The following is a 250556-nucleotide window of genomic DNA, read 5'->3' as shown; positions in this document are numbered from 1 at the left end:
TTCTGGAAAGCATTCCGGGATACTTCATTCCAAATCCTTCTTGAAGCATTGTGAGAATATAGTAGATTCATTCACAGCTCGTAGGTCTTGGACAAACCTCCGTTTGTCACTATTGGGCTTCTGAATCGGAAGAATCGGTGTGTTACACGGACTTCTCATTTATGCTTATAATGATTCACAGATCACAGAATGCAAAGTACTTGTTTGATAATTTTCTTAAAAGGCTTCCAAACCCAAGATTTTTCCAATACACCCAAAATGTTTATCAAGGAGATCACCTGAAATATCTCAAAATCCCAATTCAATTATTGTACTGCCAATCTTTATTTAAAAATCTTCTTACTGAGCTTGAAGCTTTCGCGTCAAGTTTCCACACCAAGGACAATGGGAGCGTACTCCCCCAGCCTGCAGCCTCGGGAGACCCACAAAGGCTTTTTAAAAAAAAAAGGCATACAAACTTCCCTTCCCCGTTCTTTATCGCACTCCTCGACTAAATTTATGTCTTTCAACCCAATGTAATCAATGATTGCATGTCTTCTTTCGACAAGTAAGTGAACGTGTCAAATAAATTCTCTTTCTTTTTTAATCACCGGGACCGTGTCTCAACAAACCTATCCTTTGTGTATTTCCTAGCTCCGTAACTTCTCATCCGAATAAATCCACACCTGTGTTTCTAACTTAAAATGTCTTAAACTTCCCACATACAGGACAACACTATGAAGGGTTAAAAAACCTTCACTCTGTTTGAAAAAGTGAGTGGAGCTAAAACAAACAGGCAGCTCCACCACCTTTCCAAACAGGCTTTCAGACACATGAGAAATTCTGCAGTTAAAAAGAAATACAAGCACTCTCATTCAAAGACAGACATTCACCAAAGTCTCTTTTCATTCAATAAAGCTTATTGTTTGAATATTTGGATCCATAAGTCACTATCAGGTTTTCTTTTTTTTTCTTGCATATTGATTTACTTCCTCTGTTAATTTACGTGGGCTCGAAGAATCGGAACCCAGGCCTTTTCTATACTTTACTTTTTTTTCTTTACCTTGTCTACCTGGATCTCTGTTTATAATACACTCCTCTAGACATGTTGTTCTCTCTAAATTAAATGAACCATCGGGTGGAAATGGCCTGTTTTCACCCTTAGTCCACTTTACCCATTTTTTTTTTGGGTGGTCGATTGAAGACTGACCACAATTCTGGAGCATGACATAGGCTGGTGTGCCCTTTGTGGTGTTTCACCTGCTCCGGCACCCATTCTGGATGATTAAGATTTTCCACAGTTTCTGATCTCACAATCCTTTCGGCCAACGAGTTCTCTATGCCCACTTCTCCTGGCTGTTACATGGCCTGAAAAGGCTCTTAATTCGGGCTCAGTCTGGGTGTGTGAGAGATGTTGGCCCAAACCAACCGCAGTTGATCAATCAGTTACTGTTTCTTTTCTCAATCAATCCTTGTTTTTCCGAATCACAATTTTCCCGAGTGATTCTTCCCATTTCTCTAATTGCAATGTCGCTCAAAGGTATTGAACACAACAGTATAACAAGGACAACTAGGACAAACTATTCACGCGAGTATACAAATCATAACCTTAAACTCTATCTAAACAAATAATCAATTCTCAGTCTGCGTTGTACGTCACTACAGACCGAGTCCTTAACTTATCCTAAAAACTTCTGGTCCCATTACCTTAACTCTTATCACATAAGAACCTTCGATCGATTAGCGCTTTTTCCCCCCCCCAATCTTATCACATAAGAACCGTCGATCGAAAGCGCTCTTTTTACCTTTTCCGAATGAAAATCTCCCCGGGTTGTTTCAAAATATTTCCAGGACCAGATTCCTTCTGCCTGCAAGCTGAGAAAGAAATGATCACAACAATAACTTTTAGCTCTCAAATGTCGAGTCTCGTAGATCGCAGTACCTCTCCTGTGGACAACAGATTACATATGCGATTCAACAGTGAAGAAACTTCTTGTGAGCAAAAGGCTCACCTTATTCTGGCCAGTGAAGCCCTTCACTGAAGAGACACTATGCCTGTATCCGTTTTACTCACAAGGTAGAGAGTAAGCAATCTCGGTGGGACCTCCAAGAAGTAACTGTCGAAATCTCGACTCACAATATACGACTCAGACACCTTCAGCCCGGCAGATGTTCCTTTAATTTTACTTGCTAGCAAGGGAAAGGCCTCACTCAGTCAACGGCTAAGTGAACACCTTCGAAATGGTCCAATCTCAAGATATTTATACAGTAAAAACCCAAGTTATGGCCTCTTCCTGTGTATCGGCTCTGTCTTGCAATCAGTGAATACAGATAGAGTTAATTACTACATCCTTGTCCTGACATGGTTTCCAAATATTTCCTTTTCTCAGGGTTAATCAGTTGGCCAGTCAGCCATTATTCGATGAGAGTGTGGTAATGAGCTATTAACGGCATTGCATTGTGCTGCACAGAAGGGTGGGAAAAAGAGTGAGAGAGCGATAGTGATAGGGGATTCTATTGTAAGGGGAATAGATAGGAGTTTCTTCGGCCACAACCGAGATTCCAGGATGGTATGCTGCCTCCCTGGTTCAAGGGTCAAGGATGTCTCGGAGCGGCTGCAGAGCATTCTGGAGAGGGAGGGTGAACAGCCAGTTGTCGTGGTACACGTAGGTACCAATGATATTGGTAAGAAGCGGGAAGAGGTCCTACAAGCTGAATTTAGGGAGCTAGGAATTAAATTAAAAAGTAGGACCTCAAAGGTAGTAATCTCTGGATTGCTACCAGTGTCACGTGCTAATCAGAGTCGAGGGAGCAGGATAGTTAAAATAAATACGTGGCTTGAGCAATGGTGCAAGAGGGAGGGATTCAAATTCCTGGGACATTGGAACCAGTTCTGGGGGAAGTGGGACCTGTACAAAAGGAACGGTTGGCACTTGGGCAGGACTGGAACTGATGTCCTGGGGGTAACATTTGCTAATGCAGTTCGGGAGTGTTTAAACTAATATGGCAGGGGGATGGGAACCTATGCAGCGAGACAGGGCGAAGTAATATGGAGTCAGAAACAGATGGTAGAAAGGTAAAAAGCAATAGTGGAAGGCCGAGTAAACAAAGGCAAGAAACAAAAAGGGCCATACAACAACATAATTCTAAAAGGACAAAGGGTGTTAAAAAAAAAAACAAGCCTGAAGGCTTTGTGTCTTAATGCAAGGAGTATCCATAATAAGGTGGATGAATTAACTGTGCAAATAGATGTTAACAAATATGATGTGATTGGGATTACAGAGATGTGGTTCCAGGATGATCAGGGCTGGGAACTCAACATCCAAGGATATTCAACATTCAGGAAGGACAGAATAAAAGGAAAAGGAGATGGGGTAGCATTGCTGGTTAAAGAGGAGATTAATGCAATAGTTAGGAAGGATATTAGCTTGGATGATGAAGAATCTATATGGGTAGAGCTGCAGAACACCAAAGGGCAGAAAATGCTAGTAGGAGTTGTGTACAGACCTCCAAATAGTAGGGAGATTGGGGAGGGCATCAAACAGGAAATTAGGGGTGCATGCAATAAAGTTACAGCAGTTATCATGGGTGACTTAAATATGCATATAGATCGGGTTAACCAAACTGGAAGCAATACGGTGGAGGAGGATTTCCTGGAGTGCATAAGGGATGGTTTTCCAGACCAATATGTCGAGGAACCAACTAAGGGGGAGGCCATCTTAGACTGGGTGTTGTGTAATGAGAGAGGATTAATTAGCAAGGTCCCTTGGGGAAGAGTGACCATAATATGGTGGAATTCTACATTAGGATGGAGAATGAAACAGTTAATTCAGAGACCATGGTCCAGAACTTAAAGAAGGGTAACTTTGAAGGTATGAGGCGTGAATTGGCTAGGATAGATTGGCAAATGATACTGAAGAGGTTGACAGTGGATGGGCAATGGAAGACATTTAGAGACCGCATGGATGAACTACAACAATTGTACATCCCTGTCTAGCGTAAAAATAAAAAAGGGAAGGTGGCTCAACCGTGGCTATCAAGGGAAATCAGGGATAGTATTAAAGCCAAGGAAGTGGCATACAAATTGGCCAGAAATAGCAGCGAACCCGGGGACTGGGAGAAATTTAGAACTGAGCAGAGGAGGACAAAGGGTTTGATTAGGGCAGAGAAAATAGAGTACGAGAGGAAGCTTGCAGGGAACATTAAGACAGACTGCAAAAGCTTCTATAGATATGTAAAGAGAAAAAGGTTAGTAAAGACAAATGTAGGTCCCCTGCAGTCAGAATCAGGGGAAGTCATAACGGGGAACAAAGAAATGGCAGACCAATTGAACAAGTACTTTGGTTCGGTATTCACTAAGGAGGACACAAACAACCTTCCGGATATAAAAGGGGTCAGAGGGTCTAGTAAGAAGGAGGAACTGCAGGATATTCTTATTAGTCAGGAAATTGTGTTGTGGAAATTGATGGGATTGAAGGCCGATAAATCCCCAGGGCCTGATGGACTGCATCCCAGAGTACTTAAGGAGGTGGCCTTGGAAATAGCGGATGCATTGACAGTCATTTTCCAACATTCCATAGACTCTGGATCAATTCCTATGGAGTGGAGGGTAGCCAATGTAATCCCACTTTTTAAAAAAGGAGGGGAGAGAGAAAACAGGGAATTATAGATCTGTCAGCCTGACATCGGGAGTGGGTAAAATGATGGAATCAATTATTAAGGATGTCATAGCAGCGCATTTGCAAAGAGGTGACATGATAGGTCCAAGTCAGCATGGATTTGTGAAAGGGAAATCATGTTTGACAAATCTTCTGGAATTTTTTGAGGATGTTTCCAGTAGAGTGGACAAGGGAGAACCAGTTGATGTGGTGTATTTGGACTTTCAGAAGGCTTTCGACAAGGTCCCACACAAGAGATTAATGTGAAAAGTTAAAGCACATGGGATTGGGGTTAGTGTGCTGACGTGGATTGAGAACTGGTTGTCAGACAGGAAGCAAAGAGTAGGAGTAAATGGGTACTTTTCAGAATGGCAGGCAGTGACTAGTGGGGTACCACAAGGTTCTGTGCTGGGGCCCCAGCTGTTTACATTATACATTAATGACTTAGACGAGGGGATTAAATGTAGTATCTCCAAATTTGCGGATGACACTAAGTTGGGTGGCAGTGTGAGCTGCGAGGAGGATGCTATGAGGCTGCAGAGTGACTTGGATAGGTTCAGTGAGTGGGCAAATGCATGGCAGATGAAGTATAATGTGGATAAATGTGAGGTTATCCACTTTGGTGGTAAAAACAGAGAGACAGACTATTATCTGAATGGTGACAGATTAGGAAAAGGGAAGGTGCAACGAGACCTGGGTGTCATGGTACATCAGTCATTGAAGGTTGGCATGCAGGTACAGCAGGCGGTTAAGAAAGCAAATGGCATGTTGACCTTCATAGCGAGGGGATTTGAGTACAGGGGCAGGAAGGTGTTGCTACAGTTGTACAGGGCCTTGGTGAGGCCACACGTGGAGTATTGTGCACAGTTTTGGTCTCCTAACTTGAGGAAGGACATTCTTGCTATTGAGGGAGTGCAGCGAAGGTTCACCAGACTGATTCCCGGGATGGCGGGACTGACATATCAAGAAAGACTGGATCAACTGGGCTTGTATTCACTGGAGTTCAGAAGAATGAGAGGGGATCTCATAGAAATGTTTTAAATTCTGATGGATTTAGACAGGTTAGATGCAGGAAGAATGTTCCCAATGTTGGGGAAGTCCAGAACCAGAGGTCACAGTCTAAGGATAAGGGGGAAGCCATTTAGGACCGAGATGAGGAGAAACTTCTTCACCCAGAGAGTGGTGAACCTGTGGAATTCTCTACCACAGAAAGTTGTTGAGGCCAATTCACTAAATCTATTCAAAAAGGAGTTAGATGTAGTCCTTACTACTCGGGGGATCAAGGGGTATGGCGAGAAAGCAGGAATGGGGTACTGAAGTTGCATGTTCAGCCATGAACTCATTGAATGGCGGTGCAGGCTCGAAGGGCCGTATGGCCTACTCCTGCACCTATTTTCTATGTTTCTACATTTTCTACGTGTCAGCATTGTCCAGTTTCCTAGTCAGTTATCTTTTTGCGTCAAATGGATGAGGTCTATACAAGAGATAATGGCTGGTGGTTTGAGTATCTCCAAAAGGGTGGGACGGAGTGGAACTGGTGTTGTATGGACAATAGGAGAGCACCATGGATGATACCTGTCTCTAGCAGGACTTGTCTCCTAGCTGTCTGGTGGCCATTAATTAGTTATCAGCCGTTTCAAGCCAGGTTTAGCTGTTTATGCAAACAGACTGTATGTTGCAGAAATTTCTAGAAGGACCAGGACTCCATTTTGTTTTATATTAAAAGGGCACAAAAATACAGTGTGGTACACTTCGATAAAAATACATTTCCACATTAGCATCCTCCTCACAGCTCACACCGCCACCCAGTCTGTAAACTTGGAGATATTACATTCAATTTCTTCGTCTAAGTCGTTAATGTATATTGTAAAGAGCTGGGGTCCCTGCGGCACTCCACTAGTCACTGCCTGACATTCTGAAAAGGACCCATTTATCCCGACTCTCTGCTTCCTGTCTGCCAACCAGTTCTCTATCCACGTCAATACATTACCCCCAATACCATGTGCTTTGATTTTGCACACCAATCTCTTGTGTGCGACCTTGTCAAAAGCCTTTTGAAAGTCCAAATACACCACATCCACTGGTTCTCCCTTGTCCACTCTACTAGTTACATCCTCAAAAAATTCCAGATTATTTGTCAAGACTGATTTCCCTTTCATAAATCCATGCTGACTTGGACCGATCCTGTCACTGCTTTTCAAATGCGCTGCTATTTATCTTTCATCGTTCCGGTGGCAAACTTTTTTCAAAATTGGACCTGACCTCAGCTTACATGACCCAGGAGCTGGTGAGTGAGTCGAAGAAGCTGACCACCATCACGACACACCAGGGGTTGTTTGAGTACAACAGATGTCCGTTTGGGATTCGCTCGGCCGCCGCGATCTTCCTACGAAATATGGAAAGCCTCCTCAAGTCGATTCCAGGGACGGTGGTTTTTCAGGATGACATCCTCGTCACGGGTTGTAATAGTGAAGAACACCTCCACAACCTGGAGGAGATGCTACGCAGACTGGACCGGGTAGGTCTGCGACTGAAAAAGGCGAAGTGCGTCTTCCTAGCTCCAGAAGTAGAATTCCTGGGGATGAGAGTCGCAGCAGACGGGATCAGACCTACTGCGTCCAAAACGGAAGCGATCCAGAGAGCACCCAGACCCCGTAACACGACGGAGCTGCGTTCGTTCCTGGGGCTCCTGAACTATTTTGGTAACTTTCTTCCCAAATTGCGCACGCTGTTAAAGCCGCTACACGTGCTCCTACGCAAAGGTCGCGAATGGGTCTGGGGGGACAGCCAGGAAAGGGCTTTTGATAGAGCACAAAATTTGTTATGTTCCAACAATCTGTTAACGCTATATGACCCATGTCAGAAACTAGTTTTAACATGCGACATGTCGTCCTATGGGGTCGGGTGTGTGTTGCAGCATGTTAATGCCAAGGGTCAGTTACAGCCGGTAGCTTTTGCCTCCAGAAGTCTGTCCCAGGCAGAAAGGGGCTACGGGATGGTAGAAAAGGAAGCGCTTGCATGTGTATATGCTGTGAAAAATTTTTTTAAAAAATGCACCAGTACCTGTTTGGCAGGAAATTTGAGCTGGAGACAGATCACAAACCCCGAGATCCCTTTTGGCCGACAACAAGGCCATAAATGCAAATGCATCGGCCCGCATACAGAGGTGGGCACTCACGTTAGCCGCCTATGACTGTACAATTCGGCACAGACCGGGCACTGAAAACTGCGCCGATGCATTCAGCAGGCTCCCACTAGCCACTACTGAGGGGGCTACCGAGCATGCTGCTGAGATGGTCATGGCTGTTGAAGCTTTCGAAAGCGAAGGCTCAGCTGTGACAGCCCGTCAGATTAAAGTCTGGACAAATAGAGACCCGCTATTGTCTCTAGTCAAGAAATGTGTCCTGAATGGGGACTGGGCAGCCACGTACGGGGCATGCCCTGAGGAATTCAAACCATTTCACAGGCGCAAGGATGAACTCTCGATTCAGGCCAATTGCCTACTATGGGGAAACAGAGTAGTCATGCCCCAGATGGGCAGAGAGATGTTTATCAGAGAACTTCACAATGAGCACCCGGACATTGTCACGATGAAGTCAATGGCCAGGTCACATGTTTGGTGGCCAGGGATAGACGCAGATCTGGAACTTTGTGTTCGCAGGTGCAACACGTGTGCCCAGCTGGGCCATGCACCCAGGGAAGCCCCCCTTAGCCCCTGGTCCTGGCCCACCAAACCATGGTCACGCATCCATGTGGACTACGCAGGTCCTTTCATGGGAAAAAAAGTTTTTGGTTGTAATAGACTCCTACTCCAAATGGATCGAGTGTGACATTCTCAATTCAAGCACATCTTCTGCCACGGCAGAAAGTCTACGGGCAATGTTCGCCGCCCACGGTCTGCCGGACATCTTGGTCAGTGACAATGGCCAGTGCTTCACAAGCACTGAATTCCAGGACTTCATGGCAGGCAATGGAATCAACCATGTTAGAACGGCACCGTTCAAGCCGGCCTCAAACGGCCAGGCAGAACGAGCAGTGCAGATAATCAAACGCGGGATGCTCAGAATCCAAGGGGGTTCGCTACAAACCCGCTTATCACGCCTCCTGTTGGCCTATAGATCCCGACCACACTCGCTCACAGGGGTTCCACCCGCAGAGCTACTAATGAAAAGGACGCTCAAAACCCGGTTATCCCTTATACACCCCAACATGAAAGAAATTGTTGAGAGCAGGCGCCAGTCACAATGTGACTACCATGACAGGAATGCGAGGGCGCGATGTATCGATGTCAATGACCCTGTCTTTGTCCTTAACTGCGCTGCAGGGCCCAAATGGCTCACAGGCACTGTGGTTGCCAAAAGGGGGAATAGGGTTTTGGTAGTTAAACTTACCAATGGACAAATCTGCCACAAACACGTGGATCAAACAAAAAGGAGGTTCAGCAACCCCATAGAAGAAGCAGTGGAAGAACACGATATAGAGTTCACTCCACCACAGGTGACTGAACACTGGAACCAAGTGGAGGAGAGCCCAGTCGTTGTGGCCAGTCCGGACAGGCCTGAGGCACCGCAAACAGCAGACACTCAGGCCAGTGCCCAACAACCGGAGCCCCAACTCAGGCGCTCTACAAGGGAGCGTAAACCACCAGAGAGACTCAACCTGTGATCCCAATAAGACTTTTTGGGGGGAGGTGATGTCATGTATTCAACTGTCATTGTAACCCATGTATAAACTGACCTAAGTTGTACACTGTGAGAACATTGACCACTAGGTGGTGATCTTGTGGGAGACACTCCTAACCTGGACTTTCAGGGATAAAAGGGGAAGCTCCACCCACCTTCATCACTTCAGTGCTGGTTAATAAAGGTTACTGGTCACAGAGTGACCTTCTCTCAAGTATGGGTGTCGTGTGCATTTATACTGTATAGTAAAGACATATTAGAAACTGCCCTACCCTAGATTAGATTCATCCTGTAACTCTCTGGATATCTCAGTATTGTGGGTGGGGGCGGTGTTTGGGGTGTGTTGTGGTCTCTATGAGGGGGTCAGGTTCCCTTCTGACCAGCTTAAGCGGTTTCGAATCGCTCCCCCTCCCTTGGGTTCTATACTCTGGATTTATTTTGGGGGGGTGGTGACAAAAGTGCAGAGGACGCTGGTTTGATGCAAAGAACTTTGGTTTTATTACAGTCAGGGTAATACTGGCTTATTACTCTAGTCAGAAAATACACGACCAAACTTACAATCACTCTAATAAAGGACAGTACAAGGTCAAACTTATAATCCTTCTAATAAAGTACCATACACTACACATTCAAAGGGGGTTGTAGTAACATTATACCTCCCACCTCCCACCTCCCAATATCTAATTCTAGCTAGGTTAGACTCCAGGGCAGGCAGGGACTTATGCTTACCAATCCTTTTGATAGTTAATGGTAGATGGTGATGTTCTTCCTTCCTTCAGGACTTCAAGACTTCGAGGCTGGAGAAGTTAGTTTTACAACTGTCATGTTGGTTTCTCTCCTTGTCTTGATGAGGTAGTAACAACCACCTCTCTCCGCACTCTTTCTCCTCTCTCCCTAACCTCATCTAACCTCTGTTGAAAACAGGGGCAGTTATACAATTTCAGTGTTCTAATCTTGCCGCCCAATCTGTTCACAATCCTTTGTATAATTTTGGCGGGCTTGGTTCTTCTTTGTAATATTTTGTTGGGCTCGTGATATGTCTTGGGTGGGTTGATCTTTGAAAAACTGTTTCCTGATGGAAAAATTAGTTTGGTCATTGCAATGTCCTTTTGTGCTTAGTCTTTCACATACGGGCTGGATTGGGCCTCTTTGTGATGTATATGCTGGATTGGTTTGTCCAGACCCATGTTGATGGGGAGCCACCTCTGGGTGATTTGTGATGGTAATGTCTCTTGTGGAGGAAGATTTCCAAATACTCATTCTTCCAGACAGGTTACCTCAGTCCTCACATCCAGACAGTTCCAATAATCAAGTGACCTTCCTTTGTTCCCTAGGTCCACCCACAGGCTTGGATTTGTCTTGTAAATGTTCATAATTGTATTAAAGTTCGTAGTTTCTTCCATAAGCACTTTAGAGTTCCAAACTTTTCGGTAGATAGTCCCAAATTAAATTTCCTTTTGAATGAGCCCAAACACAGGGGGGGTTCTGGTGAATTTTGCTCTCTGCAGTCCCCCCTGTTGACACTCCACACTCCTTGAGTGTCAATCAAGATAAGCAAAATTCCTGCTCCCCAGAGTCAACCTTCCCTGCATTTATACTAGCTAAACATTACCCTGCATCCCCCGTTATATTTATACTGGCTAAACATTACCCTGCATCCCCCGTTATATTTATACTGGTTAAACATTACCCTGCATCCCCCGTTATATTTATACTGGGTAAACATTACCCTGCATCCCCCGTTATATTTATACTGGGTAAACATTACCCTGCATCCCCCGTTATATTTATACTGGGTAAACATTACCCTGCATCCCCCGTTATATTTATACTGGCTAAACATTACCCTGCATCCCCCGTTATATTTATACTGGCTAAACATTACCCTGCATCCCCCGTTATATTTATACTGGGTAAACATTACCCTGCATCCCCCGTTATATTTATACTGGCTGAACATTACCCTGCATCCCCCGTTATATTTATACTGGCTAAACATTACCCTGCATCCCCCGTTATATTTATACTGGGTAAACATTACCCTGCATCCCCCGTTATATTTATACTGGCTAAACATTACCCTGCATCCCCCGTTATATTTATACTGGCTAAACATTACCCTGCATCACCCGTTATATTTATACTGGCTAAACATTACCCTGCATCCCCCGTTATATTTATACTGGCTAAACATTACCCTGCATCCCCCGTTATATTTATACTGGCTAAACATTACCCTGCATCCCCCGTTATATTTATACTGGTTAAACATTACCCTGCATCCCCTGTTATATTTATACTGGCTAAACATTACCCTGCATCCCCCGTTATATTTATACTGGCTAAACATTACCCTGCATCCCCCGTTATATTTATACTGGCTAAACATTACCCTACATCCCCCGTTATATTTATACTGGGTAAACATTACCCTGCATCCCCCGTTATATTTATACTGGGTAAACATTACCCTGCATCCCCCGTTATATTTATACTGGCTAAACATTACCCTGCATCCCCCGTTATATTTATACTGGTTAAACATTACCCTGCATCCCCCGTTATATTTATACTGGCTAAACATTACCTGCATCCCCCGTTATATTTATACTGGTTAAACATTACCCTGCATCCCCCGTTATATTTATACTGGTTAAACATTACCCTGCATCCCCCGTTATATTTATACTGGGTAAACATTACCCTGCATCCCCCGTTATATTTATACTGGCTAAACATTACCCTGAATCCCCCGTTATATTTATACTGGGTAAACATTACCCTGCATCCCCCGTTATATTTATACTGGGTAAACATTACCCTGCATCCCCCGTTATATTTATACTGACTAAACATTACCCTGCATCCCCCGTTATATTTATACTGGCTAAACATTACCCTGCATCCCCGTTATATTTATACTGGTTAAACATTACCCTGCATCCCCCGTTATATTTATACTGGGTAAACATTACCCTGCATCCCCCGTTATATTTATACTGGGTAAACATTACCGTGCATCCCCCGTTATATTTATACTGGCTAAACATTACCCTGCATCCCCCGTTATATTTATACTGGCTAAACATTACCCTGCATCCCCCGTTATATTTATACTGGCTAAACATTACCCTGCATCCCCCGTTGAAATGCAATGCAATATACAGGCGAATACAGTCATTACAATTCGGTTATAGCATAGAGGGGGTATGATGACCCTCTTTTACTCGGTTTTCACAGTAAAACACAACTTTACGTAAAGTAAAATAAAAACACATTCTCAAATCGCATAAAGGTCCATAGTCAAACACATTTTAAGTTCAGTAAAATAAAGGTAAATAGTCAAAACATTTAAGTAACACTCTTACAACACTCGCAATGTTACGGTATACAGCAGGTAAAATCAAACACAAATTAAGCATGGTAGTATGGTGTCACCCCTCCCTGCGCGATTCCCAAGTTCGGCCAAGGAGCATACAGTACCCTTTGGTGCCTGACCTGACGGCCTCTGCCTTTCACTCGGCAAGTGAAGTAAAGTATAATCGCGAGTTGACAAATAACTAAAGTGTGGGAAGCGATTCGGATCCAGACTGGGACTTCTATATTTCTGAAAAGGTCCCACCTCGGCGCAATGGTGATCTCAAGAATCTTTTTCCCTATTTCAATGGTTTTCTGTTCCAGAGTATAGAAGCGTTTTTGTGAGATAATTACAGCTTTTAGCAGAGCAGTAAGATGTTCGGGTAGAGGGGGTATTGCATAACCAAAATGTACAACATAATCCTGCAGATTTATAATGTTTTCCTTCACAGTGAGGTGGACAGTGGAGGGTTCACGAATGGGGACAATCCGTTTCTGGGCCACTTGAACTGGTGCCTCAGGTTTGAAGCAAAACCTGCTGTCACTTACTGAACACCAGAAGTGTCCATGTTGGTAGTGGGGCGCACTGGTGGTGACACAATATGTCCCACCCCCTATGTATGTTACCTGTGGAGGGACCTGGTTTTGTGCCATTACCTCCATGGTGCAGTTAATAGACTGTGCTCCAGCAGCTTTAAACCCACACTGTGACTTTGAATGGACACTCAAGTACTGGGAACACAGTATTACATGTGACCCCGGCTCCGGCACCTGGAGAGGTCAGTACCTGTCACAGCGTGCTCCCACTTTATGACACAGGGGCGAAACGAATGTGTGCACCTCCCTGAATAACTCCAATGTTCTCCACCCGGTATACCGGTGTGGGTCGGGCTGTCCCACCCATGACCGGCATCCTTAATACTATCCCCATAATAGTGTGGTTAGATTTCCCACAGTCTACTGGGACATGGTAGGCTTCAGAGGCTAGGCGGAGCTGGCACGGGCTTAGTGAATTGCTGTACGGGTGGAGGGCTGCGAGGTGCTTGTTCCTGATCCAAGAGGGGACTACGCCTTGTTTTAAATCCTCCAGGTTGTTGCGGCCCTCGCCCAATAACCATGTCCCATATAGTACGCACACCTCGTTCTGTGCAGCCTGGTCCGAGTGTTTCTATCCTCCCGTATTAGTGCATTCACTGTCTGCATGTTTTTCCAGCTCAGCCACGATTTCTTTCAAATGGACAGTCATAGCCTGGTCCTCGTGTAGTTCTGAACCTGCTACTGTGTTCTCCTGTTTCAGGATTTCTCTCAATTGGGTCTTTAAACTGTTTATCTGTGTTTGCAGTTCTATGTCATCTCGGCTATTTATTACAGAGGATGCTGTATTGTAGGTGGAGAAAACGTTGTTTATGATTCCCCTTCTAGGTCTCCCTGAGCCCACTGTGTCCCTAGCGTTTAGGGTGTATAGGTCTGCTTTGTCTACATTTCCAAAGTCTAACTCATAACATTTCTTGAACATGTCTCTAAGTAGGGCCTGGTATAGCAGCTCTGTTTCCTTCGGGCACCATGCAGGCAGGTGTACCTCGGTAAGGTTTAATATTACTGAAGCTACTGCATAATGTACCCCCGGTATAACACCTTTTCGGTCGGTACCAATACTAATCCGTTCCCAGGGCCCTTGGTGGTGGGAGGACACCTTTCTATTACAATGAACAATTGTTGTCCTTCTAACTCAGCAAAATCAATATGTAGCCTTTGCCACACCCTGGGAGGCCATTTCCGTGGCTATAATGGTACTGGTGGTGGTTGCTTGCTTACCGATTGACAAGTCGTAAGCAATGATGCCTCACGATGTACTCTATATCTTTATCAAGACTTGGCCACCATAAATAACTGCGTGCAAAACTCTTGGTCAAGCACATTCCCAGGTGCTGGTCATGGAGGTCTCCTAATAATTTGGACCTGAATTTATTTGGTATAACTACTCTTGCACCCCACATGATACAATCTTTATCAACTGATAATTCATTCCTACGAATGAAGAATGGATGTGTATCTTTATCTGTTATCTGGTTTGGCCATCCATTTGCAATATACTCATACACCTTTGACATCACTGGGTCACGTTTGGTTGCTCTACCAATCTCTTCAGCTGTGACTGGCAGTTCATCAATGTATGAAAAATAAAACACTTCTTCCCTATCGGGTGTAACTTGTGATGGGAAGGCAATCTAGACATTGCATCAGCATTACTGTGATCAGCTGATCGTCTGTATTCAATATCATATGTATATGCTGACAAAATCAAAGCCCATCTCTGCGTTCGGGCTGCAGCTAATGTTGGAAACATAGAAAATAGGTGCAGGAGTAGGCCATTCAGCCCTTCCAGCCTGCACCACCATTCAATGAGTTCATGGCTTAACATGAAACTTCAGTACCCCCTTCCTGCTTTCTCGCCATACCCCTTGATCCCCCGAGTAGTAAGGACTTCATCTAACTCCCTTTTGAATATATTTAGTGAATTGGCCTCAACTACTTTCTGTGGTAGAGAATTCCACAGGTTCACCACTCTCTGGGTGAAGAAGTTTCTCCTCATCTCGGTCCTAAATGGCTTACCCCTTATCCTCAGATTGTGACCCCTGGTTCTGGACTTCCCCAACATTGGGAACATTCTTCCTGCATCTAACCTGTCTAAACCCGTCAGAATTTTAAACGTTTCCATGAGGTCCCCTCTCATTCTTCTGAACTCCAGTGAATACAAGCCCAGTTGATCCAGTCTTTCTTGATAGGTCAGTCCCACCATCCCAGGAATCAGTCTGGTGAACCTTCGCTGCACTCCCTCAATAGCAAGAATGTCTTTCCTCAAGTTAGGAGACCAAAACTGTACACAATACTCCAGGTGTGGCCTCACCAAGGCCCTGTACAACTGTAGCAACACCTCCCTGCCCCTGTACTCAAATCCCCTCGCTATGAAGGCCAACATGCCATTTGCTTTCTTAACCGCCTGCTGTACCTGCATGCCAACCTTCAATGACTGATGTACCATGACACCCAGGTCTCGTTGCACCTCCCCTTTTCCTAATCTGTCACCATTCAGATAATAGTCTGTCTCTGTTTTTACCACCAAAGTGGATAACCTCACATTTATCCACATTATACTTCATCTGCCATGCATTTGCCCACTCACCTAACCTATCCAAGTCACTCTGCAGCCTAATAGCATCCTCCTCGCAGCTCCTCCACCCAACTTAGTGTCATCTGCAAATTTGGAGATACTGCATTTAATCCCTGGGGACTTTGGATGGAGGATTGCTGTTAGGGGCTTATGGTCCGTAACGATGGTAAACTTACAACCATACAAGTATTTGTGAAACTTCTTGACCCCAAAAATTAATGCCAAAGCTTCCCTTTCAATTACTCTCACTGGCACTGAGTGCGTGAAGCAAAAGCAATTGGTCTCTCCTCCCCACTATGTGATATATGAGAGATCACTGCCCCAACTCCATATGGAGAGGCATCACATGCTAGCTTAATCTCCTTGAATATGTCATAGTGAACTAACATGGTGCTCTCTACCAATTTGCTTTTACACTTCTTGAATACTGTATCGCATTCTTTTGACCACTTCCAATGGACCTGTTTTTTCAAAAGTTCATTCAGTGGATGTAATACTGCAGCCAAATGTGGTAGGAACTTCCCATAATAGTTCAAAAGACCCAAGAATTATCCAATTTTTCCATGGTTGGATGTAAACTATCTTTGTCTACTCTGTACCCTAAGTACTCCACTGAGTTTTTAAATAACTCACGCTTACGAGCACTGTGCTTCTCTAGCCGTTTGAGGACTTCGTTCAATATGTTATTATGAATTTGCCTATTTGGTGCTGAAATTAGTATGTCATCCAAATAACATACTACCCCTTCAATACCTTGCAAAATCTGGTTCATCACCCCTTGGAATATGGCAGGGGCGGAAGACACTCCAAATGGTAGCCTAGATGAATATTTATAGTCAAACATGACTTGGACTCCTCATCTCGTTCAAGCTGTAAGTAGGCATTCGTAAGATCCAGTTTTGAGAAGATCTGACCATCTGTCAGTGTTGTGAACAAATTTTCTATATTCAGCAATGTATTGGGGACATTACCCTCTAAAACCTGGTTTACGGTTACTTTATAATCACCACACAATCTTGCCTTACCATCGGACTTAGGTACAACAACAATCGGTGTAGCCCAATTACATCGATCTATCTTACAAACAGTGTTCAATCTCTAGTCTTTTGAATTCTTGCTCAACTTTCTCCTTGAGTGCATATGGTACGGAACATGGCTTGTCGTAAACCGATCTAGTGTCCTTCTGTATCCTGACACTCGCCTTGAAGCCTTGGATCGGACTGCCCGTTTTACAGAACATAAAAGGGGGTCAGCGGGTCTAGTAAGAAGGAGGAACTGAGGGAAATCCTTATTAGTCGGGAAATTGTGTTGGGGAAATTGATGGGATTGAAGGCCGATAAATCCTCAGGGCCTGATGGACTGCATCCCAGAGTACTTAAGGAGGTGGCCTTGGAAATAGCGGATGCATTGGCAGTCATTTTCCAACATTCCATAGACTCTGGATCAGTTCCTATGGAGTGGAGGGTAGCTAATGTAACCCCACTTTTTAAAAAAGGCGGGAGAGAGAAAACAGGGAATTATAGACCGGTCAGCCTGACATCAGTAGTGGGTAAAATGATGGAACAATTATTAAGGATGTCATAGCAGCGCATTTGGAAAGAGATGACATGATAGGTCCAAGTCAGCATGGATTTGTGAAAGGGAAATCATGTTTGACAAATCTTCTGGAATTTTTTGAGGATGTTTCCAGTAGAGTGGACAAGGGAGAACCAGTTGATGTGGTGTATTTGGACTTTCAGAAGGCTTTCGACAAGGGCCCACACAAGAGATTAATGTGCAAAGTTAAAGCACATGGGATTGGGGGTAGTGTGCTGACGTGGATTGAGAACTGGTTGGCAGACAGGAAGCAAAGAGTAGGAGTAAATGGGTACTTTTCAGAATGGCAGGCAGTGACTAGTGGGGTACTGCAAGGTTCTGTGCTGGGGCCCCAGCTGTTTACATTCTACATTAATGATTTAGACGAGGGGATTAAATGTAGTATCTCCAAATTTGCGGATGACACTAAGTTGGGTGGCAGTGTGAGCTGCGAGGAGGATGCTATGAGGCTGCAGAGTGACTTGGATAGGTTCAGTGAGTGGGCAAATGCATGGCAGATGAAGTATAATGTGGATAAATGTGAGGTTATCCACTTTGGTGGTAAAAACAGAGAGACAGACTATTATCTGAATGGTGACAGATTAGGAAAAGGGGAGGTGCAACGAGACCTGGGTGTCATGGTACATCAGTCATTGAAGGTTGGCATGCAGATACAGCAGGCGGTTAAGAAAGCAAATGACATGTTGACCTTCATAGCGAGGGGATTTGAGTACAGGGGCAGGGAGGTGTTACTACAGTTGTACAGGGCCTTGGTGAGGCCACACCTGGAGTATTGTGCACAGTTTTGGCCTCCTAACTTGAGGAAGGACATTCTTGCTATTGAGGGAGTGCAGCGAAGATTCACCAGACTGATTCCTGGGATGGTGGGACTGACCTATCAAGAAAGACTGGATCAACTGGGCTTGTATTCACTGGAGTTCAGAAGAATGAGAGGGGATCTCATAGAAACATTTAAAATTCTGATTTTAGACAGGTTAGATGCAGGAAGAATGTTCCCAATGTTGGGGAAGTCCAGAACCAGGGGTCACAGTCTAAGAATAAGGGGTAAGCCATTTACGACCGAGGTGAGGAGAAACTTCTTCACCCAGAGAGTGGAGAACCTTTGGAATTCTCTACCACAGGAAGTTGTTGAGGCCAATTCACTAAATCTATTCAAAAAGGAGTTAGATGTAGTCCTTACTACTAGGGGGATCAAGGGGTATGGTGAGAAAGCAGGAATGGGGTACTGAAGTTGCATGTTAAGCCATGAACTCATTGAATGGCGGTGCAGGCTCGAAGGGCCGAATGGCCTACTCCTGCACCTATTTTCAATGTTTCTATGAATTCATGAAAGGAAAATCATGCTTGACAAATCTAGAATTTTTTGAGGATGTAACTAGTAGAGTGGACAAGGGGGAGCCAGTGGATGTGGTGTATTTGGACTTTCAAAAGGCTTTTGACAAGGTCCCACACAAGAGATTAGTGTGCAAAATTAAGGCACATGGTATTGGGAGTAATGTATTGACGTGGATAGAGAACTGGTTGGCAGACAGGAAGCAAAGAGTGGGAATAAACGGGTCCTTTTCAGAATGGCAGGCAGTGACTAGTGGGGTGCCGCAAGGTTTAGTGCTGGGACCCCAGCTATTTACAATATACATTAATGATTTGGACAAAGGAATTGGGTGTAATATCTCCAAGTTTGCAGATGACAGTAAACTGGGTGGCGGTGTGAGCTGTGAGGAGGATGTTTAGAGGCTGCAGGGTGACTTGGACGGGTTAGGTGAGTGGGCAAATGCATGGCAGATGCAGTATAATGTGGATAAATGTGAGATTATCCACTTTGGTGGCAAAAACACGAAGACAGTATGTTATATGAATGGCGGCAGATTTGGAAAAGGGGAGGTGCAACGAGATCTGGGTGTCATGATTCATCAGTCATTGAAAGTTGGCATACAGCAGGCGGTGAAGAAGGCAAATGGTATGTTGGACTTCGTAGCGAGGGGATTTGAGTATCGGAGCAGGGAGGTCTTACTGCAGTTGTCCAGGGCCTTGGTGAGGCCACACCTTGAATATTGTGTCCAGTTTTGGTCTCCTAATCTGGGGAAAGACGTTCTTGCTATTGAGGGAGTGCAGCGAAGGTTCACCAGACTGATTCCCGGGATGGCAGGACTGACATATGAGGAGAGACTGGATCAACTGGGCCTTTATACATTGGAGTTGAGAAGGATGAGAGGGGATCTCATAGAAACATATAAGATTCTGACGGGACTTGACAGGGTTAGATGCGGGAAGAATGTTCCCAATGTTGGGGAAGTCCAGAACCAGCGAACACAGTCTTAGGATAAGGGGTAGGCCATTTAGGCCTGAGATGAGGAGAAACTTTTTCACTCAGAGTTGTTAACCTGTGGAATTCCCTGCCGCAGGGAGTTGTTGATGCCAGTTCGTTAGATATGTTCAAGAGGGAGTTAGATATGGCCCTTATGGGTAAAGTGATCAAAGGGTACGGAGAGAAAGCAGGAAAGAAGTACTGAGATGAATGATCAGCCATGATCTTATTGAATTGTGGTGCAGACTCGAAGGGCCGAATGGCCTGTCCAAGTCACCCTGCAGCCTCTTAGCGTCCCCCTCACAGCTCATACCGCCACCCAACTAAGTGTCATCTGCAAACTTGGAGATATTGTACTCAATTCCGTCATCCAAATCATTGATATATATTGTAAAGAGCTGGGGTCCCAGCACTGAGCCCTGCAGCACTCCACTAGTCACTGCCTGCCATTCTGAAAAGGACCCGTTTATCCCGACTCTCTGCTTCCTGTCTGCCAACCAGTTCTCTATCCACGTCAGTACATTATCCCCAATATCGTGTGCTTTAATTTTGCACACCAATCTCTTGTGTGGGACCTTGTCAAAAGCCTTTTGAAAGTCCAAATACACCACATCCACTGGTTCTCCCTTGTCCACTCTACTGGTTATATCCTCAAAAAATTCTAGAAGATTTGTGAAGCATGATTTCCCTTTCACAAATCCATGCTGACTTGGACCGATCCTGTCACTGCTTTCCAAATGTGCTGCTATTTCATCCTTAATAATTGATTCCAACATTTTTCCCACAAATGATGTCAGGCTAACCGGTCTATAATTACCCGTTTTCTCTCTCCCTCCCTTTTTAAAAAGTGTTGTTACATTAGCTCCCCTCCAGTCCATAGGAACTGATCCTTAGTCGATAGACTGTTGGAAAATGATCACCAATGCATCCACTATTTCTAGGGCCACTTCCTTAAGTACTCCTGGAAGCAGACTATCAGGCCCCGGGGATTTATCGGCCTTCAGACCTGTCAATTTCCCGAACACAATTTCCCGCCTAATAAGGATATCCTTCAGTTCCTCCTTCTCCCTCGACCCTCGGTCCCATAGTACATTCGGAAAGTTATTTGTGTCTTCCTTCGTAAAGACAGAACCAAAGTATTTGTTCAATTGGTCTGCGGCCATTTCTTTGTTCCCCATCATAAATTCAGCTGAATCCGACTGCAAGGGACCTAAGTTTGTCTTCACTAATCTTTTTCTCTTCACATATCTATAGAAGCTTTTGCAGTCAGTTTTTACGTTCCCTGCAAGCTTCCTCTCGTACTCTATTTTCCCCCTCTTAATTAAACCCTTTGTCCTCCTCTGCTTAATTCTAAATTTCTCCCAGTCTTCAGGTTTGTTGCTTTTTCTGGCCAATTTATATGCCTCTTCCTTGGATTTAACACTATCCTTAATTTCCCTTGTTAGTCACGGTTGAGCCACCTTCCCCGTTTTATTTTTACTCCAGACAGGGATGTAAAAATGCTGAAGTTCATCCATGTGATCTTTAAATGTTTGCCATTGCCTATCTACCGTCAACCCTTTAAGTATCCTTTGCCAGTCTATTCTAGCCAATTCACGCCTCAAACCATCAAAGTTACCTTTCCTTAAGTTCAGGACCCTAGTTTCTGAATTAACTGTCACTTTCCATCTTATTAAAGAATTCTACCATATTATGGTCACTCTTCCCCAAGGGGCCTCGCACAACAAGATTGCTAATTAGTCCCTTCTCATTACACATCACCCAGTCTAGGATGGCCAGCTCCCTGGTTGGTTCCTCTACATATTGGTCTAAAAAACCATCCCTAATACACTCCAGGAAATCCTCCTCCATCGCATTGCTACCAGTTAGGTTAGCCCAATCAATATGTAGATTAAAGTTACCCATGATAACTGCTGTACCTTTATTGAATGCATCCCTAATTTCTTGTATGAAGCTGTCCCCAACCTTACTACTACTGTTTGGTGGTCTGTATACAACTGCCACTGCGTTTTCTGCCCTTTGGTATTCCGTAGCTCCACCCATACCGATTCCACATCATCCAAGCTAATGTCCTTTCTTACTATTGCATTATTTTCCTCTTTAACCAGCAATGCCACCCCGCCTCCTTTTCCTTTCTGTCGATCCTTCCTAAATATTGAATACCCCTGGATGTTGAGTTCCCAGCCTTGGTCACCCTGGAGCCATGTCTCCCTGATGCCAATTACATCATATCCGGTAACTGTTCTCTGCGCAGTTAATTCGTCCACCTGGAGAAGAATGCAGAATAAGGAAATGGCAGAGAAGTTGAACAAATACTTTGTGTCTGTCTTCACGGAAGAAGACACGAAAAACCTCCCGGAAATAGTGGCGTATCAAGGGTCTAGCAAGAATGAGGTACTGAAAGAAATTAGTATTAGTAAAAAAATAATACTGGAGAAATGAATGGGACTGAAAGCCGATAAATCCCTTGGAGCTGATGGCCTACATCGTAGGGTTTTGAAAGAGGTGGCTATAGAGATAGTGGATGTATTGGTTGTCATCTTCCAAACTTCCATAGATTGTAGAACGGTTCCCGCAGATTGGACGGTAGTTAATGTAACCCCACTATTTAAGGAAGGAGGGAGAGAAAACGGGGAACTAGAGACCAGTAAGCCTGACATCAGTATTCGGGAAATGCTAGAATCGATTATTAAGGACGTAGTAACAGGGAACTTAGAAAATAATAATAAGATTGGGCAGAGTCAACACGGATTTATGAAAGGGAAATCATGTTTGACCAAATCTGTTAGAGATTATTGAGGTGGGACCAGCAAAATAGATAAGGGGGAACCAGTGGATGTGGGGTATTTGGATTTTCAGAAGGTATTCGATAAGAGGTTATTAATCAAAGTTAGGACTCGTGGGATTGGGGGTAGTATACTTGCAGGGATTGAGGATTGGTTAACGGACAGAAAACAGAAAGTAGGAATAAACGGGCCATTTTCGGGTTGGTAGGCTGTAACTAGTGGGGTACCCCAAGGATCAGTGCTTGGGCCCAGCTAGTCACAATCTATATCAATGATTTGGATGTAATATATCCAAGTTTGCTGATGATACAAAGCCAGGTGGCAATGTAAGTTGTGAGGAGGATGCAAAGAGACTTCAAGGGGATATAGACAGGCTAAGTGAGTGGGCAAGAACATGGCAAATGGAATATAATGTGGAGAAATGTGAAGTTATCCACTTTGGTAGGAAAATAGAAAAGCAGAGTATTTTTTAAATGGTGAGAGATTGGGAAATGTTGGTGTTCAGAGGGACCTGGGTTCCTTGTACACCAATCACTGAAAGTTAACATGCAGGTACAGCAAGTGATTAAAGCAAATGTTATGTTATTACAAGAGGATTTGAGTATAAGAGTAAAGATGTCTTACTGCAATTATACAGGGCCCTGGTGAGACCACACCTGGAGTATTGTGTACCGTTCTGGTCTCCTTACCTAAGGAAGGATATACTTTCCATAGAGGGAGTGCATTGAAGGTTCACTATATTGATTATTGGCTATTCGGGGAATCAAGGGATATAGGGAGAGTGCAGGAAAGTGGAGTTGAGATCGAAGATCAGCCATGATCTCACTGAATCTCAGAAAGCAGAGAGTAGGGGTAAAGGGAGCTATTCACAGTGACGGAAGTTGGGTAACGGTGTTCCACAAGGATCAGTGCTAGGACCACTGTTGTTCATAATTAATATCAATGATTTAGACTTTGGAAACAAAACACAATTTCTAAATTTACAGATGACACCAAATTGGGGGATAGTCAATACTGAGGAGAACTGCAACACATTACAGGAGGACATTAATAAACTTGTAGAATGTGCATATAATTGGTAAATGCAGTTCAACATAGATAAATGTGAGGTATTCTTGTCGAAGAATAGGGAGGTAACCTTAAAAAAGGAGGCAGACAGAAAGCAGGAAACTATAGACCAGTTAGCCTCACATCTGTCATTGGGAAAATGCTGGAGTCCATTATTAAGGAAGCAGTAGCAGGACATTTGGAAAAGCATGATTCAATCAGAGTCAGCATGGATTTATGAAAGGGAAATCATGTTTGACAAATTTTCTGGAATACTTTGAGGATATAACGAGCAAGGTGGATAAGGGGGAACCAGTGGATGTGGTGTATTTGGATTCCCAGAAGGCATTCGATAAGGTGCCACATAAAAGTTTACTGCACAAGTTAAAAGCTCACGGGATTGGGGGTAATATATTAGCATGGATAGAACTAACTGACAGAAAACAGAGAGTCGGGATAAATGGGTCCTATTCCGCTTGGCAAACGGTGACTAGTGGGGTGCCGCAGGGATCAGTGCTGGGTCCTCAACTATTTACAATCTATATTAACGACTTGGATGAAGGGACCGAGTGTAATGTAGACAAGTTTGCTGATGATACAAAGATGGGTGGGAAAGCAAATTGTGAGGAGGACACAAAAAATCTGCAAAGGGATATAGGCAGGGCGGGCAAAAATTTGGCAGATGGAGTATAATGTGAGAAAATGTGTGATTATCCACTTTGACAGAAATAATAGAAAAGCAAATTATAATTTAAATGGAGAAAAATTGCAAAGTGCTGCAGTACAGAGACGGAGGCTGTACACACACTGAGCCTGTGACTGAGAGACGGAGGCTGTACACACACTGAGCACCCTGTGAGTGAGAGACGGAGGCTGTACACACACTGAGCCTCTGAGTGAGGGACGGAGGCTGTACACACACTGAGCCTGTGAGTGAGAGACGGAGGTTGTACACACACTGAGCCTGTGAGTGAGAGACGGAGGCTGTACACACACTGAGCCTGTGAGTGAGGGACGGAGGCTGTACACACACTGAGCCTGTGACTGAGAGACGGAGGCTGTACACACACTGAGCACCCTGTGAGTGAGAGACGGAGGCTGTACACACACTGAGCCTCTGAGTGAGGGACGGAGGCTGTACACACACTGAGCCTGTGAGTGAGAGACGGAGACTGTACACACACTGAGCCTGTGAGTGAGAGAAGGAGGCTGTATACACACTGAGCCTGTGAGTGAGAGACGGAGACTGTACACACACTGAGCGCCCTGTGAGTGAGACGGAGGCTGTACACACACTGAGCGCCCTGTGAGTGAGAGAAGGAGGCTGTACACACACTGAGCGCCCTGTGAGTGAAAGACGGAGGCTGTACACACACTGAGCCTGTGAGTGAGAGAAGGAGACTGTACACACACTGAGCGCCCTGTGAGTGAGAGACGGAGACTGTACACACTGAGCCTGTGAGTGAGAGACGGAGGCTGTACACAACTGAGCGCCCTGTGAGTGAGAGAAGGAGGCTGTACACACTGAGCCTGTGAGTGAGAGACGGAGGCTGTACACACAGTGAGCCTGTGAGTGAGAGACGGAGGCTGTACACACACTGAGCACCCTGTGAGTGAGAGACGGAGGCTGTACACACACTGAGCACCCTGTGAGTGAGAGACGGAGGCTGTACACACAGTGACCCTGTGAGTGAGAGACGGAGGCTGTACACACTGAGCGCCCTGTGAGTGAGGGACGGAGGCTGTACACACACTGAGCCTGTGAGTGAGAGACGGAGGCTGTACACACTGAGCGCCCTGTGAGTGAGAGACGGAGGCTGTACACACACTGAGCCTGTGAGTGAGAGACGGAGGCTGTACACACACTGAGCCTGTGAGTGAGAGACGGAGGCTGTACACACACTGAGCCTGTGAGTGAGAGACGGAGGCTGTACACACACTGAGCCTGTGAGTGAGGGACGGAGACTGTACACACACTGAGCGCCTTGTGAGTGAGAGACGGAGGCTGTACACACACTGAGCACCCTGTGAGTGAGAGACGGAGGCTGTACACACAGTGACCCTGTGAGTGAGAGACGGAGGCTGTACACACACTGAGCACCCTGTGAGTGAGAGACGGAGGCTGTACACACAGTGACCCTGTGAGTGAGAGACGGAGGCTGTACACACTGAGCGCCCTGTGAGTGAGGGACGGAGGCTGTACACACACTGAGCCTGTGAGTGAGAGACGGAGGCTGTACACACTGAGCGCCCTGTGAGTGAGAGACGGAGGCTGTACACACACTGAGCCTGTGAGTGAGAGACGGAGGCTGTACACACACTGAGCGCCCTGTGAGTGAGAGACGGAGGCTGTACACACACTGAGCGCCCTGTGAGTGAGAGACGGAGGCTGTACACACTGAGCACCCTGTGAGTGAGAGACGGAGGCTGTACACACACTGAGCCTGTGAGTGAGAGACGGAGGCTGTACACACACTGAGCGCCCTGTGAGTGAGAGACGGAGGCTGTACACACACAGAGCGCCCTGTGAGTGAGAGACGGAGGCTGTCCACACACTGAGCGCCCTGTGAGTGAGAGACGGAGGCTGTACACACACTGAGCCTGTGAGTGAGAGACGGAGGCTGTACACACACTGAGCCTGTGAGTGAGAGACGGAGGCTGTACACACATTGAGCCTGTGAGTGAGAGACGGAGGCTGTACACACACTGAGCGCCCTGTGAGTGAGGGACGGAGGCTGTACACACACAGAGCGCCCTGTGAGTGAGAGACGGAGGCTGTACACACACTGAGCCTGTGAGTGAGGGACGGAGGCTGTACACACATTGAGCCTGTGAGTGAGAGACGGAGGCTGTACACACACTGAGCCTGTGAGTGAGAGACGGAGGCTGTACACACACAGAGCGCCCTGTGAGTGAGAGACGGAGGCTGTACACACACTGAGCCTGTGAGTGAGAGACGGAGGCTGTACACACACTGAGCGCCCTGTGAGTGAGAGACGGAGACTGTACACACACTGAGCCTTTGAGTGAGAGACGGAGGCTGTACACACACTGAGCCTGTGAGTGAGAGACGGAGGCTGTACACACACTGAGCCTGTGAGTGAGAGACGGAGGCTGTACACACACTGAGCCTGTGAGTGAGGGACGGAGACTGTACACACACTGAGCGCCCTGTGAGTGAGAGACGGAGGCTGTACACACACTGAGCACCCTGTGAGTGAGAGACAGAGGCTGTACACACACTGAGCCTGTGAGTGAGGGACGGAGGCTGTACACACACTGAGCCTGTGAGTGAGAGACGGAGGCTGTACACACACTGAGCGCCCTGTGAGTGAGAGACGGAGGCTGTACACACACTGAGCACCCTGTGAGTGAGGGACGGAGGCTGTACACACTCTGAGCGCCCTGTGAGTGAGAGACGGAGGCTGTACACACACTGAGCCTCTGAGTGAGGGACGGAGGCTGTACACACAGTAACCCTGTGAGTGAGAGACGGAGACTGTACACACACTGAGCGCCCTGTGAGTGAGAGACGGAGGCTGTACACACACTGAGCCTGTGAGTGAGAGACGGAGGCTGTACACACACTGAGCCTGTGAGTGAGAGACGGAGGCTGTACACACACTGAGCGCCCTGTGAGTGAGAGACGGAGGCTGTACACACTGAGCACCCTGTGAGTGAGAGACGGAGGCTGTACACACACTGAGCGCCCTGTGAGTGAGAGACGGAGGCTGTACACACACTGAGCCTGTGAGTGAGAGACGGAGGCTGTACACACACTGAGCCTGTGAGTGAGGGACGGAGGCTGTACACACACTGAGCCTGTGAGTGAGAGACGGAGGCTGTACACACACTGAGCCTGTGAGTGAGAGACGGAGGCTGTACACACACTGAGCACCCTGTGAGTGAGAAACAGAGGCTGTACACACACTAAGCCTGTGAGCGAGGGATGGAGGCTGTACACGGCAGCGCTGCACTGAACATCGCTCAGTGCTCTGCCAATACTGCCCCTCTCACTCACTTCCGCGCTCTGAGGGAAGTGGTAGAGATGATTTAGCTCCACTTCCCTCCCGGAGCGCTAAAACAGAAGTTACCAACAGCAGCAAATCCTTTTCGTCCGGCAATACTTTTGCGCTCCTGTAAAAGTTACCACCCCAAGCGAGACGCTCCCCAACTTCTAGTCCTCTGCCTCTATGAATGAAGCCCAGGATCCCGTGTGTTGTTTTAACCACTTTCTCACCCTGCCACCTTCAGCGATTTGTGCACATATACCCCGGTCTCTCTGTCCATGCACCCCCTTTAGTTTATATCGCCTCTCCTCGTTCTCCACACCAAAATGTATCACTTTGCACTTTTCTGCGTTAAGTTTCATCTACCACGTGTCCAGCCATTCCACTGGCCTGTCTATATCCTCTTGAAATCTATCACGATCCTCCTCACTGTTGACTATTCTTGCAGCTTTTGTGCCATCTGCGCATTTTAACATTGTGCCCTGTACACCCAAGTCTGTGACATTAATATATATCAAGAAAAGCCGTGGTCCCAGTACCGACCCCTGGGGAACACCACTGTATACCTTCCTCCAGTCCGAGAAACAATCGTTCACCACTACTCTCAGTTTCCTGTGTGCTAGGCCTATGCAGCAGAGCCTGGTCTTCAGTCGTCTTGGATCCCCTTGCCCTTGGCCCATAGAAAATAGGTGCAGGAGTAGGCCATTTGGCCCTTCGAGCCTGCACCACTATTCAATGAGTTCATGGCTGATCATTCCCTCAGTACCCCTTTCCTGCTTTCTCTTCATACCCCTTGGTCCCTTTAGCCATAAGGGCTATATCTAACTCCCTCTTGAATATCTCCAATGAACTGGCATCAACAACTCTCTGCGGCAGGGAATTCCACAGGTTAACAACTCTCTGAGTGAAGAAGTTTCTCCTCATCTCAGTCCTAAATGGCCTACCTCTTATCCTTAGAATATGTCCCCTGGTTCTAGACTTTCCCAACATCAGGAACATACTTCCTGCATCTAACCTGTCCAGTCCCGTCAGAATCTTATACGTTTCTATGAGATCCCCTCTCATCCTTCTAAACTCCAGTGTCGAAAGGCCCAGTTGATTCAGTCTCTCCTCATATGTCAGTCCTGCCATCCCGGGAATCAGTCTGGTGAACCTTTGCTGCACTCCCTCAATAGCAAGAATGTCCTTCCTCAGATTAGGAGACCAAAACTGAACACAATGTTCCAGGTGAGGCCTCACCAAGGCCCTGTACAACTGCAGTAAGACCTCCCTGTTCCTATACTCAAATCCCCTAGCTATGAAGGCCAACATACCATTTGCCTTCTTCACCGCCTGCTGTATCTGCATGCCAACTTTCAATGACTGATGTTAGATCTAGTTTTATCATATCGTTCTGTTCTAAATTTGTTATCTATTACTCTATTTATCCGCAGAACGTTCCTTTGACACATCCCCTCCTGCCCCCACTTTTCATCTTGTATCAATATGTATTCCTTTTGGATTTCCCCACTGCTGATCCATCGACCTGTTTGCTCAGTTTACCGGCCAGTTAATTTGGACCAGAAACCTTTTATCTCACTGAACTTTGCCTTCTCCAGTCCCACTCCCTTATCTTTGACTCTTTGTACTTTTCTGTGCTTACACTGAATCTATCTATGTTGTGGTCTCGATTTCCCAATTATTCTCCTACTCTCCTCGGTTATTTTCCCCACTTTATTTCCCAGAACTAACTCGAGCAATGCTCCTTTCCTTGTTGGACCAGAATCCCACTGATGTGGGAAACAGTCCTGGATCCATTGAGAGAAGCTTTGCCCACATGGACCACATACTTCACCTTTAATCCAATCTGTCTTGGGATAGTCCAAATCCACTGTTGTTTTTGCATATCTTTCTGAACTAGAATCCGGACAATACAGAACAAGGCCATTCTGCCCACCGTGCCCATGCTGGCTCCCGTCCTGCAACAACAACGGCCTGCATTTATATCGTACCTGTAACGTAAAAAGTCCACAGGAGCCATTATCAAGCAACATTTGACACCGAGTCACACAGGCTGAGTCTCTTTTCTCTTGAAAAAAAACCTGAGGGGTGACCTAATCGAGGTCTTGAAAATGATGAAAGGTTTTGATGGAGTGGATACAGAGAGAATGTTCCCACTTGTGGGGAAGAGCATAACTAGAGGCCATCAATATAAGATAGTCACCCAGAAATCCAATGGGGAATTCAGGAGAAACTTCTTTACCCAGAGAGGGGTGAGAATGTGGAACTCACTGCCACAGGGAGGGGTTGAGGTGAATAGTATCGATGTGTTTCAGGGGAGGCTGGACAAGTATATGGGGGAGAAGGGAATAGAGGGTTATGCCGATAGATTTAGATGAGGAAAGACGGGAGGAGGCTCGAGTAGAGCATAAATGCCGGCATGGACTGGTTTGGCCCAATGGCCCGTTTCTGTGCTGTATATACCGTGTAAGGGGATATTCGGGTACAGTAGCATAGTGACAATGTTACTGGGCTTGTAATCCAGAGGTCTGGACTAAGTGACTTCAAATCCCACAGCGGCAACTGGGGGAATTTTAATTCAGTTCATTAAATAAATTTGGAATTAAAAAGCTAGTATCAGAAAAACCCAACTGGTTCACTCATGTCCTTTAGGGAAGGAAATCAGCCATCCTTACCCGGTCTGGCCTAGATGTGACTCCAGATGCTCAGAAATGTGGTTGACTCTTAACTGCCCTCTGAAATGGCCCAGCGAGACACTCAGTTGTACCAAACCACCACAGTAAGTCAGCACTGTGGGAGCACCTTCACCACACGGACTGCAGCGGTTCAAGAAGGCGGCTCACCACCACCTTCTCCAGGGGCAATTAGGGATGGGCAATAAATGCCAGCCTTGCCAGCAACGCCCACAACCCATTAACGAATAAATAAAAATTAGCGCAGATGACCAAAATCTTTGTCAAAGAGAGAGGTTTTAAGGTGCGCCTTAAAGGAGGAAAGAGAGGTTGCGAGGCAGGGAGTTCCAGAGCTTGGGACCTCTTGCTGAAGGCAATGGTTGAGCGATGCAGAAGAGGGCAGAATTAGAGGAGCGCAGACATCTTGGGGCGTTGTGAGACTACAGGAGATTACAGAGATAGGGAGGGGCAAGGCCATGGAGGGATTTGAAAACCAGAATGAGAATTTTAAAATTGAATGGAGGGTGGAAGATGGGAGACCTACCAGGAGTGCGTTGGAATAGTCATGTTTAGACATATCAAAGACATGGATGGAAGTTTCAACAGCAGGTGAGCTGAGGCAAGAGCGATGGTACAGAGGTGGAAATCAGCGATCTTCTTGATGGCCCGGATATGTGGTAACAAGCTCATTTCAGGGTCAAATATGACACCAAGGTAGAGAACAGTGTGGTTCAGCCTCAGACAGATGCCAAGGAGAGGGATGGGGATGGAGTCGGTGCTGGGGACCGAAGACAATGGCTTTGGTCTTTCCAATATTTAGTGGCAGGAAATTTCTGCTCGTCCGGTACTGAATGTCCCACTCCCCCACCCTTTCCCCATAATGCTACACCATTTTCCTTTTCAAGTATTTATCCAATCCCTTTTTGAAAACTACTATTAAATCAGCTTCCAACAACAGGGCTTGAAACTAATGAAGGGGGCAAAGATTAAATTGAAAAGCAGCGAGTGAAATGTCAAGGCTCTGGAGCAGAGCAGGGTTTTGGGTTAAAATAAGCAGAGTGGGTCAGAAAGGGAGAGTAACAACGGTCATGGGGCATTACTGAACAAGGTGACATCATGTAAAAATAGGCAACGGTCAGAGCTAAAGACACTATATCTGAGTGCATGAAGCATTCACAACAAAATAGATAAATTAATAGCGCAGATAGGAATGAATCGGTTTGATCGAAGAGCCAGTACGGCGACGTGGTTGCAAAGTGACCAAGGTTGGGAGCTAAATATTCCAGGATACTTAACTTTTAGAAGAGATAGGCAAAATGGAAAAGGGGGAGGGGCAGCCCTGATAATAAAGGATGGGATAAAGACAGGAGACAGAAGTAGAATCAGTCTGGGTGGAGCTAAGAAACAGCAAGGGGCAGAAAACATTGGTGGGAGTTGTTTATCTTCTTCTGAGGCAGTCCCTCAGAGTCGAGGAAGACTTGCTTCCACACTAAAAGTGAGTTCTCAGGTGGCTGAACAGTCCAATACGAGAACCACAGTCCCTGTCACAGGTGGGACAGACAGTGGTTGAGAGAAGGGGAGGGTGGGACTGGTTTGCCGCACGCTCCTTCCGCTGCCTGCGCTTGATTTCTGCATGCTCTCGGCGACGAGACTCGAGGTGCTCAGCGCCCTCCCGAATGCTCTCCCTCCACTTAGGGCGGTCTTTGGCCAGGGACTCCCAGGTGTCGGTGGGGATGTTACATTTTTTCAAGGAGGTTTTGAGCGTGTCCTTGAAACATTTCCTCTGCGCACCTGGGGCTCGCTTGTCGTGTCGAAGCTCCGAGTAGAGCGCTTGTTTTGCGAGTCTCGTGTCAGGCATGCGAACTATGTGGCCTGTTCAGTGCAGCTGATTGAGTGTGGTCAGTGCTTCAATGCTGGGGATGTTGGCCTGAGGGAGAACACTGATGTTGGTGCGTCTATCCTGCCAATAGCAGGATCTTGCGGAGGCAGTGTTGGTGGTACTTCTCCAGGGAGTTGGTTATAGGCCCCCAAACAGTAGTGGTCACATGGAAACATATAAAATAGGTGCAGGAGTAGACCATTCGGTCCTTCGAACCTGCACCACCATTCAATAAGATCATGGCTGATCATTCACCTCAGTACCCCATTCCTGCTTTCTCTCCCCTTGATCCCTTTAGCAGTCAGGGCCATATCCAACTCCCTCTTGAATATATCTAACGAATTGGCATCAACAACTCTCTGCGGTAGAGAATTCCACAGGTTAACAATTCTCTGAGTGAAGAGGTTTCTCCTCATCTCTGTCCTAAATGGCTTACCCCTTATCCTTAGACTGTGACCCCTGGTTCTGGACTTCCCCAACATTGGGAACATTCTTCCTGCATCTAACCTGTCCAAACCCGTCAGAATTTTAAACGTTTCTATGAGATCCCCTCTCATCCTTCTAAACTCCAGTGAATACAGGCCCAGTCGATCCAGTCTCTCCTCATGTCAGTCCAGCCATCCTGGGAATCAGTCTGGTGAACCTTCGCTGCACTCCCTCAATAGCAAGAACGTCCTTCCTCAGATTAGGAGACCAAAATATGGACACAATGTTCCAGGTGAGGCCTCACCAAGGCCCTGTACAACTGCAGTAAGACCTCCCTGCTCCTATACTCAAATCCTCTCGCTATGAAGGCCAACATGCCATTTGCCTTCTTCACCGCCTGCTGTACCTGCATGCCAACCTTCAATGACTGATGTACCATGACACCCAGGTCTCGTTGCACCTCCCCTTTTCCTAATCTGTCACCATTCAGATAATATTCTGTCTCTCTGTTTTTACCACCAAAGTGGATAACCTCACATTTATCCACATTATACTTCATCTGCCATGCATTTGTCCACTCACCTAACCTATCCAAGTCACTCTGCAGCCTCATAGCATCCTCCTCGCAGCTCACACTGCCACCCAACTTAGTGTCATCCGCAAATTTGGAGATACTACATTTAATCCCCTCGTCTAAATCATTAATGTACAGTGTAAACAGCTGGGGCCCCAGCACAGAACCTTGCGGTACCCCACTAGTCACTGCCTGCCATTCTGAAAAGTACCCATTTACTCCTACTCTTTGCTTCCTGTCTGACAACCAGTTCTCAATCCATGTCAGCACACTACCCCCAATCCCATGTGCTTTAACTTTTTACATTAATCTCTTGTGTGGGACCTTGTCGAAAGCCTTCTGAAAGTCCAAATATACCACATCAACTGGTTCTCCCTTGTCCACTCTACTGGAAACATCCTCAAAAAATTCCAGAAGATTTGTCAAGCATGATTTCCCTTTCACAAATCCATGCTGACTTGGACCTATCATGTCACCTCTTTCCAACTGCGCTGCTATGACATCCTTAATAATTGATTCCATCCTTTTACCCACTACTGAGGTCAGGCTGACTGGTGTATAATTCCCTGTTTTCTCTCTCCCTCCTTTTTTAAAAAGTGGGGTTACATTGGCTACCCTCCACTCCATAGGAACTGATCCGGAGTAAATGGAATGTTGGAAAATGACTGTCAATGCATCCGCTATTTCCAAGGCCACCTCCTTAAGTACTCTGGGATGCAGTCCATCAGGCCCTGGGGATTTATCGGCCTTCATTCCTATCAATTTCCCCAACACAATTTCCCGACTAATAAGGATTTCCCTCAGTTCCTCCTCCTTACTAGACCCTCTGGCCCCTTTTATATCCGGAAGGTTGTTTGTGTCCTCCTTAGTGAATACCGAACCAAAGTACTTGTTCAATTGGTCTGCCATTTCTTTGTTCCCCGTTATGACTTCCCCTGATTCTGACTGCAGGGGACCTACGTTTGTCTTTACTAACCTTTTTCTCTTTACATATCTATAGAAACTTTTTGCAGTCCATCTTAATGTTCCCTGCAAGCTTCCTCTCGTACTCTCTTTTCTCTGCCCTAATCAAACCCTTTGTCCTCCTCTGCTGAGTTCTAAATTTCTCCCAGTCCCCGGGTTCGCTGCTATTTCTGGCCAATTTGTATGCCACTTCCTTGGCTTTAATACTATCCCTGATTTCCCTTGATAGCCATATGGTGGATGAAGTAACTGCGCAGATAGCTGTTAACAGATATGATGTAATTGGGATTACGGAGACATGGCTCCAGGGTGACCAAGGCTGGGAACTCAACATCCAGGGGTATTCAATATTCAGGAAGGATAGACAGGAAGGAAAAGGAGGTGGGGTAGCATTACTGGTTAAAGAGGAGACTAAAAACACAATAGTAAGGAAGGACATTAGCTTGAATGATGTGGAATCTATATGGGTAGAGCTGCAAAACACCAAAGGGCAGAAAACGTTAGTGGGAGTTGTGTACAGACCTCCAAACATAGAAACATAGAAAATAGGTGCAGGAGTAGGCCATTCGGCCCTTCGAGTCTGCACCACCATTCAATATGATCATGGCTGATCATTCCCTCAGTACCCCTTTCCTGCTTTCTCTCCTTACCCTTGATCCCTTTAGCTGTAAGGGCCATATCTAACTTCCTCTTGAATATATCCAATGAACTGGCATCAACAACTCTCTGCGGTAGGGAATTCCACAAGTTAACAACTCTGAGTGAGGAAGTTTCTCCTCATCTCACTCCTAAATTGCTTACTCATTATCCTTAGACTATGTCTCCTGGTTCTGGACTTCTCCAACATCGGGAGCATTCTTCCTGCATCTAACCTGTCCAGTCCCGTCAGAATTTTATATGTTTCTATGAGATCCCCTCTCATCCTTCTAAACTCCAGTGAATACAAGCCCAGTCGATCCAGTCTCTCCTCATATGTCAGTTCTGCCATCCCGGGAATCAGTCTGGTGAACCTTCGCTGCACTCCCTCAATAGCAAGAACGTCCTTCCTCAGATTAGGAGACCAAAACTGAACACAATATAAGAAGATAGGAACAGGAGTAGGCCATCTAGCCCCTCGAGCCTGCTCCGCCATTCAACAAAATCATGGCTGATCTGGCCGTGGACTCAGCTCCACTTACCCGCCCGCTCCCCACAACCCTTAATTCCCTTATTGGTTAAAAATCTATCTATCTGTGACTTGAATACATTCAATGAGCTAGCCTCAACTGCTTCCTTGGGCAGAGAATTCCACAGATTCACAACCCTCTGGGAGAAGAAATTCCTTCTCAACTCGGTTTTATATTGGTTCCCCCGTATTTTGAGGCTGTGCCCCCTAGTTCTAGTCTCCCCGACCAGTGGAAACAACCTCTCTGCCTCTATCTTGTCTATCCCTTTCATTACTTTAAATGTTTCTATAAGATCACCCCTCATCCTTCTGAACTCCAACGAGTAAAGACCCAGTCTACTCAATCTATCATCATAAGGTAACCCCCTCATCTCCGGAATCAGCCCAGTGAATCATCTCTGTACCCCCTCCAAAGCTAGTATATCCTTCCTTAAGTAAGGTGACCAAAACTGCACGCAGTACTCCAGGTGCGGCCTCACCAATACCCTATACAGTTGCAGAAGGACCTCCCTGCTTTTGTACTCCATCCCTCTCGCAATGAAGGCCAACATTCCATTCACCTTCCTGATTACCTGCTGCACCTGCAAACTAACTTTTTGGGATTCATGCACAAGGATCCCCAGGTCCCTCTGCACCGCAGCATGTTTGTAATTTCTCCCCATTCAAATAATATTCCCTTTTACTGTTTTTTTTTCCCCCAAGGTGGATGACCTCACACTTTCCGACATTGTATTCCATCTGCCAAACCTTAGCCATTCGCTTAACCTACCTAAATCTCTTTGCAGCCTCTCTGTGTCCTCTACACAACCCGCTTTCCCACTAATCTTTGTGTCATCTGCAAATTTTGTTACACTACACTCTGTCCCCTCTTCCAGGTCATCTATGTATATTGTAAACAGTTGTGGTCCCAGCACCGATCCCTGTGGCACACCACGAACCACCGATTTCCAACCCGAAAAGGACCCATTTATCCCGACTCTCTGCTTTCTGTTAGCCAGCCACTTCTCTATCCATGCTAATACATTTCCTCTAACTTCGCGTACCTTTATCTTCTGCAGTAACCTTTTGTGTGGCACCTTATCGAATGCCTTTTGAAAATCTAAATACACCACATCCATCGGTACACCTCTATCCACCATGCTCGTTATATCCTCAAAGAATTTCAGTAAATTAATTAAACATGATTTCCCCTTCATAAATCCATGCTGCATCTGCTTAATTGCACTATTCCTATCTAGATGTCCCGCTATTTCTTCCTTAATGATAGTTTCAAGCATTTTCCCCACTACAGATGTTAAACTCACTGTCCTATAATTACCTGCCTTTTGTCTGCCCCCTTTTTTAAACAGAGGCGTTACATTAGCTGCTTTCTAATCCGCTGGTACCTCCCCAGAGTCCAGAGAATTTTGGTAGATTATAACGAATGCATCTGCTATTACTTCCGCCATCTCTTTTAATACCCTGGGATGCACTTCATCAGGACCAGGGGACTTGTCTACCTTGAGTCCCATTAGCCTGTCCAGCACTACCCCCCTAGTGATGGTGATTGTCTCAAGGTCCTCCCTTCCCACATTCCTGTGTCCAGCAATTTCTGGCATGGTTTCCGTGTCTTCCACTGTGAAGACCGAAGCAAAATAATTGTTTAAGATCTCAGCCATTTCCACATTTCCCATTATTAAATCCCCCTTCACATCTTCTAAGGGACCAACATTTACTTGAGTCACTCTTTTCCGTTTTATATATCTGTAAAAGCTTTTACTATCTGTTTTAATGTTTTGCGCAAGTTTACCTTCGTGATCTATCTTTCCTTTATTGCATTCTTAGTCATTCTTTGCTGTTGTTTAAAATTTTCCCAATCTTCTATTTTCCCACTAACCTTGGCCACCTTATACGCATTGGTTTTTAATTTGATACTCTCCTTTATTTCCTTGGTTATCCACGGCTGGTTATCCCTTCTCTTACCGCCCTTTTTTTTCACTGGAATATATTTTTGTTGAGCACTATGAAAGAGCTCCTTAAAAGTCCTCCACTGTTCCTCAATTGTGCCACCGTTTAGTCTGTGTTTCCAGTCTACTTTAGCCAACTCTGCCCTCATCCCACTGTAGTCCCCTTTGTTTAAGCATAGTCCGCTCATTTGAGACACAACTTCCTCACCCTCAATCTGTATTACAAATTCAACCATACTGTGATCACTCATTCCAAGAGGATCTTTTACTAAGACATCGTTTATTATTCCTGTCTCATTACACAGGACCAGATCTAAGATAGCTTGCTTCCTTGTAGGTTCTGTAACATACTGTTCTGAGAAACAATCCCGTATGCATTCTATGAATTCCTCCTCCAGGCTACCCCGTGCGATTTGATTTGACCAATCGATATGTAGGTTAAAATCCCCCATGATTACTGCCGTTCCTTTTTCACATGCCTCCATTATTCCCTTGATTATTGGCCACCCCGCTGTGAAGTTATTATTTGAGGGCCTATAAACTACGCCCACCAGTGACTTTTTCCCCTGACTATCTCTAATCTCCACCCACAACGATTGAACATTTTGTTCATTAGAGCCAATATCGTCTCTCACAACTGCCCTGATATCATCGTTTATTAACAGAGCTACCCCACCTCCTTTCGCTTCTTGTCTATCTTTCCGAATCGTCAGATACCCCTGTATGTTTAATTCCCAGTCTTGGCCACCCTGCAACCATGTTTCTGTAATGGCCACCAAATCATACCCATTTGGAATGATTTGTGCCGTCAACTCATTTACTTTATTTCGAATGCTGCGTGTGTTTAGGTAGAGTGTTTTAATACTAGTTTTTAAACCATGATTTTTAATTTTGACCCCTCCTGCAGCCCCTTTATATTCAGTGGCCCTTTTTGTTTTTTGCCTTGGGTTTCTCTGCCCTCCACTTTTACTCATCACCTTTCTGTCTTTTGTTTTTGTCTCCTTTTTGTTTCCCTCTGTCTCCCTGCATTGGTTCCCATCCCCCTGCCATATTAGTTTAACCCCTCCCCAACAGCACTAGCAAACACTCCCCCTCGGACATTGGTTCCGGTCCTGCCCAGGTGCAGACTGTCTGGTTTGTACTGGTCCCACCTCCCCCAGAACCGGTTCCAATGCCCCAGGAATTTGAATCCCTCCCTGCTGCACCACTGCTCAAGCCATGTATTCATCTGAGCTATCCTGCGATTCCTACTCTGACTAGCACGTGGCACTATTAGCAATCCTGAGATTACTACTTTTGAGGTCCTACTTTATAATTTAGCTCCTGGCTCCCTAAATTCGTCTCGTAGGACCTCATCCCTTTTTTTACCGATATCGTTGGTACCAATGTGCACCACGACAACTGGCTGTTCTCCCTCCCTTTTCAGAATGTCCTGCACCCGCTCAGAGACATCCTTGACCCTTGCACCTGGGAGGCAACATACCATCTTGGAGTCTCGGTTGCGGCCGCAGAAAAGTCTATCTATTCCCCTTCCAATCGAATCCCCTATCACTATCGCTCTCCCACTCTTTTTCCTGCCTTCCTGTGCAGCAGAGCCAGCCACGGTGCCATGAACTTGGCTGCTGCTGCCCTCCCCTGATGAGTCATCCCCCTCAACAGTACTCAAAGCGGTGTATCTGTTTTGCAGGGGGATGACCGCAGGGGACCCCTGCACTACCTTCCTTGCACTGCTCTTCCTGCTGGTCTTCCATTCCCTATCTGGCTGTGGACCCTTCACCTGCGGTAAGACCAACTCGCTACACGTGCTACTCACGTCATTCTCAGCATCGTGGATGCTCCAGAGTGAATCCACCCTCGGCTCCAATTCCGCAACGCGGTCTGTCAGGAGCTGGAGGCAGACACACTTCCCGCACACGTAGTCGTAGTTCCCATGGTGCAGGAGGAGCATATCACGTGACCGAGCTCTCCTGTCATGACTTAACCCTTAGATACACTTAAATTGGCAACAACAATGCGAAAGTAAGTGTATCCTTCCTTAAGTAAGGTGACCAAAACTGCACGCAGTACTCCAGGTGAGGCCTCACCAAGGCCCTGTACAACTGCAGTAAGACCTCCCTGCTCCGATACTCAAATCCCCTCGCTGTGAAGGCCAACATACCATTTGCCTTCTTCACTGCCTGCTGTACCTGCATGCCAACCTTCAATGACTGATGTACCATGACACCCAGGTCTCGTTGCACCTCCCCTTTTCCGAATTGGCAGCCATTCAGATAATATTCTGCCTTTGTGTATTTGCCACCAAATTGGATAACCTCACATTTATCCACATTATACTGCATCTGCCATGCGTTTGCCCACTCACCTAACCTGTCCCAAGTCACCCTGCAGCCTCTTAGCGTCCTCACAGCTCACACCACCACCCAGCTTAGTGTCATCTGCAAACTTAGACATATTACACTCAATTCCTTGATCAAAATCATTGATGTATATTGTAAAGAGCTGGGGTCCAGCACTGAACCCTGCGGCACTCCACTAGTCACTGCCTGCCATTCTGAAAAGGACCCGTTTATCCCGACTCTCTGCTTCCTGTCTGCCAACTAGTTCTCTATCCACTTCAGTACATTACCCCCAATACCATGTGCTTTGATTTTGCACACCAATCTCTTGTGTGGGAACTTGTCAAAAGCCTTTTGAAATTCCAAATACACCACATCCAGTGGTTCTCCCTTGTCCACTCTACCAATTACATCATCAAAATATTCTCGAAGATTTGTCAAGCATGATTTCCCTTTCATAAATCCATGCTGATTTAGTCCGATCCTGTCACTGCTTTCCAAATGCGCTGCTATTTCATCTTTAATAATTGATTCCAGCATTTTCCCCACCACTGATGTCAGGCTAACCGGTCTATAATTACCCGTTTTCTCTCTCCATCCTTTCTTAAAAAGTGGTGTTACATTAGCTACCCTCCAGTCCATAGGAACTGATCCAGAGTCGATAGACTGTAGGAAAATGATCACCAATGCATCCACTATTTCTAGGACCACTTCCTTAAGTACTCTGGGTTGCAGACTATCAGGCCCCGGGGATTTATCGGCCTTCAATCTCATCAATTTCCCGAACACAATTTCCCGCCTAATAAGGATTTCCTTCAGTTCCTCCTTCTCACTGGACCCTTGGTCCCCTAGTATTTCCAGAAGGTTATTTGTGACTTCCTTAGTGAAGACAGAACCGTAGTAGATGCATTGGTGGTCATTTTCCAACATTCCATTGACTCTGGATCAGTTCCTATGGAGTGGAGGGTAGCCAATGTAACCCCACTTTTTAAAAAAGGAGGGAGAGCGAAAACAGGGAATTATAGACCGGTCAGCCTGACATCGGTAGTGGGTAAAATGATGGAATCAATTATTAAGGATGTCATAGCAGCGCATTTGGAAAGCAGTGACATGACAGGTCCAAGTCAGCATGGATTTGTGAAAGGGAAATCATGCTTGACAAATCTTCTGGAATTTTTTGAGGATGTTTCCAGTAGAGTGGACAAGGGAGAACCAGTTGATGTGGTATATTTGGGCTTTCAGAAGGCTTTCGACAAGGTCCCACACAAGAGATTAATGTGCAAAGTTAAAGCACATGGGATTGGGGGTAGTGTGCTGATATGGATTGAGAACTGGTTGTCAGACAGGAAGCAAAGAGTAGGAGTAAATGGGTACTTTTCAGAATGGCAGGCAGTGACTAGTGGGGTACCGCAAGGTTCTGTGCTGGGGCCCCAGCTATTTACAATATACATTAATGATTTGGACGAAGGAATTGAGTGTAATATCTCCAAGTTTGCAGATGACAGTAAACTGGGTGGCGATGTGAGCTGTGAGGAGGATGTTAAGAGGCTGTAGAGTGACTTGGACAGGTTAGGTGAAACATGGAAACATAGAAAATAGGTGCAGGAGTAGGCCATTTGGCCCTTCGAGCTTGCACCACCATTCAATAAGATCATGGCTGATCATTCCCTCAGTTCCCCTTTCCTGCTTTCTCTCCATACCCCTTGATCCCTTTTGCCGTAAGGGCCATATCTAACTCCCTCTTGAATATATCCAATGAACCGGCCTCAACAACTCTCTGCAGCAGGGAATTCCACAGGTTAACAACTCTCTGAGTGAAGAAGTTTCTCCTCATCTCAGTTCTAAATGGCCTACCCCTTATCCTTAGACTGTGTCCTCTGGTTCTGGACTTCCCCAACATCGGGAACATTCTTCCCACATCTAACCTGTCCAGTCCCGTCAGAATCTTATATGTGAGGTTATCCACTTTGGTGGTAAAAACAGAGAGACATACTATTATCTGAATGGTGACAGATTAGGAAAAGGGGAGGTGCAACAAGACCTGAGTGTCATGGTACATCAGTCATTGAAGGTTGGCATGCAGGTACAGCCCTCCTGTGCAACAGAGCCAGCCACGGTGCCATGAACTTGGCTGCTGCTGCCCTCCCCTGATGAGTCATCCCCCTCAACAGTACCCAAAGCAGTGTATCTGTTTTGCAGGGGGATGACCGCAGGGGACCCCTGCACTACCTTCCTTGCACTACTCTTCCTGCTGGTCTTCCATTCCCTAGCTGGCTGTGGACCCTTCTCCTGCGGTAAGACCAACTCGCTACACGTGATACTCACGTCATTCTCAGCATCGTGGATGCTCCAGAGTGAATCCACCCTCAGCTCCAACTCCGCAACGCGGACCGTCAGGAGCTTGAGGTGGATACACTTCCTGCAGATATAGTCGTCAGGGACACTGGTGTCGTCCCTGAGTTCCCACATGGTACAGGAGGAGCATAACACCCGACCGAGCTCTCCTGCCATGACTTAACCCTTAGATACACTTAAATTGGCAACAACAATGTTAAAAGTTACTCACTGCCGCTGAGCCTTTATAGGCCTCACCAACCACAAACTCCCGCCTCTCGGACTGCCGCCGCCTCTCGCTGCCGCTGAGCCTTTATAGGCCTCACCAACCACGCACTCCCGCCTCTCGGACTGAGAAAGCAAATGGCATGTTGGCCTTCATAGCGAGGGGACTTGAGTACAGGGGCAGGAGGTGTTGCTCCAGTTGTACAGGGCCTTGGTGAGGCCACACCTGGAGTATTGTGCACAGTTTTGGTCTCCTAACCTGAGGAAGGACATTCTTGCTATTGAGGGAGTGCAGTGAAGGTTCACCAGACTGATTCCCGGGATGGCGGGACTGACCTATCAAGAAAGACTGGATCAACTGGGCTTGTATTCACTGGAGTTCAGAAGAATGAGAGGAGACCTCATAGAAACATTTAAAATTCTGACGGGGTTAGACAGGTTAGATGCAGGAAGAATGTTCCCAATGTTGGGGAAGTCCAGAACCAGGGGTCACAGTCTAAGGAAAAGGGGGAAGCCATTTAGGACCGAGATGAGGAGAAACTGCTTCACCCAGAGAGTGGTGAACCTGTGGAATTCTCTACCACAGAAAGTTGTTGAGGCCAATTCACTAAATATATTCAAAAAGGAGTTAGATGAAGTCCTGACTACTTGGGGGATCAAGGGGTATGGCGAGAAAGCAGGAATGGGGTACTGAAGTTGCATGTTCAGCCATGAACTCTTTGAATGGCGGTGCAGGCGCGAAGGGCCGAATGGCCTACTCCTGCACCTATTTTCTATGTTTCTATGGATTCATGAAAGGAAAATCATGCTTGACAAATCTAGAATTTTTTGAGGATGTAACCAGTAGAGTGGACAAGGGGGAGCCAGTGGATGTGGTGTATTTGGACTTTCAAAAGGCTTTTGACAAGGTCCCACACAAGAGATTAGTGTGCAAAATTAAGGCACATGGTATTGGGAGTAATGTATTGACGTGGATAGAGAACTGGTTGGCAGACAGGAAGCAAAGAGTGGGAATAAACGGGTCCTTTTCAGAATGGCAGGCAGTGACTAGTGGGGTGCCGCAAGGTTTAGTGCTGGGACCCCAGCTATTTACAATATACATTAATGATTTGGACAAAGGAATTGGGTGTAATATCTCCAAGTTTGCAGATGACAGTATACTGGGTGGCGATGTGAGCTGTGAGGAGGATGTTAAGAGGCTGTAGGGTGACTTGGACAGGTTAGGTGAAACATGGAAACATAGAAAATAGTTGCAGGAGTAGGCCATTTGGCCCTTCGAGCTTGCACCACCATTCAATAAGATCATGGCTGATCATTCCCTCAGTTCCCCTTTCCTGCTTTCTCTCCATACCCCTTGATCCCTTTTGCCGTAAGGGCCATATCTAACTCCCTCTTGAATATATCCAATGAACCGGCCTCAACAACTCTCTGCGGCAGGGAATTCCACAGGTTAACAACTCTCTGAGTGAAGAAGTTTCTCCTCATCTCAGTTCTAAATGGCCTACCCCTTATCCTTAGACTGTGTCCCCTGGTTCTGGACTTCCCCAACATCGGGAACATTCTTCCCACATCTAACCTGTCCAGTCCCGTCAGAATCTTATATGTTTCTATGAGATCCCCTCTCATCCTTCTAAACTCCAGTGAATAAAGGCCCAGTTGATCCAGTCTCTCCTCATATGACAGCCCAGCCATCCCTGGAATCAATCTGGTGAACCTTCGCTGCACTTGGGCAAATGCATGGCAGATGTAGTATAATGTGGATAAATGTGAGATTATCCACTTTGGTGGCAAAAACACGAAGACAGTATATTATATGAATGGTGGCAGATTTGGAAAAGGGGAGGTGCAACGATATCTGGGTGTCATGGTTCATCAGTCATTGAAAGTTGGCATACAGCAGGCGGTGAAGAAGGCAAATGGTATGTTGGCCCTCATAGCTAGGGGATTTGAGTATAGGAGCAAGTAGGTCATAGAAACATAGAAACATAGAAAATAGGTGCAGGAGCAGGCCATTCAGCCCTTCTAGCCTGCACCGCCATTCAATGAGTTCATGGCTGATCATTCATCTCAGTACTCCTTTCCTGCTTTCTCTCCGTACCCTTTGATCCCTTTACCCGTAAGGGCCATATCTAACTCTCTCTTGAATATATCCAATGAACTGGCATCAACAACTCTCTGCGGTAGGGAATTCCACAGGTTAACATGACTGCAGTTGTACAGGGTCTTGGTGAGGCCTCACCTGGAATATTGTGTCCAGTTTTGGTCTCCTCATCTGAGGAAGGACGTTCTTGCTATTGAGGGAGTGCAGCGAAGGTTCACCAGACTGATTCCCGGGATGGCAGGACTCACATATGAGGAGAGACTGGATCAACTGGGCCTTTATACATTGGAGTTTAGAAGGATGAGTGGGGATCTCATCGAAACATATAAGGCTGTGACGGGACTGGACAGGTTAGATGCAGGAAGAATGTTCCTAATGTTGGGGAAGTCCAGAACCAGGGGACACACTCTTAGGGTAAGGGGCAGGCCATTTAGGCCTGAGATGAGGAGAAACTTTTTCACTCAGACATGTTAACCTGTGGAATTCCCTACCGCAGAGAGTTGTTGATGCCAGTTCATTGGATATATTCAAGAGAGAGTTAGATATGGCCCTTACGGGTAAAGGGATCAAAGGGTACGGAGAGAAAGCAGGAAAGGAGTACTGAGATGAATGATCAGCCATGATCTTATCGAATGGTGGTGCAGACTCGAAGGGCCGAATGGCCTATCCAAGTCACCCTGCAGCCTCTTAGCGTCCCCCTCACAGCTCATACCGCCACCCAGCTTAGTGTCATCTGCAAACTTGGAGATATTACACTCAAGTCCTTCATCCAAATCATTAATGTATATTGTAAATAGCTGGGGTCCCAGCATTGAGCCCTGCGGCACTCCACTAGTCACTGCCTGCCATTGTGAAAAGGACCCGTTTATCCCGACTCTCTGCTTCCTGTCTGCCAACCAGTTCTCTATCCACCTCTGTACATTACCCCCAATATCATATGCTTTGATTTTGCACACCAATCTCTTGTGTGGGACCTTGTCAAAAAGCCTTTTGAAAGTCCAAATACACCACATCCAGTGGTTCTCCCTTGTTCACTCTACTTGTTATATTTTCAAAAAATTCTAGATTTGTCAAGCATGATTTCCCCTTCATAAATCCATGCTGACTTGGACCGATCCTGTCACTGCTTTCCAAATGCGCTGCTATTTCATCCTTAATAATTGATTCCAACATTTTCCCCACAAATGATGTCAGGCTCACCGGTCTATAATTACCCACTTTCTCTCTCCCTCCCTTTTTAAAAAGTGTTGTTACATTAGCTACCCTCCAGTCCATAGGAACTGATCCAGAGTCGATAGACTGTTGGAAAATGATCACCAATGCATCCACTATTTCTTGGGCCACTTCCTTAAATATGCTGGGATGCAGACTATCAGTCCCCGAGGATTTATCGGATTTCAATCCCATCAATTTCCCGAACACAATTTCCTGCCTAATAAGGATATCCTTCAGTGCCTCCTTCTCACTAGACCTTCGGTCCCCTAGTACTCCCAGAAGGTTATTTGTGTCTTCCTTCGTGAAGACAGAACCAAAGTATTTGTTCAATTGGTCTGCCATTTCTTTGTTCCCCATTATCAATTCACCTGATTCTGATTGCAAGGGACCTACGTTTGTCTTCACTAATCTTTTTCTCTTCACATATCTATAAATGCTTTTGCAGTCAGTTTTTATGTTCCCGGCAAGCTTCCTCTCGTACTCTATTTTCCCCCTCTTAATTAAACCCTTAGTCCTCCTCTGCTGAATTCTAAATTTCTCCCAGTCTTCAGGTTTGTTGCTGTTTCTGTCCAATTTATATGCCTCTTCCTTGGATTTAACACTATCTTTAATTTCCCTTGTTAGCCACAGTTGAGCCACCTTCCCCGTTTTATTTTTACTCCAGACAGGGATGTAAAAATGCTGAAGTTCATCCATGTGATCTTTAAATGTTTGCCATTGCCTATCCACCGTCAACCCTTTAAGTATCCTTTGCCAGTCTATTCTAGCCAATTCACGCCTCATACCATCAAAGTTACCTTTCCTTAAGTTCAGGACCCTAGTTTCCGAATTAACTGTGTCACTCTCCATCTTATTAAAGAATTCTACCATATTATGGTCACTCTTCCCCAAGGGGCCTCGCACAACAAGATTGCTAATTCGTCCTTTCTCATGACACATCACCCAGTCTAGGATGGCCAGCTCCCTGATTGGTTCCTCTACATATTGGTCTAAAAAACCATCCCTAATACACTCCAGGAAATCCTCCTCCATCGTATTGCTACCAGTTTGGTTCGCCCAATCAATATGTAGATTAAAGTTACCCATGATAACTGCTGTACCTTTATTGCATGCATCCCTAATTTCTTGTATGAAGCTGTCCCCAACCTTACTACTACTGTTTGGTGGTCTGTATACAACTGCCACTGCGTTTTCTGCCCTTTGGTATTCCGTAGCTCCACCCATACCGATTCCACATCATCCAAGCTAATGTCCTTTCTTATTATTGCTTTATTTTCCTCTTTAACCAGCAACGCCACCCCACCTCCTTTTCCTTTCTGTCGATCCTTCCTAAATGTTGAATACCCCTGGATGTTGAGTTCCCAGCCTTGGTCACCCTGGAGCCATGTCTCCCTGATGCCAATTACATCATACCCATTAACTGTTCTCTGCGCAGTTAATTCGTCCACCTGGAGAAGAATGCAGAATAAGGAAATGGCAGAGAAGTTAAACAAATACTTTGTGTCTGTCTTCACAGAGGAAGACATGAAAAACCTCCCGGAAATAGTGGCGTATCAAGGGTCTAGCAAGAATGAGGTACTGAAAGAAATTAGTATTAGTAAAAAAATAATACTGAAGAAATGAATGGGACTGAAAGCCGATAAATCCCTTGGAGCTGATGGCCTACATCGTAGGGTTTTGAAAGAGGTGGCTATAGAGATAGTGGATGTATTGGTTGTCATCTTCCAAACTTCCATAGATTGTAGAACGGTTCCCGCAGATTGGACGGTAGTTAATGTAACCCCACTATTTAAGGAAGGAGGGAGAGAAAATGGGGAACTAGAGACCAGTAAGCCTGACATCAGTATTCGGGAAATGCTAGAATCGATTATTAAGGACGTAGTAACAGGGAACTTAGAAAATAATAATAAGATTGGGCAGAGTCAACACGGATTTATGAAAGGGAAATCATGTTTGACCAAATCTGTTAGAGATTATTGAGGTGGGACCAGCAAAATAGATAAGGGGGAACCAGTGGATGTGGGGTATTTGGATTTTCAGAAGGTATTCGATAAGAGGTTATTAATCAAAGTTAGGACTCATAGAAACATAGAAAATAGGTGCAGGAGTAGGCCATTCGGCCCTTCTAGCCTGCACCGCCATTCAATGAGTTCATGGCTGAACATTCAACTTCAGTACCCCATTCCTGCTTTCTCGCCATACCCCTTGATCCCCCTAGCAGTAAGGACCTCATCTAACTCCTTTTTGAATATATTTAGTGAATTGGCCTCAACAACTTTCTGTGGTAGAGAATTCCACAGGTTCACCACTCTCTGGGTGAAGAAGTTCCTCCGCATCTCGTGGGATTGGGGGTAGTATACTTGCAGGGATTGAGGATTGGTTAACGGACAGAAAGTAGGAATAAACGGGCCATTTTCGGGTTGGTAGGCTGTAACTAGTGGGGTACCCCAAGGATCAGTGCTTGGGCCCAGCTAGTCACAATCTATATCAATGATTTGGATGTAATATATCCAAGTTTGCTGATGATACAAAGCCAGGTGGCAATGTAAGTTGTGAGGAGGATGCAAAGAGACTTCAAGGGGATATAGACAGGCTAAGTGAGTGGGCAAGAACATGGCAAATGGAATATAATGTGGAGAAATGTGAAGTTATCCACTTTGGTAGGAAAATAGAAAAGCAGAGTATTTTTTAAATGGTGAGAGATTGGGAAATGTTGGTGTTCAGAGGGACCTGGGTTCCTTGTACACCAATCACTGAAAGTTAACATGCAGGTACAGCAAGTGATTAAAGCAAATGTTATGTTATTACAAGAGGATTTGAGTATAAGAGTAAAGATGTCTTACTGCAATTATACAGGGCCCTGGTGAGACCACACCTGGAGTATTGTGTACCGTTCTGGTCTCCTTACCTAAGGAAGGATATACTTTCCATAGAGGGAGTGCATTGAAGGTTCACTATATTGATTATTGGCTATTCGGGGAATCAAGGGATATAGGGAGAGTGCAGGAAAGTGGAGTTGAGATCGAAGATCAGCCATGATCTCACTGAATCTCAGAAAGCAGAGAGTAGGGGTAAAGGGAGCTATTCACAGTGACGGAAGTTGGGTAACGGTGTTCCACAAGGATCAGTGCTAGGACCACTGTTGTTCATAATTAATATCAATGATTTAGACTTTGGAAACAAAACACAATTTCTAAATTTACAGATGACACCAAATTGGGGGATAGTCAATACTGAGGAGAACTGCAACACATTACAGGAGGACATTAATAAACTTGTAGAATGTGCATATAATTGGTAAATGCAGTTCAACATAGATAAATGTGAGGTATTCTTGTCGAAGAATAGGGAGGTAACCTTAAAAAAGGAGGCAGACAGAAAGCAGGAAACTATAGACCAGTTAGCCTCACATCTGTCATTGGGAAAATGCTGGAGTCCATTATTAAGGATGCAGTAGCAGGACATTTGGAAAAGCATGATTCAATCAGAGTCAGCATGGATTTATGAAAGGGAAATAATTTTTGACAAATTTTCTGGAATACTTTGAGGATATAACGAGCAGGGTGGATAAGGGGGAACCAGTGGATGTGGTGTATTTGGATTTCCAGAAGGCATTCGATAAGGTGCCACATAACAGGTTACTGCACAAGTTAAAAGATCACGGGGTTGGGGGTAATATATTAGCATGGATAGAACTAACTGACAGAAAACAGAGAGTCGGGATAAATGGGTCCTCTTCCGATTGGCAAACGGTGACTAGTGGAGTGCCGCAGGGATCAGTGCTGGGTCCTCAACTATTTACAATCTATATTAACGACTTGGATGAAGGGACCGAGTGTAATGTAGACAAGTTTGCTGATGATACAAAGATGGGTGGGAAAGCAAATTGTGAGGAGGACACAAAAAATCTGCAAAGGGATATAGGCAGGGCGGGCAAAAATTTGGCAGATGGAGTATAATGTGAGAAAATGTGTGATTATCTACTTTGACAGAAATAATAGAAAAGCAAATTATAATTTAAATGGAGAAAAATTGCCAAGTGCTGCAGTACAGAGAGACCTGGGGGTACTTGTGCATGAAACACAAAAAGTTAGTATGCAGGTACAGCAAGTGATCAGGAAGGCCAATGGAATGTTGGCTTTATTGCAAGGAGGATAGAGTATAAAAGCAGAGAAGTCCTGCTACAACTGTACAGGGTATTGGTGAGGCCACACCTGGAGTACTGCGTGCAGTTTTGGTCTCTGCATTTAAGGAAGGATATACTTGTTTTGGAGGCTGTTCAGAGAAGGTTCACAAGGTTGATTCCGGAGATGAGGGTTTTGACTTATGAAGATAGGTTGAGTAGGTTGGGCCTATACAAATTGGAATTCAGAAGAATGAGAGGTGATCTTATTGAAACATATAAGATAATGAGGGGCTCGACAAGGTGGATGCAGAGAAGATATTTCTACATAGGGGAAACTAAAACCAGGGGACATAGTCTCAGAATAATGGGCTGCCCATTTAAAACTGAGATGAGGAGAAATTTCTTCTCTCAGGGTTGTAAATCTGTGGAATTCTCTGACCAGAGAGCTGTGGAGGCTGAGTCATTGAATATATTTAAGATGGAGATAGACAGATTTTTGAGCGATAAGGGACTGAAGGGTTATGTGGAGCGGGCAGGGAAGTGGAGCTGAGTCCATGATCAGATCAGCCATGATCGCATTAAATGGCGGAGCAGGCTCGAGGGGCCGAATGGCCGACTCCTGCTCCTAATTCCTCTGCTGTTCTGTGACCGTTTCAGGTAGTGCATTCCAGATGATCATAACTCGCTGCATAAAAATAAAAATTCTCCTAATCTCTTCCTCTGGTTCATTTGCCAATTACCTTGAATCTGTGTCCTTCTGGTTACCGAGCATCCTGCCTTGAATCTGTTCTCCTTATTTGCTCTATCAAAACCCCTCATAATTTGAACACTTGTATTAAATCTTCCCTTAACCTGCTCTGCTCTAAGGAGAACAACCCTAGCTTCTCCAGTCTCTCCACATCACTGAGTCCCTCATCCCCGAGACCATTCTTGTAAATCCCCACCAAGGCCCTGACATCCATCCTAAAGTGCGGGGCCCACAATTGGCCATGGTACTGCAGCTGGGGCTAACAGTGATTTATATCGGTTTCGAACAACTCCCTTGCTGTTTGTCTGCACATTTCTCTCTTGGTCTCATCTCCAGGTTTGGTGGCCTGTGATTCACGCTTGAGAAATGCATCATTTGCCTTCCTGTTTCTTAACTCTATCCATATGGAATTAAAACAGAAAATCCTGGAAATCTCAGCGGGTCGGGCAGCATCTATGGAGAGGAAGCAGAGTTAACGTTTCTGGCCGATGACCCTTGGTCAGAACTGGAGAGTGTTCGGAAAGAACAGACTCTTAACCAGCACTGATAGGGGGAGGGGAAGGAAGGACACGAGGGAAGCTCTGTGATAGGTGGAAGACAGGAGAAATTAGAGACAAAAGGTATGATGGGCCAAATTCAAATGGTAATAGCAGGAGTTACAAAAACATGAGTCAAGATCGGGTGTGAATGGTGGGATAATGAGCAGCTGCCATTAGAGACACGGAGAAAGAAAGAAACAGGCTCTGAGGGGGGGAGCTGATCGTTCACCAAAGATTATCAGCGGTTACACTCTGAAATTGTTGAACTCCATGTTGAGACCAGACGGCTGTAAAGTGCCTAAACGAAAGATGAGATGCTGTTCCTCGAGCTTGCGTTGAGCTCCATTGGAACAGTGTAGGAGGCCGAGGACGGAGAGGTCAGAGTGAGAGTGGAGTGGAGAATTAAAGTGACAGGCGACCGGAAGCTCAGGGTCACATTTACGACTGAACGGAGGTGCTCCGCAAAGTGGTCACCCAATCTACGCTTGGTCTCCCCAATGTAGAGGAGACCGCATCGTGAGCAGCGAATACAGTATACTACATTGAAAGTAGTACAAGTAAATCGCTGTTTCACCTGGAAGGGATGTTTGGGGCCCTGGACAGTGGGAAGGGAGGGGGTAAAAGGGGCAGGTGTTGCATCTCCTGCGTTTGCACAGGAAGGTACCGTGGGAAGGGAGGGGGTAAAAGGGGCAGGTGTTGCATCTCCTGCGTTTGCACAGGAAGGTACCGTGGGAAGGAGAGGGGGTGCTGGGGGTGACTGGAATGGACCGGGGTGTCGCGGAGGGAGCGGTCCCTTCGGAATGCTGAGGGGGAGGGGAGGGGAAGATGTGATTGGTGGTGGGATCACGCTGGGGGTGGTGGAAATGGCGGAGGATGATCCGTTGAACGTGGAGGCTGGTGGTGTGAAAGGTGAGGACAAGGGGAACCCTGTCATGGTTCTGAGAGGGAGGGGAAGGGGTGAGAGCAGAGGTGCGGGAAATAGAACGGACACGGTCGAGGGCCATGTTACCCACGGCGGAGGGGAATCCTCGGTTGAGGAAAAAGGAAGACATGTCAGAGGCACTAGTGTGAAAGGTGGTGTTTGTGTATCCATAGAAACACACAAAGTAGGTGCAGGAGTAGGCCATTCGACCCTTCGAGCCTGCACCACCATTCAATAAGATCATGGCTGATCATTCAACTTCAGTACCCCATTCCTGCTTTCTCTCCATACCCCTTGATCCCTTTAGCCATAAGGGCCACATCTAACTCCCTCTTGAATATACTTAATTAACTCGCATCAACAACTTTCTGTGGTAGAGAATTCCACAGGTTCACCACTCTCTGAGTGAAGAAGTTTCTCCTCATCTCGGTCCTAAATGGCTTACCCCTTATCCTTAGACTGTGACCCCTTGTTCTGGACTTCCCCAACATTGGGAACATTCTTCCTGCATCTATCCTGTCCAATCCCATCAGAATATTATATATTTCTATGAGATCCCCCTCATTCTTCTAAATTCCAGTGAATATAAGCCTAGTCGATCCAGTCTTTCTTCATATGTCAGTCCCGCCATCCCGGGAATCAATCTGGTGAACTTTCGCTTCACTCCCTCAATAGCAAGAATGTCCTTCCTCAGATTAGGAGACCAAAACTGAACACAATATTCCAGGTGAAGCCTCACCAAGGCCCTGTACAACTGCAGTAAGACCTCCCTGTTCCTATACTCAAATCCCCTCGCTATGAAGGCCAACATACCATGTGCCTTCTTTACCGCCTGCTGTACCTGCATGCTAACCTTCAATGACTGATGTACCATGACACCCAGGTCTCGTTGCACCTCCCCTTTTCCTAATCTGTCACCATTCAGATAATAATCTGCCTTCCTGTTTTTGCCACCAAAGTAGATAACCTCACATTTATCCACATTATATTGCATCTGCCATGCATTTGCCCATTCACCTAACCTGTGCAAGTCACCCTATAGCCTCTTAGCATCCTCCTCACAGCTCACACCGCCACCCAGCTTAGTGTCACCTGCAAACTAGGAGATATTATTGTGTTCCTTACACAGATGAGGCTGCACACAGGGAGGTTAAAGTAACAGTGACCTCAGTCTTTAATAAGACACTCCAGAGTGAGGAACAGGCCTTAGGGGCCGGCTTATTTACAGTGCTCCCAAGGGATGCTGGGATCCCTTGGGACTTCAGGGGATGCGCTCCCTGGTGGCGGAACATGGGAGTGCATGCTTTACAGATACACAACATCACTCTGCCCCAAAGTCAAAGTGAAAACTATTTACAAGGTGAGGCGGTCGGGAGCCTTTCTTTCCCTGGTGGACCGCCTCGGTACAAATGTCTGTTCAGGTGTGTTGGCTGTGCCCTCGCTGGGCTGGCATGTTGTTGGCCCTGCAGGGCTGCTGGGTGAGCCTGGCCTTGCTGGGCTGTTGGGCGTGATGGGTTCGATTTCCTGGTCCGGCGTGGTGTTGTTGATCCTTTGGGTGTGTGCTGTGGGTTCGAAAAAGGTGGTGTCTGCTGTGGGTTGTTCAGGGCAGTCTGTGAACTGCAGCCTCGTTTGGTCCAGTGGCTTTCTGCAAATTTGTCCATTGTCTAGTTTGACTACAAACACCCTACTCCCTTCTTTAGCTATCACCGTGCCTGCGATTCACTTGGGACCATGTCCATAGTTTAGCACATACACAGGGTCATTCAGATCAATTTCCCGTGACACAGTGGCGTAACCATCGTTTACATTTTGTTGCTGCCGCCTGCTCTCTACCTGATCATGCAGGTTGGGGTGAACCAGCGAGAGTCTGGTTTTAAGTGTTCTTTTCATAAGTAGCTCAGCCGGGGACACCCCTGTGAGCGAGTGGGGTCTCGTGCGGTAACTGAGCAGTACTCGGGACAGGCGGGTTTGGAGTGAGACTTCTGTGACTTGTTTAAGGCTCTGTTTGATGGTTTATACTACCCGCTCTGCCTGCCCATTGGAGGCTGGTTTAAACGGGGCCGAGGTGACAAGTTTGATCCCATTGTGGGTCATGAATTCTTTAAATTCGGCACTGGTGAAACATGGCCCGTTGTCACTGACCAGTATGTCAGGCAGGCCGTGGGTGGCAAACATGGCCCTCAGGCTTTCAATGGTGACGGTGGCAGTGCTTCCCGACATTATTTCACATTCAATCCATTTTGAAAAAGCAACCACCACCACCAGGAACATTTTACCGAGAAACGGGTCCGCATAGTCGACATGGATCCTCGACCATGGTCTGGAGGGCCAGGACCACAAACTTAGTGGTGCCTCTCTGGGCATGTTGCTCAACTGAGCACACACGCTGCATTGTCATACACAGGACTCTAAGTCAGAGTCGATACCGGGCCACCACACGTGGGATCTGGCTATCGCTTTCATCATTACTATACCCGGGTGTGTGCTGTGGAGATCCGAGATGAACGTCTCCCTGCCCTTTTTGGGTAGCACTACGTGGTTACCCCACAACAGGCAGTCTGCCTGAATGGACAGCTCGTCCTTTCGCCACTGGAACGGCTTGATTAGCTCTTGCATTTCAACGGGGGTACTGGCCCAGCTCTCATGCAGTACACAGTTTTTTACTAGGGGCAGCAGAGGATCTTGGCTGGTCCAAGTCCTAATCTGGCGGGCCGTGACAGGTGATTTATCATTTTCAAACGCTATCCATGACCATCAACAAGTCTGCGGGCTGCGCCACCATCAACAAGTTTGCAGGCTGCGCCATTTCCACCCCCGTGGTGGGCAATGGTAGCCGACTGAGAGCATCCGCACAGTTCTCGGTGCCTGGCCTGTGGCGGATGGTATAGTTATACACTGATAGCGCGAGTGCCCACCTTTGTATGCGGGCTGAGGCATTAGTATTTATCCCCTTGTTTTCAGCGAACAGGAATGTGAGGGGCTTGTGATCAGTTTCCAGCTCAAATTTGAGGCCAAACAGGTACTGATGCATTTTCTTTACCCCGAACACACACGCTAATGCCTCTTTCTCAATCATGCTGTAGGCCCTCTCGGCCTTAGACAAGCTCCTGGAGGCAAAGGCGACAGGTTGCATCTTCCCCGCAACGTTAGCTTGTTGTAATACACACCCGACTCCGTACGACAATGCATCACATGCTAGCACAAGTCTTTTACATGGGTTATACAATACAAGCAGCTTGTTGGAGCATAAAATGTTTCTGGCTTTCTCAAAAGCAATTACTTGTTTTTTTTCCCCATACCCAATTCTCACCTTTGCACAATTATACATGTAAGGGCTCTAAGAGGGTGCTTAACCCCGGTAGGAAGTTACCAAAATAGTTGGAGTCCCCGTGACGTTCTGTGGCCTGGGCGCGTTCCTGATAACCTCTGTCTTGATGTCTGTGGGCCGAATGGCGTCCGCCACGATCTTTCTTCCCAAAAACTCCACTTCTGTTGCCTTGAAGAGGCATTTCGACCTCTTCAGCTGCAGCCCTACGCGATCCAGTCGCTGGAGGACCTCCTCCAAGTTTTGTAGGTGCTCGGCGGTGTCCCGACCCGTGACCAATATGTCGTCCTGAAAGACCACCATGTGTGGTACCGACTTGAGTAGGCTCTCCATGTTTCTCTGGAAGATCGCTAGCCGACCGAATTCCAAATGGGCATCTGTTGTTGGTGAACAGTCCCTTGTGCGTGTTGATGCAGGTGAGGCCCTTCGAAGACTCCTCCAGCTTCTGCGTCATGTAGGCCGAAGTCAGGTCGAGCTTGGTGAACATCTTGCCTCCTGCCAGCGTCGCAAATAGGTCGTCTGCCTTACGTAGTGGGTATTGGTCCTGTAGCGAGAAACGATTAATAGTTACTTTATAATCGCCGCAAATCCTGATTGTGCCATCACTTTTGAATACTGGAACAATCGGACTGGCCCACTCGCTGAATTCCACTGGGGAGATGATGCCCTCGTGTTGCAGCCTGTCCAGCTCGATTTCCACTCTCTCCCTCATCATGTGAGGTACCGCTCGCGCCTTGTGGTGAATGAGTCGTGCCTCTGGGACCAAGTAGATCCACACCTTCGTCCTGGAAAAGTTTCCAATGCCTGGCTCAAAAAGGGAAGGAAATTTGTTAAGAACCTGGGTACATGAGGCCTCATCGGCATGTGATAGCGTTCGGATGTCATCCCAGTTTTAGCAGATTTTGCCCAGCCAGCTCCTTCCAAGCAGTGTGGGACCATCGCCCGGGACAATCCAGAGTGGCAGTTCGTGCAGCGTGTCCTCGTAGGTGACCTTGACCATGGCGCTGCCCAGGACAGTGATGAGCTCTTTGGTGTACATTCTCAGTTTCGTGTGGTTGGGGCTCAGGGCTGGTCTGAATGCCTTGTTGCACCACAGTCTCTCAAACATCTTTTTACTCATGATGGATTGGCTAGCACCAGTGTCCAGTTCCATGGCTACGGGTAAGCCATTCAATTTTACATTTAGCATTATAGGTGGACATTTCGTCAAAAATGTGTGCACCCCGTGTACTTCAGCATCTGCCTCCTCTCTCTGAGGCTCGAAATTGCTTTGATCCACCATGGACCGATCTTCCTCTGCCACGTGGTGGTTAGCAGGTTTTGCAGAGCTTGCAGTTCATTTGCAAGCTCGTTGGAGGTGCCCCATTGTTCCGCAGCTCTTGCAAACATACCCTTTGAAGCGGCATGAATAGGCTGAATGGAGGCCTCCACAACACCAACAAGGTGTGAACTGCCTTGCATTCATCCTTTGTTGGGGACTCTGAGTCATCTGGGTCACCTGAGGCCTGCTGGCAGTTGCAGACTCGTGGTTGCTGCCCTGTACATTTCTGCTCGCAAACACAGTTCCAGTTCATTTATGAATATTGCTAGCACTTGTGTGCTGAGAGATTTGTTTGGTGTTATCACCGGTGGACATAAACGCCTGTGCTATCACAATGGCGTTACTGAGGGTCGGTGTTTCTACAGTCAAAAGTTTTCGTAGGATGGTCTCGTGGCCAATGCCCAGTACAAGAAAGTCTCTGAGCATTTGCTCCAGGTAGCCATCAAACTCACATTGTCCTGCAAGTCGCCTTAGCTCGGCGACGTAGCTCGCCACTTCCTGACCTTCAGATCGCTGGCACATGTAGAACCGATACCTCGCCATCGGCACGCTCTCCCTCGGGTTAAGATGCTCCTGAACCAGTGTACACAGCTCCTCATATGACTTTTCTGTGGGTTTCACCGGAGCCAGAAGATTCTTCATGAGGCTGTAGGTCGGTGCCCCGCAGACTGTGAGGAGGACCGCTCTCCTTTTTGCAGCGCTTCCTTCTCCGTCCAGCTCGTTGGCTACAAAGTACTGGTCTAGCCATTTGACATTGGCTTCCCAGTCCTCACCCTCCGAGAACTTCTCCAGGATGCCCACAGTTTTCTGCATCCTTGCGTTGGATTTGTGTACTCGTCGCCAGTTGTGTTCCTAACACAGATGAGGCTGCACACAGGGAGGTTAAAGTAACAGTGACCTCAGTCTTTAATAAGACACTCCAGAGTGAGTAACAGGCCTTAGGGGGCCGGCTTATATACAGTGCTCCCAAGGGATGCTGGGATCCCTTGGGACTTCAAGGATTGAGCTACCTGGTGGCAGAACATGGGAGTGCATGCTTTATAGATACACAACAGATATTACATTCAATTCCTTCGTGTAAATCATTAATGTATATTGTAAAGAGCTGGGGTCCCAGCACTGAGCCCTGCGGCACTCCACTAGTCACTGCCTGCCATTCTGAAAAGGACCCGTTTATCCCAACTCTCTGCTTCCTGTCTGCCAACCAGTTCTCTATCCACGTTAATACATGACCCTCAATATCATGTGATTTAATTTTGCACACTAATCTCTTGTGTGGGACCTTGTCAAAAGCCTTTTGAGTCCAAATACACCATATCCACTGGTTCTCCCTTGTCTACTCTGCTAGTTACATCCTCAAAAAATTCCAGAAGATTTGTCAAGCAGGATTTCCCTTTCATAAATCCATGCTGACTTGGACCGATCCTGTCACTGCTTTCCAAATGCGCTGCTATTTCATCCTTAATAATTGATTCCAACATTTTCCCCACTACCGATGTCATCTAACCGGTCTATAATTACCCGCTTTCTCTCTCCCTCCTTTTGTAAAAAGTGGGGTTACATTAGTGGAGCCACATGGGTTCTATCTCAATACAACCCCCAGCACATTCTTGCATTCTAGCATTGTGTGCAATCCTTTACTAACTCTGACCCCACCCCCTTTTCCAGGTGAAAACCAGTTTTGTCCAGTGCTAAGAGATGTGTCTGTTATAGTGACTACATTATATACCTTCATAAAGTGGTTCATTTATTAGCTGAAGCTTAGAAACCAGGTAGGACCCCAAACCCCACTAGGGCTGTCTGCGTTTCCTCTCATTCCCGACCCCATTCTCTTGTCGGCCCTCAGATGCTGGTCTCCCGTGCTCTGTGTGGAGGGAGTGGGCGGGGGGGGTCGCGGTAATGTCAATAGGTGGCTGGGGAGGGGTTGTGATGGTGGGGGGGATTGGGGGAGGGGGCAATGCCCATACTGTGCCGGTGGTGGGACTCCCCCCTCAATATATGAACATGTCTCTGTCCCTTTTGTTCCCCTGCCCCCACCTCCACCCCCCCGGGTCTGACCTCCCTCTGTGTGTGACCCCAGAGTCTGACCTCCCCCTGTGTGTGACCCCAGGGTCTAACCTCCCTCTGTGTCTCTCCCCAGGGTCTGACCTCTCTCTGTGTGTGACCCCAGGGTCGAACCTCTGTGTCTCTCCCCAGGGTCTGACCTCTCTCTGTGTGTGACCCCAGGGTCGAACCTCTGTGTCTCTCCCCAGAGTCTAACCTCTCTCTGTGTGTGACCCCAGGGTCTGACCTCCCTTTGTGTCTCTCCCCAGGGTCTAACCTCTCTCTGTGTGTGACCCCAGGGTCTAACCTCCCTATGTGTCTCTCCCCAGGGTCTAACCTCTCTCTGTGTGTGACCCCAGGGTCTAACCTCTCTCTGTGTGTGACCCCAGGGTCTGACCTCCCTCTGTGTGTGACCCCAGGGTCTAACCTCCCTCTGTGTGTCTCCCCAGGGTCTAACCTCCCTCTGTGTGTGACCCCAGGGTCTGACCTCCCTCTGTGTCTCTCCCCAGGGTCTGACCTCCCTCTGTGTCTCTCCCCAGGGTCTGACCTCCCTCTGTGTGTGACCCCAGGGTCTGACCTCCCTCTGTGTCTCTCCCCAGGGTCTAACCTCCCTCTGTGTGTGACCCCAGGGTCTGACCTCCCTCTGTGTCTCTCCCCAGGGTCTGACCTCCCTCTGTGTCTCTCCCCAGGGTCTGACCTCCCTCTGTGTGTGACCCCAGGGTCTGACCTCCCTCTGTGTCTCTCCCAAGGGTCTAACCTCCCTCTGTGTGTGACCCCAGGGTCTGACCTCCCTCTGTGTCTCTCCCCAGGGTCTGACCTCCCTCTGTGTCTCTCCCCAGGGTCTGACCTCCCTCTGTGTGTGACCCCAGGGTCTGACCTCCCTCTGTGTCTCTCCCCAGGGTCTAACCTCCCTCTGTGTGTGACCCCAGGGTCTGACCTCCCTCTGTGTCTCTCCCCAGGGTCTAACCTCCCTCTGTGTGTGACCCCAGGGTCAAACCTCTGTGTCTCTCCCCAGGGTCTAACCTCCCTCTGTGTGTGACCCCAGGGTCAAACCTCTGTGTGTCTCCCCAGGGTCTAACCTCCCTCTGTGTCTCTCCCCAGGGTCAAACCTCTGTGTGTCTCCCCAGGGTCTAACCTCCCTCTGTGTCTCTCCCCAGGGTCGAACCTCTGTGTTCTCCCAGGGTCTAACCTCCCTCTGTGTGTGTCCCCAGGGTCAAACCTCTGTGTATCTCCCCAGGGTCTAACCTCCCTCTGTGTCTCTCCCCAGGGTCTGACCTCCCTCTGTGTCTCTCCCCAGGGTCGAACCTCTGTGTGTCTCCCCAGGGTCTAACCTCCCTCTGTGTCTCTCCCCAGGGTCGAACCTCTGTGTGTCTCCTCAGGGTCTAACCTCCATCTGTGTCTCTCCCCAGGGTCTAACCTCCCTCTGTCTCCCCAGGGTCTAACCTCCCTCTGTGTGTCTCCCCAGGGTCTAACCTCCCTCTGTGTGTCTCCCCAGGGTCTAACCTCCCTCTGTGTGTCTCCCCAGGGTCTAACCTCCCTCTGTGTGTCTCCCCAGGGTCTAACCTCCCTCTGTGTGTCTCCCCAGGGTCTAACCTCCCTCTGTGTGTCTCCCCAGGGTCTAACCTCCCTCTGTGTGTCTCCCCAGGGTCTAACCTCCCTCTGTGTGTCTCCCCAGGGTCTAACCTCCCTCTGTGTGTCTCCCCAGGGTCTAACCTCCCTCTGTGTGTCTCCCCAGGGTCTAACCTCCTTATGTGTGTCTCCCCAGGGTCTAACCTCCCTCTGTGTGTCTCCCCAGGGTCTGACCTCTGTGTGTCTCCCCAGGGTCTGACCTCTGTGTGACTCCCCAGGGTCTAACCTCCCTCTGTGTGTCTCCCCAGGGTCTAACCTCCCTCTGTGTGTCTCCCCAGGGTCTAACCTCCCTCTGTGTGTCTCCCCAGGGTCTAACCTCCCTCTGTGTGTCTCCTCAGGGTCTAACCTCCCTCTGTGTGTCTCCCCAGGGTCTGACCTCTGTGTGTCTCCCCAGGGTCTAACCTCCCTCTGTGTCTCCCCAGGGTCTGACCTCTCTCTGTGTGTGACCCCAGGGTCTGACCTCTGTGTCTCTCCCCAGGGTCTGACCTCTGTGTCTCTCCCCAGGGTCTGACCTCTCTCTGTGTGTCTCCCCATGGTCTAACCTCCCTCTGTGTCTCTCCCCAGGGTCTAACCTCCCTCTGTGTCTCTCCCCAGGGTCTGACCTCTCTCTGTGTGTCTCCCCAGGGTCTAACCTCCCTCTGTGTCTCTCCCCAGGGTCAAACCTCTGTGTGTCTCCCCAGGGTCTAACCTCCCTCTGTGTCTCTCCCCAGGGTCGAACCTCTGTGTTCTCCCAGGGTCTAACCTCCCTCTGTGTGTGTCCCCAGGGTCAAACCTCTGTGTATCTCCCCAGGGTCTAACCTCCCTCTGTGTCTCTCCCCAGGGTCTGACCTCCCTCTGTGTCTCTCCCCAGGGTCGAACCTCTGTGTGTCTCCCCAGGGTCTAACCTCCCTCTGTGTCTCTCCCCAGGGTCGAACCTCTGTGTGTCTCCTCAGGGTCTAACCTCCATCTGTGTCTCTCCCCAGGGTCTAACCTCCCTCTGTCTCCCCAGGGTCTAACCTCCCTCTGTGTGTCTCCCCAGGGTCTAACCTCCCTCTGTGTGTCTCCCCAGGGTCTAACCTCCCTCTGTGTGTCTCCCCAGGGTCTAACCTCCCTCTGTGTGTCTCCCCAGGGTCTAACCTCCCTCTGTGTGTCTCCCCAAGGTCTAACCTCCCTCTGTGTGTCTCCCCAGGGTCTAACCTCCCTCTGTGTGTCTCCCCAGGGTCTAACCTCCCTCTGTGTGTCTCCCCAGGGTCTAACCTCCCTCTGTGTGTCTCCCCAGGGTCTAACCTCCCTCTGTGTGTCTCCCCAGGGTCTAACCTCCCTATGTGTGTCTCCCCAGGGTCTAACCTCCCTCTGTGTGTCTCCCCAGGGTCTGACCTCTGTGTGTCTCCCCAGGGTCTGACCTCTGTGTGACTCCCCAGGGTCTAACCTCCCTCTGTGTGTCTCCCCAGGGTCTAACCTCCCTCTGTGTGTCTCCCCAGGGTCTAACCTCCCTCTGTGTGTCTCCCCAGGGTCTAACCTCCCTCTGTGTGTCTCCTCAGGGTCTAACCTCCCTCTGTGTGTCTCCCCAGGGTCTGACCTCTGTGTGTCTCCCAGGGTCTAACCTCCCTCTGTGTCTCCCCAGGGTCTGACCTCTCTCTGTGTGTGACCCCAGGGTCTGACCTCTGTGTCTCTCCCCAGGGTCTGACCTCTGTGTCTCTCCCCAGGGTCTGACCTCTCTCTGTGTGTCTCCCCATGGTCTAACCTCCCTCTGTGTCTCTCCCCAGGGTCTAACCTCCCTCTGTGTCTCTCCCCAGGGTCTGACCTCTCTCTGTGTGTCTCCCCAGGGTCTACACTCCCTCTGTGTCTCTCCCCAGGGTCTGACCTCTCTCTGTGTGTGACCCCAGGGTCTGACCTCTGTGTCTCTCCCCAGGGTCTGACCTCTCTCTGTGTGTCTCCCCAGGGTCTGACCTCTGTGTCTCTCCCCAGGGTCTGACCTCCTTGGACCTGTACGGGTGCAGCAGGATCCAGTCTGCAATCCTGGCCGACCTGATTGGATGCCTGCCTCGCCTTCGCAAGCTGTGCCTGTTGGGCACCCAGTGCAACAGCCGGGTGCTGTCGGCCATCGGGGGGAGATGCGGTGAGCTGCGGGAGCTGGATGTGTCTCAGTGCAAGGAAGTGACTCCCAGGGGCCTACTGCACCTGGTGTACGATCAGAGCCGAGCTACCTTCACCGTTCTCCAGCTGCGGCGGCTCCTGACCGAGCGGGTGGCCCTGTGCCCCAGTGAAGTGACACACCAGGCGGTCACTGTGGCCTTCCTGCTCCTCGCCCTGCCCAGGTTGGAGTGTGTCGCTCACACCTTCCTGGCGGAAGCACTGACTCTGATCCACGGACAGCACTTTGGGAGCGGCCAGCAGTTTCTCCAGTCCTGCGGGTTCCCCTCGCTGGCTGAGGTGGTACGGTCAGGGCCCAGGTCGTGGGCCGGAGCCGGGGTCGATCGGAGCACCCTGGGCCTGAGACGACTGGACGTCGCCTTGGACCACAACCTCGCCCTCCTCACCTCCACCTGCACACAGGTGGTAGAAGCCATCATTGTGCGCGACGACGGACTGACTGACCTGGCGCACCTCACCTCCTGGGGGAAGCTGACCCACCTGACGCTGGAATGTTCCGGGCTGTGCGGCAGGCCGTTGGGCGAGGTGATGCCGGTTCTGTCCCGCCTAGGCCCTCAGCTGCGGCTCCTCTCCCTCCAGAACTTCCGCTGCCAGCCGGAGGCCTCCCTGGGCGAGGTACTGGGATTCTGCCCCATTCTGCGGGTTCTCCAGGCCCAGCTGCACCCCCCCCCACCGACCACCTCCCCCCCCACCGACCACCTCCCCCACCCACAACCCCCCCTCCGACCACACACCCCCCACCACACCCCCCCCGACCACACACCCCTCCCCCTCTCCTCCTCCCCCATTTCCTGACCCCCTCCCTGTCTTCTTCCTGCGGCTCCCTTTGTCTCGGTGGGGGTGGTGGAGGAATCTGTATAACATGGAAAAATGTATAAATGGACGCAAGCGGGCAGACACACGCCCCTCCGTGGTGGGGGGCGGGGGGTAGGAGGGTAACTGCCCCTGTGGGGGTAGGAGGGTAACTGCCCCTGTGGGGGGTAGGAGGGTAACTGCTCCTGTGGGGGGGAAGGGGTAACTGCTCCTGTGGGGGGGGAAGGGGTAACTGCCCCTGTGGGGGGTAGGAGGGTAACTGCTCCTGTGGGGGGGGGAAGGGGTAACTGCCCCTGTGGGGGGTAGGAGGGTAACTGCTCCTGTGGGGGGAAAGGGGTAACTGCCCCTGTGTTGGGGGGGGTGTAGGTGGGTAACTTCCCCTGTGGGGGAGAGGGGTTGAATGCCGGGCTAAGTTTGGGAGAGAGGCGGCTCAGCCAAACCCGGGCCGCACAGGACCTGCACCACACGGAATCTCTCTGACACCCGTGTGACCCAACGGTCCGTGTGGCTGACACAGCCCAGGGGTCTCCTAGTCCCACTGGGAGGTCCGTGTGACTGACACAGCCCTGGGACTGATCTAGAGCAGTCTGGTCCTGGGACCGTGGTTACCTGAGCTGGTGTTGGCTGCTCCCGATAGTGTGAAGTGTTGCAGGAAAGGCAGAGTGTTTAATCATGTGTAAAATACATCATGGTTGTGCATTGGAGAAATTTCCAACAATTTGCAAGATCTGGCAGGTTGATGTATAACCGAGAGGGAGAGCCCAGTGAGCACCAGTTTATAGAACAGGGTGTTGGGATTAGGTTTCCAATGCACCATCATAGATTTCAAAGCTTCTTATCCTGCTTCTTTTCCACACAATCGGAAATTCCACCAATAAAATTTCTCTGGCGATGGAGGGCATGTTTGGTTTGATGATTTATTTTACAGTTGACACTATCTGAAGTGGGCTTGAAGCAAAGTGACCCAGAGACCCCCGCCATAGGTAACTTGTTGAACTCAAGTTTATGGAGCTCCATACAATCATAGATATTTACCGCACGGAAGGAGGCCATTCGGCCCATCGTGTCCACGTCTGCCGACAAAGAGCTACCCAGCCTAATCCCACTTTCCAGCTCTTGTTCCGTAGCCCTGTAGGTTACGGCACTTCAAGCGCACATCCAAGTACTGTTTAAATGTGGTGAGGGTTTCTGCCTCTACCATCCTTTCAGGCAGTGAGTTCCCCCCCACCTCCCTCTGGGTGAAGACATTTCCACGACAAGACATCGATGATGAAGTCCAACATCACCTCCAGTGCAGCCTTCGGCTGCCTGAGGAAGAGAGTGTTCGAAGACCAAGCCCTCAAATCTGGCATCCAGCTCATGGTCTACAGGGCTGTATTAAAATCCACCCTCCCGTATGGCTCAAAAACATGGACCATGTACAGTAGACACCTCAAATCACTGGAGAAATACCACCAATGGTGCCTCCGCAAAATCGTGCAAATCCCCTGGGAGGACAGATGCACCAACGTCAGTGTTCTCGATCAGGCCAACATCCCCAGCATCGAAGCACCGACCACACTCGACCAGCTCCGCTGGGCGGGCCACATCGTCCACATGCCCGACACAAGAATCCATAAGCAAGCGCTCGACTCGGAACTCCTACACGGCAGGCGAGCCCCAGGTGGGCAGAGGAAACGTTTCAAGGACACGCTCAAAGCCTCCCTGATAAAGTGCAACATCCCCACCAACACCTGGGAGTCCCTGGCCAAAGACCGCCCTAAGTGGAGGAAGTGCATCCGGGAGGGCGCTGAGCACCTCGAGTCTCGTCGCCGAGAGCATGCAGAAACCAAGCGCAGGCAGCGGAAGGAGCGTGCGGCAAACCAGTCCCACCCTCCCCTTCCCTCAACCACTGTCTGTCCCACCTGTGACAGACTGTAATTCCCGTATTGGACTGTTCAGACACCTGAGAACTCACTTTGAGAGTGGAAGCAAGTCTTCCTCAATTTCGAGGGACTGCTTATGATGATGATGAAAACATTTCTCCTCTAATCCTTCTACCAATTACTTTAAATCCATGCCCCCTGGTTACTGACCTCTGTTCAGGGAAATAGGTCCTTCCCATCCACTCTATCTAGGCCTCTCATAATTTTATACTCCTCAATTAAATCTCTCCTCCGCCACCTCTGTTCCAAAGAAACGAACCCCAGCCTATCCAATCTTTCCTCATAGCTACAGCTTTCCAGTCCAGGCAACAGACGAGGCTGATGTGTTTACAACCATCTTCAGCCAGCAGTGCCGAGTGGATGATCCATATCGGCCTCCTCCTGAGGTCCCCACTATCACAGAAGCCAATCTTCAGCCAATTCGATTCACTCCTCATGATATCAGGATACGGCTGAGCGCACTGGATACAGCAAAGGCTATGGATCCCGACAACAACCCGGCTGTCGTGCTGAAGACTTGTGCTCCAGAACTAGCCGTGCCTCTAGCCAAGCTGTTCCAGTACAGCTACAACACTGGCATCTATCCGACAATGTGGAAAATTAACCAGGTATGTCCTGTCCACAAAAAGCAGGACACATCCAATCTGACCAATTACCGCCCCATCAGTCTACTCTCAATAATCAGCAAAGTGATGGAAGGTGTTGTCGACAGTGCTATCAAGCGGCACTTACTCACCAATAACCTGCTCACCGATGCCCAGTTTGGGTCTGCCAGGACCACTGGGCTCCAGACCTCATTACAGCCTTGGTCCAAACATGGACAAAAGAGCTGAATTCCAGAGGTGAGGTGAGAGTGACTGTCCTCGCTATCAAGGCAGCATTTGACCGAGTGTGGGCTCAAGGAGCCCCAGTAAAACTGGTCAATGGGAATCTGGGGGAAAACTCTCCACTGGCTGGAGGCAGATCCAGCACAAAGGAAGATGGTTGTGGTGGTTGGAGGTCAAACATCACAGTCCCAGGACATCGCTGCAGGAATTCCTCAATAATAGACCCAACCATCTTCACCAATGACCTTCCCGCCATCATAAGGTCAGAAGTGGGGATGTTCGCTGATGATTCCACAGTGTTCAGTTCCATTCACAGCCCCTCAGATAATGGAGCAGTCCGTGCCACGTACAGCAAGACCTGGACAGCATTCCATTAACCATTATCTTTTGCTTCCTACCTCTAAGCCAGTTTTGGATCCAACTTGCCACTTTGCCCAGGATCTCATGAGTTTTAACCTTCGTGACCAGTCTGTCATGTGGTACCTTATCAAAAGCTTTGCTAAAATCCATATACACTGCATCGTATGCACTACCCTCATCGACCCTCCTGGTTACCTCCTCGAAAAATTCAATCAGGTTAGTCAAACACGATCTTCCCTGAACAAATCCCTGCTGACTGTCCCTAATTAATCCTTGCCTTTCCAAATGTAGATTTATCCTGTCTTTCAGGATTTTTTCCAATAATTTTCCCACCACTGAAGTTAGGCTGACAGGCCTGTAATTACTCAGCCTATCCCTTTCTCCCTTCTTAAACAAGGGTACCACAGTCTAAGGATAAGGGGTAAGCCATTTAGGACCGAGATGAGGAGAAACTTCTTCACCCAGAGAGTGGTGAACCTGTGGAATTCTCTACCACAGAAAGTAGTTGAGGCCAATTCACTAAATATATTCAAAAAGGAGTTAGATGTCGTCCTTACTACTCGGGGGATCAAGGGGTATGGCGAGAAAGCAGGAATGGGGTACTGAAGTTTCATGTTCAGCCATGAACTCATTGAATGGCGGTGCAGGCTCGAAGGGCCGAATGGCCTACTCCTGCACCTATTTTCTATGTTTCTATTAGCAGTCCTCCGGCACCATGCCCAAGTCCAAAGAGGATGGGAAAATGATGATCAAGGCCTCTGCTATTTCCTCTTTTACTTCACTCAACAGCCTGGGATGCATTTCATCCAGGCCTGGGGACGTAACTACTTTCAAAGCTACTAAACCCCTTAATACTTCCCCTCTCACTGTTTATTTCATCCAGAATTTCATTCTCCTCGATAGCATTATCTGCATTGCCCCTTTCCTTTGTGAAAACAGACGCAAAGTATTCACTAAGAACTGTCTTTTGCCTCCACACAAAGATTACCCTCATGGTCTCTAATAATTTAATTGGACCAGCCACATAAATACTGTGACTACAAGAGCAGGTCAGAGGCTGGGTATTCTGTGGTGAGTGTCTCACCTCCTGACTCCCCAAAGCCTTTCCACCATCTACAGGGCACAAGTCAGGAGTGTGATGGAATACTCTCCACTTGCCTGGATGGTGCAGCTCCAACAACACTTGAGAAGCTCGACACCATCCAGGACAAAGCAGCCACTTGATTGGCCCCCCATCCCCCACCTTCAACACTCACTCCCTCCACCACCGGCGCCCCCTGGCTGCAGTGTGCACCATCTACAAGATGCACTGCAGCAACTCGCCAAGGCTTCTTCGGCAGCACCTCCCAAACCCACGACCTCTACCGCCGAGAAGGACAAGGGCAGCAGGCGCATGGGAACACCACCACCTCCACGTTCCCCTCCCAGTCACACACCATCCTGACTTGGAAATATATTGTCTTTCGCTCATTGTCGAGCCTGGAACTCCCTCCCCAATAATACTGTGGGAGCATAAACATGCACTGCACTTTTTTTTGGCAGACAGGTGACAAGCCCCGCCCCATCAAACTCCACCCTCTTCCCAGACCCAATGATTTCATGCACCTCGTGCCGAGAAGCAGGACCTGAGGTTCCGACTCCTCCCCCCACCCCTGCCCCCCGGCTGGCCTGGCCCTTAGAGCGAGAGGGTGGGGGGACGGAGGAGAGAGAGAAGCTTGTGGGGTGGGGGGAGGGGGAGGGGAGAGAGAGAGAGAGCGCTTGGGGGGGGAGGGGGAGGGTGGGGGGAGAGAGAGAGCCTGGGGGAGGGGCGGGGCAGGGAGAGATAGAGAGGGAGGGGGGAGAGAGAGACTGGAGGGGGGAAGAGAGAGACTGGGGGGGAGGGGGTAGAAAGAGACTGGGGGGGAGAGACTTGGGGGACAGGGGAGAGAGACTGGGGGGGAGAGAGAGACTGGGGGGGCAGGGGAGAGAGAGAGACTGGGGGAGAGAGACTGAGAGACTGTGGGGGGGAGAGAGAGAGACTGTGGGGGGAGAGAGAGAGACTGTGGGGGGAGAGAGAGAGACTGTGGGGGGAGAGAGAGAGACTGGGGGGGAGAGAGAGAGACTGGGGGGGGAGAGAGAGAGACTGGGGGGAGAGAGAGACTGTGGGGGGGGGGAGAGAGAGAGAGAGACTGGGGGGGAGAGAGAGAGACTGTGGGGGGGAGAGAGAGAGAGAGACTGTGGGGGGGAGAGAGAGACTTGTCGGGGGGAGAGAGAGAGACTGTGGGGGGGAGAGAGAGAGAGACTGGGGGGGGAAGAGAGAGAGACTGCGGGGGGAGGAGAGAGAGAGAGACTGCGGGGGGGGGGGGAGAGAGAGAGACTGCGGGGGGGAGAAGGAGAGAGAGAGAGAGAGACTGGGGCGGGGGGAGAGAGAGAGAGAGACTGGAGGGGGGGCAGAGAGAGAGACTGGGGGCGGGGGGAGAGAGAGAGACGGGGTGGAGAAAGAGAGACTGAGGGGGGAGAGAGAGAGACACACAGGCTGGGGGGGGAGCGGGGGAAGAGAGAGAGACTGGGGGGAGGAAGAGGGAGAGAGACTGGGGGGAGGAAGGAGGGAGATAGACTGGGGGGAGGAAGGAGGGAGAGAGACTGGAGGGGAGGAAGAGGGAGAGAGACTGGAGGGGAGGGAGAGGGAGAGAGACTGGGGGGAGGGGGCGAGAGAGAGAGAGAGACTGGGGGAGGGGAGAGAGAGAGAGAGATGGCGGGGGAGGGGGAGAGAGACCGGGGGTTGAGGGGGGAGAGAGAGATATAGAATCTGAGGCGGTGGAGAGAGAGAGAGAGTCTGGGGGGGGGGGGGGGGGTGGGAGAGAGAGAGTCAGGGGGTGGGGAGAGAGAGAGGCTGGGGGGCAGGGGGGTGAGAGAGAGAGGCTGGGTGGGGGGCAAAGGGAGAGGGACTGGGGGAAGGGAGAGAGAGAGAGAGACTGCAGGGGGTGGGGAGAGTGAGATGCTGGGGAGGGGGAGAAAGAGAGGCTGGTGGGGTGGTAGAGAGAGAGAGGCTCGATGGGGGAGGGAGGTGCTTGGGGGGGGGGAAACAGGCTGAAGGAGAGAGAGGTGGGGGAGAAAGGCTAGGGGTAGAGAGAGAGGCTCTTGGGGGAGAGAGACACGGCGGGGTGGGGAGGGGAGGAGAGGCGCTTGTGGAGGGGGGGAAAAGAGGCTGGGGGGGTAGAGAGAGGCTGGGGAGAGATAGACTGGGGGGAAGAGAGTGAGAGACTGGGGGTGGAGAGAGACTGGGGGGGAGATAGAGATGGGGGAAAAGAGACTGGGGGAGGCTGGAGGGGAGATAGAGGCTGGGGGTGAAGAGTAAGGCTAGCAAGGGAGATAGAGGCTGGGGGGCAAGAGAGAGACTGGGGAAACGAGAGAGAGAGGGAGTCTGGGGGGGTGTGGGGGAGAGAAAGAGACTGGGGGAAGGGGGAGAGAGAGAGAGAGATGGGGCTGGGAGAGAGACGGGGCTGGGGGAGAGAGAGAGACTGGGGGGGGGAGGAGAGAGAGAGGCTGGAGAGGGGTAGAGGTTGCGGGGGTAGAGAGAGAGAGACTGGGGGGGAGTGAGAGAGGCTGAGGTGGGGGGGAGAGGTTGCACGGGGAGAAAGAGAGGCTGGCAGGGGGTGGGGGGAGAGTGGGAGACACGGGTGGGAGGAAGACGGGATCATGTTCTTCCAACTACCTACAAACATAGAAACAGAAAATAGGTGGAGGAGTAGGCCATCCGGCCCTTCGAGCCTGCACCACCATTCAATAAGATCATGGCTGATCATTCCCTCAGTACCCCGTTCCTGCTTTCTCTCCATACCCCGTGATCCCTTTAGCCGTAAGGGCCATATCAAACTCCCTCTTGAATATATCCAATGAATTGGCATCAACAACTCTCTACGGCAGGGAATTCCACAGGTTAACAACTCTCTGAGTGAAGAAGTTTTTCCTCATCTCAGTCCTAACTGGCTTACCCCTTATCCTAAGACTGTCCTCTGGTTCTGGACTTCCCCAACATCGGGAACATTCTTCCTGCATCTAACCTGTCCCGTCCAGTCAGAATCTTATATGTTTTGATGAGATCCCCTCTCATCCTTCTAAACTCCAGTGTATAAAGGCCCAGTCGATCCAGTCTCTCCTCATATGTCAGTCCAGCCATCCTGGGAATCAGTCTGGTGAACCTTTGCTGCACTCCCTCAATAGCAAGAACGTCCTTCCTCAGATTAGACCAAAACTGAACACAATATTCCAGGTGAGGCCTCACCAAGGCCCTGTACGACTGCAGTAAGACCTCCCTGCTCCTATACTCAAATCCCCTAGCTATGAAGGCCAACATACCATTTGCCGCCTTCACAGCCTGCTGTACCTGCATGCCCACTTTCAATGACTGATGAACCATGACACCCAGGTCTTGTTGCACCTCCCCTTTTCCTAATCTGCCGCCATTCAGATAATATTCTGCCTTCGTGTTTTTGCCCACAAAATAGATAACCTCACATTTATCCACATTATACTCCATCTACCATGCATTTGCCCACTCACCTAACCTGTCCAAGTCACCCTGCAGCCTCTTAGCGTCCTCCTCACAGCTCACACCGCCACCCAGTTTTGTGTCATCTGCAAACTTGGAGATATTACACTCAATTCCTTCATCTAAATCGTTAATATATATTGTAAATAGCTGGGGTCCCAGCACTGAGCTCTGCGGCACTCCACTAGTCACTGCCTGCCATTCTGAAAAGGACCCGTTTATCCCGACTCTCTGCTTCCTGTCTGCCAACCAGTTCTCTATCCGCGTCAGTACATTACGCCCAATACCATACGCTTTGATTTTGCACACCAATCTCTTGTGTGGGACCTTGTCAAAAGCCCTTTTCAATGTCCAAAGACACCACATCCACTGGTTCTCCCTTGTCCACTCTACTAGTTACATCCTCAAAAAATTCCAGATTTGTCAAGCATGATTTCCCTTTCATAAATCCATGCTGACTTGGACCGATCCTGTCACTGCTTTCCAAATGCGCTGCTATTTCATCCTTAATAATTGATTCCAACATTTTCCCCACTACTGATGTCAGGCTAACCGGTCTATAATTACCCGTTTTCTCTCCCACCTTTTAAAAAAAAAATGGTGTTCCATTAGCTACCCTCCAGTCCATAGGAACCGATCCAGAGTCAATAGACTGTTGGAAAATGATCACCAATGCATCCACTATTTCTAGGGCCACTTCCTTAAGTACTCTGGGATGTAGACTATCAGGCCCCGGGGATTTATCGGCCTTCAATCCCATCAATTTCCCCAACACAATTTCCCGCCTAATAAGGATATCCTTCAGTTCCTCCTTCTCACTAGACCCTCGGTCCCCTAGTACATCCGGAAGGTTATTTGTGTCTTCCTTCGTGAAGACAGAACCGAAGTATTGGTTCAATTGGTCTGCCATTTCTTTGTTCCCCATTATAAATTCACCTGAATCCGACTGCAAGGGACCTACGTTTGTCTTCACTAATCTTTTTCTCTTCACTTATCTATAGAAGCTTTTGCAGACAGTTTTCATGTTCCCGGTAAGCTTCCTCTCATACTCTATTATCCCCCTCTTAATTAAACCCTTTGTCCTCCTCTGTTGAATTCTAAATTTCTCCCAGTCCTCAGGTTTGCTGCTTTTTCTGGCCAATTTATATGCCTCTTCCTTGGTTTTAACACTATCCTTAATTTCCCTTGTTAGTCACGGTTGAGCCATTTTATTTTTACTCCAGACAGGGATGTACAATTGCTGAAGTTCATCCATGTGATCTTTAAATGTTTGCCATTGCCTATCCACCGTCAACCCTTTAAGTATCCTTTGCCAGTCTATTCTAGCCAATTCATGTCTCATACCATCGAAGTTACTTTTCCTTAAGTTCAGGATCCTAGTTCCCTAATTAACTGTGTCACTCTCCATCTTAATAAAGAATTCTACCATATTATGGTCACTCTTCCCCAAGGGGCCTCGCACAACAAGATTGCTAATTAGTCCCTTCTCATTACACATCACCCAGTCTAGGATGGCCAACTCTCTAGTTGGTTCCTCGACATATTGGTCTGGAAAACCATCCCTAATACACTCCAGGAAATCCTCCACTGCATTGCTACCAGTTTGGTTAGCCCAATCAATATGTAGATTAAAGTCACCCATGATAACTGCTGTACCTTTATTGCACACATCCCTTATTTCTTGTTTGATGCTGCCCCCAATCTCACTACTACTGTTTGGTGGCCTGTACACAACTCCCACTAGCGTTTTCTGCCCTTTAGTATTCCGTAGCTCCACCCATACCGATTCCACATCATCCAAGCTAATGTCCCTCCTTACTATTGCATTAATTTCCTCTTTAACCAGTAACGCTACCCCGCCTCCTGTTCCTTTCTGTCTATCCTTCCTGAATATTGAATACCCCTGGATGTTGAGTTCCCAGCCTTGGTCACCCTGGAGCCATGTCTCTGTGATGCCAATTACATCGTATCCATTAACTGCTATCTGCGCAGTTAATTCATCCACCTTATTCCGAATACTCCTCGCATTGAGGCACAGAGCCTTCAGGCTTGTCTTTTTAACACACTTTGCCCCTTTAGAATTTTGCTGTAACGTGGCCCTTTTTGTTTTTTGCCTTGGGTTTCTCTGCCCTCCACTTTTACTATTCTCCTTTCTATCGTTTGCTTCTGCCTCCATTTTATTTCCCTCTGTCTCCCTGCATAGGTTCCCATCCCCCTGCCATATTAGTTTAACCCCTCCCCAACAGCACTAGCAAACACTCCCCCTAGGACATTGGTTCCGGTCCTGCCCAGATGCAGACCGTCCGGTTTGTACTGGTCCCACCTCCCCCAGAACCAGTTCCAATGCCCCAGGAATTTGAATCCCTCCCTTCTGCACCACGCCTCAAGCCACTCCTCTGATCTATCCTGCGATTGCTACTCTAACTAGCACGTGGCACTGGTAGGAATCCTGAGATTACTACTTTTGAGGTCCTACATTTTTATTTCGCTTTTTAATTTAGGAACATCGTTGGAGTGGACACTGTCACTATTCACTTCATACCCAATAAACTTGTTAACAATCCGTACACAATGCCCCGTCTATGATACGGAGGGGGGTGGAGGACTGGGGTAAGGCACTTTGGTTGTGGGAGGATGCACGGATTCGGAAAAGGCACTTCGGCTGGGGGAGGATGCACAAACTCGGGTAAGGCACTTCAGCTGGGGGAGGATGCAGGGACTGGGGTAAGGCACTTTGGCTAGGGGAGGATGCAGGGACTTGGGATAAGGCACTTCGGCTGGGGGAGGATGCACAAACTTGGGTAAGGCACTTCAGCTGGGGGACGATGCACAAACTCGGGTAAGGCACTTCAGCTGGGGGAGGATGCAGGGACTGGGGTAAGGCACTTCAGTTGGGGGAGGATGCAGGGATGGGTAAGGCACTTCGGCTGGGGGAGGATGCACAAACTCGGGTAAGGCACTTCGGCTAGGGGAGGATGCAGGGACTGGGGTAAGGCACTTCGGCTGGGGGAGGATGCACAGACTGGGGTAAGGCACTTCAGCTGGGGGAGGATGCAGGGACTGGGGTAAGGCACTTCGGCTAGGGGAGGATGCAGGGACTGGGGTAAGGCACTTCGGCTGGGGGAGGATGCATGGACTGGGATAAGGCACTTCGGCTGGGGGAGGGATGCAGGGACTGGGGTAAGGCATTTTGGCTGGCCCTTGCTGAATTCTGGGGAGCTCTGTCCTCTATCGCTTCAGGAAGTCAAAGTGGATGGGGTTATAATTTGCAGAGTCAGTGAGACCTTGGGATGGGCGGTTCCAGTGATACATTCCTGTAAAACTTCAGGGTGTGGCTTATCCTCCACGGGGACCAATCACAGACAAAGGGTGGAGCATGGTGGTCATGAGTGCAGTCCAAATACGCGTGTCCTTCAATAAATGCTGATGTTGCTAGCGACGCCCACATCCCACGAACAAATCAAAAAACAGGGAGAGAGGCTCAGCAGTTGGGTCAAGCAGTGAAAACAGAGAGTAATGGTTAATGGATGTTTATGTGACTGGAGGGACGTAAATGCTGCTGTTCCCCAGGGCTTCGTGTTGGGACATTGCTATTCATTGATTTGCAGACGGGACAACAATAGGTCAGGTGATTATCTATGAAAACAACAACAACTTGTAGTTATATAGCTCCTTTAACGTAGTAAAATATCTCAAGGCGCTTCACAGGAGCGTTTCAAGACAAAACAAATAAATTTGACACCGAGCGACGTAAAACAAAATTACAGCAGGTGACCAAAGGCTTGGTCGGAGGTGGGTTTTAAGGAGCGTCTTAAAGGAGGAAAGAGAGGTAGAAGGGCAGTGAGCACAGGGGGTGATGGGTGAGCGGGACTGGGTGTGAGTTAGGACACGGGGCAGTGAGCACAGGGGGTGATGGGTGAGTGGGACTGGGTGCGAGTTAGGACACGGGGCAGTGAGCACAGGGGGTGATGGGTGAGTGGGACTGGGTACGAGTTAGGACACGGGGCAGTGAGCACAGGGGGTGATGGGTGAGTGGGACTCGGTGCAAGTTAGGACACGGGGCAGCGAGCACAGGGAGTGATGGGTGAGTGGGACTGGGTGCGAGTTAGGACACGGGGCAGTGAACACAGGGGGTGATGGGTGAGCGGGACTGGGTGTGAGTTAGGACACGGGGCAGTGAGCACAGGGGGTGATGGGTGAGCGGGACTGGGTGTGAGTTAGGACACGGGGCAGTGAGCACAGGGGGTGATGGGTGAGTGGGACTGGGTGTGAGTTAGGACACGGGGCAGTGAGCACAGGGGGTGATGGGTGAGTGGGACGTGGTGCGTGTTAGGACACGGGGCAGTGAGCACAGGGGGTGATGGGTGAGTGGGACGTGGTGCGAGTTAGGACACGGGGCAGTGAGCACAGGGGGTGATGGGTGAGTGGGACTGGGTGCGAGTTAGGACACGGGGCAGTGAGCACAGGGTGTGATGGGTGAGCGGGACTGGGTGTGAGTTAGGACACGGGGCAGTGAGCACAGGGGGTGAAGGGTGAGTGGGACTGGGTGTGAGTTTGTACACGGGGCAGTGAGCACAGGGGGTGATGGGTGAGTGGGACTGGGTGTGAGTTTGTACACGGGGCAGTGAGCACAGGGGGTGATGGGTGAGTGGGACTGGGTGTGAGTTAGGACACGGGGTCACCGAGCACAGGGGGTGATGGGTGAGCGGGACGTGGTGCGTGTTAGGACACGGGCTGACGAGTTTTGGATGACCTCAAGTTTACATCGGGTAGAATGTGAGAGGCCAGCCAGGAGTGCATTGGAATAGTCAAGTCTGGAGGTAACAAATGCATGGATGAGGGTTTCAGCAGCAGAAGAGCTGAGGCAAGGGGTGGAGACGGAGGTGGAAATAAGCGGGTTTAGTTATGCTGTGGATATGTGGCTGGAAGCTCATTTCAGGGTCAGATATGACATCGAGGCTGCGAAGAGTCTGGTTCAGCCTCAGACAGAGGTTGGGGAGAGGGATGGAGTTGGTGTCTGGGGAACGGAGTTTGCGGCGGGGACCGAAAATAATGGCCACGGTCTTCCCAATATTTAATTGGATAATATTCCTGCTCATCCCGAACTGGATGTGGGACAAGCAGTCTGACAATTTAGAGAGTGAGGAGGGGTTGAGAGAAGTGGGGGTGAGGTAGAGCTGGGTGTTAGCATACATGTGGAAACTGACGCTGTGTTTCCAGATGATGTTGTCAAGGGGCAACATGTAGATGAGAAATAGGAGGAACCAAGGATAGATCACAAAACTCTTGGCATGATTCCCATCTCTGTGTCATTGTCCCTTTAACAAATCTAAACTTTTTTTGCAGTTTGTAATTGATAGTTTGAGTGCCAACAAAAGATTCTGAAGGACATAAGTTACCGGTTAAACTCGTACATGCAAAAGCATTCACTGCGGTGAAATCAGTTGGACTCTGCACTCGGTGCATCAGTTGATATAATCCTGCCATCATGGAGCTGTCCCTCCTCACCTCCGGGATCATTTCACTCGCCTCCCACCCAGCTTGGCTCATAGTTTCAGTTGCCCTGTATCTCGTTGTCAGGTTGCAAAGGAGAGGATGGTGGAGACCGAGAGAGTGTCCCGTGGATCTAACCGGGAAAACGGCCATTGTCACTGGCGCTAACACAGGTAAGTGTCTGCAGCAGCTTGGCTCAGTTAGTAACACTCCCTCTCCCTGCCAATCAGAAGGTGACAGGCTCAAGCCCCTCTCTCAGACTTCAGCCCATAATCCAGGCTGACCCTTCAGTGCAGTGCCGAGGGAGTGCTGCACTGGCACAGGTATTGCCTTTCGGATGAGACATGAAACCGAGGACCTGTCGCAGTTTCAGGTGGCTGTTAAGGATCCCATGACTATATTGGATGAAAAGCAGAGGCAATAATCTCCCTTCAGTAAAAACCTTCAAATGCCTGGTATTAAACACAACAGAATGTGTCGCAGGTTTTGGAGACAGGCTGACATGGAATTTAAGTTTCCATTGACCGCTTGAACGTGCCTGAGGTGTCCCTGCCCAGCCTTGTACAAAATCCGATCTGTTGGATCAGTTACTGGCCAACAAGCCCGAAGCATTGGACAATGTGCACAAATTCATTATAATATAACATTCAAAGGCCTTTGCAATGGTGCAGGAGGTTTATCAGGGATTTCTTTTATTCATTCCTGGGATGGCCAGGCATTTGTTGGCCATCCCTAATTGCCCTCAAGAAGCTGCTGGTGAGACAACTAGGTCAGTTAACAGTGTCCCACATTGGTCTCCAGTCACATATAGACCAGGCAAAGGCAGCACATTTCCACATGGGTTTTTACACCAATCTGGCCATTTCATGGTTACCATTAATGGCACTAGCTTTTTATCCCAGAGTTATTTAATTAACTGAATTTAAATTCCCCAGCTGCCGTGGTGGGATTTGACCCCGCGCCTACGGATTTTTAGGCCAAGCCGCTGGGTCAGCAGTCGAGTAACATAGCCACCATGTTACCGCTCCCTTGTACAAGGGCTGAGGGATTTCAGGTAGAAGCAGAGGCTGGAAAAGTTCGGCCTGTTCTACTTGGAACAGAGATGGTGAAGAGGTAACCAGAAAAAGGTTTTCCAGATCGAGTGCGTCAATAACTAGAGGTCATGGATTTTAAATCGTTGGAAAAAGATCGGGAGGGTATATGAGGATCATTCTTTTCACTCGGCGAGTTCTCAGAACCTGCAACGCTTTTCCTGAAAAAGTGCTGGGAGCTGATTCTGTAAAAAACTGGAAAGGGAATTGGACAGGGACTGGAGAACCGGGAATGTACATGGACTGGAGAACCGGGAATGTACAGGGACTGGAGAACCGGGAATTGGACAGATACTGGAGAACCGGGAATGTACAGGGACTGGAGAATCGGGAATGTACAGGGACTGGAGAACCGGGAATGTACAGGTACTGGAGAACCGAGAATGTACAGCTACTGGAGAATCGGGAATGTACAGGTACTGGAGAATCGGGAATGTACAGCTACTGGAGAACCGGGAATGTACAGGTACTGGAGAACCGGGAATATACAGATATTGGAGAACCGGGAATGTACAGATACTGGAGAATCGGAAATATACAGATACTGGAGAATCGGGAATGTACATGGACTGGAGAATCGGGAATGTACAGATACTGGAGAATCGGGAATGTACATGGACTGGAGAATCGGGAATGTACAGATACTGGAGAATCGGGAATATACAGATACAGGAGAATCGGGAATGTACATGGACTCGAGAACCGGAAATGTACAGGGACTGGAGATTCGGGAATATACAGGTACTGGAGAATCGGGAATGTACAGATACTGGAGAATCGGGAAAATACAGGTCCTGGAGAATCGGCAATGTACAGATACTGGAGAACCGGGAATATACAGATACTGGAGAATCGGGAATGTACACGTACTGGAGAACCGGGAATGTACAGGGACTGGAGAACCGGGAAGGTACATGGACTGGAGAACCGGGAATGTACAGGTACTGGAGGGTGGGGAATGTACAGGTACTGGAGGGCGGGGAATGTAGAGCTACTGGAGAATCGGGAATATACAGATACTGGAGAATCGGGACTGTACAGGTACTGGAGAACCGGGAATATACAGGTACTGGAGAATCGGGAATATACAGATATTGGAGAACCGGGAATGTACAGGTACTGGAGAACCGGGAATGTACAGGTACTGGAGAACCGATAATGTACAGGGACTGGAGAACCGGGAATATACAGGTACTGGAGAATCGGGAATATACAGATACAGGAGAACCGGGAATGTACAGATACTGGAGAATCGGGAACATACAGATACTGGAGAATCGGGAATGTACAAGGACTGGAGAATCGGGAATGTACAGATACTGGAGAATTGGGAATATACAGATACTGGAGAATCGGGAATGTACATGGACTGGAGAATCGGGAATGTACAGATACTGGAGAATCGGGAATATACAGATACTGGAGAATCGGGAATGTACATGGACTGGAGAACCGGGAATGTACAGGTACTGGAGAACTGGGAATGTACAGGCACTGGAGGACGGGGAATGTACATGGACTAGAGAACCGGGAATGTACAGGTACTGGAGGGTGGGGAATGTACAGGTACTGGAGGGCGGGGAATGTACAGGTACTGGAGGGCGGGGAATGTACAGGTACTGGAGGGCGGAGAATGTAGAGCTACTGGAGGGTGGGGAATGTACAGGTACTGGAGGGTGGGGAATGTACAGGTACTGGAGGGTGGGGAATGTACAGATACTGGAGAATCGGGAATATACAGATACTGGAGAATCGGGAATGTACATGGACTGGAGAACCGGGAATGTACAGGTACTGGAGAACCGGGAATATACAGGTACTGGAGAACCGATAATGTACAGGGACTGGAGAACCGGGAATATACAGATACTGGAGAATCGGGAATGTACAGATACAGGAGAACCGGGAATGTACAGATACTGGAGAATCGGGAACATACAGATACTGGAGAATCGGGAATGTACAAGGACTGGAGAATCGGGAATGTGCAGATACTGGAGAATTGGGAATATACAGATACTGGAGAATCGGGAATGTACATGGACTGGAGAATCGGGAATGTACAGATACTGGAGAATCGGGAATATACAGATACTGGAGAATCGGGAATGTACATGGACTGGAGAACCGGGAACGTACAGGTACTGGAGAACCGGGAATGTACAGGCACTGGAGGACGGGGAATGTACATGGACTAGAGAACCGGGAATGTACAGGTACTGGAGGGTGGGGAATGTACAGGTACTGGAGGGCGGGGAATGTACAGGTACTGGAGGGCGGGGAATGTAGAGCTACTGGAGGGTGGGGAATGTACAGGTACTGGAGGGTGGGGAATGTACAGGGACTGGAGGGTGGGGAATGTACAGATACTGGAGAATCGGGAATATACAGATACTGGAGAACCGGGAATGTACAGGTACTGGAGAACCGGGAATATACAGGTACTGGAGAATCGGGAATATACAGATATTGGAGAATCGGGAATGTACAGGTACTGGAGAACCGGGAATGTACAGGTACTGGAGAACCGGGAATATACAGGTACTGGAGGGTGGGGAATGTACAGGTACTGGAGGGTGAGGAATGTACAGGTACTGGAGGGCGAGGAATGTACAGGTACTGGAGGGCGGGGAATGTACAGGTACTGGAGGGCGGGGAATGTACAGGTACTGGAGGGCGGGGAATGTAGAGCTACTGGAGGGTGGGGAATGTACAGGTACTGGAGGGTGGGGAATGTACAGATACTGGAGAATCGGGAATATACAGATACTGGAGAATCGGGAATGTACATGGACTGGAGAACCGGGAATGTACAGGTACTGGAGAACCGGGAATGTACAGGTACTGGAGAACCGATAATGTACAGGGACTGAAGAACCGGGAATATACAGGTACTGGAGAATCGGGAATATACAGATACAGGAGAACCGGGAATGTACAGATACTGGAGAATCGGGAACATACAGATACTGGAGAATCGGGAATGTACAAGGACTGGAGAATCGGGAATGTACAGATACTGGAGAATTGGGAATATACAGATACTGGAGAATCGGGAATGTACATGGACTGGAGAATCGGGAATGTACAGATACTGGAGAATCGGGAATATACAGATACTGGAGAATCGGGAATGTACATGGACTGGAGAACCGGGAATGTACAGGTACTGGAGAACCGGGAATGTACAGGCACTGGAGGACGGGGAATGTACATGGACTAGAGAACCGGGAATGTACAGGTACTGGAGGGTGGGGAATGTACAGGTACTGGAGGGCGGGGAATGTACAGGTACTGGAGGGCGGGGAATGTAGAGCTACTGGAGGGTGGGGAATGTACAGGTACTGGAGGGTGGGGAATGTACAGGGACTGGAGGGTGGGGAATGTACAGATACTGGAGAATCGGGAATATACAGATACTGGAGAATCGGGAATGTACATGGACTGGAGAACCGGGAATGTACAGGTACTGGAGAACCGGGAATATACAGGTACTGGAGAATCGGGAATATACAGATATTGGAGAATCGGGAATGTACAGGTACTGGAGAACCGGGAATGTACAGGTACTGGAGAACCGGGAATATACAGGTACTGGAGGGTGGGGAATGTACAGGTACTGGAGGGCGAGGAATGTACAGGTACTGGAGGGCGGGGAATGTACAGGTACTGGAGGGCGGGGAATGTACAGGTACTGGAGGGCGGGGAATGTACAGGTACTGGAGTGCGGGGAATGTACAGGTACTGGAGGGCGGGGAATGTACAGGTACTGGAGGGCGGGGAATGTACAGGTACTGGAGGGCGGGGAATGTACAGGTACTGGAGGGCGGGGAATGTACAGGTACTGGAGGGCGGGGAATGTACAGGTACTGGAGGGCGGGGAATGTACAGGTACTGGAGGGCGGGGAATGTACAGGTACTGGAGGGCGGGGAATGTACAGGTACTGGAGGGCGGGGAATGTACAGGTACTGGAGTGCGGGGAATGTACAGGTACTGGAGGGCGGGGAATGTACAGGTACTGGAGGGCGGGGAATGTACAGGTACTGGAGGGCGGGGAATGTACAGGTACTGGAGGGCGGGGAATGTACAGGTACTGGAGGGCGGGGAATGTACAGGTACTGGAGGGCGGGGAATGTACAGGTACTGGAGGGCGGGGAATGTACAGGTACTGGAGGGCGGGGAATGTACAGGTACTGGAGGGCGGGGAATGAACAGGTACTGGAGGGCGGGGAATGAACAGGTACTGGAGGGCGGGGAATGTACAGGTACTGGAGGGCGGGGAATGTACAGGTACTGGAGGACGGGGAATGTACAGGCACTGGAGGGTGGGGAATGTACAGGGATTGGAGGGTGGGGAATGTACAGGTACTGGAGGGTGGGGAATGTAGAGGTGCTAGAGGGTGAGGAATGTACAGTTACTGGAGGGTGGGGAATGTACAGGTACTGGAGGGTGGGGAATGTACAGGTACTGGAGGGTGGGGAATGTACAGGTACTGGAGGGTGGGGAATGTACAGGTACTGGAGGGTGGGGAATGTACAGGTACTGGAGGGTGAAGAATGTACAGGTACTGGAGGGTGGGGAATGTACAGGTACTGGAGGGTGAAGAACGTACAGGTACTGGAGGGTGGGGAATGTATAGATACTGGAGGGCGGGGAATGTACAGGTACTGGAGGGCGAGGAATGTACAGGTACTGGAGGGTGAAGAATGTACAGGTACTGGAGGGTGAAGAATGTACAGGTACTGGAGGGCGGGGAATGTACAGGTACTGGAGGGCGGGGAATGTACAGGTACTGGAGGACGGGGAATGTACAGGTACTGGTGAGCGGGGAATGTACAGGTACTGGAGGGCGGGGAATGTAGAGATACTGGAGGGCGGAGAATGTAGAGGTACTGGAGGGCGGGGAATGTACAGGTACTGGAGGGTGGGGAATGTACAGGTACTGGAGGGCGGGGAATGTACAGGTACTGGAGGGTGGGGAATGTACAGGTACTGGAGGGTGGGGAATGTACAGGTACTGGAGGGTGGGGAATTTACAGGTACTGGAGGGCGGGGAATGTACAGGTACTGGAGGGTGGGGAATGTACAGCTGCTGGAGGGCGGGGACTGTACAGGTACTGGAGGGTGGGGAATGTACAGGAACTGGAGGGCGGGGAATGTACAGGTACTGGAGGGTGGGGAATGTACAGGTTCTGGAGGGCGGGGAATGTACAGGTACTGGAGGGTGGGGAATGTACAGGTACTGATGGGCGGGGAATGTACAGGTACTGGAGGGCGGGGAATGTACATGGACTAGAGAACCGGGAATGTACAGGTACTGGAGGGTGGGTAATGTACAGGTACTGGAGGGCGGGGAATGTACAGGTACTGGAGGACGGGGAATGTACAGGTACTGGAGGACGGGGAATGTACAGGTACTGGAGGGCGGGGAATGTACAGGTACTGGAGGGCGGGGAATGTACAGGTACTGGAGGGCGGAGAATGTACAGGTACTGGAGGGCGGGGAATGTACAGGTACTGGAGGGCGGGGAATGTACAGGTACTGGAGGGCGGGGAATGTACAGGCACTGGAGGGCGGGGAATGTACAGGTACTGGAGGGTGGGGAATGTACAGATACTGGAGAATCGGGAATATACAGATACTGGAGAATCGGGAATGTACATGGACTGGAGAACCGGGAATGTACAGGTACTGGAGAATCGGGAATATACAGGTGCTGGAGAACCGGGAATATACAGGTACTGGAGAATCGGGAATATACAGATACTGGAGAATCGGGAATGTACATGGACTGGAGAACCGGGAATGTACAGGGACTGGAGAACCGGGAATGTACCTGGACTGGAGAACCGGGACTGTACAGGTACTGGAGGGTTGGGAATGTGCAGGTACTGGAGGGTGGGTAATGTACAGGTACTGGAGGGCGGGGAATGTACAGGTACTGGAGGGCGGGGAATGTACAGGTACTGGAGGAAGGGGAATGTACAGTTACTGGAGAACGGGGAATGTACAGGTACTGGAGGGCGGGGAATGTACAGGTACTGGAGGGCGGGGAATGTACAGGTACTGGAAGGCGGGGAATGTACAGGTAATGGAGAATCGGGAATGTACAGGTACTGGAGGGTGGGGAATGTACAGGTACTGGAGAACCGGGAATGTACAGGTACTGGAGGATGGGGAATGTACAGGTACTGGAGGGTGGGGAATGTACAGGTACTGGAGGGTGAGGAATGTACAGGTACTGGAGGGCGGGGAATGTACAGGTACTGGAGGGCGGGGAATATACGGGTACTGGAGGGCGGGGAATGTACAGGTACTGGAGGGCGGGGAATGTACAGGTACTGGAGAGCCGGGAATATACAGGTACTGGAGGGCGGGGAATGTAGAGCTACTGGAGGGTGGGGAATGTACAGGTACTGGAGGGTGGGGAATGTACAGATACTGGAGAATCGGGAATATACAGATACTGGAGAATCGGGAATGTACATGGACTGGAGAACCGGGAATGTACAGGTACTGGAGAACCGGGAATATACAGTTACTGGAGGGTGGGGAATGTACAGGTACTGGAGGGTGAGGAATGTACAGGTACTGGAGGGTTGAGGAATGTACAGGTACTGGAGTGTGGGGAATGTACAGGTACTGGAGGGCGGGGAATGTACAGGTACTGGAGGGCGGGGAATGTACAGGTATGGGAGGGCAGGGAATGTACAGGTACTGGAGGGCGGGGAATGTACAGGTACTGGAGGACGGGGAATGTACAGGTACTGGAGGGTGGGGAATGTACAGGGATTGGAGGGTGGGGAATGTACAGGTACTGGAGGGTGGGGAATGTAGAGGTGCTGGAGGGTGAGGAATGTACAGTTACTGGAGGGTGGGGAATGTACAGGAACTGGAGGGTGGGGAATGTACAGGTACTGGAGGGTGAAGAATGTACAGGTACTGGAGGGTGGGGAATGTACAGGAACTGGAGGGTGGGGAATGTACAGGTACTGGAGGGTGAAGAATGTACAGGTACTGGAGGGTGAAGAACGTACAGGGACTGGAGGGCGGGGAATGTACAGGTACTGGAGGGCGAGGAATGTACAGGTACTGGAGGGTGAAGAATGTACAGGTACTGGAGGGCGGGGAATGTACAGGTACTGGAGGGCGGGGAATGTACAGGTACTGGAGGACGGGGAATGTACAGATACTGGATGACGGGGAATGTACAGGTACTGGAGGGTGAGGAATGTACAGGTACTGGAGGGTGAAGAATGTACAGGTACTGGAGGGCGGGGAATGTACAGGTACTGGAGGGCGGGGAATGTACAGGTACTGGAGGGCGGGGAATGTACAGGTACTGGAGGGTGGGGAATGTACAGGTACTGGAGGGCGGGGACTGTACAGGTACTGGAGGGCGGGGAATGTACAGGTACTGGAGGTTGGGGAATGTACAGGTACTGGAGGGCGGGGAATGTACAGGTACTGGAGGGCGGGGAATGTACATGGACTAGAGAACCGGGAATGTACAGGTACTGGAGGATGGGGAATGTACAGGTACTGGAGGGCGGGGAATGTACAGGTACTGGAGGACGGGGAATGTACAGGTACTGGAGGACGGGGAATGTACAGGTACTGGAGGGCGGGAAATGTACAGGTACTGGAGGGCGGGGAATGTACAGGTACTGGAGGGTGGGGAATGTACAGATACTGGAGAATCAGGAATATACAGATACTGGAGAATCGGGAATGTACATGGACTGGAGAACCGGGAATGTACAGGTACTGGAGAATCGGGAATATACAGATACTGGAGAACCGGGAATGTACAGATACTGGAGAATCGGGAACATACAGATACTGGAGAATCGGGAATGTACATGGACTGGAGAATCGGGAATGTACAGATACTGGAGAATTGGGAATATACAGACACTGGAGAATCGGGAATATACAGATACTGGAGAATCGGGAATGTACAGGTACTGGAGAACCGGGAATATACAGGTACTGGAGAATCGGGAATATACAGATACTGGAGAATCGGGAATGTACATGGACTGGAGAACCGGGAATGTACCTGGACTGGTGAACCGGGAATGTACCTGGACTGGAGAACCGGGACTGTACAGGGACTGGAGAACCGGGACTGTACAGGTACTGGAGGGTTGGGAATGTGTAGGTACTGGAGGGCGGGGAATGTACAGGTACTGGAGGGTGGGGAATGTACAGGTACTGGAGGGCGGGGAATGTACAGTTACTGGAGGACGGGGAATGTACAGGTACTGGAGGGCGGGGAATGTACAGGTACTGGAGAACCGGGAATGTACAGGGACTGGAGAACCAGGAATGTACAGGTACTGGAGGATGGGGAATGTACATGGACTGGAGAACCGGGAATGTACAGGTACTGGAGGGTGGGGAATGTACAGGTACTGGAGGGTGGGCAATGTACAGGTACTGGAGGTTGGGGAATGTACAGGTACTGGAGGGCGGGGAATGTACAGGTACTGGAGGGCGGGGAATGTACATGGACTAGAGAACCGGGAATGTACAGGTACTGGAGGATGGGGAATGTACAGGTACTGGAGGGCGGGGAATGTACAGGTACTGGAGGACGGGGAATGTACAGGTACTGGAGGACGGGGAATGTACAGGTACTGGAGGGCGGGAAATGTACAGGTACTGGAGGGCGGGGAATGTACAGGTACTGGAGGGTGGGGAATGTACAGATACTGGAGAATCAGGAATATACAGATACTGGAGAATCGGGAATGTACATGGACTGGAGAACCGGGAATGTACAGGTACTGGAGAATCGGGAATATACAGATACTGGAGAACCGGGAATGTACAGATACTGGAGAATCGGGAACATACAGATACTGGAGAATCGGGAATGTACATGGACTGGAGAATCGGGAATGTACAGATACTGGAGAATTGGGAATATACAGACACTGGAGAATCGGGAATATACAGATACTGGAGAATCGGGAATGTACAGGTACTGGAGAACCGGGAATATACAGGTACTGGAGAATCGGGAATATACAGATACTGGAGAATCGGGAATGTACATGGACTGGAGAACCGGGAATGTACCTGGACTGGTGAACCGGGAATGTACCTGGACTGGAGAACCGGGACTGTACAGGGACTGGAGAACCGGGACTGTACAGGTACTGGAGGGTTGGGAATGTGTAGGTACTGGAGGGCGGGGAATGTACAGGTACTGGAGGGCGGGGAATGTACAGTTACTGGAGGACGGGGAATGTACAGGTACTGGAGGGCGGGGAATGTACAGGTACTGGAGAACCGGGAATGTACAGGGACTGGAGAACCAGGAATGTACAGGTACTGGAGGATGGGGAATGTACATGGACTGGAGAACCGGGAATGTACAGGTACTGGAGGGTGGGGAATGTACAGGTACTGGAGGGTGGGGAATGTACAGGTACTGGAGGGCGGGGAATGTACAGGTACTGGAGGGTGGGGAATGTACAGCTACTGGAGGGCGGGGACTGTACAGCTACTGGAGGGCGGGGAATGTACAGGTACTGGAGGTTGGGGAATGTACAGGTACTGGAGGGCGGGGAATGTACAGGTACTGGAGGGCGGGGAATGTACATGGACTAGAGAACCGGGAATGTACAGGTACTGGAGGGTGGGGAATGTACAGGTACTGGAGGGCGGGGAATGTACAGGTACTGGAGGACGGGGAATGTGCAGGTACTGGAGGACGGGGAATGTACAGGTACTGGAGGGCGGGAAATGTACAGGTACTGGAGGGCGGGGAATGTACAGGTACTGGAGGGTGGGGAATGTACAGATACTGGAGAATCGGGAATATACAGATATTGGAGAATCGGGAATGTACATGGACTGGAGAACCGGGAATGTACAGGTACTGGAGAATCGGGAATATACAGATACTGGAGAAACGGGAATGTACAGATACTGGAGAATCGGGAACATACAGATACTGGAGAATCGGGAATGTACATGGACTGGAGAATCGGGAATGTACAGATACTGGAGAATTGGGAATATACAGACACTGGAGAATCGGGAATATACAGATACTGGAGAATCGGGAATGTACAGGTACTGGAGAACCGGGAATATACAGGTACTGGAGAATCGGGAATATACAGATACTGGAGAATGGGAATGTACATGGACTGGAGAACCGGGAATGTACCTGGACTGGTGAACCGGCAATGTACCTGGACTGGAGAACCGGGACTGTACAGGGACTGGAGAACCGGGACTGTACAGGTACTGGAGGGTTGGGAATGTGTAGGTACTGGAGGGCGGGGAATGTACAGGTACTGGAGGGCGGGGAATGTACAGGTACTGGAGGGCGGGGAATGTACAGTTACTGGAGGACGGGGAATGTACAGGTACTGGAGGGCGGGGAATGTACATGGACTGGAGAACCGGGAATGTACAGGTACTGGAGGGTGGGGAATGTACAGGTACTGGAGGGTGGGGAATGTACAGGTACTGGAGGGTCGGGAATGTACAGGTACTGGACGGTGGGGAATGTACAGGTACTGGAGGGTGGGGAATGAAGAGGTACTGGAGGATGGGGAATGCAGAGGTACTGGAGGGTGGGGAATGCAGAGGTACTGGAGGGTGGGGAATGTACAGGTACTGGAGGGTGAGGAATGTACAGGTACTGGAGGGTGGGGAATGTACAGGTACTGGAGGGTGGGGAATGCAGAGGTACTGGAGGGTGGGAAATGCAGAGGTACTGGAGGGCGGGGAATGTACAGATACTGGAGGGTGGGGAATGTACAGGTACTGGAGGACGGGGAATGTACAGGTACTGGAGGGTGGGGAATGTACAGGTACTGGAGAATCGGGAATATACAGATACTGGAGAACCGGGAATGTACAGATACAGGAGAATCGGGAACATACAGATACTGGAGAATCGGGAATGTACATGGACTGGAGAATCGGGAATGTACAGATACTGGAGAATTGGGAATATACAGACACTGGAGAATCGGGAATATACAGATACTGGAGAATCGGGAATGTACAGGTACTGGAGAACCGGGAATATACAGGTACTGGAGAATCGGGAATATACAGATACTGGAGAATCGGGAATGTACATGGACTGGAGAACCGGGAATGTACCTGGACTGGTGAACCGGGAATGTACCTGGACTGGAGAACCGGGACTGTACAGGGACTGGAGAACCGGGACTGTACAGGTACTGGAGGGTTGGGAATGTGTAGGTACTGGAGGGCGGGGAATGTACAGGTACTGGAGGGCGGGGAATGTACAGTTACTGGAGGACGGGGAATGTACAGGTACTGGAGGGCGGGGAATGTACAGGTACTGGAGAACCGGGAATGTACAGGGACTGGAGAACCAGGAATGTACAGGTACTGGAGGATGGGGAATGTACATGGACTGGAGAACCGGGAATGTACAGGTACTGGAGGGTGGGGAATGTACAGGTACTGGAGGGTGGGGAATGTACAGGTACTGGAGGGTCGGGAATGTACAGGTACTGGACGGTGGGGAATGTACAGGTACTGGAGGGTGGGGAATGAAGAGGTACTGGAGGATGGGGAATGCAGAGGTACTGGAGGGTGGGGAATGCAGAGGTACTGGAGGGTGGGGAATGTACAGGTACTGGAGGGTGAGGAATGTACAGGTACTGGAGGGTGGGGAATGTACAGGTACTGGAGGGTGGGGAATGCAGAGGTACTGGAGGGTGGGAAATGCAGAGGTACTGGAGGGTGCGGAATGTACAGGTACTGGAGGGTGGGCAATGTACAGGTACTGGAGGACGGGGAATGTACAGGTACTGGAGGGCGGGGAATATACAGGTACTGGAGGGCGGGGAATGTACAGGTACTGGAGGGCGGGGAATGTACAGGTACTGGAGGGTGGGGAATGTACAGGTACTGGAGGGCGGGGACTGTACAGCTACTGGAGGGCGGGGAATGTACAGGTACTGGAGGTTGGGGAATGTACAGGTACTGGAGGGCGGGGAATGTACAGGTACTGGAGGGCGGGGAATGTACATGGACTAGAGAACCGGGAATGTACAGGTACTGGAGGGTGGGGAATGTACAGGTACTGGAGGGCGGGGAATGTACAGGTACTGGAGGACGGGGAATGTGCAGGTACTGGAGGACGGGGAATGTACAGGTACTGGAGGGCGGGAAATGTACAGGTACTGGAGGGCGGGGAATGTACAGGTACTGGAGGGTGGGGAATGTACAGATACTGGAGAATCGGGAATATACAGATATTGGAGAATCGGGAATGTACATGGACTGGAGAACCGGGAATGTACAGGTACTGGAGAATCGGGAATATACAGATACTGGAGAAACGGGAATGTACAGATACTGGAGAATCGGGAACATACAGATACTGGAGAATCGGGAATGTACATGGACTGGAGAATCGGGAATGTACAGATACTGGAGAATTGGGAATATACAGACACTGGAGAATCGGGAATATACAGATACTGGAGAATCGGGAATGTACAGGTACTGGAGAACCGGGAATATACAGGTACTGGAGAATCGGGAATATACAGATACTGGAGAATCGGGAATGTACATGGACTGGAGAACCGGGAATGTACCTGGACTGGTGAACCGGCAATGTACCTGGACTGGAGAACCGGGACTGTACAGGGACTGGAGAACCGGGACTGTACAGGTACTGGAGGGTTGGGAATGTGTAGGTACTGGAGGGCGGGGAATGTACAGGTACTGGAGGGCGGGGAATGTACAGGTACTGGAGGGCGGGGAATGTACAGTTACTGGAGGACGGGGAATGTACAGGTACTGGAGGGCGGGGAATGTACATGGACTGGAGAACCGGGAATGTACAGGTACTGGAGGGTGGGGAATGTACAGGTACTGGAGGGTGGGGAATGTACAGGTACTGGAGGGTCGGGAATGTACAGGTACTGGACGGTGGGGAATGTACAGGTACTGGAGGGTGGGGAATGAAGAGGTACTGGAGGATGGGGAATGCAGAGGTACTGGAGGGTGGGGAATGCAGAGGTACTGGAGGGTGGGGAATGTACAGGTACTGGAGGGTGAGGAATGTACAGGTACTGGAGGGTGGGGAATGTACAGGTACTGGAGGGTGGGGAATGCAGAGGAACTGGAGGGTGGGAAATGCAGAGGTACTGGAGGGCGGGGAATGTACAGATACTGGAGGGTGGGGAATGTACAGGTACTGGAGGACGGGGAATGTACAGGTACTGGAGGGTGGGGAATGTACAGGTACTGGAGGGCGGGGAATGTACAGGTACTGGAGGACGGGGAATGTACAGGTACTGGAGGGCGGGGAATGTACAGGTACTGGAGGGTGGGGAATGTACAGATACTGGAGAACCGGGAATATACAGGTACTGGAGAACCGGGAATGTACAGGTACTGGAGAACCGGGAATGTACAGGTACTGGAGAAACGGGAATGTACAGATACTGGGGAATCAGGAATGTACAGATACTGGAGAATCGGTAACATACAGATACTGGAGAATCGGGAATGTACATGGACTGGAGAATCGGGAATGTACAGATACCGGGATCGGGAATGTACAGGTACTGGAGAACCGGGAATATACAGGTACTGGAGATTCGGGAATATACAGATACTGGAGAATCAGGAATGTACATGGAATGGAGAACCGGGAATGTACAGGGACTGGAGAACCGGGAATGTACCTGCACTGGAGAACCGGGAATGTACAGGTACTGGAGGACGGGGAATGTACAGGAACTGGAGGGCGGGGAATGTACAGGTACTGGAGGGCGGGGAATGGACAGGTAATGGAGAACCGGGAATGTACAGGTACTGGAGGGCGGGGAATGTACAGGTACTGGAGAACCGGGAATGTACAGGTACTGGAGGGTGGGGAATGTACAGGTACTGGAGGATGGGAAATGTACAGATACTGGAGAATCGGGAATGTACATGGACTGGAGAACCGGGAATGTACAGGTACTGGAGAATCGGGAATATATACTTACTGGAGAATCGGGAATGTACATGGACTGGAGAATCGGGAATGTACATGGACTGGAGAACCGGGAATGTACAGGGACTGGAGAACCGGGAATGTACAGGTACTGGAGGATGGGGAATGTACATGGCCTGGAGGGTGGGGAATGTACAGGTACTGGAGGGTGGGGAATGTACAGGTACTGGAGGGTGGGGAATGTACAGGTACTGGAGGGTGGGGAATGTAGAGGTACTGGAGGGCGGGTAATGTACAGGTACTGGAGGGCGGGGAATGTACAGGAACTGGAGGGTGGGGAATGTACAGGTACTGGAGGGTGTGGAACGTACAGGTACTGGAGGGTGGGGCATGTACAGGTACTGGAGGGTGGGGAATGTACAGGTACTGGAGGGTGTGGAATGTACAGGTACTGGAGGGTGGGGCATGTGCAGGTACTGGAGGGTGGGGAATGCAGAGGTACTGGAGGGTGGGGAATGCAGAGGTACTGGAGGGTGGGGAATGCAGAGGTACTGGAGGGTGGGGAATGCAGAGGTACTGGAGGGTGGGGAATGTACAGGTACTGGAGGGTGGGGAATGTACAGGTACTGGAGTGCGGGGAATGTACAGGTACTGGAGGGTGGGGAATGTACAGGTACTGGAGGGCGGGGAATGTATAGGTACTGGAGGGTGGGGAATGTACAGGTACTGGAGGGCGGGGAATGTACAGATACTGGAGGGTGGGGGATGTACAGGTACTGGAGGGTGGGGAATGTACAGGTACTGGAGGGTGGGGAATGTACAGGTACTGGAGGACGGGGAATGTACAGGCACTGGAGGGTGGGGAATGTACAGGTACTGGAGGGTGGGGAATGTACAGGTACTGGAGGGTGGGGAATGTACAGGTACTGGAGGGCGGGGAATGTACAGGTACTGGAGGGTGGTGAATGTACAGGTACTGGAGGGTGGGGAATGTACAGGTACTGGAGGGTGGTGAATGTACAGGTACTGGAGGGTGGGGAATGTGCAGGTACTGGAGGGCGGGGAATGTACAGGTACTGGAGGGCGGGGAATGTACAGGTACTGGAGAACCGGGAATGTACAGGTACTGGAGGGTGGGGAATGTACAGATACTGGAGAATCGGGAATGTACATGGACTGGAGAACCGGGAATGTACAGGTACTGGAGAATTGGGAATATATACTTACTGGAGAATCGGGAATGTACATGGACTGGAGAATCGGGAATGTACATGGACTGGAGAACCGGGAATGTACAGGGACTGGAGAACCGGGAATGTACAGGTACTGGAGGATGGGGAATGTACATGGCCTGGAGAACCGGGAATGTACAGGTACTGGAGGGTGGGGAATGTACAGGTACTGGAGGGTGGGGAATGTACAGGTACTGGAGGGTGGGGAATGTAGAGGTACTGGAGGGCGGGGAATGTACAGGTACTGGAGGGTGGGGAATGTACAGGTACTGGAGGGTGTGGGAATGTACAGCTACTGGAGGCTGGGGAATGTGAAGGTACAGGACGGTGGGGAATGTACAGATACTGGAGGGTGCGGAATGTACAGGTACTGGAGGGTGGGGAATGTACACGTACTGGAGGGTGGGGAATGTACACGTACTGGAGGGTGGGGAATGTACAGGTACTGGAGGCGGGGAATGTACAGGTACAGGAGGACGGGGAATGTACAGATATTGGAGGGTGGGGAATGTACAGGCACTGGAGGGTGGGGAATGTACAGGTACTGGAGGGTGGGGAATGTACAGGTACTGGAGGGTAGGGAATGTACAGGTACTGGAGCATTGGGGAATGCAGAGGTACTGGAGGACGGGGAATGTACAGATATTGGAGGACGGGGAATGTACAGGCACTGGAGGGTGGGGAATGTACAGGTACTGGAGGGTGGGGAATGTACAGGTACTGGAGGGTGGGGAATGTACAGGTACTGGAGGGCGGGGAATGTACATGTACTGGAGGACGGGGAATGCAGAGGTACTGGAGGGTGAGGAATGTACAGGTACTGGAGGGCGGGGAATGTACAGGTACTGGAGGGCGGGGAATGTACAGGTACTGGAGCGTGGGGAATGTACAGGTACTGGAGCGTGGGGAATGTACAGGTACTGGTGGGCGGGGAATGTACAGGTACTGGAGGGCTGGGAATGTACAGGTACTGGAGGGCGGGGAATGTACAGGTACTGGAGGGTGGGGAATGTACAGGTACTGGAGGGTGGGGAATGTACAGGTACTGGAGGGTGAGGAATGTACAGGTACTGTAGGGTGAGGAATGTACAGGTACTGGAGGGTGGGGATTGTACAGGGACTGGAGTGTGGGGAATGTACAGGTACTGGAGCGTGGGGAATGTACAGGTACTGGAGGGTGGGGAATGTACAGCTACTGAAGGGTGGGGAATGTACAGGTACTGGAGGGTGTGGAATGTACAGGTACTGGAGGACGGGGAATGTACAGGTACTGGAGCGTGGGGAATGTACAGGTACTGGAGGGTGGGTAATGTACTGGCACTGGAGGGTGGGGAATGTACAGGTACTGGAGGGTGAAGAATGTACAGGTACTGGAGGGTGGGGTATGTACAGGTACTGGAGGACGGGGGATGCACAGATACTGGAGGGTGGGGGATGTACAGGTAATGGAGGGTGGGGAATGTACAGGTACTGGAGGGTGGGGAATGTACAGGTACTGGAGGGTGGGGAATGCAGAAGTACTGGAGGGTGAAGAATGTACAGGTACTGGAGGGTGGGGGATGTACAGGTAATGGAGGGTGGGGAATGTACAGGTACTGGAGGGTGGGGAATGTACAGGCACTGGAGGGTGGGGAATGTACAGGTACTGGAGGGTGGGGAATGTACAGGTACTGGAGGGTGGGGAATGTACAGGTACTGGAGGGTGGGGAATGTACAGGTACTGGAGGGTGAGGAATGTACTGGTACTGGAGGGTGGGGAATGTACAGGTACTGGAGGGTGGGGAATGTACAGGTACTGGAGGGTGGGGAATGTACAGGTACTGGATGGTGGAAAATGTACAGGTACTGGAGGACGGGGAATGTACAGGTACTGGAGGGTGGGGAATGTACAGGTACTGGATGGTGGGGAATGTACAGGTACTGGAGGGTGGGGAATGTACAGGTACTGGAGCGTGGGGAATGCAGAGCTACTGGAGGGTGAGGAATGTACAGGTACTGGAGGGTGGGGAATGTACAGGTACTGGAGGGTGGGGAATGTACAGGTACTGGAGGACGGGGAATGTGCAGGAACTGGAGGGTGGGGAATGTACAACTACTGGTGGGTGGGGAATGCAGAGCTACTGGAGAGTGGGGAATGCAGAGGTACTGGAGGGTGGGGAATGAAGCGGAACTGGAGGGTGAGGAATGTAGAGGTACTGGAGGGTGAGGAATGTACAGGTACTGGAGGGCGGGGAATGTACAGGTACTGGAGGCTGGGGAATGTGCAGGTACAGGACGGTGGGGAATGTACAGGTACTGGAGGGTGTGGAATGTACAGGTACTGGAGGGTGGGGAATGTACAGGTACTGGAGGACGGGGAATGTACAGGCACTGGAGGGTGGGGAATGTACAGGTACTGGAGGGTGGGGAATGTACAGGTACTGGAGGGTGGGGAATGTACAGGTACTGGAGGGCGGGGAATGTACAGGTACTGGAGGGTGGTGAATGTACAGGTACTGGAGGGTGGGGAATGTACAGGTACTGGAGGGTGGTGAATGTACAGGTACTGGAGGGTGGGGAATGTGCAGGTTCTGGAGGGCGGGGAATGTACAGGTACTGGAGGGCGGGGAATGTACAGGTACTGGAGAACCGGGAATGTACAGGTACTGGAGGGTGGGGAATGTACAGATACTGGAGAATCGGGAATGTACATGGACTGGAGAACCGGGAATGTACAGGTACTGGAGAATTGGGAATATATACTTACTGGAGAATCGGGAATGTACATGGACTGGAGAATCGGGAATGTACATGGACTGGAGAACCGGGAATGTACAGGGACTGGAGAACCGGGAATGTACAGGTACTGGAGGATGGGGAATGTACATGGCCTGGAGAACCGGGAATGTACAGGTACTGGAGGGTGGGGAATGTACAGGTACTGGAGGGTGGGGAATGTACAGGTACTGGAGGGTGGGGAATGTAGAGGTACTGGAGGGCGGGGAATGTACAGGTACTGGAGGGTGGGGAATGTACAGGTACTGGAGGGTGTGGGAATGTACAGCTACTGGAGGCTGGGGAATGTGCAGGTACAGGACGGTGGGGAATGTACAGATACTGGAGGGTGCGGAATGTACAGGTACTGGAGGGTGCGGAATGTACAGGTACTGGAGGGTGGGGAATGTACACGTACTGGAGGGTGGGGAATGTACACGTACTGGAGGGTGGGGAATGTACAGGTACTGGAGGGCGGGGAATGTACAGGTACAGGAGGACGGGGAATGTACAGATATTGGAGGGTGGGGAATGTACAGGCACTGGAGGGTGGGGAATGTACAGGTACTGGAGGGTGGGGAATGTACAGGTACTGGAGGGTAGGGAATGTACAGGTACTGGAGCGTGGGGAATGCAGAGGTACTGGAGGACGGGGAATGTACAGATATTGGAGGACGGGGAATGTACAGGCACTGGAGGGTGGGGAATGTACAGGTACTGGAGGGTGGGGAATGTACAGGTACTGGAGGGTGGGGAATGTACAGGTACTGGAGGGCGGGGAATGTACATGTACTGGAGGGCGGGGAATGTACAGGTACTGGAAGGTGTGGAATGTACAGGTACAGGAGGACGGGGAATGTACAGGCACTGGAGGGTGGGGAATGTACAGGCACTGGAGGGTGGGGAATGTACAGGTACTGGAGGGTGGGGAATGTACAGGTACTGGAGGGTAGGAAATGTACAGGTACTGGAGCGTGGGGAATGCAGAGGTACTGGAGGACGGGGAATGCAGAGGTACTGGAGGGTTGGGAATGCAGAGGTACTGGAGCGTGAGGAATGTACAGGTACTGGAGGGCGGGGAATGTACAGGTACTGGAGGGCGGGGAATGTACAGGTACTGGAGCGTGGGGAATGTACAGGTACTGGAGCGTGGGGAATGTACAGGTACTGGTGGGCGGGGAATGTACAGGTACTGGAGGGCTGGGAATGTACAGGTACTGGAGGGCGGGGAATGTACAGGTACTGGAGGGTGGGGAATGTACAGGTACTGGAGGGTGGGGAATGTACAGGTACTGGAGGGTGAGGAATGTACAGGTACTGTAGGGTGAGGAATGTACAGGTACTGGAGGGTGGGGATTGTACAGGGACTGGAGTGTGGGGAATGTACAGGTACTGGAGCGTGGGGAATGTACAGGTACTGGAGGGTGGGGAATGTACAGCTACTGAAGGGTGGGGAATGTACAGGTACTGGAGGGTGTGGAATGTACAGGTACTGGAGGACGGGGAATGTACAGGTACTGGAGCGTGGGGAATGTACAGGTACTGGAGGGTGGGTAATGTACTGGCACTGGAGGGTGGGGAATGTACAGGTACTGGAGGGTGAAGAATGTACAGGTACTGGAGGGTGGGGTATGTACAGGTACTGGAGGACGGGGGATGTACAGATACTGGAGGGTGGGGGATGTACAGGTAATGGAGGGTGGGGAATGTACAGGTACTGGAGGGTGGGGAATGTACAGGTACTGGAGGGTGGGGAATGCAGAAGTACTGGAGGGTGAAGAATGTACAGGTACTGGAGGGTGGGGGATGTACAGGTAATGGAGGGTGGGGAATGTACAGGTACTGGAGGGTGGGGAATGTACAGGCACTGGAGGGTGGGGAATGTACAGGTACTGGAGGGTGGGGAATGTACAGGTACTGGAGGGTGGGGAATGTACAGGTACTGGAGGGTGGGGAATGTACAGGTACTGGAGGGTGGGGAATGTACTGGTACTGGAGGGTGGGGAATGTACAGGTACTGGAGGGTGGGGAATGTACAGGTACTGGAGGGTGGGGAATGTACAGGTACTGGATGGTGGAAAATGTACAGGTACTGGAGGGTGGGGAATGTACAGGTACTGGATGGTGGGGAATGTACAGGTACTGGAGGGTGGGGAATGTACAGGTACTGGAGCGTGGGGAATGCAGAGCTACTGGAGGGTGGGGAATGCAGAGCTACTGGAGGGTGGGAAATGCAGAGGTACTGGAGGGTGAGGAATGTAGAGGTACTGGAGGGTGAATAATGTACAGGTACTGGAGGGTGGGGAATGTGCAGGTACTGGAGGATGGGGAATGTACAGGTACTGGAGGGTGGGGAATGTACAGGTACTGGAGGGTGGGGAATGTACAGGTACTGGAGAGTGGGGAATGGACAGGTACTGGAGGGCGGGGAATGTACAGGTACTGGAGGGCGGGGAATGTACAGGTACTGGAGGGCGGGGAATGTACAGGTACTGGAGGGCGGGGAATGTACAGGTACTGGAGGGCGGGGAATGTACAGGTACTGGAGGGCGGGGAATGTACAGGTACTGGAGGGCGGGGAATGTACAGGTACTGGAGGGTGGGGAATGTACAGGTACTGGTGGGTGGGGAATGTACAGGTATTGGAGGGTGGGGAATGTACAGGTACTGGAGGGTGGGGAATGTACAGGTATTGGAGGGCGGGGAATGTACAGGTACAGGAGGACGGGGAATGTACAGGTACTGGAGGATGGGGAATGTACAGGTATTGGAGGGCGGGGAATGTACAGGTACAGGAGGACGGGGAATGTACAGGTACTGGAGGGTGGGGAATGTACAGGTACTGGAGAGTGGGGAATGGACAGGTACTGGAGGGTGGGGAATGTACAGGTACTGGAGGGCGGGGAATGTACAGGTACTGGAGGGTGGGGAATGCAGAGGTACTGGAGGGTGGGGAATGTACAGGTACTGGAGGGTGGGGAATGTACAGGTACTGGAGGGTGGGGAATGTACAGGTACTGGAGGGTGGGGAATGTACAGGTACTGGAGGGCGGAGAATGTACAGGTACTGGAGAGTGGGGAATGGACAGGTACTGGAGGGTGGGAAATGTACAGATACTGGAGGGCGGGGAATGTCCAGGTTCTGGAGCGTGGGGAATGTACAGGTACAGGAGGGTGGGGAATGTACAGGTACTGGAGGGCGGAGAATGGACAGGTACTGGAGAGTGGGGAATGGACAGGTACTGGAGGGTGGGGAATGGACAGGTACTGGAGGGTGGGGAATGTACAGGTACTGGAGGGTGAGGAATGTTCAGGTACTGGAGGACGGGGAATGTACAGGTACTGGAGGGTGGGGAATGTACAGGTACTGGAGGGTGTGGAATGTACAGGTACGGGAGGGTGGGGAATGTACAGGTACTGGAGGGTGGGGAATGTTCAGGTACGGGATGGTGGGGTATGTGCAGGTACTGGAGGGTGGGGAATGTACAGGTACTGGAGGGCGGGGAATGTACAGGTACTGGAGGGTGGGGAATGTACAGGTACTGGAGGGTGGGGAATGTACAGGTACTGGAGGGTGGGGAATTTACAGGTACGGGAGGGCGGGGAATGTACAGGTACTGGAGGGTGGGGAATGTACAGGTACTGGAGGGTGGGGAATGTTCAGGTACGGGATGGTGGGGTATGTACAGGTACTGGAGGGTGGGGAATGTACAGGTACTGGAGGGCGGAGAATGTACAGGTACTGGAGGGCGGAGAATGCACAGGTACTGGAGGGTGAGGAATGTACAGGTACTGGAGGGCGGAGAATGTACAGGTACTGGAGGGTGAGGAATGTACAGGTACTGGAGGTTGGGGAATGTACAGGTACTGGAGGGCGGGGAATGTACAGGTACTGGAGGGTGTGGAATGTGCAGGGACTGGAGAGCGGGGAATGTACAGGTACTGGAGGGCGGGGAATGTACAGGTACTGGAGGGCGGGGAATGTACAGGTACTGGAGGGCGGGGAATGTACAGGTACTGGAGGGTGAGGAATGTACAGGTACAGGAGGGCGGGGAATGTACACCTACTGGAGGGCGGGGAATGTACAGGTACAGGAGGGCGGGGAATGTACAGGTACAGGAGGGCGGGGAATGTACAGGTACTGGAGGGCGGGGAATGTACAGGTACTGGAGGGCGGGGAATGTACAGGTACTGGAGGGCGGGGAATGTACAGGTACTGGAGGGCGGGGAATGTGCAGGTACTGGAGGGCGGGGAATGTGCAGGTACTGGAGGGCGGGGAATGTACAGGTACTGGAGGGCGGGGAATGAACAGGTACAGGAGGGCGGGGAATGTAAATGTACCGGAGGGCGGGGAATGTACACGTACGGGAGGGTGGGGAATGTACAGGTACTGGAGGGTGGTGAATGTACAGGTACTGGAGGGCGGGGAATGTACAGGAACTGGAGGGTGAGGAAAGTACAGGTACTGGAGGGTGGGGAATGTACAGCGACTGGAGGGTGAGGAATGTACAGGTACTGGAGGGTGGGGAATGTACAGGTCCTGGAGGGCGGGGAATGTACAGGTACTGGAGGGCGGGGAATGTACAGGTACTGGAGGGCGGGGAATGTACAGGTACTGGAGGGCGGGGAATGTACAGGTACTGGAGGGCGGGGAATGTTCAGGTACTGGAGGGCGGGGAAAGTACAGGTACTGGAGGACGGGGAATGTACAGGTACTGGAGGGTGGGGAATGTACAGGTACTGGAGGGTGGGGAATGTGCAGGTACTGGAGGGTGTGGAATGTACAGGTATTGGAGGACGGGGAATGTACAGGTACTGGAGGGTGGGGAATGTACAGGTACTGGAGGGCGGGGAATGTACAGATACTGGAGGGCGGGGAATGTACAGGTACTGGAGGGCGGGGAATGTACAGGTACTGGAGGGCGGGGAATGTACAGGTACTGGAGGGCGGGGAATGTACAGGTACTGGAGGGCGGGGAATGTACAGGTACTGGAGGACGGGGAATGTACAGGTACAGGAGCACGGGGAATGTACAGGTACTGGAGGGCGGGGAATGTACAGGTATTGGAGGGCGGGGAATGTTCAGGTACTGGAGGGCGGGGAATGTACAGGTACAGGAGGACGGGGAATGTACAGGTACTGGAGGGTGGGGAATGTACAGGTATTGGAGGGCGGGGAATGTACAGGTACAGGAGGACGGGGAATGTACAGGTACTGGAGGGTGGGGAATGTACATGTACAGGAGGACGGGGAATGTACAGGTACTGGAGGGTGGGGAATGTACAGGTATTGGAGGGCGGGGAATGTTCAGGTACTCGAGGGCGGGGAATGTACAGGTACTGGAGGGTGGGGAATGTGCAGGTATGGAGGGTGGGGAATGTACAGGTACTGGAGGGTGGGGAATATACAGGTACTGGAGCGTGGGGAATGTACAGATACTGGAGGTTGAGGAATGTATAGGTACTGGAGGGTGGGGAATGTACAGATACTGGAGGATGGGGAATGTACAGGTACTGGAGGGTGTGGAATGTACAGGTACTGGAGGGTGGGGAATGTACAGGTACTGGAGGGTGGGGAATGAGAGGTACTGGAGGGCGGGGAATGTACAGGTACTGGAGGATGGGGAATGTACAGGTCCTGGAGGGTGGGGAATGTACAGGTACTGGAGGGTGGGGAATGTACAGGTACTGGAGGGTGGGGAATGTGCAGGTACTGGAGGGTGGGGAATGTTCATGTATTGGAGGGCGGTGAATGTACAGGTACTGGAGGGCGGGGAATGTACAGGTACTGGAGGGCGGGGAATGTACAGGTACTGGAGGGTGTGGAATGTACAGGTACTGGAGGACGGGGAATGTGCAGGTACTGGAGGGCGGGGAATGTACAGGTACTGGAGGGTGGGGAATGTACAGGTCGGGGAATGTACAGGACGGGGAATGTACAGGACGGGGAATGTACAGGTACTGGAGGGCGGGGAATGTACAGGTACTGGAGGATGGGGAATGTACAGGTACTGGAGGGCGGGGAATGTACAGGTACTGGAGGGCGGGGAATGTACAGGTACTGGAGGGCGGGGAATGTACAGGTACTGGAGGGCGGGGAATGTACAGGTACTGGAGGGCGGGGAATGTACAGGTACTGGAGGATGGGGAATGTACAGGTACTGGAAGATGGGGAATGTACAGGTACTGGAGGGCGGGGAATGTACAGGAACTGGAGGGCGGGGAATGTACAGGTACTGGAGGGTGGGGAATGTACAGGTCGGGGAATGTACAGGACGGGGAATGTACAGGTACTGGAGGACGGGGAATGTACAGGTACTGGAGGACGGGGAATGTACAGGTACTGGAGGACGGGGAATGTACAGGTACTGGAGGGTGAGGAATGTACAGGTACTGGAGGGTGGGGAATGTACAGGTACTGGAGGGTGAGGAATGTACAGGTACTGGAGGGCGGGGAATGTACAGGTACTGGAGGGCGGGGAATGTACAGGTACTGGAGGGCGGGGAATGTACAGGTACTGGAGGGCGGGGAATGTACAGGTACTGGAGGGCGGGGAATGTACAGGTACTGGAGGGCGGGGAATGTACAGGTACTGGAGGGCGGGGAATGTACAGGTACTGGAGGGCGGGGAATGTACAGGTACTGGAGGGCGGGGAATGTACAGGTACTGGAGGGCGGGGAATGTACAGGTACTGGAGGACGGGGAATGTACAGGTACTGGAGGACGGGGAATGTACAGGTACTGGAGGGTGGGGAATGTACAGGTACTGGAGGGCGGGGAATGTACAGGTACTGGAGGACGGGGAATGTACAGGTACTGGAGGACGGGGAATGTACAGGTACTCGAGGACGGGGAATGTACAGGTACTGGAGGGTGAGGAATGTACAGGTACTGGAGGGTGAGGAATGTACAAGTACTGGAGGGTGGGGAATGTACAGGTACTGGAGGGTGGGGAATGTACAGGTACTGGAGGATGGGGAATGTACAGGTACGGGAGGGTGTGGAATGTACAGGTACTGGAGCGTGTGTAATGTACAGGAACTGGAGGGTGGGGAATGTGCAGGTATTGGAGGGTGGGGAATGTACAGGTACTGGAGGGTGGGGAATGTACAGGTACTGGAGGGTGGGGAATGTACAGGTACCGGAGGGTGGGGAATGTACAGGTATTGGAGGGTGGGTAATGTACAGATACTGGAGGGTGGGGAATGTACAGGTACTGTAGGGTGAGGAATGTACAGGTACTGGAGGACGGGGAATGTACAGGTACGGGAGGGTGGGGAATGTACAGGTACTGGAGGGTGGGGAATGTACAGGTACTGGAGGGTGAGGAATGTACAGGTACTGGACGATGGGGAAGGTACAGGTACTGGAGGGTGGGGAATGTACAGGTACTGGAGCGTGGGGAATGTACAGGTACTGGACGATGGGGAAGGTACAGGTACTGGAGGGTGGGGAATGTACAGGTACTGGAGGGCGGGGAATGTACAGGTACTGGAGGGTGGGGAATGTACAGGTACGGGAGGGCGGGGAATGTACAGGTACTGGAGGGCGGGGAATGTACAGGTACTGGAGGGCGGGAAATGTACAGGTACTGGAGGGCGGGGAATGTACAGGTACTGGAGGGCGGGGAATGTACAGGTACTGGAGGGCGGGGAATGTACAGGTACTGGAGGGCGGGGAATGTACAGGTACAGGAGGACGGGGAATGTACAGGTACTGGAGGGTGGGGAATGTGCAGGTATGGAGGGTGGGGAATGTACAGGTACTGGAGGGTGGGGAATGTACAGGTACTGGAGGACGGGGAATGTACAGGTACTGGAGGACGGGGAATGTACAGGTTCTGGAGGACGGGGAATGTACAGGTACTGGAGGACGGGGAATGTACAGGTACTGGAGGGCGGGGAATGTACAGGTACTGGAGGGCGGGGAATGTACAGGTACTGGAGGGCGAGGAATGTACAGGTACTGGAGGGTGGGGAATGTATAGGTACTGGAGGGCGGGGAATGTACAGGTACTGGAGGGCGGGGAATGTACAGGTACTGGAGGGCGGGGAATGTACAGGTATTGGAGGGCGGGGAATGTACAGGTACTGGAGGGCGGGGAATGTACAGGAACTGGAGGGCGGGGAATGTACAGGTACTGGAGGGCGGGGAATGTACAGGTACTGGAGGACGGGGAATGTACAGGTACTGGAGGACGGGGAATGTACAGGTACTGGAGGGTGGGGAATGTACAGGTACTGGAGGGCGGGGAATGTACAGGTACTGGAGGACGGGGAATGTACAGGTACTGGAGGGCGGGGAATGTACAGGTACTGGAGGGCGGGGAATGTACAGGTACTGGAGGGCGGGGAATGTACAGGTACTGGAGGGCGGGGAATGTACAGCTACTGGAGGGCGGGGAATGTACAGGTACTGGAGGGTGGGGAATGTACAGGTACTGGAGGGCGGGGAATGTACAGGTACTGGAGGGTGAGGAATGTATAGGTACTGGAGGGTGGGGAATGCAGAGGTACTGGAGGGTGGGGAATGCAGCGGTACTGGAGGGTGGGGAAAGTACAGGTACTGGAGGGTGGGGAATGTACAGGTACTGGAGGGTGGGGAATGTACAGGTACTGGAGGGTGTGGAATGTGCAGGTACTGGAGGGCGGAGAATGTACTGGTACTGGAGGGTGAGGAATGTACAGGTACTGGAGGGCGGGTAATGTACAGGTACTGGAGGGTGTGGAATGTGCAGGGACTGGAGAGTGGGGAATGTACAGGTACTGGAGGGTGAGGAATGTACAGGTACTGGAGGGCGGAGAATGTACAGGTACTGGAGGGTGAGGAATGTACAGGTACTGGATGTTGGGGAATGTACAGGTACTGGAGGGCGGAGAATGTACAGGTACTGGAGGGCGGAGAATGTACAGGTACTGGAGGGTGGGGAATGTAAAGGAACGGGATGGTGGGGAATGTACAGGTACGGGAGGGTGGGGAATGTACAGGTACGGGAGGGTGGGGTCTGTACAGGTACTGGAGGGCGGAGAATGTACAGGTACTGGAGGGCGGAGAATGTACAGGTACTGGAGGGCGGAGAATGCACAGGTACTGGAGGGTGAGGAATGTACAGGTACTGGAGGGCGGAGAATGTACAGGTACTGGAGGGTGAGGAATGTACAGGTACTGGAGGTTGGGGAATGTACAGGTACTGGAGGGCGGGGAATGTACAGGTACTGGAGGGTGTGGAATGTGCAGGGACTGGAGAGCGGGGAATGTACAGGTACTGGAGGGCGGGGAATGTACAGGTACTGGAGTGCGGGGAATGTACAGGTACTGGAGGGTGAGGAATGTACAGGTACAGGAGGGCGGGGAATGTACACCTACTGGAGGGCGGGGAATGTACAGGTACAGGAGGGCGGGGAATGTACAGGTACAGGAGGGCGGGGAATGTACAGGTACTGGAGGGCGGGGAATGTACAGGTACTGGAGGGCGGGGAATGTACAGGTACTGGAGGGCGGGGAATGTACAGGTACTGGAGGGCGGGGAATGTGCAGGTACTGGAGGGCGGGGAATGTGCAGGTACTGGAGGGCGGGGAATGTGCAGGTACTGGAGGGCGGGGAATGAACAGGTACAGGAGGGCGGGGAATGTAAATGTACCGGAGGGCGGGGAATGTACACGTACGGGAGGGTGGGGAATGTACAGGTACTGGAGGGTGGTGAATGTACAGGTACTGGAGGGCGGGGAATGTACAGGAACTGGAGGGTGAGGAAAGTACAGGTACTGGAGGGTGGGGAATGTACAGCGACTGGAGGGTGAGGAATGTACAGGTACTGGAGGGTGGGGAATGTACAGGTCCTGGAGGGCGGGGAATGTACAGGTACTGGAGGGCGGGGAATGTACAGGTACTGGAGGGCGGGGAATGTACAGGTACTGGAGGGCGGGGAATGTACAGGTACTGGAGGGCGGGGAATGTACAGGTACTGGAGGGCGGGGAATGTTCAGGTACTGGAGGGCGGGGAAAGTACAGGTACTGGAGGACGGGGAATGTACAGGTACTGGAGGGTGGGGAATGTACAGGTACTGGAGGGTGGGGAATGTGCAGGTACTGGAGGGTGTGGAATGTACAGGTATTGGAGGACGGGGAATGTACAGTTACTGGAGGGTGGGGAATGTACAGGTACTGGAGGGCGGGGAATGTACAGATACTGGAGGGCGGGGAATGTACAGGTACTGGAGGGCGGGGAATGTACAGGTACTGGAGGGTGGGGAATGTACAGGTACTGGAGGGCGGGGAATGTACAGGTACTGGAGGGTGGGGAATGTACAGGTACTGGAGGACGGGGAATGTACAGGTACAGGAGCACGGGGAATGTACAGGTACTGGAGGGTGGGGAATGTACAGGTATTGGAGGGCGGGGAATGTTCAGGTACTGGAGGGCGGGGAATGTACAGGTACAGGAGGACGGGGAATGTACAGGTACTGGAGGGTGGGGAATGTACAGGTATTGGAGGGTGGGGAATGTACAGGTACAGGAGGACGGGGAATGTACAGGTACTGGAGGGTGGGGAATGTACATGTACAGGAGGACGGGGAATGTACAGGTACTGGAGGGTGGGGAATGTACAGGTATTGGAGGGCGGGGAATGTTCAGGTACTCGAGGGCGGGGAATGTACAGGTACTGGAGGGTGGGGAATGTGCAGGTATGGAGGGTGGGGAATGTACAGGTACTGGAGGGTGGGGAATATACAGGTACTGGAGCGTGGGGAATGTACAGGTACTGGAGGTTGAGGAATGTATAGGTACTGGAGGTTGGGGAATGTACAGATACTGGAGGATGGGGAATGTACAGGTACTGGAGGGTGTGGAATGTACAGGTACTGGAGGGTAGGGAATGTACAGGTACTGGAGGGTGGGGAATGAGAGGTACTGGAGGGCGGGGAATGTACAGGTACTGGAGGATGGGGAATGTACAGGTCCTGGAGGGTGGGGAATGTACAGGTACTGGAGGGTGGGGAATGTACAGGTACTGGAGGGTGGGGAATGTGCAGGTACTGGAGGGTGGGGAATGTTCATGTATTGGAGGGCGGTGAATGTACAGGTACTGGAGGGCGGGGAATGTACAGGTACTGGAGGGCGGGGAATGTACAGGTACTGGAGGGTGTGGAATGTACAGGTACTGGAGGACGGGGAATGTGCAGGTACTGGAGGATGGGGAATGTACAGGTACTGGAGGGCGGGGAATGTACAGGTACTGGAGGGTGGGGAATGTACAGGTCGGGGAATGTACAGGACGGGGAATGTACAGGTACTGGAGGGCGGGGAATGTACAGGTACTGGAGGATGGGGAATGTACAGGTACTGGAGGGCGGGGAATGTACAGGTACTGGAGGGTGGGGAATGTACAGGTACTGGAGGGCGGGGAATGTACAGGTACTGGAGGGCGGGGAATGTACAGGTACTGGAGGGCGGGGAATGTACAGGTACTGGAGGGCGGGGAATGTACAGGTACTGGAGGGCGGGGAATGTACAGGTACTGGAGGATGGGGAATGTACAGGTACTGGAAGATGGGGAATGTACAGGTACTGGAGGGCGGGGAATGTACAGGAACTGGAGGGCGGGGAATGTACAGGTACTGGAGGGTGGGGAATGTACAGGTCGGGGAATGTACAGGACGGGGAATGTACAGGTACTGGAGGACGGGGAATGTACAGGTACTGGAGGACGGGGAATGTACAGGTACTGGAGGACGGGGAATGTACAGGTACTGGAGGGCGGGGAATGTACAGGTACTGGAGGGCGGGGAATGTACAGGTACTGGAGGGCGGGGAATGTACAGGTACTGGAGGGCGGGGAATGTACAGGTACTGGAGGGCGGGGAATGTACAGGTACTGGAGGGCGGGGAATGTACAGGTACTGGAGGGCGGGGAATGTACAGGTACTGGAGGGCGGGGAATGTACAGGTACTGGAGGGCGGGGAATGTACAGGTACTGGAGGGCGGGGAATGTACAGGTACTGGAGGACGGGGAATGTACAGGTACTGGAGGACGGGGAATGTACAGGTACTGGAGGGTGGGGAATGTACAGGTACTGGAGGGTGGGGAATGTACAGGTACTGGAGGACGGGGAATGTACAGGTACTGGAGGACGGGGAATGTACAGGTACTGGAGGACGGGGAATGTACAGGTACTGGAGGGTGAGGAATGTACAGGTACTGGAGGGTGGGGAATGTACAGGTACTGGAGGGTGGGGAATGTACAGGTACTGGAGGATGGGGAATGTACAGGTACGGGAGGGTGTGGAATGTACAGGTACTGGAGCGTGTGTAATGTACAGGAACTGGAGGGTGGGGAATGTGCAGGTATTGGAGGGTGGGGAATGTACAGGTACTGGAGGGTGGGGAATGTACAGGTACTGGAGGGTGGGGAATGTACAGGTACCGGAGGGTGGGGAATGTACAGGTATTGGAGGGTGGGTAATGTACAGATACTGGAGGGTGGGGAATGTACAGGTACTGGAGGGTGAGGAATGTACAGGTACTGGAGGACGGGGAATGTACAGGTACGGGAGGGTGGGGAATGTACAGGTACTGGAGGGTGGGGAATGTACAGGTACTGGAGGGTGAGGAATGTACAGGTACTGGACGATGGGGAAGGTACAGGTACTGGAGGGTGGGGAATGTACAGGTACTGGAGCGTGGGGAATGTACAGGTACTGGACGATGGGGAAGGTACAGGTACTGGAGGGTGGGGAATGTACAGGTACTGGAGGGCGGGGAATGTACAGGTACTGGAGGGTGGGGAATGTACAGGTACGGGAGGGTGGGGAATGTACAGGTACTGGAGGGCGGGGAATGTACAGGTACTGGAGGGCGGGGAATGTACAGGTACTGGAGGACGGGGAATGTACAGGTACTGGAGGGCGGGGAATGTACAGGTACTGGAGGGCGGGGAATGTACAGGTACTGGAGGGCGGGGAATGTACAGGTACTGGAGGGCGGGGAATGTACAGGTACTGGAGGGCGGGGAATGTACAGGTACAGGAGGACGGGGAATGTACAGGTACTGGAGGGTGGGGAATGTGCAGGTATGGAGGGTGGGGAATGTACAGGTACTGGAGGGTGGGGAATGTACAGGTACTGGAGGACGGGGAATGTACAGGTACTGGAGGACGGGGAATGTACAGGTTCTGGAGGACGGGGAATGTACAGGTACTGGAGGACGGGGAATGTACAGGTACTGGAGGGCGGGGAATGTACAGGTACTGGAGGGCGGGGAATGTACAGGTACTGGAGGGCGAGGAATGTACAGGTACTGGAGGGTGGGGAATGTATAGGTACTGGAGGGCGGGGAATGTACAGGTACTGGAGGGCGGGGAATGTACAGGTACTGGAGGGCGGGGAATGTACAGGTACTGGAGGGCGGGGAATGTACAGGTACTGGAGGGCGGGGAATGTACAGGTACTGGAGGGCGGGGAATGTACAGGTACTGGAGGGCGGGGAATGTACAGGTACTGGAGGACGGGGAATGTACAGGTACTGGAGGGTGGGGAATGTACAGGTACTGGAGGGCGGGGAATGTACAGGTACTGGAGGATGGGGAATGTACAGGTACTGGAGGACGGGGAATGTACAGGTACTGGAGGACGGGGAATGTACAGGTACTGGAGGACGGGGAATGTACAGGTACTGGAGGGTGAGGAATGTACAGGTACTGGAGGGTGGGGAATGTACAGGTACTGGAGGGTGTGGAATGTGCAGGTACTGGAGGATGGGGAATGTACAGGTACGGGAGGGTGTGGAATGTACAGGTACTGGAGCGTGTGTAATGTACAGCAACTGGAGGGTGGGGAATGTGCAGGTATTGGAAGGTGGGGAATGTACAGGTACTGGAGGGTGGGGAATGTACAGGTACTGGAGGGTGAGGAATGTACAGGTACTGGAGGACGGGGAATGTACAGGTACGGGAGGGTGGGGAATGTACAGGTACTGGAGGGTGGGGAATGTACAGGTACTGGAGGGTGAGGAATGTACAGGTACTGGACGATGGGGAAGGTACAGGTACTGGAGGGTGGGGAATGTACAGGTACTGGAGCGTGGGGAATGTACAGGTACTGGACGATGGGGAAGGTACAGGTACTGGAGGGTGGGGAATGTACAGGTACTGGAGGGCGGGGAATGTACAGGTACTGGAGGGTGGGGAATGTACAGGTACGGGAGGGTGGGGAATGTACAGGTATTGGAGGGCGGGGAATGTACAGGTACTGGAGGGCGGGGAATGTACAGGTACTGGAGGACGGGGAATGTACAGGTACTGGAGGGTGGGGAATGTACAGGTACTGGAGGGCGGGGAATGTACAGGTACTGGAGGGCGGGGAATGTACAGGTACTGGAGGGCGGGGAATGTACAGGTACAGGAGGACGGGGAATGTACAGGTACTGGAGGGTGGGGAATGTACAGGTACAGGAGGACGGGGAATGTACAGGTACTGGAGGGTGGGGAATGTACAGGTATTGGAGAGCGGGGAATGTACAGGTACTGGAGGGTGGGGAATGTGCAGGTAAAGAGGGTGGGGAATGTACAGGTACTGGAGGGTGGGGAATATACAGGTACTGGAGCGTGGGGAATGTACAGGTACTGGAGGTTGAGGAATGTATAGGTACTGGAGGGTGGGGAATGTACAGATACTGGAGGATGGGGAATGTACAGGTACTGGAGGGTGGGGAATGTACAGGTACTGGAGGGTGGGGAATGTACAGGTACGGGAGGGTGGGGAATGGACAGGTACTGGAGGGTGGGGAATGTAAAGGAACGGGAGGGTGGGGTATGGACAGGTACTGGAGGGTGGGGAATGTGCAGATACTGGAGGGTGGGGAATGTACAGGTACTGGAGGGTGGGGAATGTACAGGTACGGGAGGGTGGGGAATGGACAGGTACTGGAGGGTGGGGAATGTACAGGTACGGGAGGGTGGGGTATGGACAGGTACTGGAGGGTGGGGAATGTGCAGATACTGGAGGGTGGGGAATGCAGAGGTACTGGAGGGTGGGGAATGTACAGGTACTGGAGGGTGGGGAATGCACAGGTACTGGAGGGTGGGGAATGTACAGGTACTGAAGGGTGGGGAATGTACAGGTGCTGGAGGGTGAGGAATGTACAGGTACTGGAGGATGGGGAATGTACAGGTACTGGAGGGCGGGGAATGTACACGTACTGGAGTGTGGGGAATGTACCGGTACTGGAGGGCGGGGAATGTACAGGTACTGGAGGGTGAGGAATGTACAGGTACTGGAGGGCGGGGAATGTACAGGTACTGGAGGGCGGGGAATGTACAGGTACTGGAGGGCGAGGAATGTACAGGTACTGGAGGGCGGGGAATGTACAGGTACTGGAGGGCGGGGAATGTACAGGTACTGGAGGGCGGGGAATGTACAGGTACTGGAGAGCGGGGAATGTACAGGTACTGGAGGGCGGGGAATGTACAGGTACTGGAGGGCGGGGAATGTACAGGTACTGGAGGGCGGGGAATGTACAGGTACTGGAGGGCGTGGAATGTACAGGTACTGGAGGGCGGGGAATGTACAGGTACTGGAGGGCGGGGAATGTGCAGGTATTCAATGGTGGGGAATGTTCAGGTACTGGAGGGCGGGGAATGGACAGGTACTGGAGGACGGGGAATGGACAGGTACTGGAGGGCGGGGAATGTACAGGTACTGGAGGGTGAGGAATGTACAGGTACTGCACGGCGGGGAATGTGCAGGTACTGGAGGGCGGGGAATGTACAGGTACTGGAGGGTGGGCAATGTACAGGTACTGGAGGGTGGGGAATGTACAGGTACTGGAGGGTGGGGAATGTGCAGGTACTGGAGGGTGTGGAATGTACATGTACTGGAGGGTGTGGAATGTACAGGTACTGGAGCGTGTGGAATGTACAGGAACTGGAGGGTGGGGAATGTGCAGGAACTGGAGGGTGGGGAATGTGCAGGAACTGGAGGGTGGGGAATGCAGAGGTACTGGAGGGTGGGGAATGCAGAGGTACTGGAGGGTGGGGAATGCAGCGGTACTGGAGGGTGGGGAATGTACAGGTACTGGAGGGTGAGGAATGTACAGGTACTGGAGGGCGGGGAATGTACAGGTACTGGAGGGCGGGGAATGTACAGGTACAGGAGGGCGGGGAATGTATATGTACCGGAGGGTGGGGAATGTACACGTACTGGAGTGTGGGGAATGTACCGGTACTGGAGGGTGGGGAATGTACAGGTACTGGAGGGCGGGGAATGTACAGGTACAGGATGGTGGGGAATGTACAGGTACTGGAGGGCGAGGAATGTACAGGTACTGGAGAGTGAGGAATGTACAGGTACTGGAGGGTGCGGAATGTACAGGTACTGGAGGGCGGGGAATGTACAGGTACTGGAGAGTGAGGAATGTACAGGTACTGGAGAGTGAGGAATGTACAGGTACTGGAGGGTGGGGAATGTACAGGTACTGGAGGACGGGGAATAGGTACTGGAGGGTGTGGAATGTACAGGTACTGGAGGGTGGGGAATGTACAGGTACTGGAGGGTGGGGAATGTACAGGTACTGGAGGGTGGGGAATGTACAGGTACTGGAGGGCGGGGAATGTACAGGTACTGGAGGACGGGGAATGTACAGGTACTGGAGGGTGTGGAATGTACAGGTGCTGGAGGGTGGGGAATGCAGAGGAACTGGAGGGTGGGGAATGTACAGGTACTGGAGGGTGGGGAATATTCATGTATTGGAGGGCGGTGAATGTACAGGTACTGGAGGATGGGGAATGTACAGGTACTGGAGGATGGGGAATGTACAGGTACTGGAGGGCGGGGAATGTACAGGTACTGGAGGGTGGGGAATGTACAGGTACTGGAGGGTGTGGAATGTACAGGTACTGGAGGACGGGGAATGTACAGGTACTGGAGGGCGGGGAATGTACAGGTACTGGAGGGCGGGGAATGTACAGGTACTGGAGGGCGGTGAATGTACAGGTACTGGAGGGTGGTGAATGTACAGGTACTGGAGGGCGGGGAATGTACAGGTACTGGAGGGCGGGGAATGTACAGGTACTGGAGGGCGTGGAATGTACAGGTACTGGAGGACGGGGAATGTACAGGTACTGGAGGACGGGGAATGTACAGGTACTGGAGGGTGGGGAATGTACAGGTACTGGAGGGTGAGGAATGTACAGGTACTGGAGGGTGGGGAATGAAGCGGAACTGGAGGGTGAGGAATGTAGAGGTACTGGAGGGTGAGGAATGTACAGGTACTGGAGGGCGGGGAATGTACAGGTACTGGAGGCTGGGGAATGTGCAGGTACAGGACGGTGGGGAATGTACAGGTACTGGAGGGTGTGGAATGTACAGGTACTGGAGGACGGGGAATGTACAGGTACTGGAGGACGGGGAATGTACAGGTACTGGAGGGTGGGGAATGTACAGGTACTGGAGGGTGGGGAATGTACAGGTACTGGAGGGTGAGGAATGTACAGGTACTGGAGGACGGGGAATGTACAGGTACTGGAGGGTGGGGAATGTACAGGTACTGGAGGGTGGGGAATGTACAGGTACTGGAGGGTGGGGAATGTACAGGTACTGGAGGGATCGGGAATGTACAGGTACTGGAGGGTGCGGAATGTACAGGTACTGGAGGGTGGGGAATGTACAGGTACTGGAGGGTGGGGAATGTACAGGTACTGGAGGGTGCGGAATGTACAGGTACTGGAGGGTGGGGAATGTACAGGTACTGGAGGGCGGGGAATGTACAGGTACTGGAAGGCGGGGAATGTACAGGCACTGGAGGGCGGGGAATGTACAGGTACTGGAGGGATCGGAAATGTACAGGTACTGGAGGGTGCGGAATGTACAGGTACTGGAGGGTGGGGAATGTACAGGTACTGGAGGGTGAGGAATGTACAGGTACTGGAGGGCGGGGAATGTACAGGTACTGGAGGGTGAGGAATGTACAGGTACTGGAGGGCGGGGAATGTACAGGTACTGGAGGGCGGGGAATGTACAGGTACTGGAAGGCGGGGAATGTACAGGCACTGGAGGGCGGGGAATGTACAGGTACTGGAGGGCGAGGAATGTACAGGTACTGGAGGGCGGGGAATGTACAGGTACTGGAGGGCGGGGAATGTACAGGTACTGGAGGGCGGGGAATGTACAGGTACTGGAGGGCGGGGAATGTACAGGTACTGGAGGGCGGGGAATGTACAGGTACTGGAGGGTGGGGAATGTACAGGTACTGGAGGGTGTGGAATGTACAGGTACTGGAGGGTGGGGAATGTACAGGTACTGGAGGGCGGGGAATGTACAGGTACTGGACGGTGGGGAATGTACAGGTACTGGAGGATGGGGAATGAACAGGTACTGGAGGGTGTGGAATGTACAGGTACTGGAGGACGGGGAATGTACAGGTATTGAAGGGTGGGGAATGTTCAGGTACTGGAGGGTGGGGAATGTACAGGTACTGGAGGGCGGGGAATGGACAGGTACTGGAGGACGGGGAATGGACAGGTACTGGAGGGCGGGGAATGTACAGGTACTGGAGGGTGAGGAATATACAGGTACTGGACGGCGGGGAATGTACAGGTACTGGAGGGTGGGGAATGTACAGGTACTGGAGGACGGGGAATGTACAGGTACTGGAGGGTGTGGAATGTACAGGTACTGGAGGATGGGGAATGTACAGGCACTGGAGGGTGGGGAATGTACAGGTACTGGAGGGCGGGGAATGTACAGGTACTGGAGGACGGGGAATGTACAGGTACTGGAGGGTGGGGAATGTACAGGTACTGGAGGACGGGGAATGTACAGGTACTGGAGCGTGGGGAATGTATAGGTAGTGGAGGGTGGGGAATGCAGCGGTACTGGAGGGTGGGGTATGTACAGGTACTGGAGGGTGGGGAATGTACAGGTACTGGAGGGCGGGGAATGTACAGGTACTGGAGGGTGGGGAATGTACAGGTACTGGAGGGTGGGGAATGTACAGGTACTGGAGGGCGGGGAATGTAAAGGAACGGGATGGTGGGGAATGTACAGGTACTGGAGGGCGGGGAATGTACAGGTACTGGAGGGCGGGGAATGTACAGGTACTGGAGGTCGGGGAATGTACAGGTACTGGAGGGTCGGGAATGTACAGGTATTGGAGGGCGGGGAATGTACAGGTACTGGAGGGCGTGGAATGTACAGGCACTGGAGAGCGGGGAATGTACAGGTACTGGAGGGTGGGGTCTGTACATGTACTGGAGGGCGGAGAATGTACAGGTATTGGAGGGCGGAGAATGTACAGGTACTGGAGGGCGGGGAATGTACAGGTATTGGAGGGCGGGGAATGTACAGGTACTGGAGGGCGTGGAATGTACAGGTACTGGAGAGCGGGGAATGTACAGGTACTGGAGGGTGTGGAATGTGCAGGGACTGGAGGATGGGGATTGTACAGGTCCTGGACGATGGGGAATGTACAGGTACTGGAGGACGGGGAATGTACAGGGAGTGGAGGGTGGGGAATGTACAGGTACTGGAGGGTGGGGAATGTACAGGTACGGGAGGGTGGGGAATGTACAGGTACTGGAGGGTGGGGAATGTAAAGGAACGGGATGGTGGGGTATGTACAGGTACTGGAGGGTGGGGAATGTACAGGTACTGGAGGGTGGGGAATGTACAGGTACTGGAGGGCGGGGAATGTACAGGTACTGGAGGGCGGGGAATGTACAGGTACTGGAGGGCGGGGAATGTACAGGTACTGGAGGGCGGGGAATGTACAGGTACTGGAGGGCGGGGAATGGACAGGTACTGGAGGGCGGGGAATGTACAGGTACTGGAGGGCGGGGAATGAACAGGTACTGGAGGGCGGGGAATGTACAGGTACTGGAGGGTGAGGAATGTACAGGTACTGGAGGTTGGGGAATGTACAGGTACTGGAGTGTGGGGAATGTACAGGTACTGGAGGTTGGGGAATGAACAGGTACTGGAGGGTGGGGAATGTACAGGTACTGGAGGGTGGGGAATGTACAGGTACTGGAGGGCGGGGATTGTACAGGTACTGGAAGGCGGGGAATGTACAGGCACTGGAGGGCGGGGAATGTACAGGTACTGGAGGGATCGGGAATGTACAGGTACTGGAGGGCGGGGAATGGACAGGTACTGGAGGGCGGGGAATGTACAGGTACTGGAGGGCGGGGAATGAACAGGTACTGGAGGGTGAGGAATGTACAGGTACTGGAGGGATCGGGAATGTACAGGTACTGGAGGGTGCGGAATGTACAGGTACTGGAGGGTGGGGAATGGACAGGTACTGGAGGGTGGGGAATGTACAGGTACTGGAGGGTGGGGAATGTACAGGTACTGGAGGGTGGGGAATGTACAGGTACTGGAGGGTGGGGAATGTACAGGTACTGGAGGGCGGGGAATGTACAGGTACTGGAAGGCGGGGAATGTACAGGCACTGGAGGGCGGGGAATGTACAGGTACTGGAGGGATCGGGAATGTACAGGTACTGGAGTGTGCGGAATGTACAGGTACTGGAGGGTGGGGAATGTACAGGTACTGGAGGGTGAGGAATGTACAGGTACTGGAGGGCGGGGAATGTACAGGTACTGGAGGGTGAGGAATGTACAGGTACTGGAGGGCGGGGAATGTACAGGTACTGGAAGGCGGGGAATGTACAGGCACTGGAGGGCGGGGAATGTACAGGTACTGGAGGGTGAGGAATGTACAGGTACTGGAGGGCGGGGAATGTACAGATACTGGAGGGCGGGGAATGTACAGGTACTGGAGGGCGGGGAATGTACAGGTACTGGAGGGCGGGGAATGTACAGGTACTGGAGGGTGGGGAATGTACAGGTACTGGAGGGTGTGGAATGTACAGGTACTGGAGGGTGGGGAATGTACAGGTACTGGAGGGCGGGGAATGTACAGGTACTGGACGGTGGGGAATGTACAGGTACTGGAGGATGGGGAATGTACAGGTACTGGAGGGTGTGGAATGTACAGGTACTGGAGGGCGGGGAATGTACAGGTACTGGAGGACGGGGAATGTACAGGTATTGAAGGGTGGGGAATGTTCAGGTACTGGAGGGTGGGGAATGTACAGGTACTGGAGGGTGGGGAATGGACAGGTACTGGAGGACGGGGAATGGACAGGTACTGGAGGGCGGGGAATGTACAGGTACTGGAGGGTGAGGAATATACAGGTACTGGATGGCGGGGAATGTACAGGTACTGGAGGGTGGGGAATGTACAGGTACTGGAGGACGGGGAATGTACAGGTACTGGAGGGTGTGGAATGTACAGGTACTGGAGGATGGGGAATGTACAGATACTGGAGGGTGGGGAATGTACAGGTACTGGAGGGCGGGGAATGTACAGGTACTGGAGGACGGGGAATGTACAGGTACTGGAGGGTGGGGAATGTACAGGTACTGGAGGACGGGGAATGTACAGGTACTGGAGCGTGGGGAATGTATAGGTAGTGGAGGGTGGGGAATGCAGCGGTACTGGAGGGTGGGGAATGTACAGGTACTGGAGGGTGGGGAATGTACAGGTACTGGAGGGCGGGGAATGTAAAGGAACGGGATGGTGGGGAATGTACAGGTACTGGAGGGCGGGGAATGTACAGGTACTGGAGGGCGGGGAATGTACAGGTACTGGAGGTCGGGGAATGTACAGGTACTGGAGGTTGGGGAATGTACAGGTACTGGAGGGTGGGGAATGTACAGGTACTGGAGGGCGGGGAATGTACAGGTACTGGAGGGCGTGGAATGTACAGGCACTGGAGAGCGGGGAATGTACAGGTACTGGAGGGTGGGGTCTGTACATGTACTGGAGGGCGGAGAATGTACAGGTACTGGAGGGCGGAGAATGTACAGGTACTGGAGGGCGGGGAATGTGCAGGTATTGGAGGGCGGGGAATGTACAGGTACTGGAGGGCGTGGAATGTACAGGTACTGGAGAGCGGGGAATGTACAGGTACTGGAGGGTGTGGAATGTGCAGGGACTGGAGGATGGGGATTGTACAGGTCCTGGACGATGGGGAATGTACAGGTACTGGAGGACGGGGAATGTACAGGGACTGGAGGGTGGGGAATGTACAGGTACTGGAGGGTGGGGAATGTACAGGTACGGGAGGGTGGGGAATGTACAGGTACTGGAGGGTGGGGAATGTAAAGGAACGGGAGGGTGGGGAATGTACAGGTACTGGAGGGTGGGGAATGTACAGGTACTGGAGGGCGGGGAATGTACAGGTACTTGAGGGCGGGGAATGTACAGGTACTGGAGGGCGGGGAATGGACAGGTACTGGAGGGCGGGGAATGTACAGGTACTGGAGGGCGGGGAATGAACAGGTACTGGAGGGCGGGGAATGTACAGGTACTGGAGGGTGAGGAATGTACAGGTACTGGAGGTTGGGGAATGTACAGGTACTGGAGTGTGGGGAATGTACAGGTACTGGAGGTTGGGGAATGAACAGGTACTGGAGGGTGGGGAATGTACAGGTACTGGAGGGTGAGGAATGTACAGGTACTGGAGGTTGGGGAATGTAAAGGTACTGGAGGGCGTGGAACGTACAGGTACTGGAGAGCGGGGAATGTACAGGTACTGGAGGGTGTGGAATGTGCAGGGACTGGAGGATGGGGAATGTACTGGTCCTGGACGATGGGGAATGTACAGGTACTGGAGGACGGGGAATGTACAGGGACTGGAGGGTGGGGAATGTACAGGTACGGGAGGGTGGGGAATGTACAGGTACTGGAGGGTGGGGAATGTAAAGGAACGGGATGGTGGGGTATGTACAGGTACTGGAGGGTGGGGAATGTACAGGTACTGGAGGGTGGGGAATGTACAAGTACTGGAGGGCGGGGAATGTACAGGTACTGGAGGGTGGGGAATGTACAGGTACTGGAGGGCGGGGAATGTACAGGTACTGGAGGGCGGGGAATGTACAGGTACAGGAGGGCGGGGAATGCACAGGTACTGGAGGGCGGGGAATGTACAGGTACTGGAGGGCGGGGAATGAACAGGTACAGGAGGGCGGGGAATGTATATGTACCGGAGGGTGGGGAATGTACACGTACTGGAGGGCGGGGAATGTACAGGTACTGGAGGGCGGGGAATGGACAGGTACTGGAGGACGGGGAATGGACAGGTACTGGAGGGCGGGGAATGTACAGGTACTGGAGCGTGTGGAATGTACAGGAACTGGAGGGTGGGGAATGTGCAGGAACTGGAGCGTGGGGAATGTACAGGTACTGGAGGGTGGGGAATGTTCAGGAACTGGAGGGTGGGGAATGTTCAGGAACTGGAGGGTGGGGAATGTACAGGTACTGGAGGGCGGGGAATGTGCAGGTACTGGAGGGTGGGGAATGTACAGGTACTGGAGGGCGGGGAATGTACAGGTACTGGAGGGCGGGGAATGACCAGGTACTGGAGGGTGGGGAATGTACAGGTACTGGAGGGTGAGGAATGTACAGGTACTGGAGGTTGGGGAATGTACAGGTACTGGAGGGTGGGGAATGTACAGGTACTGGAGGGCGGGGAATGTACAGGTACTGGAGGGTGAGGAATGTACAGGTACTGGAGGTTGGGGAATGTACAGGTACTGGAGGGTGGGGAATGTACAGGTACTGGAGGTTGGGGAATGAACAGGTACTGGAGGGTGGGGAATGTACAGGTACTGGAGGGTGAGGAATGTACAGGTACTGGAGGTTGGGGAATGTACAGGTACTGGAGGGCGTGGAACGTACAGGTACTGGAGAGCGGGGAATGTACAGGTACTGGAGGGTGTGGAATGTGCAGGGACTGGAGGATGGGGAATGTACTGGTCCTGGACGATGGGGAATGTACAGGTACTGGAGGACGGGGAATGTACAGGGACTGGAGGGTGGGGAATGTACAGGTACTGGAGGGTGGGGAATGTACAGGTACGGGAGGGTGGGGAATGTACAGGTACTGGAGGGTGGGGAATGTAAAGGAACGGGATGGTGGGGTATGTACAGGTACTGGAGGGCGGGGAATGTACAGGTACTGGAGGGCGGGGAATGTACAGGTACTGGAGGGCGGGGAATGTACAGGTACTGGAGGGCGGGGAATGTACAGGTACTGGAGGGCGGGGAATGTACAGGTACTGGAGGGCGGGGAATGTACAGGTACTGGAGGGTGGGGAATGTACAGGTACTGGAGGGCGGGGAATGTACAGGTACAGGAGGGCGGGGAATGCACAGGTACTGGAGGGCGGGGAATGTACAGGTACTGGCGGGCGGGGAATGAACAGGTACAGGAGGGCGGGGAATGTATATGTACCGGAGGGTGGGGAATGTACACGTACTGGAGGGCGGGGAATGGACAGGTACTGGAGGGCGGGGAATGGACAGGTACTGGAGGACGGGGAATGGACAGGTACTGGAGGGTGGGGAATGTACAGGTACTGGAGGGTGGGGAATGTACAGGTACTGGAGGGTGGGGAATGTACAGGTACTGGAGGGTGGGGAATGTACAGGTACTGGAGGGTGGGGAATGTACAGGTACTGGAGGGCGGGGAATGTACAGGTACTGGAGGGCGGGGAATGAACAGGTACTGGAGGGCGGGGAATGTACAGGTACTGGAGGGTGAGGAATGTACAGGTACTGGAGGTTGGGGAATGTACAGGTACTGGAGGGTGGGGAATGTACAGGTACTGGAGGTTGGGGAATGAACAGGTACTGGAGGGTGGGGAATGTACAGGTACTGGAGGGTGAGGAATGTACAGGTACTGGAGGTTGGGGAATGAACAGGTACTGGAGGGTGGGGAATGTAAAGGTACTGGAGGGTGGGGAATGTACAGGTACTGGAGGGTGAGGAATGTATAGGTACTGGAGGTTGGGGAATGTACAGGTACTGGAGGGCGGGGAATGAACAGGTACAGGAGGGCGGGGAATGTATATGTACCGGAGGGTGGGGAATGTACACGTACTGGAGGGCGGGGAATGTACAGGTACTGGAGGGCGGGGAATGGACAGGTACTGGAGGACGGGGAATGGACAGGTACTGGAGGGCGGGGAATGTACAGGTACTGGAGCGTGTGGAATGTACAGGAACTGGAGGGTGGGGAATGTGCAGGAACTGGAGGGTGGGGAATGTACAGGTACTGGAGGGTGGGGAATGTACAGGTACTGGAGGGTGGGGAATGTACAGGTACTGGAGGGCGGGGAATGTGCAGGTACTGGAGGGTGGGGAATGTACAGGTACTGGAGGGCGGGGAATGTACAGGTACTGGAGGGCGGGGAATGAACAGGTACTGGAGGGCGGGGAATGTACAGGTACTGGAGGGTGAGGAATGTACAGGTACTGGAGGTTGGGGAATGCACAGGTACTGGAGGACGGGGAATGTACAGGTACTAGAGGGTGTGGAATATACAGGTACTGGAGGGTGGGGAATGTGCAGGTATCGGAGGGTGGGGAATGTACAGGTACTGGAGGGTGGGGAATGTACTGGTACTGGAGGGTGGGGAATGTACAGGTACCGGAGGGTGGGGAATGTACAGGTACTGGAGGGTGGGGAATGTACAGGTACTGGAGGGTGGGGAATGTACAGGTACTGGAGGGTGGGGAATGTACAGGTACCGGAGGGTGGGGAATGTACACGTACCGGAGGGTGGGGAATGTACAGGTACCGGAGGGTGGGGAATGTACAGGTACTGGAGGGCGGGGAATGTACAGGTACTGGAGGGTGAGGAAAGTACAGGTACTGGAGTGCGAGGAATGTAAAGGTACTGGAGGGTGGGGAATGTACAGGTACTGGAGGGTGGGGAATGTACAGGTACTGGAGGGTGGGGAATGTACAGGTACTGTAGGGTGAGGAATGTACAGGTACTGGAGGACGGGGAATGTACAGGTACTGGAGGACGGGGAATGTACAGGTACTGGAGGGCGGGGAATGTACAGGTACTGGAGGGCGGGGAATGTGCAGGTACTGGAGGGCGGGGAATGTACAGGTACTGGAGGGCGGGGAATGTACAGGTACTGGAGGGTGGGGAATGTACAGGTACTGGAGGTTGGGGAATGTACAGGTACTGGAGGGCGGGGAATGTGCAGGTACTGGAGGGCGGGGAATGTACAGGTACTGGAGGTTGGGGAATGTACAGGTACTGGAGGGCGGGGAATGTGCAGGTACTGGAGGGCGGGGAATGTACAGGTACTGGAGGTTGGGGAATGTACAGGTACTGGAGGGTGGGGAATGTACAGGTACTGGAGGGTGGGGAATGTACAGGTACTGGAGGGCGGGGAATGTACAAGTACTGGAGGGCGGGGAATGTACAGGTACTGGAGGGTGGGGAATGTACAGGTACTGGAGGGCGGGGAATGTACAGGTACTGGAGGTCGGGGAATGTACAGGTACTGGAGGGTGGGGAATGTACAGGTATTGGAGGGCGGGGAATGTTCAGGTACTGGAGGGCGGGGAATGTACAGGTGCTGGAGGGTGAGGAATATACAGGTACTGGAGGGTGGGGAATGTACAGGTGCTGGAGGGTGAGGAATATACAGGTACTGGAGGGCGGGGAATGTACAGGTACTGGAGGGCGGGGAATGTACAGGTACTGGAGGGTGTGGAATGTGCAGGTACTGGAGGGTGTGGAATGCAGAGGTACTGGAGGGCCGGGAATGTGCAGGTACTGGAGGACGGGGAATGTACAGGTACTGGAGGGTGTGGAATGTATAGGTACTGGAGGACGGGGAATGCAGAGGTACTGGAGGGTGAGGAATGTACAGGTACTGGAGGGTGGGGAATGTACAGGTACTGGAGTGTGAGGAATGTATAGGTACTGGAGGGTGGGGAATGCAGAGGTACTGGAGGGTGGGGAATGCAGAGGTACTGGAGGGTGAGGAATGTACAGGTAGGAGGGCGGGGAATGTACAGGTACTGGAGGGTGGGGAATGCAGAGGTACTGGAGGGCGGGGAATGTACAGGTACTGGAGGGTGGGGAATGCAGAGGTACTGGAGGGTGAGGAATGTATAGGTACTGGAGGGCGGGGAATGTACAGGTACTGGAGGGTGGGGAATGTATAGGTACTGGAGGGTGGGGAATGTACAGGTACTGGAGGGTGAGGAATGTATAGGTACTGGAGGGTGGGGAATGCAGAGGTACTGGAGGGTGGGGAATGCAGAGGTACTGGAGGGTGAGGAATGTATAGGTACTGGAGGGTGGGGAATGTACAGGTACTGGAGGGCGGGGATTGTACAGGTACTGGAGGGTGGGGAATGTACAGGTACTGGAGGGCGGGGAATGTACAGGTAATGGAGGATGGGGAATGTACAGGTATTGGAGGGTGGGGAATGTACAGGTACTGGAGGGTTGGGAATGTACAGGTACTGGAGGGCGGGGAATGTACAGGTACTGGAGGGTGGGGAATGTACAGGTACTGGAGGGTGGGGAATGTACAGGTACTGGAGGGCGGTGAATGTACAGGTACTGGAGGGCGGGGAATGTACAGGTACTGGAGGGCGGGGAATGTACAGGTACTGGGGCACGGGGAATGTACAGGTACTGGAGGGTGGGGAATGTACAGGTACTGGAGGACGGGGAATGTACAGGTACTGGAGGGCGGGGGATGTACAGGTACTGGAGGGTGCGGAATGTACAGGTACTGGTGGGCGGGGAATGTACAGGTACTGGAGGACGGGGAATGTACAGGTACTGGAGGGCGGGGGATGTACAGGTACTGGAGGGTGGGGAATGTACAGGTACTGGAGGGCGGGGAATGTACAGGTACTGGAGGGCGGGGAATGTACAGGTACTGGAGGGCGGGGAATGTACAGGTACTGGAGGGCGGGGAATGTACAGGTACTGGAGGGCGGGGAATGTACAGGTACTGGAGGGCGGGGAATGTACAGGTACTGGAGGGTGGGGAATGTACAGGTACTGGAGGGTGGGGAATGTACAGTTACTGGAGGGCGGGGAATGTACAGGTACTGGAGGGCGGGGAATGTACAGGTACTGGAGGGTGAGGAATGTACAGGTACTGGAGGACGGGGAATGTACAGGTACTGGAGGATGGGGAATGTACAGGCACTGGAGGTCGGGGAATGTACAGGTACTGGAGGGCGGGGAATGTACATGTACTGGAAGGTGGGGAAGGTACAGGTACTGGAGGGTGGGGAATGTACAGATACTGGAGTGTGGGGAATGTACAGGTACTGGAGGGCGGGGAATGTACAGGTACTGGAGGGTGTGGAATGTGCAGGTACTGGAGGGTGTAGAATGCAGAGGTACTGGAGGGTGGGGAAGGTACAGGTACTGGAGGGTGGGGAATGTACAGATACTGGAGGGTGGGGAAGGTACAGGTACTGGAGAGTGGGGAATGTACAGGTACTGGAGTGTGGGGAATGTACAGGTACTGGAGGGCGGGGAATGTGCAGGTACTGGAGGACGGGGAATGTACAGGTACTGGAGGGTGTGGAATGTATAGGTACTGGAGGGTGGGGAATGTGCAGGTACTGGAGGGCGGGGAATGTACAGGTACTGGAGGGTGGGGAATGTGCAGGTACTGGAGGGTGGGGAATGTACAGGTACTGGAGGGTGGGGAATGTACAGGTACTGGAGGACAGGGAATGTACAGGTACTGGAGGGTGTGGAATGTATAGGTACTGGAGGGTGGGGAATGCAGAGGTACTGGAGGGTGAGGAATGTATAGGTACTGGAGGGTGGGGAATGTACAGGTACTGGAGGGTGAGGAATGTATAGGTACTGGAGGGTGGGGAATGCAGAGGTACTGGAGGGTGGGGAATGCAGAGGTACTGGAGGGTGAGGAATGTACAGGTACTGGAGGGCGGGGATTGTACAGGTACTGGAGGGTGGGGAATGTACAGGTACTGGAGGGCGGGGAATGTACAGGTAATGGAGGATGGGGAATGTACAGGTACTGGAGGGTGGGGAATGTACAGGTACTGGAGGGTGTGGAATGTGCAGGTACTGGAGGGTGTGGAATGCGGAGGTACTGGAGGGCGGGGAATGTGCAGGTACTGGAGGACGGGGAATGTACAGGTACTGGAGGGTGTGGAATGTATAGGTACTGGAGGGTGGGGAATGCAGAGGTACTGGAGGGTGAGGAATGTATAGGTACTGGAGGGTGGGGAATGTACAGGTACTGGAGGGTGAGGAATGTATAGGTACTGGAGGGTGGGGAATGCAGAGGTACTGGAGGGTGGGGAATGCAGAGGTACTGGAGGGTGAGGAATGTACAGGTACTGGAGGGCGGGGAATGTACAGGTACTGGAGGGTGGGGAATGCAGAGGTACTGGAGGGCGGGGAATGTACAGGTACTGGAGGGTGGGGAATGCAGAGGTACTGGAGGGTGAGGAATGTATAGGTACTGGAGGGCGGGGAATGTACAGGTACTGGAGGGTGGGGAATGCAGAGGTACTGGAGGGTGAGGAATGTATAGGTACTGGAGGGTGGGGAATATGCAGGTACTGGAGGGTGAGGAATGTATTGGTACTGGAGGGTGGGGAATGCAGAGGTACTGGAGGGTGGGGAATGCAGAGGTACTGGAGGGTGAGGAATGTATAGGTACTGGAGGGTGGGGAATGTACAGGTACTGGAGGGCGGGGATTGTACAGGTACTGGAGGGTGGGGAATGTACAGGTACTGGAGGGCGGGGAATGTACAGGTAATGGAGGATGGGGAATGTACAGGCACTGGAGGTCGGGGAATGTACAGGTACTGGAGGGCGGGGAATGTACATGTACTGGAAGATGGGGAAGGTACAGGTACTGGAGGGTGGGGAATGTACAGATACTGGAGGGTGGGGATTGTACAGGTACTGGAGGGCGGGGAATGTACAGGTACTGGAGGGTGTGGAATGTGCAGGTACTGGAGGGTGTAGAATGCAGAGGTACTGGAGGGTGGGGAAGGTACAGGTACTGGAGGGTGGGGAATGTACAGATACTGGAGGGTGGGGAAGGTACAGGTACTGGAGGGTGGGGAATGTACAGGTACTGGAGGGTGGGGAATGTACAGGTACTGGAGGGCGGGGAATGTGCAGGTACTGGAGGACGGGGAATGTACAGGTACTGGAGGGTGTGGAATGTATAGGTACTGGAGGGTGGGGAATGTGCAGGTACTGGAGGGCGGGGAATGTACAGGTACTGGAGGGCGGGGAATGTGCAGGTACTGGAGGGTGGGGAATGTACAGGTACTGGAGGGCGGGGAATGTACAGGTACTGGAGGGCGGGGAATGTACAGGTACTGGAGGGTGGGGAATGTTCAGGTACTGGAGGGCGGGGAATGTACAGGTACTGGAGGGCGGGGAATGTACAGGTACTGGAGGGCGGGGAATGTACAGGTACTGGAGGGCGGGGAATGTACAGGTACTGGAGGGCGGGGAATGTACAGGTACTGGAGGGTGGGGTATGTACAGGTACTGGAGGGTGGGGAATGTACAGTTACTGGAGGGCGGGGAATGTACAGGTACTGGAGGGCGGGGAATGTACAGGTACTGGAGGGTGAGGAATGTACAGGTACTGGAGGACGGGGAATGTACAGGTACTGGAGGATGGGGAATGTACAGGCACTGGAGGTCGGGGAATGTACAGGTACTGGAGGGCGGGGAATGTACATGTACTGGAAGATGGGGAAGGTACAGGTACTGGAGGGTGGGGAATGTACAGATACTGGAGTGTGGGGAATGTACAGGTACTGGAGGGCGGGGAATGTACAGGTACTGGAGGGTGTGGAATGTGCAGGTACTGGAGGGTGTAGAATGCAGAGGTACTGGAGGGTGGGGAAGGTACAGGTACTGGAGGGTGGGGAATGTACAGATACTGGAGGGTGGGGAAGGTACAGGTACTGGAGGGTGGGGAATGTACAGGTACTGGAGTGTGGGGAATGTACAGGTACTGAAGGGCGGGGAATGTGCAGGTACTGGAGGACGGGGAATGTACAGGTACTGGAGGGTGTGGAATGTATAGGTACTGGAGGGTGGGGAATGTGCAGGTACTGGAGGGCGGGGAATGTACAGGTACTGGAGGGTGGGGAATGTGCAGGTACTGGAGGGTGGGGAATGTACAGGTACTGGAGGGTGGGGAATGTACAGGTACTGGAGGACAGGGAATGTACAGGTACTGGAGGGTGTGGAATGTATAGGTACTGGAGGGTGGGGAATGCAGAGGTACTGGAGGGTGAGGAATGTATAGGGACTGGAGGGTGGGGAATGTACAGGTACTGGAGGGTGAGGAATGTATAGGTACTGGAGGGTGGGGAATGCAGAGGTACTGGAGGGTGGGGAATGCAGAGGTACTGGAGGGTGAGGAATGTACAGGTACTGGAGGGCGGGGATTGTACAGGTACTGGAGGGTGGGGAATGTACAGGTACTGGAGGGCGGGGAATGTACAGGTAATGGAGGATGGGGAATGTACAGGTACTGGAGGGTGGGGAATGTACAGGTACTGGAGGGTGTGGAATGTGCAGGTACTGGAGGGTGTGGAATGCAGAGGTACTGGAGGGCGGGGAATGTGCAGGTACTGGAGGACGGGGAATGTACAGGTACTGGAGGGTGTGGAATGTATAGGTACTGGAGGGTGGGGAATGCAGAGGTACTGGAGGGTGAGGAATGTATAGGTACTGGAGGGTGGGGAATGTACAGGTACTGGAGGGTGAGGAATGTATAGGTACTGGAGGGTGGGGAATGCAGAGGTACTGGAGGGTGGGGAATGCAGAGGTACTGGAGGGTGAGGAATGTACAGGTACTGGAGGGCGGGGAATGTACAGGTACTGGAGGGTGGGGAATGCAGAGGTACTGGAGGGCGGGGAATGTACAGGTACTGGAGGGTGGGGAATGCAGAGGTACTGGAGGGTGAGGAATGTATAGGTACTGGAGGGCGGGGAATGTACAGGTACTGGAGGGTGGGGAATGCAGAGGTACTGGAGGGTGAGGAATGTATAGGTACTGGAGGGTGGGGAATATACAGGTACTGGAGGGTGAGGAATGTATTGGTACTGGAGGGTGGGGAATGCAGAGGTACTGGAGGGTGGGGAATGCAGAGGTACTGGAGGGTGAGGAATGTATAGGTACTGGAGGGTGGGGAATGTACAGGTACTGGAGGGCGGGGATTGTACAGGTACTGGAGGGTGGGGAATGTACAGGTACTGGAGGGCGGGGAATGTACAGGTAATGGAGGATGGGGAATGTACAGGCACTGGAGGTCGGGGAATGTACAGGTACTGGAGGGCGGGGAATGTACATGTACTGGAAGATGGGGAAGGTACAGGTACTGGAGGGTGGGGAATGTATAGATACTGGAGGGTGGGGATTGTACAGGTACTGGAGGGCGGGGAATGTACAGGTACTGGAGGGTGTGGAATGTGCAGGTACTGGAGGGTGTAGAATGCAGAGGTACTGGAGGTTGGGGAAGGTACAGGTACTGGAGGGTGGGGAATGTACAGATACTGGAGGGTGGGGAAGGTACAGGTACTGGAGGGTGGGGAATGTACAGGTACTGGAGGGTGGGGAATGTACAGGTACTGGAGGGCGGGGAATGTGCAGGTACTGGAGGACGGGGAATGTACAGGTACTGGAGGGTGTGGAATGTATAGGTACTGGAGGGTGGGGAATGTGCAGGTACTGGAGGGCGGGGAATGTACAGGTACTGGAGGGCGGGGAATGTGCAGGTACTGGAGGGTGGGGAATGTACAGGTACTGGAGGGTGGGGAATGTACAGGTACTGGAGGACGGGGAATGTACAGGTACTGGAGGGTGTGGAATGGAAAGGTACTGGAGGGTGGGGAATGCAGAGGTACTGGAGGGTGAGGAATGTATAGGTACTGGAGGGTGGGGAATGTACAGGTACTGGAGGGTGAGGAATCTATAGGTACTGGAGGGTGGGGAATGCAGAGGTACTGGAGGGTGGGGAATGCAGAGGTACTGGAGGGTGAGGAATGTATAGGTACTGGAGGGCGGGGATTGTACAGGTACTGGAGGGTGGGGAATGTACAGGTACTGGAGGGCGGGGAATGTACAGGTAATGGAGGATGGGGAATGTACAGGTACTGGAGGGTGGGGAATGTACAGGTACTGGAGGGTGGGGAATGTACAGGTACTGGAGGGCGGGGAATGTACAGGTACTGGAGGGTGGGGAATGTACAGGTACTGGAGGGTGGGGAATGTACAGGTACTGGAGGGCGGGGAATGTACAGGTACAGGAGGGCGGGGAATGTACAGGTACTGGAGGGTGCGGAATGTACAGGTACTGGAGGGCGGGGAATGTACAGGTACTGGAAGGTGGGGAATGTACAGGTACTGGAGGGTCTGGAATGTACAGGTACTGGAGGACGGGGAATGTACAGGTACTGGAGGGCGGGGGATGTACAGGTACTGGAGGGTGGGGAATGTACAGGTACTGGAGGGCGGGGAATGTACAGGTACTGGAGGGTGTGGAATGTACAGGTACTGGAGGACGGGGAATGTACAGGTACTGGAGGGTGCGGAATGTACAGGTACTGGAGGGCGGGGAATGTACAGGTACTGGAAGGTGGGGAATGTACAGGTACTGGAGGGTCTGGAATGTACAGGTACTGGAGGACGGGGAATGTACAGGTACTGGAGGGCGGGGGATGTACAGGTACTGGAGGGTGGGGAATGTACAGGTACTGGAGGGTGGGGAATGTACAGGTACTGGAGGGCGGGGAATGTACAGGTACTGGAGGGCGGGGAATGTACAGGTACTGGAGTGTGGGGAATGTACAGGTAGTGGAGGGTGGGAAATGTACAGGTACTGGAGGGTGTGGAATGTACAGGTTCTGGAGGGTGGGGAATGTACAGGTACTGGAGGGTGAGGAATGTATAGGTACTGGAGGGTGGGGAATGCAGAGGTACTGGAGGGTGGGGAATGCAGCGGTACTGGAGGGCGGGGAATGTACAGGTACTGGAGGGTGGGGAATGTACAGGTACTGGAGGGTGGGGAATGTACAGGTACTGGAGGGCGGGGAATGTACAGGTACTGGAGGGTGGGGAATGTACAGGTACTGGAGGGCGGGGAATGTACAGGTACTGGAGGGTGGGGAATGTACAGGTACTGGAGGGTGGGGAATGTACAGGTACTGGAGGGTGGGGAATGTACAGGTACTGGAGGGCGGGGAATGTACAGGTACTGGAGGGCGGGGAATGTACAGGTACTGGAAGATGGGGAAGGTACAGGTACTGGAGGGTGGGGAATGTACAGGTACTGGAGGACGGGGAATGTACAGGTACTGGAGGGTGGGGAATGTACAGGTACTGGAGGGCGGGGAATGTACAGGTACTGGAGGGCGGGGAATGTACAGGTACTGGAGGGTGCGGAATGTACAGGTACTGGAGGGCGGGGAATGTACAGGTACTGGAAGGTGGGGAATGTACAGGTACTGGAGGGTCTGGAATGTACAGGTACTGGAGGACGGGGAATGTACAGGTACTGGAGGGCGGGGGATGTACAGGTACTGGAGGGTGGGGAATGTACAGGTACTGGAGGGTGGGGAATGTACAGGTACTGGAGGGCGGGGAATGTACAGGTACTGGAGGGTGTGGAATGTACAGGTACTGGAGGACGGGGAATGTACAGGTACTGGAGGGTGCGGAATGTACAGGTACTGGAGGGCGGGGAATGTACAGGTACTGGAAGGTGGGGAATGTACAGGTACTGGAGGGTCTGGAATGTACAGGTACTGGAGGACGGGGAATGTACAGGTACTGGAGGGCGGGGGATGTACAGGTACTGGAGGGTGGGGAATGTACAGGTACTGGAGGGTGGGGAATGTACAGGTACTGGAGGGCGGGGAATGTACAAGTACTGGAGGGCGGGGAATGTACAGGTACTGGAGTGTGGGGAATGTACAGGTAGTGGAGGGTGGGAAATGTACAGGTACTGGAGGGTGTGGAATGTACAGGTTCTGGAGGGTGGGGAATGTACAGGTACTGGAGGGTGAGGAATGTATAGGTACTGGAGGGTGGGGAATGCAGAGGTACTGGAGGGTGGGGAATGCAGCGGTACTGGAGGATGGGGAATGTACAGGCACTGGAGGTCGGGGAATGTACAGGTACTGGAGGGCGGGGAATGTACATGTACTGGAAGGTGGGGAATGTACAGGTACTGGAGGGTCTGGAATGTACAGGTACTGGAGGACGGGGAATGTACAGGTACTGGAGGGCGGGGGATGTACAGGTACTGGAGGGTGGGGAATGTACAGGTACTGGAGGGTGGGGAATGTACAGGTACTGGAGGGCGGGGAATGTACAGGTACTGGAGGGTGTGGAATGTACAGGTACTGGAGGACGGGGAATGTACAGGTACTGGAGGGTGCGGAATGTACAGGTACTGGAGGGCGGGGAATGTACAGGTACTGGAAGGTGGGGAATGTACAGGTACTGGAGGGTCTGGAATGTACAGGTACTGGAGGACGGGGAATGTACAGGTACTGGAGGGCGGGGGATGTACAGGTACTGGAGGGTGGGGAATGTACAGGTACTGGAGGGTGGGGAATGTACAGGTACTGGAGGGCGGGGAATGTACAAGTACTGGAGGGCGGGGAATGTACAGGTACTGGAGTGTGGGGAATGTACAGGTAGTGGAGGGTGGGAAATGTACAGGTACTGGAGGGTGTGGAATGTACAGGTTCTGGAGGGTGGGGAATGTACAGGTACTGGAGGGTGAGGAATGTATAGGTACTGGAGGGTGGGGAATGCAGAGGTACTGGAGGGTGGGGAATGCAGCGGTACTGGAGGGCGGGGAATGTACAGGTACTGGAGGGTGGGGAATGTACAGGTACTGGAGGGTGGGGAATGTACAGGTACTGGAGGGCGGGGAATGTACAGGTACTGGAGGGCGGGGAATGTACAGGTACTGGAGGGCGGGGAATGTACAGGTACTGGAGGGTGGGGAATGTACAGGTACTGGAGGGTGGGGAATGTACAGGTACTGGAGGGTGGGGAATGTACAGGTACTGGAGGGCGGGGAATGTACAGGTACTGGAGGGCGGGGAATGTACAGGTACTGGAAGATGGGGAAGGTACAGGTACTGGAGGGTGGGGAATGTACAGGTACTGGAGGACGGGGAATGTACAGGTACTGGAGGATGGGGAATGTACAGGCACTGGAGGTCGGGGAATGTACAGGTACTGGAGGGCGGGGAATGTACATGTACTGGAAGATGGGGAAGGTACAGGTACTGGAGGGTGGGGAATGTACAACTACTGGAGGGTGGTGAATGCAGAGCTACTGGAGGGTGGGGAATGCAGAGCTACTGGAGGGTGGGGAATGCAGAGCTACTGGAGGGTGGGGAATGCAGAGGTACTGGAGGGTGGGGAATGAAGAGGAACTGGAGGGTGAGGAATGTAGAGGTACTGGAGGGTGGGGAATGTACAGGTACTGGAGGCTGGGGAATGTGCAGGTACTGGAGGGATCGGGAATGTACAGGTACTGGAGGGTGGGGAATGTACAGGTACTGGAGGGTGGGGAATGTACAGGTACTGGAGGGTGGGGAATGTTCATGTATTGGAGGGCGGTGAATGTACAGGTACTGGAGGGTGGGGAATGTACAGGTACTGCAGGGCGGGGAATGTACAGGTACTGGAGGGCGGGGAATGTACAGATACTGGAGAGTGGGGCATGTACAGGTACTGGAGGGCGGGGAATGTACAGGTACTGGAGGGTGAGGAATGTACAGGTACTGGAGGGTGGGGAATGTACAGGTACGGGAGGGCGGGGAATGTACAGGTACTGGAGGGTGTGGAATGTACAGCTACTGGAGGACGGGGCTAGTACAGGTACTGGAGGGCGTGGAATATACAGGTACTGGAGGGTGGGGAATGTACAGGTACTGGAGGGCGTGGAATGTACAGGTACTGGAGGGCGTGGATTGTGCAGGTACTGGAGGGCGGGGAATGTACAGGTATTGGAGCGTGTGGAATGTGCAGGTACTGGAGGGCGGGGAATGCACAGGTACTGGAGGGTGGGGGATGTACAGGTACTGGAGGGTGGGGAATGTACAGGTACTGGAGGGTGGGGAATGTACAGGTCCTTGAAGGCCGTGAATGTACAGATACTGGAGAGTGGGGCATGTACAGGTACTGGAGGGCGGGGAATGTACAGGTAATGGAGCGTGTGGAATGTGCAGGTACTGGAGGGCGGGGAATGCACAGGTACTGGAGGGTGGGAAATGTCGGTATTGGAGGGTGGGGAATGGACAGGTACTGGAGGGTGGGGAATGGACAGGTATTGGAGGGTGAGGAATGTACAGGTACTGGAGGACGGGGAATGTACAGGTACTGGAGGGTGGCGAATGTACAGGTACTGGAGGGTGGGGAATGTACAGGTCCTTGAAGGCCGTGAATGTACAGGTACTGGAGGGCGGGGAATGTACAGGTACTGGAGGGTGGCGAATGTACAGGTACTGGAGGGCGGGGAATGTACAGGTGCTGGAGAGCGGGGCATGTACAGGTACTGGAGGGCGGGGAATGTACAGGTACTGGAGGGCGGGGAATGTACAGGTACTGGAGGGCGGGGAATGTACAGGTACTGGAGGGTGGGGAATGTACAGGTACTGGAGGGTGGGGAATGTACAGGTACTGGAGGGTGAGGAATGTATAGGTACTGGAGGGCGGGGAATGTACAGGTATTGGAGGGTGGGGAATGTACAGGTACTGGAGGGCCGTGAATGTACAGGTATTGGAGGGTGGGGAATGTACAGGTACTGGAGGGTGAGGAATGTACAGGTACTGGAGGGCGGGGAATGTACAGGTACTGGAGGATGGGGAATGTACAGGTACTGGAGGGCGGGGAATGTACAGGTACTGGAGGGTGGGGAATGTACAGGTACTGGAGGGTGGGGAATGTTCATGTATTGGAGGGCGGGGAATGTACAGGTACTGGAGGGCGGGGAATGTACAGGTACTGGAGGGCGGGGAATGTACAGGTACAGGAGGGTGGGGAATGTACAGGTACTGGAGGGTGAGGAATGTATAGGTACTGGATGGTGTGGAATGCAGAGGTACTGGAGGGTGGGGAATGTACAGGTACTGGAGGGTGAGGAATGTACAGGTACTGGAGGGTGGGGAATGTACAGGTACTGGAGCGCGGGGAATGTACAGGTACTGGAGGGCGGGGAATGTACAGGTACTGGAGGATGGGGAATGTACAGGTACTGGAGGGTGGGGAATGTACAGGTACTGGAGGGTGGGGAATGTACAGGTACTGGAGGGCGGGGAATGTACAGGTACTGGAGGATGGGGAATGTACAGGTATTGGAGGGCGGTGAATGTACAGGTACTGGAGGGTGAAGAATGTACAGGTACTGGAGGGCGGGGAATGTACAGGTACTGGAGGGCGGGGAATGTACAGGTACTGGAGGACGGGGAATGTACAGGTACTGGAGGATGGGGAATGTACAGGTACTGGAGAGTGGGGAATGTGCAGGCACTGGAGGTCGGGGAATGTACAGGTACTGGAGGGCGGGGAATGTACAGGTACTGGAGGGCGGGGAATGTACAGATACTGGAGGGTGGGGAATGTACAACTACTGGAGGGTAGGGAATGCAGAGCTACTGGAGGGTGGGGAATGCAGAGGTACTGGAGGGTGGGGAATGAAGAGGAACTGGAGGGTGAGGAATGTAGAGGTACTGGAGGGTGAGGAATGTACAGGTACTGGAGGCTGGGGAATGTGCAGGTACTGGAGGGATCGGGAATGTACAGGTACTGGAGGGTGCGGAATGTACAGGTACTGGAGGGCGGGGAATGTACAGGTACTGGAGGGTCTGGAATGAACAGGTACTGGAGGACGGGGAATGTACAGGTACTGGAGGGTGAGGAATGTACAGGTACTGGAGGGTGGGGAATGTACAGGTACTGGAGGGCGGGGGATGTACAAGTACTGGAGGGCGGGGATTGTACAGGTACTGGAGGGTGGGGAATGTACAGGTACTGGAGGGCGGGGAATGTAAAGGAACGGGATGGTGGGGAATGTACAGGTACTGGAGGGCGGGGAATGTACAGGTACTGGAGGGCGGGGAATGTACAGGTACTGGAGGGCGTGGAATGTACAGGTACTGGAGAGCGGGGAATGTACAGGTACTGGAGGGTGTGGAATGTGCAGGGACTGGAGGATGGGGTCTGTACATGTACTGGAGGGCGGAGAATGTACAGGTACTGGAGGGTGGGGTCTGTACATGTACTGGAGGGCGGAGAATGTACAGGTACTGGAGGGCGGAGAATGTACAGGTACTGGAGGGTGGGGAATGTGCAGGTATTGGAGGGCGGGGAATGTACAGGTACTGGAGGGCGTGGAATGTACAGGTACTGGAGAGCGGGGAATGTACAGGTACTGGAGGGTGTGGAATGTGCAGGGACTGGAGGATGGGGATTGTACAGGTCCTGGACGATGGGGAATGTACAGGTACTGGAGGACGGGGAATGTACAGGGACTGGAGGGTGGGGAATGTACAGGTATTGGAGGGTGGGGAATGTACAGGTACGGGAGGGTGGGGAATGTACAGGTACTGGAGGGTGGGGAATGTAAAGGAACGGGATGGTGGGGTATGTACAGGTACTGGAGGGTGGGGAATGTACAGGTACTGGAGGGTGGGGAATGTACAGGTACTGGAGGGTGGGGAATGTACAGGTACTGGAGGGCGGGGAATGTACAGGTACTTGAGGGCGGGGAATGTACAGGTACTGGAGGGCGGGGAATGTACAGGTACTGGAGGGCGGGGAATGGACAGGTACTGGAGGGCGGGGAATGTACAGGTACTGGAGGGCGGGGAATGAAAAGGTACTGGAGGGCGGGGAATGTACAGGTACTGGAGGGTGAGGAATGTACAGGTACTGGAGGTTGGGGAATGTACAGGTACTGGAGTGTGGGGAATGTACAGGTACTGGAGGTTGGGGAATGAACAGGTACTGGAGGGTGGGGAATGTACAGGTACTGGAGGGTGAGGAATGTACAGGTACTGGAGGTTGGGGAATGTACAGGTACTGGAGGGCGTGGAACGTACAGGTACTGGAGAGCGGGGAATGTACAGGTACTGGAGGGTGTGGAATGTGCAGGGACTGGAGGATGGGGAATGTACTGGTCCTGGACGATGGGGAATGTACAGGTACTGGAGGACGGGGAATGTACAGGGACTGGAGGGTGGGGAATGTACAGGTACGGGAGGGTGGGGAATGTACAGGTACTGGAGGGTGGGGAATGTAAAGGAACGGGATGGTGGGGTATGTACAGGTACTGGAGGGTGGGGAATGTACAGGTACTGGAGGGCGGGGAATGTACAGGTACTGGAGGGCGGGGAATGTACAGGTACTGGAGGGCGGGGAATGTACAGGTACTGGAGGGCGGGGAATGTACAGGTACAGGAGGGCGGGGAATGCACAGGTACTGGAGGGCGGGGAATGTACAGGTACTGGAGGGCGGGGAATGAACAGGTACAGGAGGGCGGGGAATGTATATGTACCGGAGGGTGGGGAATGTACACGTACTGGAGGGCGGGGAATGTACAGGTACTGGAGGGCGGGGAATGGACAGGTACTGGAGGACGGGGAATGGACAGGTACTGGAGGGCGGGGAATGTACAGGTACTGGAGCGTGTGGAATGTACAGGAACTGGAGGGTGGGGAATGTGCAGGAACTGGAGCGTGGGGAATGTACAGGTACTGGAGGGCGGGGAATGTGCAGGTACTGGAGGGTGGGGAATGTACAGGTACTGGAGGGCGGGGAATGTACAGGTACTGGAGGGCGGGGAATGAACAGGTACTGGAGGGCGGGGAATGTACAGGTACTGGAGGGTGAGGAATGTACAGGTACTGGAGGTTGGGGAATGTACAGGTACTGGAGGGTGGGGAATGTACAGGTACTGGAGGTTGGGGAATGAACAGGTACTGGAGGGTGGGGAATGTACAGGTACTGGAGGGTGAGGAATGTACAGGTACTGGAGGTTGGGGAATGTACAGGTACTGGAGGGCGTGGAACGTACAGGTACTGGAGAGCGGGGAATGTACAGGTACTGGAGGGTGTGGAATGTGCAGGGACTGGAGGATGGGGAATGTACTGGTCCTGGACGATGGGGAATGTACAGGTACTGGAGGACGGGGAATGTACAGGGACTGGAGGGTGGGGAATGTACAGGTACTGGAGGGTGGGGAATGTACAGGTACGGGAGGGTGGGGAATGTACAGGTACTGGAGGGTGGGGAATGTAAAGGAACGGGATGGTGGGGTATGTACAGGTACTGGAGGGCGGGGAATGTACAGGTACTGGAGGGCGGGGAATGTACAGGTACTGGAGGGCGGGGAATGTACAGGTACTGGAGGGTGGGGAATGTACAGGTACTGGAGGGCGGGGAATGTACAGGTACTGGAGGGCGGGGAATGCACAGGTACTGGAGGGCGGGGAATGTACAGGTACTGGAGGGCGGGGAATGAACAGGTACAGGAGGGCGGGGAATGTATATGTACCGGAGGGTGGGGAATGTACACGTACTGGAGGGCGGGGAATGTACAGGTACTGGAGGGCGGGGAATGGACAGGTACTGGAGGACGGGGAATGGACAGGTACTGGAGGGCGGGGAATGTACAGGTACTGGAGCGTGTGGAATGTACAGGAACTGGAGGGTGGGGAATGTGCAGGAACTGGAGGGTGGGGAATGTACAGGTACTGGAGGGTGGGGAATGTACAGGTACTGGAGGGTGGGGAATGTACAGGTACTGGAGGGTGGGGAATGTACAGGTACTGGAGGGTGGGGAATGTACAGGTACTGGAGGGCGGGGAATGTACAGGTACTGGAGGGCGGGGAATGAACAGGTACTGGAGGGCGGGGAATGTACAGGTACTGGAGGGTGAGGAATGTACAGGTACTGGAGGTTGGGGAATGTACAGGTACTGGAGGGTGGGGAATGTACAGGTACTGGAGGTTGGGGAATGAACAGGTACTGGAGGGTGGGGAATGTACAGGTACTGGAGGGTGAGGAATGTACAGGTACTGGAGGTTGGGGAATGAACAGGTACTGGAGGGTGGGGAATGTACAGGTACTGGAGGGTGGGGAATGTACAGGTACTGGAGGGTGAGGAATGTATAGGTACTGGAGGTTGGGGAATGTACAGGTACTGGAGGGCGGGGAATGAACAGGTACAGGAGGGCGGGGAATGTATATGTACCGGAGGGTGGGGAATGTACACGTACTGGAGGGCGGGGAATGTACCGGTACTGGAGGGCGGGGAATGGACAGGTACTGGAGGACGGGGAATGGACAGGTACTGGAGGGCGGGGAATGTACAGGTACTGGAGCGTGTGGAATGTACAGGAACTGGAGGGTGGGGAATGTGCAGGAACTGGAGGGTGGGGAATGTACAGGTACTGGAGGGTGGGGAATGTACAGGTACTGGAGGGTGGGGAATGTACAGGTACTGGAGGGCGGGGAATGTGCAGGTACTGGAGGGTGGGGAATGTACAGGTACTGGAGGGCGGGGAATGTACAGGTACTGGAGGGCGGGGAATGAACAGGTACTGGAGGGCGGGGAATGTACAGGTACTGGAGGGTGAGGAATGTACAGGTACTGGAGGTTGGGGAATGTACAGGTACTGGAGGACGGGGAATGTACAGGTACTAGAGGGTGTGGAATATACAGGTACTGGAGGGTGGGGAATGTGCAGGTATCGGAGGGTGGGGAATGTACAGGTACTGGAGGGTGGGGAATGTACAGGTACTGGAGGGTGGGGAATGTACAGGTACTGGAGGGTGGGGAATGTACACGTACTGGAGGGTGGGGAATGCAGAGGAACTGGAGGGTGGGGAATGCAGAGGAACTGGAGGGTGGGGAATGGACAGGTACTGGAGGGTGCGGAATGGACAGGTACTGGAGGGTGGGGAATGTACACGTACTGGAGGGCGGGGAATGTACAGGTACTGGAGGGTGTGGAATGTCCAGGTACTGGAGGACGGGGAATGTACAGGTACTGGAGGGTGGGGAATGCAGAGGAACTGGAGGGCGGGGAATGTACAGGTATTGGAGGGCGGGGAATGGACAGGTACTGGAGGGCGGGGAATGTACAGGTACTGGAGGGCGGGGAATGTACAGGTACTGGACGGCGGGGAATGTACAGGTACTGGAGGACGGGGAATGTACAGGTACTGGAGGATGGGGAATGTACAGGTACTGGAGGATGGGGAATGTACAGGTACTGGAGGGCGGGGAATGTACAGGTACTGGAGGGCGGGGAATGTACAGGTACTGGAGGGTGGGGAATGTACAACTACTGGTGGGTGGGGAATGCAGAGCTACTGGAGGGTGGGGAATGCAGAGGTACTGGAGGGTGGGGAATGTACAGGTACTGGAGGGTGAGGAATGTACAGGTACTGGAGGGCGGGGAATGTACAGGTACTGGAGAGTGGGGAATGTACAGGTACTGGAGGGCGGGGAATGTACAGGTACTGGAGGGTGCGGAATGTACAGGTACTGGAGGGCGGGGAATGTACAGGTACTGGAGGGTGAGGAATGTACAGGTACTGGAGGGTGCGGAATGTACAGGTACTGGAGGGCGGGGAATGTACAGGTACTGGAGGGTGAGGAATGTACAGGTACTGGAGGGTGGGGAATGTACAGGTACTGGAGGGTGCGGAATGTACAGGTACTGGAGGGCGGGGAATGTACAGGTACTGGAGGGTGAGGAATGTACAGGTACTGGTGAGGAATGTACAGGTACTGGAGGGTGGGGAATGTACAGGTACTGGAGGGTGGGGAATGTACATGTACTGGAGGGTGGGGAATATACAGGTACTGGAGGGTGGGGAATGTACTGGTACTGGAGGGTGGGGAATGTACAGGTACCGGAGGGTGGGGAATGTACAGGTACTGGAGGGTGGGGAATGTACAGGTACTGGAGGGTGGGGAATGTACAGGTACTGGAGGGTGGGGAATGTACAGGTACCGGAGGGTGGGGAATGTACACGTACCGGAGGGTGGGGAATGTACAGGTACTGGAGGGTGGGGAATGTACAGGTACCGGAGGGTGGGGAATGTACAGGTACTGGAGGGTGAGGAATGTACAGGTACTGGAGGGCGGGGAATGTACAGGTACTGGAGGGTGAGGAAAGTACAGGTACTGGAGTGCGAGGAATGTAAAGGTACTGGAGGGTGGGGAATGTACAGGTACTGGAGGTTGGGGAATGTACAGGTACTGGAGGGTGGGGAATGTACAGGTACTGGAGGGTGGGGAATGTACAGGTACTGGAGGGCGGGGAATGTACAGGTACTGGAGGACGGGGAATGTACAGGTACTGGAGGGCGGGGAATGTACAGGTACTGGAGGGCGGGGAATGTGCAGGTACTGGAGGGCGGGGAATGTACAGGTACTGGAGGGCGGGGAAAGTACAGGTACTGGAGGGTGGGGAATGTACAGGTACTGGAGGTTGGGGAATGTACAGGTACTGGAGGGCGGGGAATGTGCAGGTACTGGAGGGCGGGGAATGTACAGGTACTGGAGGTTGGGGAATGTACAGGTACTGGAGGGCGGGGAATGTACAGGTACTGGAGGTTGGGGAATGTACAGGTACTGGAGGGTGGGGAATGTACAGGTACTGGAGGGTGGGGAATGTACAGGTACTGGAGGGCGGGGAATGTACAAGTACTGGAGGGCGGGGAATGTACAGGTACTGGAGGGTGGGGAATGTACAGGTACTGGAGGGCGGGGAATGTACAGGTACTGGAGGTCGGGGAATGTACAGGTACTGGAGGGCGGGGAATGTACAGGTACTGGAGGGTGGGGAATGTACAGGTACTGGAGGGCGGGGAATGTACAGGTACTGGAGGGTGGGGAATGTACAGGTATTGGAGGGCGGGGAATGTTCAGGTACTGGAGGGCGGGGAATGTACAGGTGCTGGAGGGTGAGGAATATACAGGTACTGGAGGGTGGGGAATGTACAGGTGCTGGAGGGTGAGGAATATACAGGTACTGGAGGGCGGGGAATGTACAGGTACTGGAGGGCGGGGAATGTACAGGTACTGGAGGGTGTGGAATGTGCAGGTACTGGAGGGTGTGGAATGCAGAGGTACTGGAGGGTGGGGAATGCAGAGGTACTGGAGGGTGAGGAATGTGCAGGTACTGGAGGACGGGGAATGTACAGATACTGGAGGGTGTGGAATGTATAGGTACTGGAGGGTGGGGAATGCAGAGGTACTGGAGGGTGAGGAATGTACAGGTACTGGAGGGTGGGGAATGTACAGGTACTGGAGTGTGAGGAATGTATTGGTACTGGAGGGTGGGGAATGCAGAGGTACTGGAGGGTGGGGAATGCAGAGGTACTGGAGGGTGAGGAATGTACAGGTACTGGAGGGCGGGGAATGTACAGGTACTGGAGGGTGGGGAATGCAGAGGTACTGGAGGGCGGGGAATGTACAGGTACTGGAGGGTGGGGAATGCAGAGGTACTGGAGGGTGAGGAATGTATAGGTACTGGAGGGCGGGGAATGTACAGGTACTGGAGGGTGGGGAATGTATAGGTACTGGAGGGTGGGGAATGTACAGGTACTGGAGGGTGAGGAATGTATAGGTACTGGAGGGTGGGGAATGCAGAGGTACTGGAGGGTGGGGAATGCAGAGGTACTGGAGGGTGAGGAATGTATAGGTACTGGAGGGTGGGGAATGTACAGGTACTGGAGGGCGGGGATTGTACAGGTACTGGAGGGTGGGGAATGTACAGGTACTGGAGGGCGGGGAATGTACAGGTAATGGAGGATGGGGAATGTACAGGTACTGGAGGGTGGGGAATGTACAGGTACTGGAGGGTTGGGAATGTACAGGTACTGGAGGGTTGGGAATGTACAGGTACTGGAGGGCGGGGAATGTACAGGTACTGGAGGGTGGGGAATGTACAGGTACTGGAGGGTGGGGAATGTACAGGTACTGGAGGGCGGTGAATGTACAGGTACTGGAGGGCGGGGAATGTACATGTACTGGAGGGCGGGGAATGTACAGGTACTGGGGCACGGGGAATGTACAGGTACTGGAGGGTGGGGAATGTACAGGTACTGGAGGGCGGGGAATGTACAGGTACTGGGGCACGGGGAATGTACAGGTACTGGAGGGTGTGGAATGTACAGGTACTGGAGGGTGGGGAATGTACAGGTACTGGAGGGCGGGGAATGTACAAGTACTGGAGGGCGGGGAATGTACAGGTACTGGAGTGTGGGGAATGTACAGGTAGTGGAGGGTGGGGAATGTACAGGTACTGGAGGGTGGGGAATGTACAGGTGCTGGAGGGTGGGGAATGTACAGGTACTGGAGGGTGAGGAATGTATAGGTACTGGAGGGTGGGGAATGCAGAGGTACTGGAGGGTGGGGAATGCAGCGGTACTGGAGGGCGGGGAATGTACAGGTACTGGAGGGTGGGGAATGTACAGGTACTGGAGGGCGGGGAATGTACAGGTACTGGAGGGCGGGGAATGTACAGGTACTGGAGGGTGGGGAATTTTCAGGTACTGGAGGGCGGGGAATGTACAGGTACTGGAGGGTGGGGAATGTACAGGTACTGGAGGGCGGGGAATGTACAGGTACTGGAGGGCGGGGAATGTACAGGTACTGGAGGGCGGGGAATGTACAGGTACTGGAGGGTGGGGAATGTACAGGTACTGGAGGGTGGGGAATGTACAGTTACTGGAGGGCGGGGAATGTACAGGTACTGGAGGGCGGGGAATGTACAGGTACTGGAGGGTGAGGAATGTACAGGTACTGGAGGACGGGGAATGTACAGGTACTGGAGGATGGGGAATGTACAGGCACTGGAGGTCGGGGAATGTACAGGTACTGGAGGGCGGGGAATGTACATGTACTGGAAGATGGGGAAGGTACAGGTACTGGAGGGTGGGGAATGTACAGATACTGGAGTGTGGGGAATGTACAGGTACTGGAGGGCGGGGAATGTACAGGTACTGGAGGGTGTGGAATGTGCAGGTACTGGAGGGTGTAGAATGCAGAGGTACTGGAGGGTGGGGAATGTACAGATACTGGAGGGTGGGGAAGGTACAGGTACTGGAGGGTGGGGAATGTACAGGTACTGGAGTGTGGGGAATGTACAGGTACTGGAGGGCGGGGAATGTGCAGGTACTGGAGGACGGGGAATGTACAGGTACTGGAGGGTGTGGAATGTATAGGTACTGGAGGGTGGGGAATGTGCAGGTACTGGAGGGCGGGGAATGTACAGGTACTGGAGGGTGGGGAATGTGCAGGTACTGGAGGGTGGGGAATGTACAGGTACTGGAGGGTGGGGAATGTACAGGTACTGGAGGACGGGGAATGTACAGGTACTGGAGGGTGTGGAATGTATAGGTACTGGAGGGTGGGGAATGCAGAGGTACTGGAGGGTGAGGAATGTATAGGTACTGGAGTGTGGGGAATGTACAGGTACTGGAGGGTGAGGAATGTATAGGTACTGGAGGGTGGGGAATGCAGAGGTACTGGAGGGTGGGGAATGCAGAGGTACTGGAGGGTGAGGAATGTACAGGTACTGGAGGGCGGGGATTGTACAGGTACTGGAGGGTGGGGAATGTACAGGTACTGGAGGGCGGGGAATGTACAGGTAATGGAGGATGGGGAATGTACAGGTACTGGAGGGTGGGGAATGTACAGGTACTGGAGGGTGTGGAATGTGCAGGTACTGGAGGGTGTGGAATGCAGAGGTACTGGAGGGCGGGGAATGTGCAGGTACTGGAGGACGGGGAATGTACAGGTACTGGAGGGTGTGGAATGTATAGGTACTGGAGGGTGGGGAATGCAGAGGTACTGGAGGGTGAGGAATGTATAGGTACTGGAGGGTGGGGAATGTACAGGTACTGGAGGGTGAGGAATGTATAGGTACTGGAGGGTGGGGAATGCAGAGGTACTGGAGGGTGGGGAATGCAGAGGTACTGGAGGGTGAGGAATGTACAGGTACTGGAGGGCGGGGAATGTACAGGTACTGGAGGGTGGGGAATGCAGAGGTACTGGAGGGCGGGGAATGTACAGGTACTGGAGGGTGGGGAATGCAGAGGTACTGGAGGGTGAGGAATGTATAGGTACTGGAGGGCGGGGAATGTACAGGTACTGGAGGGTGGGGAATGCAGAGGTACTGGAGGGTGAGGAATGTATAGGTACTGGAGGGTGGGGAATATACAGGTACTGGAGGGTGAGGAATGTATTGGTACTGGAGGGTGGGGAATGCAGAGGTACTGGAGGGTGGGGAATGCAGAGGTACTGGAGGGTGAGGAATGTATAGGTACTGGAGGGTGGGGAATGTACAGGTACTGGAGGGCGGGGATTGTACAGGTACTGGAGGGTGGGGAATGTACAGGTACTGGAGGGCGGGGAATGTACAGGTAATGGAGGATGGGGAATGTACAGGCACTGGAGGTCGGGGAATGTACAGGTACTGGAGGGCGGGGAATGTACATGTACTGGAAGATGGGGAAGGTACAGGTACTGGAGGGTGGGGAATGTACAGATACTGGAGGGTGGGGAATGTACAGGTACTGGAGGGCGGGGAATGTACAGGTACTGGAGGGTGTGGAATGTGCAGGTACTGGAGGGTGTAGAATGCAGAGGTACTGGAGGGTGGGGAAGGTACAGGTACTGGAGGGTGGGGAATGTACAGATACTGGAGGGTGGGGAAGGTACAGGTACTGGAGGGTGGGGAATGTACAGGTACTGGAGGGTGGGGAATGTACAGGTACTGGAGGGCGGGGAATGTGCAGGTACTGGAGGACGGGGAATGTACAGGTACTGGAGGGTGTGGAATGTATAGGTACTGGAGGGTGGGGAATGTGCAGGTACTGGAGGGCGGGGAATGTACAGGTACTGGAGGGCGGGGAATGTGCAGGTACTGGAGGGTGGGGAATGTACAGGTACTGGAGGGTGGGGAATGTACAGGTACTGGAGGACGGGGAATGTACAGGTACTGGAGGGTGTGGAATGGAAAGGTACTGGAGGGTGGGGAATGCAGAGGTACTGGAGGGTGAGGAATGTATAGGTACTGGAGGGTGGGGAATGTACAGGTACTGGAGGGTGAGGTATCTATAGGTACTGGAGGGTGGGGAATGCAGAGGTACTGGAGGGTGGGGAATGCAGAGGTACTGGAGGGTGAGGAATGTATAGGTACTGGAGGGCGGGGATTGTACAGGTACTGGAGGGTGGGGAATGTACAGGTACTGGAGGGCGGGGAATGTACAGGTAATGGAGGATGGGGAATGTACAGGTACTGGAGGGTGGGGAATGTACAGGTACTGGAGGGTGGGGAATGTACAGGTACTGGAGGGTGGGGAATGTACAGGTACTGGAGGGTGGGGAATGTACAGGTACTGGAGGGCGGGGAATGTACAGGTACTGGAGGGTGGGGAATGTACAGGTACTGGAGGGCGGTGAATGTACAGGTACTGGAGGGCGGTGAATGTACAGGTACTGGAGGGCGGGGAATGTACAGGTACTGGAGGGCGGGGAATGTACAGGTACTGGAGGGTGCGGAATGTACAGGTACTGGAGGGCGGGGAATGTACAGGTACTGGAAGGTGGGGAATGTACAGGTACTGGAGGGTCTGGAATGTACAGGTACTGGAGGACGGGGAATGTACAGGTACTGGAGGGCGGGGGATGTACAGGTACTGGAGGGTGGGGAATGTACAGGTACTGGAGGGTGGGGAATGTACAGGTACTGGAGGGCGGGGAATGTACAGGTACTGGAGGGTGTGGAATGTACAGGTACTGGAGGGCGGGGGATGTACAGGTACTGGAGGGTGGGGAATGTACAGGTACTGGAGGGTGGGGAATGTACAGGTACTGGACGGCGGGGAATGTACAGGTACTGGAGGGTGTGGAATGTACAGGTACTGGAGGACGGGGAATGTACAGGTACTGGAGGGTGCGGAATGTACAGGTACTGGAGGGCGGGGAATGTACAGGTACTGGAAGGTGGGGAATGTACAGGTACTGGAGGGTCTGGAATGTACAGGTACTGGAGGACGGGGAATGTACAGGTACTGGAGGGCGGGGGATGTACAGGCACTGGAGGGTGGGGAATCTACAGGTACTGGAGGGTGGGGAATGTACAGGTACTGGAGGGCGGGGAATGTACAAGTACTGGAGGGCGGGGAATGTACAGGTACTGGAGTGTGGGGAATGTACAGGTAGTGGAGGGTGGGAAATGTACAGGTACTGGAGGGTGTGGAATGTACAGGTTCTGGAGGGTGGGGAATGTACAGGTACTGGAGGGTGAGGAATGTATAGGTACTGGAGGGTGGGGAATGCAGAGGTACTGGAGGGTGGGGAATGCAGCGGTACTGGAGGGCGGGGAATGTACAGGTACTGGAGGGTGGGGAATGTACAGGTACTGGAGGGTGGGGAATGTACAGGTACTGGAGGGCGGGGAATGTACAGGTACTGGAGGGTGGGGAATGTACAGGTACTGGAGGGCGGGGAATGTACAGGTACTGGAGGGTGGGGAATGTACAGGTACTGGAGGGCGGGGAATGTACAGGTACTGGAGGGCGGGGAATGTACAGGTACTGGAGGGCGGGGAATGTACAGGTACTGGAGGGTGGGGAATGTACAGGTACTGGAGGGTGGGGAATGTACAGGTACGGAGGGTGGGGAATGTACAGGTACTGGAGGGCGGGGAATGTACAGGTACTGGAGGGCGGGGAATGTACAGGTACTGGAAGATGGGGAAGGTACAGGTACTGGAGGGTGGGGAATGTACAGGTACTGGAGTACGGGGAATGTACAGGTACTGGAGGATGGGGAATGTACAGGCACTGGAGGTCGGGGAATGTACAGGTACTGGAGGGCGGGGAATGTACATGTACTGGAAGATGGGGAAGGTACAGGTACTGGAGGGTGGGGAATGTACAACTACTGGAGGGTGGTGAATGCAGAGCTACTGGAGGGTGGGGAATGCAGAGCTACTGGAGGGTGGGGAATGCAGAGCTACTGGAGGGTGGGGAATGCAGAGGTACTGGAGGGTGGGGAATGAAGAGGAACTGGAGGGTGAGGAATGTAGAGGTACTGGAGTGTGGGGAATGTACAGGTACTGGAGGCTGGGGAATGTGCAGGTACTGGAGGGATCGGGAATGTACAGGTACTGGAGGGTGGGGAATGTACAGGTACTGGAGGGTGGGGAATGTACAGGTACTGGAGGGTGGGGAATGTTCATGTATTGGAGGGCGGTGAATGTACAGGTACTGGAGGGTGGGGAATGTACAGGTACTGCAGGGCGGGGAATGTACAGGTACTGGAGGGCGGGGAATGTACAGATACTGGAGAGTGGGGCATGTACAGGTACTGGAGGGCGGGGAATGTACAGGTACTGGAGGGTGAGGAATGTACAGGTACTGGAGGGTGGGGAATGTACAGGTACGGGAGGGCGGGGAATGTACAGGTACTGGAGGGTGTGGAATGTACAGCTACTGGAGGACGGGGCTAGTACAGGTACTGGAGGGCGTGGAATATACAGGTACTGGAGGGTGGGGAATGTACAGGTACTGGAGGGCGTGGAATGTACAGGTACTGGAGGGCGTGGATTGTGCAGGTACTGGAGGGCGGGGAATGTACAGGTATTGGAGCGTGTGGAATGTGCAGGTACTGGAGGGCGGGGAATGCACAGGTACTGGAGGGTGGGGGATGTACAGGTACTGGAGGGTGGGGAATGTACAGGTACTGGAGGGTGGGGAATGTACAGGTCCTTGAAGGCCGTGAATGTACAGATACTGGAGAGTGGGGCATGTACAGGTACTGGAGGGCGGGGAATGTACAGGTACTGGAGGGTGGCGAATGTACAGGTACTGGAGCGTGTGGAATGTGCAGGTACTGGAGGGCGGGGAATGTACAGGTCCTTGAAGGCCGTGAATGTACAGATACTGGAGAGTGGGGCATGTACAGGTACTGGAGGGCGGGGAATGTACAGGTACTGGAGGGTGGCGAATGTACAGGTACTGGAGCGTGTGGAATGTACAGGTACTGGAGGGTGGGGAATGTCGGTATTGGAGGGTGGGGAATGGACAGGTACTGGAGGGTGGGGAATGGACAGGTATTGGAGGGTGAGGAATGTACAGGTACTGGAGGACGGGGAATGTACAGGTACTGGAGGGTGGGGAATGTTCATGTATTGGAGGGCGGGGAATGTACAGGTCCTGGAGGGCGGGGAATGTACAGGTACTGGAGGGTGGGGAATGTACAGGTCCTTGAAGGCCGTGAATGTACAGATACTGGAGAGTGGGGCATGTACAGGTACTGGAGGGCGGGGAATGTACAGGTACTGGAGGGTGGCGAATGTACAGGTACTGGAGGGCGGGGAATGTACAGGTGCTGGAGAGTGGGGCATGTACAGGTACTGGAGGGCGGGGAATGTACAGGTACTGGAGGGCGGGGAATGTACAGGTACTGGAGGGCGGGGAATGTACAGGTACTGGAGGGCGGGGAATGTACAGGTACTGGAGGGCGGGGAATGTACAGGTACTGGAGGGTGGGGAATGTACAGGTACTGGAGGGTGGGGAATGTACAGGTACTGGAGGATGGGGAATGTACAGGTACTGGAGGGTGAGGAATGTATAGGTACTGGAGGGTGGGGTATATACAGGTACTGGAGGGTGAGGAATGTATAGGTACTGGAGGGTGGGGAATGTACAGGTATTGGAGGGTGGGGAATGTACAGGTACTGGAGGGCCGTGAATGTACAGGTATTGGAGGGTGGGGAATGTACAGGTACTGGAGGCCGGGGAATGTACAAGTACTGGAGGGTGGGGAATGTACAGGTACTGGAGGGTGAGGAATGTACAGGTACTGGAGGGCGGGGAATGTACAGGTACTGGAGGATGGGGAATGTACAGGTACTGGAGGGCGGGGAATGTACAGGTACTGGAGGGCGGGGAATGTACAGGTACTGGAGGATGGGGAATGTACAGGTACTGGAGGGTGGGGAATGTACAGGTACTGGAGGGCGGGGAATGTACAGGTACTGGAGGATGGGGAATGTACAGGTATTGGAGGGCGGTGAATGTACAGGTACTGGAGGGTGAAGAATGTACAGGTACTGGAGGGCGGGGAATGTACAGGTACTGGAGGGCGGGGAATGTACAGGTACTGGAGGGCGGGGAATGTACAGGTACTGGAGGACGGGGAATGTACAGGTACTGGAGGATGGGGAATGTACAGGTACTGGAGGGTGGGGAATGTGCAGGCACTGGAGGTCGGGGAATGTACAGGTACTGGAGGGCGGGGAATGTACAGGTACTGGAGGGCGGGGAATGTACAGATACTGGAGGGTGGGGAATGTACAACTACTGGAGGGTAGGGAATGCAGAGCTACTGGAGGGTGGGGAATGCAGAGGTACTGGAGGGTGGGGAATGAAGAGGAACTGGAGGGTGAGGAATGTAGAGGTACTGGAGGGTGAGGAATGTACAGGTACTGGAGGCTGGGGAATGTGCAGGTACTGGAGGGATCGGGAATGTACAGGTACTGGAGGGTGCGGAATGTACAGGTACTGGAGGGCGGGGAATGTACAGGTACTGGAGGGTCTGGAATGAACAGGTACTGGAGGACGGGGAATGTACAGGTACTGGAGGGTGAGGAATGTACAGGTACTGGAGGGTGGGGAATGTACAGGTACTGGAGGGCGGGGAATGTACAGGTACTGGAGAGTGAGGAATGTACAGGTACTGGAGGGTGGGGAATGTACAGGTACTGGAGGTTGGGGAATGTACAGGTACTGGAGGGCGGGGGATGTACAAGTACTGGAGGGCGGGGAATGTACAGGTACTGGAGGGCGGGGAATGTACAGGTACAGGACGGTGGGGAATGTACAGGTACTGGAGGGTGGGGAATGTACAGGGACTGGAGGGCGTGGAATGTACAGGTACTGGAGGGCGGGGAATGTACAGGTACTTCTGGACGGGGAATGTAGAAGTACTGGAGGGCGGGGAATGTACAGGTACTGGAGGACGGGGAATGTACAGGTACTGGAGGGTGGGGAATGTACAGGTACTGGAGGGTGGGGAATGTACAGGGACTGGAGGGCGTGGAATGTACAGGTACTGGAGGGCGTGGAATGTACAGGTACTGGAGGGCGGGGAATGTACAGGTACTGGAGGGCGGGGAATGTACAGGTACTGGAGGACGGGGAATGTACAGATATTGGAGGGTGGGGAATGTACAGGCACTGGAGGGTGAGGAATGTACAGGTACTGGAGGGCGGGGAATGTACATGTACTGGAGAGTGAGGAATGTACAGGTACTGGAGGGCGGGGAATGTACAGGTACTGGAGGGCGGGGAATGTACAGGTACTGGAGGGTGGGGAATGTACAGGTACTGGAGGGTGAGGAATGTACAGGTACTGGAGGACGCAGAATGTACAGGTACTGGAGGGTGAGGAATGTACAGGTACTGGAGGACGCAGAATGTACAGGTACTGGAGGGTGGGGAATGCAGAGGTACTGGAGGGTGGGGAATGCAGCGGTACTGGACGGTGAGGAATGTACAGGTACTGGAGGGCGGGGAATGTACAGGTACTGGAGGGTGGGGAATGTACAGCTACTGGAGGACGGCGAATGTACAGGTACCGGAGGGCGGGGAATGTACAGGTACCGGAGGGTGGGGAATGTACAGGTACTGGAGGGTGGGGAATGTACAGGTACTGGAGGGTGAGGAATGTACAGGTACTGGAGGGTGAGGAATGTACAGGTACTGGAGGGTGGGGAATGTACAGTTACTGGAGGGCGGGGAATGTCCAGGTCCTGGAGGATGGGGAATGTACAGGTACTGGAGGGTGGGGAATGTACAGGTACTGGAGGGTGGGGAATGTACAAGTACTGGAGGGTGGGGAATGTACAAGTACTGGAGGGTGGGGAATGTACAGGTACTGGAGGGTGAGGAATGTACAGGTACTGGAGGGTGGGGAATGTACAGGTACTGGAGGGTGGGGAATGTACAAGTACTGGAGGGTGGGGAATGTACAAGTACTGGAGGGTGGGGAATGTACAGGTACTGGAGGGTGAGGAATGTACAGGTACTGGAGGGTGGGGAATGTACAAGTACTGGAGGGTGGGGAATGTACAAGTACTGGAGGGTGGGGAATGTACAGGTACTGGAGGGTGGGGAATGTACAGGTACTGGAGGGTGGGGAATGTACAGGTACTGGAGGGTGGGGAATGTACAGGTACTGGAGGGTGGGGAATGTATAGGTACTGGAGGGTGGGGAATGTGCAGGTACTGGAGGGTGGGTAATGTACTGGCACAGGAGGGTGGGGAATGTACAGGTACTGGAGGGTGGGGAATGTACAGGTACTGGAGGGTGGGGAATGTTCAGGTACTGGAGGGTGGGGAATGTTCAGGTACTGGAGGGTGGGGAATGTTCAGGTACTGGAGGGTGGGGAATGTACAGGTACTGGAGGGTGGGGAATGCACAGGTACTGGAGGGCGGGGAATGTACAGGTACTGGAGGGTGGGGAATGTACAGGTACTGGAGGGTGGGGAATGTACAGGTACTGGAGGGTGGGGAATGTTCAGGTACTGGATGGCGGGGAATGTACAGGTACTGGAGGGCGGGGAATGTACAGGTACTGGAGGGTGGGGAATGTACAGGTACTGGAGGGCGGGGAATGTACAGGTACTGGAGGGCGGGGAATGTACAGGTACTGGAGGGCGGGGAATGTACAGGTACTGGAGGGTGGGGAATGTACAGGTACTGGAGGGCGGGGAATGTACAGGTACTGGAGGGTGGGGAATGTACAGGTACTGGAGGGTGGGGAATGTACAGGTACTGGAGGATGGGGAATGTACAGGTACTGGAGGGTGAGGAATGTATAGGTACTGGAGGGTGGGGAATGTACAGGTACTGGAGGGTGAGGAATGTACAGGTACTGGAGGGTGGGGAATGCACAGTAACTGGAGGGTGGGGAATGTACAGGTACTGGAGGACGGGGAATGTACAGGTACTGGAGGACGGGGAATGTACAGGTTCTGGAGGTTGGGGAATGTACAGGTACTGGAGGGTGGGGAATGTACAGGTACTGGAGGGTGGGGAATGTACAGGTACTGGAGGGCGGGGAATGTACAGGTACTGGAGGGCGGGGAATGTACAGGTACTGGAGGGCGGGGAATGTTCAGGTACTGGAGGGCGGGGAATGTACAGGTACTGGAGGGCGAGGAATGTACAGGTACTGGAGGGCGGGGAATGTTCAGGTACTGGAGGGCGGGGAATGTACAGGTACTGGAGGACGGGGAATGTACAGGTACTGGAGGGTGAGGAATGTACAGGTACTGGAGGGTGGGGAATGTTCAGGTACTGGAGGGCGGGGAATGTACAGGTACTGGAGGGTGAGGAATGTACAGGTACTGGAGGGCGGGGAATGTACAGGTACTGGAGGGCGGGGAATGTTCAGGTTCTGGAGGGTGGGGAATGTACAGGTACGGGAGGGTGGGGAATGTACAGGTACTGGAGGACGGGGAATGTACAGGTCCTGGAGGGTGAGGAATGTTCAGGTACTGGAGGGCGGGGAATGTACAGGTACTGGAGGGTGGGGAATGTGCAGGTACTGGAGGGTGGGGAATGTTCAGGTACTGGAGGGCGGCGAATGTACAGGTACTGGAGGGCGGGGAATGTGCAGGTACTGGAGGGCGGGGAATGTACAGGTACTGGAGGGTGGGGAATGTGCAGGTACTGGAGGGTGGGTAATGTACTGGCACAGGAGGGTGGGGAATGTACAGGTACTGGAGGGTGGGGAATGTACAGGTACTGGAGGGTGGGGAATGTACAGGTACTGGAGGGTGGGGAATGTTCAGGTACTGGAGAGTGGGGAATGTTCAGGTACTGGAGGGTGAGGAATGTACAGGTACTGGAGGACGGGGAATGTTCAGGTACTGGAGGGCGGGGAATGTACAGGTACTGGAGGGTGAGGAATGTACAGGTACTGGAGGGTGGGGAATGTTCAGGTACTGGAGGGCGGGGAATGTACAGGTACTGGAGCGTGGGGAATGTACAGGTACTGGAGGGCGGGGAATGTGCAGGTACTGGAGGGTGGGGAATGTACAGGTACTGGAGGGCGGGGAATGTACAGGTACTGGAGGGCGGGGAATGTTCAGGTACTGGAGGATGGGGAATGTACAGGTACTGGAGGGTGGGGAATGTACAGGTACTGGAGGACGGGGAATGTACAGGTACTGGTGGGTGAGGAATGTTCAGGTACTGGAGGGCGGGGAATGTACAGGTACTGGAGGGTGGGGAATGTGCAGGTACTGGAGGGTGGGGAATGTTCAGGTACTGGAGGGCGGGGAATGTACAGGTACTGGAGGGCGGGGAATGTGCAGGTACTGGAGGGCGGGGAATGTACAGGTACTGGAGGGTGGGGAATGTGCAGGTACTGGAGGGTGGGTAATGTACTGGCACAGGAGGGTGGGGAATGTACAGGTACTGGAGGGTGGGGAATGCACAGGTACTGGAGGGCGGGGAATGTACAGGTACTGGAGGGTGGGGAATGTACAGGTACTGGAGGGTGGGGAATGTACAGGTACTGGAGGGTGGGGAATGTTCAGGTACTGGAGGGCGGGGAATGTACAGGTACTGGAGGGTGGGGAATGTACAGGTACTGGAGGGCGGGGAATGTACAGGTACTGGAGGGCGGGGAATGTACAGGTACTGGAGGGTGGGGAATGTACAGGTACTGGAGGGTGGGGAATGTACAGGTACTGGAGGGCGGGGAATGTACAGGTACTGGAGGGTGGGGAATGTACAGGTACTGGAGGTTGGGGAATGTACAGGTACTGGAGGGTGGGGAATGTACAGGTACTGGAGGATGGGGAATGTACAGGTACTGGAGGGTGAGGAATGTATAGGTACTGGAGGGTGGGGTATATACAGGTACTGGAGGGTGAGGAATGTATAGGTACTGGAGGGCGGGGAATGTACAGGTATTGGAGGGTGGGGAATGTACAGGTACTGGAGGGCGGGGAATGTACAAGTACTGGAGGGTGGGGAATGTACAGGTACTGGAGGGTGAGGAATGTACAGGTACTGGAGGGCGGGGAATGTACAGGTACTGGAGGATGGGGAATGTACAGGTACTGGAGGGTGGGGAATGTACAGGTACTGGAGGGTGGGGAATGTACAGGTACTGGAGGGCGGTGAATGTACAGGTACTGGAGGGCGGGGAATGTACAGGTACTGGAGGGCGGGGAATGTACAGGTACTGGAGGGCGGGGAATGTACAGGTACTGGAGGGCGGGGAATGTACAGGTACTGGAGGGTGGGGAATGTACAGGTACTGGAGGGTGAGGAATGTATAGGTACTGGATGGTGTGGAATGCAGAGGTACTGGAGGGTGGGGAATGTACAGGTACTGGAGGGTGAGGAATGTACAGGTACTGGAGGGTGGGGAATGTACAGGTACTGGAGCGCGGGGAATGTACAGGTACTGGAGGGCGGGGAATGTACAGGTACTGGAGGATGGGGAATGTACAGGTACTGGAGGGTGGGGAATGTACAGGTACTGGAGGGTGGGGAATGTACAGGTACTGGAGGGCGGGGAATGTACAGGTACTGGAGGATGGGGAATGTACAGGTATTGGAGGGCGTTGAATGTACAGGTACTGGAGGGCGGGGAATGTACAGGTACTGGAGGGCGGGGAATGTACAGGTACTGGAGGGCGGGGAATGTACAGGTACTGGAGGACGGGGAATGTACAGGTACTGGAGGACGGGGAATGTACAGGTACTGGAGGGTGGGGAATGTGCAGGCACTGGAGGTCGGGGAATGTACAGGTACTGGAGGGCGGGGAATGTACAGGTACTGGAGGGCGGGGAATGTACAGATACTGGAGGGTGGGGAATGTACAACTACTGGAGGGTAGGGAATGCAGAGCTACTGGAGGGTGGGGAATGCAGAGGTACTGGAGGGTGGGGAATGAAGAGGAACTGGAGGGTGAGGAATGTAGAGGTACTGGAGGGTGAGGAATGTACAGGTACTGGAGGCTGGGGAATGTGCAGGTACTGGAGGGATCGGGAATGTACAGGTACTGGAGGGTGCGGAATGTACAGGTACTGGAGGGCGGGGAATGTACAGGTACTGGAGGGTCTGGAATGAACAGGTACTGGAGGACGGGGAATGTACAGGTACTGGAGGGTGAGGAATGTACAGGTACTGGAGGGTGGGGAATGTACAGGTACTGGAGGGCGGGGGATGTACAGGTACTGGAGGGCGGGGAATGTACAAGTACTGGAGGGCGGGGAATGTACAGGTACTGGAGGGCGGGGAATGTACAGGTACTGGACGGTGGGGAATGTACAGGTACTGGAGGGTGGGGAATGTACAGGTACTGGAGGGTGGGGAATGTACAGGGACTGGAGGGCGTGGAATGTACAGGTACTGGAGGGCGGGGAATGTACAGGTACTTCTGGACGGGGAATGTAGAAGTACTGGAGGGCGGGGAATGTACAGGTACTGGAGGACGGGGAATGTACAGGTACTGGAGGGTGGGGAATGTACAGGTACTGGAGGGTGGGGAATGTACAGGGACTGGAGGGCGTGGAATGTACAGGTACTGGAGGGTGGGGAATGTACAGGTACTGGAGGACGGGGAATGTACAGGTACTGGAGGGCGGGGAATGTACAGGTACTGGAGGGCGGGGAATGTACAGGTACTGGAGGGCGGGGAATGTACAGGTACTGGAGGGTGGGGAATGTACAGGTACTGGAGGACGGGGAATGTACAGATATTGGAGGGTGGGGAATGTACAGGCACTGGAGGGTGAGGAATGTACAGGTACTGGAGGGCGGGGAATGTACAGGTACTGGAGAGTGAGGAATGTACAGGTACTGGAGGGCGGGGAATGTACAGGTACTGGAGGGCGGGGAATGTACAGGTACTGGAGGGCGGGGAATGTACAGGTACTGGAGGGCGGGGAATGTACAGGTACTGGAGGGCGGGGAATGTACAGGTACTGGAGGGTGGGGAATGTACAGGTACTGGAGGGTGAGGAATGTACAGGTACTGGAGGACGCAGAATGTACAGGTACTGGAGGGTGAGGAATGTACAGGTACTGGAGGACGCAGAATGTACAGGTACTGGAGGGTGGGGAATGCAGAGGTACTGGAGCGTGGGGAATGTACAGCTACTGGAGGACGGCGAATGTACAGGTACCGGAGGGCGGGGAATGTACAGGTACTGGAGGGTGGGGAATGTACAGGTACTGGAGGGTGGGGAATGTACAGGTACTGGAGGGTGGGGAATGTACAGGTACTGGAGGGTGAGGAATGTACAGGTACTGGAGGGTGAGGAATGTACAGGTACTGGAGGGTGGGGAATGTACAAGTACTGGAGGGTGGGGAATGTACAGGTACTGGAGGGTGGGGAATGTACAGGTACTGGAGGGTGGGGAATGTACAGGTACTGGAGGGTGGGGAATGTACAGGTACTGGAGGGTGGGGAATGTACAGGTACTGGAGGGTGGGGAATGTACAGGTACTGGAGGGCGGGGAATGTACAGGTACTGGAGGGCGGGGAATGTACAGGTACTGGAGGGCGGGGAATGTACAGGTACTGGAGGGTGGGGAATGTACAGGTACTGGAGGGTGGGGAATGTACAGGTACTGGAGGGCGGGGAATGTACAGGTACTGGAGGGCGGGGAATGTACAGGTACTGGAGGGCGGGGAATGTACAGGTACTGGAGGGCGGGGAATGTCCAGGTACTGGAGGGCGGGGAATGTACAGGTACTGGAGGGCGAGGAATGTACAGGTACTGGAGGGTGGGGAATGTACAAGTACTGGAGGGTGGGGAATGTACAGGTACTGGAGGGTGGGGAATGTACAGGTACTGGAGGGTGAGGAATGTACAGGTACTGGAGGGTGGGGAATGTACAAGTACTGGAGGGTGGGGAATGTACAGGTTCTGGAGGGTGGGGAATGTACAGGTACTGGAGGGTGGGGAATGTACAGGTTCTGGAGGGTGGGGAATGTACAGGTACTGGAGGGTGGGGAATGTACAGGTACTGGAGGGCGGGGAATGTACAGGTACTGGAGGATGGGGAATGTACAGGTACTGGAGGGCGGGGAATGTTCAGGTACTGGAGGGCGGGGAATGTTCAGGTACTGGAGGGCGGGGAATGTACAGGTACTGGAGGGCGGGGAATGTGCAGGTACTGGATGGCGGGGAATGTTCAGGTACTGGAGGGCGGGGAATGTACAGGTACTGGAGGGCGGGGAATGTTCAGGTACTGGAGGGCGGGGAATGTACAGGTACTGGAGGGCGAGGAATGTACAGGTACTGGAGGGCGGGGAATGTTCAGGTACTGGAGGGCGGGGAATGTTCAGGTACTGGAGGACGGGGAATGTTCAGGTACTGGAGGGTGAGGAATGTACAGGTACTGGAGGGTGGGGAATGTTCAGGTACTGGAGGGCGGGGAATGTACAGGTACTGGAGGGTGAGGAATGTACAGGTACTGGAGGACGGGGAATGTTCAGGTACTGGAGGGTGAGGAATGTTCAGGTACTGGATGGCGGGGAATGTTCAGGTACTGGATGGCGGGGAATGTTCAGGTACTGGAGGGCGGGGAATGTACAGGTACTGGAGCGTGGGGAATGTACAGGTACTGGAGGGCGGGGAATGTACAGGTACTGGAGGGCGGGGAATGTACAGGTACTGGAGGGTGGGGAATGTACAGGTACTGGAGGGTGGGGAATGTACAGGTACTGGAGGGCGGGGAATGTACAGGTACTGGAGGGTGGGGAATGTACAGGTTCTGGAGGGTGGGGAATGTACAGGTACTGGAGGACGGGGAATGTACAGGTACTGGAGGGTGAGGAATGTTCAGGTACTGGAGGGCGGGGAATGTACAGGTACTGGAGGGTGGGGAATGTGCAGGTACTGGAGGGTGGGGAATGTTCAGGTACTGGAGGGCGGGTAATGTACAGGTACTGGAGGGTGGGGAATGTGCAGGTACTGGAGGGTGGGTAATGTACTGGCACAGGAGGGTGGGGAATGTACAGGTACTGGAGGGTGGGGAATGTACAGGTACTGGAGGGTGGGGAATGTTCAGGTACTGGAGGGTGGGGAATGTTCAGGTACTGGAGGGTGGGGAATGTTCAGGTACTGGAGGGTGGGGAATGTACAGGTACTGGAGGGTGGGGAATGTACAGGTACTGGAGGGCGGGGAATGTACAGGTACTGGAGGGCGGGGAATATACAGGTACTGGAGGGCGAGGAATGTACAGGTACTGGAGGGTGGGGAATGTACAGGTACTGGAGGGCGGGGAATGTACAGGTACTTGAGGGTGGGGAATGTACAGGTACTGGAGGGTGGGGAATGTACAGGTACTGGAGGGCGGGGAATGTACAGGTACTGGAGGGCGAGGAATGTACAGGTACTGGAGGGTGGGGAATGTACAGGTACTGGAGGACGGGGAATGTACAGGTACTGGAGGGTGGGGAATGTACAGGTACTGGAGGGTGTGGAATGTACAGGTACTGGAGGGTGGGGAATGTACAGGTACTGGAGGGCGGGGAATGTCCAGGTACTGGAGGGTGGGGAATGTACAGGTACTGGAGTGTGGGGAATGTACAGGTACTGGAGAGTGGGGAATGTACAGGTACTGGAGGGTGAGGAATGTACAGGTACTGGAGGGTGGGGAATGTACAGGTACTGGAGGGCGGGGAATGTCCAGGTACTGGAGAGTGGGGAATGTGCAGGTACTGGAGGGTGAGGAATGTACAGGTACTGGAGGGTGGGGAATGTACAGGTACTGGAGGGTGAGGAATGTACAGGTACTGGAGGGCGGGGAATGTACAGGTACTGGAGGGTGGGGAATGTACAGGTACTGGAGGGTGGGGAATGTACAGGTACTGGAGGGCGGGGAATGTACAGGTACTGGAGGGTGAGGAATGTACATGTACTGGAGGGTGGGGAATGTACAAGTACTGGAGGACGGGGAATGTACAGGTACTGGAGGGTGGGGAATGTACAGGTACTGGAGGGTGTGGAATGTACAGGTACTGGAGGGTGGGGAATGTACAGGTACTGGAGAGTGGGGAATGTACAGGTACTGGAGGGTGAGGAATGTACAGGTACTGGAGGGTGGGGAATGTACAGGTACTGGAGGGCGGGGAATGTCCAGGTACTGGAGAGTGGGGAATGTACAGGTACTGGAGGGTGAGGAATGTACAGGTACTGGAGGGTGGGGAATGTACAGGTACTGGAGGGTGAGGAATGTACAGGTACTGGAGGACGGGGAATGTACAGGTACTGGAGGGTGAGGAATGTACAGGTACTGGAGGGTGGGGAATGTACAGGTACTGGAGGGTGGGGAATGTACAGGTACTGGAGGGTGGGGAATGTACAGGTACTGGAGGGTGGGGAATGTACAGGTACTGGAGGGTGAGGAATGTACAGGTACTGGAGGGCGGGGAATGTACAGGTACTGGAGGACGGGGAATGTACAGGTACTGGAGGGTGGGGAATGTACAGGTACTGGAGGGTGGGGAATGTACAGGTACTGGAGGACGGGGACAGTCAGGAGAGAAAGGCGGGTCTGTACTGACCACGACTGCCCTTTAAATAGCCAGCACAGACAGGTTGGACCGATTGACTTTCTGAGCTGTGAGATTTCATAACGAAGAAAGATTTCCTTTATATCGCGCCTATCACATCCTCCCGAAGCACTTTACAGTCAATGAAGTACTTATTGAAGTGTCGTCACTTTACTAATGTTTGCACCAGTCCTGAGTCAGAAGGCCGTGGGTTCACGTCCCGCTGTATTGTGAAGCTTCATTGTGGTGAACCTTGTTTCTGTGTCCAGGGATCGGGAGGTCCATTGCCCTGGACTTTGCCCAGAGAAATGCCCGTGTGATCTTGGCCTGCCGGAATTTGGCGCGAGGACAGAGAGCGAAGCACGCGATCCGGCTCAAGTCAGGGAACAGTAAGGTTCACCTGCGTCTTCTGGACACCAGCTCCATGGAATCGGTGCGGGAGTTCAGCCAACGGATTAAGGCGGAGGAGAAACGGCTGGATATCCTTGTAAATAATGCAGCCACTTCAGGTAATGTGATGGTCCTGAGGGTAGAATAATGTCGAACCCGGGGACAAAGGGAAAGTGGGGAAGGGTCTGGGACCCCTGGCACTCCAGGAGGGATTGCTTTGTGACAAGTTTACTTCATTTCGCAGCCTTTGGCAATGTTCTGTGGTTCAACATTTGGAGCCCAGAGAAATGAGACAGCAGTGTTTGGATAGAAATATATTTAATAAATAAAACAGTTGACAATTGATGTGCTCCTTGCAGGAGGAGAAGCTGAGTGTAAGACATGATTCCGACATACATGCAGGGGACTTAGCGAACTGAGGGAACGTTCATCAAAAGCGATTTAATAGCATTGCTTATAATAATACTGAGAAAATAGAAATTAATTACCGAACATTTTCAATGCAAATAGGCGAATGTAAAGAGCAGTATCACCTGTCTTCCTGCAGGGAGATCCGTGCACTATATATTCAGGAGAATCATCAGTTAATATCGCGTGTCACCAGCTCATCGAATCAACATTTCAATGTTTTTACTGTCTATTCTCAGTAACAGAACAGGTGAACAGGTTGGAAAGAATTCTCCTGGTAATTGCTGCAATAATCTCTGGAATGTGGCCGGGAAGGGGAGCTTCAACAAAAACTTTGAAAAGGGAATGGACTCTGTAGCTGAAAATAGCCTTGATGGGCAAATGGCAGAGGGAGTGGGACTAATTGGATCATTCTTTCAAAGAGCTGGCACAGACAGGACGGGCAGAATGGCCTCCTTTGATGCTGTATCATTGTATGATTCTATCAATAACTCAAACACGTCGGAACCCGGCACATGGGCACCGGAGACCAGGCTGAGTGGGTGAACCTACTGCACACCTTCCCAGGTCCCCTCCATCCCAGATGTCAGCGTCCATCCAATTCGATTCACTCAAGGTGATGTTGAGAGGTGGCTGAGTGCACTGGACATGGCGATGGCTCAGGGCCCTGAGAACATCTGGGCTGCAGTGTTGGAGACCTGTGTACCCCAGCTCACCGGTCCACGGGCCAAGCTGTCCCAGGACAGCCCTGACACTGGCCTCAAACTGAGTGTGTCACATTGCCCAGGGACCACTCATGGTCAAAAACGCGCATCAATCTATCATATTGTAAGGTGTCTCCGCGCTGATCCCAGTCTGATCCCGGACTCTCGGTCTGATCCCAGCCTGATCCCAGTCTGATACCCGATTCTCAGTCTGATCCCGGACTCTCAATCTGATCCCAGCCTGATCCCGGTCTCTCAGTCTGATCCCACTCTGATTCCAGAATCTCAGCCTGACCCCAGTCTTTTCCCGGCATCTCAGTCTGATCCCAGTCTTTTCTCGGAATCTCAGTCTGATCCCAGACTCTCAGTCTGATCCCAGACTCCCAGTCTGATCCCAATCTGATCCCGGACTATCAGTCTGATCCCAGACTCCCAGTCTGATCCCAATCTGATCCCGGACTATCAGTCTGACCCCAGTCTGATTCTGTACACTCAGTCTGATCCCGGACTCTCAGAACATAAAACATAAGAACATAAGAATTAGGAACAAGAGTAGGCCATCTAGCCCCTCGAGCCTGCTCCGCCATTCAATAAGATCATGGCTGATCTGGCCGTGGACTCAGCTCCACTTACCCGCCCGCTCCCCGTAACCCTTAATTTCCTTATTGGTTAAAAATCTATCTATCTGTGACTTGAATACATTCAATGAGCTAGCCTCAACTGCTTCCTTGGGCAGAGAATTCCACAGATTCACAACTCTCTGGGAGAAGAAATTCCTTCTCAACTCGGTTTTAAATTGGCTCCCCCGTATTTTGAGGCTGTGCCCCCTAGTTCTAGTCTCCCCGACCAGTGGAAACAACCTCTCTGCCTCTATCTTGTCTATCCCTTTCATTATTTTAAATGTTTCTATAAGATCACCCCTCATCCTTCTGAACTCCAACGAGTAAAGACCCAGTCTACTCAATCTATCATCATAAGGTAACCCCCTCATCTCCGGAATCAGCCGAGTGAATCGTCTCTGTACCCCCTCCAAGGCCAGTATATCCTTCCTTAAGTAAGGTGACCAAAACTGTACGCAGTACTCCAGGTGCGGCCTCACCAATACCCTGTACAGTTGCAGCAGGACCTCCCTGCTTTTGTACTCCATCCCTCTCGCAATGAAGGCCAACATTCCATTCGCCTTCCTGATTACCTGCTGCACCTGCAAACTAACTTTTTGGGATTCATGCACAAGGACCCCCAGGTCCCTCTGCATCGCAGCATGTTGTAATTTCTCCCCATTCAAATAATATTCCCTTTTACTGTTTATTTTCCCAAGGTGGATGACCTCACACTTTCCGACATTGTATTCCATCTGCCAAACCTTAGCCCATTCGCTTAACCTATCTAAATCTCTTTGCAGCCTCTCTGAGTCCTCTACACAACCCACTTTCCCACTAATCTTTGTGTCATCTGCATATTTTGTTACACTACACTCTGTCCCCTCTTCCAGGTCATCTATGTATATTGTAAACAGTTGTGGTCCCAGCACCGATCCCTGTGGCACACCACTAACCACCGATTTCCAACCCGAAAAGGACCCATTTATCCCGACTCTCTGCTTTCTGTTAGCCAGCCAATTCTCTATCCATGCTCATACATTTCCTCTGACTCCGCGTACCTTTATCTTCTGCAGTAACCTTTTGTGTGGCACCTTATCGAATGCCTTTTGGAAATCTAAATACACCACATCCATCGGTACACCTCTATCCACCATGCTCGTTGTATCCTCAAAGAATTCCAGTAAATTAGTTAAACATGATTTCTCCTTCATGAATCCATGTTGCGTCTGCTTGATTGCACTATTCCTATCTAGATGTCCCGCTATTTCTTCCTTAATGATAGCTTCAAGTATTTTCCCCATTACAGATGTTAAACTAACCGGCCTATAGTTACCTGCCTTTTGTCTGCCCCCTTTTTTAAACAAAGGTGTTACATTAGCTGCTTTCCAATCCGATGGTATCTCCCCAGAGTCCAGAGAATTTTGGTAGATTATAACGAATGCATCTGCTATAACTTCCGCCATCTCTTTTAATACCCTGGGATGCATTTCATCAGGACCAGGGGACTTGTCTACCTTGAGTCCCATTAGCCTGTCCAGCACTACCCACCTAGTGATAGTGATTGTCTCAAGGTCCTCCCTTCCCACATTCCTGTGACCAGCAATTTTTGGCATGGTTTTTGTGTCTTCCACCGTGAAGACCGAAGCAAAATAATTGTTTAAGGTCTCAGCCATTTCCACATTTCCCATTATTAAATCCCCCTTCTCATCTTCTAAGGGACCAACCTTTACTTTAGTCACTCTTTTCCGTTTTATATATCTGTAAAAGCTTTTACTATGTGTTTTTATGTTTTGCGCAAGTTTACCTTCGTAATCTATCTTTCCTTTCTTTATTGCTTTCTTAGTCATTCTTTGCTGTTGTTTAAAATTTTCCCAATCTTCTAGTTTCCCACTAACCTTGGGCACCTTATACGCATTGGTTTTTAATTTGATACTCTCCTTTATTTCCTTGGTTATCCACGGCTGGTTATCCCTTCTCTTACCGCCTTTCTTTTTCACTGGAATATATTTTTGTTGAGCACTATGAAAGAGCTCCTTAAAAGTCCTCCACTGTTCCTCAATTGTGCCACTGTTTAGTCTGTGTTTCCAGTCTACTTTAGCCAACTCTGCCCTCATCCCACTATAGTCCCCTTTGTTTAAGCATAGTACGCTCGTTTGAGACACTACTTCCTCACCCTCAATCTGTATTACAAATTCAACCATACTGTGATCACTCATTCCAAGAGGATCTTTTACTAGGAGATAGTTTATTATTCCTGTCTCATTACACAGGACCAGATCTAAGATAGCTTGCTCCCTTGTAAGTTCTGTAACATACTGTTCTAAGAAACAATCCCGTATGCATTCTATGAATTCCTTCTCCAGGCTACCCCATGCGATTTGAGTTGACCAATCGATATGTAGGTTAAAATCCCCCATGACTACTGCCGTTCCTTTTTCACATGCCTCCATTATTCCCTTGATTATTGTCCGCCCCACCGTGAAGTTATTATTTGGGGGCCTATAAACTACGCCCACCAGTGACTTTTTCCCCTTACTATCTCTAATCTCAACCCACAATGATTCAACATTTTGTTCATTAGAGCCAATATCATCTCTCACAACTGCCCTGATATCATCCTTTATTAACAGAGCTACCCCACCTCCTTTCCCTTCTTGTCTATCTTTCAGAATCGTCAGATACCCCTGTATGTTTAATTCCCAGTCTTGACCACCCTGCAACCATGTTTCTGTAATGGCCACCAAATCATACCCATTTGTAATGATTTGTGACGTCAACTCATTTACTTTATTTCGAATGCTGCGTGCGTTTAGGTACAGTGTTTTAATACTAGTTTTTAAACCATGATTTTTAGTTTTGACCCCTCCTGCAGCCCCTTTATATTCAGTGGCCCTTTTTGTTTTTTGCCTTGGGTTTCTCTGCCCTCCACTTTTACTCATCTCCTTTCTGTCTTTTGCTTTTGTCTCCTTTTTGTTTCCCTCTGTCTCCCTGCATTGGTTCCCATCCCCCTGCCATATTAGTTTAACTCCTCCCCAACAGCACCAGCAAACACTCCCCCTCGGACATTGGTTCCGGTCCTGCCCAGGTGCAGACCGTCCAGTTTGTACTGGTCCCACCTCCCCCAGAACCGGTTCCAATGCCCCAGGAATTTGAATCCCTCCCTGCTGCACCACTGCTCAAGCCACGTATTCATCTGAGCTATCCTGCGATTCCTACTCTGACTAGCACGTGGCACTGGTAGCAATCCCGAGATTTGAGGTACTACATTTTAATTTAGCTTCTAGCTCCTTAAATTCGTCTCATAGGACCTCATCCCTTTTTTTACCTATATCGTTGGTACCAATGTGCACCACGACAACTGGCTGTTCACCCTCCCTTTTCAGAATGTCCTGCACCCGCTCCGAGACATCCTTGACCCTTGCACCAGGGAGGCAACATACCATCCTGGAGTCTCGGTTGCGGCCGCAGAAACGCCTATCTATTCCCCTTACAATTGAATCCCCTATCACTATCGCTCTCTGTTGTGGAAAAATATTTCCGAGACTGTATAATATATAAAGAGAGGTTTATTAAATCGGAGACAAAGCTTTGGGAGAAGTGTTAAAGACTCCTGTCTTTGAACCATCTTCTCAAATTGGTATCTGCAGTGAAGTTCTTTTATCTTACAAATTACGTCACTTTACAACACATGCTTTCGCACTACAAAGCTATAACTATCGAAGACTAAGCTTTTGATATTAACCATCCTGCATTGTGACAGGGCAGTATAAACAAGTGCAGGCTTTTGGCACCGGTATAAGCAAACATACCCAGCACTCAACTCTCCAGTATTCATTATCTCACTTTCCTATCTCCATAACTCAAGGCCAGCATACCTTGAAGTTTAACTTTTTTTATATAAGCATAATGCATCAGTATTGTTCCTTGCAAAATTCATTAAAGGGGAAAATAAAACAAATGTTTGGTCCCGTATACTAGTCAAGTATATGTCCAAAAATCCGCTCCAACAATATTCCCCCTTTTGGTCCTGGAGGATGTTCACGGAATCCAGATGACCACAATGATAGTAGCATGGTGTCATATATTCGTCCTTTGGGGTATGTTATTTCCCTGATGTTCCGTATGTCCACCTTGCCTGTAGCTCTAGGCTACCCTTCAAAGATAGTGGTCGGTGTCATCGTCGTCTGTTTCTTCATCCTTGGTGTCTTCAGGTATTTCCATCAGGTGTGCTTCTTCTTCGGCGATTACACTGGCTACTGGCATCAGTCGAGCCATCATAACTTTACAGCAGATATTAAAACACCCGATAATCAGACAGCAAGTAATTATTATTACAACCACAATAATTACTCCATGCATAAGATAGGACCCCCAGGATCCCCCTAACAGCCAGTCAAACCAGCCAGATCCTCCTGCTGTCATGGATAACTTCTTTACCTCCCTTCTTATGTGATCAGCGAGGTTGGTTATGTTTTCTGAATTATCGGGAATGTAAGTGCAACATTCAGCTCCAATTAAGGCACATGTGCCCCCACTTTGTGCTAGTATCTAGGGCCATTCGGTTCTGGAGTACCATTGTGCGCATGGCTACCATTTCAGCCGTTATGCCCTCCATTTCTTCAGTAGTGTTGTTAACTATCTGTTCCAGTACCCTCTCTAGGTTACGTAATTCATCCATGGTGCGTCCTATCCCGAATGGGAGCATCATGACCCCAAATAGCCTCTCTACCGGGGTAAGAGCTCGTCTTAGTCGACCTGGTGTCTGTACTTCTGCTAAAGTACGTTCCCGTCTGACAAAAGGGACCACATATCCCAAATAACAGGACCCCCTCCAGTCCTGAGGCAACCAGGGGTAGGCCTTATGCCCGCACACAAAATAAGTGCCATTGTAAGCTGTTAGATTCGATCCCAATCTCTCTCTCAGCCCCCCATCGCCACCTAATCTTAGGGTCCCAGTCCTGGCTATGTGTCTGATTCTTCAAACCCTCTATTTCAAAGAACCCCTGGTTTGTTGTTTTGCTGGCTGTTATGTTCCACCTGGTGAGGTTAAAGTATTGCGTACAATTGCTATATCCTGCTACAAAACCTGTTTCCTCACCAGCCAGGTCTCTAGTGAAACAAATGTCAGCGGTGGGCCTTCCAACTCCTGAGGTGTTGGTCAAAACCAGGAACGGGGGTCGTACCGACCTGTTGTATTCCGGCTGGTACCATCCGTCAATGCATCCAAAAGGTAACCCCCCGATCTCCATGTTTCTTTATTCCCACTCTGGTTCCAAGTATCATTTACTTCCCCTGTACCGTTTTGTCGCATTACCCACTCCGCTACTTCCGAGATGTTAAGAGAGATTGCACTCAAAGGGATGCCTCCTTTGCTATGTATGGGGATGTGCGAACATACCCAGCAACTAGAAAAGTTCTCATTTTGCGCATAAACATAAGACATGTACAAAAAGGTATTCACGTGTAACTCTCGTTTCGGTGTAGCTAGCAGGCCGGACCTAACATGAACTATGATAATCGCACCGATCGCAATATCTCGTTTCATCTTATTACTCTATAATTAACAAATAGTCAAAGGCAACATGGCCGTATGGCTTGCTTGAAGAATCTCTCGCTGTCAATCTGTAAATAGACAAACAACAACAACTAATATGTGTGCTAAACGGCTGGTTCAAAAACCTGAAGCTGGGTCCAGTGCTTCCATTTTCCGTTCCCTTTAACATCGATGCAGGAACAAGTGTCCCCGCTGATTATAACCTCATATGGTCCTATTCATTTTTGGGGCAAACCCCGGTTTTCCCGGGAGGACCCTTACCATAACGCGACTTCCCGCCAACGGGACTTCAGGGAGCTTTGTAAGCTCTGTTTCCGCGTCTCTTTCTTCCTGATTGTCCCTCACTAATTTACGCATCCCTTTTAATTGAGTACTTAGTTCCAAAACATACCGTTTTATTTTGTCTTTTAATGGGCCTACATCGCCCCCCCTGTTATGATGTTCTCTGGTAATTGCATCGCCCTTCCTGTCATTAGTTCATAAGGGGTTAATCCGGTTGTCTGGTTTGTCGGGGCTCTTAACTTCATCAATATAATGGGTAATACTTCTGTCCACGTTTTTCCTGATGTTTGCATGGCCTTTGCCAGGGCGTTCTTCAAGGTACGGTTCATGCGCTCTATCATCCCAGAACTCTGTGGCTGGTCGGGGATGTGGAATTTTTGTTTTATGCCCATCAGCTGGCATATTGTTTTTACAATTTTCTAAACTGCTAAAGCTTACTGTTTTAGCCTTTTTCAAAAGTCCCTTTTACACCTTCACAGATAGCTCACCACTCGCCCAGGAGTTTGACCTGATCCCTGAAGATATTTTTTTTTTTTACTGAGCTTGAAGCTTTCGTGTCAAGGTTTTACACAAAGGAAAATGGGAGCGTTTTAAAAGGCATTCTTTATCTCATTCCTGGACTAAATTTATGTCTTTCCACCCAATTGCATGTTTTCTTTCGACAAGTAAGTGAGCGTGTCAAATTTTTTTTTTTTACTACCGGGACCATGTATTTTTATCTTTTACTCAACAAACCTATCCTTTGTGCATTTCCTAGCTCCGTAACTTATCATCCGAATATATCCACACCTTTGTTTCTAACTTAAAATGTCATACCATAAGGTTCACAGTTTCTTAAACTTCCCACATACAGGACAACACTACGAAGGGTTAAAAAAAAACATTTCACTCTGTTTGGAAAGAGTGGGTGGAGCTAAAACAGGCAGGCAACTCCACACCTTCCCAAGCAGGCTTTCATTCATTCCACAGTCAAAATCACTCGAGTACTCTCTTCATTCAAAATAGACACTCACAAAAGTCTCTCTTCATTCAACAAAGCTTATGTCTGGATCCATATGTCACTTAAGATAGTCACTATCAGCTTTTTTTTTGGCATTACGAAATTACGCAAGTTACAATTAATGATAGGAATTAATTAATGACCCGGGCAGCCTGCGTTTTACATTCCCTTCCTTACCTTCCATGTTCGCCAGTCTCGGACGTTTCCCTTTGTTTCTGTAATACTCACGGCCACGATTACTCTGTGGGGACCCTTTGTCTTTGCAACAAAGCTAGTGTGTTTTCTTACCACCGGAGTTTTCGGCTCTAGGTTGGAGTGATCAGGTCCCTTCCGCACCGACCGTATTTACTAAAGGGACAACTCAAACTGGTTAGTCAGCCTCTTCCCGCTATCTGTTTACTCGTATCTTATACACTATCCCATCGTGCCCGGACACCTCTCTTTTCAGTCTCTAACACCAGATTCCAGATACTGTCTTAAGTGATCACGTCTGATCAGACAGTATCCTGCCGACTACGCCATTTTGTTGTGGAAAAATATTTCTGAGACTGTATAATATATAAAGAGAGGTTTATTAAATCGGAGACAAAGCTTTGGGAGAAGTGTTAAAGACTCCTGTCTCTGAACCATCTTCTCAAATTGGTATCTGCAGTGAAGTTCTTTTATCTTACAAATTACGTCACTTTACAACACATGCTTTAGCACTACAAAGCTTTTACTATTGAAGGCTAAGCTTTTGATATTAACCATCCTGCATTGTGACAGGGCAGTATAAACAAGTGCAGGCTTTTGGCACCGGTATAAACAAACATACCCAGCACATAACTCTTCAGTGTTCATTATCTCACTTTCCTATCTCCATAACTCAAGGCCAGCATACCTTGAAGTTTAACTGTTTTTTTATATAAGCATAATGCATCAGTATTGTTCCTTACAAAATTCATGAAAGGGGAAAATAAAACAAATGTTTGGTCCCGTATACAATCAAGTATATGTCCAAAAATCCGCTCCAACACTCTCCCACTCTTTTTCCTGCACTCCTGTGCAGCAGAGCCAGCCACGGTGCCATGAACTTGGCTGCTGCTGCCCTCCCCTGATGAGTCATCCCCCTCAACAGTACTCAAAGCGGTGTATCTGTTTTGCAGGGGGATGACCGCAGGGGACCCCTGCACTATCTTCCTTGCACTGCTCTTCCTGCTGGTCTTCCATTCCCGATCTGGCTGTGGATCAGTCTGATCGCAATCTGATCTCGCACTCTCAGTCTGATCCCAGTCAGATCCCGCACTCTCAGTCTGATCCCAGTCTGATTCTGTACATTCAGTCTGATCCCAGTCTGATCTCGCACTCTCAGTCTGATCCCAGTCTGATCCCGCACTCTCAGTCTGATCCCAGTCTGATTCTGTACACTCAGTCTGATCCCAGTCTGAGCCCGGACTCTCAGTCTGATCCCGCACTCTCAGTCTGATCCCAGTCTGATTCTGTACATTCAGTCTGATCCCAGTCTGATCCCGCACTCTCAGTCTGATCCCAGTCTGAGCCCGGACTCTCAGTCTGATCCCGCACTCTCAGTCTGATCCCAGTCTGAGCCCGGACTCTCAGTCTGATCCCGCACTCTCAGTCTGATCCCAGTCTGATCTCGCACTCTCAGTCTGATCCCAGTCTGATCCCGCACTCTCAGTCTGATCCCAGTCTGAGCCCGGACTCTCAGTCTGATCCCGGACTCTCAGTCTGATCCCAGTCTGATCTCGCACTCTCAGTCTGATCCCAGTCTGAGCCCGGACTCTCAGTCTGATCCCGCACTCTCAGTCTGATCCCAGTCTGATCCCGCACTCTCAGTCTGTTCTCAGTCTGATCACGCAGTCTCAGTCTGATCCCAGATTATCAGCCCCGATCCCAGTCTGATCCCGGACTCTCAGTCTGATCCCAGTCTGATTCCGGATTCTCAGTCTGATCCCGCACTCTCAGTCTGATCCCAGATTCTCAGTCCCACTCCCAGTCTGATCCCGGACGCTCAGTCCCACTCCCAGTCTGATCCCAGACTCTCGGTCTGATCCCAATCTGATCCCGGACTCTCAGTCTTATCCGAACCTGATCCCGGAATATCAGTCCGATTCCAGTCTGAGCCCGGACTCTCAGTCTGATCCCAGTCTGATTCTGTACACTCAGTCTGATCCCAGTCTGATCCCAGATTATCAGCCCTGATCCCAGTCTGAACCCGGACTCTCAGTCTGATTCCAGACTCTCAGTCCCATTCCCAGTCTGATCCCAGACTCTCAGTCTGAACCCAGTTTACTCCCGACTCTCAATGTGATCCCAGTCTGAACCCGGACTCTCAATGTGATCCCAGTCTGATCCTGGACCCTCAGTCTGATCCCAGTCTGATCCCGGCCTCTCAGTCTGATCCCAGTCTGATCCCGGCCTCTCAGTCTGATCCCAGTCTGATCCCGGCCTCTCAGTCTGATCCCAGTCTGAACCCGGACTCTTAGTCTGATCCCAGTCTGATCCAAGACCCTCAGTCTGATCCCAGTCTGATCCTGGACTCTCAGTTCAATCCCAGTCTGATCCCGGACTCTCAGTTTGATCCCAGTCTGATCCTGGACTCTCAGTCTGATCCCAGTCTGATCCTGGACTCTCAGTCTGATCCCAGTCTGATCCCGGACTCTCAGTCTGATCCCAATCTGATCCCGGTCTCTCAGTCTGATCCCAGTCTGATCCTGAACCCTCAGTCAGATCCCAACCTGAACTCGGACTCTCAGTCTGATCCCAGTCTGAACCTGGACTCCCAGTCTGTTCCCGGACTCTCAGTCTGATCCCAATCTGATCTCCGACTCTCAGTCTGATCCCAATCTGTTCCTGGACTCTCAGGCTGATCCCAGTCTGATCCCGGACTATCAGTCCCCAGTCGGAACCCAATCTATTCCCCGACTCTCAGTCTGATCCCAATCTGTTCCTGGACTCTCAGTCCGATCCCAATCTGATCCCGGACTCTCAGTCTGATCCCAATCTGATCGTGGACTCTCAGCCTGACCCCAGTCTTTTCCCGGAATCTCAGTCTGATCCAGGTCTCTCAGTCTGATCCCAGACTCTCAGTCCCAATCCCAGATTCTCAGTCTGGTCCCAGTCTGATCCCGGACACTCAGTCCCACTCCCAGTCTGATCCCGGACTCTCGGTCTGATCCCAATCTGATCCCGGACTCTCAATCTTATCCGAACCTGATCCCTAAATATCAGTCCGATGCCAGTCTGAACCCGGACTCTCAGTCTGATCCCAGTCTGATTCTGTACACTCAGTCTGATCCCAGTCTGATCCCGCACTCTCAGTCTGATCCCAGTCTGATTCTGTACATTCAGTCTGATCCCAGTCTGAGCCCGGAATCTCAGTCTGATCCCGCACTCTCAGTCTGATCCCAGTCTGAGCCCGGACTCTCAGTCTGATCCCAGTCTGATCCCGGATTCTCAGTCTGATCACGCAGTCTCAGTCTGATCCCAGATTATCAGCCCCGATCCCAGTCTGATCCCGGACTCTCAGTCTGATCCCAGTCTGATTCCGGATTCTCAGTCTGATCCCGCACTCTCAGTCTGATCCCAGTCTGATCCCGGACTCCCAGTCTGATACCGGACTCTCAGTCTGGTCCCAGTCTGATCCCGGACTCTCAATCAGATCCCAATCTGATAGTGGACTCTAAGTCTGATCCCACTCTGATTCCAGAATCTCAGCCTGACCCCAGTCTTTTCCCGCAATCTCAGTCTGATCCCAGTCTGATCCCGGTCTCTCAGTCTGATCCCGGTCTCTCAGTCTGATCCCAGACTCTCAGTCTGATCCCAGATTCTCAGTCCCACTCCCAGTCTGATCCCGGACGCTCAGTCCCACTCCCAGTCTGATACCGGACTCTCGGTCTGATCCCAATCTGATCCCGGACTCTCAGTCTTATCCGAACCTGATCCCGGAATATCAGTCCGATGCCAGTCTGAGCCCGGACTCTCAGTCTGATCCCAGTCTGATTCTGTACACTCAGTCTGATCCCAGTCTGATCCCAAATTATCAGCCCTGATCCCAGTCTGAACCCGGACTCTCAGTCTGATTCCAGACTCTCAGTCCCATTCCCAGTCTGATCCCAGACTCTCAGTCTGAACCCAGTTTGCTCCCGACTCTCAATGTGATCCCAGTCTGAACCCGGACTCTCAATGTGATCCCAGTCTGATCCTGGACCCTCAGTCTGATCCCAGTCTGATCCCGGCCTCTCAGTCTGATCCCAGTCTGATCCCGGCCTCTCAGTCTGATCCCAGTCTGATCCCGGCCTCTCAGTCTGATCCCAGTCTGAACCTGGACTCTTAGTCTGATCCCAGTCTGATCCTGGACTCTCAGTTCGATCCCAGTCTGATCCCGGACTCTCAGTTTGATCCCAGTCTGATCCCGGACTCTCAGTCTGATCCCAATCTGATCCCGGTCTCTCAGTCTGATCCCAGTCTGATCCTGAACCCTCAGTCAGATCCCAACCTGAACTCGGACTCTCAGTCTGATCCCAGTCTGAACCTGGACTCCCAGTCTGTTCCCGGACTCTCAGTCTGATCCCAATCTGATCTCCGACTCTCAGTCTGATCCCAATCTGTTCCTGGACTCTCAGGCTGATCCCAGTCTGATCCCGGACTATCAGTCCCCAGTCGGAACCCAATCTATTCCCCGACTCTCAGTCTGATCCCAATCTGTTCCTGGACTCTCAGTCCGATCCCAATCTGATCCCGGACTCTCAGTCTGATCCCAATCTGATCGTGGACTCTCAGACTGATCCCAGTCTGATCCTGAACTCTCAGTCTGATCCCAGCCTTATCCCAGACTCTCAGTCCCCCTCCCAGTCTGATCCCGTACTCTCAGTCTGAGCCCGAACTCTCGGTCTGATCCCACTCTGATTCCAGAATCTCAGCCTGACCCCAGTCTTTTCCCGGAATCTCAGTCTGATCCAGGTCTCTCAGTCTGATCCCAGACTCTCAGTCCCGATCCCAGATTCTCAGTCCCACTCCCAGTCTGATCCCGGACGCTCAGTCCCACTCCCAGTCTGATCCCGGACTCTCGGTCTAATCCCAATCTGATCCCGGACTCTCAGTCTTATCCGAACCTGATCCCTGAATATCAGTCTGAACCCGGACTCTCAGTCTGATCCCAGTCTGATTCTGTACACTCAGTCTGATCCCAGTCTGATCCCAGATTATCAGCCCTGATCCCAGTCTGAACCCGGCCTCTCAGTCTGATCCCGGACTCTCAGTCTGATTCCAGACTCTTAGTCCCACTCCCAGTCTGATCCCAGACTCTCAGTCTGAACCCAGTTTGCTCCAGACTCTCAATGTGATCCCAGTCTGAACTCGGACTCTCAATGTGATCCCAGTCTGATCCTGGACCCTCAGTCTGATCCCAGTCTGATCCCGGCCTCTCAGTCTGATCCCAGTCTGATCCTGGACACTCAGTCCAATCCCAGTCTGATCCCGGACTCTCAGTCCGATTCCAGACTGATCCCGGGCCCTCAGTCTGATCCCAGTCTGATCCCGGAATCTCACTCTGATCCCAGTTTGATTCCCGACTCTCAGTCTGATCCCAGTCTGAGCCCGGACACTCAGTCTGATCCAAGACTGATCCTGGACTCTCAGTTCCACTCCCAGACTGATCCTGGACTCTCGGTCTGATCCCAGTCCGGACCTGGACTCTCAGTGTGATCCCAATCTGATCACGGACTCTCAGTCTGATCCCGGACTCTCAGTCTGATCCCAATCTGATTGCTGACTCTCAGACTGATCCCAGTCTGATCCTGAACTCTCAGTCTGATCCCAGACTCTCAGTCCCCCTCCCAGTCTGATCCCGTACTCTCAGTCTGATCCCGAACTCTCGGTCTGATCCTAGTCTGATCCCGGTCTCTCAGTCCAATCCCAGTCTGATCCTGCACACTCAGTCCAATCCCAGTCTGATCCCGGACTCTCAGTCTGGTCCCAGTCTGATCCCGGACTCTCAATCTGGTCCCAGTCTGATCCCGAACTCTCAGTCTGTTCCCATTCTGATCCCGGAATCTCAGTCTGACCCCAGTCTGATCCCAGACTCTCAGCCTGATCCCAGTCTGATCCCGGACTCTCAGTCTGATCCCAGTCTGATCCCGGACTCTCAGTCTAATCCCAGTCTGATCCCGCACTCTCAGTCTGATCCCACTCTGATTCCAGAATCTCAGCCTGACCCCAGTCTTTTCCCGGAATCTCAGTCTGATCCCAGTCTGATCCCGGTCTCTCAGTCTGATCCCAGACTCTCAGTCTGATCCCAGATTCTCAGTCCCACTCCCAGTCTGATCCCGGACGCTCAGTCCCACTCCCAGTCTGATCCCGGACTCTCGGTCTGGTCCCAGTCTATCCCGGACTCTCAGTCCAATCCCAGTCTATCCCGGACACTCAATCCAATCACAGTCTGATCCAGGACTCTCAGTCTGATCCCAGTCTGATCCCGGAATTTCAGTCCGATCACAGCCTGATCCTTGACTCTCAGTCCGATCCCAGTCTGATCCAGGACTCTCAGTCCGATCCCAGTCTGATCCCGGACTCTTAGTCCGATCCCAGTCTGATCCTGGACTCTCAGTCTGATCCAAGTCTGATCGCGGACTCTCAGTCTGATCCCAGTTTGATCCCGGACTCTCAGTCTGATCCCAGTCTGATCCCGCACTCTCAGTCTGGTCCCAGTCTGATCGCGGAATCTCAGTCTGATCGCGGACTCTCAGTCTGGTTCCAGTCTGATCCCGGACTCTCAGTCTGGTCCCAGTCTGATCGCGGACTCACAGTCTGGTCCCAGTCTGATCGCGGACTCTCAGTCTGGTCCCAGTCTGATCCCGGACTCTCAGTCTGGTCCCAGTCTGATCGCGGACTCTCAGTCTGGTCCCAGTCTGATCCCGGACTCACAGTCTGGTCCCAGTCTGATCGCGAACTCTCAGTCTGATCCCGGCCTCTCAGTCTGATCCCAGTCTGATCCTGGACACTCAGTCCAATCCCAGTCTGATCCAGGACTCTCAGTCCGATCCCAGTCTGATCCAAGAATCTCAGTCCAATCCCTGTCTGATCCCAGACTCTCAGTCTGATCCCAGTCTGATCCCGGAATTTCAGTCCGATCCCAGTCTGATCCTTGACTCTCACTCTGATCCCAGTCTGATCCAGGACTCTCAGTTCGATCCCAGTCTGATTCCGGACTCTCAGTCTGATGCCAGACTCATCCCGGACACACAGTCTGATCCCAGTCTGATCCAGGACTCTCAGTCCGATCCCAGTCTGATCCCAGATTATCAGCCCTGATCCCAGTCTGAACCCGGCCTCTCAGTCTGATCCCGGACTCGCAGTCTGATCCCAGTCTAATCCCGGACTCTCAGTCTGATTCCAGACTCTCAGCCCCACTCCCAGTCTGATCCCAGACTCTCAGTCTGAACCCAGTTTGCTCCAGACTCTCAATGTGATCCCAGTCTGAACCCGGACTCTCAATGTGATCCCAGTCTGATCCTGGACCCTCAGTCTGATCCCAGTCTGATCCCGGCCTCTCAGTCTAATCCCAGTCTGATCCAAGAATCTCAGTCCCAATCCCTGTCTGATCCCAGACTCTCAGTCTGATCCCAGTCTGATCCCGGACTATCAGTCCCCAGTCGGAACACAATCTATTCCCCGACTCTCAGTCTGATCCCAATCTGTTCCTGAACTCTCAGTCCGATCTCAATCTGATCCCGGACTCTCAGTCTGATCCCAATCTGATCGCGGACTCTCAGTCTGATCCCGGACTCTCAGTCTGGTCCCAGTCTGATCCCGGACTCTCAGTCTGGTCCCAGTCTGATCCCGGACTCTCAGTCTGGTCCCAGTCTGATCCCGGACTCTCAGTCTGGTCCCAGTCTGATCCCGGACTCTCAGTCTGGTCCCAGTCTGACCCAGGACTCTCAGTCTGACCCCAGTCTGATCCAGGACTCTCAGTCTGGTCCCAGTCTGATCCCGGACTCTCAGTCTGGTCCCAGTCTGATCCCGGACTCTCAGTCTGGTCCTAGTCTGATCCCGGACTCTCAGTCTGGTCCCAGTTTGATCCCGGACTCTCAGTCTGATCCCAGTCTGATCCCAGAATCTCAGTCCCAATCCCTGTCTGATCCCAGACTCTCAGTCTGATCCCAGTCTGATCCCGGAATTTCAGTCCGATCCCAGTCTGATCCTTGACTCTCAGTCCGATCCCAGTCTGATCCAGGTCTCTCAGTCCGATTCCAGTCTGATTCCGGACTCTCAGTCCGATTCCAGTCTGATCCCGGGCCCTCAGTCTGATCCCAGTCTGATCCCGGAATCTCAGTCTGATCCCAGTTTGATTACCGACTCTCAGTCTGATCCCGATCTCTCAGTCTGATCCCAGTCTGATCCAGAACTCTCAATCTGATCCCAGCCTGATCCCGGACTATCAGTCCTCAGTCCGAACCCAATCTATTCCCTAACTCTCAGTCCGATCCCAATCTGATCCCGGACTCTCAGTCTGATGCCAGACTCATCCCGGACCCTCAGTCAGATACCAGTCTGAACCCGGACTCTCAGTCTGATCCCAGTCTGAACCCGGACTCCCAGTCTGTTCCCGGACTCTCAGTCTGATCCCAATCTGATCTCCGACTCTCAGTCTGATCCCAATCTGTTCCTCAACTCTCAGTCCGATCTCAATCTGATCCCGGACTCTCAGTCTGATCCCAATCTGATCGCGGACTCTCAGACTGATCCCAGTCTGATCCTGAACTCTCAGTCTGATCCCAACCTTATCCAGACTCTCAATCCCCCTCCCAGTCTGATCCCGTACTCTCAGTCTGATCCCGAACTCTCGGTCTGATCCCACTCTGATTCCATAATCTCAGCCTGACCCCAGTCTTTTCCCGGAATCTCAGTCTGATCCCAGACTCTCAGTCTGATCCCAGATTCTCAGTCCCGATCCCAGATTCTCAGTCCCACTCCCAGTCTGATCCCGGACGCTCAGTCCCACTCCCAGTCTGATCCCGGACTCTCGGTCTGATCCCAATCTGATACTGCACTCTCAGTCTTATCCGAACCTGATCCCGGAATATCAGTCCGATGCCAGTCTGAACCCGGACTCTCAGTCTGATCCCAGTCTGATTCTGTACACTCCGTCTGATCCCAGTCTGATCCCGGACACTCAGTCTGATCCCAGTCTGATCCCGGACTCTCAGTCCAATCCCAGTCTGACCCTGCACACTCAGTCCAATCCCAGTCTGATCCAGGACTCTCGGTCTGATCCCAGTCTGATCCTGGACACTCAGTCCAATCCCAGTCTGATCCAGGACTCCCAGTCCGATCCCAGTCTGATCCAAGAATCTCAGTCCCAATCCCTGTCTGATCCCCGACTCTCAGTCTGATCCCAGTCTGATCCCGAAATTTCAGTCCGATCCCAGTCTGATTCTTGACTCTCACTCTGATCACAGTCTGATCCAGGACTCTCAGTCCGATCCCAGTCTGATTCCGGACTCTCAGTCTGATGCCAGACTCATCCCGGACACTCAGTCTGATCCCAGTTTGATTCCCGACTCTCAGTCTGATCCCAGTCTGATCCCGATCTCTCAGCCTGATCCCAGCCTGATCCTGGACTATCAGTCCCCAGTCCGAACCCAATATTTTCCCCGACTCTCAGTCCGATCCCAATCTGATCCCGGACTCTCAGTCTGATCAAAGAAATCTCACTCTGATCCCAGTCTGATCCAGGACTCTCAGTCCGATCCCAGTCTGATCCCGGACTCTCAGTCTGGTCCCAGTCTATCCCGGACTCTCAGTCCCATACCAGTCTATCCGGGACACTCAGTCCAATCACAGTCTGATCCAGGACTCTCAGTCCGATCCCAGTCTGATCCAAGAATCTCAGTCCCAATCCCTGTCTGATCCCAGACTCTCAGTCTGATCCCAGTCTGATCCCGGAATTTCAGTCCGATCCCAGTCTGATCCTTGACTGTCAGTCCGATCCCAGTCTGATCCAGGACTCTCAGTCCCAATCCCTGTCTGATCCCAGACTCTCAGTCTGATCCCAGTCTGATCCCGGAATTTCAGTCCGATCCCAGTCTGATCCTTGACTGTCAGTCCGATCCCAGTCTGATCCAGGACTCTCAGTCCGATTCCAGTCTGATCCCGGACTCTCAGTCCGATTCCAGTCTGATCCCGGGCCCTCAGCCTGATCCCAGTCTGATCCCGGAATCTCAGTCTGATCCCAGTCTGATCCCGAACTCTCAATCTGATCCCAGCCTGATCCCGGACTATCAGTCCCCAGTCCGAACCCAATCTATTCCCTGACTCTCAGTCTGATCCCAATCTGATCCCGGTCTCTCAGTCTGATCAAAGAAATCTCAGTCTGATCCCAGTCAGATCCCAGACTCGCAGTCTGATGCCAGACTCATCCCGGATCCTCAGTCAGATCCCAGTCTGAACCCGGACTCTCAGTCTGATCCCAGTCTGAACCCGGACTCCCAGTCTGTTCACGGACTCTCAGTCTGGTCCCAGTCTGATCCCGGACTCTCAGTCCAATCCCAGTCTGATCCTGCACACTCAGTTCAATCCCAGTCTGATCCAGGACTCTCAGTCTGATCCCAGTCTGATCCCGGACTCTCAGTCTGATCCCAGTCTGATCCCGGACTCTCAGTCCAATCCCATTCTGACCCTGCACACTCAGTCCAATCCCAGTCTGATCCAGGACTCTCAGTCTGAACCCAGTCTGATCCTGGACTCTCAGTCTGGTCCCAGTCTGATCCCGGACTCTCAGTCTGATGCCAGACTCATCCCGGACACTCAGTCTGATCCCAGTCTGATCCAGGACTCTCAGTCCGATCCCAGTCTGATCCCGGACACTCAGTCTGATCCCAGTCTGATCCCGGGCCCTCAGTGTGATCCCAGTCTGATCCCGGAATCTCAGTCTGATCCCAGTTTGATTCCCGACTCTCAGTCTGATCCCAGTCTGATCCCGAACTCTCAATCTGATCCCAGCCTGATCCAGGACTCTCAGTCCGATCCCAGTCTGATCCCGGACTCTCAGTCTGGTCCCAGTCTATCCCGGACTCTCAGTCCCATACCAGTCTATCCGGGACACTCAGTCCAATCACAGTCTGATCCAGGACTCTCAGTCCGATCCCAGTCTGATCCAAGAATCTCAGTCCCAATCCCTGTCTGATCCCAGACTCTCAGTCTGATCCCAGTCTGATCCCGGAATTTCAGTCCGATCCCAGTCTGATCCTTGACTGTCAGTCCGATCCCAGTCTGATCCAGGACTCTCAGTCCCAATCCCTGTCTGATCCCAGACTCTCAGTCTGATCCCAGTCTGATCCCGGAATTTCAGTCCGATCCCAGTCTGATCCTTGACTGTCAGTCCGATCCCAGTCTGATCCAGGACTCTCAGTCCGATTCCAGTCTGATCCCGGACTCTCAGTCCGATTCCAGTCTGATCCCGGGCCCTCAGTCTGATCCCAGTCTGATCCCGGAATCTCAGTCTGATCCCAGTCTGATCCCGAACTCTCAATCTGATCCCAGCCTCATCCCGGACTATCAGTCCCCAGTCCGAACCCAATCTATTCCCTGACTCTCAGTCTGATCCTAATCTGATCCCGGTCTCTCAGTCTGATCAAAGAAATCTCAGTCTGATCCCAGTCAGATCCCAGACTCGCAGTCTGATGCCAGACTCATCCCGGATCCTCAGTCAGATCCCAGTCTGAACCCGGACTCTCAGTCTGATCCCAGTCTGAACCCGGACTCCCAGTCTGTTCACGGACTCTCAGTCTGGTCCCAGTCTGATCCCGGACTCTCAGTCCAATCCCAGTCTGATCCTGCACACTCAGTTCAATCCCAGTCTGATCCAGGACTCTCAGTCTGATCCCAGTCTGATCCCGGACTCTCAGTCTGATCCCAGTCTGATCCCGGACTCTCAGTCCAATCCCATTCTGACCCTGCACACTCAGTCCAATCCCAGTCTGATCCAGGACTCTCAGTCTGAACCCAGTCTGATCCTGGACTCTCAGTCTGGTCCCAGTCTGATCCCGGACTCTCAGTCTGATGCCAGACTCATCCCGGACACTCAGTCTGATCCCAGTCTGATCCAGGACTCTCAGTCCGATCCCAGTCTGATCCCGGACACTCAGTCTGATCCCAGTCTGATCCCGGGCCCTCAGTGTGATCCCAGTCTGATCCCGGAATCTCAGTCTGATCCCAGTTTGATTCCCGACTCTCAGTCTGATCCCAGTCTGATCCCGAACTCTCAATCTGATCCCAGCCTGATCCCGGACTATCAGTCCGATTCCAGTCTGATCCCGGGCCCTCAGTCTGATCCCAGTCTGATCCCGGAATCTCAGTCTGATCCCAGTTTGATTCCCGACTCTCAGTCTGATCCCGATCTCTCAGTCTGATCCCAGTCTGATCGCGGACTCTCAGTCTGATACCAGTCTGATCGCGGACTCTCAGACTGATCCCAGCCTGATCCCGGACTATCAGTCCCCAGTCCGAACCCAATCTATTCCCTAACTCTCAGTCCGATCCCAATCTGATCCCGGACTCTCAGTCTGATCAAAGAAATCTCAGTCTGATCCCAGTCTGATCCCGGCCTCTCAGTCTGATCCCAGTCTGATCCTGGACACTCAGTCCAATCCCAGTCTGAACCCGGACTCTCAGTCTGATCCCAGTCTGAACCCGGACTCCCAGTCTGTTCCCGGACTCTCAGTCTGATCCCAATCTGATCTCCGACTCTCAGTCTGATCCCAATCTGTTCCTGGATTCTCAGGCTGATCCCAGTCTGATCCCGGACTCTCAGTCTGGTCCCAGTCTGATCGCGGACTCTCAGTCTGATCCCGGACTCTCAGTCTGGTCCCAGTCTGATCCCGGACTCTCAGTCTGGTCTCAGTCTGATCCCAGGCTCTCAGTCTGGTCCCAGTCTGATCCCGGACTCTCAGTCTGGTCCCAGTCTGACCCAGGACTATCAGTCTGACCCCAGTCTGATCCAGGACTCTCAGTCTGGTCCCAGTCTGATCCCGGACTCTCAGTCTGGTACCAGTCTGACCCAGGACTCTCAGTCTGACCCCAGTCTGATCCAGGACTCTCAGTCTGGTACCAGTCTGATCCCGGACTCTCAGTCTGGTCCCAGTCTGATCCCGGACTCTCAGTCTGGTACCAGTCTGACCCAGGACTCTCAGTCTGACCCCAGTCTGATCCAGGACTCTCAGTCTGGTCCCAGTCTGATCCCGGACTCTCAGTCTGGTCCCAGTCTGATCCCGGACTCTCAGTCTGGTCCCAGTCTATCCCGGACTCTCAGTCTGGTCCTAATCTGATCCCGGACTCTCAGTCAGGTCCCAGTTTGATCCCGGACTCTCAGTCTGGTCCCAGTCTGATCCCAGACTCTCAGTCCCAATCCCTGTCTGATCCCAGACTCTCAGTCTGATCCCAGTCTGATCCCGGAATTTCAGTCCGATCCCAGTCTGATCCTTGACTCTCAGTCCGATCCCAGTCTGATCCAGGACTCTCAGTCCGATTCCAGTCTGATCCCGGACTCTCAGTCCGATTCCAGTCTGATCCCGGGCCCTCAGTCTGATCCCAGTCTGATCCCGGAATCTCAGTCTGATCCCAGTTTGATTCCTGACTCTCAGTCTGATCCCGATCTCTCAGTCTGATCCCAGTCTGATCCCGAACTCTCAATCTGATCCCAGCCTGATCCCGGACTATCAGTCCCCAGTCCGAACCCAATCTATTCCCTAACTCTCAGTCCGATCCCAATCTGATCCCGGACTCTCAGTCTGATCAAAGAAATCTCAGTCTGATCCCAGTCAGATCCCAGACTCTCAGTCTGATGCCAGACTCATCCCGGACCCTCAGTCAGATCCCAGTCTGAACCCGGACTCTCAGTCTGACCCCAGTCTGATCCAGGACTCTCAGTCTGGTCCCAGTCTGATCCCGGACTCTCAGTCTGGCCCCAGTCTGATCCCGGACACTCAGTCTGGTCCCAGTCTATCTCGGACTCTCAGTCTGGTCCTAGTCTGATCCCGGACTCTCAGTCTGGTCCCAGTTTGATCCCGGACTCTCAGTCTGGTCCCAGTCTAACCCGGACTCTCAGTCCAATCCCAGTCTGATCCAGGACTCTCAGTCTGGTCCCAGTCTGATCCCGGACTCTCAGTCTGGTCCCAGTCTATCCCGGACTCTCAGTCTGGTCCTAGTCTGATCCCGGACTCTCAGTCTGGTCCCAGTCTATCCCGGACTCTCAGTCTGGTCCTAGTCTGATCCCGGACTCTCAGTCTGGTCCCAGTCTAACCCGGACTCTCAGTCCAATCCCAGTCTATCCCGGACACTCAGTCCAATCACAGTCTGATCCAGGACTCTCAGTCTGATCCCAGTCTGATCCCGGAATTTCAGTCCGATCCCAGTCTGATCCTTGACTCTCAGTCCGATCCCAGTCTGATCCAGGACTCTCAGTCCGATCCAAGTCTGATCCCGGACTCTTAGTCCGATCCCAGTCTGATCCCGGACTCTCAGACTGATCCCAGTCTGATCGCGGACTCTCAGACTGATCCCAGTCTGATCGCGGACTCTCAGTCTGATCCCAGTTTGATCACGGACTCTCAGTCTGATCCCAGTCTGATCCCGCACTCTCAGTCTGGTCCCAGTCTGATCGCGGAATCTCAGTCTGATCCCGGACTCTCAGTCTGGTCCCAGTCTGATCGCGGACTCTCAGTCTGGTCCCAGTCTGATCCCGGACTCTCAGTCTGGTCCCAGTCTGATCGCGGACTCTCAGTCCGATCCCGGACTCTCAGTCTGGTCCCAGTCTGATCCCGGACTCTCAGTCTGATCCCAGTCTGATCCCGGAGTATCAGACCCCAGTCCGAACCCAATCTATTCCCCGACTCTCAGTCTGGTCCCAGTCTGATCCCGGACTCTCAGTCTGGTCCCAGTCTATCCCGGACTCTCAGTCTGGTCCTAGTCTGATCCCGGACTCTCAGTCTGGTCCCAGTCTATCCCGGACTCTCAGTCTGGTCCTAGTCTGATCCCGGACTCTCAGTCTGGTCCCAGTTTGATCCCGGACTCTCAGTCTGGTCCCAGTCTAACCCGGACTCTCAGTCCAATCCCAGTCTATCCCGGACACTCAGTCCAATCACAGTCTGATCCAGGACTCTCAGTCTGATCCCAGTCTGATCCCGGAATTTCAGTCCGATCCCAGTCTGATCCTTGACTCTCAGTCCGATCCCAGTCTGATCCAGGACTCTCAGTCCGATCCAAGTCTGATCCCGGACTCTTAGTCCGATCCCAGTCTGATCCCGGACTCTCAGACTGATCCCAGTCTGATCGCGGACTCTCAGACTGATCCCAGTCTGATCGCGGACTCTCAGTCTGATCCCAGTTTGATCACGGACTCTCAGTCTGATCCCAGTCTGATCCCGCACTCTCAGTCTGGTCCCAGTCTGATCGCGGAATCTCAGTCTGATCCCGGACTCTCAGTCTGGTCCCAGTCTGATCGCGGACTCTCAGTCTGGTCCCAGTCTGATCCCGGACTCTCAGTCTGGTCCCAGTCTGATCGTGGACTCTCAGTCCGATCCCAGACTCTCAGTCTGGTCCCAGTCTGATCCCGGACTCTCAGTCTGATCCCAGTCTGATCCCGGAGTATCAGACCCCAGTCCGAACCCAATCTATTCCCCGACTCTCAGTCCGATCCCAATCTGATCCCGGACTCTCAGTCTGGTCCCAGTCTGATCCTGGACACTCAGTCCAATCCCAGTCTGATCCAGGACTCTCAGTCCGATCCCAGTCTGATCCAAGAATCTCAGTCCCAATCCCTGTCTGATCCCAGACTCTCAGTCTGGTCCCAGTCTGATCCTGGACACTCAGTCCAATCCCAGTCTGATCCAGGACTCTCAGTCTGATCCCAGTCTGATCCCGGACTATCAGACCCCAGTCCGAACCCAATCTATTCCCCGACTCTCAGTCCGATCCCAATCTGATTCCGGACTCTCAGTCTGATCAAAGAAATCTCAGTCTGATCCCAGTCAGATCCCAGACTCTCAGTCTGATGCCAGACTCATCCTGGACACTCTCTCTGATCCCAGACTGATCCTGGACTCTCAGTTCCACTCCCAGACTGATCCCGGACACTCAGTCTGATCCCAGACCGAACCTGGACTCTCAGTGTGATCCCAGTCTGATCCCGGACTCTCAGTCTGATCCCGGACTCTCAGTCTGATCCCAGTCTGATCTCGGTCAATCAGATAGATCCCGGACCCTCAGTCTGATCCCAGACTGATCCTGGACTCTCAGTTCCACTCCCAGACTGATCCCGGACCCTCAGTCTGATCCCAGACTGATCCTGGACTCTCAGTTCCACTCGCAGACTGATCCCGGACTCTCGGTCTGACCCCAGTCTGAACCTGGACACTCAGTGTGATCCCAGTCTGATCCCGGGCCCTCAGTCTGATCCCAGTTTGATCCTGGACTCTCAGTCTGATCCCAGTCTGATCCCGGACTCTCAGTCTGGTCCCAGTCTGATCCAAGCACTCTCAGTCTGGTCCCAGTCTGATCGCGGACTCTCAGTCTGATCCCGGACTCTCAGTCTGGTCCCAGTCTGATCCCGGACTCTCAGTCTGATCCCGGACTCTCAGTCTGGTCCCAGTCTGATCCCGGACTCTCAGTCTGGTCCCAGTCCGATCGCGGACTCTCAGTCTGATCCCGGACTCTCAGTCTGGTCCCGGTCTGATCTCAGACTCTCAGTCTGGTCCCAGTCTATCTCGGACTCTCAGTCTGGTCCTAGTCTGATCCCGGACTCTCAGTCTGGTCGCAGTTTGATCCCGGACTCTCAGTCTGGTCCCAGTCTAACCCGGACTCTCAGTCCAATCCCAGTCTGATCCAGGACTCTCAGTCTGGTCCCAGTCTGATCCCGGACTCTCAGTCTGGTCCCAGTCTGATCCCGGACTCTCAGTCTGGGCCCAGTCTATCCCGGACTCTCAGTCTGGTCCTAGTCTGATCCCGGACTCTCAGTCTGGTCCCAGTCTATCCCGGACTCTCAGTCTGGTCCTAGTCTGATCCCGGACTCTCAGTCTGGTCCCAGTTTGATCCCGGACTCTCAGTCTGGTCCCAGTCTAACCCGGACTCTCAGTCCAATCCCAGTCTATCCCGGACACTCAGTCCAATCACAGTCTGATCCAGGACTTTCAGTCTGATCCCAGTCTGATCCCGGAATTTCAGTCCGATCCCAGTCTGATCCTTGACTCTCAGTCCGATCCCAGTCTGATCCAGGACTCTCAGTCCGATCCAAGTCTGATCCCGGACTCTTAGTCCGATCCCAGTCTGATCCCGGACTCTCAGACTGATCCCAGTCTGATCGCGGACTCTCAGACTGATCCCAGTCTGATCGCGGACTCTCAGTCTGATCCCAGTTTGATCACGGACTCTCAGTCTGATCCCAGTCTGATCCCGCACTCTCAGTCTGGTCCCAGTCTGATCGCGGAATCTCAGTCGGATCCCGGACTCTCAGTCTGGTCCCAGTCTGATCGCGGACTCTCAGTCTGGTCCCAGTCTGATCCCGGACTCTCAGTCTGGTCCCAGTCTGATCGCGGACTCTCAGTCCGATCCCGGACTCTCAGTCTGGTCCCAGTCTGATCCCGGACTCTCAGTCTGATCCCAGTCTGATCCCGGAGTATCAGACCCCAGTCCGAACCCAATCTATTCCCCGACTCTCAGTCCGATCCCAATCTGATCCCGGACTCTCAGTCTGGTCCCAGTCTGATCCTGGACACTCAGTCCAATCCCAGTCTGATCCAGGACTCTCAGTCCGATCCCAGTCTGATCCAAGAATCTCAGTCCCAATCCCTGTCTGATCCCAGACTCTCAGTCTGGTCCCAGTCTGATCCTGGACACTCAGTCCAATCCCAGTCTGATCCAGGACTCTCAGTCTGATCCCAGTCTGATCCCGGACTATCAGACCCCAGTCCGAACCCAATCTATTCCCCGACTCTCAGTCCGATCCCAATCTGATTCCGGACTCTCAGTCTGATCAAAGAAATCTCAGTCTGATCCCAGTCAGATCCCAGACTCTCAGTCTGATGCCAGACTCATCCTGGACACTCTCTCTGATCCCAGACTGATCCTGGACTCTCAGTTCCACTCCCAGACTGATCCCGGACACTCAGTCTGATCCCAGACCGAACCTGGACTCTCAGTGTGATCCCAGTCTGATCCCGGACTCTCAGTCTGATCCCGGACTCTCAGTCTGATCCCAGTCTGATCTCGGTCAATCAGATAGATCCCGGACCCTCAGTCTGATCCCAGACTGATCCTGGACTCTCAGTTCCACTCCCAGACTGATCCCGGACCCTCAGTCTGATCCCAGACTGATCCTGGACTCTCAGTTCCACTCGCAGACTGATCCCGGACTCTCGGTCTGACCCCAGTCTGAACCTGGACACTCAGTGTGATCCCAGTCTGATCCCGGGCCCTCAGTCTGATCCCAGTTTGATCCTGGACTCTCAGTCTGATCCCAGTCTGATCCCGGACTCTCAGTCTGGTCCCAGTCTGATCCAAGCACTCTCAGTCTGGTCCCAGTCTGATCGCGGACTCTCAGTCTGATCCCGGACTCTCAGTCTGGTCCCAGTCTGATCCCGGACTCTCAGTCTGGTCCCAGTCTGATCGCGGACTCTCAGTCTGATCCCGGACTCTCAGTCTGGTCCCTGTCTGATCTCAGACTCTCAGTCTGGTCCCAGTCTGATCCTGGACTCTCAGTCTGGTCCCAGTCTGATCCCGGACACTCAGTCTGGTCCCAGTCTGATCCCGGACACTCAGTCCAATCCCAGTCTGATCCAGGACTCTCAGTCCGATCCCAGTCTGATCCAAGAATCTCAGTCCCAATCCCTGTCTGATCCCAGACTCTCAGTCTGATGCCAGACTCATCCCGGACACTCAGTCTGATCCCAGTCTGATCCACGACTCTCAGTCCGATCCCAGTCTGAACCCGGATTCTCAGTCCGATTCCAGTCTGATCCCGGGCCCTCAGTCTGATCCCAGTCTGATCCCGGACTATCAGACCCCAGTCCGAACCCAATCTATTCCCCGACTCTCAGTCCGATCCCAATCTGATCCCGGACTCTCAGTCTGATCAAAGAAATCTCAGTCTGATCCCAGTCAGATCCCAGACTCTCAGTCTGATGCCAGACTCATCCTGGACACTCTCTCTGATCCCAGACTGATCCTGGACTCTCAGTTCCACTCGCAGACTGATCCCGGACACTCAGTCTGATCCCAGACCGAACCTGGACTCTCAGTGTGATCCCAGTCTGATCCCAGTCTGATCTCAGTCAATCAGATAGATCCCGAACCCTCAGTCTGATCCCAGACTGATCCTGGACTCTCAGTTCCACTCCCAGACTGATCCCGGACCCTCAGTCTGATCCCAGACTGATCCCGCACTCTCAGTCTGGTCCCAGTCTGATCGCGGACTCTCAGTCTGATCCCGGACTCTCAGTCTGGTCCCAGTCTGATCCCGGACTCTCACTTTGATCCCAGTCTGATCCAGGACTCTCAGTCCGATCCTAGTCTGATCCCGGACTCTCAGTCTGATCCCAGTCTGATCCCGGGCCCTCAGTCTGATCCCAGTCTGATCCCGGAATCTCAGTCTGATCCCAGTTTGATTCCCGACTCTCAGTCTGATCCCGATCTCTCAGTCTGATCCCAGTCTGATCCCGAACTCTCAATCTGATCCCAGCCTGATCCCGGACTATCAGTCTCCAGTCCGAACCCAATCTATTCCCCGACTCTCAGTCCGATCCCAATCTGATCCCGGACTCTCAGTCTGATCAAAGAAATCTCAGTCTGATCCCAGTCAGATCCCAGACTCTCAGTCTGATGCCAGACTCATCCCGGACCCTCAGTCAGATCCCAGTCTGAACCCGGACTCTCAGTCTGATCCCAATCTGATCTCCGACTCTCAGTCTGATCCCAATCTGTTCCTGGACTCTCAGTCCGATCCCAATCTGATCGCGGACTCTCAGTCTGATCCCAGTCTGATCCAGGACTCTCAGTCCGATCCCAGTTTGATCCCGGATTCTCAGTCCGATTCCAGTCTGATCCCGGACTATCAGTCCCCAGTCGGAACCCAATCTATTCCCCGACTCTCAGTCTGATCCCAATCTGTTCCTGGACTCTCAGTCCGATCTCAATCTGATCGCGGACTCTCAGTCTGATCCCAGTCTGATCCAGGACTCTCAGTCCGATCTCAGTCTGATCCCGGATTCTCAGTCCGATTCCAGTCTGATCCCGGGCCCTCAGTCTGATCCCAGTCTGATCCCGGATTATCAGACCCCAGTCCGAACCCAATCTATTCCCCGACTCTCAGTCCGATCCCAATCTGATCCCGGACTCTCAGTCTGATCAAAGAAATCTCAGTCTGATCCCAGTCAAATCCCAGACTCTCAGTCTGATGCCAGACTCATCCTGGACAATCTCTCTGATCCCAGACTGATCCTGGACTCTCAGTTCCACTCCCAGACTGATCCCGGACACTCAGTCTGATCCCAGACCGAACCTGGACTCTCAGTGTGATCCCAGTCTGATCCCGGACTCTCAGTCTGATCCCGGACTCTCAGTCTGATCCCAGTCTGATCTTGGTCAATCAGATAGATCCCGGAACCTCAGTCCGATCCCAGACTGATCCTGGACTCTCAGTTCCACTCCCAGACTGATTCTGGACCCTCAGTCTGATCCCAGACTGATCCTGGACTGTCAGTTCCACTCCCAGACTGATCCTGGACTCTCGGTCTGACCCCAGTCTGAACCTGGACACTCAGTGTGATCCCAGTCTGATCCTGGGCCCTCAGTCTGATCCCAGTTGGATCCTGGACTCTCAGTCTGATCCCAGTCTGATCCCAGACTCTCAGTCTGGTCCCAGTCTGATCCCGCACTCTCAGTCTGGTCCCAGTCTGATACCGGACTCTCAGTCTGGTCCCAGTCTGATCCCGGACTCTCAGTCTGGTCCCAGTCTGATCCCGGACACTCAGTCTGGTCCCAGTCTGATACCGGACTCTCAGTCCAATCCCAGTCTGATCCAGGACTCTCAGTCCAATCCCAGTCTGATCCAAGAATCTCAGTCCCAATCCCTGTCTGATCCCAGACTCTCAGTCTGATGCCAGACTCATCCCGGACACTCAGTCTGATCCCAGTCTGATCCAGGACTCTCAGTCCGATCCCAGTCTGATCCCGGATTCTCAGTCCGATTCCAGTCTGATCCCGGGCCCTCAGTCTGATCCCAGTCTGATCCCGGACTATCAGACCCCAGTCCGATCCCAATCTGATTCCGGACTCTCAGTCTGATCAAAGAAATCTCAGTCTGATCCCAGTCAGATCCCAGACTCTCCGTCTGATGCCAGACTCATCCTGGACACTCTCTCTGATCCCAGACTGATCCTGGACTCTCAGTTCCACTCCCAGACTGATCCCGGACACTCAGTCTGATCCCAGACTGAACCTGGACTCTCAGTGTGATCCCAGTCTGATCCCGGACCCGCAGTCTGATCCCGGACTCTCAGTCTGATCCCAGTCTGATCTCGGTCAATCAGATAGATCCCGGACCCTCAGTCTGATCCCAGACTGATCCTGGACTCTCAGTTCCACTCCCAGACTGATCCCGGACCCTCAGTCTGATCCCAGACTAATCCTGGACTCTCAGTTCCACTCCCAGACTGATCCCGGACTCTCGGTCTGACCCCAGTCTGAACCTGGACACTCAGTGTGATCCTAGTCTGATCCCGGGCCCTTAGTCTGATCCCAGTTTGATCCTGGACTCTCAGTCTGATCCCAGTCTGATCCCGGAATCTCAGTCTGATCCCAGTTTGATTCACGACTCTCAGTCTGATCCCGATCTCTCAGTCTGATCCCAGTCTGATCCCGAACTCTCAATCTGATCCCAGCCTGATCCCGGACTATCAGTCTCCAGTCCGAACCCAATCTATCCCCCGACTCTCAGTCCGATCCCAATCTGATCCCGGACTCTCAGTCTGATCAAAGAAATCTCAGTCTGATCCCAGTCAGATCCCAGACTCTCAGTCTGATGCCAGACTCATCCCGGACCCTCAGTCAGGTCCCAGTATGAACCCAGTCTGAACCCGGACTCCCAGTCTGTTCCCGGACTCTCAGTCTGATCCCAATCTGATCTCCGACTCTCAGTCTGATCCCAATCTGTTCCTGGACTCTCAGGCTGATCCCAGTCTGATCCCGGACTATCACTCCCCAGTCGGAACCCAATCTATTCCCCGACTCACAGTCTGATCCAATCAGTTCCTGGACTCTCAGTCCGATCCCAATCTGATTGCTGACTCTCAGACTGATCCCAGTCTGATCCTGAACTCTCAGTCTGATCCCAGCCTTATCCCAGACTCTCAGTCCCCCTCCCAGTCTGATCCCGTACTCTCAGTCTGATCCCGAACTCTCGGCCTGATCCCACTCTGATTCCAGAATCTCAGCCTGACCCCAGTCTTTTCCCGGAATCTCAGTCTGATCCCTGTCTCTCAATCTGATCCCAGACTCTCAGTCTGATCCCAGATTCTCAGTCCCGATCCCAGATTCTCAGTCCCACTCCCAGTCTGATCCCGGACGCTCAGTCCCACTCCCAGTCTGATCCCGGACTCTCAGTCTGATCCCAATCTGATACCGGACTCTCAGTTTTATCCGAACCTGATCCCGGAATATCAGTCCGATGCCAGTCTGAACCCGGACTCTCAGTCTGATCCCAGTCTGATTCTGTACACTCAGTCAGATCCCAGTCTGATCCCGGACACTCAGTCTGATCCCGGACTCTCAGTCCAATCCCAGTCTGATCCTGCACACTCAGTCCAATCCCAGTCTGATCCAGAACTCTCAGTCTGGTCCCAGTCTGATCCCGGACTCTCAGTCTGGTCCCAGTCTGATCGCAGACTCTCAGTCTGATCCCGGACTCTCAGTCTGGTCCCAGTCTGATCCCGGACTCTCAGTCTGGTCCCAGTCTGATCCCGGACTCTCAGTCCCAATCCCAGTCTGATCCCGGACACTCAGTCTGGTCCCAGTCTGATCCCGGACTCTCAGTCCAATCCCAGTCTGATCCTGGACTCTCAGTCCGATCCCAGTCTGATCCCGGACTCTCAGTCCGATCCAAGTCTGATCCCGGACTCTTAGTCCGATCCCAGTCTGATCCCGGACTCTCAGACTGATCCCAGTCTGATCGCGGACTCTCAGACTGATCCCAGTCTGATCGCGGACTCTCAGTCTGATCCCAGTTTGATCACGGACTCTCAGTCTGATCCCAGTCTGATCCCGCACTCTCAGTCTGGTCCCAGTCTGATCGCGGAATCTCAGTCTGATCCCGGACTCTCAGTCTGGTCCCAGTCTGATCGCGGACTCTCAGTCTGGTCCCAGTCTGATCCCGGACTCTCAGTCTGGTCCCAGTCTGATCGTGGACTCTCAGTCCGATCCCGGACTCTCAGTCTGGTCCCAGTCTGATCCCGGACTCTCAGTCTGATCCCAGTCTGATCCTGGAGTATCAGACCCCAGTCCGAACCCAATCTATTCCCCGACTCTCAGTCCGATCCCAATCTGATCCCGGACTCTCAGTCTGGTCCCAGTCTGATCCTGGACACTCAGTCCAATCCCAGTCTGATCCAGGACTCTCAGTCCTATCCCAGTCTGATCCAAGAATCTCAGTCCCAATCCCTGTCTGATCCCAGACTCTCAGTCTGGTCCCAGTCTGATCCTGGACACTCAGTCCAATCCCAGTCTGATCCAGGACTCTCAGTCTGATCCCAGTCTGATCCCGGACTATCAGACCCCAGTCCGAACCCAATCTATTCCCCGACTCTCAGTCCGATCCCAATCTGATTCCGGACTCTCAGTCTGATCAAAGAAATCTCAGTCTGATCCCAGTCAGATCCCAGACTCTCAGTCTGATGCCAGACTCATCCTGGACACTCTCTCTGATCCCAGACTGATCCTGGACTCTCAGTTCCACTCCCAGACTGATCCCGGACACTCAGTCTGATCCCAGACCGAACCTGGACTCTCAGTGTGATCCCAGTCTGATCCCGGACTCTCAGTCTGATCCCGGACTCTCAGTCTGATCCCAGTCTGATCTCGGTCAATCAGATAGATCCCGGACCCTCAGTCTGATCCCAGACTGATCCTGGACTCTCAGTTCCACTCCCAGACTGATCCCGGACCCTCAGTCTGATCCCAGACTGATCCTGGACTCTCAGTTCCACTCGCAGACTGATCCCGGACTCTCGGTCTGACCCCAGTCTGAACCTGGACACTCAGTGTGATCCCAGTCTGATCCCGGGCCCTCAGTCTGATCCCAGTTTGATCCTGGACTCTCAGTCTGATCCCAGTCTGATCCCGGACTCTCAGTCTGGTCCCAGTCTGATCCAAGCACTCTCAGTCTGGTCCCAGTCTGATCGCGGACTCTCAGTCTGATCCCGGACTCTCAGTCTGGTCCCAGTCTGATCCCGGACTCTCAGTCTGATCCCGGACTCTCAGTCTGGTCCCAGTCTGATCCCGGACTCTCAGTCTGGTCCCAGTCCGATCGCGGACTCTCAGTCTGATCCCGGACTCTCAGTCTGGTCCCGGTCTGATCTCAGACTCTCAGTCTGGTCCCAGTCTATCTCGGACTCTCAGTCTGGTCCTAGTCTGATCCCGGACTCTCAGTCTGGTCGCAGTTTGATCCCGGACTCTCAGTCTGGTCCCAGTCTAACCCGGACTCTCAGTCCAATCCCAGTCTGATCCAGGACTCTCAGTCTGGTCCCAGTCTGATCCCGGACTCTCAGTCTGGTCCCAGTCTGATCCCGGACTCTCAGTCTGGGCCCAGTCTATCCCGGACTCTCAGTCTGGTCCTAGTCTGATCCCGGACTCTCAGTCTGGTCCCAGTCTATCCCGGACTCTCAGTCTGGTCCTAGTCTGATCCCGGACTCTCAGTCTGGTCCCAGTTTGATCCCGGACTCTCAGTCTGGTCCCAGTCTAACCCGGACTCTCAGTCCAATCCCAGTCTATCCCGGACACTCAGTCCAATCACAGTCTGATCCAGGACTTTCAGTCTGATCCCAGTCTGATCCCGGAATTTCAGTCCGATCCCAGTCTGATCCTTGACTCTCAGTCCGATCCCAGTCTGATCCAGGACTCTCAGTCCGATCCAAGTCTGATCCCGGACTCTTAGTCCGATCCCAGTCTGATCCCGGACTCTCAGACTGATCCCAGTCTGATCGCGGACTCTCAGACTGATCCCAGTCTGATCGCGGACTCTCAGTCTGATCCCAGTTTGATCACGGACTCTCAGTCTGATCCCAGTCTGATCCCGCACTCTCAGTCTGGTCCCAGTCTGATCGCGGAATCTCAGTCGGATCCCGGACTCTCAGTCTGGTCCCAGTCTGATCGCGGACTCTCAGTCTGGTCCCAGTCTGATCCCGGACTCTCAGTCTGGTCCCAGTCTGATCGCGGACTCTCAGTCCGATCCCGGACTCTCAGTCTGGTCCCAGTCTGATCCCGGACTCTCAGTCTGATCCCAGTCTGATCCCGGAGTATCAGACCCCAGTCCGAACCCAATCTATTCCCCGACTCTCAGTCCGATCCCAATCTGATCCCGGACTCTCAGTCTGGTCCCAGTCTGATCCTGGACACTCAGTCCAATCCCAGTCTGATCCAGGACTCTCAGTCCGATCCCAGTCTGATCCAAGAATCTCAGTCCCAATCCCTGTCTGATCCCAGACTCTCAGTCTGGTCCCAGTCTGATCCTGGACACTCAGTCCAATCCCAGTCTGATCCAGGACTCTCAGTCTGATCCCAGTCTGATCCCGGACTATCAGACCCCAGTCCGAACCCAATCTATTCCCCGACTCTCAGTCCGATCCCAATCTGATTCCGGACTCTCAGTCTGATCAAAGAAATCTCAGTCTGATCCCAGTCAGATCCCAGACTCTCAGTCTGATGCCAGACTCATCCTGGACACTCTCTCTGATCCCAGACTGATCCTGGACTCTCAGTTCCACTCCCAGACTGATCCCGGACACTCAGTCTGATCCCAGACCGAACCTGGACTCTCAGTGTGATCCCAGTCTGATCCCGGACTCTCAGTCTGATCCCGGACTCTCAGTCTGATCCCAGTCTGATCTCGGTCAATCAGATAGATCCCGGACCCTCAGTCTGATCCCAGACTGATCCTGGACTCTCAGTTCCACTCCCAGACTGATCCCGGACCCTCAGTCTGATCCCAGACTGATCCTGGACTCTCAGTTCCACTCGCAGACTGATCCCGGACTCTCGGTCTGACCCCAGTCTGAACCTGGACACTCAGTGTGATCCCAGTCTGATCCCGGGCCCTCAGTCTGATCCCAGTTTGATCCTGGACTCTCAGTCTGATCCCAGTCTGATCCCGGACTCTCAGTCTGGTCCCAGTCTGATCCAAGCACTCTCAGTCTGGTCCCAGTCTGATCGCGGACTCTCAGTCTGATCCCGGACTCTCAGTCTGGTCCCAGTCTGATCCCGGACTCTCAGTCTGGTCCCAGTCTGATCGCGGACTCTCAGTCTGATCCCGGACTCTCAGTCTGGTCCCTGTCTGATCTCAGACTCTCAGTCTGGTCCCAGTCTGATCCCGGACTCTCAGTCTGGTCCCAGTCTGATCCCGGACACTCAGTCTGGTCCCAGTCTGATCCCGGACACTCAGTCCAATCCCAGTCTGATCCAGGACTCTCAGTCCGATCCCAGTCTGATCCAAGAATCTCAGTCCCAATCCCTGTCTGATCCCAGACTCTCAGTCTGATGCCAGACTCATCCCGGACACTCAGTCTGATCCCAGTCTGATCCACGACTCTCAGTCCGATCCCAGTCTGAACCCGGATTCTCAGTCCGATTCCAGTCTGATCCCGGGCCCTCAGTCTGATCCCAGTCTGATCCCGGACTATCAGACCCCAGTCCGAACCCAATCTATTCCCCGACTCTCAGTCCGATCCCAATCTGATCCCGGACTCTCAGTCTGATCAAAGAAATCTCAGTCTGATCCCAGTCAGATCCCAGACTCTCAGTCTGATGCCAGACTCATCCTGGACACTCTCTCTGATCCCAGACTGATCCTGGACTCTCAGTTCCACTCGCAGACTGATCCCGGACACTCAGTCTGATCCCAGACCGAACCTGGACTCTCAGTGTGATCCCAGTCTGATCCCAGTCTGATCTCAGTCAATCAGATAGATCCCGAACCCTCAGTCTGATCCCAGACTGATCCTGGACTCTCAGTTCCACTCCCAGACTGATCCCGGACCCTCAGTCTGATCCCAGACTGATCCCGCACTCTCAGTCTGGTCCCAGTCTGATCGCGGACTCTCAGTCTGATCCCGGACTCTCAGTCTGGTCCCAGTCTGATCCCGGACTCTCACTTTGATCCCAGTCTGATCCAGGACTCTCAGTCCGATCCTAGTCTGATCCCGGACTCTCAGTCTGATCCCAGTCTGATCCCGGGCCCTCAGTCTGATCCCAGTCTGATCCCGGAATCTCAGTCTGATCCCAGTTTGATTCCCGACTCTCAGTCTGATCCTGATCTCTCAGTCTGATCCCAGTCTGATCCCGAACTCTCAATCTGATCCCAGCCTGATCCCGGACTATCAGTCTCCAGTCCGAACCCAATCTATTCCCCGACTCTCAGTCCGATCCCAATCTGATCCCGGACTCTCAGTCTGATCAAAGAAATCTCAGTCTGATCCCAGTCAGATCCCAGACTCTCAGTCTGATGCCAGACTCATCCCGGACCCTCAGTCAGATCCCAGTCTGAACCCGGACTCTCAGTCTGATCCCAATCTGATCTCCGACTCTCAGTCTGATCCCAATCTGTTCCTGGACTCTCAGTCCGATCCCAATCTGATCGCGGACTCTCAGTCTGATCCCAGTCTGATCCAGGACTCTCAGTCCGATCCCAGTCTGATCCCGGATTCTCAGTCCGATTCCAGTCTGATCCCGGACTATCAGTCCCCAGTCGGAACCCAATCTATTCCCCGACTCTCAGTCTGATCCCAATCTGTTCCTGGACTCTCAGTCCGATCTCAATCTGATCGCGGACTCTCAGTCTGATCCCAGTCTGATCCAGGACTCTCAGTCCGATCTCAGTCTGATCCCGGATTCTCAGTCCGATTCCAGTCTGATCCCGGGCCCTCAGTCTGATCCCAGTCTGATCCCGGATTATCAGACCCCAGTCCGAACCCAATCTATTCCCCGACTCTCAGTCCGATCCCAATCTGATCCCGGACTCTCAGTCTGATCAAAGAAATCTCAGTCTGATCCCAGTCAAATCCCAGACTCTCAGTCTGATGCCAGACTCATCCTGGACAATCTCTCTGATCCCAGACTGATCCTGGACTCTCAGTTCCACTCCCAGACTGATCCCGGACACTCAGTCTGATCCCAGACCGAACCTGGACTCTCAGTGTGATCCCAGTCTGATCCCGGACTCTCAGTCTGATCCCGGACTCTCAGTCTGATCCCAGTCTGATCTTGGTCAATCAGATAGATCCCGGAACCTCAGTCCGATCCCAGACTGATCCTGGACTCTCAGTTCCACTCCCAGACTGATTCTGGACCCTCAGTCTGATCCCAGACTGATCCTGGACTGTCAGTTCCACTCCCAGACTGATCCTGGACTCTCGGTCTGACCCCAGTCTGAACCTGGACACTCAGTGTGATCCCAGTCTGATCCTGGGCCCTCAGTCTGATCCCAGTTGGATCCTGGACTCTCAGTCTGATCCCAGTCTGATCCCAGACTCTCAGTCTGGTCCCAGTCTGATCCCGCACTCTCAGTCTGGTCCCAGTCTGATACCGGACTCTCAGTCTGGTCCCAGTCTGATCCCGGACTCTCAGTCTGGTCCCAGTCTGATCCCGGACACTCAGTCTGGTCCCAGTCTGATACCGGACTCTCAGTCCAATCCCAGTCTGATCCAGGACTCTCAGTCCAATCCCAGTCTGATCCAAGAATCTCAGTCCCAATCCCTGTCTGATCCCAGACTCTCAGTCTGATGCCAGACTCATCCCGGACACTCAGTCTGATCCCAGTCTGATCCAGGACTCTCAGTCCGATCCCAGTCTGATCCCGGATTCTCAGTCCGATTCCAGTCTGATCCCGGGCCCTCAGTCTGATCCCAGTCTGATCCCGGACTATCAGACCCCAGTCCGATCCCAATCTGATTCCGGACTCTCAGTCTGATCAAAGAAATCTCAGTCTGATCCCAGTCAGATCCCAGACTCTCCGTCTGATGCCAGACTCATCCTGGACACTCTCTCTGATCCCAGACTGATCCTGGACTCTCAGTTCCACTCCCAGACTGATCCCGGACACTCAGTCTGATCCCAGACTGAACCTGGACTCTCAGTGTGATCCCAGTCTGATCCCGGACCCGCAGTCTGATCCCGGACTCTCAGTCTGATCCCAGTCTGATCTCGGTCAATCAGATAGATCCCGGACCCTCAGTCTGATCCCAGACTGATCCTGGACTCTCAGTTCCACTCCCAGACTGATCCCGGACCCTCAGTCTGATCCCAGACTAATCCTGGACTCTCAGTTCCACTCCCAGACTGATCCCGGACTCTCGGTCTGACCCCAGTCTGAACCTGGACACTCAGTGTGATCCTAGTCTGATCCCGGGCCCTTAGTCTGATCCCAGTTTGATCCTGGACTCTCAGTCTGATCCCAGTCTGATCCCGGAATCTCAGTCTGATCCCAGTTTGATTCACGACTCTCAGTCTGATCCCGATCTCTCAGTCTGATCCCAGTCTGATCCCGAACTCTCAATCTGATCCCAGCCTGATCCCGGACTATCAGTCTCCAGTCCGAACCCAATCTATCCCCCGACTCTCAGTCCGATCCCAATCTGATCCCGGACTCTCAGTCTGATCAAAGAAATCTCAGTCTGATCCCAGTCAGATCCCAGACTCTCAGTCTGATGCCAGACTCATCCCGGACCCTCAGTCAGGTCCCAGTATGAACCCAGTCTGAACCCGGACTCCCAGTCTGTTCCCGGACTCTCAGTCTGATCCCAATCTGATCTCCGACTCTCAGTCTGATCCCAATCTGTTCCTGGACTCTCAGGCTGATCCCAGTCTGATCCCGGACTATCACTCCCCAGTCGGAACCCAATCTATTCCCCGACTCACAGTCTGATCCAATCAGTTCCTGGACTCTCAGTCCGATCCCAATCTGATTGCTGACTCTCAGACTGATCCCAGTCTGATCCTGAACTCTCAGTCTGATCCCAGCCTTATCCCAGACTCTCAGTCCCCCTCCCAGTCTGATCCCGTACTCTCAGTCTGATCCCGAACTCTCGGCCTGATCCCACTCTGATTCCAGAATCTCAGCCTGACCCCAGTCTTTTCCCGGAATCTCAGTCTGATCCCTGTCTCTCAATCTGATCCCAGACTCTCAGTCTGATCCCAGATTCTCAGTCCCGATCCCAGATTCTCAGTCCCACTCCCAGTCTGATCCCGGACGCTCAGTCCCACTCCCAGTCTGATCCCGGACTCTCAGTCTGATCCCAATCTGATACCGGACTCTCAGTTTTATCCGAACCTGATCCCGGAATATCAGTCCGATGCCAGTCTGAACCCGGACTCTCAGTCTGATCCCAGTCTGATTCTGTACACTCAGTCAGATCCCAGTCTGATCCCGGACACTCAGTCTGATCCCGGACTCTCAGTCCAATCCCAGTCTGATCCTGCACACTCAGTCCAATCCCAGTCTGATCCAGAACTCTCAGTCTGGTCCCAGTCTGATCCCGGACTCTCAGTCTGGTCCCAGTCTGATCGCAGACTCTCAGTCTGATCCCGGACTCTCAGTCTGGTCCCAGTCTGATCCCGGACTCTCAGTCTGGTCCCAGTCTGATCCCGGACTCTCAGTCCCAATCCCAGTCTGATCCCGGACACTCAGTCTGGTCCCAGTCTGATCCCGGACTCTCAGTCCAATCCCAGTCTGATCCTGGACTCTCAGTCCGATCCCAGTCTGATCCCGGACTCTCAGTCCGATCCAAGTCTGATCCCGGACTCTTAGTCCGATCCCAGTCTGATCCCGGACTCTCAGACTGATCCCAGTCTGATCGCGGACTCTCAGACTGATCCCAGTCTGATCGCGGACTCTCAGTCTGATCCCAGTTTGATCACGGACTCTCAGTCTGATCCCAGTCTGATCCCGCACTCTCAGTCTGGTCCCAGTCTGATCGCGGAATCTCAGTCTGATCCCGGACTCTCAGTCTGGTCCCAGTCTGATCGCGGACTCTCAGTCTGGTCCCAGTCTGATCCCGGACTCTCAGTCTGGTCCCAGTCTGATCGTGGACTCTCAGTCCGATCCCGGACTCTCAGTCTGGTCCCAGTCTGATCCCGGACTCTCAGTCTGATCCCAGTCTGATCCTGGAGTATCAGACCCCAGTCCGAACCCAATCTATTCCCCGACTCTCAGTCCGATCCCAATCTGATCCCGGACTCTCAGTCTGGTCCCAGTCTGATCCTGGACACTCAGTCCAATCCCAGTCTGATCCAGGACTCTCAGTCCTATCCCAGTCTGATCCAAGAATCTCAGTCCCAATCCCTGTCTGATCCCAGACTCTCAGTCTGGTCCCAGTCTGATCCTGGACACTCAGTCCAATCCCAGTCTGATCCAGGACTCTCAGTCTGATCCCAGTCTGATCCCGGACTATCAGACCCCAGTCCGAACCCAATCTATTCCCCGACTCTCAGTCCGATCCCAATCTGATTCCGGACTCTCAGTCTGATCAAAGAAATCTCAGTCTGATCCCAGTCAGATCCCAGACTCTCAGTCTGATGCCAGACTCATCCTGGACACTCTCTCTGATCCCAGACTGATCCTGGACTCTCAGTTCCACTCCCAGACTGATCCCGGACACTCAGTCTGATCCCAGACCGAACCTGGACTCTCAGTGTGATCCCAGTCTGATCCCGGACTCTCAGTCTGATCCCGGACTCTCAGTCTGATCCCAGTCTGATCTCGGTCAATCAGATAGATCCCGGACCCTCAGTCTGATCCCAGACTGATCCTGGACTCTCAGTTCCACTCCCAGACTGATCCCGGACCCTCAGTCTGATCCCAGACTGATCCTGGACTCTCAGTTCCACTCGCAGACTGATCCCGGACTCTCGGTCTGACCCCAGTCTGAACCTGGACACTCAGTGTGATCCCAGTCTGATCCCGGGCCCTCAGTCTGATCCCAGTTTGATCCTGGACTCTCAGTCTGATCCCAGTCTGATCCCGGACTCTCAGTCTGGTCCCAGTCTGATCCAAGCACTCTCAGTCTGGTCCCAGTCTGATCGCGGACTCTCAGTCTGATCCCGGACTCTCAGTCTGGTCCCAGTCTGATCCCGGACTCTCAGTCTGATCCCGGACTCTCAGTCTGGTCCCAGTCTGATCCCGGACTCTCAGTCTGGTCCCAGTCCGATCGCGGACTCTCAGTCTGATCCCGGACTCTCAGTCTGGTCCCGGTCTGATCTCAGACTCTCAGTCTGGTCCCAGTCTATCTCGGACTCTCAGTCTGGTCCCAGTTTGATCCCGGACTCTCAGTCTGGTCCCAGTCTAACCCGGACTCTCAGTCCAATCCCAGTCTATCCCGGACACTCAGTCCAATCACAGTCTGATCCAGGACTCTCAGTCTGGTCCCAGTCTGATCCCGGACTCTCAGTCTGGTCCCAGTCTGATCCCGGACTCTCAGTCTGGGCCCAGTCTATCCCGGACTCTCAGTCTGGTCCTAGTCTGATCCCGGACTCTCAGTCTGGTCCCAGTCTATCCCGGACTCTCAGTCTGGTCCTAGTCTGATCCCGGACTCTCAGTCTGGTCCCAGTTTGATCCCGGACTCTCAGTCTGGTCCCAGTCTAACCCGGACTCTCAGTCCAATCCCAGTCTATCCCGGACACTCAGTCCAATCACAGTCTGATCCAGGACTTTCAGTCTGATCCCAGTCTGATCCCGGAATTTCAGTCCGATCCCAGTCTGATCCTTGACTCTCAGTCCGATCCCAGTCTGATCCAGGACTCTCAGTCCGATCCAAGTCTGATCCCGGACTCTTAGTCCGATCCCAGTCTGATCCCGGACTCTCAGACTGATCCCAGTCTGATCGCGGACTCTCAGACTGATCCCAGTCTGATCGCGGACTCTCAGTCTGATCCCAGTTTGATCACGGACTCTCAGTCTGATCCCAGTCTGATCCCGCACTCTCAGTCTGGTCCCAGTCTGATCGCGGAATCTCAGTCGGATCCCGGACTCTCAGTCTGGTCCCAGTCTGATCGCGGACTCTCAGTCTGGTCCCAGTCTGATCCCGGACTCTCAGTCTGGTCCCAGTCTGATCGCGGACTCTCAGTCCGATCCCGGACTCTCAGTCTGGTCCCAGTCTGATCCCGGACTCTCAGTCTGATCCCAGTCTGATCCCGGAGTATCAGACCCCAGTCCGAACCCAATCTATTCCCCGACTCTCAGTCCGATCCCAATCTGATCCCGGACTCTCAGTCTGGTCCCAGTCTGATCCTGGACACTCAGTCCAATCCCAGTCTGATCCAGGACTCTCAGTCCGATCCCAGTCTGATCCAAGAATCTCAGTCCCAATCCCTGTCTGATCCCAGACTCTCAGTCTGGTCCCAGTCTGATCCTGGACACTCAGTCCAATCCCAGTCTGATCCAGGACTCTCAGTCTGATCCCAGTCTGATCCCGGACTATCAGACCCCAGTCCGAACCCAATCTATTCCCCGACTCTCAGTCCGATCCCAATCTGATTCCGGACTCTCAGTCTGATCAAAGAAATCTCAGTCTGATCCCAGTCAGATCCCAGACTCTCAGTCTGATGCCAGACTCATCCTGGACACTCTCTCTGATCCCAGACTGATCCTGGACTCTCAGTTCCACTCCCAGACTGATCCCGGACACTCAGTCTGATCCCAGACCGAACCTGGACTCTCAGTGTGATCCCAGTCTGATCCCGGACTCTCAGTCTGATCCCGGACTCTCAGTCTGATCCCAGTCTGATCTCGGTCAATCAGATAGATCCCGGACCCTCAGTCTGATCCCAGACTGATCCTGGACTCTCAGTTCCACTCCCAGACTGATCCCGGACCCTCAGTCTGATCCCAGACTGATCCTGGACTCTCAGTTCCACTCGCAGACTGATCCCGGACTCTCGGTCTGACCCCAGTCTGAACCTGGACACTCAGTGTGATCCCAGTCTGATCCCGGGCCCTCAGTCTGATCCCAGTTTGATCCTGGACTCTCAGTCTGATCCCAGTCTGATCCCGGACTCTCAGTCTGGTCCCAGTCTGATCCAAGCACTCTCAGTCTGGTCCCAGTCTGATCGCGGACTCTCAGTCTGATCCCGGACTCTCAGTCTGGTCCCAGTCTGATCCCGGACTCTCAGTCTGGTCCCAGTCTGATCGCGGACTCTCAGTCTGATCCCGGACTCTCAGTCTGGTCCCTGTCTGATCTCAGACTCTCAGTCTGGTCCCAGTCTGATCCCGGACTCTCAGTCTGGTCCCAGTCTGATCCCGGACACTCAGTCTGGTCCCAGTCTGATCCCGGACACTCAGTCCAATCCCAGTCTGATCCAGGACTCTCAGTCCGATCCCAGTCTGATCCAAGAATCTCAGTCCCAATCCCTGTCTGATCCCAGACTCTCAGTCTGATGCCAGACTCATCCCGGACACTCAGTCTGATCCCAGTCTGATCCACGACTCTCAGTCCGATCCCAGTCTGAACCCGGATTCTCAGTCCGATTCCAGTCTGATCCCGGGCCCTCAGTCTGATCCCAGTCTGATCCCGGACTATCAGACCCCAGTCCGAACCCAATCTATTCCCCGACTCTCAGTCCGATCCCAATCTGATCCCGGACTCTCAGTCTGATCAAAGAAATCTCAGTCTGATCCCAGTCAGATCCCAGACTCTCAGTCTGATGCCAGACTCATCCTGGACACTCTCTCTGATCCCAGACTGATCCTGGACTCTCAGTTCCACTCGCAGACTGATCCCGGACACTCAGTCTGATCCCAGACCGAACCTGGACTCTCAGTGTGATCCCAGTCTGATCCCAGTCTGATCTCAGTCAATCAGATAGATCCCGAACCCTCAGTCTGATCCCAGACTGATCCTGGACTCTCAGTTCCACTCCCAGACTGATCCCGGACCCTCAGTCTGATCCCAGACTGATCCCGCACTCTCAGTCTGGTCCCAGTCTGATCGCGGACTCTCAGTCTGATCCCGGACTCTCAGTCTGGTCCCAGTCTGATCCCGGACTCTCACTTTGATCCCAGTCTGATCCAGGACTCTCAGTCCGATCCTAGTCTGATCCCGGACTCTCAGTCTGATCCCAGTCTGATCCCGGGCCCTCAGTCTGATCCCAGTCTGATCCCGGAATCTCAGTCTGATCCCAGTTTGATTCCCGACTCTCAGTCTGATCCTGATCTCTCAGTCTGATCCCAGTCTGATCCCGAACTCTCAATCTGATCCCAGCCTGATCCCGGACTATCAGTCTCCAGTCCGAACCCAATCTATTCCCCGACTCTCAGTCCGATCCCAATCTGATCCCGGACTCTCAGTCTGATCAAAGAAATCTCAGTCTGATCCCAGTCAGATCCCAGACTCTCAGTCTGATGCCAGACTCATCCCGGACCCTCAGTCAGATCCCAGTCTGAACCCGGACTCTCAGTCTGATCCCAATCTGATCTCCGACTCTCAGTCTGATCCCAATCTGTTCCTGGACTCTCAGTCCGATCCCAATCTGATCGCGGACTCTCAGTCTGATCCCAGTCTGATCCAGGACTCTCAGTCCGATCCCAGTCTGATCCCGGATTCTCAGTCCGATTCCAGTCTGATCCCGGACTATCAGTCCCCAGTCGGAACCCAATCTATTCCCCGACTCTCAGTCTGATCCCAATCTGTTCCTGGACTCTCAGTCCGATCTCAATCTGATCGCGGACTCTCAGTCTGATCCCAGTCTGATCCAGGACTCTCAGTCCGATCTCAGTCTGATCCCGGATTCTCAGTCCGATTCCAGTCTGATCCCGGGCCCTCAGTCTGATCCCAGTCTGATCCCGGATTATCAGACCCCAGTCCGAACCCAATCTATTCCCCGACTCTCAGTCCGATCCCAATCTGATCCCGGACTCTCAGTCTGATCAAAGAAATCTCAGTCTGATCCCAGTCAAATCCCAGACTCTCAGTCTGATGCCAGACTCATCCTGGACAATCTCTCTGATCCCAGACTGATCCTGGACTCTCAGTTCCACTCCCAGACTGATCCCGGACACTCAGTCTGATCCCAGACCGAACCTGGACTCTCAGTGTGATCCCAGTCTGATCCCGGACTCTCAGTCTGATCCCGGACTCTCAGTCTGATCCCAGTCTGATCTTGGTCAATCAGATAGATCCCGGAACCTCAGTCCGATCCCAGACTGATCCTGGACTCTCAGTTCCACTCCCAGACTGATTCTGGACCCTCAGTCTGATCCCAGACTGATCCTGGACTGTCAGTTCCACTCCCAGACTGATCCTGGACTCTCGGTCTGACCCCAGTCTGAACCTGGACACTCAGTGTGATCCCAGTCTGATCCTGGGCCCTCAGTCTGATCCCAGTTGGATCCTGGACTCTCAGTCTGATCCCAGTCTGATCCCAGACTCTCAGTCTGGTCCCAGTCTGATCCCGCACTCTCAGTCTGGTCCCAGTCTGATACCGGACTCTCAGTCTGGTCCCAGTCTGATCCCGGACTCTCAGTCTGGTCCCAGTCTGATCCCGGACACTCAGTCTGGTCCCAGTCTGATACCGGACTCTCAGTCCAATCCCAGTCTGATCCAGGACTCTCAGTCCAATCCCAGTCTGATCCAAGAATCTCAGTCCCAATCCCTGTCTGATCCCAGACTCTCAGTCTGATGCCAGACTCATCCCGGACACTCAGTCTGATCCCAGTCTGATCCAGGACTCTCAGTCCGATCCCAGTCTGATCCCGGATTCTCAGTCCGATTCCAGTCTGATCCCGGGCCCTCAGTCTGATCCCAGTCTGATCCCGGACTATCAGACACCAGTCCGATCCCAATCTGATTCCGGACTCTCAGTCTGATCAAAGAAATCTCAGTCTGATCCCAGTCAGATCCCAGACTCTCCGTCTGATGCCAGACTCATCCTGGACACTCTCTCTGATCCCAGACTGATCCTGGACTCTCAGTTCCACTCCCAGACTGATCCCGGACACTCAGTCTGATCCCAGACTGAACCTGGACTCTCAGTGTGATCCCAGTCTGATCCCGGACCCGCAGTCTGATCCCGGACTCTCAGTCTGATCCCAGTCTGATCTCGGTCAATCAGATAGATCCCGGACCCTCAGTCTGATCCCAGACTGATCCTGGACTCTCAGTTCCACTCCCAGACTGATCCCGGACCCTCAGTCTGATCCCAGACTAATCCTGGACTCTCAGTTCCACTCCCAGACTGATCCCGGACTCTCGGTCTGACCCCAGTCTGAACCTGGACACTCAGTGTGATCCTAGTCTGATCCCGGGCCCTTAGTCTGATCCCAGTTTGATCCTGGACTCTCAGTCTGATCCCAGTCTGATCCCGGAATCTCAGTCTGATCCCAGTTTGATTCACGACTCTCAGTCTGATCCCGATCTCTCAGTCTGATCCCAGTCTGATCCCGAACTCTCAATCTGATCCCAGCCTGATCCCGGACTATCAGTCTCCAGTCCGAACCCAATCTATCCCCCGACTCTCAGTCCGATCCCAATCTGATCCCGGACTCTCAGTCTGATCAAAGAAATCTCAGTCTGATCCCAGTCAGATCCCAGACTCTCAGTCTGATGCCAGACTCATCCCGGACCCTCAGTCAGGTCCCAGTATGAACCCAGTCTGAACCCGGACTCCCAGTCTGTTCCCGGACTCTCAGTCTGATCCCAATCTGATCTCCGACTCTCAGTCTGATCCCAATCTGTTCCTGGACTCTCAGGCTGATCCCAGTCTGATCCCGGACTATCACTCCCCAGTCGGAACCCAATCTATTCCCCGACTCACAGTCTGATCCAATCAGTTCCTGGACTCTCAGTCCGATCCCAATCTGATTGCTGACTCTCAGACTGATCCCAGTCTGATCCTGAACTCTCAGTCTGATCCCAGCCTTATCCCAGACTCTCAGTCCCCCTCCCAGTCTGATCCCGTACTCTCAGTCTGATCCCGAACTCTCGGCCTGATCCCACTCTGATTCCAGAATCTCAGCCTGACCCCAGTCTTTTCCCGGAATCTCAGTCTGATCCCTGTCTCTCAATCTGATCCCAGACTCTCAGTCTGATCCCAGATTCTCAGTCCCGATCCCAGATTCTCAGTCCCACTCCCAGTCTGATCCCGGACGCTCAGTCCCACTCCCAGTCTGATCCCGGACTCTCAGTCTGATCCCAATCTGATACCGGACTCTCAGTTTTATCCGAACCTGATCCCGGAATATCAGTCCGATGCCAGTCTGAACCCGGACTCTCAGTCTGATCCCAGTCTGATTCTGTACACTCAGTCAGATCCCAGTCTGATCCCGGACACTCAGTCTGATCCCGGACTCTCAGTCCAATCCCAGTCTGATCCTGCACACTCAGTCCAATCCCAGTCTGATCCAGAACTCTCAGTCTGGTCCCAGTCTGATCCCGGACTCTCAGTCTGGTCCCAGTCTGATCGCAGACTCTCAGTCTGATCCCGGACTCTCAGTCTGGTCCCAGTCTGATCCCGGACTCTCAGTCTGGTCCCAGTCTGATCCCGGACTCTCAGTCCCAATCCCAGTCTGATCCCGGACACTCAGTCTGGTCCCAGTCTGATCCCGGACTCTCAGTCCAATCCCAGTCTGATCCTGGACTCTCAGTCCGATCCCAGTCTGATCCCGGACTCTCAGTCCGATTCCAGTCTGATCCCGGGCGCTCAGTCTGATCCCAGTCTGATCCCGAACTCTCAATCTGATCCCAGCCTGATCCCGGACTATCAGTCCCCAGTCTGAACCCAATCTATTCCCCGACTCTCAGTCCGTTCCCAATCTGATCCCGGGCCCTCAGTCTGATCCCAGTCTGATCCCGGAATCTCAGTCTGATCCCAGTTTGATTCCCGACTCTCAGTCTGATCCCAGTCTGAACCCGATCTCTCAGTCTGGTCCCAGTCTGATCCCGAACTCTCAATCTGATCCCAGCCTGATCCCGGACTATCAGTCCCCAGTCCGAACCCAATCCATTCCCCGACTCTCAGTCCGATCCCAATCTGTCCCAGACTCTCAGTCTGATCCCAGTCAGATCCCAGACTCTCAGTCCCGATCCCAGTCTGATCCCGGACTCTCAGTCTGATCCCAATCTGACCAAGGACACTCAGTCCTACTCCCAGTCTAATCCCGGACTCTCAGTCCCGATCCCAGTCTGATCCCGTACTCTCAGTCTGATCCCAGTCTGATCGCAGACTCTCAGTCCGATCCCAGTCTGATCCCGGACTCTCAGTCTGATCCCAGTCTGATTCCGGACTCTCAGTCTGATCCCAGTCTGATCCCGGACACTCAGTTTGATCCCAGTTTGACCCGTACTCTCAGTCCCACTCCCAGTCTGATCCCGGACTCTCGGTCTGATCCCAATCTGATCCAGGACATTCAGTCCCACTGTCTGTCCGATCCCGGACTCTCAGTCTGATCCCAGTCTGACCCCGGACTCTCAGTCCGATCCTAGTCTGATCCTGGACTCTCAGTCTGATCCCAGTCTGATCCCGGACTTTCAGTCTGATCCCAGTCTAATACCGGACTCTCAGTCTGATCACAATCTGATCGCTTAATCTCAGTCTGATCCCAGTCTGATCCCGGACTCTGTCTGATCCCTGTCTGATCCTGGACTCTCGGTCTGATCCCAGTCTGATTCCGGACTCTCAGTCTGATCCCAGTCTGATCCTGGACTCTCAGTCTGATCCCAGTCTGATCCCGGACACTCAGTCTGAGCCCGGACTCTCAGTCGGATCCCAGTATGATCCCGGACTCTTAGTCTGATCTCAGTCTGATCCCGGGCACTCAGTTGTACTCCCAGTCTGATCCCGGACACTCATTCCCACTTCCAGTCTGATCCCAGACTCTCAGTCTGATCCCAGTCTGATCCCGGACTCTCAGTCTGATCCCGGACTCTCAGTCTGATCCCAGTCTGATCTCGAACTCTCAGTTTGATCCCAGTCTGGTCCCGTACACTCAGTTCCACTCCCAGTCTGATCCCGGAATCTCAGTCTGATCCTGGACACTCAGTTCCACTCCCAGTCTGATCCCGGAATCTCAGTCTGATCCCGGACTCTCTGTCTGATCCCAATGTGACCAAGGACACTCAGTCCCACTCCCAGTCCAATCTCGGACTCTCAGTCCCGATCCCAGTCCGATCCCGTACTCTCAGTCTGATCCCATTCTGATCGCTGACTCTCAGTCTGATCCCAGTCTGATCCCGGACTCTCAGTCTGATCCCAGTCTGACCCCGGACTCTCAGTCCCACTCCCAGTCTGATCCCGGACTCTCGGTCTGATCCCAGTCTGATCCCGGACTCTCAGTTTGATCCCAGTCTGATCCTGTAGACTCAGTCCCACTCCCAGTGTGATCCCGGTCTCATAGTCCGATCCCAGTCTGATCCTGGACTCTCAGTCTGATCCCAGTCTGATCACGAACTCTCAGTCTGATCCCAGTCTGATCCCGGACTCTCAGTCCCACTCCCAGTCTGATCCCAGACTCTCAGTCTGATCCCAGACTGATCCCGAACTCTCAGTCTGATCCCAGTCTGATCCCGGACACTCAGTCTGAGCCCGGACTCTCAGTCGGATCCCAGTATGATCCCGGACTCTTAGTCTGATCTCAGTCTGATCCCGGGCACTCAGTTGTACTCCCAGTCTGATCCCGGACACTCATTCCCACTTCCAGTCTGATCCCAGACTCTCAGTCTGATCCCAGTCTGATCCCGGACTCTCAGTCTGATCCCGGACACTCAGTCTGATCCCAGTCTGATCTCGAACTCTCAGTTTGATCCCAGTCTGGTCCCGTACACTCAGTTCCACTCCCAGTCTGATCCCGGAATCTCAGTCTGATCCTGGACACTCAGTTCCACTCCTAGTCTGATCCCAGACTCTCAGTCCGATCCCAGTCTGATCCTGGACTCTCAGTCTGATCCCAGTCTGATCCCGGACACTCAGTCTGAGCCCGGACTCTCAGTCGGATCCCAGTATGATCCCGGACTCTTAGTCTGATCTCAGTCTGATCCCGGGCACTCAGTTCCACTCCCAGTCTGATCCCGGAATCTCAGTCTGATCCTGGACACTCAGTTCCACTCCTAGTCTGATCCCGGAATCTCAGTCTGATCCCAGACTCTCTGTCTGATCCCAATGTGACCAAGGACACTCAGCCCCACTCCCAGTCCAATCTCGGACTCTCAGTCCCGATCCCAGTCCGATCCCGTACTCTCAGTCTGATCCCATTCTGATCGCCGACTCTCAGTCTGATCCCAGTCTGATCCCGGACTCTCAGTCTGATCCCAGTCTGACACTGACTCTCAGTCCCACTCCCAGTCTGATCCCGGACTCTCGGTCTGATCCCAGTCTGATCCCGGACTCTCTGTTTGATCCCAGTCTGATCCTGTAGACTCAGTCCCACTCCCAGTGTGATCCCGGTCTCACAGTCCGATCCCAGTCTGATCCCGGACTCTCAGTCTGATCCCAGACTCTCAGTCCAACTTCCGGTCTGATCTCGGATTCTCAGTTCTGATCCCAGTCCAATCCCGGACTTTCAGTCTGATCCCAGACACTCAGTCCCATTAACAGTCCGATCCCGGACTCTCGGTCTGATCCCAATCTGACCAAGGACACTCAGTCCCACTCCCACTCTGATCCCGGACTCTCAGTCCCACTCCCAGTCTGATATCGGACGCTCAGTCCGGATGCCAGACCGATCCCGGACTCTCAACTTGATCCCAGTCTGATCCCGAACTCTCAGTCTGATCCCGGACTCCCAGACTGATCCCGGACTCTCAGTCCCACTCCCAGTCTGATCCCAAACACTCAGTCCCACTCCCAGTCTGATTCCGAACTCCCAGTCTGATCCCGAACTCTCAGTCCGATCCCAGTCTGATCCCGGACACCCAGTCTAATCCCATATTGATCTCGGACTCTCAGTCCAATCCCAATCTGATCCCGGACTCTCAGTCCAATCCCAGTCTGATCCCGGACTCTCAGTCTGATCCCAGTCTGATCCCGGACTCTCAGTCTGATCCCAATCTGATTGCGCAATCTCAGTCCCACTCCCAGTCTGATCCCGGACTCTCGGTCTGATCCCAGTCTGATCCCGGACACTCAGTTTGATCCCAGTCTGACCCGTACTCTCAGTACCACTCCCAGTCTGATCCTGGACTCTCGGTCTGATCCCAATCTGATCCCGGACATTCAGTCCCACTCCCTGTCCGATCCCGGACTCTCAGTCTGATCCCAGTCTGACCCCGGACTCTCAGTCTGATTCCAGTCTGATCCTGGACTCTCAGTCTGATCCCAGTCTGATCCCGGACTTCAGTCTGATCCCAGTCTAATACCGGACTCTCAGTCTGATCACAATCTGATCGCTTAATCTCAGTCTGATCCCAGTTTGATCCCGGACTCTGTCTGATCCCAGTCTGATTCTGGACTCTCAGTCTGATCCCAGTCTGATCCTGGACTCTCAGTCTGATCCCAGTCTGATCCCGGACTCTCAGTCTGATCCCAGTCTGATTCCGGACACTCAGTCTGAGCCCGGACTCTCAGTCGGATCCCAGTATGATCCCGGATTCTTAGTCTGATCTCAGTCTGATCCCGGGCACTCAGTTGTACTCCCAGTCTGATCCCGGACACTCATTCCCACTTCCAGTCTGATCCCAGACTCTCAGTCTGATCCCAGTCTGATCCCGGACTCTCAGTCTGATCCTAGTCTGATTCCGGAATCTCGGTCTGATCCTAGTCTGATCCCGGACTCTGTTTGATCCCGGAGTCAGTCTCACTCGCAGTCTGATCCCGGATATTCAGTCCCACTCCCAGTCTGATCCCGGACTCAGTCTGAACCCCGTCTGAGCCAAGTCTGATCCCAACTCTCAGTCTGATCCCATACTCAGTCGCACTCCCGGTCTGATCCCAGACTCAGTCCCACTCCCGGTCTGATCCCAGACTCAGTCCCACTCGCAGTCTGATCCCGGACTCTCAGTCCCGCTCCCAGTCTGATCCCGGACTCTCGGTCTGATCCCAATCTATCCACGGACACTCAGTCCCACTCCCAGTCTGATCCCAGAGTCAGTCCCACTCGCTGTCTGATCCCGGAGTCAGTCCCACTCCCGGTCTGATCCAGGACACTCAGTCCCACTCCCGGTCTGATCTCAGACTCAGTCCCACTCCCGGTCTGATCTCAGACTCAGTCCCACTCCCGGTCTGATCCCAGACTCAGTCACACTCCCGGTCTGATCTCAGACTCAGTCCCACTCCCAGTCTGATCCCGGACTCACTCTCACTCCCAGTCTGATCCCGGACACTCAGTCCCACTCCCAGTCTGATCCCGGACACTCAGTCCCACTCCCGGTCTGATCCCAGACTCAGTCCCACTCCCGGTCTGATCCTGCCCTGTTCCCAGCCTGAAAGCGGGGATGAAAATATCGGCAGTGTGTTTACAGCAGGGCGGGATGTTGGGGACTGTGTGATGGACAATTGTCGGGGATCTGGATTGAATACAGCCATGTCTTCTCTCTCAGGTTTGAAGCCCATGGTCACCTCGGAGGGTTTGGAACTGACCTTTGCCACCAACTACCTGGGGCCATTCCTCCTGACAATGCTGCTGCTGGGTGAGTGATTGGCTCAGCATTGCTGACAATACAGCTCCATCAGGACACACAGAGCAGGCCCAGACTGGGCCCTGGTCCACAGGGGCACAACTGGAAAGCAGAGACATTCTGTTCAACGTGTAACCAACCTCGGTTAGACCCCCCTCAGATTGCTGTCACCAGTTCTGGTCTCCATTTTATAACAAGGTGTGGAGGCACTGGGAGGATGCAGACACCATTTATAAGGACCATACCAGAAGTGAGAAGCTCTATCAATCAGGACAGATTGAATAGGCTGGGGCACTTTTCTCCAGGAAAGAGAAATCTGAGAGTTGACCAGATTATAAAAGGGTTTGATGGGGTAGACAGACAGAGCGTGTTCCCAGTTGTGGGAGAGACCAGAACAAGTGGCCATAAACATAAGACAGTCACTAAAAAGTCAAATGGGGAATTCAGGAGAAATCTCTTTACCCAGAGGGTACTGCGAAGGTGGAACTCTTTTGTTTATTATTCCTTCTTGCAAGGCCAGCATTTGTTGCCCTTGAGACAACAGAGTGTCTCGCTGGGCCATTGCTGTGGGTCTGGAGTCACGTATCGGCCAGACTGGGTAAGGGTGGCAGATTTCCCTCCCTGAAGAACATCAGTGAACCACCCGATAGTTCCATGGTCACCGTTACTGATATTAGCTATTTAATTGAGATTTATTTAATTAAGTGAGTTGAAATTGCTCAGTTGCCGTGATGGGATTTGAGCTCATGTTCCTCGCATCATTAATGCAGACCTCGGGATCACTAGTCCAGTTACAGAAACACTCTGCTACAGTTCCGATCGAGTTCCATGTGGAGGGGTTGTGGCAAATTAATTACATGCATTTAAGGGGAATCTACGAGGGAGAAAGCAATAGAGGGGTATGTTACAAATCTAGAGACATACAGAGTGGGTTAAAGAAAAAAAGAGAGGTTTATGACAGATACTGAGAACTCAATACAGCACAAACCCGAGAGGAGTGTGGGAAGTCCGGGGCTGTAATTAAAAAGGAAATGAGCAAAGCAAGGCGAGGGCATGAAAACACTTTGGGTTTTCCTTGATTTTACTTGCCAAAGATGTTTTATAAATACATTGAGAGCAAGAGGATAACTAGAGAAAGTGTAGGGCCTATTGGAGACCATGAGGGTAACATATGTGTGGAGGGGGAAGACATGGGAATGATTCATAATGAATATTTTGTGTCTGTTTTCACAAAAGAGAGGGTTGATGCAGACATTGCAATCAGGGAAGAGGAGTGTGAAATATTAGATGAAATAAGCATAGTGAGAGAGGAAGTATTAAGGGGTTTAGCAGCTTTGAAAGTGGATAAATCCCCAGGCCCAGATGAAATGTATCCCAGGCTGTTAGGAGAAGCTAGAGAGGAAATAGCAGAGGCTCTGACCATCATTTTCCAATCCTCTCTGGCTACAGGTGTGGTGAGGACTGCTAATGTAGTACCTTGGTTTAAGAAGGGAGAAAGGGAGAGTCTGAGTAATTACAGGCCAGTCAGCCTAAACTCGGTGGTGGGAAAATTGTTGGAAAAATTCCTGAGGGACAGGATAAATCTACATTTAGAAAGACTTATTAATCAAGGACAGTCAGCATGGATTTGTTAAGGGAAGGTCGTGTCTCACTAACTTGATGGAATTTTTTGAGGAGGTAACCAGGAGGGTCGATAAGGGCAGTGTGTATGATGTAGTGTATATGGATTTTAGCAAAGCTTTTGATAAGGTCCCATATGGCAGACTGGTCACAAAACTTAAAGCCCATGGGATCCAGGGTAAAGTGGCAAGTTGGAACCAAAATTGGCTCAGAGGCAGGAAGCAAAGGGTAATGGTTGATGGGTGTTTTTGTGACTGGAAGGATGTTTCCAGTGGGGTTCTGCAGGGCTCAGTACTGGGTCCCTTGCTTTTTGTGGTATATATCAATGACTTAGACTTGAATGTTGGGGGTATGATTAAGAAGTTTGCAGACGGCACTAAAATTGGCCGTGTGATTGATAATGAAGAAGAAAGCTGCGGACTGCAGGAGGATATCAATGAACTGGTCAGGTGGGCAGAACAGTGGCAAATGGAGTTCAATCTGGAGAAGTGTGAGGTAATGCATTTGGGGAGGTCTAACAAGGCGAGGGAATACACATTAAATGGTAGGACACTGAGAAGTGTAGAGGAACAAAGGGACCTGGGAGTGCAGGTCCACAGATCCCTGAAGGTAGCAGGCCAGGTAGATAATGTGGTTAAAAAGGCGTATGGAATACTTGCCTTTATTAGCCGAAGCATGGAATACAAGAGCGGGGAGGTTATGCTTAAACTGTACACAACACTAGTTAGGCCACAGCTAGAGTACTGTGTGCAGTTCTGGTCACCACATTACAGGAAAGATGTGATTGTACTGGAGAGGGTACAGAGGAGATTTATGAAGATGTTGCCTGGACTGGAGAATTTTAGCTATGAGGAAAGATTGGATAGGGACATAGATTTAAGAACATAAGAACATAAGAATTAGGAACAGGAGTAGGCCATCTAGCCCCTCGAGCTTGCTCCGCCATTCAATAAGATCATGGCTGATCTGGCCGTGGACTCAGCTCCACTTACCCGCCCTCTCCCCGTAACCCTTAATTCCCTTATTGGTTAAAAATCTATCTATCTGTGACTTGAATACATTCAATGAGCTAGCCTCAACTGCCTCCTTGGGCAGAGAATTCCACAGATTCACAACCCTCTGGGAGAAGAAATTCCTTCTCAACTCGGTTTTAAATTGGCTCCCCCGTATTTTGAGGCTGTGCCCCCTAGTTCTAGTCTCCCCGACCAGTGGAAACAACCTCTCTGCCTCTATCTTGTCTATCCCTTTCATTATTTTAAATGTTTGTATAAGATCACCCCTCATCCTTCTGAACTCCAACGAGTAAAGACCCAGTCTACTCAATCTATCATCATAAGGTAACCCCCTCATCTCCGGAATCAGCCGAGTGAATAGTCTCTGTACCCCCTCCAAAGCCAGTATACCCTTCCTTAAGTAAGGTGACCAAAACTGCACACAGTACTCCAGGTGCGGCCTCACCAATACCCTATACAGTTGCAGCAGAACCTCCCTGCTTTTGTACTCCATCCCTCTCCCAATGAAGGCCAACATTCCATTCGCCTTCCGTATTACCTGCTGCACCTGCAAACTATCTTTTTGGGATTCATGCACAAGGACCCCCAGGTCCCTCTGCACCTCAGCATGTTGTAATTTCTCCCCATTCAAATAATATTCCCTTTTACTGTTTTTTTTTTCCCAAGGTGGATGACTTCACACTTTCCGACATTGTATTTCATCTGCCAAACCTTAGCCCATTCGCTTAACCTATCTAAATCTCTTTGCAGCCTCTCTGTGTCCTCTACACAACCCGCTTTCCCACTAATATTTGTGTCATCTGCAAATTTTGTTACATTACACTCTGTCCCCTCTTCCAGGTCATCTATGTATATTGTAAACAGTTGTGGTCCCAGCACCGATCCCTGTGGCACACCACTAACCACCGATTTCCAACCCGAAAAGGACCCATTTATCCCGACTCTCTGCTTTCTGTTAGCCAGCCAATTCTCGATCCATGCTCATACATTTCCTCTGACTCCGCGTACATCTATCTTCTGCAGTAACCTTTTGTATGGCACCTTATCGAATGCCTTTTGGAAATCTAAATACACCACATCCATCGGTACACCTCTATCCACCATGCTCGTTATATCCTCAAAGAATTCCAGTAAATTAGTTAAACATGATTTCCCCTTCATGAATCCATGCTGCGTCTGCTTGATTGCACTATTCCTATCTACATGTCCTGCTATTTCTTCCTTAATGATAGCTTCAAGCATTTTCCCCACTACAGATGTTAAACTAACCGGCCTGTAGTTACCTGCCTTTTGTCTGCCCCCTTTTTTAAACAGAGGCGTTACATTAGCTGCTTTCCAATCCGATGGTACCTCCCCAGAGTCCAGAGAATTTTGGTAGATTATAACGAATGCATCTGCTATAACTTCCGCCATCTCTTTTAATACCCTGGGATGCATTTCATCCGGACCAGGGGACTTGTCTACCTTGAGTCCCATTAGCCTGTCCAGCACTCCCTCCCTAGTGATAGTGATTGTCTCAAGGTCCTCCCTTCCCACATTCCTGTGACCAGCAATTTTTGGCATGGTTTTTGTGTCTTCCACTGTGAAGACCGAAGCAAAATAATTGTTTAAAGTCTCAGCCATTTCCACATTTCCCATTATTAAATCCCCCTTCTCATCTTCTAAGGGACCAACATTTACTTTAGTCACTCTTTTCCATTTTATATATCTGTAAAAGCTTTTACTATCCGTTTTTATGTTTTGCGCAAGTTTACTTTCGTAATCTATCTTTCCTTTCTTTATTGCTTTCTTAGTCATTCTTTGCTGTTGTTTAAAATTTTCCCAATCTTCTATTTTCCCACTAACCTTGGCCACCTTAAATGCATTGGTTTTTAATTTGATACTCTCCTTTATTTCCTTGGTTATCCACGGCTGGTTATCCCTTCTCTTACCGCCCTTCTTTTTCACTGGAATATATTTTTGTTGAGCACTATGAAAGAGCTCCTTAAAAGTCCTCCACTGTTCCTCAATTGTGCCACCGTTTAGTCTGTGTTTCCAGTCTACTTTAGCCAACTCTGCCCTCATCCCACTGTAGTCCCCTTTGTTTAAGCATAATACGCTCGTTTCTGACACAACTTCCTCACCCTCAATCTGTATTACAAATTCAACCATACTGTGATCACTCATTCCGAGAGGATCTTTTACTAGGAGATCGTTTATTATTCCTGTCTCATTACACAGGACCAGATCTAAGATAGCTTGCTCCCTTGTAGGTTCTGCAACATACTGTTCTAAGAAACAATCCCGTATGCATTCTATGAATTCCTCCTCAAGGCTACCCCGTGCGATTTGATTTGACCAATCGATATGTAGGTTAAAATCCCCCATGATTACTGCCGTTCTTTTTTCACATGCCTCCATTATTCCCTTGATTATTGCCCGCCCCACCGTGAAGTTATTATTTGGGGGCCTATAAACTACGCCCACCAGTGACTTTTTCCCCTTACTATCTCTAATCTCCACCCACAATGATTCAACATTTTGTTCATTAGAGCCAATATCGTCTCTCACAACTGCCCTGATATCATCCTTTATTAACAGAGCTACCCCATCTCCTTTCCCTTCTTGTCTATCTTTCCGAATTGTCAGATACCCCTGTATGTTTAATTCCCAGTCTTGGCCACCCTGCAACCACGTTTCTGTAATGGCCACCAAATCATACCCATTTGTAATGATTTGTGCCGTCAACTCATTTACTTTATTTCGAATGCTGCGTACGTTTAGGTAGAGTGTTTAATACTAGTTTTTAAACCATGATTTTTAGTTTTGACCCCTCCTGCAGCCCCTTTATATTTATACATATTGTCCCTTCCTATCACCTTGTGGTTTACACTTACCCCAGTGCTACTCTGCTCTGTTGCCTCCTGCCTTTTGCATTCTTTCTTGGGATCCTGTTTATCTGAGCTCTCACCCATTCTAACTAGCTCAGAGCCCTCTCCTGGGTTCCGAATACTCCTTGCATTGAGGCACCGAGCTTTCAGGCTTGCCTTTTTATTACACTTTGACCCTTTAGAATTTTGCTGTACAGTGGCCCTTTTTGTTTTTTGCCTTGGGTTTCTCTGCCCTCCACTTTTACTCATCTCTTTTATGTCTTTTGCTTTTGTCTCCATTTTGTTTCCCTCTGTCTCCCTGCATAGGTTCCCATCCCCCTGCCATATTAGTTTAACTCCTCCCCAACAGCACTAGCAAACACTCCCCCTAGGACATTGGTTCAGGTCCTGCCCAGGTGCAGACCGTCCGGTTTGTACTGGTCCCACCTCCCCCAGAACCGGTTCCAATGCCCCAGGAATTTGAATCCCTCCCTGCTGCACCACTCCTCAAGCCACGTATTCATCTGAGCTATCCTGCGATTCCTACTCTGACTAGCACGTGGCACTGGTAGCAATCCCGAGATTACTACTTTTGAGGTCCTATGTTTTAATTTAGCTCGTAGCGCCTTAAATTCGTCTCGTAGGACCTCATCCCTTTTTTCACCTATATCGTTGGTACCAATGTGCACCACGACAACTGGCTGTTCACCCTCCCTTTTCAGAATGTCCTGCACCCGATTTGCCCAGATTTGCTGAAGAGCTCACAGAATGCACAGATTGTGAATGTATCTTCGATGAATCACAGTAATTGGTCGGAGGTTTAGAGGAGATATGAGAGGCAATTTCTTCACCCGGAGGGTGGTGTGGGTCTGGAACTCACTGCCTGAAAGGGTGGTAGAGGCAGAAACCCTCACCATATTTAAACAGTACCTGGATGTACACCTGAAGTGCCGTAACCCACAGGGCTACGGACTGAAAGTGGGATTAGGCCGGGTAGCTCTTGGTCGGCCGGCACGGACACGATGGGCCGAATGGCCTCCTTCCATGCTGTAAATTTCTCTGGTTGTATGTTGATGGGGTGAGATAAAGTACAGTGGGGAAGGCTGGGGTGGAGCATGAGGTATAGAATGGACCAAATGGTCTCTCTCTGGGCAGGACACTATGACACATTCACGCTGTGCTGTGCAGGTGTCTGGGGTTCCCGCCATGGGACATTTTGCTCATGCACGACACGTTGAAATGGCTGCGCTGTCTGTTAAAGGGGCTGTGTGGCCACAGAAATAATCAGCGGGAACACTGATTCTGTGTCATTCCATGTCGTGTCATTTCCAGATTTGCTGAAGAGCTCACAGAATGCACGGATTGTGAATGTGTCTTCGATGAATCACAGAAAGGGGGAGATAGACTTCAGGCAGATGAGAGGCCAGAATCTGCCGAGCTCCTGGGGAGATGTGATGTACAACAACACCAAACTAATGAATGTCCTGTTCACACTGGAGCTGTCCAATCAACTGTGCCACACAGGTAGGGACCGGGGAGTGGGCTCAGTGTTCACTCTGACACTCAATACTGTGCATGTACGAGGGGTATAGTGATTTGCAAGATCTGGTTAAGTGCATAAGAAGTAGGATCAGGAGCCATTCGGCCCCTCGAGCCTGCTCCGCCATTCAATAAGATCATGGCTGATCTTTGACCTCAACTCCACTTTCCTGTCCTGTCCCCATATCAACAAAGGCAGACAGTGATGCGGAGATTCAGTATCGCCTCCAGTGCGCCAGTGCAGCCTTCGGCCGTCTGAGGAAAAGTGTTTGAAGACCAGGTTCTCAAATCTACCACCAAGCTCATGGTCTACAGGGTTGTAGTAATACCCGCCCTCCTGTATGGATCTGAGGCATGGACAATGTATAGATGGCACCTCAAGTCGCTGGAGATATATCACCAACGATGTCTCCGCAAGATCCTGCAAATCCCCTGGGAGGACAGGCGGACCAACATCAGTGACCTCGACCAGGCTAACATCCCCAGTATTGAAGCACCGACCACACTCGATCACTTCGCTGGGCAGGCCACATAGTTCGCATGCCAGATACGAGACTCCCGAAGCAAATGCTTTATGCGGAGCTCCTTCATGGTAAACGAGCCAAAGGAGGGCAGTGAAAACGTTACAAGGACACCCTCAAAGCCTCCCTGGTAAAGTGTGTCATCACCACTGACACCTGGGAGACCCTGGCCGCAGACCGCCCGAGGTGGAGAAAGTCCATCCGGGAGGGCGTTGAGCTCCTCGAGTCTCAACGCAAAGAGCATGAAGAGGTCAACGTAGATCCCTTGCAGTTGGATTCAGGTGAATTTATAATGGGGAACAAGGAAATGGCAGACATATTAAACAAATACTTTGGTTCTGTCTTCACGAAGGAAGACACAAATAACCTTCCGGAAGTACGAGGGGACCAAGGGTCCAGTGAGAAGGAGGAACTGAAGGATATCCTTATTAGGCAGGAAATTGTGTTAGGGAAATTGATGGGATTGAAGGCCGATAAATCCCCGGGGCCTGATAGTCTGCATCCCAGAGTACTTAAGGAAGTGGCCCTAGAAATAGTGGATGCATTGGTGATCATTTTCCAGCAGTCTATCGACTCTGGATCAGTTCCTATGGACTGGAGGGTAGCTAATGTAACAACACTTTTTAAAAAAGGAGGGAGAGAGAAAACGGGTCATTATAGACCGGTTAGCTTGACATCAGTAGTGGGGAAAATGTTGGAATCAATTATTAAAGATGAAATAGCAGCGCATTTGGAAAGCAGTGACAGGATCGGTCCGAGTCAGCATGGATTTATGAAAGGGAAATCCTGCTTGACAAATCTTCTGGAATTTTTTGAGGATGTAACCAGTAGAGTGGACAAGGGAGAACCAATGGATGTGGTGTATTTGAACTTTCAAAAGGCTTTTGACAAGGTCCCACACAAAAAGATTAGTGTGCAAAATTAAATCACATGGTATTGGGGGTAATGTACTGACATGGATAGAGAACTGGTTGGCAGACAGGAAGCAGAGAGTTGGGATAAACGGGTCCTTTTCAGAATGGCAGGCAGTGACTAGTGGAGTGCCGCAGGGCTCAGTGCTGGGACCCCAGCTATTTACAATATACATCAATGATTTGGATGAAGGAATTGAGTGTAATATCTCCAAGTCTGCAGATGACACTAAACTGTGAGCTGTGAGGGGGACGCTAGGATGCTGCATGGTGACTTGGACAGGTTAGGTGAGTGGGCAAATGCATGGCAGATGCAGTAAAATGTGGATAAATGTGAGGTTATCTACTTAGGGGGCAAAAACACGAAGACAGAATATTATCTGAATGGCGGCAGATTAGGAAAAGGGGAGGTGCAACGAGACCTGGGTGTCATGGTACATCAGTCATTGAAAGTTGGCATGCAGGTACAGCAGGCGGTTAAGAAAGCAAATGGCATGTTGGCCTTCATAGCAAGGGGATTTGAGTACAGGGGCAGGGAGGTGTTGCTGCAGTTGTACAGGGCCTTGGTGAGGCCACACCTGGAATATTGTGTTCAGTTTTGATCTCCTAATCTGAGGAAGGATGTTCTTGCTATTGACGGAGTGCAGCGAAGGTTCACCAGACTGATTCCAGGATGGCGGGACTGACATATGAGGAAAGACTGGATCAACTGGGCCTTTATACACTGGAGTTTAGAAGGATGAGAGGGGATCTCATAGAAACATATAAAATTCTGACGGGATTAGACAGGTTAGATGTAGGTAGAATGTTCCCGATGTTGGGGAAGTCCAGAACCAGGGGACATAGTCTAAGGATAAGGGGTAGGCCATTTAGGACTGAGATGATGAGAAACTTCTTCACTCAGAGAGTTGTTAACCTGTGGAATTCCCTGCCGCAGAGAGTTGTTGAGGCCAGTTCATTGGATATATTCAAGAGGGAGTTAGATATGGCCCTTACGGCTAAAGGGATCAATGGGTATGGAGAGAAAGCAGGAAAGGGATACTGAGTGAATGATCAGCCATGATCTTATTGAATGGTGGTGCAGGCTCGAAGGGCCGAATGGCCGACTCCAGCACCTATTTTCTATGTTTCTATGGTTCTAATATGCCATTTGCCTTCCCAATTGCTTGCTGTACCTGTGTGCTAACTCACTGTGTTTCCTGTACGAGGATACCTAACTCTCTGTGTTTCCTGTACGAGGATACCTAACTCTGTGTTTCCTGTACGAGGATACCTAACTCTGTGTTTCCTGTACGAGGATATCTAACTCTCTCTGTTTCCTGTACGAGGATACCTAACTCTGTGTTTCCTGTACGAGGATACCTAACTCTCTGTGTTTCCTGTACGAGGATACCTAACTCTGTGTTTCCTGTACGCGGATACCTAACTCTCTGTGTTTCCTGTACGAGGATACCTAACTCTGTGTTTCCTGTACGAGGATATCTAACTCTGTGTTTCCTGTACGAGGATATCTAACTCTGTGTTTCCTGTACGAGGATACCTAACTCTTTGTGTTTCCTGTACGAGGATACCTAACTCTCTGTGTTTCCTGTACGAGGATACATAACTCTGTGTTTCCTGTACGAGGATACCTAACTCTGTGTTTCCTGTACGAGGATACCTAACTCTGTGTTTCCTGTACGAGGATACCTAACTCTCTGTGTTTCCTGTACGCGGATATCTAACTCTGTGTTTCCTGTCCGAGGATACCTAACTCTGTGTTTCCTGTACAAGGATACCTAACTCTGTGTTTCCTGTACGAGGATACCTAACTCTGTGTTTCCTGTACAAGGATACCTAACTCTGTGTTTGCTGTACGAGGATACCTAACTCTCTGTGTTTCCTGTACGAGGATACCTAACTCTCCGTGTTTCCTGTACGAGGATACCTAACTCTCTGTGTTTCCTGTACGAGGATACCTAACTCTCTGTGTTTCCTGTACGAGGATACCTAACTCTCCGTGTTTACTGTACGAGGATACCTAACTCTCTGTGTTTCCTGTACGAGGATACCTAACTCTGTGTTTCCTGTATGAGGATACCTAACTCTGTGTTTCCTGTACGAGGATACCTAACTCTCTGTGTTTCCTGTACGAAGATACCTAACTCTGTGTTTCCTGTACGAGGATACCTAACTCTCTGTGTTTCCTGTACGAAGATACCTAACTCTGTGTTTCCTGTACGAGGATACCTAACTCTGTGTTTCCTGTACGAGGATACCTAACTCTGTGTTTCCTGTACGAGGATACCTAACTCTCTGTGTTTCCTGTACGAGGATACCTAACTCTCTGTGTTTCCTGTACGAGGATACCTAACTCTGCGTTTCCTGTACGAGGATACCTAACTCTGTTTCCTGTACGAGGATACCTAACTCTCTCTGTTTCCTGTACGCGGATACCTAACTCTGTGTTTCCTGTACGAGGATACCGAACTCTGTGTTTCCTGTACGAGGATACCTAACTCTGTGTGTTTCCTGTACGTGGATACCTAACTCTGTGTTTCCTGTACGAGGATACCTAACTCTCTGTGTTTCCTGTCCGAGGATACCTAACTCTCTGTGTTTCCTGTACGAGGATACCTAACTCTGTGTTTCCTGTACGAGGATACCTAACTCTGTGTTTCCTGTACGAGGATACCTAACTCTCTGTGTTTCCTGTACGAGGATACCTAACTCTGTGTGTTTCCTGTACGAGGATACCTAACTCTGTGTTTCCTGTATGAGGATACCTAACTCTCTGTGTTTCCTGTACGAGGATATCTAACTCTGTGTTTCCTGTACGCGGATAACTAATTCTCTGTTTCCTGTATGCGGATACCTAACTCTGTGTTTTCTGTACGAGGATATCTAACTCTGTGTTTCCTGTACGAGGATACCTAACTCTCTGTGTTTTCTGTACGTGGATACCTAACTCTCTGTGTTTCCTGTACGAGGATACCTAACTCTCTGTGTTTCCTGTACGAGGATACCTAACTCTCTGTGTTTCCTGTATGAGGATACCTAACTCTCTGTTTCCTGTACGAGGATATCTAACTCTCTGTGTTTCCTGTACGAAGATACCTAACTCTGTGTTTCCAGTACGCGGATACCTAACTCTCTGTGTTTCCTGTACGAGGATATCTAACTCTGTGTTTCCTGTACGCGGATAACTAATTCTCTGTTTCCTGTATGCGGATACCTTACTCTGTGTTTTCTGTACGAGGATATCTAACTCTGTGTTTCCTGTACGAGGATACCTAACTCTCTGTGCTTCCTGTACGAGGATACCTAACTCTGTGTTTCCTGTACGAGGATACCTAACTCTGTGTTTCCTGTACGAGGATATCTAACTCTCTGTGTTTCCTGTACGAGGATACTTAACTCAGTGTTTCCTGTACGAGGATACCTAACTCTGTGTTTCCTGTACGAGGATACCTAACTCTGTGTTTCCTGTACGAGGATACCTAACTCTGTGTTTCCTGTACGAGGATACCTAACTCTGTGTTTCCTGTACGAGGATACCTAACTCTCTGTGTTTCCTGTACGAGGATATCTAACTCTGTGTTTCCTGTACGAGGATACCTAACTCTCTGTTTCCTGTACGAGGATACCTAACTCTCTGTGTTTCCTGTACGAGGATACCTAACTCTGTGTTTCCTGTACGAGGATACCTAACTCTGTTTCCTGTACGAGGATACCTAACTCTCTGTGTTTCCTGTACGAGGATATCTAACTCTGTGTTTCCTGTACGAGGATACCTAACTCTGTGTGTTTCCTGTACGAGGATACCTAACTCTGTGTTTCCTGTATGAGGATATCTAACTCTCTGTGTTTCCTGTACGAGGATACCTAACTCTCTGTGTTTGCTGTACGAGGATACCTAACTCTGTGTTTCTTGTACGAGGATACCTAACTCTCTGTGTTTCATGTACGAGGATACCTAACTCTGTGTTTCCTGTACGAGGATACCTAACTCTGTGTTTCTTGTACGAGGATACCTAACTCTCTGTGTTTCATGTACGAGGATACCTAACTCTGTGTTTCCTGTACGAGGATACCTAATTCTGTGTTTCCTGTACGAGGATACCTAACTCTGTGTTTCCTGTACGAGGATATCTAACTCTGTGTTTCCTGTACGAGGATACCTAACTCTGTGTTTCCTGTACGAGGATACCTAACTCTGTTTCCTGTACGCGGATACCTAACACTGTGTTTCCTGTACGAGGATACCTAACTCTGTGTTTCCTGTACGAGGATACCTAACTCTCTGTGTTTCCTGTACGAGGATATCTAACTCTCTGTGTTTCCTGTACGAGGATACCTAACTCTGTTTCCTGTACGAGGATACCTAACTCTCTGTGTTTCCTGTACGCGGATACCTAACTCTGTGTTTCCTGTACGAGGATATCTAACTCTCTGTGTTTCCTGTACGAAGATACCTAACTCTGTGTTTGCTGTACGAGGATACCAAACTCTCTGTGTTTCCTGTACGAAGATACCTAACTCTCTGTGTTTCCTGTACGAGGATACCTAACTCTGTGTTTCCTGTACGAGGATACCTAACTCTCTGTGTTTCCTGTACGAGGATACCTAACTCTCTGTGTTTCCTGTACGAGGATACCTAACTCTGTATTTCCTGTACGAGGATATCTAACTCTGTGTTTCCTGTACGAGGATACCTAACTCTCTGTGTTTCCTGTACGAAGATACCTAACTCTCTGTGTTTCCTGTACGAGGATATCTAACTCTGTGTTTCCTGTACGAGGATACCTAACTCTCTGTGTTTCCTGTACGAGGATACCTAACTCTCTGTGTTTTCTGTACGAGGATACCTAACTCTGTGTTTCCTGTACGAGGATACCTAACTCTGTGTTTCCTGTACGAGGATACCTAACTCTGTGTTTCCTGTACGAGGATACCTAACTCTGTATTTCCTGTACGAGGATACCTAACTCTGTGTTTCCTGTACGATGATACCTAACTCTGTGTTTCCTGTACGAGGATACCTAACTCTGTGTTTCCTGTACGAGGATACCTAACTCTGTGTTTCCTGTACGAGGATACCTAACTCTGTATTTCCTGTACGAGGATACCTAACTCTGTGTTTCCTGTACGAGGATACCTAACTCTGTGTGTTTCCTGTACGAGGATACCTAACTCTGTGTTTCCTGTACGAGGATATCTAACTCTGTGTTTCCTGTACGAGGATACCTAACTCTGTGTTTCCTGTACGAGGATACCTAACTCTATGTTTCTTGTACGAGGATACCTAACTCTGTGTGTTTCATGTACGAGGATACCTAACTCTCTGTGTTTCCTGTACGAGGATACCTAACTCTGTGTTTCCTGTACGAGGATACCTAACTCTGTGTTTCCTGTACGAGGATACCTAACTCTGTGTTTCCTGTACGAGGATACCTAACTCTGTGTTTCCTGTACGAGGATACCTAACTCTGTGTTTCCTGTACGAGGATACCTAACTCTGTGTTTCCTGTACGAGGATACCTAACTCTGTGTGTTTCCTGTACGAGGATACCTAACTCTGTGTTTCCTGTACGAGGATACCTAACTCTGTGTTTACTGTACGAGGATACCTAACTCTGTGTTTCCTGTACGAGGATACCTAACTCTGTGTTTCCTGTACGAGGATACCTAACTCTGTGTTTCCTGTACGAGGATACCTAACTCTGTGTTTCCTGTACGAGGATACCTAACTCTGTGTTTCCTGTACGAGGATACCTAACTCTGTGTTTCCTGTACGAGGATACCTAACTCTGTGTTTCCTGTACGAGGATACCTAACTCTGTGTTTCCTGTACGAGGATACCTAACTCTGTGTTTCCTGTACGAGGATACCTAACTCTGTGTTTCCTGTACGAGGATACCTAACTCTGTGTTTCCTGTACGAGGATACCTAACTCTGTGTTTCCTGTACGAGGATACCTAACTCTGTGTTTCCTGTACGAGGATACCTAACTCTGTGTTTCCTGTACGCGGATACCTAACTCTCTGTGTTTCCTGTACGAGGATACCTAACTCTGTGTTTCCTGTACGAGGATACCTAACTCTGCGTTTCCTGTACGAGGAAACCTAACTCTGTTTCCTGTATGAGGATATCTAACTCTCTGTGTTTCCTGTACGAAGATACCTAACTCTCTGTGTTTCCTGTACGAGGATACCTAACTCTCTGTGTTTCCTGTACGAGGATACCTAACTCTGTTTCCTGTACGAGGATACCTAACTCTCTGTGTTTCCTGTACGCGGATACCTAACTCTGTGTTTCCTGTACGAGGATATCTAACTCTGTGTTTCCTGTACGAGGAGACCTAACTCTGTGTTTCCTGTACGAGGATACCTAACTCTGTGTTTCCTGTACGAGGATACCTAACTCTGTGTTTCCTGTACGAGGATACCTAACTCTGTGTTTCCTGTACGAGGATACCTAACTCTCTGTGTTTGCTGTACGAGGATACCAAACTCTCTGTGTTTTCTGTACGAGGATACCTAACTCTGTGTTTCCTGTACGAGGATATCTAACTCTCTGTGTTTCCTGTACGAGGATACCTAACTCTTTGTGTTTCCAGCACGTGGATACCTAACTCTCTGTGTTTCCTGTACGAGGATACCTAACTCTCTGTGTTTCCTGTACGAGGATATCTAACTCTGTGTTTCCTGTACGAGGATACCTAACTCTCTGTGTTTCCTGTACGAAGATACCTAACTCTCTGTGTTTCCTGTACGAGGATATCTAACTCTGTGTTTCCTGTACGCGGATAACTAATTCTCTGTTTCCTGTACGCGGATACCTAACTCTGTGTTTTCTGTACGAGGATATCTAACTCTCTGTGTTTCCTGTACGAGGATACCTAACTCTGTGTTTCCTGTACGAGGATACCTAACTCTCTGTGTTTCCTGTACGGGTATATCTAACTCTGTGTTTCCTGTACGAGGATACCTAACTCTGTGTTTCCTGTACGAGGATACCTAACTCTGTTTCCTGTACGAGGATACCTAACTCTGTGTTTCCTGTACGAGGATACCTAACTCTGTGTTTCCTGTACGAGGATACCTAACTCCATGTGTTTCCTGTACGAGGATACCTAACTCTGTGTTTCCTATACGACGATACCTAACTCTGTGTTTCCTGTACGCGGATACCTAACTCTGTGTTTCCTGTACGCGGATACCTAACTCTCTGTGTTTCCTGTACGTGGATACCTAACTCTGTGTTTCTTGTACGAGGATACCTAACTCTGCGTTTCCTGTACGAGGATACCTAACTCTGTTTCCTGTATGAGGATACCTAACTCTCTGTGTTTCCTGTACGCGGATACCTAACTCTGTGTTTCCTGTACGAGGATACCTAACTCTGTGTTTCCTGTACGAGGATATCTAACTCTCTGTGTTTCCTGTACGAAGATACCTAACTCTCTGTGTTTCCTGTACGAGGATATCTAACTCTCTGTGTTTCCTGTACGAGGATACCTAACTCTGTGTTTCCTGTATCAGGATACCTAACTCTCTGTGTTTCCTGTACGAGGATACCTAACTCTGTTTCCTGTACGAGGATACCTAACTCTCTGTGTTTCCTGTACGCGGATACCTAACTCTGTGTTTCCTGTACGAGGATACCTAACTCTGTGTTTCCTGTACGAGGATACCTAACTCTGTGTTTCCTGTACGAGGATACCTAACTCTGTGTTTCCTGTACGAGGATACCTAACTCTGTGTTTCCTGTACGAGGATACCTAACTCTGTGTTTCCTGTACGAGGATACCTAACTCTGTGTTTCCTGTACGAGGATACCTAACTCTCTGTGTTTCCTGTACGAGGATATCTAACTCAGTGTTTCCTGTACGAGGATACCTAACTCTCTGTTTCCTGTACGAGGATACCTAACTCTCTGTTTCCTGTACGAGGATATCTAACTCTCTGTGTTTCCTGTACGAAGATACCTAACTCTGTGTTTCCTGTACGCGGATACCTAACTCTCTGTGTTTCCTGTACGCGGATAACTAATTCTCTGTTTCCTGTATGCGGATACCTAACTCTGTGATTTCTGTACGAGGATATCTAACTCTTTGTGCTTCCTGCACGAGGATACCTAACTGTCTGTGTTTCCTGTACGAATATCTAACTCTGTGTTTCCTGTACGAGGATACCTAACTCTGTGTTTCCTGTACGAGGATACCTAACTCTGTGTTTCCTGTACGAGGATACCTAACTCTGTGTTTCCTGTACGAGGATACCTAACTCTGTGTTTCCTGTACGAGGATACCTAACTCTGTGTTTCCTGTACGCGGATACCTAACTCTCTGTGTTTCCTGTACGAGGATACCTAACTCTGTGTTTCCTGTACGAGGATATCTAACTCTCTGTGTTTCCTGTACGAGGATACCTAACTCTTTGTGTTTCCTGTACGAGGATACCTAACTCTCTGTGTTTCCTGTACGAGGATACCTAACTCTCTGTGTTTGCTGTACGAGGATACCTAACTCTCTGTGTTTCCTGTACGAGGATACCTAACTCTGTGTTTCCTGTACGAGGATACCTAACTCTGTGTTTCCTGTACGAGGATACCTAACTCTGTGTTTCCTGTACGAGGATACCTAACTCTGTGTTTCCTGTACGCGGATACCTAACTCTCTGTGTTTCCTGTACGAGGATACCTAACTCTGTGTTTCCTGTACGAGGATATCTAACTCTCTGTGTTTCCTGTACGAGGATACCTAACTCTTTGTGTTTCCTGTACGAGGATACCTAACTCTCTGTGTTTCCTGTACGAGGATACCTAACTCTCTGTGTTTGCTGTACGAGGATACCTAACTCTCTGTGTTTCCTGTACGAGGATACCTAACTCTGTGTTTCCTGTACGAGGATATCTAACTCTGTGTTTCCTGTACGAGGATACCTAACTCTCTGTGTTTCCTGTACGAGGATATCTAACTCTGTGTTTCCTGTACGCGGATAACTAATTCTCTGTTTCCTGTACGCGGATACCTAACTCTGTGTTTTCTGTACGAGGATATCTAACTCTGTGTTTCCTGTACGAGGATACCTAACTCTGTGTTTCCTGTACGCGGATACCTCACTCTCTGTGTTTCCTGTACGAGGATACCTAACTCTCTGTGTTTCCTGTACGAGGATACCTAACTCTGTTTCCTGTACGAGGATACCTAACTCTCTGTGTTTCCTGTACGCGGATACCTAACTCTGTGTTTCCTGTACGAGGATATCTAACTCTGTGTTTCCTGTACGAGGAGACCTAACTCTGTGTTTCCTGTACGAGGATACCTAACTCTGTGTTTCCTGTACGAGGATACCTAACTCTGTGTTTCCTGTACGAGGATACCTAACTCTGTGTTTCCTGTACGAGGATACCTAACTCTGTGTTTCCTGTACGAGGATACCTAACTCTGTGTTTCCTGTACGAGGATACCTAACTCTCTGTGTTTCCTGTACGAGGATACCTAACTCTGTGTTTCCTGTACGAGGATGCCTAACTCTCTGTGTTTCCTGTACGATGATACCTAACTCTGTGTTTCCTGTACGAGGATACCTAACTCTGTGTTTCCTGTACGAGGATACCTAACTCTCTCCGAACACCAACATTTAGTTTTTTAAAAACATTCTCTTTTTCTATCCTTCCTCCCAAAGTGAATCACCTGACATTTTCCCACATTAAACTCTATCTTCCCCCTGACTGCCCACTCACTTAACCTGTCTAAATCCCTTAGCAGCCTCTTTGGGTCCTCCACAAAGCTTTAAAAACAATTTCTTCCTGGGATACGGGTGTTGCTCACTGTCCCACCGAGCTTTGTATCGTCGGCAAACTTGGATACATTACACTCGGTCCCTTCATCAAAGGCATCGATATAGATTGTAAATAGCTGAGACCCCAGCGCTGATCCCTGTGGAACCTCACTAGTTACAATCTGTCACCCCAAAAAGAACCAACAACAACACCTTGTAATTGTACAGCGCCTTTAACATGGTAAAACCTCCGAAGGCGCTTCACAGGAGTGTTATGAGTCAAAAAATTTGACACCGAGCCACATAAGGCCTGGTCGGAGGTCGGTTTTAAGGAGCATCTTAAAGGAGGAGAGAGAGGTAGAGAGGCGGAGAGGTTTAGGGAGGGGTTCCAGAACTTGGGGCCCAGGAAACAGAAGGCACGGCCACCGATGGTGGAGTGATTATAATCAGGGATGGTCAAGGGGGCAGAATCAGAGGAGCGCAGATATCTCAGGCGGGGGGTTGTGGGGCTGCAGGAGATTACAGAGATAGGGAGGGGCGAGGGCCATGGAGGAATTTGAAAACAAGGATGAAAATTTTGAAATCGAGGCGTTGCTTAACCGGGAGCCAATGTAGGTCAGCGAGCACCATCATCATCATCATCATGGGCAGTCCCTCGGAATCGAGGAAGACTTGCTTCCACTCTTAGAATTACTTCTTTGGTGGCTCACCAATCCAATACGGGAATTACAGTCTCTGTTACTGTCATGTATTCAACTGTCATTGTAACCCATGTATAAGCTGACCTAAGTTGTACACCATGAGAACACTGACCACTAGGTGGTGAACTTGTGGGAGACACTCCTAACCTGGACTTTCAGGTATAAAAGGGGAAGCTCCACCCACCTTCATCACTTCAGTGCTGGCTAATAAAGGTAACTGGTCACAGAGTGACCTTCTCTCAAGTATGGGCCTCGTGTGCATTTATACTGTATAGTAAGGACATATTATTGGTGACGAGAAACTGAGATTTAAATCACCCGAGCATGGCCACTAGCAGCACAGAAGAGAGGTACTGTGTTGGTGATGATTGGGATGACTTTATTGAGAGACTACAGCAAAGTTTTGTCACTAAGGAATGGTTGGGACAGGATTCGGCCGACAAACGCAGGGCTCATCTCCTGATGGTTTGTGGATCCAGAACGTACTCCCTGATGAAGGACATTCTAGCGCCAGAGAAGCCGGCGGGCAAGATGTTCGAAGAGCTCAGTAAGTTGATCGGGAAACACCTTAAATCGGCGAGCAGCATGCACATGGCGAGACACCGGTTTTACATGTACCGGCGGCGAGAAGGGCAAAGCGTTCCAGACTTCGTGGCAGATCTCCGGTGACTGGCGAACCTATGTAAGTTCACAGATACATGCAGAGCGGAGATGCTGTGAGACTATATATTGAGGCATCGGGCACGCTGGGGTTTTCAGGAAACTGATTGAGACCAAAGACTTGACCTTGGAAGCGGCGGCTCTGATAGCCCAGACAATTATCTCAGGGGAGGAAGAGTCCAGAATGATGTATGATAAAAATCTTGGCTCAAATGTGGCAAACGACCAGGGAGTCAACATTGTTAACGCGGCACACAGTTCTCCAGGCAGACAGGGGCAATCGGACATGCCCCAGCATGCAGTCGAACCCAAAGGGGGAATTGAACAGAGAGAATGTCGAGCTGAACAGTGATTCATGCCATCGCAATGGATAATGTGGCCAGTAATGGGACCATCAACATCTGTCAATGAGTCCGAGAGGCGGGAGTGCATGGTGTCGGAGCGGCCTATAAAAGGCCCAGCGGCAGCGAGAGGCATGACTTGTGCAGCTACAGGGAGAAGGCAAAAAAGAAGTAGAAAGAAACAGAGGTGACGTCACAGCCAAGGGGGTAAGTGATTGGCTGGTGATTGGTGAGCAGTTTTTTTTCTCTTCTATAACAGTGAGCATTTTTGTTGCCTATCTAAGGGTTAAGTCATGGCAGGAGAGCTCGGTCACGTGATATGCTCCTCCTGTACCATGTGGGAACTCAGGGATAACTGCAGTGACCCTGACGATTACGTGTGCGGGAAGTGTATCCGCCTCCAGTTCCTGACAGACCGTGTTGCGGAATTGGAGCTGAGGGTGGATTCACTCTGGAGCATCCACAATGCTGAGAATGACGTGAGTAGCACGTGTAGTGAGCTGGTCTTACCGCAGGTGAAGGGTCCACAGCCAGATAGGGAATGGAAGACCAGCAGGAAGAGCAGTGCAAGGAAGGTAGTGCAGGGGTCCCCTGCGGTCATCCCCCTGCAAAACAGATACACCGCTTTGAGTACTGTTGAGGGGGATGACTCATCAGGGGAGGGCAGCAGCAGCCAAGTTCACGGCACCGTGGCTGGCTCTGCTGCACAGGAGGGCAGGAAAAAGAGTGGGAGAGCGATAGTGATAGGGGATTCAATTGTAAGGGGAATAGATAGGCGTTTCTGCGGCCGCAACCGAGACTCCAGGATGGTATGTTGCCTCCCTGGTGCAAGGGTCAAGGATGTCTCGGAGCGGGCGCAGGACATTCTAAAAAGGGAGCATGAACAGCCAGTTGTCGTGGTGCACATTGGTACCAACGACATAGGTAAAAAAAAGGGATGAGGTCCTACGAAACGAATTTAAGGAGCTAGGAGCTAAATTAAAAAGTAGGACCTCAAAAGTAGTAATCTCGGGATTGCTACCAGTGCCACGTGCTAGTCAGAGTAGGAATCGCAGGATAGCTCAGATGAATACGTGGCTTGAGCAGTGGTGCAGCAGGGAGGGATTCAAATTCCTGGGGCATTGGAACCAGTTCTGGGGGAGGTGGGACCAGTACAAACCGGACGGTCTGCACCTGGGCAGGACCTGAACCAATGTCCTAGGGGGAGTGTTTGCTAGTGCTGTTGGGGAGGATTTAAACTGATATGGCAGGGGGATGGGAACCAATGCAGGGAGACAGAGGGAAACAAAAAGGAGACAAAAGCAAAAGACAGAAAGGAGATGAGTAAAAGTGGAGGGCAGAGAAACCCAAGGCAAAAAACAAAAAGGGCCACTGTACAGCAAAATTCTAAAAAAGAACAAAAAGGGCCACTGTACAGTAAAATTCTAAAAGGACAAAGGGTGTTAAAAAAACAAGCCTGAAGGCTTTGTGTCTTAATGCAAGGAGTATCCGCAATAAGGTGGATGAATTAACTGTGCAAATAGATGTTAACAAATATGATGTGATTGGGATTACGGAGACGTGGCTCCAGGATGATCAGGGCTGGGAACTCAACATCCAGGGGTATTCAACATTCAGGAAAAATAGAATAAAAGGAAAAGGAGGTGGGGTAGCATTGCTGGTTAAGGAGCAAATTAAGGCAATAGTTCAGAAGGACATTAGATTGGATGATGTGGAATCTATATGGGTAGAACTGCAGAATACCAAAGGGCAAAAAACGTTAGTGGGAGTTGTGTACAGACCTCCAAACAGTAGTAGTGATGTTGGGGAGGGCATCAAACATGAAATTAGGGGTGCGTGCAATAAAGGTGCAGCAGTTATAATGGGTGACTTTAATATGCACATAGATTGGGTTAACCAAACTGGAAGCAATACGGTGGAGGAGGATTTCCTGGAGTGCATAAGGGATAGTTTTTTAGACCAATATGTCGAGGAACCAACTAGGGGGGAGGCCATCTTAGACTGGGTGTTGTGTAATGAGAGAGGATTAATTAGCAATCTCGTTGTGCGAGGCCCCTTGGGGAAGAGTGACCATAATATGGTGGAATTCTGCATTGGGATGGAGAATGAAACAGTTAATTCAGAGACCATGGTCCAGAACTTAAAGAAGGGTAACTTTGAAGGTATGAGGCGTGAATTGGCTAGGATAGATTGGTGAATGATACTTAAGGGGTTGACTGTGGATGGGCAATGGCAGACATTTAGAGACCGCATGGATGAATTACAACAATTGTACATTCCTGTCTGGCGTAAAAATAAAAAAGGAAGGTGGCTCAACCGTGGCTATCAAGGGAAATCAGGGATAGCGTTAAAGCCAAGGAAGTGGCATACAAATTGGCCAGAAATAGCAGCGAACCCGGGGACTGGGAGAAATTTAGAACTCAGCAGAGGAGGACAAAGGGTTTGATTAGGGCAGGGAAAATGGAGTACGAGAAGAAGCTTGCAGGGAACATTAAGACGGATTGCAAAAGTTTCTATAGATATGTAAAGAGAAAAAGGTTAGTAAAGACAAACGTAGGTCCCCTGCAGTCCGAATCAGGGGAAGTCATAACGGGGAACAAAGAAATGGCGGACCAATTGAACAAGTACTTTGGTTCGGTAATCACTGAGGAGGACACATACAACCTTCCGGATATAAAAGGGGTCGGAGGGTCTAGTAAGGAGGAGGAACTGAGGGAAATCCTTATTAGTCGGGAAATTGTGTTGGGGAAATTGATGGGATTGAAGGCCGATAAATCCCCAGGGCCTGATGGACTGCATCCCAGAGTACTTAAGGAGGTGGCCTTGGAAATAGCGGATGCATTGACAGTCATTTTCCAACATTCCATTGACTCTGGATCAGTTCCTATGGAGTGGAGGGTAGCCAATGTAACCCCACTTTTTAAAAAAGGAGGGAGAGAGAAAACAGGGAATTATCGACCGGTCAGCCTGACATCGGTAGTGGGTAAAATGATGGAATCAATTATTAAGGATGTCATAGCAGTGCATTTGGAAAGAGGTAATATGATAGGTCCAAGTCAGCATGGATTTGTGAAAGGGAAATCATGCTTGACAAATCTTCTGGAATTTTTTGAGGATGTTTCCAGTAGAGTGGACAAGGGAGAACCAGTTGATGTGGTATATTTGGACTTTCAGAAGGCTTTCGACAAGGTCCCACACAAGAAATTAATGTGCAAAGTTAAAGCACATGGGATTGGGGGTAGTGTGCTGACATGGATTGAGAACTGGTTGTCAGACAGGAAGCAAAGAGTAGGAGTAAATGGAGACTTTTCAGAATGGCAGGCAGTGACTAGTGGGGTACCGCAAGGTTCTGTGCTGGGGCCCCAGCTGTTTACACTGTATATGAATGATTTAGACGAGGGGATTAAATGTAGTATCTCCAAATTTGCGGATGACACTAAGTTGGGTGGCAGTGTGAGCTGCGAGGAGGATGCTATGAGGCTGCAGAGCTACTTGGATAGGTTAGGTGAGTGGGCAAATGCATGGCAGATGAAGTATAATGTGGATAAATGTGAGGTTATCCACTTTGGTGGTAAAAACAGAGAGACAGACTATTATCTGAATGGTGACAGATTAGGAAAAGGGGAGGTGCAACGAGACCTGGGTGTCATGGTACATCAGTCATTGAAGGTTGGCATGCAGGTACAGCAGGCGGTTAAGAAAGCAAATGGCATGTTGGCCTTCATAGTGAGGGGATTTGAGTGCAGGGGCAGGGAGGTGTTGCTACAATTGTACAGGGCCTTGGTGAGACCACACCTGGAGTATTGTGTACAGTTTTGGTCTCCTAACCTGAGGAAGGACATTCTTGCTATTGAGGGAGTGCAGCGCAGGTTCACCAGACTGATTCCTGGGATGGCGGGACTGACCTATCAAGAAAGACTGGATCAACTGGGCTTGTATTCACTGGAGTTCAGAAGAATGAGAGGGGACCTCATAGAAACGTTTAAAATTCTGACGGGGTTAGACAGGTTAGATGCAGGAAGAATGTACCCAATGTAGGGGAAGTCCAGAACCAGGGGTCATAGTCTAAGGATAAGGGGTAAGCCATTTAGGACCGAGATGAGGAGGAATTTCTTCACCCAGAGAGTGGTGAACCTGTGGAATTCTCTACCACAGAAAGTTGTTGAGGCCAATTCACTAAATATATTCAAAAAGGAGTTAGATGAAGTCCTTACTACTAGGGGAATCAAGGGGTATGGTGAGAAAGCAGGAATGGGGTACTGAAGTTGCATGTTCAGCCATGAACTCATTGAATGGCGGTGCAGGCTAGAAGGGCCGAATGGCCTACTCCTGCACCTATTTTCTATGTTTCTATGTTTCTATGAACTCATTGAATGGCGGTGCAGGTTAGAAGGGCCGAATGGCCCACTCCTGCACCTATTTTCTATATTTCTCTGTTTCTATGCTTCAATACATTTAAGGACAGTTACAGAGACAGTCAGAGACGATCGACTGGTAATGGACCTTTTGTTTCTAACAACGGCTCATGTTGGAGGTGTGGAGGCAAACACCCAGCCAGAGCTTGCAGATATCAGCAATATACCTGCAGAAACTGCAACATCAGCGGTCACTTGGGGCGTATGTGCAGGAAGCCTGCAGCCAGGTTGATGTACGAGGAGGACGGGCCCGATGTAAGCCCTACGAGGCCAAATGGACACTGGGGGAAATCGCTGGAAGCTGAAGTTCAGCGAGTTCATGTGGAGCACGTATACAGTTCATACACCAGGACGCCACCGATAATGATGAAAGTGCTCCTCAATGGCATCCCAGTATCAATGGAGCTAGACACGGGGGCCAGCCAGTCCCTGATGGGTATCAAACAGTTCAACAAGTTGTGGGTGTCCAAGGCCAGGAGGCCAAAATTATTGCCGATTGACGCACAGCTATGGACTTACACAAAGCAGATCATTCCGGTGCTAGGCAGCGCCACGGTAGTCGTGACCCACAAAGATTCGGAGAACAGGTTGCCACTCTGGATTGTCCCAGGGGACGGTCCCACACTACTGGGGAGGAGTTGGTTTGCTGTCATGAACTGGAAATGGGGCGATGTCAATGCAATTTCCTCTGTGGAGCGAGTATCATGCTCACAGATCCTGGACAAATTTGACTCATTATTTCAACCCATCATCGGCACTTTCATGGGGACCAAGGTAGTGATTCACATAAACCCGGACACCAGGCCAGTACACCACAAGGCCAGAGCGGTGCCGTACGTGATGTGGGAAAAGATAGGAGGCGAATTGGACCGCCTGCTGAGGGAAGGCATCATCTCGCCAGTCGAATTCAGTGACTGGGCGAGCCCGATTGTGCCGGTGCTCAAGGCGGATGGGTCGGTCAGGATATGTGGCGATTACAAGGCCACCATCAATCGGGTGTCACTCCAAGACCAGTACCCGCTACCGAGAGCGGAGGACCTCTTTGCGACGCTATCCTGTGGAAAACTTTTTTCAAAATTGGACCTGACCTCAGCTTACATGACCCAGGAGCTGGCGAGTGAGTCGAAGAAGCTGACCACCATCACGACACACAAGGGGTTGTTTGAGTACAACAGATGTCCGTTCGGGATTCGCTCGGCCGCCGCGATCTTCCAACGAAATATGGAAAGCCTCCTCAAGTCGATTCCAGGGATGGTGGTTTTTCAGGACGACATCCTCATCACGGGTTACGATACTGAAGAACACCTCCACAACCTGGAGGAGGTGCTACGCAGACTGGACCGGGTAGGTCTGCGACTGAAAAAGGCGAAGTGCATCTTCCTAGCTCCAGAGGTAGAATTCCTGGGGATGAGGGTAGCAGCAGACGGGATCAGCCCTACTGCATCCAAGACGGAAGCAATCCAGAGAGCACCCAGACCCCGTAACACGACGGAGCTGCGTTCGTTCCTGGGGGTCCTGAACTATTTTGGAAACTTTCTTCCCAAATTGAGCACGCTGCTAGAGCCGCTACACGTGCTCCTACGCAAAGGTCGCGAATGGGTCTGGGGGGACAGCCAGGAAAGGGCTTTTAATAGAGCACGCAATTTGTTATGTTCCAACAATCTGTTAACGCTATATGACCCATGTAAGAAACTTGTGTTAACGTGCGATGCATCGTCCTATGGTGTCGGGTGTGTGTTGCAGCATGTCAATGCCAAGGGTCAGTTACAGCCGGTAGCTTATGCCTCCAGGAGTCTGTCCCAGGCAGAAAGGGGTTACGGGATGGTAGAAAAGGAGGCGCTCGCATGTGTATATGCGGTAAAGAAAATATACCAGTATCTGTTTGGCAGGAAATTTGAGCTGGAGACAGATCACAAACCCCTAACGTCCCTTTTGGCCAACAACAAGGCCATAAATGCAAATGCATCGGCCTGCATACAGAGGTGGGCACTCACGTTAGCTGCCTATGACTATACAATTCGGCACAGACCGGGCACCGAAAACTGCGCCGATGCACTCAGCAGGCTCCCACTAGCCACCACTGAGGGGGCTACCGAGCATGCTGCTGAGATGGTCATGGCTGTTGAAGCTTTCGGAAGCGAAGGCTCACCCGTGACAGCCCGTCAGATTAAAGTCTGGACAAATAGAGACCCGCTATTGTCTCTAGTCAAGAAATGTGTCCTGAATGGGGACTGGGCAGCCACGTACAGGGCATGCCCTGAGAAATTTAAACCATTTCACAGGCGCAAGGATGAACTCTCGATTCAGGCCGATTGCCTACTGTGGGGAAACCGCGTAGTCATGCTCCAGATGGGCAGAGAGGTGTTCATCAGAGAACCCCACAATGGGCACCCGGGCATTGTCATGATGAAGGCAATTGCCAGGTCACACGTTTGGTGGCCAGGGATAGACGCAGATCTGGAACTTTGTGTTCGCAGGTGCAACACGTGTGCCCAGCTGGGCAATGCGCCCAGGGAAGCCCCCCTTAGCCCCTGGCCATGGCCCGCCAAGCCTTGGTCATGCATCCATGTGGACTACGCAGGTCCTTTCATGGGAAAAATGTTTTTGGTTGTAGTGTGACATTTTAAATTCAAGCACATCCTCTGCCACGGTAGAAAGTCTACGGGCAATGTTCGCCGCCCACGGTCTACCGGACATCTTGGTCAGCGACAATGGCCCGTGCTTCACAAGCACTGAATTCCAGGACTTCATGTCAGGCAATGGAATTAACCATGTTAGAACGGCACCGTTCAAGCCGGCCTCAAACGGCCAGGCAGAACGAGCAGTGCAGATAATCAAACAGGGGATGCTCAGATTCCAAGGGGGTTCCCTACAAACCCACTTATCACGCCTCCTGTTGGCCTATAGATCCCGACCACACTCGCTCACAGGGGTTCCACCCGCAGAGCTACTAATGAAAAGGATGCTCAAAACCCGATTATCCCTTATACACCCCACCATGAAAGAAATTGTCGAGAGCAGGTGCCAGCCACAATATCACTACCATGACAGGAATGCGAGGGCGCGATGTATCGATGTCAATGACCCTGTCTTTGTCCTCAACTACGCTGCAGGGCCCAAATGGCTCGCAGGCGCTGTGGTTGCCAAAGAGGGAAATAGGGTTTTGGTAGTTAAACTTACCAATGGACAAATCTGCCGCAAACATGTGGATCAAACAAAAAGGAGGTTCAGCAACCCCATAGAAGAAGCAGAGGAAGAACACGATATAGAGTTCACTCCACCACAGGTGACCGAACACCAGAACCAAGTGGAGGAGAGCCCAGTCACTGTGGGCAGTCCAGACAGGCCTGAGGCACCGCAAACAGCAGACACTCAGGCCAGCGCCCAACAACCGGAGCCCCAACTCAGGCGCTCTACAAGGGAGCGTAAACCACCAGAGAGACTCAACCTGTGATCCCAATAAGACTTTGGGGGGGGAGGTGATGTCATGTATTCAACCAGCATTGTAACCCATTGAGGGAGTGCAGCGAAGGTTCACCAGACTGATTCCCGGGATGGCGGGACTGACCTATCAAGAAAGACTGGATCAACTGGGCTTGTGTTCACTGGAGTTCAGAAGAATGAGAGGGGACCTCATAGAAACATTTAAAATTCTGAAGGGGTTAGACAGGTTAGATGCAGGAAGAATGTTCCCAATGTTGGGGAAGTCCAGAACCAGAGGTCACAGTCTAAGGATAAGGGGTAAGCCATTTAGGACCGAGATGCGGAGGAACTTCTTCACCCAGAGAGTGGTGAACCTGTGGAATTCTCTACCACAGAAAGTTGTTGAGGCCAATTCACTAAATATATTAAAAAAGGAGTTAGATGAAGTCCTTACTACTAGGGGGATCAAGGGGTATGGTGAGAAAGCAGGAATGGGGTACTGAAGTTGAATGTTCAGCCATGAACTCATTGAATGGCGGTGCAGGCTCGAAGGGCCGAATGGCCTACTCCTGCACCTATTTTCTATGTTTCTATGTTTCTAAACTGACCTAAGTTGTACACCGTGAGAACACTGACCACTAGGTGGGAGACACTCCTAACCTGGACCTTCAGGTATAAAAGGGGAAGCTCCACCCACCTTCATCACTTGAGTGCTAAGGAATAAAGGACAGGTCACAGACTGACCTTCTCTCAAGCATGGGCCTCGTGTGTATTTATACTGTGTAGTAAGGACGTATTAGTTACAGGTGGGACAGGCAGTCGGTGAGGGAAGGGGTGGGTGGGACAGGTTTGGTCAGCGAGCACAGGGGTGATGAGTGATCAGGATTTGGTGCCAGTTAGGACACAGGAGTGCCGAGTTTTGGATCATCTTTAGTTTACTTCATGTAGAATGTGGGAGCGTGTCAAGAGTGAGTTGGAATAGTCAAGTCTGGAGGTAACAAAGGCACGAATGAGGGTTTCAGCAGCAGATGAGCTGAGGCAGGGGCAGAGGCGGATGATGTTACACAAGTGGAAATAAACCGCGGATATGTGATCGAAAGCTCATTTCAAGGTCAAATATGAGACCAAGGTTGCGAACAGTCTGGTTAAACCTCAGACAGCAGTTGGGGAGAGGGATGGAGTCAGTGGCTCAGAGAATGGAGTTTGTACCAGGGACCAAAAACAATATTTAATTGGAAAACATTTCTGCTCCTCCAGTACTGGATGTGGGACAGTGTGACAATTGAGAGAGTGAGGACCCTCCAGTACTGGATGTGGGACAGTGTGACAATTGAGAGAGTGAGGACCCTCCAGTACTGGATGTGGGACAGTGTGACAATTGAGAGAGTGAGAACCCTCCAGTACTGGATGTGGGACAGACAGTGTGACAATTGAGAGAGTGAGAACCCTCCAGTACTGGATGTGGGACAGTGTGACAATTGAGAGAGTGAGGACCCTCCAGTACTGGATGTGGAACAGTGTGACAATTGAGAGAGTGAGGACCCTCCAGTACTGGATGTGGGACAGTGTGACAATTGAGAGAGTGATGACCCTCCAGTACTGGATGTGGGACAGTGTGACAATTGAGAGAGTGAGAACCCTCCAGTACTGGATGTGGGACAGTGTGACAATTGAGGGAGTGAGGTCCCTCCAGTACTGGATGTGGGACAGACAGTGTGACAATTGAGAGAGTGACGACCCTCCAGTACTGGATGTGGGACAGACAATGTGACAATTGAGAGAGTGAGGACCCTCCAGTACTGGATGTGGGACAGTGTGACAATTGAGAGAGTGAGGTCCCTCCAGTACTGGATGTGGGACAGTGTGACAATTGAGAGAGTGACGACCCTCCAGTACTGGATGTGGGACAGTGTGACAATTGAGAGAGTGACGACCCTCCAGTACTGGATGTGGGACAGTGTGACAATTGAGAGAGTGATGACCCTCCAGTACTGGATGTGGGACAGACAGTGTGACAATTGAGAGATTGAGGACCCTCCAGTACTGGATGTGGGACAGTGTGACAATTGAGAGAGTGAGGTCCCTCCAGTACTGGATGTGGGACAGACAGTGTGACAATTGAGAGAGTGAGGACCCTCCAGTACTGGATGTGGGACAGACAGTGTGACAATTGAGAGTGAGGACCCTCCAGTACTGGATGTGGGACAGTGTGACAATTGAGAGAGTGAGGTCCCTCCAGTACTGGATGTGGGACAGTGTGACAATTGAGAGAGTGACGACCCTCCAGTACTGGATGTGGGACAGTGTGACAATTGAGAGAGTGACGACCCTCCAGTACTGGATGTGGGACAGACAGTGTGACAATTGAGAGAGTGACGACCCTCCAGTACTGGATGTGGGACAGTGTGACAATTGAGAGAGTGAGGTCCCTCCAGTACTGGATGTGGGACAGTGTGACAATTGAGAGAGTGACGACCCTCCAGTACTGGATGTGGGACAGTGTGACAATTGAGAGAGTGAGGTCCCTCCAGTACTGGATGTGGGACAATGTGACAATTGAGAGAGTGATGACCCTCCAGTACTGGATGTGGGACAGTGTGACAATTGAGAGAGTGATGACCCTCCAGTACTGGATGTGGGACAGTGTGACAATTGAGAGAGTGATGACCCTCCAGTACTGGATGTGGGACAGTGTGACAATTGAGAGAGTGAGGACCCTCCAGTACTGGATGTGGGACAGTGTGACAATTGAGAGTGATGACCCTCCAGTACTGGATGTGGGACAGTGTGACAATTGAGAGAGTGATGACCCTCCAGTACTGGATGTGGGACAGTGTGACAATTGAGAGAGTGACGACCCTCCAGTACTGGATGTGGGACAATCAGTGTGACAATTGAGAGAGTGATGACCCTCCAGTACTGGATGTGGGACAATCAGTGTGACAATTGAGAGAGTGATGACCCTCCAGTACTGGATGTGGGACAGACAGTGTGACAATTGAGAGAGTGAGGACCCTCCAGTACTGGATGTGGGACAGACAGTGTGACAATTGAGAGAGTGAGGTCCCTCCAGTACTGGATGTGGGACAATGTGACAATTGAGAGAGTGAGGTCCCTCCAGTACTGGATGTGGGACAGTGTGACAATTGAGAGAGTGACGACCCTCCAGTACTGGATGTGGGACAGACAGTGTGACAATTGAGAGAGTGACGACCCTCCAGTACTGGATGTGGGACAGTGTGACAATTGAGAGAGTGAGGACCCTCCAGTACTGGATGTGGGACAGTGTGACAATTGAGAGAGTGACGACCCTCCAGTACTGGATGTGGGACAGTGTGACAATTGAGAGAGTGAGGACCCTCCAGTACTGGATGTGGGACAGACAGTGTGACAATTGAGAGAGTGAGGACCCTCCAGTACTGGATGTGGGACAGTGTGACAATTGAGAGAGTGAGGTCCCTCCAGTACTGGATGTGGGACAGACAGTGTGACAATTGAGAGAGTGAGGACCCTCCAGTACTGGATGTGGGACAATCAGTGTGACAATTGAGAGAGTGACGACCCTCCAGTACTGGATGTGGGACAGTGTGACAATTGAGAGAGTGACGACCCTCCAGTACTGGATGTGGGACAGTGTGACAATTGAGAGAGTGAGGACCCTCCAGTACTGGATGTGGGACAGTGTGACAATTGAGAGAGTGAGGTCCCTCCAGTACTGGATGTGGGACAGACAGTGTGACAATTGAGGGAGTGAGGTCCCTCCAGTACTGGATGTGGGACAGACAGTGTGACAATTGAGAGAGTGACGACCCTCCAGTACTGGATGTGGGACAGTGTGACAATTGAGAGAGTGAGGTCCCTCCAGTACTGGATGTGGGACAGACAGTGTGACAATTGAGGGAGTGAGGTCCCTCCAGTACTGGATGTGGGACAATGTGACAATTGAGAGAGTGAGGACCCTCCAGTACTGGATGTGGGACAGTGTGACAATTGAGAGAGTGAGGTCCCTCCAGTACTGGATGTGGGACAATGTGACAATTGAGAGAGTGAGGTCCCTCCAGTACTGGATGTGGGACAGTGTGACAATTGAGAGCGTGACGACCCTCCAGTACTGGATGTGGGACAGACAGTGTGACAATTGAGAGAGTGACGACCCTCCAGTACTGGATGTGGGACAGTGTGACAATTGAGAGAGTGAGGTCCCTCCAGTACTGGATGTGGGACAGTGTGACAATTGAGAGAGTGAGGTCCCTCCAGTACTGGATGTGGGACAGACAGTGTGACAATTGAGGGAGTGAGGTCCCTCCAGTACTGGATGTGGGACAGACAGTGTGACAATTGAGAGAGTGACGACCCTCCAGTACTGGATGTGGGACAGTGTGACAATTGAGAGAGTGACGACCCTCCAGTACTGGATGTGGGACAGTGTGACAATTGAGAGAGTGAGGTCCCTCCAGTACTGGATGTGGGACAGTGTGACAATTGAGAGAGTGACGACCCTCCAGTACTGGATGTGGGACAGTGTGACAATTGAGAGAGTGACGACCCTCCAGTACTGGATGTGGGACAGACAGTGTGACAATTGAGAGACCGTGGAGGGGTGGAGAGAAGTGGCGGTGAGGTAGAGCTGGGTGTCTCAGTGTACATGTGGAACCTGATGCTGTGTTTGTGGATGATGTCACCGAGGGGCAACATGTAGATGAGGAATAGGAGGGGGCCCAGGATAGATCCTGGGGGGACACCAGAGGTAAGGATACGGGAGTGGGAAGAGAAGCTGTTGCAGGTGATTCTCTGGCTACGATGAGATGGATAAGAATGGAACCAGACGAGTGCAGTCCCACCCAGCTGGACCATGGTGGAGAGGTGTTGGAGGAGGATGGAACCAGACGAGTGCAGTCCCACCCAGCTGGACCATGGTGGAGAGGTGTTGGAGGATGGAACCAGGCGAGTGCAGCCCCACCCAGCTGGACCATGGTGGAGAGGTGTTGGAGGAGGATGGAACCAGGCGAGTGCAGCCCCACCCAGCTGGACCATGGTGGAGAGGTGTTGGAGGAGGATGGAACCAGGCGAGTGCAGTCCCACCCAGCTGGACCATGGTGGAGAGGTGTTGGAGGAGGATGGAACCAGGCGAGTGCAGTCCCACCCAGCTGGACCATGGTGGAGAGATGTTGGAGGAGGATGGAACCAGGCGAGTGCAGCCCCACCCAGCTGGACCATGGTGGAGAGGTGTTGGAGGAGGATGGAACCAGGCGAGTACAGTCCCACCCAGCTGGACCATGGTGGAGAGGTGTTGGAGGATGGAACCAGGCGAGTGCAGTCCCACCCAGCTGGACCATGGTGGAGAGGTGTTGGAGGATGGAACCAGGCGAGTGCAGTCCCACCCAGCTGGACCATGGTGGAGAGGTGTTGGAGGATGGAACCAGGCGAGTGCAGCCCCACCCAGCTGGACCATGGTGGAGAGGTGTTGGAGGAGGATGGAACCAGGCGAGTGCAGTCCCATCCAGCTGGACCATGGTGGAGAGGTGTTGGAGGAGGATGGAACCAGGCGAGTGCAGTCCCACCCAGCTGGACCATGGTGGAGAGGTGTTGGAGGATGGAACCAGGTGAGTGCAGTCCCACCCAGCTGGACCATGGTGGAGAGGTGTTGGAGGAGGATGGAACCAGGCGAGTGCAGTCCCACCCAGCTGGACCATGGTGGAGAGGTGTTGGAGGGTGGAACCAGCCGAGTGCAGTCCCACCCAGCTGGACCATGGTGGAGAGGTGTTGGAGGGTGGAACCAGGCGAGTGCAGCCCCACCCAGCTGGACCATGGTGGAGAGGTGTTGGAGGGTGGAACCAGGCGAGTGCTGTCCCACCCAGCTGGACCATGGTGAAGAGGTGTTGGAGGAGGATGGAACCAGGTGAGTGCAGCCTCACCCAGCTGGACCATGGTGGAGAGGTGTTGGAGGAGGATGGAGAGGTCACTGTGTCAAAGGCTGCAGACAGGTCCAGGAGGACGAGGAGGACGAGGAGGACGAGGAGGTCGAGGAGGACGAGGAGGACGAGGAGGACGAGGAGGGGTAGTTTACCTTTGTCACAGTCAACTTTCCATTTCAGAATGATTCTGGAATAGTGAGTGATTTTGACAGACGATTTTGGATAACCATTTATTTAAACTCTCATGTTTTCTGTCCGTTAACCAATCCTCTGTCCATGCGAATATATTACCCCAACACTGAGCCCTAATCTTGTGTCACAACCTCGTATGTGGCTCCTTATCGAATACTTTTTCAAAATTCAAATTTACTACATCCACTGCCAGTTACATCCTCAAAACTATATTGTACAACTTGTATTAATATAAAACTAATAGAAACACAATGTTCCTTTCATAACACTGCATGGACTCTGTGATTTTCCAAGTGCCGTGACCACATCCTAATAATAGATTCCCACATTTCCCCAGCACTGATGTCAGGCTAACTGGCCTGCAGTTCCCTGTTTTCTCTCTCCATTCTTTCCTGAACAGCAGGATTACATTTGTGACCTTTCAATCCACAGGGAGGGGTTGTTTAGAAATAGGGAGTTGTGTTTGGAATTCAGCCTCCTGCTGAAATTGTGTCCAAAATGCCTTGTGTGCAGGGGCAGGTGTGACGGTGAATGCTGTTCACCCAGGAGTGGTGATGACCGAATTGATGAGGAACTACAACCGCCACTACCAAGTCATCTTCAACCTGCTTGGCATCTTCTTCTTAAAGGTCAGTGCCCATGTCACGCACCAGTCACACACCCACCTACTCTGGCACTCCATGCCCAGGGCAACACCCAGTGCCCGCTGATTCACTCCGTGTCTGATGATTCACTCCGTGTCTGATGGTTCACTCCGTGTCTGATGATTCACTCCGTGTCTGATGGTTCACTCCGTGTCTGATGATTCACTGACTGTAATTAAACCCTGTCCCAATCAATGAGTCTGCATTAAATCAGCATCTACCATAGTCCTACTCCTCTCCCTGTTCTGTTTACAGATTTCCTTTTCCATTTCCCTCCCGGAGTGAGCCGTGTTTAATATAACCCCGAACCAATTTAACAAACCCCTTTTCATCTTAGATCTCAAACCACATTGACTCTGTCTTTGGTGTTTTATCGTGTTGCTCAGTACTCTCTACAGCAGGCAATGCCTCCCTCATCAACCTTTTGCCATCTCTTCCTCCTGATGTTCCGTATCCCAAAATCTCCGGTTTGCATTCCTGACTAATTCGGAGGATGAACAGAACTTTGCTCCGAGATTCTATTCATGGTCTTAAATCGCTTTCATTTTATCCGTACCCCTCTCCGTTCCCCGTACCCCTCTCCGTTCCCTGACGCCTCTCCGTTCCCTGACCTCTCCGTTCCCCGTACCCCTCTCCGTTCCCCGTACCCCTCTCCGTTCCCTGACCCCTCTCCGTTCCCCGTACCCCTCTCCGTTCCCTGACCCCTCTCCGTTCCCCGTACCCCTCTCCGTTCCCTGACCCCTCTCCGTTCCCCATACGCCTCTCCGTTCCCCTACCCCTCTCCGTTCCCCGTACCCCTCTCCGTTCCCTGACCCCTCTCCGTTCCCCGTACCCCTCTCCGTTCCCCGTACCCCTCTCCGTTCCCCGTACCCCTCTCCATTCCCTGACCCCTCTCCATTCCCCGTAGCCCTCTCCGTTCCCCGTACCCCTCTCCGTTCCCCGTACCCCTCTCCGTTCCCCGTACCCCTCTCCGTTCCCCGTACCCCTCTCCGTTCCCCGTACCCCTCTCGGTTCCCCGTACCCCTCTCCGTACCCTGACCCCTCTCCGTTCCCTGACTTCTCCGTTCCCCGTACCCCTCTCCATTCCCCGTACCCCTCAACGTTCCCTGACCTCTCCGTTCCCCGTACCCCTCTCCGTTCCCGTACACCTCTCCGTTCCCTGACCGCTCCGTTCCCCGTACCCCTCTCCGTTCCCTGACCCCTCTCCGTTCCCCGTACCCCTCTCCGTTCCCTGACACCTCTCCATTCCCCGTACCCCTCTCCGCCCCCGTACCCCTCTCCGCTCCCCGTACCCCTCTCCACTCCCCGTACCCCTCTCCGCTCCCCGTACCTCTCTCCGTTCCCCGTACCCCTCTCCGTTCCCCGTACCCCTCTCCATTCCCCACACCCCTCTCCGTTGCCTGACCCCTCTCCATTCCCCGTACCCCTCTCCGTTCCCCGTACCCCTCTCCGTTCCCCGTACCCCTCTCCGTTCCCCGTACCCCTCTCCGTTCCCCGTACCCCTCTCCGCTCCCTGAACCCTCTCCGTTCCCCGTACCCCTCTCCGTTCCCCGTACCCCTCTCCGCTCCCCGTACCCCTCTCCGTTCCCCGTACCCCTCTCCGTTCCCTGACCTCTCCGTTCCCCGTACCCCTCTCCGTTCCCCGTACCCCTCTCCATTCCCTGACCTCTCCGTTCCCCGTACCCCTCTCCGCTCCCCGTACCCCTCTCCGCTCCCCGTAACCCTCTCCGTTCCCTGACCCCATCTCCATTCCCCGTACCCCTCTCCATTCCCCGTACCCCTCTCCGTTCCCCGTACCCCTCTCCGTTCCCTGACCCCTCTCCATTCCCCGTACCCCTCTCCGTTCCCCGTACCCCTCTCCGTTCCCCGTACCCCTCTCCGTTCCCTGACCGCTCTCCATTCCCCGTACCCCTCTCCGTTCCCTGACCCCTCTCCATTCCCCGTACCCCTCTCCGTTCCCCGTACCCCTCTCCGTTCCCTGACCCCTCTCCGTTCCCTGACCCCTCTCCGTTCCCTGACCCCTCTCCGTTCCCCGTACCCCTCTCCGCTCCCCGTACCCCTCTCCGCTCCCCGTACCCCTCTCCGCTCCCCGTACCCCTCTCCGCTCCCCGTACCCCTCTCCGCTCCCCGTACCCCTCTCCGTTCCCTGACCTCTCCGTTCCCCGTACCCCTCTCCGTTCCCTGACCCCTCTCCGTTCCCCGTACCCCTCTCCGTTCCCCGTACACCTCTCCGTTCCCCGTACCCCACTCAGTTCCCCGTACCACTCTCCGTTCCCCGTACCCCTCTCCGCTCCCCGTACCCCTCTCCGTTCCCCGTACCCCTCTCCGCTCCCCGTACCCCTCTCCGTTCCCCGTACCCCTCTCCGTTCCCTGACCTCTCCGTTCCCCGTACCCCTCTCCGTTCCCCGTACCCCTCTCCGTTCCCCGTACCCCTCTCCGTTCCCTGACCTCTCCGTTCCCCGTACCACTCTCCGTTCCCCGTACCCCTCTCCGCTCCACGTACCCCTCTCCGTTCCCGTACCCCTCTCCGTTCCCGTACCCCTCTCCGTTCCCTGACCGCTCCGTTCCCCGTACCCCTCTCCGTTCCCCGTACCCCTCTCCGTTCCCTGACCTCTCCGTTCCCCGTACCCCTCTCCGTTCCCCGTACCCCTCTCCGTTCCCCGTACCCCTCTCCGTTCCCTGACCTCTCCGTTCCCCGTACCCCTCTCCGTTCCCCGTACCCCTCTCCGTTCCCGTACCCCTCTCCGTTCCCTGACCGCTCCGTTCCCCGTACCCCTCTCCGTTCCCTGACCCCTCTCCGTTCCCCGTACCCCTCTCCGGTCCCCGTACCCCTCTCCGCTCCCCGTACCCCTCTCCGTTCCCTGACCGCTCCGTTCCCCGTACCCTTCTCCGTTCCCCGCACCCCTCTCCGCTCCCCGTACCCCTCTCCGTTCCCCGTACCCCTCTCCGCTCCCTGACCCCTCTCCATTCCCCGTACCCCTCTCCGTTCCCCGTACCCCTCTCCGTTCCCCGTACCCCTCTCCGCTCCCTGACCCCTCTCCATTCCCCGTACCCCTCTCCGTTCCCCGTACCCCTCTCCGTTCCCCGTACCCCTCTCCGCTCCCTGACCCCTCTCCGTTCCCCGTACCCCTCTCCGTTCCCCGTACCCCTCTCCGTTCCCCGTACCCCTCTCCGTTCCCCGTACCCCTCTCCGTTCCCCGTACCCCTCTCCGTTCCCCGTACCCCTCTCCGTTCCCCGTACCCCTCTCCGTTCCCCGTACCCCTCTCCGTTCCCCGTACCCCTCTCCGTTCCCCGTACCCCTCTCCGTTCCCCGTACCCCTCTCCGTTCCCTGACCCCTCTCTGTTCCCCGTACCCCTCTCCGTTCCCCGTACCCCTCTCCGTTCCCCGTACCCCTCTCCGTTTCCCGTACCCCTCTCCGCTCCCGTACCCCTCTCCGTTCCCCGTACCCCTCTCCGTTCCCCCTACCCCTCTCCATTCCCTGACCCCTCTCCGTTCCCCGTACCCCTCTCCGTTCCCCGTACCCCTCTCCGTTCCCCGTACCCCTCTCCGTTCCCCGTACCCCTCTCCGTTCCCCGTACCCCTCTCCGTTCCCCGTACCTCCCCCCCTTCCCTGACCGCTCCGCTCCCCGTACCCCTCTCCGCTCCCCGTACCCCTCTCCGTTCCCCGTACCCCTCTCCGTTCCCTGACACCGCTCCGTTCCCCGTACCCCTCTCCGTTCCCTGACCGCTCCGCTCCCCGTACCCCTCTCCGCTCCCCGTACCCCTCTCCATTCTCCGTTCCCCTCTCCATTCCCTGACCTCTCCGTTCCTCGTACCCCTCTCCACTCCCTGTACCCCACTCCGTTCCCCGTACCCCTCTCCGTTCCCGGTACCCCTCTCCGTTCCCCGTACGCCTCTCCGGTCCCCGTATCCCTCTCCGTTCCCTGACCTCTCCGTTCCCCGCACCCTTCTCCGTTCCCTGACCTCTCTCCGTTCCCTGACCCCTCTCCGTTCCCCGTACCCCTCTCCGTTCCCTGACCCCTCTCCATTCCCCGTACCCCTCTCCATTCCCCGTACCCCTCTCCATTCCCCGTACCCCTCTCCGTTCCCCGTACCCCTCTCCGTTCCCCGTACACCTCTCCGTTCCCCGTACCCCTCTCCATTCCCTGACCCCTCTCCGTTCCCCGTACCCCTCTCCGTTCCCCGTACCCCTCTCCGCTCCCCGTACCCCTCTCCGCTCCCCGTACCCCTCTCAGTTCCCCGTACCCCTCTCCGCTCCCCGTGCCCCTCTCCGTTCCCCGTACCCCTCTCCGTTCCCTGAGCCCTCTCCGTTCCCCGTACCCCTCTCCATTCCCCGTACCCCTCTCCGTTCCCCGTACCCCTCTCAGTTCCCCGTAACCCTCTCCGCTCCCCGTACCCCTCTCCATTCCCCGCACCCCTCTCCATTCCCCGCACCCTCTCCGTTCCCTGACCCCTCTCCGTTCCCCGTACCCCTAACCATTCCCTGACCCCTCTCCATTCCCCGTACCCCTCTCCGC

General features: G+C 52.0%; 2 protein-coding genes across 2 annotated transcripts; both read left to right on the top strand.

Annotated features, from left to right (window-relative positions):
* The first annotated feature begins 7032 nt into the window (after positions 1–7032).
* Positions 7033–76082, top strand: LOC139255986 (uncharacterized). The gene is made up of 4 exons (XM_070874070.1): positions 7033–7155; positions 38976–38999; positions 62029–62829; positions 76017–76082. The coding sequence occupies exons 1-4, from the start codon at positions 7033–7035 to the stop codon at positions 76053–76055; spliced, it is 987 nt and encodes a 328-aa protein (XP_070730171.1). The 3' UTR covers positions 76056–76082.
* A 76-nt stretch (positions 76083–76158) lies between these two features.
* Positions 76159–246022, top strand: LOC139255987 (retinol dehydrogenase 13-like; the record flags this gene model as incomplete). Its single annotated transcript, XM_070874071.1, has 5 exons — positions 76159–76336; positions 159009–159248; positions 211449–211538; positions 218341–218532; positions 245913–246022. Coding segments are annotated over exons 1-5 (810 nt in total), but the record flags the coding sequence as incomplete, so codon positions are not given.
* Between the last annotated feature and the right edge of the window lie 4534 nt (positions 246023–250556).

The sequence above is a fragment of the Pristiophorus japonicus genome, unplaced genomic scaffold (genome assembly GCF_044704955.1).
Source record: "Pristiophorus japonicus isolate sPriJap1 unplaced genomic scaffold, sPriJap1.hap1 HAP1_SCAFFOLD_666, whole genome shotgun sequence".
Classification (NCBI taxonomy): Eukaryota; Metazoa; Chordata; class Chondrichthyes; family Pristiophoridae; genus Pristiophorus; species Pristiophorus japonicus.
This window is presented reverse-complemented; position numbering and strand designations above follow the sequence as displayed.

Excerpts from the sequence above, each read along its gene's own strand:
- LOC139255986 (XM_070874070.1), top strand. The coding sequence starts at position 7,033 with ATGGAAAGCCTCCTCAAGTCGATTCCAGGGACGGTGGTTTTTCAGGAT. Across the intron at positions 39,000-62,028 it reads CTGTGGACCCTTCACCTGCG|GGTCTGACCTCCTTGGACCT; the intron begins GTAAGACCAACT and ends GTCTCTCCCCAG. Across the intron at positions 62,830-76,016 it reads CGGAGGCCTCCCTGGGCGAG|TTTGTAATTGATAGTTTGAG; the intron begins GTACTGGGATTC and ends CTTTTTTTGCAG.